Below are 280,858 nucleotides of genomic sequence, written 5' to 3'. Positions count from 1 at the left end.
AACCGGGGCCATCACTATAAAGGAACCAGGTTTGGACTTTGAAAACAAGAATATACATCACCTGACTGTAGAAGCTAGAGACAGAGGCCCCAACCCTGCGTCTGCTTACACCACTGTCACCGTTAAAGTACTGGATGTAAATGATGAAGCTCCTCATATAGATGTAAGCTTTATGGATTTTGTTGAAAAGAAGATAGACGATACAGGCAGTGTTGCACCAAACAGCGTCCTCATCAAAGAAGATATTGCTAACGAAACTTACATCGCATTTGTGACCGTCACTGACCGAGATACCGGTAAAAATGGTCGGGTTGTTTGTCACATAAAACAACCCTCCAGTTTTGAGCTTAAGGATTTAGATCAGGACCAAAATAGGTAAGACCAAAGTTACTAAATATTTCATTGTCTAGACTAGTGTCAGCTAATTAGGATTTTCACTGTGTTAAAAGTGACTTACATTATGAATTTGTTGCAGGTATCTGATACGCACAAAGAACCTTCTCGACCGAGAAACAGAACGATACCACAAAATAGAGATTGTAGCAACAGACGAAGGCTCTCCTTCACTCAGTAACACAACAACGGTTCTTGTGGAGTTACTTGACATCAACGATAATGCACCCAAGTTTGGCAAGCCGGAATATATCGTGGATGTTAGTGAGAATGTCGACCACGGCGAAAGGGTCACAGAAATATTAGCACAAGACCCAGATGCGGGAGCAAATGCCCAAATCACGTATTCGATTCGGCCAACATATGAAAACACAGTTACTCCCTTCACAATCGATGCAGATACCGGGATTGTGCGATTTGCAAACGATGCAACTAAATTGGATGCTGAGAATGCTACCGAACCGTTCGCGCTAACTGTGACCGCCACTGATAACGGAGACCCACGGCTGAGCTCAACCACATTGCTAACAGTAAGTTTACATGCATTATAAGTTGCTTCTGTGTAGTTGGGAGCAGGTTTGTAATATTTATGTGCTTTTTTTCAGATCAAAGTCATGGATGAAAACGACAACGTACCCGTGTTCCGGAAGAAGATATACGACTTTCGGATTCGCGAGGACAGTAAACGCGGGACTTACGTTGGTCAAGTGATTGCTGATGACGCTGATGTTGACAAGACAACTAACGCTCGCATCACATACAGCTTTGCACACGACTCAAATGAACCTAACCCGTTTACACTGAAGGAGGAAACTGGTAAGCTAAACCCCATTGTGCCCTGCGTGACATCAAGCAAAACAAAATATTAAGTTCGGCATAAGGTTTAATATAGCAACGAACTGGGACGTTCTTTTTTTTAGTTTGAAGTCGTGTATTATTTTGGTTTGTTAACGGTAAGAGCTGGAGGTAATGTAAGTCTTTTGTTTGGCAGGTGAAATTCATTTCGATGGCGAACAAAGTCAAATAGACAGAGAAGCCCGCGATTCCAGACCCTACATCCTCACTGTTGAGGCCTGGGACAACGGGAAAGACCCGACAAGCGACAGAGCCACTGTTGAAATATATCTGGAAGATGTTAACGACAACAGCCCATCTATAGTGTTCCCCAACGTAACACGGGATATTGCGATTGTGTACATCGTGCCGCAACAGGAGATGGACGAAACTCTCTCGGAAGCTGTCGACGGAACAGACGCACCAAGTGATGAAGAAGCGATGGATTATCTGCTGGAGAGCAGTGAGTTATCGGTCGCGCAGCAAGTCATCCGCATCGGGACGTCGGAATCCCCGATGCAGAGTCATCCTCCTCTGCAAGTCCCCGTGCTTGTGACGCAAATACGCGCAGTGGACCGAGACGCGAGTGAAAATGGTCACGTGAGGTACTCGTTAGTCGACGGCAACGTAAACGATTACTTTTCGGTGGATATGTCGTCGGGAAACATCACTCTGAATCTGAAAAACGAAGATGCTCTGCGCGCAATGAAACGTGGATGTCACGTGATCAAGATCTCGGTCAGCGATCTCGGCAAACCCGTTCCCATGACAACACCTGCTTGGGTAAGTACGAGAGATTGATTGGTGCAAAAAATAAGTATTTGGGCAGTTTAATTTAATGGTTTTCAGCTCGCATCAACCACCGAGCCTTTGACCTGTTTAATTTGCGATTTCGTAAAGTCAAAAGTTCTATTGCACCACAAAGTTAAACCCTTTATTCCTTTCGCAGGTTAACATCTACATAACAGACTCCACCCCTGGCACAGTGAACATTTCCGATGCGATGAAAGATTGCCAGAATAACAGCTTCTTCCCTGTGATATTCGCTCCAGACGATGATGAAATAGGAGCAGCTTCATCCAGCAATCTGCTTTTCATACTCATTGTAACATTCGTTGCGGTGTTTGCGATTATTTTGATTATCACGGTAAGCTTGGTGCTTGCGTTTGTCTGTGAATGTGATTTGCAGATTTTAATGTTGAGGAAATTTGTAGATTGCTTTGTTGATCAAGTACAAGTGCCGTTGCGCTAAGGACAAGAAATCAAGGACTTATAATTGCCAGCAAGCGGCTGATGTGTACAGCGAACACTCTTATGCCCAGGGATCACCAATCGTCAAGAAAGGAAGAGGAAAAGGTATGTTTTGGTTGACTTTTAAGTTTTTGGAAAATTATATTACGACTTTATCCCTTGAGGTTAAACATATTTTTTATCTGCTCTACTTCACTTTTTGAGTTTTAATGATACTTTGTAACATAAGCTAACTAAGCGGTAAACAACACTATAACCAGCACTTATGTCGACGTACAATAACCATTTATGTAGGCTTATAAATATTTCCTTGTTAATTCTCCTTGCAAGTGAAGCAAAGGACTGCGACGATTCAGAATCTTTAAATTCATGCCTGCAGGAGATTTCAAAGTGTGATATTTCCTGCAGTCATGTTGTCTTGATCATCAATTAATATCTTTTGTTTTGTAGGATCGCCTTTTGGAGACAGGACCGCCCGTCTACATTTGCCCAACGGCACTGCAGACAGCCGTTCGTCCAACTTTTCCGAATGGACCGCATCGCAAATGCAAATTTCTCAGGTCAGTAGCGACTGGGACTTTCCCCAGAAGCCCCAGCCTGTACCCCTGCACCCCGCTTTTGCATTTCCCCGCCACCGCTCCATGGTGACATACACAGATTCGAACATACACCCCCCGTACGTGGCTTCTACCCCACATATTCCGCGGCATTATTCGCATTCGTATTTCTATGATGAGGTGCCGTGTCTGGCGACAGTTGTGTGACGTAATTGCTGTTGTTTGGTGTGAAAATTTGCATAACGACGCAAGACAAATACATCAGAAGGCTTTTGGCACAACAATGCCAATAAGTAGATGCGTGGCTTGATTGTAGCGCGAAGAGATGGCATTGCAACATGTTGGCTCTGGGGACGTTGGATATAAATAGTTGCTTGTGCCAGGAAAAGTTCACATTCTATAATATCTCAATTTAAATCCTTATCTTATTCGGTGTTAAGTCTGGTCCTTGGTGCGTTCTTGACAAATAAGTTGGACTTGGGATTTATTGGTTTAAAGTATTAAGTTCTGTTGCAAAGAAGTCACCAACGTACCGAGGAATTACATCTAGTCGTTTAAGGGCCGGTTACGGGTTTGACCCTAATCCCGTTTATTACATCACAGCGCCATGCTTTGTTGTGTCACGGATGCGCTATCTTAGCAGCAATGTTCAATATTGTCCGCGCCGACCAATCGTTGCGTGATATATTGACAATCGGATCGTTTGTTTACAACCGCTGCTCTTTCCATGCCCGGTATTAGCTGGCTTTGGGGGAGAAATTGGATTTGCATCGTATAAGACGTTTTAAATTTTGTAAGGGTTTTTACGATTCCGCCGTTTTCATTTGCCTGTGGCATGCAGCTGTGTTTTTGTTACACATTCGGGTTTTATTGACATTTCTTGTTTATTTTACGCTCCGTTTTTATTTTATTACATTCCCACTGTTTTGTCTTTACTACGAAATTTCAAAAAAACACAATCAAATCAGTTAGATAAAAAAATATTTAGACAGATATGCGACCTACCAAACTCGTTTGTAAAAACTTAACTCCAAGCGCAAAGGGGAAACCGTTTACACGGGAAATTAGTACAACATTCCTTTTCGCCTGGTTGGTTTTGGGCGGCAGTTTCTAGTTAGTCTGATCAGTGATTCATCCCTTAACGGGCGAAGTTAAAATTCCGACACTAAGCTCTTTGTTTACCATTAGAGTACAGGCATACGTTGTAGTGTATATTTTAAAACTCGTCGCCACTTTAGAGGGTAACAAGTCTATGTAGTGTTTGCGAAGGGACTCGACAATCGCCACAAAGTAACAAAATACTTGGATACTGTTCCAAAAGAGCCACATGGCTTGTTTACAAAAAGTCGTACACAAGTAGCAGCTGAGATGTCAAGCGCATGTTTCGCCACTTAATACTTAACAAGTTTTACATTGTTCAGAAACTGTATTGGGTTTAAAACGGTTTCAGGGTGGTGACAGACTCTTCCAATGCTATTAACGTGGACAAAAAACACATTTCTTTGGGTGCTATATAAAGTATTTGTTCCAAAGCATCTTAATATAAAAGCTATGACATCTGGAAAATTTGAAGTACTAAACAAGCCATAGTAAACATGGTGTCATTTTTGCTTGCGCAATTTAAACAACGTCAATCGAAAAGCTCCATGATCAGTGACCCGTTAAATAAACCACAATGAAACCCCATTGAAACAGTCAACAAAATTATCAATACAACCATATGGCCCGTGCACCAAATACGAAACACTGTTAGGGCTGCGACCAATTCCTCAAAATAAGGTGGTTATCATCGTGTCTGCTCATGCGAGTAATACGGGTATTAGACGTCCATTACCACTGAAATTCCTCTATGATTCGGATAGCATGCAAGCAAATCTCAGAGGGCTGACATTCATGCTTGCATAACGTTGATGAAACCTTCCCACTTGGGAATACGCGTCAATTTTAAAGAGCCTTGTTTATTTGAACGCACAATGAGCTTGTTAGAATGCAAGGGCTTTGGGGGCTTGCTTGCTTTGTCAATTGTTGTTTTAAGTGCATATTTAGGAATCTAAATAAGCAAGATTCGTTTTTAACCAATATATTTAACACGCCCGGTCCAATTTATTCGTTAAATAGAGTTTGTGGATTGTAAGTCGCTGGCACCTTTTCCAAATAAACATATTTGTTGTAAAACTCCAATATTTCTATGTCATATGTTTGTCCTTCTTGTTATCGTGAAAGACTTGGAATTTCATCTCGTAACAGACTATATTCCCTATACGACACACTTGCTTCTGTTTTACGCATTGATTATCAAGTTTGTTCGGACGCTTAGTAAATAAACTGGTGCTCTTAACGTCTACACGCGACGCTGCAAATAAATAATTGATATATTAATGAGACCTGACGACAGGACGTCGAAATAAAGCCACAACGATAAATTAGGTTGTGAAACATCGCAAAATAGGGTCGTCCTGCCCCCAGTCGCTGCAATAACGCCTCAGACCTTGTTGTTTGTCGTAATATCGTTCCGGAGGCTCGCATATGAAGTGATACAAACATGCATGATGATAAGGTGCTGTTGAATTATTCAATGCGGTTCGTAGCAGTTTGTTGCTTTCAACGCGAAAGTCTATTACGAAGCGGAGTTATGGTACTCGCAATTAATTTGCGTTTTCAGATCCACGACTATTAAAAGGCACTCATCATAGCGCGCAAAGCCACTTCCTACAGTAATTCTCCCCTGTCAGGCAAACGACCTATAATTGGGACGTAAAGTGTCGGTTTTAAACGCCTCTCGCCAGAGGTTTTTGCATGGTACTTTGAATTTGAGTATTCCATTTGCGAATTGGTTTTCTGGCACCCCAGTACGGCACGGTAACCTGTTGACCCAGTTGGTGGTTGTTGAAACTAGTTTCGTAACGCAAGGGTGCAATAAAGTGGAATTGGGCGACCCATGCTGCTGGGCTTGGTTTATATATTTGCTCTCTCAGTGGTTTAACCCTCTGACACACTTCTGCTCCGCTCTCGAGAAGAGCAATAATCCACAAACCATATTTGCGCTGTTTATCAGTGTTTGTTTTGTGTCTTAGCTGTTAAACGAAAAGCAAAATAAATAAAAAATGGTTTAATTTTGAAACAGAGTATATGTTCGTTTTAATTCACAAATAGCACATTTTTCAATCAGTTTTTTCCTTCGATTTGGCCGAGAAATTATTGTTTACCCAGTAAAACTAACGCATGTAATCCGTATCTAAATTTGTAATGTAACTTGGCCCCTAGTCGTCTCATGGTTTGACCCCAATGCTGTCAGACTAAACGAGGTGTTTTCATGTTATCAGTGGTGATTTTGTTGCGTTGTTCTTTAGCATCTCATTTACTGTGCTTGGGGCAAACCAAAGAATTGTCGCTGAACACACATCTCCACGAGCCTAGCACAAACATCACGTCAAGTGCAACTTCCTGCGTGTGTTTAAATTCAAGCCCGTCTATTCTCCTTGTTGTTGCCAAAATGCGTCACAAGACCCCACCACGCTTCAGTGCTTTTTTAATTTTGGGGGTGCGGATAAGGCACGCTTGCCACATCCGTACATTTGAGCGCCTCCAACAGACGTACCCACTCCCTACGCGAGCAAATCAAATGCAATCTTGTACGAGCGCAGGTCACGGAGCTTTGTGCTAGAGGTTACGGACGATTGGGCGACAATGCGACGAGTCAAGCACCGTCAAAACCCCAAGGGTCTGCATCTTTACCGTTGGCGCATTTTCACCAAGCTTAATCATATTATCATGGGCTTGGCTGTTAACCCTTCTTGGTTGTGCTGTGTAGTATTGCTGTAGACAGCTCTTACGGGATGTTAGCTCTAAACGCGAGGTTTTGTGCGCGTATTGTGAATGATTGACTTGATAAGTCGGCCATTACGCCTTGTTCAAACATGTTTGCTTTAAGATTGGTCGCTTCCATGGCATACGACTCTCTGTGTAAAAGCCAGTTCGCAAATGTAAGCCTGAAAAAGAGGCAACGAACACTGGAATGCGGAAAATCGTACAGGCCAAGTTTTACAAGCCCACTTCGAGCAAATCCATTTGTTCGTTCACGCGCTCGCATCTGTAATAGCCCCGGGCGTTCGATGCAACACAACGGGCAACTTGTTATTCGGCAAAAATTATCGGTCTTAGCAAAGATAACATCTGGTTTCAAGTCCACCGGCGCACGGCAAGCCCGTACTTTTTGCTAAACGTAATTTTTGACGGACAACCAATACCTGAGCGTTAAATATTTGGCACTAGGGTTCTCTATACTTAAATGGAAAACTTTGTCAGTTGTTTGTTTGGGGTGATGTGCTGTAGTATGACATAATCGCGCAGTCGTTTACGAAGTCCTTACGCGCGTTTAAAGCCCACAGTTTACATATTTTTTCGTTGTTTTACAAATGATGGCAATAGTTTGTTGAAATATTTGAGTAGCCTAATGAATGTGTTCTGTCTCCTTTAAATTCAATTTTGTAACCCAATCACTATGTCCCTGCCTTGTATTTGTATACTTTTTTTTGGTAAACTTTTGAAATATGACACCACCACTGACAGGATAATTTCTGCACAACAGTTTCATGCTATTTCTTTAACTTATTTCAATTCACCGCCCTTTCGATCAAGTAGTAGCGTGCTTATCAACACAACCTCCGACATATATTTTGATGTATGAGGATATTCAAACTTATTACGATTGCCAATAACCTAAAAAATCGATGGACATGTATTGCCTTGCGCTGCTGGGCGTTTCTTATCTGGATCAAAGGGAGCGCTTACACAATAAGAGCCATCCGCAGCAGTTAAATATCATCATCGCATTGTATCAACCCGTTAATATCTATGAAAACGCCAATACCATAGGGTTTTTAGGACAATCTATCTTCGTTAGCGAGTTTAAACTGTGCAAGCCTACAGTTAAGCGAGATTTTCGTGGTACAATCGGTAACCGCCGTTTCAACTTGCGCCTGGTACCCCTGGGAAAAGCCGTTTGAACTGAGCGATCTATCAACGACAGGCTTGTCTAAACTACTAAGGAGTTCGCGTTTTTAGGGCGATCCGGTGCACTGAAAGTGTTGAAGCACTGTGCGCTGTTTTGCTTTAGTTTTTTCGGCAGAACTTAACTGTGCGGCGTTTCAGGGGTCAGTGATGCGGGTTGATTTTCGTGTTTTGTTTGCGCAAATTCTGTAAACTTCTCGGTAGCGTTTCACGCTCTAAATACGATTAAAAAAAGCAAAAATGCAACGTTTTCTTTTCTTAACCTTTACAGTGCAGTATGTGGGACAATTTCTTTTTAACTTTTGTTTACAATAAGGGTGTCTATGTTCTGCAATTAGTGCATTTAAATTGGGAACGAAGTGGTAAACTACTCTTTAAGTCAGGGGTGGGCAACCTGCGGCCCTTCATCAAAGGTTGTGCGGCCCGCAGAGACGCTTGGATTTCGAAAGTACTGGCAAACGAGTCCAATTAATACATGTTTTTGAGCTGATTAATGCGCCTGGTGCTAGTTTGCTGCGATCTGGCAAAATGTGACTAGAATCAAATACGAATTATACTTGTAGTTGAGCATATTTGGTAAGAAACAAAGCAAAATCACTTTTGTGTTATGCACATGTGCGGCCCGCGATCCAATTTTGACATTCATAATTGGCCCTACAGTAACAAAGGTTGCCCACCCCTGCTTTAAGTGAACAAATGTCTTAGGGTTGGCGAGCAAAACATTCCAGGTTTAACATTTCGCGAGCGTTTCCACAAATTTTCCGTGCCTTATTTTATTTCTTTGCGATGTCATTCACGTGACATCCGAAGCTTTTATATTGGAGTTCTGGATCGCATCCGACGCGGCATAAATAATGTAGCGACCACAACTTTTATTGCAGCTCCATTATGTCCAATGACTCGACCCCCCTAACTTTGACGACTCTTGCTGTTGAGTCTGACCGAAGTTTTAAATCTAAGTGGGACCAATATTTGAACACCTCTGTAAAATAAATGTAAGGATTAGGCGTACAGACTGTGCACACAAATCAAGTCAGCAGTGATTAAAATTGTCCTAGGTTGGTGGGTTTGAGACATGGACGCTTTCTAAACTTTGTCACTATGAATTCTACCGCAATCCAGTCGTATTTCTCGCAAAAAAAATAACCATGTCACTGATGATGACATGAGCATTTGCCGAAACGTTTAAAATATAAAGCATGCCGCTTTTTACGTCTATTTGGGCCGTTTTTTACCATTAAATTCAGTCATGTTTTTATATTTTCAAAATAGGAGCCATTTTGCCTAAAAATATCGCCCCTGTGGCGATAGATTGCTTTAGTTTTGTGCCCCATTTTCCTGTTTGGCGAAACACGTAGCTTTCCGCTTGATTTGATGTGCAGCCATGCGCGACGTCATGATTAGTAATGTGAGCGGAGTTAGTCAATGGAACTGCGCTTTTATTTGATTGTTTTGATGGAATTGTAATAGTAGTAGCGTGGGGGCTGACTGTCCGTTTGTTTGTGTCTTTTTGTATTGTTGGCAGACAAACATAAAAACTACAACCACACATTGCTGGCATTTTCCGCGTGTTGTAAGTCTGTGTTTTTGCTTGCAAATGACAAACATGTAATTTCGGAAAAGGCCGTAAAAATGCGTTTGTAAAGTACAATACATGTAACAGAAACAACTTTGTTTAAAGTTAGTACTAGTCAAATATTTAATAAACCCATGTTTGTCGCAAACTTTTTATGTGTCGCGTACGACCTAACGCGGACCACCATGAATATCAAATCAGCACGAAAATTGCCAGTAACTCCAAACCATATATGTGTGTGGAGCTGTGTATTGTTACGGCCCGGGATTCAATTACGCCAGAACTCAACGCCAAGGCTTGGTTCAAACACAGACACATGGAGCAATGACGCATACATCCACCTCATGTTACGGTCTACAATTCCAACAAGGCCTCCTGTAGTTGTCCGGTCCACCGCATGGGGTAAACTAGTTGGGGTCGCCAGTTCCCCAGATGGCCCATTTAAACCATCCTTGCTATTTGATATTGGTCTGTGTGACCTTTTGCGGGTTTTTCTTGACCCCTTGTGTAACAATTTGCCGGTTCCCTGTACAACGGCTGGTTGTTTGACAGCGTTAGTTGTTGGTTCGCTGGCCACTTTTGTAGGTTTTAGAAAATTGTTGTATGAAATAGGGGCAGAAAGAATATGAATGTCGCACTGTTTACAAATTTATCATGCCATTTTTTTACTTTGGCGAAAAAATATGTTTTTTTCACATTGAATTGCAAACTTTTCTGAAACTCCATCACTTTAACACTGGTAACCTTTTGTCAACAGGAAAAGAATGAGCTTATGATGCGAGGTGAGCAGTTTGACGGTAGTGTGGACTCGCAGAACAGCGCAAGGGACAGTGGGACCGGAGACAGCGTTCCGAATGATGCTTACAACGCCACAGCCGGTGGATTCCGTCACCAGTCGTTCCAGCAACGTGGTCATCCTCAGTACAACACACAGAACTATCAGCCTACCCACGTCTGCCTGTCACAACACGACGAAATGTCGCCTGATTATGCAGGTGAGCTCTTTTGTTCACGTCACAGATGCTGTTAAATCTTACTCAGGATAGAGTTTTAGGCACAGGGTGATGTGTTTTTAGATTTGTTAAAGTTTTAGGCATTTGTGTTCAAATCCCTGTCGGTATTTCGCGCCATGCGTCATAAAGAGCTTATTATTCAGTCTGGTAACCGACAGCGAAGCCTGGAGGGCGTCATTGGCGTTTTTTGGCAGCACACACAAAAACACTGACCGCAGATCATCACTGGACCAAAAATATAAGGCGCCTTTTCGCCGATAAGAAAAAAATCTGTTTGATTTTTGACTCACAGCGCTGATAAGTTGACAAACACCAGTTTCTCTCTATTTGGCGAAGTGAATCCAGTTTACCACACGATTTTTTTTATATCGTTGTCTATATAAGTCGTTAAACTGGGCCTATTCCATAAAATATATTGGCACATTAACAACGTATATGCGACGCTGTTTAAACCAATGCCGATACGGTTGAGTGAAGTAAGCTCGCTCAGAACCCGCTAAAAAGTTTTGTGGTGGTGGTGAACGACTAAATATCGGGCGTTCTTAGCGATTTTATTCACTCGAAAATCTACGAAGTCAGCAGGTTTCACCGACAGATTTAACACAATCCCACATCCGCCACGTCACAATGGACTCACTGATGCGCGAAAAAGCACCTAAATCGGATAGAAATGTTCCATAAGTGCTATCACTCTGTGTTAATGTAACAGAACAAGATGGATAATGTGAAAATCGGAAGGCATTTGAGAGATTATCATTTTACATCCATCGATTGTTTCTGTTTTAAAGTGGGGCAGGGGTATCGGTTTCAAAACTGGTCTGTACTGTTACTGTTTGGTAGATAATGTATTTTTTGACTGTTGCGTAAAAATTTTCAATTGTTTCACACAAACATTTTTGAAAGGATATAACCCTGGCTACCCAGATAACGGAAAATATCTTTAATCAAACTTGTGTTTTCGCAAGTCGAGGTTATGTTATGACGTTTTACTCGTATTTTAAACCGGGTAAAAGTAATGAATAACATGATTATAGCTTTTGTCGATTTCAACCGACTTTATAATGTATAATTATACATTCATTATAATCAATCAATACATATTGTAACCCCGTCACGGTTCAGAGATTTCCTTCACGCCCAACAGTTGAGGTTTACTCAAGCGTGACGGTAATTTCCGACGTATATTCAACCAATTTTTCGCCACACGTGACATGAAAACAAATTCAATCAGGTTCACCAACTGTTGTTGCGAGTTGGCTGTTAACAAAACGCGCGTTTCATCACACGATGTAATTCAAGCGGCTTAAAAACTGCGGGCAAAATGTGGTAAGAAACATATGCCTATCAAGCTTATATAGCTCTTCTGGCAAATATTTTTATTCCGACGTTTCGATGTCCTATACAGGTCGTCTTCATCGGGGTAAATAACACTGAATGCGCGCAGTACAGAGCACGATAAACAAGGAAAACGTCGTACTATGAGCATTCAGTGTTATTTACTCTAATAAAGGCGACCTGTATAGAACGTCGAAACGTCGGTATTAAAGTACAATTGCCAGAAGAGCTCGATAAACTTGATATTATGCCTGGCAGCAACAGCTTACATAAACATAGGCATATGAAAGGTGCCCGGCTGACGGTATCGAAACAAGTGGAAATGTAGGAGTACTGCGTTACACTGAACCGGTGAATCTTAACCTTTACCCGCGCGCCTAACTCCCCAGCTTATTCTCAGGGGAGAGCTTTCGAAGAACCACTAAAATTACTTCCTCTGACCACGTTTTTTGAATTTTTATATCAGGAGGAATTGGGGAGTTCCACAATTTGTTTTTTTTTTAATTACGAACGTAACGTACGTATGAATACATTGTTGCTGCCAGGCATAACGTATCAACAAAATTTTCAGCTCTTCCGGCAGTTTTTTATTCTACTGTGCCAACGTTTCGATGTCCCATACGAAACACCTTCATCAGGGTAATGACATACATTGCAAACACACATTTTGTTGTAACGTACGTATATTAAATTTTAATATTTCATACCTTATCTCCAGTTTTCATGCCACCTTTATTTACATGTTACGTCACATCGGAAAATTGCGTAATAAACACCTATGACGAGGTGATGACGTATAGGGTTGGGAAGTAGGAACTCTGAGTCATTGTAGACTAAACACAACGATGTGAGGAGAAACTTATTTGGCCTTGTCTCTTGTGGAACCGCCTGTCAAATAAACGGCTCATGCAAATTTCATGCCAGCCAATTGAATTGAACCAACATATTAAGGGCGAAGCGGCTTTCTTGAGTTAGATTCCTTGAAATTAGCAACTTGCTTTGATTGACATGTCCCTAGCTATTGACTTGCCCGAATTGATTTTAAGCGCTCATTATTAAAAACGAGCACCCGGGCAGACTGGACGCAAAATCGATGTGGAGCAGTTGGACAAAAACAGATAAAATTTAACTGTGATTGAAATCTTTGTCAGTGATTTCTTGCCCCTGACATTTGCTTAGCGCAACGCCAAGGCCCTAATTAGTGGATTTTTCAGACACTTAAACGTTCATGCTCAGTTTGGCACAAGTGTTTCGCTTACTACCGCTCAATGGGAGATTGTTTGAACACAAGACAAGACAACTTTCCCCTCAAAACCTAATGTGCCTATAATGCGTCACGCTTAAATGTGCACTGAAATGGATTTAAAGAAAACGGCGTTTAGGGGGAGAATATTCCACGGTTAGCCAGCCGCCTCGATTTACTTTAAGCTGGTGGCTGAAGAACTAAGCAGAAAACAGAGTTTCAACCCTGTTATCACGATAAAACGTTGTGGCAAAGTTAAACTCGGCAGGGAAGCGGATTTCTTGGCAGTCACGCTATTCGTCACGCCTCCAAACTTTTTCCTCAGTTTAGCGCCGATGGTCTGAATCTCGGACCTCTCCCATTTGGAAAAGTTTCATTTTTTGTTTTGTTTTGTTGTTTTTTTCGGGTGTGGGCACTATCTTGCTTTGGAGTGAGTTTAAGCGCAACGAAAAGATGAACACGCGCTTTTGATGGCTGAAGTGGGCTAATGGTTTTAGGGGAACATTGTTGGTTGTGTTTCCGCTTAACTTTGCTACAGACGGATACAAAACACAGTAGGCTTTACCGCATTGAAATTTAAAGTGGTTTTTCAGTCATATGTGACCGAGCTTTGTTCTTTTGTTTACTTAATTCCACAATAAACCGCTTAAACTTGATTTCAAAAGTTTTTCTTGGTTGACTTCACCAACATGGTTTAAGAGGTCAAATATATGAAAAAATCTGTCACCTAACACGAAAAGGTGCAGCGGGTATAAAGACATGTGGAACAATATAAATAGTTAATCATTGTGTGTTCGATTAAAAGAGAGAAAAAAACACATCTTTAAATGTCTAATTACGATCGCGCCTTAGTAATTATCGCGGCTGATAATTGTTGGGCGAAAATCTGCGGATTTTTGGGTTCCTGTCTGTTGGCCGATTTGCTCGACTGCGGCTTGATCGTTACGCTTGGATAGCTCCAACCTGTTACGCAGGCTCAAGTTCCGTTCTCCTATCGCGTGCTTAAAAGTTGTAAAGCATTTAAAAATATTTAGACATTTAAAAGCAAGGTAATATGTGATTTTTACATACCTATACTGTAAGGTCGTGGCTACATCACTGCTATCACCTTTAAAAGTAGAGAAGTTTTTACTTTAGCTGAACGCAAATTGGGTTCCAAATCGTTTGCATGACCATGTGTCAAAAAACGGCCACTTGCTTCTGAAAAACTGTTTAAACCGATTCCTACTTGTAAACGACGATAGTAATAGGGATGTTATCATCTGATGTGTACTGACGCTTGTTGAACCAGTGCGCGTTGGCTTTAACTACATGAGAAACATGTCCTAGACTTCCCCCTATGTGATGTCTTTGTATGTTTAAACTATTCTTGCGTTTGTGAGTTTGATGCCATACTTCGACAATTTAAAAGTCCACATAAACGATCCTGTCTGGAGCTATTATGTTTTATCGCTTGACGATGTTCTCGGCACGCAGCTTTGATCAAAATATCGATACTTCAGTTCAGTCAGTTTGCGAGGCAAATTACTGTGCGCGCAAAGTGGTGACATCAATTAAAACATTGTCGAAATACTTTGTACCGATTTTTAAAGCTGGATGCTAGAAAAGCGAGGTTGTATTCAAATCTACGCGATGTCCGGTTAACTTTCACTTCGGCGAAACTGGTAACGCTTCAGCGAGTCGGCCAAGGGCGGCGGAAATATGATACACATCGTGTCTGCTAGCTTAGGCTTTACTGAGTCATTTCGAACCAATTTTAGGTTGAAACCCAAGTAAATTTTATGTCAGAAACGCCTAGTTTACAGGAAAGCAACAATATCTTCTTTTCAACTTCTTAATTTCCATGTCGCCAGTGTCAGTTTTTCGTCACAACTTGTCCTTAAGGTTAGGGAGTGTTGGATTGTTGTTGGTGCGGTTTGTAAAACGGGACAGGTTCCACTGAGCGTGCTGTTGTCTTTTCCTGACTTCGTAATGACACAAAAAACACATGATTTATAGCTCACTCGATTTCATTGCAAACTCCGGATTTATTTTGTTTGTTGTGTGATAATGGCTCGCGCGAGCGCCGGATTACAGCAACGTTTAATCCTCTGCTTCCTACAAGTTTAAGTGAAAACTTGCCGTGGGCATTGAGAAGTAGGGATTAACAACGTTTCGCGCAGAACCGATAGTGTTAATGGCTGATGGGAAACGAATACGTGTGAGTTTTCGTCGAAGCCCTCGGGCGCAGTACACGTCCGCACTTTCCAGGTACTGTAGGCTTGAAGGTGAATTACACACTGTAAAGTCATAGCATATTTGAACAGTTGGAATTTAAATCCATATCGTTGCGTTGGTTCAACCGCTTCTTAAATAAATATGAGCAACTCGTCGTTCATCAAAGACTGAATCATATTACATTCAACGTGCGCTGTAAGTTGTAAAAATTTACGACTTAATTTACTGGTTTACAACTGCTGTGTTTTTCGTCCAGCGTTAAGTTCCGTTTGTCTTCTTGAGTAACATTCAAGAAAATTACACAATATGCTTCATTCATTAATGTCGACTTTCTAAAGCTATGTTTAAGTCCAATGTAGGCTATTCGAATTGTTTATTCGGTAGGAGTACAAGTAAAGCTTGTTGTTTGCTAGTTAAATATATCCCAATCAATCACCGTAAAAACATAGATGGTTTGCATGCATGCAAGTCTTAAATATGACCCAACAATTGTATTTAATATCACCACGCTTTGTCACAATTCTCGTTTTCAACAAGTCCAACAGAGACACGACGAATCACCTTTCTAACCAATCGATTGGTGATTCGGCGATGTCCAATGTAAACAGGAAAGTACTTTGGGAAACTGGCAGTGCAACTTACAAACTGGGAGATGTCTCACAAACTTTGGGGTGTAGATTTAATCTCCTATGTTAGATAGGAGGGGAAACGCTGTTTGCACGAGTTTCAATATTGCCTTCCTACATCTTATTCAGCTCTGTGAGATTTTATCAACACCCAATGCAAACAACCACTTGAATCTCCAGAAACGAATACACGCAAACTGGTTGGGAACTATGGGGGATAATGTGGAAAACTTATGGGGAAACAGTTTCGAAACCACATATGCTTAACAGTTTGCGACGCACGCCACTAGTTAAATGGTCAAACAAGGAATATACGAACCAATAGTTCTTTGTAATGATGTTTTTCTGATTTGATAACAATAGAGCTTGAAAAATTTTGGCAGAGACTTCTTTTTTTTTTTCATTTTGTGTGTACAAAAATCAAATCTTTAATCTGAGATGTAATGTACAGGGCAGGGTTGTAAGTCGGGTTTTGGATTAAAGTCTAAATAAAACAGGTTGATGTAGGTCTGACTTTACACTCCACCACAGTTTGTATCATATTTTACCAACTTTTGGGCCTATTTCTAACTTACCGTTCAAAAAATCCGGCTCGGGCCTAATTTCGAGTCCGTCTACAACTTCAGTACAGGATGTTTCGAACTAACCGATCTTTTGTGATATTTTGCAGGACCGATAACAGACGAGCACGGCTACCCGGTTCCACTTTACGGACAACAAGGACAGATGGTTTTTACACCGAAATGTACTCAAGAATGTCGACTCTACGGGCACGGTGACAACTGCTGGATGCCGGATTCGCTACAGCGACCACCATCCAGAATGACGTCATTCAAGGGGACCGAAGGTGAAAATGAAGAATTAAACAAATTTTTAGTTTCAAAGAAGAAGTGTTGGATTTTGAAACAAAATTCAGCCACTATGAAAAGTGACATTAGAACAAAAACCTACGTTTTGAATAAGAGCCTATCAGTGAAAAATACATGTTTTCCAGGTTACGACGACAGTTCGTTAAGGATGCCAAAGCGAGCGATGAGTCCTTCTGTGTATCAGCGGGGAAACGTGGATCCCCAAGATTTTCACAATGCCAGGTACGGGACTTTATCCAGTTGTTGCAATTATAGGACGTTAAGGCTTACTTCAACACACTAAAATTGCACCTAAAACGCCACATCAGCTAAATATATATGCCCGTTCCTGCCAGGCATAATATCAACCTTAGTGAGCTCTTCAGGCAATTGTATTTTTGTACCAACATTTCGGCGTCCTCAGCTAAATATGTTTTACCGACACAAAATGTTAGGACGCACTGTACAAGGGAAAATTGTATCTTGCTGCAAAAATTCTATTAAACGACTTTAAGTTCCGTTTTATGCTTTCACGCCAAGATTAGCTTGCCTACTGACCCTGGCAAAATATGGGACTTGGTCGCCAGATCGGTGAGATGAAAGAGTCAGTGTTCCTGTACGGCTTATTGCATGGCATCAGTTGTACGTGTGTACGTTCCGCTAAGCTGCGCGGGGATCAAACAAAATTAAGACTTTTTGGGAGCCAAATTAAATCAAGGCCCAATGCAAGAAATAAGGGACGAAAGTATTTTTTTGGTCATAAAATATTACCTTAAATATGTCGATGTTTTTACAAATATCTCCACGTTGTATGCTTTGCATGATTGTTTGTTAGCCCTGTCAGCAGGTAACGCTTGTTGTTATGGCTGCTTTTCGTATTAAAAAAGTTTACTAAAATTTTTTTCCCACCTTTTAAAACTGCTTGGTGCACAAACGTGTTCCAGGTTTCTGTCTACATTCAAATCAAAAACAACACACTGTATTGTCTGTGAATTTACAATCACCGTTTTTGTCATAGGTACCAGAACGCCCCGTCAAGTACCCCCTTCTATTTCGACCCTATGAGCAAGTTCGAGGGAGGGGCACAACAGCCTCGATCCAAGTTTAGTACATTCCGTGACGACAACATCCCTTCCGACGGAGGCAGCCCAGCTCAGTCTCAAGTTGCTTCGTCCAATGTCAGTCGCCAACCGTCGCTTAACTCGGCATATCGCGGTGGTCATTACCCCAATAACCAGCTACAACAGCCAACACGGGTTCAATCGCCAATTATAATCAACGCGGCCTCGCCTACACCATATGGCCAACCTCAGCGCGGGAAAGCTTATGTGAACTTGCAGGGAAATGACGGAGGCCAACAACCGATCGAGGATGCACACAGCAATCTATCTGGCAGCAGTAGCAGCAATCATCAGCACCCTGACTATAGTTACCAGCAGCAAGGCTATCCTGTATCTTACCAACAGCAATCCCAATATCAACCGCAGCAGGCTTATTCGGTTGCAACTTCGCAGCCCCATTACACCGACCAGAGTTATCCATCGTACGGTGCAGGTGAAGGCGCATACGAGGACGAATTCGCCGCAACAAATCTTCTGCTAAGCCCAGTTGATTCAGAGCCCGGGGACTACAAACAACGACTTGAGCATCAGATGCAACAACAGCAGCCCTACCAGCCACACCAACAGGGCAGCTACGCCTTCAAGGGCACTGAAGGTCAAGCCGATCAACAACACCTGCTTGTTGACGAGAACGAGCCACAAGAAGCAAATATGTCGGTTGATAAATTAAGCACAATCCGAGAGGAAATAGATGCAGATGAGGTTGTTGCCGGAATCGACGAGTTGTTACTGTAAAAAAATCGCGGAAAAGGATTTCGGAAAACTGGCGAGTTCGGCCTCAAGTGAGTTCCCAGCAGCAGTGGAAATATTGTGCCAAATTTCAACGCCTGAATCGCAATGAGGCGAAGGTACACGCTCTGTTCGTGAAGTATTCGCGACCAAACTTCTGTATTTCGGTTTCAAGCCATGCTTTTTCGTTTTTGTATTTGCTTGTGCGTTTAATTTAAACTTTTGCATCGAAGAAATTATATTCAGGAGGCACAGTTTTCTTTCCATGACTGCATTTTGACAAGAATGAAAATTAATCATATCGTTGCTTGCGCCTGCTTGGGCTTTGCTGCTCAGAGGAATCGACTGCCTAGATTGAAATTTATGCTGGTGACATATTATTGCACCGACCGACTTAAACGACCCGGTATACTAAGTTCCTAATGTTTTTTGTTTTGTTCTTTATTCGTTTCATTTGTATCAAGGGATATTTAAATTATCGTTGTATGCTTTTTCGAATCTGATTTGGTGGCGAAACGCCTTAATATTTGTAAAGATGTTTCATGGAATTAACGTATTGAAATTATGAGGCAAAACTGAATCGTTTAAACATTTTTCTGTAGCTTTGCTGTACATTGGGTCTAAATTCGTAGCCACACTTGTATGCATTCGCAATTCGATGAGCTTTGCCTATATGTCGTGCTTTACAAGCTTTTTCATCTTATACCGTGTGCAACTAACTTCTCGTGCTTTTTGCTGTTTCATTTTCTATTGAAATAAAAGCGTAACGGTATTAAGTTCGGCCCAACAAGACGTTTAAATACCTCCAGGTTAGGTAAGCCAAGTTTCGATTAAATGGCAATAGGCAGTTGAAGTTTGGAATATTTACCACAGTTGTAGAAGCAAAAAACATAAAAAATCATTAGTTTAGCTGCATAGGAAGCCAAAACAACGTTTTCAGATTTAAACAGTCGTCTTGTCGACCAAGCCCGAGATTTAAACGGAAACGGATGTGCGTTTGATGACGTCATAATTAAACATCATTTCCTCCTTAAGTTCAACATTTGGTAAAATCGGCCGTTTTCCTTTAACATGGAAAAACTGGTACAGAATAATAAACTTCATGAAAGCAAAATATGCCAAAGCAAGTATTAGAGAAGACATGACAGGAGCTTCTCAAATAGTCGCTTATGTGTGGACCGTTTGCATGAAGATGTACATTTAATCGTTTCAATGATAACAAAGCTACGCATGCAAAGTTTATTTCCGCATGAATAGAAACTAAAAGTGTGATTTATTGCGAGGAGAAAGACATAGACGACCCTGCGCTCCGTGAAGGACGTATTGAATATTTGTGAAGTTGAATTCCGCTGTGCTGGGAGACCTTTGCTGTCAAAGTTTTCTACATAAAAAACACGTTATAAGTATATCAATACTCTTGAAATATTTCTGTACAATCTTTACCTTTCATTGTTACACTTGAAGTTATCACGTGATTACCTGTATATTGTCTGCGTCTTCTTTCGACAGCAGGGGGGAAGGAAAAAGTTGGGCTGTTACCATCATGCCTCGCCGTTTTCGGTCAGTGGCTGACATCATATTTGCGTGCGATTCGTGAAACTTCACATTCGGAGAGATTAAGACGTTAATTTATATGTATTTGCACAAGCTGTGAAGTCACAACCAGCAGTGGATCGAATTTTTTTAAATGTATGAAAATATCGAAGGTTGATGCACCGGGGAGGGTATGGGTCAGTGGTTCTCAAACTTTTTTATTGTCGGGGCCAAATGGTATTTTTCAAGTGTGTAGGGAGCCGCAAAAAACGAAATCTTGAGAAAATCACTAAAGATTATTACTTTGAAAGCTAAAATAGCAATGTTTGGTGGTTTTCTGAGGTCTGGTGCGAGCCGCAAAATAAGTAGTTAGGAGCCGCATGCGGCCCCAAAAAACGAGTTTGAGAACCACTGGTATAGGTTATTTCGCCGAAACGTATTCAGGTATTTTAAATTAAGACATATCGGTCACCAGCATTAAAATGGACTAAGTGGGGCAAGATGAGACAAAAATGGTTTGAAATCACTGACTTACACAGCGTTTACCGGCATTGTTTATACATATGACTAAAAATGAGAAAGCACAGACAAGTTATGTCCGTGTTCAGCAAAAATGTTTTACTTGGATAAAAGTTCTTTGGTGGTAGACCAAAATTGTCTGAAACCACTGGGTTACCGTCATTTTGTATGGGACTAAAAGTGGGGGAAAACAGACTGCTATTATTTTGTAACAAATCTTATTTTAATTTAAATCCTACATGCCCAACAACATACATGGCAGCCTGTACACCTTACCTCTGTAATACTTTTAATCCTTCGAACACTTGGCCAACTGAATCGGTCCAAAGCTTCTGATGACCCAGAAGTCCCAAACGACGCACTGTCAGGATTTTCATCTACGGAAACCAAAAGTATACGGTTAGTTTAATAAGGGACGAAGTAGGGATGGGCTGTACGAAGACACACCTACTCGTTTTCTATGTTAAAACGCAAAAAAGTAGCTTGAACAAAAATAAATGTAACTAAAGACCAAAGAAATAGTCGCCAAAGAAATATGCTCAGAAACAAACTAAATCAGTAAAAAAACATTTAACAGTTTAAACTTCGAATTTCAAGGGTGACGTTACAACTGTGATACGTGCGCGTTTGCCGAGACAGCAAAACCCCGGCAGCTGCTCTCTAGTGACACCACAGGCGCAGTTTTATCGCGTACCTGTGCTTACCTTGTCGAAGTACTCATAATTGGACGGTGCAACAACTTGAAGGAACCCATAGAGGGACAGTGGGTGGGAAGAGGCCAGTGCATAGATTTGTGCCAAGTTAAAGTTGTTATCGCTTATCACCTGTAATAAATATTATTTTATTTAAAGCACAGTCAAAAAGATATATATTTAGTATAGTTCTAACATTGCCATCTCCCAACTTGGTTATTAAAGGCAACTACTTGGGTAGAAGTGTAAGTACTAGTACTTTATGGCTAACCAAGAAAATAATATGGTTGAAAAGTAGTAAGAAAAGCAAGCAAATGTTTCAAATGGACAGTCACTTTACAAGAACATTAAAACACACAAGCATTGAGGTTAAACAAAAACCCATTACTGCATTTACACTGTTGCTTTGTGAATTATTCTTAATACATTTACCAAACATAAACATAAAAAAAACTAAATCTGCTCATAATCGTTTAAAAAAGATAATGTACTTAAATTTAGGGGAATCAATTTAGGATGAAACTCATGCTCAAACAATATTTTTAGGCATTAAACACCATTTTGTTTCAAGAAATAGTTGTTGATCAATGTCAAAACATTACTTTACATATAGTTTAACATGATCGAGTATTACATTTTTCAGACTATATGCATCAAGGGAATTAGTAGTGTTGGAATTAATTAAAATACTAACATACACTTACGTTTGCACGTTGCTTAGCATATTGGGAAAGCAAATCCGCAAATTCAGTCATTCGACTTGCTTTCAAACTTGCCAATCTAGATGTCTCCAGCACATCGCTGGCAATTTTGGTGGCTTCTACAGCAGTTGTGTGGGCATATGCTGCAAGTGCAACCAACCGCATGCAATGTTCAACGTTTTTCTCACGCGTAATGTCAGCAGCCACAAAAGATGACGACCTAGTTCTGGATAGTGTTCTGCCTGTTGATTCAAGCTTTTTGCAGTTAAAAATCAGCCGACTCTTTTCTTTGGACGGCCTGTCGCTCATTCCGGCTGTAAAACATAAGATTAGCGCCAAGACTGGCCGAAAAACTCGGCGCAAACAAAGCTAGCGAAGATTCCTTTCAGTCTCAACAAATTTTACTGAGAATTCCGCCAAAACCATTAAAACGATATTGTTCCAGTGTGACGTCATAATTGCATTTTAATTCATGTGATGTTTATGTCACTGCTTTGTTAAATTAACTGCCGTATTTACTCGATTGTAAGCCGCGGCTTATATTGTTTTTTAGCTGCCGTTTGTGCGGCTTATAATCGAGGGCGGCTTATATTTTAATTTTATACCGAAATTATTTCTACACTTAAACATTTAATTTATTTGGGGTTCAAAACATGCGTTCATGTACAGATTATACGTCGATATACGTTCTGTTGGGTACAATTATCAACGTAACTAACAAATATGGGCAAATAGTCGTGCTATGTAACAACAGAAACATGTATTATGCAACAATAGTATCTAAAATTCCAGCGTGCGGCTTACAATCGAGGGCGGCTTACATTATTTTTGTAACACCTCAACATGCGGCTTACAATCGAGGGCGGCTTATAAACGAGGGCGGCTTACAATCGAGCAAATACGGTACGTAGAAATGCTTTTACTTGATTGCAATTACACTACAAAAAATGGTGTGAAACCATTATTGCAATTTGGCATACACACTGATTGTCTTACATCAACTATCTGCTTACAGATATGACTGGCTTACTACTTTTTATACAACTGAATCTGTACATAAGATATTTAACCTACAATCCTATATCCTGCAACTTATCCTACAAAGGTTGAAGCACAATACAACTAACAAACTTACTGCTTTTGCTTAGCGCTGGTTCGCTTGGCAAAAGAAGGCAAATGGGTAGGAAAACTGTACGTTGATTAGGTCTTGCGGCACTTTATCGTCTGCGCAAGTAGGCAATGGTTGCGTTCGAAAGCCTTAAAAATGCAATTTTTAATACAAAAAAATAGTTCTCTGATTTTTGTGTGTGCAACTTAAGAGTACAATATTTAAACATTAACCAAAATTTAATATAGCTTTTGTCTTTTTATGATGTCATGATTTATTGCTAAATTGTCCAATGTAAGTTTACTTAAAGCTAGATTGTATGAACATAGCTTGACATACTTTCATGCTGTAAAAGACTTTTTTGCTTGACCAAACTGAATGCAATTCTTACATGCTTTTATTCACAAGAGTAAAATAACTGACGGAAAACTGAACAATCAGTTACACAAACGACATCTGAACTTACATTAATACAAATGAACAACACAATAACAACTGAACTTTAAAAATGAACTTACTCCTTCAAAAAAGCAAATATGTGAAACAGGATCAAACAACCCAGAGACACACTATTGTGTAACACCGGGCTGAAATATGGCAAAGCATGCCAGATCACGCGAAATACAACAGCGACACCAACGTAAATGGTTCGTCTTGTACTTAAACAAACTCCTAATCTTTACAACTTTTTGGCACGGTTCAATGTGCTATTTTAACCATATGTTATAGACCAAAAATGGGTGTTGGTGTTTACGGCACATTTGATTTACAAAGGAAACAAATTAATCGTCCCCGATGCAACACAACCGATAGTGTAAGCGCGTGAAACGATAAAAAAAACAAGAAATACGTGAACAGTGCAACTTTACGAAGAGTGGAACTTGTTTGTGGCAAGTCAGGCTGAGAGCAGTCTGTGGCGTTTCATGCGAGCCATCATACGGCGCCAGAGAGGACTGCGACGTAATGTTCTGGCGCTCAGATATCTGCCGCTCAACCCGACCCTCGCTCTGTATCGCCGGTTTTTCTCCAGCAGAGAGCTTGTTGGACGCCTCGACCACTTCGACTTTACGCGAGCACGACGGGTTGAACTTGGAATTGAAGTTGCCGCAAGTTTAATGGAGGTGGAAACGTGGGGTCGCTTTCTGGATAATTTTGGGGTCGGGGCCGTAGTGCTGTTCCCAGCCGGAGAGTTTAGGCCTTGAGCGCGTGGTGAGCACGATATCCCGTCCCCATGGTAACCCTTCTTGCATCTGCATCTGTAGGAACCGGGCGAGTTGAGACAGATGCTGTCCATCCCGCACATGTGTTGACCAGTGAGACACTCGTTTACATCTGCAGTAATCAGCATGTTTGTTAAAAAGCGTCCTTAGGCATTTTTGTGACTTTATGGAGAAACATGATTATACATGCAGTTCTACCGTGGGGAAAATACCCAACTATAGTACATAGTGATCCAAACCCTCATTGACGGTGCGTTTTAGCAAAAAATAAATTAGGCTTTCTACTCTTTAGTCACCAACTCTGAATTAACCCGGACGAGTTTGGAAACGACTCGACTTGTCAGTTCCCGAATGTAAAAACATTTGACTACAACAGCAAGTGTCATCAACGGTACAACTTTCCCATATTTTATAAGCGTTTTTTTACAATCTGACAACTTACTAAAAATATTTTTAGTAGAAGCCAATTCAGAACACGAAGATGGGAAACGACCTTGTTGACACACATAAGAGTAACTATTCTCCGCATATTGCTTTGTATTTGTGATTAATATGGTGATAGCAAAACTGGGATCGGTTCCCACAACAACCATTACATCATTGGATGTTTCCTTCATTGCCGAATAAAGTCGGTCTGGATGGAGACTTGTTTGGATGAGTCACCAAGAATCGGCCCAGCCCTTTTTTATTTATAGTTCGCTTCTGGAAAAGATTTATTGGAAGCAAACCAATAAAAACGGAAACTTGGTCGAAGTGTCTGCTCTTAGGCGTCGAAACTTGCACCAATTTACGTAAGGTTTGGTGTCTACAGTCTCAAGTAATATAACATGGGAAACTTCAATTTTGTAGATGGCCGTTTTTGCATGATTGTTTTCGAAATGTATAAATGAGTATGAGCACCATGGCTTATTTTGTGTAATGGTGTTACCCAACGTAAAATGTTAACACCTTGATAACAATGTGTAGGGGAAAATCCATGAACAACAAGTTCTTCGCAAGCGTTTGTTTTTAACCGTACAGCGCTAATGCCAAGATCCGCAGGGCTTATGTTGTGATTATGACCAATCCCATGCCGACACGTATGTTTATCGATGTCACGTGTTATCTCACCTTCGCATCGCGGCCTGGAGTCGTTGATAAGAATGAATCCTCCGGTGCACTGACACTTGTAGCCCCCTCTAGTGTTGTGACACCACCTCTGACTCTCGCAGTTGTGGATTCGCAATTTGCACTCGTTGATATCTGTGATGTTACAAACGCATGACGTGATTATTAAAAAAAAAAACAGCAACAGCAGCTAAAACTAGCAAGCGGTCAAGTACAGTTTAAGTTCTAACATTGAGTAAAAACATCACACCAATATATGTGCGTCAAATCAACGTCATCTATTCAGGGCTTCTCAAACTGTGGTACGCGATCCAAATTGGGGACGCGAAATATAACTTTGGGGTCGCGACACATCATGCGTTATTTTGTCGTTGTCACAATAAATGGTATACGTGCGTGAATTTATTGTTTAAACATCATTCACGTGTATAGGCTATATACCCACCAAGGGGTCACGTAGAAATTTATTTTCTAAAATGGGTCACAGAGCAAGAAAGTTTGAAAAACCCTGATTCAATCACAATTTTTGTTGTTTATTATCGCGGAAAAATATTGTTTTCACTTAGTTTTGTGCAAGCAGTTGTGTACTAGTCCAAAAATAGGGTTTGCTGAAAACAGGGTAATGGAAACTCCCCCATGCAATTAATCATCATGTTTTGGCATCGCATGTGCGCAAATTGGCGTAAACAAAAACTTGTGTGAACCCGGGAAATTTAATCAACAAGTTCCTTCATTGACACCTGATCGGAAAAATTTACCCAAAAAACGTATTTCCACTTACCAATGCATTTCCGTTTGTTTCTGGCGAGTTTGAATCCACTTGGACATGTACACACGGCAGTGGTGGGAGTTGAGAGGACACATTTGTGTTGGCATTTTGCTCTGAGACATGGGCTGGCTCCTGTAAGTAATAAAACGTACAAAACACTCGTCAGCAATGTTTCAATTTTTTTCATTTTGTCAGACTTACAACTAAGTTTTCTAAGTACGTTGAAAGGACAATATGTCATTGTTTTTATCTTATGCCTTTATGTTGGAGTTTAATTTATGCGCAGTATAGATTTTCTTAAATGCTGCGATGTGCGAACTGCGAACAATGTTGTTTTAACCATTTTTTCGATAAAGTTTGCAACACAAGAAAAGAAAACTTAGAAGTTTGAAAATATGAAAGATAATTAATTCCACACCATAACCACCAATGTCATGAGCATCCACAAGCGAACAAAATCAGAAATGAATGAAAACAAAGAAAAACAAACAGATCTAATCCCACTGTTACACCCGCACCAGAAATTTCTACCATTATATCAGACCTGGATGTTTTAAAACTTGGTGATGGAAATCCCATGAGCGATAGGTGTATGAAAAATCAAAGCTTCATGCGATGTTCAAAACAAATTTGGCGTTGTATGAAAATGGCGAAAATGTACTTGCGAACTAATCGGTTAACATAACGTCTTTATTTACGTCAAGGCAAAATTTATTTCATAAAATGTGAAATTTTTTGACAAAACATAAAGTTTTAGGTCAATGTATTTTGAGTTCACCCACAAATTATTTGTGTTTTGCTTTAGCAGCAAGTTGTTCTGCAACAATGTTTATTTCCACAGGCAATTTTATTTAAAACACTTCAGTCACAGGGGGAGATGATTTTAATGTTTTCCAAATATGCGGGGTTAAACAGTTCAAATCGAATTGTCGCGTTTGTAGAACGTTACGTCTGTTCGGGTTCAAAAAGGCGATGTTCTTCAGATGAACTCGACATCATGAATTTTTAATCAACCGCTTAACCTTGTTGCCAGAAGCCAGTTTGAAAGTAACCAAAAACGTTGTGTGGCTTATATGCAAAGAAAATAATCAGCAAGTCCAATTGTTCTAATTTTTTTCATTGACCTGGCCTTATTGCAATTTGCTCCGCAGATATTTTTATGATTCTACGGTCTAAGACGCGCAGCAAGTATCGTTTTTCCTGCCATTTTCCCTTAGTTTTGCGTATTACTTTAATAATGAACCAAAAAAACATAAAATCTGGACTTGTATCGCAAGTTTATACCTACAAAATTCCTTTGCTTCCGTTAAAAAGTATAAACGTAAAAACAAAGCAGATTTCACCAGCATAACTACACAGTTATACTCACCCATGCGGTGAGAGGAGTAATAGCCCGGATTATATCCCAGGGCGGCAAAAAAGCGGTTAGTAGCGGCGTTGGCGGCCGAGGTAGCCTGTCTGACCTCCCGCAGTAGGTTTGCAAGCAACGGATTCCGACTTGCAGCATGCTGTGACTGGCGCTTAATGTGGTGACTACCTGAAGAAACTCCCGGCCGCCGCTTGCCTGGAGCTCGCAGGCCGGCGGGGCGTGGTTGTGGGTGTGACCGGGTCACGTGACCGTGCGATGACGTGTTAACTGATGACGTGTTGCCGTGGGAAAGTTGCGTACTGCAGGTTTGTCCGTCAGCCATCAGTTGGAAGCCGCGACGACACGAACACGTGTAACTTCCAATTGTGTTCTTGCAGTGATGCGAACACATGTGTCTCTTCTTGCTACATTCGTTCAAGTCTGGAGAATGTTACAAAACTGTTAAGGTGAGTTACCTGGCCAAGTACCTCAATGACCACCCAAAATAAAGTGAAAAAAACACAAATACAGTAACCTTCAGTTGATCCGGACCCGTTTGGACGGGAAATTTTTCGGGATTTGGCGAAAATCCTGTTTGCCCGATGCCAATTAGTTAAAGCCTTACCAGCACATTACAAAACATTTGTACTTCGAGTTTTGTCCGAATTAGGCGAATCCGGTTTAACTAAGGTTACTTTACAATTTGATGTAAAGTTTACAAACGCAAAAATAGGGAGTTTTACTTCACTATGACTGGGCGCATGTGCTTGTACATTTTATTGTTCCCGAAAACACAAACCATTCAAAGAATTTACTTAATCATGGACTGGTTTTGGAACATAATGTTCTAAGCACTTTTATTTTACTTTGTTGACAAATTGCATCTTAAAGCCAAGGTTTGTGGCGTTTTAATTTAATCATTGTCGTAATGTCGATTCGATGCACCAAAACGGAAACCGAATTGCAACAAATGTAGTTTATAGAGATTTAAATCTGTTGTGAGTGATGACTGATGTAACATGTATATAGCGGCGGGTATATAAACGTTAAGTAATTCCAAGAAAACACGGGGAAATTAATTTTCAATGTTTATTTTGGATGTAAACTTGAGAACGGTGTTTGGTGTCACGCTTTACTTGCTTTCGATGTTGTTTTGCCAAATCGGATAAAGTTCGAGGCTCAGCAGTAACCAAAAAGTTTTAATCTCCATAACAAATTGACCGTTTTGTTATGGATATTACGTCATCTTATAAATATTATTCAGCTCAATGTGTCAAATACGTTCCAGAAGATAAAAACAAAGTACACGGGTCAAATATTTCACAACTTAATCACGATTCCGGAGTAAACTAACTTCACAAACATTTGACAAACAACAGAATTAGTGTCAAAATCTATGTACGTTACTGGTGGAGCAAACAAATTGTTTTCGCAATTTTAGACATGAAATGAATGTTATGTTTTGAGGCCACTGTGTATAATGTATTGTTTGTTTACCTTTTATTTATGGACAAACTACGTCCGGGTCGGTAAAAATACTCGTTTTCAGTTTGTTATGGTAAAACAATATTATAAAACAGCAAGTCTACAAGCACGAAATCAGTGTAATTTCTAATTGCCCTTCGAGTCAGTTGTCACGAATTACTATTGCATAAAAATATAAGCACGTAAAGCTATTGTAACTTTAAAATTAAACGTAAATTGGTTTCAGGCGTGGTTGGCGCCTAATCTGCAGGCTTATACAAAACTTTTAACTCGGTTGTGTCTGTTTTGTTACCAACTGTACAAACGCCCATCATCAACAGTTGCGTTTCGAACAACCAACTAATCTACATGGCAACTTTATTTTCCATCACTCACCTCTTCCGCAGTAGCGTCCACGCCACCCGCGCTCGCACACACACTTGCTTCCCAAGCACGTGCCGTGGATGCAAGTCTTCTTTGGGATGCAATGCTCTGAAAAAAATTTTAAATTTCAAACATACATGTTTGACAAAAAGTGCTTAACAGGCAATAAGATGCAATCGCAATGTCATCAACAGATTACAGGAATCAGCCTGTGTAACAGAGTGTTGACCGACGGATCTGACTTCACTCATCAAATACACAAAATACGCATGAACGATCAACGTCAGGCAATAAGTCGGTTATATCCGGTCAATCGTACAACGGTTGTGCTGTAATACTTCGTTGGGGACAATAAAATATATTTGATTGCTTTTGTTTGAACCACATGAACATGAGAACATCATGTAGAACTAGCGAGAATCTATAGCTCCGTTTATTATCTAGCAGTTTGCCCCTTCGACCTTGAACTTTTGTTAAAAACTTTTTGACGGGAAGGGGTCATTTGCGTGTTTATTTCCCTTAACATGTTCAAATGTTAATGAAATAAGTTAAAGTAATTCGTTAATATAAAAAATCGCAGATCGCTGTTTGCGCAAATTATATCCATTCAGATACAAAGAAAGGAAAGTCATATAAAGGTACAAACAAAATTCAGAGTCAAAAAGTTCTGATTGATTGACATTTGGTCGTGCCAAGTTTTTTTTAACGAACAGCAATTCTGTAACCTTTCAACACAGCTTTCCCATGTTATACAAAATCACTTCCTTTGTTTTAGCCAGAAGCAGAAAGGTGGCGACAAGTTTGTGTGTTGTTGCAGTGAAGTGCTTGTGGCCGCGGACAAGTGCTTGGAAGGGCAATTAAGTTGCAGAGTTACAAGCCCACTTCGCACGTGAAGTCATCACCACAGCATCACTTCACTTTGTGACCAGCAATCCAACATAACCTGTCTGCAGTGAGAGTGTGCAATGATGGCTTCGGGCCTTGGTAGAGTGGACATGAAGACTGCTTGGCAGCGGTAGCAGGAAGCTGGTCCGTCGTGTTCTCACCATCTCGCGTTTCCTGTGAAAAGCAGCGACGTCTGCGAATCTACTTTCCACTTCCACGAGGTTTTCGACCAACTTTAAACGTGAGCTTTTGTTGTGAAGCCGACATAGCACTCAAATCATCGTACCAAATTACAATTGTCTTTTGAGGTTAAAACTGAACGGGCCCAACCCTTGGGGTAACCTTTGTCGTTTTGAAGCGTATTAATACAAGTAATCCAATATGTCGGTTGCAGTCGTAAAAACCGCAAAACTTGTCAACTGTCATGGCGTGTTCTTTGGGCAATTGTTGTAAAAACGCTTCGTGCAAAGCCAATGATCTTATTTCGCCGACGTAAGATTATTTTGACTTCAATTATTTCATCAAAGCATCATTTCTAAACTGAACGTGATTTTTTCGAATTCCTGACAGCATCGAAGCATAAAGTTTTTGCGAAACGAGCAACGCTTCGTTTGCAGCACAAATCAAGCGGACATTAATTCGACAGAAATATTTCATCGAGAGAAGCTGATCGTTAGCGTTGGATCTGTCCTGTGGTCTCTACATGATTGATTGGCGTCAAATCAACGAGGTCAGATTGACCCCCGATACACAGCAGCTGCTCTTGAGCAACATACAAGTCATGAACTTCGAGTCAGTGCTAGACAGAAGACGCCAAGTCAAACCGTTGCAAGCGGCCTGAAATACCAAAATTGGCAATTTCATCGAACCGGAATATTTCCGCGATTCGGATAAAATCGGAAACTGGCTGATTGACAGTTGAAATGGAAATGTACATTCGTCCATAAGTACTTCGTGATCCGTTGGATTAACGAGTTAAAGGTGTCAATGATTTACTCGCACTTGGCTTGTAGCCAATGTAGTTTGATGATATGCAATTTGACTGAGTGCATTTGCTATGACTTCCTGTGAACTGGGAACGAAGCGGTCAGGCTTGGGAAAAATTTCATGGAATTGAACGTGTTGAATAATTAATGACCTCACCGTTACCTCCTCCCTGTAAGGTTTATGAGTTGCAAATTTGAAAATATATTCGATCAAGTATTGTGGAGAACATTTTTGTAGATTGGGTGGAAAACAACTATGTTTTATGACAGACAAGCCCAATTGGTGAAGACAAGTTCATCCTACAGGCGACGATGTTACAAAGTTTCTCCGTTTACAAGAAAAATGCCATCCGGTTCTAACGGTAAAGTATTTTCCTTATTTGGAAGCCCGTAGCGCCAACAACTGGGTCCATTAAAAAATCCGAATTGTGCACTTTCGTTTACATTGGTGAGCTATTTGTCCTGATTATAATCAATAATAATTATTGACCACGACTATTGAATTTTATTTTGCTGATATGAGTTGACAATCTTTGCAACAAATAACAAAAAGAAGATCTTCCAAAATTAATTTAGATCTATTAAACAACATTTTGCTAATTTTTGTGCAAAGGTTTAATTCGTATTGCGTTTGTACGAGTCCATCAACTTTAAGATAAAAGTAGCAAACCAACAAACATGTTTAATACAAAGATGAATGGAAATCTTTCAAAGGAACAAACATGTTACTGACTCCAGGTCAAACCGACAAAACGATACCGGTTTTATTTCCGGCTTGTCAGTGCCTGAATAGTGGACCTTAGTGAGAAAAGATGAACCACCTGCAATCCTTCAATGCTGTTTCATTTCCTTGTGAAAATAGGGACAGGAAAACAACACAGTTTCCAACTCCTGCAGTCGATATACACACCAGAGTTGCAAGCCGGGTTTGGCTTTCCAGGTTGGGTTCCGGTTCGGGCGTAAGTTTAGATAAAACCCGCTCCATTCGGGTTCGGATTTATACTCGGCATCATTTTGGCCGCATTTTCACCACTTTTCTGGGTGGATTTGAGCTTTGTTGTTGTTTTTTAAATTGTGTCCGGGTTTCGGGCTTGTACTTTCGGGTTCGACCGCCAATTTGAGGCCCACTTACAACTTTATAAACACCGTCAACAACTTGTTCAACTTTAATCGTGTGCGTTCAGAATTGACTAAACCTTTTTCTTTGAAAGACATGGCCTGAAAAATTACTTAAATGTTGATGTGATTCTCCTACTATCTATGTACTTCCTAAATAATAGGTTTTCGAACAGGTGTAACTAAGAGCCTTCAGGGCAAAACGGACATAAGTCATCCACTGAACTCGAATTAATTTTGCCAACGAGATGTTTAGAGTTAAACAAAGTTTTGTGTTCGTAGAAAATATGAAATTTTAAACAGAAATCTGTGAGATTTGCGGTTTTAACTCTTTGCGGTAAACAGCTGCCTTCAAATTTCGGGCACAGCTAAGTATTTGAATGCCTCGTTGATTTGAAACGCGCCTTGCTAAGATGAAAATTAATTCTAGTCTTGGGTGGCCAAGGCGTGATTTTCAATCTTAAACTGGTTTGACATCCTGTGTTATTAATCTGCCACGATAAATAATTTCAGTGATTTGAAGACAATTTTTTCTCTAATCCTCCGTTTTCCTCAATTTGAGGTTTGGTTCCACCGTTTTTAACTATTGCCGATTGCGCAACGCTAGAGGTTGAATAAATTTGAAACAACGGCCTAAAAAGGGAAACATTTTAACGAGCTAGTGTTTTAAAATTCTTGTTGCGTTTACAAAACGTTTATCCTGGTTCTTCGCAGGAACTTACGTATCTTAAGTGAATGTGAGCGGAATATCTCGGATAAATGGCTTGGTATGTATTTTTAGTGTCTGAAAATACACACATGCTCGGTGTATGCACTAAGAACCACTGTGAGCAACATACGATATGCACGCTCTGGCCATACACCAGTTTAATACACAACCCATATTTTTGTGTATCTTGGCATACACACAAGCTCCCTTAGTACACTGAGGATCACTGTGGGCAACATTATATGCGCACGCTGTGACCACACACCAGTTCATGTTCAGCATGGGTTTATATGTGCCTGGGCATACACACAAGCTTCCCGAGTACACTGAGAGTAACTTCGTGCGTAACATATACTAAATTTCGCAAGCACATTCTGAAAAAAGGAGAAATGAAACGTACTTGACTTCAAAGGCGACGGTCTTGCTTTTCTTGTTATTGTAACCAGTGGTTGTGGTTCAGTGGACGGAACGTCCAATGACGGCCGATGATTCCGTTTGCACGCGTGGATCTCGTTGCCACGACGACAAAGAAAATAATCGGCTGAAAGCTGGGGATGGGGGTTGTAACGTTTGTAGTTGATAGGCACAAGTTCATGCCTGCAACACAAGATACAAGTTGTATAAAATGAAGTTTTATAACTGACAAATAGGAATTATACTTAGATGTAATTTTAGAAAAATCATCGGTTTGGACAGAGTGAATTTGAACACTTCAAACACATTGGTATGTTTCAGTCTAATTTAATTCCAAGTAAAAAACATGTCGTGGCATTTCAACGTGGCAATTTCAACTGTTATCTCCTATTATATATTTTCTGAAAACTTACGCATCATGAAGAGTTTTCTGTGCTGCTCGTAAAACGTTTTTTGGGCGCAGTAAAAGTTGCAAACTGAGTCGAAATTTTCACTCGGTTTTGGGTCTTAAAGTGAAAGATTCATTTATCGTTTCTGGGTCTCAGCGTTACATGGTTTTCTGCATTTTAATCCAACATCCGGAGATTTTGTGCCCGCCGCAATGATGGACAAAACACACAAAGAGTTTAATTGTCGACTCCCCAAGGGTTTATGCAAATGAGCTGACGTAACCGCTTCATAGGTTTTCCACAATGGTCGCTTCCAAGTATCATGTTAAATGGACCAGTGCGGTTGGTTGTTGATCCCATGGGCTTAAAAACAAGACCCGTGACTTGCGTTATCTTATGCCAGGTTGGGTTCGCGAATTAGAGTTTAAATTCATGGGAGAAATAGTTTCATGTCAAGCCAAGTTGGATACAGCAACAAAGAAACTACTGACTAATATAACGGCCCAAATAGACGTAAATAGCGATAGGATATATTATTGGACAGTTTCGGAAAATGTTTAAGGCTTGCCGAAACGTTTGAATAAGAAAGAAACTACTAAAACACAGATTGCTTTTGTAAATAAGATAAAGTTATGTATAAGCTATTGCTGCCAGTCATAACATCAAGTTTATAGAGCTCTTCTGGCAAGTATTTTTATTTCGACGTTCTGTACAGGTCGCCTTCATCAGGGTAAATAACAGTGAATGCGGTGGTACAGTGCACGATAAACAAAGAAAAAAAAGAAATAAACGCAAGTGCGTTAAGATGACGTTAGTTTGTTGCACGGCTCAAAACAAAATAGATTCAAACCTCAAAAAAAAAAAAAACGAACAACAATCGTCTGGCAACACAACGCAAAACACTTGAAGCTTGCGTTCATGTTTGCCGTAAACCTCCTCACATTCAACAGTAATTGCAGAGATTTACAACAGGAGCTGTTAAAAGATTTAACTTTACGTCAAACTCGCATCTTTTCGTGGACACCTTCAATTAGATTTTGCAACCGGGCCTAACATTTAGCTGTTGGTGACGTGTTTGTTCGGCGCCTCGTAATCGTCGCTTTAGATAAGTAAGAGGGAAAACCGCTAAGTTGTGACGACACTAAACCTTGTTTATGGTGTTTTCCTTGGATGCCGCGCCCAGATGGCGAACTGACTGAACTGAGTCATTCTTGTTTTCAAGCTGACATTTCGTGAAGCAGAGTCGAAGTATTTGTCAAAACCACTTCACCACATTGTCATGTTCTATGGAACCTCTAAAGTCGCTTTAATTGCAACAACGCTTGAAGGCCGCCGTAAGAAGCTTGAGCATGACACAACTACCAGCTCCTACCGTGTAATCGTTTGCACTTACACCATAAAAAACGCTTTGCAATATTCGTGCGTAGTTTTTGAACGTGGTTTTGAAAGTTTTTTGAAAGTAATGTTATGGTTTCATTTGCTATAGATTTAAGCGAAGAACAATACAAAAAAATCTGTTTAAAAAAATTTTCAGTTTGCGTAAAACCAAACAAATTAGAGTATACTTTCTTGAGTAAAAGTGTTTTCAGTTTTCATCGACTTGTAGACTTCTGTTACATGCCTTACAACAAAGATAATTATTTCCATATACCGTCGGTGTGCGCATAAGCAAGATTTCAACTTCATAATGGAAGCAAAACTTTATGACATATAAGTGAGTTAAACCCGCTAAGCCGCCGTTCCGTACTGAACAAACAACTTGTTGAGACCAAAACAAACATCTTTACGAGCCCTGTTCTCTGTATCGGCATGTTTCTTACCTCGTAACTGTGGTCGGCCCTTCCAAGATTCCTCCCTCTACAAAAACGAACAGCACACTTAACAAATAAACACAAAACATTACGTTTTCAAGGGAAGTCTAATCAACGACAATGCTGCTAGAAAACCCTGAAAACAAGAGGCAGCAATGAAATAACTTTACGTTTAAGCAAGGCAATATATTGGGCACATCCCCTAATTGCATGAACGGTGTACAATTTCAGTTTTCGGTTTCGACACTAATACTGCACCGCACTGGCGTATAAAGCAGTTGTGAAACTCAAGCACAATTCAAACATACAACACATGTATTTATCAATCTTCCTTTGAAAGTTGCAGATTGAAACTTTATTTAAAGTAAAACTGTCTCCACTTGCAAAATTGTATGCAATAGAGATAATGGTATAAACTCTGTCTGAACAAATGAAGACTTCTTGTTTTTTTCTCACACTTATTCATAACAAGCAGTTGCATTGTCACTTGTAACTGCTCTGTCTATCTACATGAGAATAACACAACATGTTTTGCACAAAATGTGTATTAGGCCTGAGTTCCACTTGAACAATGGCCATCTCAGCTTTCCCAACACGAGCCTCTTTTCCGTTCTGGTCGTAGCAAAGCAAATAAACCCGCATCTTGCTATTTACGCCTGCGAAGTCTGCACTAAACCTTACTCACATTCTCAAGCCATTCAACACGTGAAATGATTTGTCCCCGAACAAACTGGCGTTCAACTTACACCAACCAATCTGTGGAAAGTTTGTTTTGTGCGCCGATCGCAAGGCCACGAGCTTTTTAAAGGCTCACCACCAACGGCCCCTTTTTCCCACAATTTTCTGCACTACTCTGGCAGTGAAGCAACGTGGCATAAATAACTCACAACTATAGGAATTCCTGACCAAGTCATCGACTGATATTTAAATGACGTTTTTTTGCTGCTAATGGTGTTGGTTGAAAACTGAACACGAAATTTGGGTTTGACTTGCGTGTTTATCACAACTTAACAGCCGCTCCTACGAGGTTTTGACAAGGGCGATTATTCATTAAAGCATAACGCTTTGAAGACATTTTTTGGCTTTTTTCAACATGTTCAATATTTTTCTCAAAAAAAAAATATTTCAGTGTTGCAAATACAGTCCGTCGGTTTTGCTAGGGTCAACTAAAAGTGAAGGATTGATTTGTTTTTATCAATCTACTTTTCATGCCCATTTTAAGTATTCCTAGATTTGGTTCATGAATACAAGTAGGTTTGTGTTTCGATGGGCAAATCTGTAGCCATTGAATCGCAGTTTTTGTGATGAAACTCACAACAAAAGCGCGTGTGCTGCTGTTGTTAGTGTTACACGGTTGCGCTTTTATTGCCTAATTGGGCTCCTTTTTCTCGTCGAGTTGCGGGTGGTATTTCTAAGTCGTTTGAAATCCTGGTAACCTCAAATGTTTATTAAAGCAAACAGTTCGCGGGACAAAGTCAATTGTCGGTCGTCGCTCGCAAATCAACATTTCAAGGAAACCGAATCCCTCCTAAATCGTTCTGTTTCGTCCACACAACAGCTGCCAACAGTTTAAACCAGGTATAAATAATTTAAACCAAGTTTATTGCCGATTTTTAGCAAAACTTTTAGCAGCATTGCAGCAACATATGATAAGAAAAGTCCACATGCTTTGGCCATAATTCAAAGCAAACTTTTATTTCTGAATCTGTTTTATGGTTGAGCGACCAAGTGCTATAACATGAACCACTGAGTTCTGATGCCATAGATCGTCCAACCATTTCAAATAATCCACCACTTCAAAATATCAAAGCTACACCAAAAGTCGGCAACTAAAAGCGCTAACCGAAACTTTCTAAACTAGCTGATCGACTTGAAATTCTCACTAGTGTGCTGTCATTTTATATTTCGTCTTAGTGGAGAACTGTTATATTGCATTTGTAGACTAAAACCGTATTGTTGTGATTGTAAAAATGGTCAAGGCAACTTTAGCCTACATACAAAAAAATGCATGCTTCCCAATATATTTCTGATTTACATAAGCCATGCTAAGAATGTCAAAAAATGTCCTACAAACCAATACACCATGGAATTTTCAGCTGGGGTGGAAAAAAGGAAAAAGTTTAACGTACATGTCGTACATCTATTAGTCAGTTATGGGTTTAGCTGTTGTTGTTCCAACCAAACCACAAACGTTTTTCCAATCCACGCTAGCTTGCTTCCCACGTCATTGGACAAAACTAATGTTTTTGTTCGGCTCCGTTTCCCTGCTTTTGTAAAGGCCCAACAAAATCTCGTAGGTCCAGTACGATTTAAATTCAACGTAGTTTATAAGCCAAAGATATGATACAGGTCGCAATGTACATCCTTGAAGCTAAACATAGATCCACATCACCTAAATAATGTTTGAACATAACATTTGGAAGCCAACAGCTATAATTTAATTGTGTGCAATGTTTTTGTTTTTTCAAGGCGGGTAAAATTGGCAGGGTTTACTCTAAAGTGATAAGTGTTCAATAATGCAATGAAACACAAAAGTACCACAAATTAATGCACAAGTTTCTTCGTAGCACCGATAAAAAGAGGAAAATAGTGAGATGGAGAGAAAAAGAGAAAGAGAGAGAGAAAGAGAGAGGGAGAGAAACTCGAAGCATATTTCGGATTTTAATCCAAAACTTCGCGTTTTTCATTTAATCCAACCCCGGGCAATTAAAGGTCAATGAAGCGGCAAGTGTCAATCAGACCTGTTTTGTGGCAAGGACCTCCAAAGCTCAATTTGAAGTGAGCGGGGTTTTCACTTTGTAATCGATACCCGGCGTTTCAAGCGCTTGCTCGGCCATTAGCGAAAACTGCTGTAGCTGATGCGGTCGCTAACTTACTTACAGTCGTGGTGATATGGAAACGTTTAACGTAAATTCCAGACTTCAATTCTACTTATGTATGCAGTGGTGGGATTCCAATTTTTTGTCAGCCGGTTCTATCACAAAAGTCATTTTTTGAGCCGGTTCTGTAACAAAAAGTCCATTGACAGTAACCAGTAATGCTAACCGGTTCGCTGATCTCATAAAATTTCGCGAGACGGTTCTATGGAACCGACTGAATCCCACTACTGCTTGTATGTAACATTGATGACGAACGAGTAAAAACTATTGATAGGAAACGACTGTTCCTTATTTTTAAAGCTTTTGGTGTCCGCGTGTTTGTTTATGAATACACTGTTGCTGCCAGGCATAACGTATTAACAGAATTTTTAGCTCTTCCGGCAGTTTTTTATTGTAATATGCCAACGTTTCGATGTCCCATACGAAACACCTTCATCACACGACCATCACACGACCATTGGTGCGCACTGCGTTATTTCTATCGCCTTTTTTATGTGTGTTTCGCCGCCCTTTTCGCTTTATAATAACTTGTGTTTGCATTGTATGTCATTACCCTGATGAAGGTGTTTCGTATGGGACATCGAAACGTTGGCATATTACAATAAAAAACTGCCGGAAGAGCTAAAAATTCTGTTAATGTGTTTGTTTATGTTTGGAAACATGTTGCATACTTTTATGTTTAATTTCAATCCTTTTACAAAACTTTATAAAGATTGAGATAAGAAAGCAAGTTATAAACAAAAATATGGATTTCTTAATTGATTTTAGGAAACAATCTACAAGGTTATTTTAAACATAGTGTTTTTTTGTCCTTTATAAACACATGTTTTATTTTAAATTCCTTTTTTCAAACGTGAAATTCCTTCGTAGAACAGGTGCAAAATATTTTTAGCCTCTGGACGTTTTATGCTGAAAGATGAAGTCAAGCGTCGTCAAAACGGAAACCGTTGAGCCAAGTAGCAAACATTAGGTCGGGATGATTACAGATCTGCAAATATCAAATGCTAATGTCTCAACCTTGAATAAACTTTATTTTGTCTGCCCTTTTCATCAGCTAGTTATTTGGGTGGGGTTATACTTACAAGGTCAATACTGTGTTTTTGTTGTAACTTGAAGGTCGACATTGTTAACAATGCTTCAAAACCAAGGTTAACGTTCTCACTGACTATAACTACAAGGTCAACATGATTTTTGCACACGAAATAAAAAGCAGTGTCGGAAATTCGGGAACGACAACATTCATGACGTCAACGTGACGTAAGGCGAGCTATAAATGTAATTTTGTTGTTTCATCTCCGAGATCTTCGGCAGCAGTCAACACAAGAAGGCGAATTCGGCGAATCTGGCGGTTTCACGCCCTCGACTACATTTTAACCTTTCAAACATCCAAGCAGCGCGCGGTAGAAGTACGTGATCTATCGTATATCTAACATCTTGATAATGTAACCCGCAAAAAATTGGTTTGGGCTAAATAAACACTGGTGGTTAAATTTTCCAACAAAACCCCCTTATCCCAAACAAAATTGGCTTATCTCCAGTCGAAATGTGACCACCTAAAATGTTTTAACAGGGAGGGTTGTATAAAGGTGCAGTGGCCTTAAGTGTTGAAAAACCTTACTACCTATGATGGCGTTTCGTTCTTGAAAAGTTCAAGATATTTTGTGGCATGTGTAACATTTGCGCGGTTGAAAATGTCACTGCGTTGCGTCACTGCCACTTCAAACTTCAGCTCAGCGCAAAGAAGTTGTTTTGTGATGCCAACTTAACACAATGGTTTGGTTTTAAGTAGCAGGCATCAGTTGACCGCATTGGCAAGCAGACAACTTAACTCTGTATCGGACAAAGTCTAACGATCTCGAGAAATACGATGATCTGTGTATGTCCGGAATTTCTCTGCAAACTAGAATTGCAAGCGAGTCCCAAATTGCGACCTCAACCGGCCCGAAATATTTTTTCACCAAGCTAGATCTACAAAGTGAAATTACATTTTCAAATTTAAATGTTGCCGAGTGTCAGGCCCGACTTACAACCCCAAATTATGTGTACGTCATTTTGAAAACAAAGAACAAGAAAACTTTTGTTGATGTTACAATAATCACGTGTGTACAGCTATTACCGTATAATCTACAGTTGTTTAATTACTACAGTCGTTGATCAATAGAAAAATAAAGAACCTGTTACAAGCACCCATTGCTTAACTTCAAATATTGAAAGCAATCTTGAAATACAGATAATAGCTTGATTGCAATTACTACAACGAGGAAGGTATGTTTTGAGGCGTTTGGTTAAGCGCTGTCGTAAACAGACCAAATCCAGCATCAATCAGAAATGAACTCCAAGTGGTAATTAATCTGATTTTTAACAAATGAGGATTTGTTCACTGGTTTTGACCAGAAATGTCTCGGGTTTTTCGTCGTCAACCGTGTGATTACGAGATTAAAATTCTGCCAAACAGTCTGGCCGCCGGAAGTACGGAAACCGCTAATAAATCGGCTCACTGTACGAAACATTTACCAGACAACTTTGCGATGTAATTGCCTGCTTCATCAGACAGCTGATGGCCGTTCATCGCGGTCTTGGATTAATACCAAAAGCTAAATTTAATCTTGGCTACCACGTTGGAACATACATTTTCCCACAAACCCTATTTGTGCAGGTTTTGAACAAATTCTGTCTGTAGCCAATACCAACTTAATAGTACGCAAAATGTCGGCTAAAACAATACATTTGATTGAAGACAATTATTTAGTCCATATATTATGCCTGGCGGCAACAGTTTTTATACAGTACTCAAAACATTTGAGTTTCGCAAATAATAACAAGATTAAATTAGTTATTGGCAAAGAATCAATTCAACAGGAATCAGTTTTCCCGGTTATTATGACGTCAAAATAGCCAAACAAACAATCTTTGTGCGTGTAAATATTCCACCTGTAAGACGTGAAACTATGCGAATGTTTTGCGCAAAAATATTCAATTCACGTAATGTTGTCGGGTTGCAAGCCAGAGAAGCGAAAGTATCAAAAACGAAGCAAAGAATTTCAGAGCAAATGTTTGAAACCTAAAGGTTTGATTGCGAAACGACGCGCAAAGGACAACATACTGCCTGAGAGCCTGGCCAACTTTATTCTGGAAAATGAATCTTCAAAAGGCGAAAAGATTTCGGCCGAGCAGTACGACCAATGCCTGGATGTTCTGTGTGGGAAGTTGTGTAGAAAAACACAGCTAGTGAGGATCCAGCACATACTCGGTAAATTGCGGGTTGTTTGGGTAAAATACGCGGAATTTTTGAGACCTTTAATACGACATTATTGGGGTCAAAGCCCTTCCGCAGATTTTGGAAGTCGTTGTGACCGAGTTCCTTTGATGTTGTATTGAATAGCGGGGGCTATTTATAGAACTATAATCATGTGACATTGTTTTACCGGCGCAAATCAGTTATTAAAACCATGATTTGGGGGTATCTTTAATTGTACGAACCGATTGTTAAAAACACTTCCAGATTAAAGAGGGCTATAGTAGTACAATGTTTTTGTGCATTCTCTTTATTATAAGGTTGATTACTTTTTACAAAATTTCAGGCATTGATACTAGTTACGTAAGCTTCAATATTCGTATTTTTGATTCCAATACTTTGTGTTTTCTTGTCTGAAAATATATAATAAGGCTGGTCACTAAGTGAGTTTATTACATATGCGTAACATTTAATTTTATATCGGACATTTAAGTTACAAAATCTTCGCATCAGAAAAGATAAAAGATGTTCGTGACAATATCATGAGGTTATATGTGTCATTAAACTACAGGCATTGCAAAACGGCCCCCTACGCCGACCAAGCAAGACAGAACACAACCACAAGACAACAAGACCTCCGTAGAGAAACCTACAAAAACACACGACGAACCAAAAGCACAAGGTCAAGTTTCCTGTCAGAAAAAAGTAACATCTGTAGGTTTAGAACCACGCAGTGTAGCAGATGTGGCAACACACGCCTTCACTGTGGTTCGACTTGATTCGACGACACCAGAAGTCCAAAAAGTCGGCGATTCGTACAGAGAAATAGTTCCCTACACAATTTACCGACCAAGGACCAGAACTGAGAAACAGAAATACAACAACGAGCCACAATCGAACAATGTTATTGACAGATCGCTTGCTCACACTGCGGCCAGTTGCGTCAAACTGCGTTTTTAATGTCGTTCAGTAAAGAGTGCTTAAGACAAGAGCGCAGTGAGCGTGAAAAGATGGACAGCACTTACATAACCTTTATTAGGGTGTGTCGTACCGTTGATGGGAAATGGGGTACAGCATTTTTTTCAGTTTTGAAACTATTTAACTTACAACCAAATAAACCGAAAATTACTATGGTACATACCTCGTGGACGTCGTTGTTATGCGAAAGAGCAGCTTTTAAAAGTATTTAAATGTGTTTTATTCTTTGTTATGGTTATATTCTAAAACGTAAATATTGCGTTTTCAGGCAGAAACTTTTGTTGTTGTTTGGTAGTTTAGGGAACTGGTTAATACGTGGCATTTAATAGAATATTTTTTTAAATAGGTACAGGAATTACTAACCTAATAAATTTATTTACTTTTTGCCCTAGATCTGTTTGTACTGTATTTTGCTCCTTGGCGATTGCCCACTGCAAATCACGATATAACAAGAATCCACTGAGCGTCGGATACCACCGCAGACTAGATTTTTCTAGCCTGCGCTTTGTCACATGGGAATGCTTGGTGACCGGCTGATTCGGTATAACTCCTTCAATAGGCCTGGCGTACTATATGATTTATTGGTCGAAACGTGCTTATATTAAATCCGTAAACGTTGATTTTAAAAATCGGTGCAAATTCAAATTACCCATTTTTGAATTAATTTATTTCGTCACTTTAAATCCCGATAGCTGGACACGTGACCTCCAAAGTGGGAAGGAGATCGTTCCAGAAATAAACCTGCTTCCCGCGTAAATACGATGACGACTGGATTGGAGAATCCAAGTCCAAATACCGTTTGTTGTTGGCGTCGTAAAGTGGCCACGACTGACTTGTAGATGACCCGTACTCGTCCGAATTCGGGTCACTGAATAACAAAAATATATTGGACAATCAAACTAAATTATATTGGTTGCCAGTGACTTTAATTTTATGTAGATTGCAAACAAATTTCAAATTCCTGCTAATTGCTGACTCGGCAATTATTGTTCCCGTAAACTCCTATGCCCTGTTGCGTTACCTATCGGAAATTCCCGAACCTGGCTACTGTGAGTTCTTACGTTGGTAGTTTCACCTTATCTGTGACTGGAAGGTTATATTTGTAGAAAATAAAAGCGTTGTTTTTCAGTTTGTAGCATTTATGTAAACGCAGATTCACATCCACCCGCCTAAAAACACGAACCAACTCCAATCCAGGCTTGACTTAAAACTTTACACCAATCAGCAACTGATATTTAATACGTGTACATATCGCTGCACTCACCCAGTTTTGGCGAAATTTGTCCAGTAAGTGATGACGCTGTAGGTTAGACTTGCGTCATCAGGGTACTGACCTTCAGAACTGAATGACCTCACTACATCCCCCCACACATAAGGAACCTCCGCTCCATGTATTGCGCCTGAAAGCATAAAGGTTTTAAGTCAGTGGTTCCCACTTGATATATGACTTTTTGAAGTTGATAAAACACCCATTTTTTAATGATCTGTGTATGGCAGTGGTTCCCAACCTTACGTGGACCATGGCCCCCTTAAAGTAACTTTTTGGTCTCGTGGCCCCCTTTAAGTTACCTTGAAGGACCTGTGGCCCCCTTAAAATGTAGATAGCAATCTCGCGTTGGAATGCGGTATTAATTTTGGCCTTAAACAGTAATAGAGTAAATGAGCGTGATAAACCTCACTATAAACAAATAGTATGTGAAATAGTCCATTAAATTCGGGAACAATGTTAAAGTGAAAAGGACTTTTAGTGGGTGTTTCTTGTGAATCTACGCCCGTGGCCCCCCGGAACACAGCTCGTGGGGGCCATGGGCCCTGGTTGGGAACCACTGGTGTATGGTTTAGATTAGAATCTACTACGAAAAGTGAACGAGCTAACACCACGTGCTTCGTCACGCTTGACTTACCAACCCACTCGGGATACGATTTCTGTGCGTCGCTGAAACTCGCTACTCGTGAGAATTGGTAGAAATGAACACTGGATCCCGAATTAGACGCAGCGTCGGCAAGCTGACTCAAAGGCGCCACATAGTGTTGGTCGGTGAACATCTGCAAAACTTCCTCCTGGACTTCCTGCAGAGATAACAAGTAATAAGCGCCTTAATTAAGCCATAACAAAAGCATATGTTAGCATGTACAAAGGGACAATAGTTACATGCATCAATAAAACTTTAAAACTGTTTAAACCTTAGGGTCCAAGTTATTTTGAATAAAGCGGACACGCGAGGTAACAAATAAACGTTTATAGGTATGTCCTAAATACGTCACGACACAAAAATGGATAAAAAAATAACTGTGTTTAACGAAACGCAAAGCGATTTATCAAGGCTATTCACAAGCTATTCTGCATCAAGCAGAACTATCTGTAAAGTTCGGTTCATAGACAAAGTTGTTCGGTAGAAGGTGGAGTAAGAGTTACATTCACACCTATTTGCACTTTCTCATATCGGTTGGTGGTTTAATGTACTTGTCAAAAGATTTGATTAAAATGTAGAAAGGATTTAAGGCACATTTCATTTACAGTACCGTACGTGTCAAAAGATTTAATTCACACATCAAAATTTTGCATTGGGATGTCTCAATCTTCATTGACTAACCATAAAAAGTACTATACTTTGTAATCACGCAGTGACCGCAAAGAGGTTTTAAAAGGGCGTCACAAAATAAGGTACTATCTACCTGTTGGTTGGTGTTAAACTGTGGGTCGCTCCACATCGTATAAGTGACATCAATATCACTGGTCCCTAAACCGTATGTCGCAGCAAACTTGTTCTCCACCACCTGATGCAAATCATCAGCGTTTTGAGCCGAAGTCACAGTTTCCCAGTCTGTGGTGCCGTCCGCAGCGTTCACACCTATAATGGACAGGAAATATATGAGTGACGTTTTGATTGTAGAAATATATGGTTGTATCGTATTTGGTTAGCGGTATATATTTATTTCAATAGGTACGTCGGGTCCCATGTCTACGCTTTGACCCATAGGTACGCCTGGCCCTAAAAAGCGCTTGGAGTAAAATTGTCTTAGTTTTCTCTAAAAATCAATGCTTTAAATATAGTTGCCCCCAAACCACCATTAACCCAAGCAGTAAATATTACGTAAATATGCGAGGTAATTATTCGGCTAATCCGGACCCTTTTAAACCAAAACAATTGTCCAGATTATGCAAAGATCCCGATTAACCGATGTCGATTAGTTAAAGCCTCACCAAATTACAAATCATTTGTACCTTAAGTTTTGTACGAATTAAACGCAGATACAAATTAACCGAACTCGGTTTAACCGAGGATTACTGTACATTTCACTTCGGAAAACTTGGCATAAGCATGCGTGATATTTGACGCCAAACTGACTTCACGTTTTACAGATGGTATCTTTTCAAAATTTCAACGCACCCATCAAGTAGGACCATTGTGATAAAGTTGCGGAATCCATGAGATTTTGCGGGTCGTCCGGTAGAAAGTAATTATCAACCACTGGAGCAAATTGAAGATTGTTCTGCGCTGTGACCAATTCCTGCACGGTTTTGCCTCGTAAGCAAGCCACCTGCGTAACATATTTGAAAACATGTAAACATGATTGTCAAAAATATCTTGGTTAGGCGAAAATTAAAACAGGTTGCACAGACAAATCCAGATAATCGCTAAATTCGTTTAATTGCATAGGGATCTTAAATCCGGATCGCAGCAATTTGTTTACAAAATCACCCGGTTTATCGCATAATCCGGATAATTGCACAAAAGGTTGACAAATTGGTTATGCGATTAACCGAATTTGTTTATATTTTTGTCTAGAAAACGTCCCTGGAAATTTTAAATGCAGCCCCAGCAACAGGGCGTTTATAGATACAAGTTGAAATCTGTCTTTTTGTGAATTTTGGCAAGAAAATCAGGCGGTACGCGATCGGTACAAGGTTCAGAACTTTTGTTCTGGGCTACAAACTTAGCTTTTGATCTTGTCGTGATAATTCCTTCTTACCAAACTATCCGATGCGCTAGCGTCACAGCCCGCATTTGTTCCAAAGGTTTTCGAGGTCTGCACTTGGTCCGGATATTCATTCAAAGTTGTGGCACATCCACTTTCCAGAATAACTTGATTGAAACCGAGAGGAGAGCTTGTCGGACTCAACGTGTGCATCTGACATTATAACATAGTTTGTTTGTAATACATAAATATCTGTCGTACAATTTTCTAGGGTAGGAATATAATTTTCATGTATGTCCCATTAAAAAAAAGAAAAAAAATCATGTTAAAAGAATAATTAATTAACGAAGTAACAGTTCTTCCAAATCAAAATCAGTCAACAAATAGTGTTAAACGATATATGTTTCGCCCATGTGGGCATCCTCAGTCGCTCTTATTCAAATAGAATCTACACAAATATTCAGTGATTGTGGACATATCCTATAGGATGCCTACTATTAGCAGGAAAGATCCTGCAAAAAACACACTTTCCATATAAATGTATTGCTTTTCGATTAAGACATAGATGAATAGCTGAGATCAGCCATGCGTATATGCAGACCAACGATCACGGCACACTCATATAGAAATCATATTACGCCAGGCCCATTGAAGGCGCCACATACTGAATCAGCCAAGCATTCACCCACTAACAAGGCGTAGGCTAGAAAAATCTCTTTCCGGGACTCGCGCTCTATCAACTCAATAGGCCTGGCGCACAACTTCTTTTCGACAATTCTTTTCTGCAAACTTATGTTTTAAGTATTAATCAATCATTAGCTGTGTAGCAGAAGTCAGAGGTCACCCAAAACACATCAAAGATTTTTCCACTTACGTGTGCAGATTCGGCTCCTGCCCCTTGCCCAAATATGGTCACACGAGTCGGGTCACCACTGAAACTTGCGATGTTGTCTTTTACCCAGCGAAGAGCCAAGTTTTGATCAAACAAGGCAAAATTGCCGGGTGCGTGCGCGTCACCAGTTGTAAATAAGCCCAAAGAACCGAGACTGGAAAAATAAAGTCAACTTAAAAATTCCTGAAATAAGCTATTGCTGCCAGGCATAATATATAACCAAGTATCCAGCAGTTTTATTATATAAACAATCGACGTTTCGACGTCCTGTACAAGACTTTCATCAGGATAATGGCATATCTTGCAAGACAAAATTCGTATGAAGCGATACAAGATATGTCATTATCCTGATGAAGGCGTCTTGTATAGGACGTCGAAACGTTGATTGTTTATGATATAACTGCTGGATGAGCAATACTCGGTTATTAAAGATTCCTGTTTTGTCGCAATATTATATTTATTTTTAACTGACCGATAATTGAGAGTGACCACAATGACCTTCGACCTTGCCGAAATGACCCCTGCCTCAAACTGTTGACCTGCGTCACCACTTGCGTAACTTCCGCCGTGCAACCAAATCATCACCGGATATTTGTTGGGAGTGACGTTGTCGATTGATATAGTCTTAAAAAAGTAAAAGCATACGAATATATAAGCTATTGCTGCCAGGCATAATACCAAGTTTATAGAGCTCTTCTGGCAATTGTATTTTTATTCCGGCGTTTCGACGTCCTATACAGGTCGTCTTCATCAGGGTAAATACCATTGAATGCTCGTAGTATAGTACACGATAAACAAAGGACGCAAGCGTTTAATTTTTTTTCCTTTGTTTATCGTGCACTGTACTACGAGCATTCATTCAATGTTATTTACCCTGATGAAGACGACCTGTATAGGACGTCGAAACGTCGGAATAAAAATACTAGAGATGTACCGAATATTCGGTTTGCCGAATTTATTCGGCCGAATCGGTCATTTTTGAAAAGATTCGGTTTCGGCCGAATAATTTGTTGCGATTCGGCCGAAACCGAATCTTTTACGAACACAAATTTGAAGCGTTAAACATGTCTTTTCTGCTCATTAAGGCACCACGGAATCTTTCAAAAGCCCAAACATAACGAAAATTGCGTCAATGTTTATCTTTTTCAACACATTATCGTTTTTCCCACGGTAGTCAAAAAAATTAGTAATTCATTGGCAGGTTGCCAATCATGCTTGAGGCAGTTTTAAACCCCACAGAACTGAAATGAGGACGAAACACGACTATTCTGCTCTAGTTGCCTGGTAGATGAACATTTTTTCATGTCCAACGCGTAGCGTACGACTTCGCGTGACGTCATAATTGATTCGGTTGATTCGGCCGAATTTATTCGGCAAAACCGCCGAATATTCGGTTTCGGCCGAATCGAAATTTAGCCGATTCGGTACATCACTAAAAAATACTTGCCAGAAGAGCTCTATAAACTTAAAAAGCATACGAATATTTGCCAGTTGTTTCACTTACTGTGTCAACTGGGACGTAAACGTTCAAGAACAAACAATCTTCGTCCATGGTTGAACTGTCAAATGGATATTGCGGGCAAATTTTGCCAAACTGCGTTGCAGGTCTGTAACAACGTAAATAGGTTTTATCGAATCTTTGGGTAAAACACTATGAAGAAAAACACAAATTGTCAAATTTAACCAAAAACGGTTTAAAATAAGGCAGAATGGTACATGTCTATTCTTTTGGCACACCAGTAACTTTCACAAATAAAAAACCTGATTCATTAGTGAAGCAATATGAGACATTTGGACACTCTCTAATAAAAAGATAAGCGCAACGAATAATATTATGAGAAGGTTCGTGAAAATTTCGTGAATAGGAATGATTCGTGAATAGGAAATGATATATATATATATTACCTGACATCAAACCACGTCTGTGGGTCGGTTGGATTCGAGAATCGTTTGTTTCCAACCGGCGGAGAAGCGTAGGGAACACCGAGGAATTTTGAGTACATGATTCCATTCCAGTATTGCGATTCGCCCTGTACACAACCTAACCTGCGAACAAATTTACCAGTCATGCGATCGTTAAATCTCCTTGACTGAAAAAAACTGAATAGATATAGATATTCAACAACGGGATCAGTTCTACTGCGTTTTTGCAGACTGACCACAGCGCACACGTATGTTAATTATATTGTATTATATCGTATGCCTGGCCTGTAAGTCGTGTTATTCTAAATATAGATGACATTTTAATCAGGTAAACGTTGGCTAAAATCAATAAAATGATTTCAGATAATTGGAACTACAATCAGTTAAGCTGTTTCTTTTGATCAACTGGAATATTGTTTTCCAAGCGACAGGCTACAGTTAAGAATGCAGTTTGCATTTAAACGGAATTTGCAATTAGCCGAAATAGTCTGTTTAGCTTAAAAGAGTACTAAAGAATGGCATGCTGTCGAATCCAGCTAATCGCATGATCCAGTTAATCGCATGGGAACTGCAAACCTCAATCGTAAGTTGTGTTTACAAAAATCGACCGTTTAATCGCTTAATCCGGCTATTTGCAAACAAAAAACTTGGCAATTGATTATGCGGTTATCCGGATTCGTCTGTATTCACGTATTGAACAACTGTGTTTGTTTTTATCGGCGTCAAACAAATTCATAAGGCCATGCTTTTCCAACAAACTGGATTGTCGTTGAATGACTTGGCATATACGGCCAATCTCTCGCCACCTGCTGCACTGATGAGACCTTATAGCAGGGGTGTGCAACCTTTTTCGTCGGTGGGCCATATAATCAATTTCGGACATCAAGCGAGGGCCACAAAATTTTTTTCATGTTCCGTATTTACACTTTTTTACCCTCCTGTTGGTGCGGCTTGCATTATAATATCATGTCGATATTATTTCCACACCCCTGCGTTTTTTTTATTTTGCGTTTAAAATCAACGTTAAAATGTTAGGCACAAGTAAGTTTCGTCGCAACACTGCCATTCACAACAAAGTAATTGTTTACTAGGCAAAGAGGTATATTACGTCACATTCGGTATAGATACGCAATAAGCACCCAGTGCGAATAGAAGACCATAGGTCACGGTCAATTAAGTTCCATGCGCTAGTTTAGCTTATTCTTGTTCAAATAGCAACTTAGGAAATTCCGAACACTAGCGTGGATTTTTTTGTCAAAATGTGCATTTTGACTTGCTCTGAATCAGAGTGTTGTTGAGGGCCACACTAAACGGCTTGGCGGGCCGGATTGTGGCCCGCGGGCCGCGGGTTGCACATCCCTGCCTTATAGGTACAGGTCAAAGAAGTGTGCACTGGCTGCAGCGTAATTATCATGTATTGGCTCAATGCATTTATATTTAAGTTTTACTTATACATGTACTGGTAACATATTTCGAGCTACCTACAGAGTTTCTCTTTGGAAGTCGGCATCTTTCGGACACGCCGGAGCGACCGAAGCACGTGATTGTTTGCTGGTGTCTGTGACGCGACAAGTTCCCAGTGACGACTCCCACAATTGTGGCGTCATAATACCCCAGAATGCCACGTAATCAGCTCTGTAGTTGCTGTTAAGTGCTGAGTCACCGTTGGCAGCCAAGCTTCCGTTAATTTCAAGATAGTTCTTTGTCTGCAGGTCGTAAGCTTTCCAGAAGGCAGGACCAACGTTAGGACCGGTGTTCGGGTCTCTATGATGCAACAAAGCTGTTTAAAGCAGTGGTTTTCAACCTGTGATACGCGTACTACTACAAGTGTTACGTCGAAGCTATTCCGGTGGTACATGAGTAGCTTTCTGTCATACCTAAATAAAGTCAGATCAAGGATTGCAACCCAACTGGCCCATCTGTCAGCACTGGTTTAGGAGAAAATAGTGGCTAGGACACTTTTTTCAGAAATATTCTAGTCCCGTCAAGAAGAATTGGCCTATTGCTGGGTCTACCCGTTTAAGCACGGCATAGGTGGTACGCGATTATAAGAAAAGTTTTTAGGTGGTACGCCATCGGTATAAGGTTGAGAACCGTTGGTTTGAAGGGTTCAAAGTAGTGCTTTTACTCTAATAAAAAGGTGTCCCATAATTTGTGTTCAACAAAAAATTCTTGTTAGACATATTGTTCTTACCCAGACCATGCAAAATTCGTCCAATACGTCATCAGTGCTTCGGACATTGATCTCTCATCCGACGTATACACGAGTGGAGTCTTATGGGGTTTGTCGTAAACATATTGCAAGTCATCAGCGTGATCTGCGCCCATCCACGGAGGGTAAAGGAACGGCATCTTGCTTGGATGGCTGAACATGTAAACGTACGTACTTCCCGTGGTTCTGCAAAACAACGTTTTTGAAATGGTTACGTTTCAAGTCAAATTAGGCTTATTGAAGTGAATTAGCTGTTTAGGAATAAGCTATTTCGAAATGTTTCACCTAAGTGAGAAAGTATTTCGTATATTCGTATCCTATTCTGACCCTGAAAGGATGTTTCTTTGAACTTGTGGTGTAAGTTTACCATGCAGTTTATTCCCTACTTACTACAAGATAGTATTGTTTAGTGCAGTGGTTCTCAACCAGGGCCCTCGGCCTCTCAGGGTGGGGCACGTGTTGTATTAATACAGAAAACGTGTGTGCCAGTATTTTAAATTTTTTTGCAGGGGGCACAGACATTGTGATTTTTAAAGGGAGACACTGGACGCAAAAAATACTTTGAGGGCGCCACGGTCCGTGAAAGATTGAGAACCACTGGTTTAGTGCATGGTTTTTCACTCAACTTACTGCGGTATAGTACGAGAGCATTGTTTGGCGCCTGGATTTTTACTCAAACTTACTGTGGCATTGCGGCGTGATATTGAGCGGTCAGTTGTGTCCCAGCAGCAAACAAACTGTCAGTGTAAACATCCAATACAGCTTTCTTGTAGAAAGTATCGTCCACAGTATCTGTAAAACATATTCCACAGTAGAAGTAATGTTGCTATACTACGACGTAAGACCTAAACACTTTAAATTTTTCATTTTAACAACATAATTATAAAGCACAGAACAATGTTTGAGTTTAATTAGCTTTTTTCAGACTTGAACATTTTTCACTCTTTTTGTGCCCCTATGTGGTGGTGGGTAATAGTTAAATTATCAGAATAGGAGAACTTTTACTGCAGCCATTTGGCCAATAGTGAAGCTGCAGAGAGTACCACTGATCCATATACTTGTTGTGCCCTCTACAATTTCTAGCTTTTTATCTTTTTTGTAGATTATTTGAGTGTAATTGTCGTCATATTTTTTTCTCAACAATTTAAATCAACTCATATTACATATGCGTTGGGGTTGGTTAAAAATGCATCTCACATAAAATAGTCACCTGAATAAGCTTGGTATTGGTACACGACAGCATCAGACACTTGCTTCGGAATCCCAGCTGTGAATCTGGTGGAAGCTTTGACAAGATCGCTGTGGTACATCGGCTCATGGTCGATGTTCATCTGCGGGAAATCGATCCCCACAAACAGGTGACCATCCATATTGTTGTTCCCGAGCAAGTAATCCTTGTCCGCGGAGTTTATCTGCAGGTTTTCCGGTCGGTCGGGGAGGAAATATCTGATAAAAAAAATATTTTATTAGGCGGAATAGCGTGACAAGATCTTGTGAAAGCTGGCCAATGCAAAACAGTTATTTGTGCACAAAATTATGTTTCGAACCAATTTAGGCACAGCAATAAGAGCTACTGCAGTTACTTTGTTTATGGATAATACAGTTGTACTGGGTGAAAAACGGGTTGTTTGAGAAAATATTGATGGGTGCAATTTATTGGATGGCGCTTCATTATACCTGCTTTACTTTTCGGCGCATTTTTTTCATTTATTTGATTCCACCTGAATTCAATGTCCAAACCGGAAAATACCCTTCTCAACGACAAAACTGGAAAAATAAGCTTAGGAATTATACAGCACGAATTGGGTGCATAAGGGATTTTTGAGAAAGATTCATAGTGTGGTTTGGGCGGCGCTTTTTATCATTAACCTTTTCTTTGGGTTATTTTTTTTTCACTCAATCGATTCGACCAAACTCACCCGTCAATCACAGCCGACCAGGGCAGGTCCATGTTAATGTCGCGATTCCGGCTTATAATCCCCACTGACGTAACAATGTCATCGATTGGTGCGGAACGGATACACGTCATCATTTCCGTTGTGGAAGTATCGGTTGGACAGTTTAACCCTTCAGCAACCTTAAGTAAAACATTGTCACATGTTTATGCGGGAAAATAATGTTATGCGTTATTGCGTGTTGTAACGAGAAATAAAAATACGAGGCCTTTCAGCTTTTTTGCAACCAAGACCCCTTCTGCCTCTAGTGAGTGAATGTCAAACTGTTTCTAATGCCATGCCTAGGGACTGATGGGGTCCTGGGCTAGCAACTGGACTGTTAACAAGCGCAGCAAGCATAGTCAGCTAGAGAAGGTTTTGAACCATTAGTTGCTATTAGAAGCAAACATTGAATCCTAAAACGCAATTTAAATTTCGACTAAAAATGTTTCATGGGGTGCGCTTGATGTCCTAAGTCAGTGGTTCCCAACCGGGAACCGGGATGGAATTTACGTTAATTTTTACATGTGGAATACATCCTGTGAAATTGATTAAAGACCCAACTTTTAGCGATATTTATATGGTTTAGCATCTACAATGTATGATATCAGCAGGGAATGAAATTATTTTGAACTCTTAAGGTGGAATTCGTGAAAAAAGATATTGGGAACCACTGACCTAATTAGTTCTTTTGTACGTTTTTAGTATTGTTTCGCATCAAGTTCAGTAAAAGACTTTTTACCACCATCTTATTACCTGCTTTGCCCATCTCAGTGGCTGCTTTACAACCGCCCACGATGAAAATGCCGTTCCACTTTGTGAAATTCCCCGGTGGAAAAGATCTTTGCTCAGTGGCGACAGCATGTGGAAGGAAACGCTTGCAGATCCAGCCGACTCACCAAATATGGTAATCTAAAACAACGAATACATTCCATAAGTTCATGCCAACGCCTCAAATTTTAACACGTTATCAAGGTAGTATTTTAAACAGAGATACACGAAACCTTGTTTCATTATAAAACGGGCCTCCACCATCAACCGGATTAAGGCACCTTGACGTTGGTTGTTTATAATAAAACTGCTGGAAGAGCAATGTTCGTTTATACATTATGACTCGTAGCAAAAGCTTGTTTTATTTCGTCTTTGGCCTAATTTGTATATTGATTGCCGTCTTTCTCGTTTTAGTGTTTAAGGTTGAGGCATAGTGAAAATGTATCCATATGTAGTTGTTCAACACAAACATTTCAGCAGACTTGTAATTTTAAGTCTTAGTTTTGATACCAACCCTGCTAGTATCTCCTCCAAATGCCCAGATGTTATTTTTCACCCATCTCAACGCCTCAACTTGATCCAGCAATCCATAGTTACCAGGGGCTGCGGAGTCGCCTGTGCTTAAGAATCCTTAAACAAACGAGTTTGAAAATTAATTATCGTTGAATTTATTTATTTCGTATTCCTTATCGTGGTTTTTGTTGAAAGAGATATGTTTTGGCACATTTGTGAAAATGTCCTTCAATCAAAAAATATTTTTTACGCAACTGTTTTATATTAATTTTTTTAGCAGCTGTTTCTTCTCTCATAGCACACCAGGCCAATTGAAGGCGTTATAACGAATCAAGCGGTCACCGAGCATTCTCATATTGCAAGGCAGAGACTAAAAAAAATAGCCTGTAGTGGGATTCGAACCCACGAAAGGAGTCTTTCCAACACTCGCGTTCTACCAACTGAGCTACACAGACTCAGTGGTAAACCCGACTGATCCCAGTTAGGAATATACGTTTATCTTCGCCTTTGCTACTTTCTGTTTATTTATTTAATTCATAACTGTTTCATTTCAATTATCTAGCAGCTTTTACTGTCATAGTACGCCAGGTCTATTGAAGGCGTCATACCGAATTAGATTGTTAGATCAATTGCAAATGTGCACTGGACTTAGTTTTATTTACCCAGTGGTCCGAGTCGATAGTTGAGTGAAACCGACACAACATTTCCATGCAGAGTGAGAGGTTCCTGATCATACAACCAGTTATCCAGGAAGTTCGCTCCCCATCCACTTCCCATCGCATAAGCTCCTCCATGGATCCATACCATCACCGGAAGTGGGTTCTTTCTCGCCTCTAGCGGATAAAAATGAATCACTTTCAGAGCGTAAATTTATTTTTTCTGTTTACGTTTCATATCAAAGTGAGCTTGAATTTTGACATGCTCTTAAAATAATTTTATGGTTTGTGTTAAATTTAAGTTAATTATATTTCGACTACATTTAGTTTTTTTGTTTATATTTGACACATTTTATGAGAGTTGAAAATGTATTTGTCATTTAATTATCTATTCTGACGTAAAACACTTCGAAATGTACACTGATAAATGACGTCATGGTAGTATAAATTGCCCACAACGAAATAACAAGGTCATGCCGAAATTTTGTTTTAAAACGCCACGGTAAAAAACAATGTACAGTGCACATTTTGCATTTCAAATCAACCAGCTCAAAAATAACTTAATGTACTAAGTCCAATTTACCTTCTATTTATGTGCAATTTTTGACTACCGTCCTACTCGATTATAAGCCGCACAAACGGCAGGTAAAAAGCAATATAAGCCGCGGCTTACAATCGAGTAAACATGGTACTGTAAAAGACACGTCAGAATAAATGACGTGCGAAAAGGAAAATAATGACTGCATTTCTGAAATTAGTTACAGAACGCGACTGCAATAAATAATATTACAACTCATACTTTGCTATGTAACTTAATTAAAAAGAAAGAAAAAACGATAAAGTAAAAACGTACCTTCTACTCCACCGGAGACCCACACATTTAGATACAAGCAATCTTCACTGCCTCGTGTTCCCTTCTGTGTCAGAGTGATTTGCAGACATTGCTTGTCCCGCAATTTGTACGAAAGCCCATCTGACGCATCGTATACGTCACTGCCCCAACCCGCGTGCGCCACTGGCGGATTAAATCTGATAACACAGAAATCATATTCAGTTATAAGTTCTTGTGCAATTTTACGCTGTTGCATTTTATAAACAACCCAACAATTATATATGTACCAAAGCCAAACTTTTCACAGAATGTTGTTTCTGTGAAATTAGGTATACCAGTGCAAAAATTGAGTTTGATTAAACAGCTGTTCTATGGCAAACTATGAAATCAACACGGGTGATTAGTTTATACGACTGGTCCCACCAACGCCCCACCCTCAGTCTTGTTTTACTCACAATGCTCCAATCTCACATTCTTGTGACCTACAGTCACATAACGCTTTATGATATACGGTGTAGCTGCAGCGCGTTTAACCATTATCCACCAATTGTGCCCTAACTTTTTTGCACTTTATAATGTTTCGAAGTTGCGCAGCTATTTCCGGCTTGGTGATCGTTTCAGTTCTATTGTGTCGCTATATTTCTTTCCAGCGAAATAAACTCAACTACCTTTACGCTTTCTTGAATGTAAGTGTGACATTACAATACGAATTATTTCTGGAAATAAAAACCATAACACAACAGCTGTATCCATAACTAACTTGCTTCTCACTGAACCTGACAAGCAAATGCAGGAAAACAACGTTACAAGCAAGATCTTGGAACAGGCGCTTCGTGGAGAGCGGCGTTCTGTTTTGCAAAAACGCTTTTTTGATGACGTTTTTTGACCCCTGCCCGAGTGGAATAGGTAGGATAAAGAAAGATACATAAAATGCGAGCGCTCGCGAAGAAAAACGGTGATACAGCCGCGAGGAGCTTCGCAGAGTGATTCAAACACCGACCAAGGGCAATTACTTTTCAAAATATTTTTGTAGCTTGTTTGCGTGAGAAACGATTTAAAACTAAGGATAATATGATTAAAAACACACGACACAGTACATCTTTTCATAACCTTCTTTTACCTGGGGCGTTGTAAAGTTTTTTTAGTGTTTGTTTTTTAACTTAAGTAAAACTTATGAAATAAATTTTCTCGCACGTTTATAATTCCCAAAACAGAATCAAAAAAATTAAGAAGCAGTTTATCAATATTCCAACCTTAGATCGCCCACTGGCGGTTCAGCATAAGGAATTGCGATAAATCGGTCGAATCTCTGTCCGTCAGTTTCCATTTTGGCCCCCTTGACCTTGCCCTGTTGCAACGTGACCTCGGGGTTACCGAAGATTGCTCGGTCCTCTGCAAGTCAATCAAACAACAAAAAGACGTCAAGAGAGGTTACTTTAGAACGACTCTATCATTCGTAAAATTTTGAAACCTTTCTTTTAGTTAAGTGCATTGTGTGTTCTACTTAAAACTCAATTTATTCTTAACAAAAACCGGTTATAGATTAAAATTTTCGTGCAAATTGATCCGTATTTGCTTATCTGTATGTTATATTTCTGCATATTATCCAAAATTATGTGCAGCAGCTAAAAAGTACAAATATAAACAAAAATGAAACATAAAATAACGAAAACAGCATAAAACTTTACCATTTTCCGGTATAGTTGCAGTAAATGCAAATTGCAGTCCACACAGTAGAAACAAAACTGTCAGCATCATTTTGAAGTTGCGCTCCAAATTGCACTGACAAATCCTCAGCCCATATATTTGTACTATGTATTTTATACACAAGCTCTTTCTATATTTAGAGCAAGGCGATCAACTATTGGTTGTTGCTGAGTCGTACGATAATGTAAAGGCGTTACGAGATGGTGGGAACCACACAGGTGGCTTTCCAACACGCGATTCTGGTTACACACACCGATGTTTTCCAGTAAAACGCGCATTGTTACATGAAAGTTTATTAAAGTGTAAGCGGTTTAGGATAGTTTCAACACCCATTGGCTGTTTCAGTTTGACGACAAACTAACGTTTCGCTTTTGGTTTTGTCTGTTAAAGTTCTTATTGCAAAGCAATAGCTTTGAACAATACCTAATAGGTCGAAACAATGTGCGGGGTCTGCAGCTTGTCATGTATTGGCTTGAAGCTTTTATATTAGGATTTTTTTAAAGAAATTCTTAATCAAATAACGTGTTACAAGACGGCCAATCTGTTCAACATGAAATTGATTAGCTTAGAATTGAAAGCGTTTCCTAAATCGGGTCTAAACGCATTTCTTACAAAAAAGCCCTACTCATTACCGACAGTTAGATTTATCAAGATGGAAATACGACACGATTGTGGTCTATAGTGTGAAGTCAGGCCTGAATCAAACCCGTTTCATTCATACTTATGTCCGAATGGCCTGACTTTTCATTCTATTGGTTTGGTTATCGTTAACCTAACCAACGATGAACACAAGGGCCCATACACTACTGGTTGTGCCACGGTTAACTCTGGTCAGTTATGATGCAAAGTACATAAATTACAACGCGAAAAAACCCAAACAAATAATAATAAAGATTTAAATGAAGGCACATGAAAAATAATTGTTAGTGCTGTTTATATCGAGCATAACATGACTCTGACAAATGCTATTTGCGAATGCGTGTTTTAAGTGATATTACAAACCCATAATCATCACTTTAAAGGCGACTAAAATTAAAGCAACGCAGTTGACAAACTAAAATAAAAATCAATAAATAAAGTAACAAAAAAACGATCTTGCATTTGGGTGTCTATGGTCACAGTTTTGGTGTATTTTGCCGGCGAGCTTTTGTTTCGTTGTAAATCGAACACTTGTTTGCAGACAGTGCACACGGTTTCGACCTGTTATAGGTCTAGTCAGTGAAGCTGGTAACAAGACATTTGCTGTACAGGGGCTACATTGCGGCTCTTCAGTTTAGGAGCGGTAGCAGGCTGCAAACAAGTGCCCCACCAAATTAGTTGGACTCTGTTTGAAGCTTACTAATCATGCAATGTCACCATGCATTTATACTAAACATTTAATTATAACCCAAAATTGCAAAATCGTCCCCATAAATTTTCTCTAATCGCTGTTTTGTCCGAGAGTCTAAAGTTTTCATCTGTTCTATGGTTTTGTTGTTGGTCACAAGCGATGGAATCAATTTGAGCCTCAATTTTCGTTCTTCAGGTTCACCCCTTTGCAAATATTCCAAGATTTTGTTCGAGTCAGTGCTCAGGTCTTCAAACTTGATGACAAAATCGTAATTCACAGCGCAGGGGTTGCATAGCGACACTTGAGGGCGCCAGTGTACATCCATATTCGTCGCTTGTTGTTGGTTGGCAACGTATCTACAAAATCAATAAACGTCACGGTGAATATTAGGCAGTAGCACTAATAAAACAAGATATTTTAGGTTTGGCGTTATAATATTACAGCTGGATAAAGTAATCAATATTCTGGTAGAGATAATAACACCAGAACTCACGGCATGTGCCTGCTAATTTCTGGTAGGTGGCGCAACGAAGCATGGGTGTTTGCAATGGCAATAATTGCTAAGTCGAGAATTTGCTACGTCAGCAATTATTGTCATAGCAAACGCCTATACTCCGTTGTCTTTTCAATATTTCGCTATAGCGACAAACAAAAAAACAGCAGAGGTATGAAGTCAGAGAACTTTTCGAAAACAAAAATGTGATTATCATCATATTGTGTCGCTTTTAAACCAATAGCGTTAATTGGTTTGGGGCAGAATGCTTTTTTTTCTGTATGGTAAGTTTTTTTCAAACCACCCACAGTATTAAAGATAACAAAAAAGTGAAAAAATATTCGCGAATGTTTTAATCAACTTTAATCATAAACATTACTGCCAAGGTAGTGGTGTATAAAGAATACATCGTTCAGACGTTTCGACAATCTCTGTCGAAACGTTTTAATCAACTGTTTTCCGATATCACAACCGTATATTCGCTGATAAAGTGATCTACAAGGCTGCAAATTTGATTTGAGTAAATTTGCACTTTTTCTCACTTTGCGAATTGTCGAAAGGGGATCTCCCCACTCCGAATAATCTTCACATATTCTGCTACGTCAGACTTTTCCACGTCATTCAACTTTTGATATTCGGGGAGATTTTCCAAGTTAAAATGATCAGAGGTTCTGTGGAAACGCAACAAGTTAAACAACAAATATACACAAGTAGTTTGTTGAAAACAAAGAAAACAAAGCGTACTACTTTTGAAACGTTTATACCTGCTGTACCAAACAAACCTGTGGTACCAGGCAAACCTGAAGTACCAAGAAAAGTTACAGTACCAAGTGTGATTCACAGCAAGTACTTACAGTTTGTTGTTGACAGGAATCCCGTGCATGTGATTTTTAGCCTGACCAATAGCGATCCTTCTGCCGAAGTTCATTTTGTACGTCATGTCCGGGTCTCTGGGAGTAAATTTGCTGTCGTGTGCTGACACCAAGCGGTCAAATGGATGCCGCATCGCAAAGAAGGTTGTATAAGTTGAAAGGCGTTTCATCGCCTCTGAGCTGTTTAAACTTAAAAACAATAATATAAGATGAACATTCAAAACTGGTATCAGCCCTGAAGCGTCTATGTATACCAGCGATTACGATTTATTTAATTTATAGTACGCCAGCCCTGTTGAAGACGTCATACCGAATAGCCTTCAATAGGTGTACTAATTTGTAGGGATGCGCCGAACCGAGCCAGAACCCGAGTACTCGGTACCGAGCATCGCTGTTTTTAATGCTCGGTGCTCGGCCGAGCAGTTGCACAAACTGACCCGAGCGTTAAATTTGCATATTCATGCCCTGCTGACATATGTAACTAGTGTTCTGAAGGGGGTTTATGAACAAAAACGAATGATTTCAAAAATGCACTAGATGGTGGAAAAAAGCGTACTTTATGAGCATGTACAGCTTAATGAAACACCGTCGGTGACGTAAGAGGGGTTGTAGAGCTAAAACGTAGAAAGGGGATTTTTTGTGACGTCATAATGAGCATGCTCGGCCGAGCACCGAGCATTAAAGCGAGATGCTCGGTGCTCGACCAAACAGAACATTTGCAGTTTTGGCACATCCCTACTAATTTGAAAACAATTTAAGGTAGAAAATCGGCATTTTTGTAACAGTATGTACTATAACTATGTGGTCTGGTCCAGTGGTTAAAATAGGGTAATGCATGAAAAAGTGTAAAGGTTTTGCAAGTTTCGTTTTAAAAGTTCAATTAAATTGGTTGCCCAGTCATAAATACTTGGTTGCCAATGTTATAAAATCATCCAACGGGTCGTTGACAAACGTGTTTTTTTAAGTTTAAAATAAGTTTTTTTTTTAATATGTAAATGTTTGTACTAATGTATACAAGGACCACTTTAATCCGATTGTAACCAGCACAAAGTTTAACACTTAGCTGAACAAATACAACGCTGTTATTAATATGTGAGATAGCCTAAATATAACTTCCAGTGGTACCTGGCTAGCGTGGGAAGATTTCCGCGGTTTAATATGGTTTTGGCTTGATCAACGTGACGTAGTTCCTCTTTTGTTTTGACTTTTTCCAGCAGATACCATGCAAAGCTTCTCCATGTGGTAGAGGCAGCCTGGCGAAATAACCGGTTTCAATTCATGCGTATAAAGTCACCAACCAAATATAAGCAAATTGCGTCACAAAAAATCATTTATGGTAACTTTTAACATAGGGTAAATTCAGCAAGAATTTTTTACACCCTTAATGCAGGTCAAATGCCAAGTGATAAATTTGACATTATTTGGGGTAAATATGAGTAGGCTAAACAAAACTTATAGGTCAGCACGTTTCAAACCGTAGAAAAATTTGAACATGCCAACTGCAAAGAAGAACGCATTGAGAAATTTTATTATTAGTTACAGACGTTTCAAACAAAAAATAACAGGAACGACTGGTTGGATTTGTTGCAGAAAATAATGCTTTACATTGTATATAACTTCCCTGGCAGTTATGTTCCTAATCAAGATTTTTGTAAAAAGCATTTTTGCTTTTTTGACAAAACCACTTTATACGACATCTCATCTTACCTTGGGTACAACACACATCACAAACTTATGCTTGTCGTCGTAAACCATCCTCGATAACTCGATATCATGGTTCTCATTCGAAAGTTGTCGACATTTTTCCTGCATTGCCTGTTTTCGACCGAGGTAAGGTTCCCCTGTTGATAGTTCGTGTACAGGCTTGGCTTCTGTAAAAAAATACGCAGAACTGACAAAAGAGCTGCACGGAAGATGACGCTTCTCCGAACAGAGTTGTAAACGGGCCTGAAACTGGAGCCCAAACGCGGGCCAAACCCGATAGTACAAGCCCGAAACCCGGGCCAAACCCGAATCGTTTTTGAAAAGCCTGTTTAGGCCTAAAAGTTTGATTGACAGACCTATATATTTGAAGCCCCAGGAAAGACAACAAACACAATACACAATTGGTCTTGAACAAGTCGTTTTAGGGTTGTTTAGGTCAGGTCCAGCAACTAGCTACATAGCTAGTTAAGTTTATTTTTATTTTTTAAATACTGACAGAGTGTAAAGTCAGGCCGAATTAAGTCCGCATTTTTGGGAAAACCTAAGCCCGAACCCGGCCCGACTTACAGTCTCCGAATAGGTTTTTTCCAATGTTGTTATGTATTGCTGTATTTGCCAGGACTGTCTAATTTAGCGGGTCCGTTGGTTTTGCGCACTCTTCGGGCAGGTTCGGGCCCGAGTTTAATAAAAACGGGCTTGATTCGCGCCTCACATCTTTTGTGCCGCAGTTTTATCAACTTTTTACAGGTCTGATTCGGCTTTTGTTTTAAAAAACATCAAGTTCTGCTTTGGCAATCCATCACATATAACGTCGCTTAATTAAAAATATTTGTTTAACGGCACTCAATAAAAGCTTGTAAACCCGTTGCTCAATGAAAAACTGAACATAAGCAAAACGAAAACTGATAAAGGCGAATCTGAATCTCTGTTTTGCCTTTTGCAGGCCTAATGTACAGTAATGGGAAAAAGAAAAATAATATTTTACAGTCTTACCTAGCAGCTGTCTGTCTTGCAAACTTAATTTTTTCCAAACTACTTTGTATTTGTTGGGTTTCTCTTCAGTTTTAGGAGTTTCAGTTGTAGTGCTTTCAGCAAATTTGAGCTTATCCACATTTACATCGTGGGTCACCGCATGGTCATTCATTTTTGGCAAAAAAGATATACCATGATGCCACAACAACAAATCAATTATCAAGCACACCAAAGTAATCAGAACAGTTTTCAGCACAAACTTCCTGATGGAATATGGAATTCGAAGCATTTTGCCGCAGGCTAGAAGCCGAAAACAAAATAATTAGCAGTTGGAGGAAGAATAAAAAACATGTTTTTGCAACCATTTCAAATTTTTCTAACATAGAGACTTAGATGTTTTTTCTTGACCTGAACTGTACTTGACTTTGAAGCAGAAAATGAACTTCAACTGTGTATGAATTATTGCCCTGTTCAGTGGTTGTTTGCTTGAATGATTAATCAAGTCAAGTACAGTATGCTATGGGAAGGTCTTTGTCTTGGAAACCTTTGTTTTTGAAGCCACTGACCCTTTTTTTTACTTTTACTTGTGCTAAACATAATTTCACAGCAAAATTTGTCTTCCACTAATCTCACGCACATACACATTTTAGGCATTGTTAGTTTAATAGTACTGGTTATATTTTAGTAGGACACTCAACTGCAATTCTAAATTTGACTAATATTATATAACATGTACAAAACTACATTAAAACAGCTAAAAGAAACCCAGCTTCTTACTAAAGGTCAGTACCTGTTTCGACTTCAAGTTTACCTGAAAACAAACCTCAAACTGCTGAACGTGATACGCCACTGGTTCGGCAAGCGGAACGGATTTAGATAAAGCATCACATTATCGAGATTGTGGAGAAACATTACTGAAAGTCAACATCATAACTAGTCTTTAATAAACAAATCATGGCGCAGATTGTTGATGGCAGAATACATCCCTACTTCTTTGCAAATCTGTATAAACAGTCTTCGTTTTAAAATGCATTACATCGTGTGTGATGTAATAATTAAGGACGCAAAGTATTGTTCGACCGGAAAACCCCTTTGTTGGACGAAACAATTGGCGTCACAACGTTTTCAACTGAATAAATCCAAATTATGATTTCTATGTCTCTGTTGATTGAAAGAACCACATTTGAGTCACGTGGTGGGTTAAATGAAGCTTATATTTTAATGTCTTTAATGAATCTTTGTATTTTAATGATAGATATTGAAACACGCTTCTAACAACACCAAATCCGACGAGCTCTTTCTATATTTGGAGCAAGGCGTTCAATACAATTGGCTGTTACTAAGTCGTACGGTATTGTAGCGGCGTTACGAATGTGGGAATAACACAGCTGGCTTCAAACACGCGAATGTTGACTGTCAGGGGGCAAATACTGTCCACTCAATGAATTCTCAGTTCTCTGTTTTCTGTTGTATTTTAAATCTACGACGACTTTTTATGTTTTGAATCAAATAAACAAATGACTTCGAGACAAAAACGGAGGCGACAGAGTCACATAATCACTTGACTATGTGGCGTCACTCGACTATGTGGGCTTCTACAGCAAGGAAATAACGAAATAGTTTTTATTAAAACAAAATTGCAAAGTAATTGTACTCGGTACAAAGTAAAACATGTATCGTTTAAACACAAACTATAAACGAAAAAATGCGGTAAAAAACAAACTAACAAACGCACATTGGAGTTTAAATTACTTGTTCGACTTTGAACATGGCACAGTTTGGCGCACTAGTAAAGTCTGGGCCCCTTGAAAAAACCTTTGAAATGTTTCTGGGAAGTCAAATGACCTGCGAAAAAAATGCGCATGGTGTCGTACGCGAGCTCGTAAAAAACTGCTACCGACGGTGTTGCATCGTGTTACCTCAAAGTAGGGGTTCCGGAACTTTGTTATTGCGGATTGTAAACAATCTGTTGTGCACGTTTGCGTTTGTGGATCACTGAGATTAACATAAAGTTGAAGATGAAATCAAATCACCAGGAGTAATAGAGTTAACAAGAGGTTTGTATTATTTGCGCAACAAAGACGGTAATAGGTTTAAAACATTTCAAGCATCCAGTGTATAACATTGAAAAATGTACTATAGGCTTTTGCATGAAACATTTGCGATTTGCCGTCAATTTAAACACAACACTATTTTATTGTTTATGAACAATCTCTGGGTTAAGCCCGCGGGATTCGCATCACAGCCGAGCCCCGATGCTCCGGATTAATAATGAATAATTTACGAAGGCCGCTTCCCATGGGATGAAACGGATTCAGTGTATATGATAGAAATCGTGACACGGGAGATGCAATCAGTGCCGCCGGTGACCTGCATTAACGTGTACCGCGATGTCGATTGATGCACTGCTCAAAGTTAAAGGAGAACCGAGCTGCAATGTTTTTTAAAAAGATTTTTTTAAAGGAAAACGCGCAAAAAATCTCAGATAATGGCAGGTGCGTTACTAACTTATTTTGCGTTTGGCAGTTATTTAATAAATAGTTTAAGAACTTATTTATCGTTCTGGTGTTCTGTACCAAATCCATCGCATGTACACAATAACATCTTTTGCACAGCAAAACTTACAAACAAAATTAGTACCAGTGCACATAAAAACACTGCACATAAAATTAAGCTTATAACGTCTTCTGCACGGCAGAAAAAGTTTCTTTCAACAAAAACTAGATTCACATTTCATGAAGCACTCATTTAGTAGTGGATTAAATTTAGCAGGTTTCGGTTCAACTCCAGATTCAACAAAGGATCTAGGTACATCCCCGGGTTCAAAACTTCCCCACGAAGCAATTTTTCTGCGACACTAAAACGTGTTCACTAATTTGGCAGCAATATTGGGTTGCAACATAAAAAAAATTGCAGCTTACAGCGACACAACGCATAAACAATAACAGTTTTTAAGAGTGAAAATTAGAAAGGTAAAGAGAGGTTAGAAACAGGACAATGCAACGAAAAAGGGGACATATATAAGCTATTGCTGCCATTTGCCAGAAGAGCTCTACAAACCTGAAAAACATGACATTTCAAAGTGTTAAAATTTGCTCTAATATTACATCAAATTTTGAAACTCGATATTTTGGAATGAAATAGAATTGGTTTAGAGTATATGAGCTCCGATAAATTCTTCTGAAAGGTTATGTATATTTTTTGCATAAAACACGATTTCAAAATCCCTTTTCTACATCTACATGCGTTAACATTTTGCTACGAGTAACCAAGAAGGGAAAGGTCTTTTTCGTAAACTTTCCTTATCCCTCTATCTTCGATATTAGTCAATGTGTCGTAGTAACCCTTAGCTACAGTGTCGTTAATCCAAGGCTTCCCAGGTTCAAGTCGGATTTGTCGGTCCGGAGGGTCTTCCTGCTGTAAATGCTCCAACAATACGTTGCCATCTTCGGCGAGGTCCTCGAATTTCACGATATAATCGTAGTTTACAACACAAGGGTTACACAATGTCAACTGAGGTCGCCAATGTACGTCCCAACGATATAACGGTTTCGAGCGTTCCTCTGAGAGAATGTACCTGATGATGATAATTAGACAAATCAAACTCAGCCCAAAAACAAAATCTATTACCGAGCTTGGAAAAGCATATATGTTGTGGGTGTATCTGATGACATAAGAGATTTGCAGCCAAACCTTAACTCCGCCAGCAAGCAGACATTATCATTTTAACGAAAACCGTTAAATTTAAGGTGTGTCACTTCTAGCATCAAAATTATGGATATCAAACTGTGCTAAAAGATAAGTCAGTCCTATTGCAGGTGTCGTACTGAAAGAGGCCCAATATTTCAGCAGTTGCCATCAGCATTTGCGACAAAGCGTTGGTTACAAAAATGCATTGCATATCGTTGGATTCGCAACTATTACTTTAGAATATTCCAAGATTCTCTACCTTGTTGCACACAGGCGCAACTGCTCAATTTTCATGAAAGCTAAAACGTTTGTGACTCTGTTGTATTAAACAGTAGAGATTAATTTGTCAGTTCATAATAACATGCAACGCAGTATTTAACTTACCACATAATCGCGTTTATTTTAGGTGACAAATTCTTACCAATGAGATTGTATTTAAATATATTTTGAATTTCGCGAGCCTATAGACATGTATTCGATACATATATCGGATCCAAAGTATCGAATCAATGTTTGAACGAAATAACAATTCATTTCCAAATGACGCATCGCTAGCTCGGACAAAATCCGTTGAAATCACGACGTACACGTTTATCAAGTAAAGTCATATGATCTGATAATTTAAATCCAGCTTTATTTAATCAAAAAAGCTAATGCTGACGTTAATAGGAGGCATGATTAAAATCAACATGTGATTTATTGACTTGAATTCAGCCCGAACTAGAAGACACAAGCCCGAAAACTGGGCTGAAACTTTTTTTCTTTTTGAAAGAATCCGAATTGAACGTAAAGGTTGATGATTTGTAGCAAAACATTTTCCAAGTGTAAAGCCAGGCCCGAATCAAGCCCGTTTTTTTCATGCTAAAGCCCGAAACCGACCCGAATTACAACTCCGATCAGAAGCAACAGCACGTTTGGAGCTTCATAACAAAAATATGTTTCAAAAAAATCACCTCCTTGAAAGCCGGTAGGTTGAATATTCTGAAGCGCTGGAATGGATTAAAAGTGTTTGAAATATTTGAAAATTTGCCTTTCCTCACCTTATAAACTGTTGGAATGAAACTTGGCCCGTTTCCATAACCTTTACATATTTCCTAACATCTTCCTGTTCAGCTTTGGTCAATTCAATAAACGCTGGATCATCTAAAATTGATTTTAGTGGGCGATGTCTGAAAAACAAATGAAGTCGTAAAAAGTCTTGCAGGCTTTCCACAGATAATATCGTTCTATGATTCACTCGCATTACTTAGTCGTGACAAAAAAGCTACTCGCTAAACCCGAAACTCAGTGAATGGGCCTAAACAGAAGTAACCAGTGTACTGATGGTTTACCGTAAAAATGTTTCACAAAACAAATTTGGAAGCGTCACATTAATTTATAAGATGTTAATTTTTCGTTATGTAATGTAAACTATAATGTAATTTACGTTGCAAAGTTCATCGCTTGTTTTGTTACAACAATTAGGTTCACAGTTTACTGGTCGTAATATTTCAACTTAAAAACCACGACTTTGATAATTCCATACCAAGGGTTAACCGCTTAATTTATTTAAAAACACAAATGAAGTTTTGCTATGATTCTGTGTTAGTTTATGGTTGAAATTTCTAAAACACATACAATAGGACGAAACACAGCTGCTGCTTATACAATTCGTCTTCTAAACGTCGTCATAAAGGTAAAATTCATTTTCCGTTTGATAAGTGTTATCGAAGCTTCGCTCTGTCGCATTGTATCGTGTTGTACTCGCTACTGTGTTTACTACTTTAGCTGTAGACGAGGACATTTCGTGTTTACAAAAAGTAGTAGTTGAGCATAAAACCGGAGTTACATGTTCACTGCTTGGTTGAACAAACTAACGCAATGTCACTTGAACATGTCTTTTTGGTAATGGGATCAACCCTGAAGCGTTTACGCACATCTGCGATCACGGCACACTCCATTATATAACAAAGTTCGCCAGGCCTATCAAACTTGTTAAAAGGGGATTTAAAGTCTTTTGAAAGAAACAATTTGGCTAAGATACTGCGTATGTATGCATTCTAAAGCAAAAAGATGAATGACTTAATTTTGAACTTTCAATCTTGTGATGTGGATAAATCAGAGAGCATCACCAGTATCTTGGTTAAATTTGTCATTTATGGACAAATGAGACAAGTTTTCAAAACTCTTATATATCTGCTTACTTCGTGGTCTGTATGCCGTGTAGGTAAAGTGACGATTGGCGCAGGGCGATCCACCTGCCCAGCCTCATCATGTAAGTTGCCTTCGAGCGATCAGTAAATTTGCTGCTGTATGCGGAAACCAGGCGTTCGTACGGTTGACGCATCACGAAAAAAGTCGTGTAGGTGTCCAGTCGACGAAGTGCCTCGGTTTTGCTCAGTCTGAAAAGCGAATGACGTCAATACACCTGTTTTTGCGCAAAGGAACCAGTGATGTGTGATTTACTATAGGGGTGGAAGCAAATAGTAATATGCGACTGAATGAAGGCAGTCAATCTTGGAAGTTGTTGCATGTGTGTGGGCAAGTTATAATAAGCACTTCTTTTTGGATGCACCTCGTGCTTGGTTCGAACTATCCGGTTTCTTCAAGTTTACGTTTAAGTTACGCTTGGTTACAACCGAAACGTAACAACAATATGTTGGTGTGTTTTCATACCAAGCAAGACTGAACAAATAGAAATGTTCAATTTTGGACACCGCACATACAATCAAAGTGGCTGTCGAAATTGAGATTTATTAAGGGCGTTGCAATTCGAGATTCAGTCAGTTTTCAATTCATTCTGCGTTCGCTGTGGTTAGTTGGAGAAAAACCACGTTAAGCCAACATAGCGATGTATACGGATAAACATTGGGGCGTTGATTAAGAGCAAATTGATTTTGTTGCGAGAATTTTTTTTCCACCCGGTCTAAGTCTGGCTGCGGTTTATTTACAAAAGATCCCAAACAGATACAGTGATGACATAATTTGTTTGGCTTGGCACAACGAGTTTTAATCTTACACTTGAAACCTGTTGAGATCCCCTTAACACTTCACTTTAAAATAGTTCCAGTTTCAACATTGAAAATCCCATTGTTAATTTCAGCTCCCAAATTTCAGGTCGGCATTGAAGCTTATTACTGTTATATTGGTTGTGGGCAAAGGGCGTTCTAGGCTGATTCCATTCATAAGGAATGTACACACGGAAATAAAAGATTCCATATTAGCATTGCCCACTTCAATTCAAACTTATGTTTGTTTTTGTCAAGCCAACTAGCGATTTGTTCATTTAGCCGGCGGAACATACCTTATTATCATAACTTTGTAGCACTATAAATGAATCAAATAGACTCGTCAATTACTTTATCATCGCCATGTCCTAACCCACTCGCATTCACTAGTTCCTACTTGTAAAAAAATCCTGTGGGACAAAATATCCAATGCAAACGACTGTAGTTGTAAGTGTGATCAAGCCTTCCGGGTCGGGTACGGGTTTTAAGCAGGCCTGATTCTATGCGTTCACCCTCGGGCTCATTTGTGTCGTAGTTGCACTAATTTTCGGGGCTAGTGTGGCTATTTTTTACATCCAGTTCGGGCCACATATACAGGCCCGTTTACAACATTAATGTTAACGGATAAATCAACTTCCAAAGGTCAACAGAGGTCATATATCAAGCCAATCAACCCATAGCCATTGATACCCAACATGGAAAAGTTTACTTAACCAAGCATTAAATTGTAATTGAAAAGTTTGCTTGAATGTTATGGCATCATTAGTAATGCAAGTCAAGCGGCACAGCACAGTTAAATAGCCAAAGCAGAAGAGGAGAAATGACTTCATTACTTGTCTAGTGTTGAAATGTAACCGTTGTTTAACACCAAAAGCTTCGGGTCAATAAATGGAAGAGCAGATTGGTTGTTCTCTTTTCCCATCAAATACCACATAATGCGTTTCCATGTCGTGCAAGCAGCCTATGGAAACAAACACGTTAAAGTAGAATCTAAAACAAATGAAGCGGCAAACTTTGACAATAATACAGCATTAAACAATTGTTTGCATGTAGGTAAAAACAGAAAGGGCACAGATTTGGTGAAATATATTTAAATGAACTGAATAAAACCTTTTACTAAATCGCAACACTTTGCGCAGCATTAGCTGTTTGTGTGCATTGAAGTATTAGAACAAAAACAGGAACGATCAGGCCTGTATATTATATTTAATTGAACTGAATAAAATCCCAGCCAAATGTGTCGAATTGTTTACTGCATAAAACGCACTTGGCCGGGGTTTTATCCAGTTCAATTTGACCATATACAAGGTCTGGCCGTTTCCGCTTTCGATCTGTTACTTCTATAACAAACAGAGCTGCTAACTTTGGCAACACTTTGCATGGCCTGATTCTTTGCATGGAAACAACAGAACAAAAATGGAAACGGCCAGACCTTGTATGATTTAATTAAACTGGATAAAACCCAGCTAAATGTGTCACATTGTTTACTGCACAAGACACAAGCCATGATGTCGTTCTTCCGCGATAGGCGGAAACTAAGTTAGACAAAATTCTATGTTTACATTTCCCCCCAAAACAACTCGGGTTCGAATCCCACCGGTGCCAAATTAAATTAACAAAAACAACAACGCTTAAAAAGCAAGCCCTTCCTTGTAAAGTTCAATGGTGTTGCAAGATTGTATTTCCGGGAACGTTTTTGTCAATTTTTGATGGAAAAGTGCGTGAAGGGCTCATGTTAAGCGTCGGGCGATATTTGCCTTTTTAGACACTTAAAATGCGTACATAAGCAAAACATATTTGTTCTGTATACGACAGTAATTTTAGCAAAAGTTTCCAGCTTGTATTAACACCAAAACATGGATGTAACCAAGTTCCACACCACGCTCCGGACCTGATGTGTGTAAATAAAACATTACAAGGTCGTGGCGGGTGGTTTTGTGGTAGTAGGGATTCATAATCACATTTTACGACCTAAGATATCGTCAACAAGCAAGCACATGTGTCGCATTAAAGTAATCAAACTTTTCGTAAATCTATTTCAGGTGGTACATTCTAAGTTATGCATAGGTTTGGTGTGCTGGCGTATACACAGTGGCGGGATTTAATTTTTTTGTCGGTCGGTTCTATCACAAAAGTCATATTTTTCAGCCGGTTCTGTTACAAAAAGTCCATTGACAGTAACCATCAGTAATGCTAACCGGTTCGCTGATCTCATAAAGTTCGTGAGACGGTTCTATTGAACCGGTGCGAAGCGGCTGAATCCCACCACTGATTATACATGTTCGATTGCAAAAGCTAAAATTCAAAAGGCTTTCAAATTGACACATACCTTGGGAACAACACACATTATTGTTTTATGCCGATCGTCGTAGACCATCCGCGACAGATCCACGTGTCGATTCCGTGTATGCTGACTACATCGGTCCATGATTTCCGTCCTTCTATTGATGTATTTATCTTCCGTGGAAACGTTGTGAAGTTTGCGCTGAGCTGGGGTGAACAATTAAAAGCTGAAGTGAACAGTTTTTACCAAAGAGTTACAAAATTTGTAAAACTGAAGTCTTAGGACATGTAAAATATTCCCACTTTAAAACTGAATGAATTACGGTGGGGAAGTGGGGGCTGTAGGTTTGATACTGGGTTAACGGGAGCCAAAAATTACAGGGACCAATTTTAGGGACATATATGTGACGTATGCAAAGCTAAAGATATGTACAAATGACACGGACTTTTACTGGAAACAAAATTGCCCGCGATGTACAACAAAACGTAGACAAAGCTAAAGAAGTTTCAAAACTCGTTTTCGTCGGGCAACCCACGGAAGGCGGTCAAAAAAAGTTTGAGATAATTCAATAAGCTGACATCAAACTTTATAGCCCAATCACAGTACGCCAGGCCCATTAAAGGCGTCATACCGAATCAGCCGGTCACCAAGCATTCACCACCACCAGAGCTGATCCCAGTTATGAATTTATGTTTATCTTAACTCAAACTTTATTGTAACTAGTTGACATGTTTAAATCGAAAACAAACATCTGATTACTACAGAAGCATGGAACAACTCTCGATAGTATTTTATTTCCCCTGAGATTGGATTGAGTTTCCGCTGATTTCTCACCTAAGACGTCGATCCCACTGTCGGTAAGCGAAATCCATTTCTTATTCCAAGTTGCGTAACTTTCCTTTAACACAATTGTGTCATCTGTTTCTCGCAATCCATGAATAAAAGAGTCAAAAAACGAGCGCCTTGTTCCGTACAAGCTCGCATACTTCAAATCCTCGGCGCGATGCAAGCTTAAATTACGCGCCCTTATCGGTTCTTTATACACGAAGCGATGTAACTCCGTCCTTTTCTGTGGCTTTTGGTAAACATTAGTATCACGGTTGTATTTCACTTTTTCGTTGAGGTAGATTTTTTTCAAGGAACCACTTCTTGGGTTGATGTGTGTTACACCCGCTGTGTATGATTTGGTCCATGTAGCGCTGTAGATGAAGGATATTACGAAGATGATTCCCGCCAAAGCGCCAGCCACTTGCACCCGTTTCTGGAACATTTCATTCACATGATTGAATACCATCAGCAACCGCGCGCGTCAGCTATTAAATCATGACGCAGTACTTTTCTACAGGCCCTGGTGGGAAAATAGTAAAAATGACGATATTTAACATTTCAATAGTTTGTTGGCAAATCTTTTATTTCAACCAAACTCAAATTTGTATGTGATGTATTGCTAATAGCAAGTAAGAAGTTTAGTATAAAAATGTCCTGCTCTGACCGGGTCCCTTACGTTCCCCCACTGGGACTGGTTTACCCGTTATATATAATAACAATCTTTCATTAAAAGCAGAACTGAAATGTGTATGTGAGAGATTGATAATGGCAAGTAAATGGCAATTTTGTACGGCCTTGGAGTCTATAATGTATTCGCTATGAAGCTGGTCGAACAACAAGCCCACAAATGAGTGAAAAAATAGGCCTGCAATTTGAAATGCGTTTCAAAACACGATCGCATAACAGGGAAGCAAATACCACGATACAAGCATTGGTGATTTGCTAATAAGCCTGGCTCGGTGTACAGAAGGTTTTGCCCCAGCTGACAACAGCACGACAAGCCGGCATGCTGCTTCTCTCTCGAGGTTCGCGGCAAGCTGATTTCCTGTTCTCGGTTGTCTGTCAATGTTTGCTCGTATCGACTTCGCGTCCGGGCGATAAACGAACACAACAACTCATTCAAGCCCCGCGGCATAATCGCTCTAGCCTCTGATGAACTACGCTAACTATAAGCTGGTAAACCTTAATGCTATGTTGACGTTGAAATTTACCGAAAAGGTAAAGAATTGGCATAGATTCAATCTGCCTATATTGTAAGTTGTAACCGGTCTTGCCTTTCGTGATGAGGTCACTTTGGTTAAACTGTGAGAAAATACTGTTGCTCTACATAGTAATGTGTTACCTCAATATCAAGCTGTTATTTCCAAGGGCTGAGAAAATACCTACTAAAAATAAATTACCTACACCAATGTGCTAATGACTTTTAGCCACCGAAGGATTACGCAATCAAATTTATAAATCAACGACACCAGTGAGCTGTTGCAAACACAAACAAACCAACACATAACCTCACAAAATTTTCATATAAACTGACCGATACACTATTTAATCCATTACTCATACTGGGAATCATCGACAATTCGCAAAACGCTTCACTAAATAAGTAACTCAATGGAACAAAAATCCACAAAATAAACATACAGCCGTCGTCGAGGTTGGTCTTGTATCGACTCAAATAGTTTTACCGGGTCAGCTCCTTTACACTGGCCAAGATAATAACCACCTGTCAGTGTTTGAAAACTCCGCTGTACTTATAAGCGCCCGAAGCTACAAAACGGTAACTATCGACATGGGAAAGTATTTATCCCGCTTTGTAACAATAAAATGAAGTGAACTGTAAAATTTCTCTCATCAACGACAACCCGACAAAAAATTCTGCCTGATTCGCTGGGCTTGCTGCTTCGTATTTGCGACTTGTGTTAACGCAATGAAGCGTACCTGCAGTAGAACCGCACTTTTTTTCTGCTCTATTGACTTCGGAGAGATTCGCTGAATGTAGGCTGCGATCTGTTGCCGGTCTCACCAACTTTGGTCTCTGCCCCTTTTTTCTCTCCGACGCTTTTCCGCCTAAATCCGACGTTCAGGAAAAACTGCCATGCACCGTAACATCGCTGGACACTGTGTGAAAAGGTTTATGCCGCCGCCCGTTCAAAGGGTTCGTTCATTCGAATCGTTTTAAACCAGGTATCAGCCCAACTGAGCTTATAAGGGCTTTCGTCCACTGTAACAATTTGGATCAAAGAAATTCAGAAATGTTGAAATTCGAAAAAACAAGTTCACGCTCTTTACACGAAGTTGAAAATCTTGTTTCGCCTTTTCATTCTAAAATATTCTAAACTTCACATTTTTACAATGAGTAATTGAACAAAGTCTTCATACGAAAACATGAAAGTATATTTTGCTTGTTTAAATCAAAGAATATTAAACCAAGTTGTCACTGTCAGAACGAACGTGCCTCAGTCGCAGAATTTCTTCTAAGTGTCGTTTTCAGAAGTTACAAGGACAACATAAGCGAGACGACTGAGGGGTTTGTTGTTATAACTTCTTCACTCTTGTGCCAAACATCGTGTTAGATCAAAGCTTCATATGTAAACTGTAGCGGGCTTAACGTCGAGCCTTTCCATTTTCGTTCCCTTATCTTGACGTATTGTTGGCACTGCTGGTTCCAAGAGAGAAAAATAAGACTTTTAGGGAAAGCACAAAAGTTCAAGCGAAACCGCATCAGTTAAGAGTAGAAACTTGTCCAAAGTAACACTGGCAAGGATATTGTACACAAAATTGTTTACCATGGTACTGAAGCTATGACGTTTGCCTTTCTGGAACTCAAGTCAGAGAAAGGGTAAATTTAGCATCAAGTTGAAATGTTAAAAAATGGACCTATCACTGCTGAGCAACATGCAACTGTGAAAATAAATTCAAGACCAAAATAAGTGGCGGGAATGTGTCATGTTCATCTGTTGATGTTAAACAATGCGGAAACAAATTCTTTCGGATTATTTGTGCCCTTTATAACGAACATAACATTAAGGGTAACATATCATTATACCTGGCGCCAAAATAACCGCCCACTCTACCAGTATTATTAGTAAATCCGTCTTTATGGTTACCATGGATCTTTTAAAACATCTTTTATACATATGCGGTGAGTGTAAACTGTTGCCAAGGCGATGAGATCTCTGTCGCATGAACAGTAATTGCCTTCCAACTATATTCGCCACAGACATCGTAGCCTAGTTCACCTGAGAATTTCATTAAATTTTAAAATCGGCTCAAAACCCACAATGCTCAGAATATTTAATGCCCTTGCGGATGAATGTCAATTGTGGAAAGAGTTTCAGGAAATTCACAGATTTTACACTGATGATAAATAACAGTAAATTTTAAAAACATTTGCCATAGTTTATTTAATGCGCAGAATCGTTCTGGCGGTTTTAATTCATGAAAGTTTTAAAAAGAAAAATTAAATAAGTAATTTTCAACACCCTGTTTAGCAAGAACTTGATTGGCGCCGTAGCAAGCGAATTTGTTCTCATAAAATGTAACGGTACTAAGTATTTCAAGTGATTTTTGTCCTTTGCCCAGTTTTATCAAAAAGTGTTTCAAAATTCCTTTTTTTATTGTTCTAGCCAAAGAACAGAAATGATCGAAAATCCCTTAAACTGCTTTTGACAATCTGAAAGCTACGTTATGCAAACATTCACATCAAAGTCTAATTAAATATCGCATAATCCCTTGCGGAGTTGTTAACGAGCAGTTCTGTCAAATTTATTTGACGTTTTGTTGTCGTAACGACAGTAGCCTACATTACGTCATTTACAAGTGACGTGTGGTGCAATCAAACTGACAGTTGAGTTCCGCAAACAATTCGTGAAACGTCCTGAAGGGTTCAAGCAGCCACAAGGGAAATTATATTCTCCACATTGCTCGTTAATAATTCAACATTGTATCGTGATGCGAGTTGTATATGGCTCGGTTCAAGCGCTTTCCAGTCGGCGAACACGCGTTTTCAATTACTATGATTCACTTTAGAGTGCGAGAATGGCTGTCACTCACCGCAAACCCCTGACTTAATTAAGGCGTAGATGAATAACTGGGTTCAACCCTGAAGTGTCCATACAGATCAGCGACCACGGCACACTCAAATAGAAATCATTGTACGCCAAACCGGTTGATTCGGTATGACGCCTTTAATAGGCCTGGTGTACTATGATATGTCCCCTGGCTTAATGTTACACGGTGAAATTGGAGAATTAAATAACAAAAAAGATTCCTGTTTCGATCTATAATATTGTGAAAGTCCATTTTGAATGCCTTCCATCAACGAAAAAAGCAAAATACTGTAGGAGTCTACAAAACGATCAAGCGCGTTTCGCTAAATTCGTTCTATTTTTTTCCAGGCAGATACACAATGCACAAATGTGTTATTTATGTTAATTTAGTTGTCAAATATTATTCAAAACATGTGAATAAAATGTTCCAAAATCGGGATGGCTGCCGCTTTGGCGGGTTTTTATTTGTGGTGGTTCGAGTGTTTTTGATTTTGGGTATTTGGAGATATTAGGCTTTCGTAAAATAGCATCAAGGCGTGATGTCAAATCACAGCAACTTCAAAACCATTGAATTTAATTTGAAAATGATTCAAATCTGAAAAAACTTTCGTAAGTTATATAATGTACTGTCGTTGTGACAACGGGATGTTTTTGCGATTAGCTTTGTATACATGTATAGTGGGATAGTAAATTAAATTTACACTTCATCAAAAATTTATATTTTTCTTAATTTATAATTGTTTGTTTTAAAAACAGTTGATATCAGATTTTAACAATCTCTCCCCTATTCTATGTTACCTCGGAACGGCGCGCCTCGAACAATAGCAATTTGTGCACGTTCTTGTGGGAAGAAAAAACTACAAATTGCTAGGAACGCCTCGAGGGCATTATACGTCAGTGCAGACCTTTATTGAACTGACGTTGTTTTTTTCTATGCAGTTTTACACAGCTTCGTAACAATATTTTCTTCCGGGAAAATTGAAATTACATGGCAGCGTGATGTGTGTAGGCCTATAATTTATAACAAAAAAATGAATTAAAAGTATCACAAAAATACACAAACTAATATTTGCGTCCGAAACACTGTTTTGAAGTTTACAACAGCAGTAATGTAGACGAATACACATTTTATGCTCCCAGGTTGGCTTGTAAGATGGCCATTACGTTTGCTGTTATGACACGAGTCAACGATTGCTTAAACCGTAAATTGTTCACCTAAATTAGAATTGTTGGTTTACAATACTTGCAAGCGACTTCATGAACAAAGGGTGATACTTAATACAAAAGAGAAGTCAAAGTTATCTTGAATATACTCTACATTGAAGTCAAATTCGAAACGCTTTTTTGCCACAGCAAAAAGCAAAACTGCCATATTCGGGGGATTAAAGCAACCCACGCGACGATCGTTTCACCCTTAATACTGCAGGCAAAACCTACCATAAGACTAAAACATAACCGCGGGTGGACAATTATACACACACGGATGACGTATGAGTCGTGAACAGACTGGACGAACCGGTACCTGCCGATCGACGGGCAAAACCAGCCCACAATGTGTACGTGTGTGAAAGCCTAGGGCTACAAAGATTCATGTTCAACTTTCAAACACAGAAAGATTTAGTTGATACGACAGAACCGTGGACTTGAGGGTGCGGATTGTCTGATGTTGAGAAATAATTTGCGCGCCCTGCTATAATTGAAACATATTAATTATCGGGGAAAACACGCGCTTTTAGCATAAGGTATTTTGTGTATCAGTATGCAGTAACTTTTTGTGAACGGTGAAAAGGTGTTTACAATGACTTTAAGGAGATTTCTACTCGTTCTTATCGTTGCTTCGTGGGTTACACGAGACAACGCAGCGCCAGTGAAGAAACGAGATATTTGGTCCAACGGATTGGCCAATTTTCTTTTCCTGCTTTCGACGACTGAAAGTCCAACGACAACCACCACAAATGATGGGAAAGCTTTAGCGGAGGCAGCGAATAACTTAATAGATGATTATTTCGGGTTGTATAATGGAAGTGATATTTGGTATGAGCAGTATCTCGAAAACAATGAATTGGTCGACAATGAAGTCGCCGGCGAAGCGACGACAAAACAACAAACTACGACAAAGACAAGTACAACAACAAAACCGGATACTACAGCAATTTCAATGACAACTACCAGTACAACGGATTCAGCAAGTACAACAACAAACACAGAAACTGTTACGAGCTCCGCGGCAACTACAAGTGGAAGTACAACAACAAAACCGGACACTAAACCAGTTTCAGTGACAACAACAAGTACAACGGAGTCAGCAAGTACAACAACGACTTTGGGTCCAGCTGCCACAAGCACAACAGAAGTTAATGATGCTTCTGCTGCGACAGAATCTACTACACACACAGCAAGCCAGTCAACAACAATGTTAGCTGCTACTAGTGACGAAACTGCATCAACAAGCGTTCAATTACAGGAAGTGAATACTAGCGACATTACAACAAATCCGTTTCTTTCAAGTCCAACTCAGAGTACTTCGAGTTCAAATACAAAAGCCCCCTCTTCGTCAACGAGTGTTACTGAAATGCCCGTCACAGACACAACTGTTCAAACAGACAAAGAAAAGAAGACAACGACTGCTGAATTGACTCCCACTTCTCCCGAAATCCTAACTGAACTCGCCACATCCTATAACACAGCTTCTATAATTTCAAATACAGCTAAATTTACCACTGAGGCAATCGCGAAACCTGCTGACAACTCTTCAGTTAAAGGCCACGGGTCATTTTTAGTAACAGATGACGTCACCACGACACGAACAATGGCAGGAACTAAAGCTTCTACCGAAACTACAAGGTTGGGAAATCAATTTGGTAATAACGCCACAAGTTTGTCCACTGATGAAACCACAGAGACTGTAACTACCATCGCTACTGACCCAAGTCTCACTAAGGCCATGGCACAAACAACTGCAGTAGTGGTGAAGGCAAACGGAACGGCGGTATCTGACCGAGATATGAATATCACCACATACACACCTCAGACTGCGCCTGCTGGAAGCAAACCAGCTTCTCCCATAAGCACCGTTAGCTCCACCACAGCTTTGCCCTCTTCTAGTGATTTTACAAGCAGTTTGCAGAACGATGCAGCAGCAATACAAGAAACATCAACTGTTTTAACTACTGAGTCACTTTCCACGAAAGCAAATTCGGAACACACTAAATCAACATTAGCAACGGCTCCTGGCAATTCTGCAAAAGCAGTTACAAAAGCTCAAAGTAAAACAACAACATTCTCATCTGCTGCACTGCCAACCCAAACTCCATACACTGCAGAAACTTCGGTGAAAACATCAACAAGCAAATCGGCAAACCCGGAAACAACCAGTAATGAGTCCAGCGCACGTTTCACTACAGCCATATTGAGTTCTTTCAGCACTTTGCGTCAAACTACAACCAGCCCCAAAACTGACTCGACATTAGGCATTACTTCAAAAGCAAAATCGACTGTTGGAGTTACCGCAAAACCTGTTACAAAAAACCCTAGCTCTGCAAAGCCTATAAGCATTACTTCCACTAAAACGACCACAGGCACAGTGGATTTTGGATGGGTGTTTTGGAATCAAGGCAGCGAAGAAGGTAAACGTAATATAACGTACCGTCGTTTCCCGTGCAATACTGATTCTTAACCCTCATATTGTGACGTCAGCAGCTGACAGCACAACCCCGCCGATGACGACATCCGATGCAAACTATGATTTTACGCCGTTTCTTGGTGACCGAGGGTCGATAGATGAACAATATGATTACGGTACGGTATGAATACAAAGTGTTGGCATTGTTGCAACTTGATAAGAGGCCGTTTGGTTTTTATACCGTATAACAATACACACTAAAGAAGTTGTATGTAAAGGCGAGTGGGTATTTAGTCTGAATAAAATTCGATCGTGACTTATAGGCTTACTTACCCAAATTTGCGGGTTGCAAAAAAAACGGGTTTAGGCAATTTACAACTCTGCATAAGAACAGTCAAAACATCGAGTACATCTGCCTAGTATTAACTGATGAGGTCCAAAAACATATTGTGCCTCTGATAGACGTAACATAAGCGTTGTTTAAAATAACTTTTACAGACTGGCTCCCAAGTGACTATGGTATTTCCACATCATCAACACCAGTCGAAGTAGACGGCGTTGCTCTTGCATTCTTCAAACTCAACTGGTACTGGATTTTAATTGGCCTTGTCATCATTATCATAATATTTTGTGTGCCGGGAATGCTCATGCAAATCTACTGCCACAAGTTTTACATATTTTACAGGTAGGAATTTCTTGACGAATTCGGTAACTATAACTTTGGTAGTTATCCTTACGAGCTTTAAAACTAACAAATTAATTATATACCATGTATCGATTCTGGTTTCAGTACTGACTTTCGTTCTACATATGATATATGCGTAAGCCAACGATACGTAAAATAGCTAACTTTTCAGCCTTACAAAGCGCCTTTAAAATTATCCAGAGAAGGAATTAAACCACTTTGCTTTATCTGTTGAATAAACAAACCAGCTTGAGGTCTTGAATTAGAAGTTTGCACATGTAGGCTACGTATTTTGCAGACGGGAAAAAGACAAATCAAAGCCGGATCTCTCGATTTCCGAAGAGCATACGGATTCGACAATGCACGACAGCAATGAAGGTATTACCTGAAAACCCTGTGTGTTTGTCTGAGTTCAGATAAAAAAAAAATAAGCGTCGGTCTGAGTGTATTAAACAAACATACATATCGAAACGTGCAATTTTACCGCACATATGTCTATGACTCTGTGTTATATGATATGCGTTTTGAACTTGCCAGGTGGTGGAGTCAAAACTGAGGTAGTAGATACAAAACCGGCAGCTCCCGTTGAATGCGAACCGCCTGCGCCGACACAACCACAAGGGCCTGACACCGGCTTTTCATCGGGATTTCCAAGCCCACCTGACACCGCACAACTAAACGCTCAACCTCCGCCCGAAACGCACAGAGTCGACGTGTACACTGGGCCATGCAGTCTTCCGTCACTCAACAACGCAACAAGCAGTGCAGCGCCACCAGTGTTGCAACAACCCATTGCTCCTCCGCAAGTAGAAATGCCCCAAGAGCCGTCATTCATGTATCCCTCTTTAAACTATCAGTACAGGCTAGAAAATCCCATTCCACTGGTCACAAGCGAACCGATTGTTTACTCCATTCCGGTCAAAGAGCCTACAAACGTTCATGGTGAGAATATGAAACAAGGCAAGACTTTTGGCGATGAGGCAATTATTGACAGTAACAATACACGCCGAAAAAAACACGAATCTTCGAAAGATCGACCGCCTTTAAGAGTCCCAAAGCCGGCGGAATACAGTGCCCCTGCCCGGCCCCCGAAACCGAAGCAATATCTCCCTGATGAACCGGTGCCAAAATCAAGCAACTACCGCGACTACAGGCGAAGTGGACGCCGGGAAAGGCCCTGGGCTGAGCGAAAAAAGCGAACCCGCCCTAAGGAGCAAACGAGACCCGGAAGAAAAATCATAGTCAACAATCCGAGAGGGAATGACTACGGACCAGGTTCGAACCCTGGAAGAAGGAAAAAGTCGGATGGTACAACCGGTACCGCTCGGGAACCGCGGAGTCGCGAGGAGCTCCTGCGTCAACTGATTAAAGGTTTTAACGAGGCCGAGATGCTGCAGAGGAAATTGGATCGAACCAGGAGATGGACAAAGGAGCAAAAATCGCGACAGTCAAAATCTGGTCGACGTGAAGGAGAGGGAAATTCCGGAGCAAGGAATAACGGAAAACACGGAACGGACAAACCTCCGCGATATGAGGACGTTATGTCGGATGCGAGCAAGAATCGTGCGACGAAATCGAAGCGAAGATCTCACGGTGCAAGGCGAGCAGCTTCATAATATAACATTGTAATAAATGTGTGTATATAAACTCACGCCGAGCAAGTACCAGATATTCGGGTTTGCTTTTGACACTTAACGCCTATATAAGGCATATAGACAAGCCAGCATTCAATGTACTTTTCCTAAAGCACAGGCAAACACAATCCTGTTTCAAACAGTGTTACTTGGAAACAGCATTAAAGAAATGCCTTGTTTTTTACACGTGTCAGTGTTTCCGTGTACAGAAGGATTTTATACAGGAAAGCATTCAATTGAAAGTTTAATTTATATCTAATGGTTTATGGACATTCAATTTTCGTACACATCTTTCAGCTGCGTAATTTTGCATTGCATTTCGGTCTCTCATTTTCCATCTTTAGTGCATAACGGGCATAATGTCACAGTTTATTAATCATACGCATTTGTGTTGCAGTAGCGTCCCGACATATTGTATTTTTCCAGGCTTATATTTTTGTTAAACCGTCCTCGTGTTGGTTTGCCGTACGTGATTTTTACCTATTCTGGTGCATTTGGTACTTCTACTCTTGTTCATAAATAAGCATACGTTGTGAAACTCCACAATGTACAGTACAGACTTTGAGACTTATAGATTGGTTGTTGGAAATCGAAAGCTACACAAATTGGAGCACTGCAGAAATTTTTTCGTGTGTAATGTATGGATGTTAAACACTTTAGTTAATCTACATAATGTATCATGGACTTACCTTGAAGAATGCGAATGAAAATGGTCAAAACGTCATTAAGATTTCAATAGCTGGATTAGCCTTCCTTGCAATTTCCAATCTTTTCAATTTTCAACAACCAGATAGAATTAAAAGTATTTTCACTTCCCAGTTGTTCAGTTTATCAAACTTGATTCCACAAGACAAAAATCTCCTTGGAGAACTCATTCAACATGTTAAAACGTTTATATGAAAAACCAAGCGAAAATATAAGAAGCAATACATACATGAAAATAAATAATGGGTAACAAATACAAACCGGCGAGATTCACACGTATTGGTGTTTTCCTGTTTTATCCAACTTGGTAGTAATCGTCGACGCGATAACTTGGACCAGAACAAATCAACTGCAGACGTTCAATCGCGCTTGAGCACAGCGCCACCAGCTGGATGGATATCACAAAATAGAAGAGCGCAGCTAAAATGGATGAGAGCACCGCGCAGTGCATTCGGCCATTGCTGACTATGGTTCTGTGCGAAAAGTTGACAACGCCAGTTAAACAAAATTCAAAAAATAACCTGTAGGAAAATTCTATTAAATTTAACAAGCAATTTAAATATAAAACTATACAGTCGTTACGTGATAAGTAAGACACACAGATAATGGAAAATTTAACAATTTTTATGACACATTCTTTACTAAAATGAATAGAAATAAGGAACCGTCTAAATTTTTAGGGCCACGTCGCTCCACCTATAAACGAAATATACTTTAGACAAACAATTCACATCACTCACCCTAATTCATCGTCGCTTGTTGGATAAAACAGATTGAGTTTCCATTTATACGCGCACACAAACCCGATTTCAGCGAGCTGCAAAGCGGCCAGAAACCCAAACACCAACAACTTAAATCGCAATCCCTTGAAAGGCACTTGATGACGTGGTGATTTCGTCATAGGAGTGACGTCATAGCTGTGTTTTGACTCGTCCCATTCTTCAGTGAGCTGCGAACCAAAATCACCACCACCGAATCGAATATTTCCGGACGGTCCAGGAGCTTTGTCGGTTTCTGCGTTCGAGGTTGGATCTGCGTCAAACGGGGACGTTTTAAAATTAAAGCAACGCTCAAAGATAATCTCACAATTATTAAAACTAGGATAGGATAAATTAATGTGAAAACGTAGAAAGTAAAAGATAACGCTTTTGTTTACCAATGGACCAGCACATATTTTACATAAACAACCTAAAAATGTAGTAAAGCGACAGATTTAGTGTTTTTTACACTGAATTTTCTCAACCCAAAAGTGTTTCGAAATTACTGTCTAGCAAAAAGCAAAAACAAAACAGAACATAGTATAACTCGTACACTAAAAATTAAACTCACTTTTCGGATTTTTTTCTTTATCGCCACTTCCCTTTGTCCTTCCGATAACTTGACGAAACTGTTTTCCAACCCTCTTCAACGCAAGCTCCATCTCTGACTTGCGCCTGTTTGACTCGCTTCTGCCTATCAGTACTTGCTGAGGGAGAAAGTCTGAACCACTGCATGTAGAAGTTGTAGTTGTTGGCGCTGGATTCTGATCCTCTGCTTTATGTTGCTGGCCACCGCTTGCCGGCGCTGGAGCACCTTGGAACTACGAGTTTAGAATTGTTTAGTCAGATGTAAATCATATACTTTCAAGTCAATCATTGGAAACACAACTTTCAAGCATCCAAATGCACAGAGTATCTGCTTTGGCAATCGACCTTCTTGTAACGCCAATAGATTTACACCAGCTCACCATGTTGGCCAGCACCCGAAGTGCGTCGCCTTTTTCTTTTTCATTGTTTGCCGCCGGAGGTTTCGCCGACACTTCACGCGCGTTGCTAGGGGTAACCGGTGTGACGTCAGGTCTTGCGTCACGCGAGGGCGTTATGGAGAACTCTGACATCATCTCCTTTACACTTGCAGCGTCATCCTCCGTAAAGAAAGTCGCATTGGAGAAGCCTGTACACGTAATCAGTGATTAAGTTTGCAACAACATATTGCCGATGCGTTATCACATGAAATTAAAGGAGAAGCCTGTGAATCGAGATTTTTCTAGCCTACACCTTGCCATATGGGAATGTTTGGTGATCGGCTGATTCGGTATGGCGCCTTCATGGTCCTGGCGTACTATGATGTATATTTGATTGTGCTGTGATCGTTGGTCTGCATGAACGTTTCAGGGCTGGTCTCAGTTATAACTTTATGTTCATCTTAACTCAAAACTTTCATGTGTCATTGGCCATGCTTTTTCGTTTCGATTTGTTCAATCAGGAAACGTAAAAGGTTAATTAGGAACAGTCGGTGGTCACGTTGGGGTGGGGGCTCTACAAGTTGAGGGAACAAAATAGGAAATATACTTAAATTTTAGGCTTATTCGCTGACTATGTGTTTGGCAAATCACCGATCCCAGTCATGAATTTATGTTCATCTCAACATATCTGCCAAGTTTACAGCCGACGACCGAAACCGAATACTGACTTTCCCGTTGTTGGCATTTCATCAGCTTCTTGCAGCACTGACGTGGGCAACACATTCTCTCGTCCGCCGCTCCACCTATATCCGGACCACTAGAAGTTTCTTCGCCAACCTCAAAACATTCGGTGATTACAGAGTTGTCTCTTATATGCTCTGGACCCTGAAGAAAACAACACGTACTATTAATAGCAACGTTTTTTGATAAGTTCCTTGCAGTTGCATTCAACCAATTTTCACAATATGTAAGATAAAGGTTCAAGATTTATAAATTCAGTAAACCTAGGTTAATCATAAAATTTCTCGAAATTGGGCAAAGATCAGGATTAACCGATGTCGATTAGTTCAAGTCTTACAACATAACAAATCATTTGTACTTCAAGTTTTGTCCGAATTAGGCGAAGATTTGAATCTCAAACCGGTTTAACGGAGGTTTAGTGAAGTTACCCAGTGGGGATAAGGCATAACAAAGCAATGATTTGTGGTCAAGTAATTAAATCCATCTGCTCATGTTTTCCATACCTGTTGAATGAGCCTCTCGCAGAATCTTGCAACTCTTAATATTTCGGTCTTCCCGTCCGCTTTAGTGGCAGGAACTGGCATAAGGGGTGCGTCTGTTGACTGAGAGTGGGACTCGTGTAATACTTCCGGCTCTTTGATCCCTCTAGCGCCGCTGAGAATGTCTGCATAAAAACAAAAAGTTCATTTTGACAAGGTAATTAAATTTCACAAAACCTCCGAAAAGCAGTAATGAGTTGAATACATGAATTACTGCAAAGACTGTAACTGTGCTATAGCACGCCAACAATCAGTCTTAAGTAAATTTTCAACATTTTCTGTACTTAAACTCTAATGTAGGTCATATCAAACGTTCTCAAACCCTCTGCTTTGTGGAGCTTGGTACAACCAGGGTACACATATCCACATATCCCTGGTTAAGAACCCGTGTTCTTAGCGCAAAACATTGCTGAGTTATACCTTCGTCTTTTAGTCGAGTCATCTTGGTTCTGACGTAGGCTACCGATCTCGCTGTAATGTTGTTAGGTTTGCAGTTTGTGATCATTGGTTCCATTCGCAACCGCCGTGTGCTTGTGACACAAGATGCTAAGAATCATATGGTGATCGTAAGCGTTCGTTGCAATATACATTCTTTCGTGTGGCAAAAATGCGATATTTGTAACTCTATAATTTGAGTATTTTTTCTACTCGACGTATTATTTAATGACGAGTACTTTTCTACTCGACGTATTATTTCCGTTATACTACGCGAGTTTTGTGCATTTTGCAACGCTGATTTGAAAGAAAAATCATATTGCAACAAAACACTTAAAACATTTATGTTTTCCTTTTTTGTCTCGTTTAAATAATTTCCAAATGTGATGTGAGCCTAATCATAGGATTTTCACTTACGCAAATAAACACAATGAATACAAAAAACAATTCAACAATCAATTAGTTTTACACACCAGAAGGTACAAACAAAATCATCTACATTAATATCTACCTGTGTGCATACTTTTGCATTCCAGTGTGCGAAGCAGCAAAGTGTTCGTGTTATCCGAATCGTTAGAATAATCCATATTTTGGCATCTTGCGTTGCAACGAGGACCTTTAGACGGCCAGGGTGCTTCGCCAAACGACTTAGTTGAGATCGCAGTGGGTAGAGTTTCGTGCATAGATGACTGAAACCCCTTGCCACCGATCAACCTAAACAAACTGAACAAAGCGGGATTTTTAAGGTAAGATCGTAGACCTGCTGTTCAAGGCTGAGTTTACTTTTCTCCATAATCTTGAACAACTTTTGTTAGCGATTCATAGTTTAGAGTTTAGACAACCGACTAGTTACATATTTACCAGTTTGCTTTTGAAAACTTTAACTCGTCAATTGCCACAACTTTGAATACACTTTATAATAAGATTGACTAAAGCAGTCTTTTCTGTATTATCTACTAACTCAACCCAAACACTAAGAAACGCGAAATATTAAAACAACCCAAACGACGGGATGGCAACACCTTCATGTGAGCATTCTAATGCCTGGAAATATATTAAAACTCTTCAATGTGCTCAAGCAGTAAACTTTGTTCACGTTGTTGTGTTTGACCAAGGCCTCAAAGCTTTCTGTCAAGTGTGTTTGTGCCAGAATGCGCTGAAAACACTCCCAATTAACACAAAGGTGCAAAAAACAAAAAAGGTGCCGCACGCATGCTTTCAATCCGGGGAAAATCGTGTTATGCCCCAGGTAAATTATTTCAGGTAGCGCCTCAACAGTATGTAACTATATACTTGCGGTAACGCAGTGATAAATCGCAGAGCCGATAGTCACATATTTATTTTGATTTTAAACAAGGTAAATGAAAATATAAATTCGCCATTTTGAACCGCTACATACGGATCTGTTCATATAAATTAAATGACAAATACCACAGCCCAAACAGACGTTAAAAGCGGCCAAAACGTTTGAAAAATAAGGCATGTCTATTTGGGCCGCTCTATACGTCAGTAAATTCACCATTTGCTGTGGTAAATGCTATAATATATAATAGAATAATAGTTACTTTTAAACAAAACGTCTTCATCCCGAAACAAGCGTAACATCAAAACTTATGGCCAGCTCTAAAATCCAACAAAAAGTTGTAAAAAGACGATTATCGCCTAATTAAAATATTCAATGCTCCTTACCGACACCAAATAAGAGAAATGGGAATAATTGACAGACAAGCGACCGTGCATATCCAGAAGCACAAGACAATGTTGGGAGCGTTGCGTAGAAAAAATGTAACGGACGGGGAAAGGAACTCTCCAATATCGAAGTCGTCTATCGTCATATACAAATCTTTTTCGTGCTCGCCTAAACAAAAGCAAATAGTAAATTTAAAACCGTTATCATGCAGAAATCGTCCTGAGCAAACGCGTACACATTACAGACGAAACCAGTTGCGGGTATAATATATCGGAAAAACACAGACCGATATAAGTGTACTGGTACTTTCAGTTTAGTATACTCTATAGTAAATAGTTTATTTTCGTTTGGTTAAGAACATTGTACCTCCGATAAGCCGCTTAACCTCCAATGTGATCAGATTTCCTGCTATGTAATCTTCTAAACCTGCGCAGCATTAAAAAAGGGTGCAGAATATAACTTAATGTAGACATATTAAACATATTGGCAAACCCAAGCTTTAAAACAAAGGACAAATATAATTTGTGCCTGTTTTAATGCATTAATGCTTAGCGATAAAATACTCAGATACAGTACACCAGACTTACAAGGAGGTGTGTAATGAAATGTGACCAAGTTTGCGATAAAAATTTAACCCACATGAAAGGGCAAATGCGGTTAGGTTCTGTTAACTGAGTTATGCCAATTCGTTGCTACGTCTGTCCAGAGTTGTAATTCGGCCTTAAGTTAAAATATAACAAACTTGATTTTGGGCTAACTCCTCAATCAGCCGTATTACTACCAAAACTACACCGACTTACGGACCTAACGCGTATTTTTTGCAAAAAAAACGGTTAGGGATCGGGTTCGGGCCCCAATTTAGAGCCAGTCTACAACTCTATGCCTATACCAAAAGTCGAATTACATACAACGCTGCTCTTGGCGCATGGTTAGAATATGCCACGAGTACTATAGGCTAATAAACATAAACAAGGGTTTTGATATTAGTTAGGTCGTTTATACTAGGCAGCTTAATTATAAGGACGTACCATAAGCGAAAATCGTGCAAACGACGACCAGCGTTGCAAGTTGATCAAGGCACATGCAGAGTACGAGGTCAAGCACTGAAAACTCGCTCCACGGTTCGTGCCACTTTGTTGACATTGAAAGCAAATAATGGACCGAAAGATATCTGGTCATTGCCCATTTTTTCACCCTTAAATATATGTAAGTTAAAAACAAAAATTTTTTTGAGATAATAATACATTTTTTTTGTAATTCTTGTAACAACTAGAAATCTGCACAAAATGTTATGCAGTAAAGAACTAAAACATACTGTTTAAAACAGGGTTCTCCAAGGCACTATTCAAATAAACTAAGGTCAACTGAGGTCATTTATAGCCATCTCTAAACTCACACATACACAGAACAATCATAAAGCCTTACGTTGTGTCTTCTAGCGTCAGCGAAAAAGTCTCAGCCACGTCTCGCGCTCTGAGAATATGAGCTCTTCCCTTTCCGTATGTTTTCACTCCCAACACACCGATACCTGCAAGGGCAGAAGGTGGGTGCAGGAACGACTAGTACGACTAGTTGCCCAAACTATTGTTGGACTGTTTTTCAGTAAAATCGTTGGCGGACATTTTAGGTAATGAATCGTATCTCGCTGCCCTAAAGTACGTTTTCGCTTGTGTGCTCGCAAACATTTCACTTCATTGCTCTGAAGAATCTTTACTGGTCTGAGGGGCGAAACGTCAGTAAAATTGCAAGTTCAAAGAAAAACTAGTATTTTGTTTAGCATCACAGAAGTTGGACGACAGATTTATTTAACATATGTCTGTGTGCCTGGAGGTAGGAGCGGATTTACTCACACTAAACCTTTAACACAGTGGTCGGTAACCGCAAGTCCGCAAGAAAATCGTTACCGGGCCGTATAATTCTTAGGTTAAATGCTTTAAAACATTTTCCTCATGCATCCCTGGGATGATAAACTAATTTAGGCGTTTTTATTGCTAAACATTTGTAGTTTTGTTTAAGGCTGGTCCGCGATAAAAATACACTTGCAAAAACGGTTACGCAGTACAAAAAAAGTTGCTGACCCGAGCTTTAACAGACTCAATTCAGCCCGCGGGCTCGGGGTTGAAAAGACTATTGCAGTTGTTAAATTGGTTGTAAAGCGAGTACAAACCTGACTCTGAGGTTACAGATCCGACTGAGACCCATGATTCCATGTGGACACAATCCGAAGGAAACTTAAGAGAAGAACCTCTTCGTGGTAAAGAAGACCTGAAATACATGGATGCGTGTGAACAAAACGTTCTTTAACCGAATACCTTCTTTAACCTTTAACCCAGTGGTTCTCAAACTGTGGTACGCGTACCACTAGTGGTACGTCGAACCTTTTCAGGTGGTACGTGAGTAGCTTTCTGTGATACCTAATTTAAGTCCATCTAAAATTGCAACTCAACTGACCCAACTGATCAGCCCTGGTTTGGGCGAAATTCGTATTTTTGACATTCTTTTGAAATTGCTAATTATGCTAGCGCTAGCCAGGTTGAGAAAATGGGTCTATTTCTTGGTATATCCACTCAAACAGGGTTTAGGACATTAGGTGGTACGCAGCGATACAAAAAATTGTCAGGTGGTACGCGACCAGGAAAAGATTAGAACCACTGCTTTAACCGAATAGAAAAAAATCAAATGTGTTATTTATCCAATGCGATAAAACGTTTTGGTTTTATCGGCAAATTCAAACGAACATCTACGTCAGTCCTAAAGTTGATTGACAGACATATAGCTTCCATTGAAATGTAGCCTACAAATTGCAAAGCATTGAGCGTTAGAAAACCTGCTTTTCACAGGTACAAAATTCCCAACTCCTCCGCCAGAGGTAAACCTGCTGACGAGGGGTGAGGGTTGGGTGAAATAATAAGAGACCTTATAAAACGCGAGTGACGCCTATAAGTCCCTATATCACCTAAATCCCTATCGTGAAGTCGGGAGGATTCGTTGCTGAGTAAAACATGAAGTAAAATCTACTGTTTGTGGTTCTTGCTCCCAACATGGCATTTAGTGCTGCATAGGCAACCTGGGTAATTAGGCTAAATTCCGTTCGTTTTTTGCTGCGAGCTAAATCGGCCCGTTGAGCACGACATCTTTGCAGGGAAACACAGTGCAATCAGGTTTGGGATTTGATTAAGTTGCTTTTGCTGTTGTAGCAAATGAAATTTAAAAGTTTATTTTTACGTGCACTTAAAACAGCCAACGCTACCATGGGTGCCTAAATTGTTATCAGTGAGCAAATTATTTGGGCAACATAGCACCAACAGGATTTAAAGCCTTTACATAAACATAACATGTACTTAAACTGAAGCTAAAGTTTGTGTACATTTGGGTATTCCTTTAATATAGTATAAGACCGAGTCCAACCTTGTCAGTTTTCTCACATAAATGTCCGATACAGATATGACAGTCTCAGCCTCTTCAGCACCGTCGCTATCACAAGCTAAATCAATGTCCAATATGTCGCCGAGGTAATGAGGAAAAGCTACTCCAAGATTGAGAAAACACCCTTCACTGGAAAAACATATAGTTTGTTTGTTGTGAATCTTTTTGGATTTTAGATACTTTTGTTAGATAGTTGAGTCAAATACTCTTCATGGGTCAAGTTATATTCCAATGGTTCAGCCACTTTTAGTAGACTATTATTTGTACAAGTCAAGCGCCATTAAAAGTACGCAAATTATACTTTTCTCCACAACTGTGGACAGTAACGTTTTTGGAATATAGTGTGTTAACACAGTGTCCGTACACTTCGTGCAGCTAACTTATCAATATATGGACACATTGATTTTAGATGAGATAATACTGGGTTTGACTAAAAGCTTGACTTCGGCGGCAGTATTGCACAAAGTATTTGACCCTGACCCTAACCCAACTGACAATCACTCAAGTCAGTCCTTTTCCAATCAACAACCAGAAAAGTTAGGCCTTCCCTATTGCAGTCAACAGGCCTTTTCCCGATCGATAAAAACATTTTGTGAAACACTGCCTCCGTCAGGCCAGTTAGCCCAGTCGGGCAGTTAGGCTTTTTGTCGTCCCCGATAATACTTACATATGTTTAAGTTATGGGGACAATTATTTTAACTTTATATTAACTAGAGACATTAAATCGGCGCATATGGTACACAACTCATCTTTGATTTAACTCTCACTTTAAAAGGTTGTTTGTTGAGTCTCGAAACAATACCAAGGGGCTGTCCTTGACCTCTCCGCGAAGCCGAAAAATCAGGTCAATATGACCTCTGTAGAACATTCTTCTCTTGACAAATAACGATAAAATATACACATGGTGGTTGGGTGGAACGTTTTCTTGAAAGCAGGTTAACTCGCACTTCACAAAACAATGTTGCTTCAATGAAAAATACGAGTTTTACATAAAACAACTTCTTACGGTTTCGACTTCTTTCTTGTCCCGAAAAAATGCGAAATACCCGAATATCGCATGGAAAAAGCACAAAATACCGGCTAGACAGAGAGTTGTAAAATTGCCGGTTGGTAGACTTTCAACAGCCATGAACTGCTGGTAAAATTCAGAAAGTGTCACACTTAAATGATTGCTTGGCTCAATATTTTTTCTAAACCTGTAACATGTATTACGTTTGTCACTTTCTGCAAACATACTATTATTATTCTGTACCACATATTGTAGAGATAAGATTGTTAGTCTAAAAACAGTATTTCAGCAAACGACTCTTCTGTCTACAATAAGTTATTTAAAACTACCCGATTTGGTGACAATACTTAAAGTTGTTTCGTCACAAAACCAATACCTACATCACAATTACAGTTATCTTAGATTTAATTCAATGGATTTTTTAGCATCTTTTGTAACCAGGTTTCTATTTTTGCAACGATCGAGTCGTGTTATTCAAATAAAAACACTTTATTCCAGCAAATATTTCGAAAATCAGCGAGACCGACCACACATCCAGTTTTTGCTTATTTTCACGTTAACTCAAGCAAAGTTTTTAAAATGTGTTTATTGTGAGATAGAACTTGCAACGCTTATTTCTGAAATGGCTTGTTGTATAAAAATGATGGTGCGGTAGGAGGTTAAGCCCTGTGCTTTCCCCAAAAGACTTTAGTGTACTACAGTTTACGCCTAACAAAACAACTTGGTTGGTACACGATTTTACTTCAACAAGCATGTCAAAAAATGTCACTTGTTGATAAGTGCCAAATGTATTTGAGTTGTGTTCGTATATGTTGTATGACAGTATGTGTTACGTTTGTGTGGTTTCGATAAAACAGTGCGGAAATAATTATACAATACATGGTACAGTGCACTATTTAAATAAAAAGGAAATTAAATGTCAGTAGGTCTATTAGTTTTAACGTTACAACAAATAAAACGAAATTAAATGTTGATATTTGAGCTAAATATACATTTATATGGATCTACGACACATTTAACAAGAAAACACGTCCTGCAGTGTGCATACGCTACATCGTATTAAGAAGCCCGAAAAGAACTATTTTAAATCTCAATTTTTAACAATTTGAAACAGTGTTGACAAAAGAGTTCAGAATTGTTCTTCCCTTTACTGTTGAAGAATATCAGACAGCACAACTTTGGTCAGTTGCTGAAGCGAGCAAGAACGAGACTGGTGGTGGTGAAGGAGTTTAGATTCTCGTCAACAAACCGTATGAAGGTCCTAAAACAAACTATAAGCCGGGATATTTTTCTCATAAAATTTACAGCTTCAGATCCAGGCTGACTCTTCCATTTCGTACACTCGCATCAAGCTCCACTTATGCACAGCTGCTTGAAGAGGCATGGGACGCTTATCCTTTTTGCAACACAGTTATCAAGAATCCTAACCTTTTGAAGAATAGTTCTGAAGTGTGAATAAGTTCGCTATATTTACCCGACTTGGGGGATTCGGAAAATGTTCATAATCTTCCTGAAGAGGAATGGAAAGCTACTGAGGTTGTTAAAATTGACATCGCAAACACTCCCGTTGCTCACTAAAAGCAGAATTTGATCCACTGCTTGTGAAATCGGAAAAAAGCACAAAGAGGACCTCTGTCGAAAAACTGGATCGAGGAGTTGAAGGCAAAAAAAGAAATGGCTGAAAGCTCAGGCAGTCCTCAGGATAAACCGGCCTACATGTGTGCCTACAAATTGGTAACCTGTGAGTTTCGGGTTTACGGAATACCAATGAGTGCGACCCAAAGAATCCAAGCAACCATAGGTCGGCTGTTTTTTAACTTTAATCGACAAGTATTTTGCTGGATGGACAAAATCTTTTGGTTGTCATTGAGGGGTTACGGCCATCCACGTTAATTTTAAATCAAATTCTCTTTAAAAACTTGAAACTTTTCACATTCGCGTCGAACTTTTCCCTTTCACAAATCGTAACAATGTTGGCAAATGAAGTACTATTTTTTTCGTATTTTACCGCAGCAGAACATCAGACGGCACAGTTTGGTCAGTTGCTGAAGCAAGTAAAAACGAAACTGGTGTTGATAAAGGCCTAATCATGAACCATCGACACCATGTCTCTTTGGTTTCAAAGTTGTGTCCTATTGTCGATTGCAGTTGCCTACAGTTTGCAAATCATTGAGCGTTAGAAAACCTGCTTTTCACAGGTACAAAATTCCCAACTCCTCCGCCAGAGGTAAACCTGCTGACGAGGGGTGAGGGTTGGGTGAAATAATAAGAAGCTTCATACAACGTGGGTGACGCCTATAAGTCCCTATATCACCTAAGTCCCTATCGTGAAGTCTGAAGGATTCGTTGCTGAGTAAAACACTAAAAGAAAACAGCCGTTTGTGGTTCTTGCCAAGAAGTAACAAAAATGTCTGCAAACAAAGCAGTACAAGCTGTTAATTACCGCGTAGGTGCTTCGATGGCGTTTCTTACCGCAGGCAAAAACGTCTGTGCAATCAATTTTCATGTAGTGTAAAAATGTAACAGTGCATCACAAATGTGTTACAACTCAACAAAGCTTCATGTTTGCTAAACGGAAAATGCAAAATCACGTTGGAGAGTCTTGCTGCAACGCTCAAAATATTCCAACATTTAAAACAAACGAGATTTAAGCAGTGGTGGGATTCATCACAAAAGTCATATTTTGCAGCCGGTTCTGTTAGAAAAAGTCCATTGACAGTAACCAGTAATTCTAACCGGTTTCCTGATTTCATAAAACTTCGTGAGACGGTTCTATAGAGCCGGTGCGAACCGGCTGAATCCCACCACTGGATTTAAGTGTCGCGAATGCAGCAGTTAGTAGTTTGTCGAAACGCGAAACGCTTATGTTTATTTGGAAATAACGTTTTGTTATCACAATTCGTCACAACCAAACCGGAAGAACAGTGTAATTCCTCGTGTTTCCGTTTGTATACATTTTATGTTGCGAGGCTGTCACGACGCAAGATATGATGTCTTTGGTATAAAAGCTGTGTTTGATTTCTTTCTCAGTCCTGGAGAATGTAAAACAGAGGCAAGAGCTAGATGAAAAGCGATAAACGACAAACGTAATATTCGTTAAAACTGATATTCGCTTTGACCTTGTGTAAGGTATTAGAGTCGGTATCTGTTTTAACAAAAAAAATGTGTTTTAGTAAATGAACGAGACAATAGAATACATTAGTTAAATAAGCAATGTGTTTTATTAATTTGCTCGTGATGATAAAGCCTCAAAACTAACAGCAAACGCTGCTTTGCAGACGCTGTCATCTCATTCTTTTTAAAATCTTTGCAACAATGTTAACAAAAGAGTTTAGAATTGTTCTTCCTATTACTGTTGAAGAATATGAGACAGCACAACTTTGGTCGATTGCTGAAGCCAGTAAAAATGAAACTGGTGGTGGTGAAGGAGTTGAAATTGTCATAAATGAGCCATATCAAGACGGCGAAGAAAGTGGGCAATACACTCACAAGGTCTTACATTTTAGCTCGAGACTTCCCTCCACTTTTTCTGTTTTGGCACCAAGAGGGCAGTACGAATTGACAGAAAAAGCAAAAAATGCATATCCTTATTGCAAAACAGAAGTTACAAACCCTGATTATATGAAAGATGGTTTTCAACTAACCATAAAATCTCTTTACCTGCCTGACTTGGGGGATTCGGAAAACGTTCATAACCTTCCTGAAGAGGAATGGAAGGCTACAGAGGTTGTTAGGCTTGACATCGCAAACACTCCTGTTGCGGCAAGTGACTACAAAGCTGAATTGGATCCACTGCTTGTGAAATCGGAAAAAGCTCAAAGAGGACCTCTGTCGAAAAACTGGATCGAGGAGTTGAGGGCAAAAAAGGAAATGGCTGAAAGCTCAGGCAGTCCTCAGGATAAACCGGCCTACATGTGTGCCTACAAATTGGTAACTTGTGAGTTCAAGTGGTGGGGTCTACAAGACACAATGGAACGTAGGATTCTAGATATAGAACACCGGTTGTTTTTGAATTTCAATCGTCAAATATTTTGCTGGATGGACAAATGGTACGGGCTTACTATGGATGACATACGAAAGATTGAAGAGCAAACAAAAAAGGAACTCCTTGTTTTGAGAGGTCAAGGTACCATCAGAGGAATGGGAGTCAGAGAAACATAGACATTTGAACCTAATATAACACTCTGCAAAATTTTTGCATGACATTGTTCAAAGGGATTTTTTTTGCTACAATATTTTTCTTCAAACAATTTATTTTGATCACTTAAATGTAATCAACAGTCAGTTAATTGTGTTATTATGTGTATACGCTTTTAGTCTATTTGTTGTATATTTTATTATGTAGCTTTCTCATACAAAGTGAAGGTACGTAGGCTATAGGCTATACACTTTAATGTTTAAAGCATGAAGTCAAACAGGTCCACTGTGGGAACTAAACTTGTACCGAGCTAGAACTACATTTCCGAACAGCACTATATCCGAAGTGGTATATAGGCCTACGTCCCATGTTATGTGCCGGCGATAGAAGCTGCTTTTTTGATTTGGTCACACGTTATATCTAATTTTAATTTTCGTTATAGCTTGCTGCTTTAAGGGGTTAAGTGCATGAAAATATAATCTCATATAATTATATATATAACATGAGAAAAACTGTGTAAGGTTGTTGTACAGACAGCGCTTGTTAAAGACATTTTTAAGATAGATTGACCATAGGTCGGTTGTTGTTTAATTTTAATTGTCTTAAAGAGTTTCGACCGGCAAACGTATAACAAAAACGACAGTTTTCGACATAAGCTACATCAGGGATGGCGAATCTTTTTAGTTGAATGGTTCAACCATGACATCAAAATTTGGAAAGAATACAAAGTGGGTCACATATTTTATTACATGTCAATGTCAATGCTAAGATGCTTGTTGCTGCATTTTTTCTGAAAGTCTTGTAATCTTAGGTAGTTTTCAGCTTAATACACGCTGCAGTTATATCTGAGCTGAGACGATTCTTGATTTTATGAAATTCTTGTGTGAAAACAAAGATTCGCATAAATATGCGGAACCGAACAGCGTCAACAAAGTTACAACAAATCGTTTCACGTTGTACGTTTAAATAAACATATTTGTTGCCTCACAATTGACTAAACAATCTGAATTTTAAGACAATAGGCAATCTGACAAAGGGCTTGAAGTTAACTGTTGTGTTGCTTTTTAATCTTGGAAGTCTGGTAACCCTACCACTAGTAATCAGTATACAATTTTGAAACTACAAGTGGGTCACTGAAATTCACGTGGTGGGTCACATTGTGACCCGCGGGTCAGTGGTTTGCCATCCCTGAGCTACATGGATTGCTTTGTGACTGAAGTCCGAATCATGAACCATCAACATCATCAGGTATCTGCGATTTTTAAGTTGTGCCCAATTGTCGATTGCAGATGCCTGCAGTTTGCAAATCATTAAGCGTTAGAAAACCTGCTTTTCACAGGTACAAAATTCCCAACTCCTCCGCCAGAGGTAAACCTGCTGACGAGGGGTGAGGGTTGGGTGAAATAATAAGAGGCCTTATAAAACGTAAGTGACGCCTATAAGTCCCTATATCACCTAAATCCCTATCGTGAAGTCTGAAGGATTCGTTGCTGAGTAAAACATGAAGTAAAATCTACTGTTTGTGGTTCTTGCCAAGAAGTAACAAAAATGTCTGCAAGCCAAGCAATTCCAGCTAATCACCGCGCTGGTGCTTCGAGGGCGTTTCTTGCCGCAGGCAAAAACTTCTGTGCAATCGAGTTTCATGTAGCGTAAAAATGTAACAGTGCATCACAAATGTGTTTCAACTCAACAAATCTTCATGTTTTCTAAATGGAAAATGCAAAATCACGTTGGAGAGTCTTGCTGCAACGCTTGAAATATTCCAACATTGAAAACAAACGAGATTTAAGCAGTGGTGGGATTCATTTTTTTGTCAGCCGGTTTTATCACAAAAATCATATTTTGCAGCCGGTTCTGTTACAAAAAGTCCATTGACAGTAACCAGTAATGCTAACCGGTTCGCTGATCTCATAAAATTTCGTGAGGCAGTTCTAAAGAAACCGGTGCGAACCGGCTGAATCCCACCACTGGATGTGTCGCGAATGCAGCAGTTATAAGAAAAGTTAGTAGTTGGTCGAAACGCGAAACGCTTGTGTTTATTTGGAAATAACGTTTTGTTATCACAATTCGTCACAACCAAACCGGAAGAACAGTCTAATTCTTCGTGTTTCCGTTTGTATATATTTTGTGTTGCGAGGCTGTCACGATGGGAGATGATGTCTTTGGTATAAAAGCTGTGTTTCACTTCTTTCTCAGTCCTTTAAGTTAGAGAGAATGTAAAACAAAAGCTAGAGGCAAAAGCTAGATTATAAAGCAAAACGAAAGATCGAAAAACACTGAAAGCACTTGTTTACAACCAGTTGGTTGGCGCACTTCGGCATCGGTTTTAACGAAAAAATGCATTGTGTAAAATGAACGATCGAGACAATAGAATGTGTTAGTTAAACACGCAATTATGTATTCAATTAATTTTTATGTGGTGATAAAGCCTCAAGACTAACAGCAACAATTCAACAAAACGCTACTTTGCAGACCTTTTCATCTTATTTTTTTTACATCTTTGCAACTATGTTGACAAAAGAGTTCAGAATTGTTCTTCCCTTTACTGTTGAAGAATATCAGACGGCACAACTTTGGTCAGTTGCTGAAGCGAGCAAGAACGTGACTGGTGATGGTGAAGGAGTTGAAGTTGTCGTCAATGAGCCATATCAAGACGGCGAAGAAAGTGGGCAATACACTTACAAAGTCTTATTTTTTGGCTCGAGATTTCCCTCCATATTTCCTGTTTTGGCACCAAAAGGCAAGGACGAATTGTTTGAAAAAACAAAAAATGCATATCCTTATTGCAAAACAGAAGTTACAAACCCTGATTATATGAAAGATGGTTTTCAACTAACCATAAAATCTCTTTACCTGCCTGACTTGGGGGATTCGGAAAACGTTCATAATCTTCCTGAAGAGGAATGGAAGGCTACAGAGGTTGTTAGGCTTGACATCGCAAACACTCCTGTTGCGGCAAGTGACTACAAAGCTGAATTGGATCCACTGCTTGTGAAATCGGAAAAAGCTCAAAGAGGACCTCTGTCGAAAAACTGGATTGAGGAGTTGAGGGCAAAAAAGGAAATGGCTGAAAGCTCAGGCAGTCCTCAGGATAAGCCGGCTTACATGTGTGCCTACAAATTGGTAACCTGTGAGTTTAAGTGGTGGAACCTTCAAGAAATTATGGAACATAAGATTCTAAAACTGGAACACCGGTTGTTTTTGAACTTTAATCGTCAAGTGTTTTGCTGGATGGACAAATGGTACGGGCTAACTATGGATGACATACGAAAGATTGAAGAGCAAACAAAAAAGGAACTCCTTGTTTTGAGAGGCCAAGGTACCATCAGAGGAATGGGAGTCAGAGAAACATAGACACCCGAACATAATTTCACACTCTTTATTCCAAAATTTCTGCATGATTTTGTTTGCTACATTATTTTCTCTAAATATTAATTTTGTGCATATAAGTGTAATCAACAATCATTTAATTGTGTTATTATATGACCTATACGCTTTGAGTTTATTTTGTTGTATATTCTATTATGTGGCTTTCTCATACAAAGTAAAGGTAGTCTATAAGTAAAGGTAGTTCACACGTTAAAGTTTAAAGCAACAAGTTGAACAGGCCTGCTGTGAAAAATAAGCTTGTATCGAGCTGAAACGACACTTTCGAACAAAACTCTATCCGAAGTGGTATATAGCCTACGTCCCTGTTATCGGCTTCTTGTGGTGATGGCAACAACGTTGCATTCAACCACGTTATATTCAATTTCTTTATAACTTGCTGCTTTTAGGGTTAAGTACATAAAAACACAATCTATCAAATAAACATTATGTGAAGAAAACTGTGCTAGGTTGTTGTACAGACAGTGCTTGTAAAGACATTTTTAACATAGATTGTAACTATACCATATTACTGCCACATTTGTAAGCGGAAAATCTAGCTCGTGAAACCACATATATCTGAAACAATTCGTAGTACGTAATGGTAATTAAATCACAAACCGGTTTAAATAAACTTTTGGGTTCTAAATCAAAGTAGCTTTGGGACGTCTTGTTTGTTTGATTACTGTTGTTTTCGGTAAGCGGGTAATGCCTAAATGCGTTGTGCTCGCAATAAATAAGTCCCCTATCGAGCTGCCTGGTTTTACTTTACTCATGTGCGGTTGCACAGTTATTTCAGAAAAATACACCCCAGGAGAAGTGACAATAACGTTACTACAATTACTAACGTCCTATATGCCAATTCGTGGAGATTCTCTTTGTTTGCAACAAATCGTAAAACGAGCAAACTCCGCTAATGCACAGAAGCTGTGCTGCTGATATCCATAAAAGTTCATCAAGCTAATTTTAAATAATATAGAACAGCTGTTTAATCACCAGTTCTAGCAATTCATATGCTGGTTTAATACAGCTGATTAGATCAAGTCATATTATTTACATACCCTAGGACCTAGGGTATTAGCCTATCAGCACATATGAAGTCATTAGGATAGCCTATATCTGTTAAGTCGACTGGTCACTATGAAGTATGCATATTAAGTTATAACAAACTGACCTTGTCCCTTTCTTATCAACAATGTTGGATGAGTTATGACAGTTTCAGCCACCAAGATCTTGCCCAATACCAGTGCAAACAAAAAAGAAACTTTGGCTTTTTGAGATGTTAATAACAAACCGTTTAAGGTGCAACAAGAACCACACATAGTGTTAATGTATATTTTTAGCTCAACCACCAATAACCGGTACTAAAAAAGCAATGATTTACAAAACCCATTGTACTAGTCATCCTAAACCAGTTGTCATAAATGTGCATGAAAGAAACCTTGCAAAATTTCTAGTAACGCCCCATCGGGCGACACTAAAACGCTGAATGGGCGGGACGTCGTGGAAACCGCTAAATATCGGGTAAATTGCTGACGGTTAGTGCTATTAGGGTTGATATAAGCAGGGAGTCGAACCGGAACTGAACCCGAACCCGCGAACCGGTTTGAGCGGTTAATTTCATTAAACCCGAACCGAACCCGAACCGCTAATTACGATTTTGTGAAAACCCGAACCGGAGTTGAACCGCATATTTTGTTGGGCGTTGGACCCGAACCGGAACCTAACCAGTAAAAAATGCAGTCTGTTTTATATTTTGTGATTTTGTTCAAAACAGCGCACTGAAGAATACGCGATATAACACTTATAGGGCGTGTCAAAAATAACAGTGTACCAGCAAAATTCTTTTTGGAGTTTGTTAAGGTCAGGTAGATGATGGGTAGAATTAAATTAAAATGAATAAAATTTAAACCGGTTTAAAAACCGCAAACCGGTTCGGACCGGATAATTTGCCCAAACCGGAACAAAACCCGAACCCGAAAATATATATTTTTAAAAACCCGAACCGAACCCGAACCCCTAAAAACAAAACCAAGTGAACCCGAACTGAACCTGAACCCATATGACAAGCGGTTCGACTCCCTGGATATAAGTTAGGTTTCATAATAGTATATGAATCAAAAAATGTCCCTGCCTAAAACTTATTCAGCTGTTTCCTAACATTCAGCTAAAATGCTTGGGCGGGAAGTCTCCCTCAGCCGCTGAATGTTTCCCTCGGTCACAGAAGGTATCCGGGGGACTTATTTTTTGATTTTCTATTATAAAAACCTTATCCCAACCTTAATAGCACTAACCGTCAGCAATTTAACCTGATATTCAGCGGTTTTCACGACGCCCCGCCATCTCCCGCCCATTCAGCGTTTTAGTGTCATCCCGCCCCATCGCTTCTGATGATCCTTATTAAGCCATGTTAAATTAACAATACCTGTTTTTTTTTCAAATAAAGCTCAATGACTACAATTTTCTCTTTTAACTTCTGCTTTTGACTGCTTTATTGTCTTTTCCGACTTTGCGGAGATCGTTTGGCGCCAAAACATTTGTGTATTTTCACTGGGGTTGAAGATTATTTTTTTTCATTCTCCACAATAACTTGACGTATGATTCACGTCCGATTAATGTTTAAGTAAATAGCATATACGTTGCCACGTTCCCCACCACCAATCTACTTTTTTTATTGCAAAATGAAACAAATAATATTTTGTGTTCCACAAGTTACAAACACATTTTAAGCAAAAAAAAGCATTCTAGAACAAGGAAGTGCTTTTAGCAGCCCAAGCCTTTGTTTCTTTTGTGTTTATCTAAATTTTAAAACATTTGTTTCATGCTGGAAACAGATTTTGCTTGTTGTTTTGAAATAAACAGCCAGAAAATTTAACCCTTCAGTCCAGCATGAGGTAATTTAGTGTGATGAATTAATACTAAAAATATTTTTGAAAGACTAATCTACATGATCACATATCCAGTTTGCTGAGCACTTTTCATATAAAAGCTGAATTATACTATCAACTACAATCAAAATGGCTACAGTTAAGATTTACAATCCCCATGCAATAAATAAGATAATGTGATGAACAGAATTTATCGGTAGTTGCACGGTTTTGTAGTGATGCAGAACACATGAAGCAGGCAGGAAGGTTTTTTTGACTTATGTTTATGATTACTTACCACCTGCAACACTGATACTTAAAAGTATATGTGTTAAACATTAAGTTCATAATTAAGTTGCTGGCTGTGCTCATAATTGTACATGTCAAGTGCCACTTCACAGCTTTCCCGAACAATATCATCAGGATCTGTTAAAAACTTTTGAAGAATGTCAAGACACTCGCTGCTTGCTATGGAGCCAAGCGCTTCTGCACACTCATGGCGAACCATACAGTTTTCATCCTCATTTGACAAACTTCTGGACAGTTGTGTAACTACCGCATCATTTTGTAATTGTCCTAACACATAAGCAATTTCATGGCGAAACAAAGCACTGTCTTCACATTTTAAACCCTCTGCAATGGCAATAGCACCTGCAGTGTTGTTCAGATTACGCAGAGAGAACATTGCTCGATACCTTTCAAACAACGGTTTTGTTTTGTTGACCATGATGTCTTTTAAGATATTTACATTTGTTTCAGAAATTTTCCCAGATGGTGCAGGATCGACTGAAGTAAACGGGGCTGGTATCAAATCTTCCCTTGCACTGGCATTTTCCATTTGCTTTAGCCATTTAATTTTCTCAATAGCAAGTTCACAAGTTTCAGCCACTTCTTGTACAGAATCTTTGGCAAATGTCTCAAGAACTGATAAACAACATGGATTTCCTATTGCCCCAAGAGCCTCCCCAGCTTCATGTCTTAAAATCGGTGCTAACTTAATGTTTTCAAGAAGTGATACCAACTTTGGAATAGCTGCATCATTTTGCATTTGGCCCAGACAGTATGCCAGCTCATGGTTGAGAAGATCTGACTTATCAACAAAACATCTTGATATTTCCTCTACAGCATCTTTTCCTCCAGCGTTTCGAAGCATGAACAGTGCACGAAACCTAGAACTCAAATTGGCATTTGTGTCGTTGAGTATTGCACCCACTTTACAGATATCCATTTTAAACAACATGTGACAACAAGGAAGAAAGCATATATGGATACCAACTTCCAATAACTGTAAGGTTTAGCCTATTTTACACTAAAAAATAAAGTTTCAGTCGGTTATTTAAGGCAGTGGTTCAAACACTTTGTCGATGAACTTCTAACTGAACAATTCAAAATATTTCCGTTTCTCTCGAATTGACTATACATATGCTAAACCATACAAAGATTATTTAAAATTGGATCTTTTATCAACTTTAAAGATTATATTCTCAGAACTGAAATGTTTATTTAAACACCACATGTAAAAATTTAAGTAAACACCTCCCCTCGTGATTCAAAATTCTAATTTATGTTCAGGAAACTGCTTAAAGCGTTTTCTTTTCCACTCGACTGCTGTGATCGCCCACGCGACGCGTTCTCACAAAAATCATAGGGTTGACAAAGACAATTAATTTTGAAAAATTTGTTCGTTACCAAACATTTATATTTATTTTACTTCAATTACTACATTATATACTCCAATACTTCTTTTTTGACCAGTATGTTTTGATTTTTCAATGCTGGTAATCGAGGCGTTTGACACAATATTTATATTTAATGGCAGGTAACAGCAACTTAACAAAAAACTGATCAAATTCATCAGTTTTAAACTTGTGTTTTTATCATAGTCTGGTTTCTGGTATGACGGATGAAGTGGCCTTTCTCCTTAGATTCCTTTTTTGCTTGTTGCGTAGGGATACGTCACGAATTCGCTAGGTCGCGTGATGAGTTTGATAGGGCGTGTGGGGCGTCGGGCCGGTCTTTGACGCGAATATAGAACAACTTTACCTGTTCACTGTGACGCGAAGTATTACGCAACTTCAACCACAAGTTTTTACTGTCAGAAACACTAGCTTCAAACTGCAGGGGCGCTTTTTCTACTCCTAATTTACAACAACTACTTTCTGGCGTAAAAATACACTTCTGAAAGTTCTTGAAAAGTTCCTCCTTTAGGTTCTGACATTTGTAGCCGTTAACATGTAAGTTGTGAAACGTAAGTCAACTATTGTAGCAAGAGAGAAAATGACCTTTTTTGTGTGGATGACTAAACCAAAAAAGTAAATTTAGAAGTTGAGGACAATGTAAAGTTTGCGCAAACAATACAGTTTTATTCACAAAATGAGATATTTGAGGTGCGTCAGAAAAACAATATGCTTGAAGGGCTGATTTTATGCCAAAATAAGAAATATTAATAGGTTTTATTTGACCATTTTGGTCTATTTTATACTTAGCCATGATTCATTATGGAAATCAAAATTAGGAAATAATTTATTAATAAATTCAATGTATTTACAGACTTACAATCTGAAATCATAATTGTAATTCAATTAAAATGTTGATAAAGGAGTATAGGATTGTTCTTCCTATGACTGTCGATGAATATCACACAGCACAACTTTGGTCAGTTGCTGAAGCTAGTAAAAACGAAACAGGTGGTGGTGAAGGTATCGAGGTGTTGGAAAACCATCCATATCAAAAAGGTGATGAGTGTGGACAGTATACTAAAAAAATGTACCATCTTGCCTCTCGAGTTCCCAAGTTTCTTGAATATCTGGCACCAGCTGGATCCCTGGAATTGCAAGAGGAAGCATGGAATGCTTATCCTTTTTGCAAAACAGTTATTACCAACCCTGCTTATATGAAAGATGGTTTTGAAATTTGTATTAAATCTCTATATTTACCTGATATGGGAGATTCAGAAAACGTTCATAAAATTAGTCAAGAAGAATGGAAAGCAACTGAGGTTGTTAGGCTTGACATCGCAAATACTCCTGTTAAATCATCTGACTACAAACCTGAATTTGATCCACAGCTTGTAAAATCAGAAAAAGCCCAAAGAGGACCACTATCGAAACACTGGATCGAGCAGTTGAGGGCAAGAAAGCTAATTGCAGAAAGCTCAGGTGACCCTCAGGATAAACCAGCATACATGTGTGCCTACAAACTTGTCAGCTGTAACTTCAAGTGGTTTGGTCTTCAAAACAGAGTGGAGTCTCTAATTCAAAACATAGAACACAGGATTTTTTTAAACTTTAATCGTCAAGTATTTTGTTGGATGGATAAGTGGTATGGGCTCACTATGGACGATATTAGAAGTATTGAAGACCAAACGCAAAAGGAACTTAATGAAATGAGAGCTCATGGTTGCATTCAAGGAACAAAGGGGGTGGATTAGACATTTTATTAATCTGTTTGGCAGTTAATCAGCTCTCTTAATATATTGCCTATCATGTGCTGCACTATATATTAAAATGTGAGAATAGTCTTTTGTGTGAATGAACTTTCTTCATGTTTGGTACTGCAAGATATGCTTTTGTTTTGGTCACAAAATGACTAAATTTGTTTCTCAAGCTTATGCAAAGAAGATGCTTTGTGCTATATCGGTTTACTTGATTTATAAATCAGTTGTTTTGTGTGAGAACCAAGTTCAAAATTTCCTCTTTCAAAAATGTGGAAATCTTTTTAAAAATGTGAAAACTACATATCCATGTTATAAAAGTGGCATGTTAATAATATTTGACCTATTAAACATACAATTGTTAAATAAACTCAAGTCATGTAACATATATGTGGCTTTGTTTACAATCATAACAGCACAGTATTGCAGTTTTAACCAAACAAATGACATCATTCCATCAAACTGGAATTAGTCAGTGTATTATGATGCCGACTTTTGCCAGTAGCAATTGTGCTGTTCCTTTTTGCATGACATGTTTGACACATCAAAGTGGTGCTTGTGTCATGTTGGCAAGAAATATCTAGGTAACAATGGGTTCATTTTTTTACTGGCAGTAAATTATTCTACCTGTAGACCAAAACCATTTTTTGAATACAATGGGTTATACTTCATGTTTACGAAATTTTCAGAGTTTCGCATCCTTGCAAACTGGTTTCACTGCCATATAAAGGAAGCTGATGTAGTTGTCGGAGTTTTTAGTTGAGAATGATGATTTTGATGATGGCATTGAACCAACCAGTGTTCTTTTATTGTATTTGATGCATTCACCTGAAATGTTTTTCTTTTTCAGATTTTTTGTTTCCTTCATTTTGACTGGTATCAAAATGTTGATAAAAGAGTATAGAATTGTTTTGCCAATGACGGTCGAGGAGTACCAAGTGGCACAACTTTGGTCAGTTGCTGAAGCTAGTAAAAATGAAACAGGTGGTGGTGAAGGTATTGAGGTGTTGGAAAACCATCCATATCAAAAAGGTGATGAGTGTGGACAGTATACCAAAAAAATCTATCATCTTGCCTCTCGAGTTCCAAAGTTTCTTACCTTTCTTTTACCCAATGGCTCGTTGGATATCCAAGAAGAAGCATGGAATGCATACCCCTATTGCAAAACAGTAATTACTAATCCTGGTTACATGAAAGATAGTTTGGAAATTTGCATAAAAACCTGGCACAAGCCAGATTTAGGAGAAACTGAAAACGTTCACAAATTGTCTGAAAAGGATTGGAAAGCAACCACTGTAGTTAAAATTGACATCGCGAATGATTCAGTGAAACGGGGCGACTACAAATCAGAGTTGGATCCACAACTAGTGAAATCAGAAAAAGCTCAAAGAGGACCTCTGTCCAAGAATTGGATTAACGAGTTGCAAGCCAACAGGCAAAATGATGAGAAGAACAGTTGTTCGGAAAAAACAGCCTACATGTGTGCATACAAACTTGTCACCTGTAAGTTTAAGTGGTTAGGATTGCAAAAGCGTGTTGAGTCATTGATTCAAACTCAAGAGCAACGCCTGTTTACTAATTTTCATCGCCAAGTCTTTTGCTGGATGGACAAATGGTTTGGTCTCACTATGGATGACATAAGGAGAATTGAAGAAGAAACTAAAAAAGAATTGGATGAAATGCGACGGCATGGAAGCATTCGTGGAACAAAGGTTGAAGATTAATGAAACAATTATATTTAAGTTAGCTGTATAAATTGTTTTAATCCAATCCTGTGTTTTACTATCTATTAAGTACTGCTGTTGTTGTGCAACAATCGTATTTATATGCATTATTATGTATATCTGATCTTCATTGTTTTAGGAATATTCCATTTTTGACCCAAATAAGGTCATTTTACAAGATTAATTCTGTAGAAATGTGTATTTGGTGTTTTAAGTTACATTTTGACTGTCCACCTTTGTTTGTGAGTCTTATAATATGCATTAAGCCCCAGACAAAATGCATTGAGTTAGCATTTATCCATATGCCATATACTGTTGATCCAAATTCACTGTCTTGATGCTTTCACTGAGTAAACTTAGGAAAGGTTAGAAGAATGTCGCCAAGTGATATGGAAATAAGATTGTACTTATGTTTTTTTACACTCATGTTTGTATATTTGTGTGTTAGATTTAACTTGTAGGAAATTTTCATGCTCTCTGCAAACAATTTTAATGCAATAAATGGAAAAATATTAAGCTAATATTGGCACTCACTATTGCGGCAATGATTTGTATACTTTTAGATGAGAACTAAAAATGACTAATGACAAGTTGTGCGGATGGAGGTTGAATACAAATTCCAGCTCTTAATACAACATTGTGCTCATTTTTTATCACCACAGAACAACAAGTCGTGGACAAAGCAAAGTATTAGTCAACCTCACCCTTCATGTTACACTGTATAGAAGGTAACATAACATTGTGAAAAAAGTGCTAAAGGTAATTCATACCATGATAATTTAGCTATAGGCCAAGTAACATAGCTTATGAGTAGCATTCATAACAGACGAAACAGTGAGTTTTTCGTAAGCAGATAAGCGAATTGCTGCTGGTTTTTCCAGGAGAAATTATACAGTCAGTCTGAACAAATCCATGTAGGTCAGGTGAAGCACTTGCATTATTGATTTCGACTTGTGAATTGCACAGAGGTACATGTATTGATTATTCTGGCTGCTACAGATAGGGCAACCGATCACAAATACCACTTATACTCCGCCGCAAATATAATTGAACTTCACTGAACCCTGAAATAAGCATGTTGATCAATTTAGTGTTATCAGGGGTTGCGTAACCTCGGTTCAAATTCCAGCAGAGCTTCAGTTGACATAGAAACCATCGTGTCAGTTGTGTTTGAACAGGCATGGCAACTGAAGAATTAATGAAGGCAATCACAATTGCAAACATTTACAGCCGGTGCCAAACACCAAATGCATTCGACAAACATTGCTACACCTACGAAACCGTCGCTGCCAACAAGTTAACATGCGATTTTTGAAAGGAAACTAACTACAAATATTTAGCTGCAAGAATTGAAACAAACTTATCATGTCATAATTGCAGGTTGGTAACCTTAATACAGTAGTAACTTCATGACCTGGTAAGTCATCAAACAATCGTGGTATATCACATTGGGAGTGTAAAATATCGGTCCAACACACGACTTACCATGGTGTCTGTCCACTTCAAGGCTTAGGCTGGACAAGAACCAAACGATTTTGGTTACTAACTACATTAAAGTTAAATAAAGTCAGCACAACGGAAGGCAATTTTAACAAACAACGTTTATGTAGTTCACTTGTATTGAAAGTAGACGAATAACGATTCACGCCGTAATGTGATTGGCTGCGCGTTGGTCACGTGGTGTAACGCCACAACAAACATGCGACGAACACAAAATCAATGTTTATTGCACTTTATCCAGAGAATATTGCAGTTACAATGACAAGCAATGAAAAATCGTCATGTGGTTTTCCAAAACGTCCTTGAGAGATGGTTGGTTTTGTAGATTTCAATTTTAAACACGTCAAGTTTTTCGTAGTTCAAACCTTCTAATATTAAGTCTGTCTAGCTTTCGAATCTGGAAAAAACATTGGAATCTGGGACAGTTTGTTGGGTTTGCAAGCAAGAAGTGGGACTACACAATCGTTAACACTAAGCTGTACATTTGGCAGGGCTGGTTATGCACATATTTGCGTTCAAGTCATTGTGAAAGTAAAGTTTGTGATGACATAAGTTGCAAGCAAGACATGAATTTCTACACACAAACACAATACATACAGACGTACGCATGGCAATGTGAACACTAAGTTTTTCAGAGATTTACCCACACGTAGTAATGAAAAATGAAACTATTATGAAGTATCCACCTGCTACAGCGCTTCAGCTATTTCAACAAAGTTAAGCGTACAATATTATTTTGTGATGGAAATCCTCATTATTGTTACCATATGCTTTCATTCGGTGGCATTTGTGTTCGTCTACTAAACCAAAACACTAATTTACCACGTACAAATCCGGTGCCACATAAGCACGTAAACAAAAGCAGCACCATCAGTAGTTGAAGGGGGGGTTGTCAACGTTTATCGAACGGTTTTGTTGAGTAAAAAAGACAAACAATTGGCATTCAACAAAGAGGGGCTTACTGTGACCAATGTAATTTAATGATATGCAAGTACCTGTTACATAGAACTCTACACAAAGTAAACTGTGATGTGTGATCACAAATTCACGGCAGTTCATATCGGTGCATGGCACACCACAGCCATTTGCGTTCTGAAATCATAAAGTGGTAGTGCTAGTAAAGTATTTAATATCCAAATACGCACATGTGATTCTGAACGTAGCAAAAGGCAGCTGGGCTAATAAGCCATAATCCAGATGAACTGCCGATGAAGTAACAATGCAAATTGTTCTTGTGGGTCATTATTGGTTGGAAAGTCTTGATTGGATGTGCCATCAGGTCATTAACTGAAAAGATTTCTCATCGATTTTCGACGGAACAAAAGCAAGAAAGGATCAATAAGCGCCTTTACCACCAACGACACTATCGTACACGCAATATATGTAAGCGTATGACATGTATATATGATTTAAAAGTATAAAACTATTGCCGCGTCTATGAAGTGCGAACGCATCAAGTGGAAACTTCATTTCAAGCCGATGCAAAATTCGAAGCGGGTGTTTCCAAATCTGGAGAGCTCACTGATGACGTCTGACGCTCAAGCACGTGACGATTACGTAGACGCGCTATTGCGTCAGCGATTTCGTATTTTCGTTCGAAGAATTCGCACAGGGGTGGCTCGGTAAGCACAGAGGCTAGGAACTGTTCAAACGAAACCGACCAGTCTTCGTTATCTTCACCTCCGTGCATTACGATGGCTGAAATCTGTTTCGCCGACGTAACCAGCACAGTGTCTGTACCTACATCCTCAATTTCAACTTGCAAGTCGGTTTTGACGGCGCTCTCGTCTTGTTTTGCAGACTCGTTGTCAGTTTTATCTTCCACGCCCGGGTTTTCATCTAAACTTAATCCTTCCAGACGTGCAGCATCATCCAATACAGTTTCAGCGGATGAGTCTGTTATTTTTACAAACTTCTCAGACCCGCTCGTGAACTCATCTGAACCTTCGCTACTCACGACCAAATAACTCGAAATCCGCTCAAAGTCGCCGCTGGTGGCGCAAGACGAACTGCCACTAGTGGCGCCAGAGGCCACTTTATCTACTTCGTCACTGCTGGAGCGACTGTGAACAATGTCCTGCTCCGTTTCCGATGCGAGGTTGGTGTTAACTTCGGATTTTGGTTGTGCAGGGAAGTGTTGTGGGGTGTTGTTTCGACTTGATGCGGCGGATTTCCCTTTTTTAAATTGTTTCCCGACCTGTTCAACACATAAATCACACACATCAGGTATATGCATAAAAGGCTAAAACTTTGAAGGACTGGATTGGTGTCCGTTGCGTCGTTATTTAGGTTTTCAGTTGATTGGTGCGTACAGTCACCTAATTCGTTAATGTTTTCGCCTGCCAATTTGGTTTTTAAATGGGTAGTTTAGCTCAGGGCTTCTCAATCTGTGGATCGCGACCCCATTTGGGGTCGCTGAACACTTTGCGTTATTATGTCAGTCACAATAAATGATATATGTGCGAGCATTTATTGTTTACACATCATTCCCGTGTATAGGCTATACCAGGGGTGCACAACCTTGCGGCCGTGAACATGTTTATTAGAATATATATGTACTGGCGGCCGTGGCGCAAATAAAAACTCAGTTGCCAAATATTTTTATATTCAAACTGCTCTAAACACACTTTGTGAAACTTAAAAGAGTATTACCAGCCTAGTAGCCATACGTGCCAGACTTTTTATGCCTATTGTGTGCAAAAATGCGAAAAAGCAGATACCACAAGCGTCACAATATAGATTATGACGTCATAAAAGCTAAGAGTGTGAATTTGTGTATCAAATTAGAAATTAATAGGGATGCGCCGAGCCGAGCCAGAACCCGAGTACTCGGTACCGAGCATCGCTGTTTTTGATGCTCGGTGCTCGGCCGAGCATTTGCACAAACTGACCCGAGCATTACATTTGCATATTCATGCCCTGCTAACATACGAAACTAGTGTTCGAAAGGGTGTCTATGAACAAAAACAAATGAGTTTTCAAATGTATTAGATTGTGGAAAAACGTGTTCTTCTGACTCTGAGGCATGTACAGGTTAATACACCGCTGGTGACGCAAAAGGCCTTGTAGAGCTAAAACGTAGAAAGGGGATTTTTTGTGACGTCATAATGCACCGAGCGTGCTCGGCCGAGCACCGAGCATTAACGTGAGATGCTCGGTGCTCGACCAAACAGAACATTTGCAGTTTTGGCACATCCCTAGAAATTAATTTAGGCTTTTAGGCGCCATTAGATAGTATATATATATAAGTTATATAATATATAAGTATTTCTTTACATCAGTAATTTTAAAACACAAGCAAGCAGGCAATAAGCGGCGGCTGGTAAAATAAAGATCTGTGATGCGGCTGTCATAGCGAAAAGGTTGTACACCCCTGGGCTATACCCTTTAAGCCAGTGGTTCTTAACCTTTTTACAACGGCCGAACCCCTACGATAATCTTCAGCATTTGGTCGAACCCCAAAGTTACATCCTAGGTTTTTAACCCATTTTGTTTGTTGAGTCATAATTAGTTTGTTTTTTCAAACGTATTGGCAACAGTTACTGTTTGTCATTTTGTTAAATTCTGACATATTAATACAAGCAACTTGTTTCAGGATTGCTTTAATTCCGGCAATTTTTAGTTTTTACCAAAATGAAGCATTGCATTTTAGCATCTGTGCACAAACAAGAAAAAGATATGTTTTTCCTGCCAACAAAATTTCGTTGTTTTTCTGCTTCCGAACAACGCGCACAATGTTCTTTGTCACGTCAAAAAATAAATAAAATAAAACCTTAGTGAAAGGGTGCACAACCTTTTTGCTAGGACGGCCGCATCGCAGATTCTTATTTCACAAACGACCGCCAAAGTGTTGATGATGTCATAATCTATATTGTGATGCTTGTGGTACATGTTTGTTCGCATTGTTTGCACACAATGGTGTACAAAAAGTCTGACGCGTATGGTTATTAGGCTGGTAATACTCTTTTTAGTACCACAAGAACTGTTTAGAGCAGTTTAAAAATCAAAATATTTACCAAAAGAGTTTTATTTACGTCACGGCCGCCAGTACATATATAAACATGTTCACTGCCACACAAATTCGACTCTGCGGCGGCATGTGGTTGTGTGCCAATGCCTAAGTGTAACCTTCCAGTGTTTTGATATTTGACAAATACAAATTGCCATTTTAAGCGAATATAGACTCTAAAGTTTGACAAAAACTAGTATTTGTATTGTTCTTCAAAAAGACCTTCGTCGAACCCCTGGGGTTCGATCGAACACCGGTTAAGAACCACTGCTTTAAGGGGTCGCGTAGAAAATCCTTTTTTAAAATGGGGTCGCAGAGCAAGAAAGTTTGAGTAGCCCTGGTTTAGCTTACCTATTTGAGACGTCAAACAAATGTACATGCTCAAGCCCACAGTATTGAACCCACTTATAAATATTTATATATTCCAAACTAATATTATAAGGGCGGGAGTTGACAAATCACATAAGCGTCGTGTTATAAAAATTGTAACCAGTAAATTTGACCTTCAAGTTTTACTTTTTAAATTTCTTTTTCATCTACGCCCAAACACATTTGCAGCAATATTAGTTCAAGTTTACATGTTTTCCACAAACTGACCTCTCCCATTTGTAGGAGTAACGTTGCAACAGTAGCGATGGAATGGTAGAGCTGTTGCTCTTTGGGGTCCTCGCGAAATAGATTGTACATAGTCTTGCACAACTGTATAAATTGCTCCTACATAACGAACGTAATAGACGGTTAGAGCTAGGATATGTAGCAGCAAAAACAAATTGAAGTGGTTAAAAAACATGGATTTTAAAAGCACAACATTACATTAGGTGGTTTGGGGTCTTGAAACATAATACCAAGTGTATCAAATAAAGTGTTTGCTGCTTATAAGATGTTTCTGGTGAAATTTAAGATACAAAACAGACAATCAATTGTTTAGAGTTGTTCCCAAACCAACCTGATCTAGATGAGGTAAATTTTTGAGTTGATCTACTCCCATCTTCTCACGTTCATATTTTGCAAGATAGAAATTATAATCTTTGACAATTTCGGGTGCTGTGTCTTTCTTCGGCTCCAATAAAGTTTCCATTTCACCTGGTCAAAAATTGTTCATGTACACATGTGAGATTATAATCAACCGCTTTGACAAGGATCTAGTAAATCATATATTTTGTGTAGCTTTTTTATTTATTGCTACATCATTACCAGCAAGCCTAACCCACTCATAAGAAGCGGGGAAAAACGTTTGAACCTCACTTCTTCTTATTTGCACTTTCGCCAAGCAACAACCCTTAAGACAAGGCTTTCCACAATAACCATCATAGCAGGACGCTTAATTTACCTTCCTTTTGATTCACATCACCATCAGCTTGCACTAAAGGCTCTGGAAACGTCGAAGGTCGATCAACGGCTTCCTCCGAACTTTCATTGCTCTCTGCTGACATCTTATTCTGTGGAGATTCGTTGGCTTCGTAAGGGGAATCCCCCTTCATCGGGCTGCCGCTAGGTGACGATGAGTGCACGTTAGCGAAATAATCCTCGACTGCACCGACCATGAGCGGTTCATTGTGGACCACTTCACCGTCTGGTACAAATGAAGCCAGTTGCGTTTCTTTTGGAGTTTGTGGAGTGGTCGGATTTGATTGTTGGGGAATTTCTTTTTCTTGACCATCTGGCAAATTGGAAACATGCACAGTTCATAGACACAATCTCACAAAAACACTTGTATTGGAAAAAGGCTATTGCATTGGTTGTTTATAACTACAGTAAAAAAGTGCATTGAACGAAACCTAAGTCATGAACTTTTTCAAAAAAATATTTCAAATTTACGCTTCCGAATGTATGGTTCAACTTATGGGTCAACCAGAGTCAAATTTGCAATTCACTTTGCATAGCCCTGTATTACAAATAAAATTTTTAAGAGGTTTAAACCACTCTGTTCCTAACCAAACAACAATCAAAGACAAACCACATTTTTTTCTCTAAAACTTTGTACAAATATAAAATAATATTATTTTTACCATCATCTGGAGTTTTGTCAATGTTGCTGGAGTTGTTGGAACTCTCTACTTCCTCAAGTGGCAGAAGGTGGAGTTGATAAAGTAGTTGAAGTTTTTTCTGTGGTTCACCTCGACAAATGATTCCAAGATTGACAGCAAAATCCTAAACGTATAACTCAGTTAAAAAAAAACGATTGCAAGCTTTCATATACAACAAATATACAGCATGAAAACCTACAATGTTTGGTGGTTTAAACAACTTTGTGTAATATTAAATAATTGGCGTATGTATCAGTACCTTGAAATATCATAAATACCAAGCCCCTGAAAACTAAATGCATGTTTTTATTACGATATGAAAGTAAATTCCATTCAGACAGAAATTTGCATTGTATGCCCCAACCCCCAAACCCACAACCTTGCACAAGAAATCAATGATTAAGACTCATATCTTTACTTTCAAGACTCATTTGGAGAACCCACTGGTCAACTAATAGGTTGCGAACTTAAAAATATTTTCAAATTCCTACCTTGAAGTTAACCAGGTTGTCGTTATCCTTGTCACAATGTCGGAATATGAGGTCAGAAAGTTGTTCTGCATGTGTTCCGTAGCTCCATGGACAGAGCGAACCAAACATGAGCCTATTCACAAAAGAACATGGTTAACATAAAAGTGTTTTGTTTCATTAGGTCTAAAAAGGTAACCTGTGGATGCAGCTAAGTCACATGAAACAGATTACACTTCACAACTTTTACTACCAGTTGTGGAAGTTATAAACAATTTGTCAAACGTTTCAAGCTAAAAGTGCATATTTATGCAAACAGAAAGAAAGAAAAGAAATAAAGATACCCATGATTACATCCGTTTTTACACATGTCTGTCACCATTTGTACTGATGAAATATAAAATGGGAACGTTACTATTTTTTTAAACACACTGTGTGGCAAAAGTATAAAACGTACCTGAATTGTTCCATATTAGCCACATAACTCTCGTACTGAGGTTTGGATGGGTCGTAATCCTTGTTCTCTGTATTGAGTGTCCCCCAGTATGCCCTACATGATAAATTGCATGGTGAAAGATTCCAAGAAGTACAGTGTCAGGTATGGGTCAGGAAAATACCACATCCTTCCACTTCAAAGTGCATAATGTTGTTATGGGACAAGAGACACATGTGGTTTGCATTAAATACTGTTTTCATGACCGCATGATAACCAAAGATTAGGTCAATAGGTTATGTACTGATGTTTTTCTCATGCGTTGTGGAAAGCAATGGTTGTCTTTCCATGATGTAACTTCGTGAACAAACACAGTGAGTGAAATGCATTGTTTGCTCATTAAATCACAGAATTTATGCATTGGAACACAAGTCACCGTTCTGTACATATTTTATGTAAAGCTATTACTACATTTTCAGACGTTGTTTTGGACTTTTTGACTTCTGCCACAAATACTACATGTGGTATACCTGCTTAGTTGTTCCTCCTTGAAAAGCAAGAGAAGATCTTTCAGTTCATCAAATGAAAACTTGGTTTCAGTTTGTAATCCTCTCACTATCGATCGAGCTGTTGTGTCCTCAAGTCGTTGCACAACCTAAAAAAATTTTGTAAAAAATCTTGATTCATAGTGAAATATTATGACTCATATTGCTTTGGCAAATGGGATAGATTTATAAGAATGTGGAATTCAGAGTATCAAATGATGTTGCTTTTTTGTTAAACATTTTAGCAAACAACTCCCACTATTTAAATGTTTATTGAATTAAAGCATGTTGTTCGTTATTGCAAGCTGGGCCAGCCTGGTGATTACAACATGAAGGAAATCGTTAGTAAATGCAGTTTGTAAGACATAATACACCAGGCCTGAAAGGCATCATACTGAATCAAGTAATCCTCACAGGCATTTCTACATGCCAAGGCACAGACTAGAAAAGATTAGCAAATAGTATAGTTTGGTAAGTAATCAGTTACAGTATAGATTGTTTATACCTCCATTCTCTGTTTAAATCTCATCTTTTCTACTTTTTCGGTGGTAACTTGGCTGTAGTTACTGTATGCCTCTGATATTAGGTCAGATATATCGATGGGTGCGGCAGGTGAGGAAGCTGGGGATGTGTAACACTGAAAAGTGGAACAAACAAACAGTTAAATGTTAGAAACACAAAGTGCAAAAAATTTTAAAATTATATGAATATTTGGGGCAGGGTCAAACTAAACATTCACAGTTTTGACAGCAATTTAATTCATGCAACAGTTACTGGGACAATACCTAATTGCCAAATATCCGAAGCAAACCATGGTAAAGTTCACAAAAACATCAGACAAAATGAAAACAGTATGCTTGCACAGTCATAAAGGTTAAGCCACTAGCTAAACATGAATACAAAACTTATAGCAACAACTTTCAACCTAAGCTAACATTTTAAGATCCATATATGTTATTGCTATAATGTTATTGTTTGTTTTGTTGTAAAGTCCCTGGTGCTACGTTGGACAGAGTCTTAAAAACAAGTCATTAATTATTCATCTTAGAGGCAGCGCCACGCACCTGAGAAGAATGTGTAAAGGTTGGAACTTTGGCATCACGATTACCCACATTGTCAAGGTATGAGGCGAGGATGGTCATTGCTTCACCGTCATCGTTACACTTTAGTAGTTGCTCCTATAAATAAGTTTACAAATAAAGTCAAAATTTGCAGTAAACTATAAGAAGCTGCCGACCAAAATATTTTTTATCTTCATAGTGGTAATTTTTAGTTTTTAAGTTAAAAAAACACATTTATAAGAAACACAACCTATGGTTGAAAAACTTTATCTAAATAACACTGCAGATGTCTATTAAATTATATTTTTAGTTTACTTGTGTTGTGAATGGTAGACAAGCCATGAGCTATCCTTTGATAGCCAGAAAAATCTGCTGTTTAAACTTTATGTATCAGCTGGCAATATCCCAACAAATATGTTCAAAAACTGATTTATTACTGAGTATTGACTGAAATAAATTTCCCTTAGACAAGTTCATTCCAGTTTATTTCAATTGCCTTCCAAGCAAACAGATTATAGCGATATTAGACCAGTACTAAGCTGCCAATAGAGATATGTTGTCAAATATGCATCAAAAACAGTCATTGAGCTTGCATCTACAAAAGCCTACCTCGTTTGCTTTGAGAATCCGGAGAGCAATTTGAAAAACAACCCGAGCACCATCGTAAAAGAAAGCATCCACAACACGCACAGCAGAATCAAATGGCATGGAACAGAGGAAGAGTGTAAGGAACCAGGAAAGAGTGACGGTACGAACTACACCTAACGCTTCTAGCTTGGTGTGAATTCGCGACAGGTATTGTTTAGTCAGATCATCAAAAACACCCTGTGACAATGCATGTTTAGTTGAGTGTATATTCTGATATGGTAATTCAAAAGTTTAAGTAAACAAACACACAAGGAGGAAACAAATAACATGCTTAACACAGTTACACAAGTACGAATACAAAAAACATGAGTTAGAAAAAAAGTAATTGTATTAAAAACATAGCTACTATACAACTTTCATGCAATGAATGCTTTTTAGTTGTATTGTGTTTGTAGGTATGCATAACAAGTTTATAAAGTTTATGCACATGTTTACATATTGCCCACACTTATAGTACGTGCTGAATATCGAACAATTGCAAATGGTCTCATACCTGATCAACTAAAGCACCAACAACCCTTGTATTGTAATAATCGGGCAATAGTCTCTCACACAAAGATACAAGAAGCCAGAAAGCCTGTTCCTCAGTGGCGTAAAGTAGCATAACCGACGTCACAATGTTCATTGCCTGAAATACACAACAAAGAATTAAAAAAAAGGTTAAGTAAACTAGAATGGTGGCTTTCTGATATACTTCCATTTTATATATTCTATACGATATTTACCAATTTACTATACACATCATTTGATCTACACATATGATTGTTTTTGTAAACAAAAACTAATGGGTCCCCACACGCGTGTTTGTGCGGATTTACGGTAAACAAATGTTGCGGTGATTTTTAAATTCTTAAGAACAAATTTTTAGAAAGCGTTAACCCAACAATGAAAAATTTTGTTGTATTTTTTTGCACTATTATTGTCGTATAATTACAAAAGCATTAAAAAAGAACGAAACAAATACTTTCAATTTAATCTCTTGCTTTGACCCAGATATTGTCGTCCAAGGTCGGGTTTTAAACACAATTTTTTTCTAGAAAGCTGTAACAGTTGTGTTACAGACAATTAAAATACGATTTGCTGCAAGTGTATACATAACTTTTCATTTAACTTTGTTTCGCAAAACGAGTTTTTCATTTAACTTTGTTTCGCAAAACGAGTACCATTGACCTGTAGTAACCTTTAGGGTGCACACACCAAACGACTGTTTGACCTTTTGACACCGTTTTCAATAGCACGCCGTCCTTGGTGTTCAACAACACCGTTTGACCTAATTTATATACGCCTTGAGTATTTGATTAAAAAAAAAAAAAAAAACGCTACGTTATGGCGAAAGAAAGTTCTGAACTGTGTTAGTAATACCTACTAATTGACCTTAAGTAACCCATGGTCATGCAGCGGCCAACCTAATAACGAGCATTTAAAAAACTTTTATCTTGCAAAAAAGTCAAGTTTATTTTTTCATATTTAGTTTGTTTAACAAAGTTTTGCTTGACATTATACGAAACCGAAGCACGCTTATTAGGTTTAAATCGCGTCATATGTGTGAAACCTTTGCCAAAACTGAAAATGTGAGTGATAACTTAATAAAACGACATGCATTGCTGTGCAAAACAGCTGATTTCTAATCACCGAAACGACGTCTCGTAAAACGTCTGTCCGACGTCAAGCTGAGCCCTCCCGCTCTGCCCTATTATTCGTAAACGTACTCTCTTGGGACTTCTGCCTACAGTGTCTTTCTTGACCAAACGAGCGTTAGACACATTTACGTTTCGGGGGTCTGTGGGTGTGTCGCTGGGTAATTTGGGGTCAAACTTCTGGTTGACCAAGTTTGAATTAATATCTAACATATGTCCAAATTTCAATAAATTTGAAGTACGCTTTCTTCACTAAACGAGCGTTACAGACCAGCGTTAAAAATTTTACGTTTCGGGGGCCTGTGGGTGAACCGCTGGGTAATTTGGGGTCAAACTTCACGTGGACCAAGTTTGGATTAATATCTAACATATGTCCAAATTTGAATAAATTTGAAGCACTCTTTCTTGACCAAACGAGCGTTACAAACCAGCGTTAGACAGAAAAAAGAAAAAAGAAAAAAGAAAAAAAGAAAAAAAAAAATACGGACAAAAACAATATGTGTCCCCTTCAGGGAAGGGGACCCATAACTAAAGATCCAAAAAAATGTTTTAAAGCAAACAGCAATAGTCTTAAGGTTGGTTATCTTGCGTGTTTTAAGTAACTGTGAATTTACAGAAAAAAGTTTATTAGATTCCTTTTAGATTTAGGCACACTATACAGCGACTTGAAAAGTAATTTATCTAACAACATAGCTGCCAAAGTGCTTGTGTGTATAGAATATACAAGCCCGGATCTGGCTCGAGAACCTGCACTGATGATGACAATGGTGATTGTTAAAACGTCTGCATGATGTATTCTATACACACAAGTTCTATGGTAGTTATGTTTTTAAATCAATTACTTTTTGATTATTCTATTGGAAACAGCACAATGGCACCAACCTGACAATAGCCGATACTTGGATTTCGGAAAGCATACGCAGTTAATACACGTCGCAAAGCACCAATACCTCTTGGAGACTGAAATGCTGGGTGTTCGGGAAGAGAACGATGCAAGTCACGTTCTACATAACGAGAAATTAATATAAACCAGGTTGATGTTCAAAACTGCCAACCTACTTAACACAACTAAAAACAAAATCCAGTGGTTCTTAACCTAGTGTGCCTACCCCTTTGAAAGTGCAAGATATAATATTAGGCGAACAAAGTGAATCAATGCAACTGTGGTTGTTTGCGGAAAATACATACAACAGGGGGGGGGGGGGGGGGGGGCGAGAATTGGTTGGTGACTTTAAGGGGTACAGAGAAGAAAAAATTTCAGGAACTTAGGAACCACTGTGCTAGGCTAAAGTGGCCTACAGTGTGTGAAGTTTTAAAAGGGTAATAAAACACTTTAGTTGTTTGCAAACAATAAGTGCAGTGCAGCCACATCAGTAATTGAAAACCAAAGACATGGTTAGAACATGATTAATTGCAAAACTTTGTCAAGCATTTTTCATGCTATTTCTCTCCGCATTAAACACCACAGCATGTGGGAGCCTACCTATTTCATCAGTGGCAAGGGTGCATTTTCCCATGCATTGTTCCACAAGAGATTGATAATAACCTTCGTGACTGGCCATTTCGTTAATAGCACCGGAATAAATCATCCAAATTTCTCCCCGCAACTTGTCGGGTATTCCCTGTTGAAAAAAATTGTGATATCTTGAAATTAAACCTCACTTATTGGTAACAGCTGTGGAACAACTAATGAGATGGAATAGCAGCATGTGGTATTACACCCAAATGGTAAATGTAGTTGGATCTCGAATAAAGTGATAGAGCAACTTCCCAGTGAAATTAAAGTAAATTAAAGATGTTGAAAAATCCTTTAAAATAAGTTCAACTTCCATACCAAAATATTTTATTAAGTGACATTGTGTTTTTTACTAATTTAAAAACACAAACCTTCATGACAAGTTCCCTCGTCTTAGGTGTCCTGTACATGCAGACACCTCGCCCATACTCGGTGAAATGAATGCTCCACAAATGTTCTTTCACTGTTTCTTTCGGGTCAATGTCTGAAGGGTTAAGTCTGGACAACAAAAACTTGAAAAACCAACCACTTTGGGCAGTTTTTAGGTGTAGATTTCAAAAAGCCTCAAGGTTAAAAACATAAGAAACATTTTATGTTGCAACACAATCATTTATGCAATTGCAAAACTGAAAGTTGTATAAACATGTCAGAAATACACACCTTTTGATCTATGGACCAAAATAAATGTACAACTTTTGGATTTGATCAGTTACTACTTACAAATACAACATAAACGTTACAATCAGATTAAGTGAACATTTCAATATTAAATAAATTTAAACAATAATAAGGATAAGATGTATGGAAACATTACAGCAAGCTACAATACAATCCACCGTACCTCTTAAACACAGAAAACAAGGCAGGCTGGAGTTCAATAGTGTTTCCATTTTCTTCTTTGTCGAAAGGATCTGATGAGGTGGTTTGCTCCTAAAAAGGAAATAACAACAAAAATAATTAACATTCTATTAAAAAATGCAAAATGAGCATAGTTGTTGACTGTTGTTTGTTAAAATGGCAAAATGAGTAATTTACCTCTCCTATGCCGCTAGGTGGTGATGCAGAGCTTGGTGAAGATACAGAGGTTTTCGATGTTCTGTAGCTGTTATGTTTAGTTTTCGAGAGAAAATCCGAAATGAGATTGAGCAGGTAATCCCTCTCATGTAGATGGCCAAACAAAAAGGTCATTTTCCCTCTAAAAATGTCAGAAGAATAATGAAAAATGTCTGACAAGAGAGATTTGTTTTAATCTTTTTTGGCAAGTGATTTATATGCAGGAATTAATTGAACCTTGTGCATGTTGCAAAAGTTGCTTTAAGTTTTAAGTAATAGTGTTAAACCTCATCGGTAACCCATCAACATGTAATATACTACTTTTAACCCATTTCAAATACATTAAAAACACTAGTTGTGCACAAGTACTGGTATTATCAGTTTGTCACATACAGTGTTTTTTAAGGTGTTTTGGGGGTCCGAAACAGTCCAAATTTCTCCAGCGGTTTCCCAAAAAGCAAATATGGCTTCTTTTTGGTATTTAAATGAAACACTTGTGGTCTCTTAAAACTACTTAGCGGTCACCCAAACCAAACCTTAAAAAAACCCTGGTCACATACTTCATTAGGCAATTTTATAGAATTTATTTTGTAATTGCTACCCAACATAGAACTAAAGGTAGTTTAAAATTTCTTGACTTGTTTGGCAAGTGAAAATGCTTGCAAGTCACGTACATAAGCATACAAGATTTATAAAAGTTAGCTCACATAAACAATAGGTGTTCCTCTAAAGCAGGAACTGACAGCACTATGAGAAGACAATATAATTATCTTAGCATTGTTTGTTGTTACCTTGTGGTAATCGATATGGGGTTTGGCAAAACATTCGAACTGTCAGCTTTCTCCACTATATTCACTTCACGCATGGGAATGACCAGGTTAATAACCTCTTGAAATTGCCTGCATAAAAAGTATAAGTATTTTGACACTGAGTCTCTATTCACAGTAATAAAACAATGCTATTAAACAACAAAATCATATGCTGCAAATGACAGGAATGGCATCTACTACATCATTTGACTTTTTTGACGAAATAAAACAGGCAACCCACCCAGAAAAACAAATGAAGTTTTGTGATAGAAATAAGTTCCCCCAAATGTGTTTTTTGTCGTAAACAGCCCAAAGTGTGCATTGAATGTGGCCATCTAGCTTCTCTGTCTTGGGTAATCGAAAAACAAGACGATATCGTTCACTGCGTGCTCTGGCATCCAAGTCTCTTTTAAGGGTTGGCATCTAGCAAAAACGGTCATTAAATACACATAAAAGACTATTTCTAGGTAATTTAGACTTTAGATCAGTGGTTCTTAACCTTTTTTCTGTTGTTACCCACAAAATGTTTTGATGGATATCAATTACCCCTTTTTAGAAAAACATCACCTAATATAGCTTACAATCCAAAATAAACCCACAGAAAAACAAAGTCATTATTTATTGTACATTCAAAGGTTCATTTCAAATGCAGTTAATGGGAAGGTTGATACTGCTTTTTAGCTACTAAGCCTGCAAATCTAGGCTGAGTGCAGGAGAGACATTACAAAATGTTTGCTGGTTACAATAATGATTATCAAGAATCTAAAGATAACTATAACAGAAAGTCTATGTTACCCCTTTTAAAATGCCAAATTACGCCTTTGGGGGTAATTACCCACAGGTTAAGAACCACTGCTTTAGAGTTTCAAAAAAAAGATTTGTGTCAAGTTAAGCAACTATTTCACACTATGGCAAATGCTCATCTGATTAATAATGCAAAAAACATAAGGAAACAAGGTGTCACCTTCTTCTTCTTTTTTGATCTTTGTTTGTCATTCCGACTTGTTGTAACAATTCGTTCGAGTAAACTTGTGTCTTCTTCAAAACCTTCACGATCCAAAAGTTGTCGAATTGCAATGTTTGCAAGCTGTGCCATTAAGTTGTATGTCTCTGATATGTTCATAAACATGGAAAAAACAAAATTGTTTTCTCTTGTTGAAACTGTAATGCTTTCTGGAACCAACACTGTGCTGTTTTTCTCCATATTTGTTACGTCAGTCCATCTACAAAAAAAGAAAATGGATTTAAATAACAGCATCAAGTCAATAAATAAAAAGTTGCAGACAGTACACACTGTTTCGACCCATAAAGTATCATCACTGGAGATACGCCGTATTGGATAATATGTGTTCACTTTTACCAACAACACCAATATTAATTTTATGATCCAGTCCAGTGCCTAATTATATATGATCAGTGATCACCATTATTTAAACAAGCAATTCTACAACAATTCCAATTGCTCATTTCACTGCACAATATTTCTAAAACAGCATGAACGAAACTGCATCAAAATTTACTACTTTCAACAGTGTGGAATTCCCCAAAACTAGACAAATAACATTCATGTATTGCAAAGAACTTTATTATTTACCTTATCACCATTTTTGCTTCTTTCCCAAGTAAGAATGAGTAGAAGCAGAGATGGTTCACACTTAAATATAACCACCCTTGTCTTGGCACTTTCCGTTTCCAAAAGCTGCACGAGTAGTAGTTAACAAGTTTTTCTTCTGCTGGCATCCCGAAAAGATGATGGAACTTAATTGATGCCTCCTTAAACTTTTTGGTGCTGTCACTTTCACTTCTCTGCACAAGAACATAAAAATACAAACCATGTAAGTTTGGCAAACAAAGATGCTCCAATAGGGGTTGTCAGCACTACAATTGTTAAATATAGCTAATTGCCAAACAAAAATATAACTCGGCAATTTATTTTTTTTCATTGGCTACGGTCTTTATAAATGGTATTGTTTCTATTTGAGGAATAAAACAAGATACTGAAATATTGAAAAAGAATTTTAACATTTATTTTGATTTGTGTTAGAGTATAACCTACAGCATGTTTCTTTTGCGTTGCAACTAAACTCTCAACTTTTCCGATCAGGAATTCAGTCACATCGGACTCTGACTCGAAAGTATCCAACGTGGCCATAACATTTTGTTCCAGCCATTCCCATTTTGCAAATATGTCCTTCTTGGATGTACCTGCATTTAAATATTTTTATTAATGAAACATGTGACTCTATCTAAACAAGTTATTAAGACATGATTGTTTGTGTTTTAACCTGTTGCAATCTGGAAACTGATTTCAGATGTTGGTGTTTGGTGCAGAATTCGATACGGTGAAACTTTTGTGCTGGAATCCAATACTGTGTCCAAAGTATTGACCAAGATTGAACTTAAACCTTTGTCACCGTGGCCTTTTCTCCTTTGTAATATAAAATACAAGTTTGCTCGCTCTGTAACCCACAGAGCGTTGGCCAGCAAAACTTCTGTTGGTCTAATCCACATCTTTGGCAAAAAATTAAGCAATCAAAGAATGACTTGACATTACACGGCACGACCTGTCGAGTATTGATTCCTCTCAGATTAGCAATCTTATTGCAAAAATTACCAAACAAACCTGTGAGGAAAATTTAAGAAATATTAGATTTGAATAAATTTTAGATTGAACAAAATTTAACACAGAATTTCAACAGCTGTTTTCCTTTCAACATTTTTTGTTTTATTTATGTTCGTTCTTAAAAATTTAAACAACGAACCCCACAAAAAATATACGTAACTTTCCATGGAATATTAACAAAATAATACTTGGTATGTATTACAACTTTCACTCATCCGACATATATTTGCCAAACAAATAGAAATCGTAATAAAAATAAAGTATTTTTAGAGTGGTTGCATTTATATTGTTTGCTTTTTGTTTGCCTCCAACGCAAATGCGGGTATTTAGTGAAACAATTTTGTGATATTCTGGATCTACTCCGTAAATTATAATGTAAACTATTTCAACATGTGTGTAGGAAGAATATTTTTAAACAAACATTACATAACAAATGTAAAAACGAAAGGTTTTTTACAACTCTTTGTCTGTTAGCAAATGCAAATATTCGAGAATCAAAGAACTTGCATTTGAATAAATCCGTGCGTCATATTGTAATTGTCATGCAAAAGACACACAATGCGCATCTTACCGTGACGTAACATGACACAAAACGATAACTCACTGCGGGGGCGCTGGTCCAGTTTAAAAACATGCGTGACAGAGTAGAAGAAAAATTACGTGAGAGCAGCACTTATACGGGCCGCGTATGCGTCACGCAATGAGGAAGTAGTTTAAATTGACGGAAACTGCAGCACAGCTACTGCGGAGATGCATGCCCTCCGCGGTGCGAAAATATAATGCTAGTCAACTGTCTGCTGTGGTTGGTTTTTGTGGCGGGTGGCATTACCCAAGAACGAGTCGAAATTCCGCGCGTCTGTGAATCTAATCAGAGTGCTGTAATGCGTATTAAGGCGGTATGCATCAGCTACGAATACTGGGTAAGGGATTGCTGTTAAAAGGCTTGCTGGACCTTGCAATCCATCCAGCAGTTATAAATAGAAGCTAATGACCCAAGCTTTTTGGCTGTTGGCCATTACGCTGTTCGCGCTGATTACAGTCATATGTACGGGGAAGGTTTGTTTTCTTGCGGTGCCTAATAGCTGTGCCGAGGGGAGATAAGGTGCAGATTGGAGCTGCGCGAAGCAAGGTGTTGATTTTTCAGCCAGTGGGAGATCCAGGTTGCGATAAGGTTTGGATAGATACTGTTACAGATAAGTTCATCGAAAAGAGTGATGCACCGCATTAGATTGTCGCACCAGAGACAACATTATCACACGTGCACAAAGGTGTTCACTTCTATCAGTAGAAAAAGGGCTTTCTAAACGTAAAAGGTAGCGACATTTATATATAAGACGACTGTTTCGTTTACAGGCATCAGTTTAAAATTCATTAGGAAACAAAACGTTTTAAAGCAACAACAATAACATGGCAAAAAAGAAACCTGCACCTATCATAAGGATCGTTATTGTCGGATCATCACAAGTTGGGAAATATTCACTCGCACATCAGTTCGCCAAAGGTTGGATTGCGCCAAGAGATGCTAACGGTAAGTTCGCAATTTTCTTGTAAATTTCGTCTAATAAATGTTGATGAAACAGGTGTATTTGAAACTAAATATTCTTCAATACAATCACTTTCACTTTGGCTGAAATTGTTCCCTTGTCCGTTGTTCCAATTTTTCTAATCATGATTGTTTGTGTTCATACAGATACATCTAAAACCGAAACCTCAAAGCAAATGGAGATACAAGGCATCAAATACGAAGTGAAAGTGTCGGTTTGCAAAGACATCGGACAGACGGAGAACCAAGACGTGAAGGGAAACGACGGTGCCGTGCTTGTGTACTCGGTGGTCGACAAAAAGTCACTGACCTACCTGAAGACAGTGGCCTTTCAAAAGTTGCATGATAGCCTTGGCTCATCGGATAAAACCGCCGCTAAGGACACCAATGGTACGGATGTTAATCAATCACCGCAGCAGCAGTCAGCAGGTGCAGACGGAAGTGGCAAAGAAATCGCAGAAACCCCTACAGGTCAACCAGATGAGGTTGGACTCAGTGTGCCGGTTATTCTTGTGGGAAATAAAGTCGACGACGCCAAATTGTCCCGGGCAGTTGAAAGTGAAGATGGCGAGGCTCTCTCCAAGGAACTATGCTGCGTTGGATTTTATGAAACCGCCGCTACCTGCAATGCCAATGTACCCAAAGCCTTCGAGCGGCTCCTCAATGAGATTGTCACGCAAAGACTTAGTGTCGAAGATTCGACGGACAAACCGGTAAAACCGACCAACGCCTGTTGTGTTGTAATGTGAATATTTCATCCGGTAAATAGGTTTCATGCTATTGTTACAGAACAACAAGCACTGTTGGTTAAAGTTCGCTGAAAATATGAACTTTAGTAACCTTGAAGACCTTGGTTAACCCACATTGTTGGTGAAAAGATTTAAATAAAGCGATGCCTCTGGTTTATTTTATTTTATGACTTTTATTTGTTACGCCCTACTATTAAAACGCTGCCATAACAAATTCAAACGTCCCATTCCAAGCTCTGTGAATATTTTATATCCGAATAATTTGAAAGTTGCATTTTTTGTACGATTGTTTTCGTATGTTATTTTTTAATAAAAGCAAGTTTAAAGAGCTTCTGCTGAAACTTACAGTCACCAGCGTCTGTTGTACAGCAGCCACACTGTTAAGTAATTTTCGACACCCAATGACGGACATCACGAACCCAAGACTTGCGTTGCACACGAAATATAACAAGGGGGCATCTGACATCAAACCGTAACTGCGATTTGACCACAAAAATACTTCCAGTAATTGTTAGAACAACAAATAAACTGCTGTTTTCCCGTTATGCTCTCTCCTGTGAATACTTGTTTCCACAAATCACCAATTTCGAAGATAGAAATACTGGCTAATAGAGGAAATATTTAAACGCCTCGTTTATGCAACGGTGGTGTAAGACCAACTATACCTCAACGGTCATTGCTCTAGTAGTGAAGCACAGTTATTACTTTAGTAACTTGTTGATAATTCAGATGTATTAACTTATTGTTTTCAACACAACTAGGTTAAGACGATTTCATGCCAGCCAAATCACATGACAGTTATAATCGCTTACTGAAATCGTTTGACTAATACTTAACATTAGGAAGGACTTTGCAACAACAAGTTGAAGTTTTTGAATGAGTGTTGATGATACGTTTTAATAAGCAATAGCTCAAGTTGCAAATAAAACCCTAAAACCAAAAAACCCTGTCCACTAGAAATTTTGTATGTTTTTTTTATTAAAAACGAAAAATGATAACTTTGCCCAAGGTGGATCGCATACGAGCAACGAATTAGAAATAAAGAACAGCAACAGAAGGCACCTTCCCCAACTGGTGGCAAAAGTCCACAGTGCACAAACATATTAGTCATCTTCGTGGCATTGTGTATAAATAAAACCAAACCAAATCAAAAGATCTTCAGGAGATTGAAACAAATGAAAGTCTGAAGTCAAAACTGAACGTTGAAACGCACGGCAGCTTCGTAAACATTGTTCAGATGTTCAAGGTCGATGTTTTTGATGCATTTCGCATCGTCACGTTTGAAGTAGCTTCGTACTGTTCCCTTTACAATCGATTTCACTGTAAACAAAATTAAAGTGGAAATTAGTTTGCCGAAATTGATCAAAAGTTCAAAGAAAAAACAAACAAAATGAAAACGGTAATGAACTTGCTAGCAGCCAATGTGCAAGCAGGCGTACACCCAAGTATTTGTTTGTGTAATGATGTTGATAATAACGCAATATTATCCAAATCACGGTTTGCTCCATATAAAGTTGGACTTTGATATAATTTCAATTTAGAGTCACAACATGCATGGCTATGATCACTAAATTTGGCGATAAACGATTAAAGAATTTCAATTACCAACATGTAAATAGATAACTCAAATAGCCAATGGGAATAAAATTCCTTGAAATGAGCTTTAAAGTCATGTTGTGTGTCTATTTGTAACAAAATATGAAGAGTGTATAAATTACCAGTGTCCCAAAGGGCGGATTGAAAAATATTAAACATTTTTCGCAATAAAAATTTTTGTATGGGTAATTTCGACCATCAATTATTTCCAACCAAATCCTGACATTTAAATGAGGAAATACCTTCTACGACCCGTTTACAGGAAGTTCGTTAAGGTAAAATGACATCTTGATCATTTCATTATATTTTGCTGTCTATATTTGTCCTCTGTATCACACAGTCTTTGTGCATAGATGAGAACCAACGCACAATAATTATTACTGGAGAGAAACACCCACCACATATGATGTAAGTGTGCGTATTGTCTGACATGCAAACTGATAAAAATACTTTGAACCACTCCTAACACGTACACCTGCAAAAAAGTTATTTTAAGGTGCTTAGCAGAAAAATAAAAAAATGGTTTAAAAGTCATGACGTCACTCGATTCTATTACTGTTGACCAGTAATGCCCATTATGACGTGGAAGCATCATGAAGAGCTTATGTCGTCGGTCAAAATACAAGTTTTTTATGAAACGGATTAAATTACCCCCATATTCACGGTTTACTAAGCAGCTTAAAACAACTACAACGAGGTTAGAAAACATCCGCCTATGCTATGGTTCACTTGACGTTCAAAATATCGTGACACAACAATCTGCTGCGCTCTTGCAACGTGTATCAGTTTCAGAGCTCTGTAATGGACGGGTTGTTATGTTCACGGTGAATGCAGCTCAAAACATTTGTCCGTTTTTAGTGACATTTATATAAGAGAACAAAGATTGTAGAAACAACTACATTGAGTTTTTAAGCAATAAATAAAACACAATTCCCGCTGAAACGTGAAAGTAATTGGTGGCATATCTGGCTTAAAAGTAGGTTTGGAGGAACATTGAACTACTCACCTTTCGCTTCGGTCACCCGACTGTCGTTGCCAAGAAGATGAGTTAATTTTCTCGCGTATTCTTTGAACAAATCCTTGGATGCGAATCTGTCTTTGTAGAGGGGTGACAGATGACGCACAACAAGCGATGCAACGTCGCATTTCCCCGAATCGCATTTACTCTTGCCCGATTTACCGCTGTCGGCGCTCGAACACCGTTTCCGTGGCAACCCGGGGACGGGAAATGGTTCCATCGCGTCGCTACACAACGATTCAGGAAGATTTTTCGCGATTTTTGCAGCTTTCACTTCTTGCTTTGGAAGTATATCGCTGGATGGCGCTGTTTCGACCACTGAACCGTGAAGGACAGGTTCCGGACAAACCAGCTCCACAAAAGTCGCGGTAGGGACTATGACGTCATCAGCTTTCTGCGTAACCGTGACGTCACTTGTACTGTCATCGGGTGTGACGTAATGAGGTTCACGTTTAACTGTGACGTCATCAGATGCGCGATTTGTAGAAAATTCAACAGATTTTGTTGTGACTGTGACGTCATCGGGTTCGCGTTTTGTAATGACGTCAATATCGACGAGTGGGGTTTTCCCCTTTTCACTGGGAACAGGCAAGTCTGGCTTCGTGGAAGAACAAGAATCAATAGTACGAAAGGAATTGGGATTTTCCACTTTCACGTGAGGTGGGGAAGCGGTAGGTTGGGTAGTTGTTACTTTATTCACTGGTTTCGACTTTTCAGGCATAACAGATGGTTTCACGTCGCCAAAAACATCTTTGGTACCACATGGGGTCACATTATTCACGTCTTTTTCGACTTTTACGTGCGTGGATTCAATGCTACTTGATGGGAAAATGTTTTCTTCGTCATCTGAGTCGAGCACCACAATACATGGCTCGATAATACGGGTTTTGGATTTCGTCGCTTCAGAGTTTTTCACAAACCAACTGGAAATCGGGCGGCCAGCTTTTGGTTCGCGTTTTACTTTGGTGATTGTGGGAAGTTCTGTTTCCTAGAAGCATAAATGGAAGATAGTAAAACACCTCCTACAGTGAACAAATGGCCAAAAACATGTTGTCACTTCCCGACTGAACAGAAAACCCCATTCTTTTCATGTGCTTGAAAATGCAACAATTATAAGTCCTTGTAAATTGTAAATTCCCTGTTCTATTTCCATTCTTGCAACGATTTCCAATTTTTATTGTATACAACTCGAACCATGAACTATTAGCCTTTTCTAATTTTAATCCCCTTTTTATTGCCCTTTATAGACACTGAAGATGCTTTTTTAGACAATATACATTTGTTTTTTTTAAGAACTGATTTTAACCTGAAAATAAACTTTCCCAACTCGTGACAGCAATCATAAGGATCGAAATGTTTGAACACAAAACCCACCTGGAAAATTGATTTCTCCTCTGCTTCCTTAGGCAACGTGTCCGGCTTGGGACTTTCGTTACTGCAGAGTCCCGGGTGTACGATGCCACTCACGCCCTTTTCAGGTTTTGGAAATTCCCGCTGAGGTGGTGCGGAAGGTTTTTTCTTTTTGTTTGGAGGTTTTATGTATCGCTCCACCGTTTTGGTTTGGACCTGTGCAATTTAATGCATGTTTTGTTGCATTTAATGCGATACCTTATTCTCATTTTGCCAAAGAAAATTCTAAGAGACATGGAAATTATGAGTTTATTTGAGCTGTTTCCCATAGTAATCAAGAAAGGAACCTTCACTAAAACAGGCAGCAATAAATTGCAGCTGCTACTGTCCTTTTGCAATAGATATGATCCTCATAAATAATACACACCCCTATGACAGGAAATGTCAATCAAAGTCGCCTTGACGAATCTATCAGCATTTCGAGACCGACACAACCTGTGTTTTGTCGCCACAAGAATTATACATAATTGCAAATAAATGTTTATCGTGGCACAAACGAACAATGACATTTTTCCAACCAATCCCAAATGAGCAAGGTGGTATTTTTTGCTTCATTGTATTAGTTTTAAATTATCTTGTACTGTCACTCTGCTCACCACGTCATTGAAAGCAAGCTTCCGTTTATTCTTTCCAGTGTTTTTGAGCGACTGTTTTTTCTTGTCTTGTTTTTCCTCAAGCAAAGCGGTCGCAGATGTAAATCCACTGTTACTTTTCTAAACAGTAAAATCGAGGAGGTTAAACACGTGAAAACGTTTCAAATATTGCAACGCAGCTTTCAGGACTGATAGGACTAAAATACGGTTCACATTTTCATATATGGTATCAATATCATACCATCAGTAAAGTACGCGTTTGAAAATGACATTCTCCTAACTAAGCTAAATGACCAACTCCCGTTCCGAAAGACCCTGAAAAAATCGCCATTGGGTATGATGGTGCACTTCATCATAAACCCCAAAATAAAGTTTGATCATAACTTATATGAAATAGGCTATTGCTGCAAGGCAAAATGTATAACCAAGTATTGCTCATCCAGCAGTTTTATTGTAAACAATCGACGTTCCGACGTCCTATTCAAGACGCCTTCATCAGGATAGTGACATATCTTGCAGGACAAAATTCTTATAAAGCGACAAAATGTCTTTGTATCTCTATGAGCCCTAAAGGTAAACATGCAACTATGAATAAAGCACTGGTGTGTAAAAAAAACTACAGTACCTTCAGTAAAACCATGCCTAAACCCAACCTTAACGGGGGTACAATGAGCTGTTGATTAAATAAATTGAAGTATACGTCATAAACAACATTGTGTACGTCATAAACACCTGTGCTCTTTCATGGTGAGCGAGTTCGGAAGCTCGTACGAACCCACTTCCGGATGGGAGTTCCGCATGACAACGACGCTTTGCTTTATAACAAGCCGATGTTTGGTAATTCCCCTCGTTATGTGTGACGTCATCCTCTGTTTCGTCACAGTGGTTGACGGGGCCGTCCGATTTTTCCAAAGCACTAAAATAGAATGTAAAAGCTTTGAACCAATAACTAATAAGCTGCAGACAGTGCCCACTGTTTCGACCTATAAGGTCTCATCAGTGCAGCTGGTGATGAGAGATCGGCCGTATTGGCTGGTGTAGCCATCCAACATCACTCCAGTTTGTTGGGAGTTAACAGGGTAAAACCCCATGCCTTACATATTCTGTGCGATGACACAACAAGGCATACACCACAGATGAAACTGGCTCACAATGGCTAAGGAAATGATAAGCTGCAGACAGTGCATACTGTTTTGACCTATAAGGTCTCATCAGTGCAGCTGGTGAGAAGAGATCTCTCGTCACTAACTGCACTGTCTGCAACTAGAAATAAATATCGATAACCGATTTTTTGCAGAGTTGTGTTTGTTTTAGCCACTCCACAGTGTGAATTGGTTGGTTGTGTTCAAATACAAGTTTTTCCAGGCGCAACATTTTTAAAAAGTTTTAGTCAATATTTTTTAAAATGTTGATGTTTGTGGCACACCAAGCTTCAAATAAGGAAAGCTTTTGTGTTATGTTAATGGAATAGTGGCCACAAGAGATGACAATATTTGGTAAAAAACGATTAAGAAACACTGGTGTTGATCACAAGTAAGAGTAACTGTTTTCAGCCTAACTTTGACCGAGGAGTTAACATAAATATCTTACTATGATACTTTATGTCATGAAACTTAGAAACAATATGGATGGAAATAGCTTAGGCTCACTTGCATAAAAAAAATACAAAACACAAAAATCCTATACCTGTGCAATTTAGCTTCAAGTGTCAACTTTTTGATCTGGTTAACTTGTTTCACAATAGCAGCTCTGTATCCCATAACAGTGGTTGCGACACGAAATATCTTGTATTCTATGTCGGCCGCTGCACCGCTTGAAAGCCATTCTCTGAAGTAAAAGAGAATTTATAAAAAATGGAAGAACAATTTATGTCTGGGCTTCGAGGTCTCGCTTTTTAGCCAACAATACGGAATTCTACTTTAAATGTTCTTGCCCAGTTTTGTAGGTTGTATCCGTAATGCTGACAAATGCCCTCTTCAAAATATCGTGTTTATAACGGCACAAAACGCAACTGACATTGTTGTAAGGTTTGCACGAAAAGCCTTAAAGTGAATGTGCAAGTAAACCATCCTTTAATCCAGGGGTCCGCAAATACTTTTTGGAGCGACCCTAAAAAAATTGCTCTAAATTCTCGCGACCCAAGCATTTTAGCATGTACGTTTGTGGAAAATACTAATCAACTCAATATCAGCATTAAGACTGCTATTATGCTGTTGTCAGTTGCTATTTTCACATAAAACAGGAGGTAAACGAACGCATATATTCTAGCAAATGAGAACTGTGGGCTCTGTGTTGAGAACACAGCTAATCAGAAAACGCATGCTTGCATAGGTGTGCTTAACTTTTTGCATTATTACATATACTTTATGTCATAGTTACGTAGTCATACGTAACAATGCAATAATAATGAAAAGGTTAAAAAAGCCGAAATTTATTCATACTGTAGATGCGATGCTTATATTCATGGGAAATTTAAAATATTTCGCGACCCAGACTGGAAGGTCTCGCGACCCAAATTTGGGTCGCGACCCACTATTTGCGGACCCCTGCTTTAATCAAGTAAACATGAACATAATACTGGGATCTGCCATGAAACGTTCACGCAGACCAGCGATCACGTTATTTACTCATGTAAAAATCACAGTAAGACAGGTTCATTGAAGGCGTCCTGCGGAATCAGTCGGTAACCAAGCATTTCCATATGGCAAGGCACATACCAATAAATCTAGTATGGGGTGGGATTCGAACTTCGACAGAATTTCTTCCGGGGCTCGCTCTACCAAATGAGCTACGCAGGCTCAACGGTGAACGCGTCGAAAGTCGAATCATGTATAAATAATGCTTTCAATGAGCCTAGGGTCCTGCGACTTTAACGAAGTAGGAATTGAACAGACTAATCTTGTAGCAAAGCGTTTGCTTTCCCTTGCAAATGTACACAACTACAAAATAATGTGTTTAAGAGACCTTGCAAAGAGAACTGATCCATGAAACGCAGTGTGGTTGAGTTTCAAAGCTTCCGCCAGCCTCTCCCAACATCCCACTCGAGTCGTCCAGTTGCATTTCGGCAATCGTGTGCTGGCAACATTGCGCAACGGGCAGTCGTCAGGTGGCGTTGGAGCGCTGTCACTAGATCGTCTCCGCTTGGGGGCAGCAGATGATCCAGTCTTCAATGTCAAATAGGCTTTTATTATCATGGTTTTATTAACACATTGAAAGTATTGAAACAGTCCGAACTTATTATTACCACTAAAAGGAAAAAAAACCGTGTAGAGTGCTTACTTAAGCGGTCTGGCCTCTGAACAGTAAATAGTTTCGTACAACAACAAACTGTTCAAACGTTGTTAAAATGGGACTTGTATAAAACATGTTATAGTTTTGCTAATCGTAAATAAAGTAACAAAATACTGATGATCAGAGTTGCAAGCGGGCCCGAATTCTGAGCCCGAAGCCCGGCCCGAACCCGAAACGTTTTTGAGAAGCCCGTTTAGCCCGAAATTTTGATTGACAGGCCTATCCACGAAAGCCTTGCAAAAAAGGATGAGAAAGAAAAAAGAGAAAGACAACAAACACAATAAGCAATAGTAGACAATGGGGTAAACAATACGTTTAAGAGTGGGGTGGGCAATATAGGGAAAAGCCAGAGACTTGTTACTCACAGCTGAGTGATATTATTGTAAAAAAAATGGCGGACACGGAACGTAAAGTCAGGCCCGTTTTAAGCCCGTTTTCTCACAAATACCTAAGCCCGAAAAGCCCGGCCCGACTTGCAACTCTGCTGATGATGCATTTAAAGGAAAAAATATATACATTTCAAAATCTTAAGGATGAACGACTTGATGTTTTTCAATAACTTAAATACGGTTTATTTAAGTCTTCATCCACCAAGCAACAAGCTGGGTTATTTCAAAAAAAGTTTAAAGCAGTAACGAACTGTACAAACACTAAGTGGTATTACCTTTCGCAATGAAAATTGCTCCTTAAAAAATTTGTCCCAATCAGATTTATCGATTCCGTCGTTGTCGTCCCCATCATAACGTTCGTCGTCATCAACAGTTCTGTGTAAAAACATAACCATTTTTCCAACCACAACAGTTGTGATGAGGTTGTTTCCTCATGTCAATCAACACAGATAGAAATTTCTGGTTGAACTTCAAATCCCATGTACACATGCTTGTGTGTTTACATGAACAAAATGTCAACAACTGGATAAATTTCAGTGGTTTATAATACTGCCCAGTGCAACAATTAACGTAAAAATTGTTATTTCTTGCCGTTAAAATCATTTATTAGCTTAATGCTTTTGTATCGGTTTTGCTTGTTTGTTTTTTTAATTTGGTTCGTTATTTTGTGTTATCACTAAGTTATATCATAGTACGCCAGGCCTGTTCAAGGCGTTATACCGAATCAGCTGGTCTCCCAAGCATTCCCATATGGCAAGGCATAGACTAGAAAAATCTAGCCTGCGGTGGGATTCGAACCCACGACAGGAGTCTTCCGGGACTCGCGCTCTACCAACTGAGCTACACAGGCTCAGTGGAGAATCCGCCGAAAGTCGAATCACAAGCACCGTTGCCTGCCTCGTATGCTGCACATGTCAGCTTCGTACTAGGGGATCTCCAGTTCGACCGTATCAGCTAAGATGAAACATATTCATACTGGGATCAGCCCTGAAGCGTCGATGCAGACCAGCGATCACGGCATACATATCGATAAATCATAGTACGCCAGGCCTGTTCAAGGCGTTATACCGAATCAGCTGGTCTCCCAAGCATTCCCATATGGCAAGGCATAGACTAGAAAAATCTAGCCTGCGGTGGGATTCGAACCCACGACAGGATCACTAAGTTATGAGCAAGACTGTCGTGACGTACCTGTCGATTCCGTAACCTTTCTTTCCACCAGCGTACAAAGTCGGATCGTAATTTCCTGAAGATGAAAGCAACTTTTCGCCAGGCTGAGCTTTGCGTGTTCTTCCCACCGCCGAATATCCAAGCTACAAACAACACAACACCGATAATTTTCATCAGAAAATTCAGCGTGAAAACCACTAAATCGGTCGCTGTATATACATCTGATTTTAATGACCCTGAATCGTCGCAGTTGCTTTACTTGAAAGGAGATTTCATTATTACAAAAAAAATTACTAACATTCACTAAAGTCATCTCTTGGGTCCAACATAACCTTTCAGACATGCGGTGTTCTTAATCGGGGTGAATTTAAGCCACTTTGGGAGTTGGGTGGTAACAAGAGAGAACAAATGCCAATTGTAGGTGAAACAAAAGTACAAATTTTTTAGCGATCATTTTACATTAAGAAAAAAAAAAGATGTTTGTAAACAGATGATTGTAATAAGCTCACTAATAACAAACTAGAGCTACAAAGATGTCAAACATACGAAATGAAGTCAGAAAGAGTTTGTATTAATTCGTGTAACTCACCGCGTTAAAGTCTTTGTATTGTTGCAGGAGAGCCTTGGGATCCTTACAGTGATCGCAATTCTTGTTGCACTGAGGAGGTAGTTCACCGAAGAAGTGAGATATTACTCCGTGTCGACATCTGAATGACAAACAACAACATTTTAAATCCGGTTTAACCACTACACCATCAATTGAAAGTCGTCCAGGCTGTAATTTTATGTGCTATTTCCCTTTTTTTAGGTGTGATTGAAATTGCCTAGCTGGTACATAGTACGCCAGACGCATTGAAAGCGTTATACCGAATCAAGTTTCAGGCCTGATCCCAGTTACGAAATTATGTCCATCTTAACTGCCTAGCTGGTTATTATCACAGTAGAATCAAAGTGTTTTCGTCATTCGAAAGAAAACACAAATCCTCTTTTATGGAGAAAAATAACTCAGTGTTGGCCTCAATGGGGTTTGAACCAGCATACTTAATACTTGGTCATACATTATGCCTGGCAGCAATAGCTTATTTCAGCATACTTAAGAACAGCTAGAGGTGTAACTTTGACAATGCGACACCATGGTTGAGTACAGAATACTTTAACGGCGCCACTAAATGCAGTTGAAATATCGACAGCAAAATAATGTTGGGTTTGCAAACATATTGTTGTCTTATCTGCGAAGTTATGAGCAAGAATAGGTGCTCGGTAAAGTTGGAGAAAATATACTGTGGATATTTTGAAGTGTAATGGTATTAAAACGAGCATTCTGCTGACAAGGCCAGTGTATATTGACATAAGTGCTACAATGTGTACGTAACTAATTATGTCACCGTGAGTTTTATTCCCATCGCTAAATACTTGTCATCGTAAGTAACACTCGAGTACATGAAACGTGAGGGCTCGTGTGATTATAACTGGTATTTCAGAACATTCACCCAATGTGAAAGCAGTTAACAACACGAGAAAATAAAATACATCAGTAGACGGTTCAGAACGAGGCAAAACAAGCTCAGTGGTGAAGTGGGAACAATACATAGGGGGTGATATGTACACTCATTTACTGACGCCTGTTTGAACAACGCTTTATGACGTCATAAAACTGCGTCGCGCGGTGTGTTCACGCATCGATGATTCGCAATGGCGCAAGTGCTCGTGACAAACAAGAATCGACTCAGGCTTTTATTAGAAATCGAGACGAGGGAAAAAGTGGGGTCCATTGTCTCCCGAGTGAAAGTAAACCCGTCCCAGCGTCAAAACAAATGTAAATACATCGTCGCCCGAGGCTAAATAACTAGTGAAGCGGAATTGTTGTATGTTGCAGATGTTATATACTTGGTTGTGGTGGTAATAGGAGTTTATATGTTGGTTTTTGCTTCCGCAGACAGTGAGCTATGCTGATGTTTTCCAGGGAGGTAACGGACATTGACAGAATGTCGGACTTCTACACAGAACAGTTATGTTGGTAGAACCTTTCACCAGGCCGTGTGTTGTTATTGCGCACTAATGGTGAACGCTGGTTAAGCATACGATCGTGTTACTGAGCCGTGACGCGTCTATTTCGAGTCATTTCAGTCTATTATTCGTTTTAAATGTACAGTAGAGGAAATTAGGGACAATATGGTTTCCCTCGATTAACATCTGTGTAACGAGCGTGTTATTATGATCATATTATTTGACAGATAATTGCTGAATGCAAGAACATGAGATGATTTATCTGTTTAGCTTTGGTTAAATCATCAGTAGAATAATGACAGTCAGAGCTGTACAACGTACAGTGCGTTATGTGTCGAACAAAAACTAATTGGAGCCTGTTCAACTTTACAGTTTACAGCAAAGCACAGTTCCATATGTATTTCATAGTGGAAGTAGTGGTTCATTACATCGCGCAATGTGGTGAAACCCACACAGCAAAAGTACAGTGGTAGTGATAGTGCTGTGTTCGTTTGTCAGTAAGGTTGTTTACATGAAGCAGTTTCCGCTGAAAATTAGGTGCTGTAATCGTTACCAAAGTCCCAAAACCGACTAAATTAGTCTTTATCGCAGTTTTTCCTTGACGACATATTTACATTGGACTGCACTATGCTAGTTGAAAATCAAATTGAAGCTAGCAAATGCCGTGGGCGGAAGGAAAGGTTTTTTTTTTTCAAATGAAGCTTTCTTCAGAATATAATCCAGTAGCGTGTTACAACGTTGTACTTTGTCCCTAGAAAAGTAGGATTAGTCCGTGGACTTTTTAAGACATGACGGACCAACTTGAAAACGTACTTGGCATTACATTTGAGCAGATCAACACATTTCAGCCGTTCAAAGATGGATATCATATCGCATTCACAGTCGTATTGGGCGTGTTCTGTGGCACAACCCTTCTACTTATGGTGATAGCGATAATGTACGGCTGTTGTTGCGACTGCGCCGGAGGTACAAGAAAGCAACGGAAGGTTAAGAAGATTGTTCCTATCGATAGCCAGCAGACACAGGAGCCAAAGGGAAAATCAAAGGGTGGGAAACAAGTAAAACAAAAACCAGTGAAAAGACAGAAAGCCCAAGTGAACCCTGTGTATGAAGATGTGTGGTAAAATATACTGATTGCTTTTAGTTTGAGTGCTTGCCGTTAACTAATGTGATTTTTCATTGTGAATAGCCATAATCACCAGTAGTTATGTTCGTTATGCTGTGATACATTGCAACTTTTTGTGTTTACAACATTCATTCATTCCGTCCTCCGTGATTTTATGAGTGTTATTGCAACATAGAACTTCAAAACACAACCCACTTTATACACACCAAAAAGTTTTTTAATCGTTACGTTTCGTCCTTAGTGTTTTCATTTGTATTTTTTCAGCCATTTTTTCCGTAGATCTTTGCCACCGTTGCCTTATTTCAACCCGCCCAGTGCCTTTGTGAGTGCGACTATTCATATATATTCATAAAACAGTTCAGTAAAACAATCCTTATGTATATGATGTTATTCATGTTAGTAATAATTGTCGATATTTGCTGATGTCGTGAGTCAATCTTTTTTTTATCGATCCAAGTGTTCTTATGTTTAAATGTTCAAGCCAAATTTTGTAATACTGTAACCAATCACTGTAAATTGCAATGTTCCGATCCATAGCAAGTTTTCGTTTTCTAATCGGTACTTTAATATTTCTCGTGTGTTTCTACAGATCTTTTAAACAGTAAAAAAATACTTGTCTGCAAAAATGTCGAACTTCCTGAACAGTGACTTCAAGACGACCATGGATTCGGTGGTGGGATTCACTTTGGACGATATTGCAGCGATTCAACCATTCAAGGACAGCTACAGTACAGCCTGGTTTGTCATTTTCGCAAGTTTTATTGGCATGGTGCTCGTTCTGATTGGAATAGCTCTTCTATATTCCTTCTGCGATTGCGTGTGTTCCTGCTGCCGTCGGAAACCGAGCAAAAGTCACGGAAAGAATAAAGTCCATAGCAAGGGTGCAGTGCAGCAGAACCCTTCGTACGAACACTAGCTGCTTGAGAAAGATCTTTTTTTCGAATACCGGAATTTTTGTGAAAAATTTAATAATCATTTACGATAGAGAACACGCAGATTAGAAATATTAGGCTGTTTGCCTGAGTTAAAAGCTGCAAATGCTTAAGCTTGATGCTACTGTTTCACTTTTACAACAGTGCAAACAATTTCCCATTAAAACTGTTGTAGTTTTAGTTGTATTGCGAACTATTTGCAGAATTGTCCGTACTAACCACCCTATAAGCACATCCCAACTTCTGTAAACTGACAAGACAAAAATCTTTTGACTGTAATTTGCAACGACTTTTTCACTGTATGATTGTTAGGTGCAACTTATTTACAGTTTCTTCATCTTAGCTTGTATTTTTTGTCTTCTTCAAATCATCTGTTTATATATAATCGCATTTTTTCGATATATTTTCAGCATTGTGCCGTTCCATTAGTCGATCCTTGTAATAGTACTAATAACGCGTGCGTTTCGGAAAAGATCTTGATTGCGATATGAATTTCCTTTACGTAACTCGTGCCATAGATATCACATACTACATGACAATAGTTCCATTAAATCATGACTTTTGCAGTATTCCCACCATTTCTGTAGTTGATTTTGGTGCTTCCAGTAAGTTTTCCATATTTTTTGACGTTCTTTATATTTTTCGGTGTTGTACGTACATGGTGCCATAAAAAAGAGTAAGGTTTTAAAGTTATTAGATGAAATGTTTTCTATTATAGTTTTGCCAGTAAAATAAAATGACAATCTCATCATATTTTAACTTGGAACAAACTGTTGGTTTTTATTTGCCCGGTTTATTTTAGCGTTGTAATTGCATGTGGTGCTAATTAGTTTCCTGCATTGCCAAAGCGCTTGTATATTGCATTTATTTCATCTCTTTCTTCCAACAAACAAATATTTTAACTTACATATTCATTGTTACTGCTTTTAGGTGTACAATAGGAACCAATAACTTTAAGGGCTGAAATTTTCAACATGACAAGCAACATTTTGAACACTGACATCAATTCAGCTTTGAACCGAGTTGTCGGGTTTACTATCGACGACATCTTGAGTATTCAACCTTTCAAGGACACCTACAGCACCGTGTGGTTCGCAATCTTCATAAGCTTCATCGGTTCTGTGTTCCTACTTACAGGCATCGGTCTGTTTTACTCGTTTTGCGAGTGTTTGTGTTCGTGCTGCAGCTCGCCAAAGAAACGAAGAAACAAAGTCGATTCGAGAGGGCACGACAATATAGCAATGGACCACATGTAAGGATTTCACAACGATTGAGCTCATGTTGTAACTCGACACCTTTTCCATAGCTCCATATGTTACTTGATTTTGTGCAATTGTCTTATTTTCAACCTGAAAACTGATACGATTTCGTCTGTGCCTTTTTACCTAATCATCTTTGTACTGGTTTCGTATGTTGTACGGTATGAAACTTAAAATCACAGTCATCTTGCCTTTTATATCCACTTTAAAATTATAATGCACTGTCCAATGCTACTAAACTATAAAGATACCTATTTAAGGCATATCCTACGTGTTGTAACCTGCGTTTCATTTCCATCTTCTCTATGTTGACGAAATATTTGTTATTACTTATACACACTCACTCAATCAATCATGTTCCTTTTCACGCAGACTTGTTAAAGCACGTTATGCACAATATTTGCCTATTATTACTTTGCCCAAGCTGCTGTGTTTTCACTTACGCAATTTGCACATGCTTAACTCGTTAAATATATCCATGACTTACTAACCAAAATCCAATATGACAACTGATTCCTGCTGTTCCGAGTGCCTTCAGTGTTTATACACTGCTCTGATACACAAATACTGCCATCGTAACGTATGTTATTTACAAAAGCAAGGCGGTAAGTCTTGATTAAAGGTAACGGAGTACATTTCCCCCCAACGGCATGTCTACACATTTTCCCCTGAGACGGAACCACGTGACCTCATCGATCGCTCCTTGACCACATAACGCAGTCGGAGACATTAAACACCGATCAGCCTTCTTGTTCAGTGCGGAAACATATATTGCTGAAAACGAACTGTAATTTCGAGTAGCAGGTGATGGCTGGAGAGATTTCGTCCTATCAACGAGCTGTTCCGCTATTTCAAGATGGATTTCACGTTTGGATAATGATCTGCATTGCTGCAACTTTAGCTATTCTGGCCATATTACTGATTTTTGCATTTGTTTTCGGTTTTAACTTCTGCTCGTGCCGTCGTTCACAAAACAAGGCAGAAGTGGACTTGGAAAAAACAATTGAATCGACAACTGCCTTTTGAACAGGGAGTATGGGATATGAATTCAAGAAAGCAGTTTGGTCGAAAACTTCGCACTTGCAGTTTTGTCGCATTGCAATGTATATCTTATCTTCGCACTTGCTGCCTTTTAAAGCTTTTTCAGACTGTGATCTGACTTTTGTCAGCAGTTAGTTTTAAATTTTTGTTGTTGTTGGATAATCCACTAAATAAACCCTTGTTCACAGAATTTGTTTTACTGTATAATGAACAGCAATGGTTGTTGTTTACATGAAATTGTTTTCACATAACTGACCAAGTTTTTTTGTTTAAATGTTTCAACTGCCCTTAATAGCAATTACGCTACTAATACAGCTGCAATATATAAATATGTATGTTTAGTTTTTGTTTTATTATTGCAATAAACATTAGTTACACAAATGACTATCATTTGAGGGCTAATTAACATTACAGATATCATAGAAAAGTGTCCCGCAAAATAAAACAGTTTTAAACCTTGTATGTCATTTCAACTTGCCGTGTAATGTACGTTTAATATAATTTATTTATTACTTACTTCACTTCTTCACAATATTTCACCACACTCTCGAAATTTCCCTGGACTGATTTGGAATATTTCTTGTAAGCCTCCTCTGATTTGCTCTGCAGTAAAAAGTCTTGTATGTTTACTATGTTCACCAGTTTGCAATAAAAACTTCTGAAATATTTGTAAATGAGTTGTGTTGTTGGTAAAAACTATGTTGACACTAGACCAGTGGTTCTCAACCATGACCACCGAGGAGGGCCACAAGCTGTGTTCCGGGGGGCCACGTTGTAGATTCACCACTAAAATCCTTGCGCATGATTAAGTGTGTGTTGCGTGTTGCAAATAACTTTATTCCCTAATTTAATCAACTCTTTCACACACTATTTGCCTATATTGAGGTTTTTCATGTTCGGATTCTTGTATACTCTATTCAACCTGTTTAAAGCTGAAATTAGTACCGAATTCAAACACAGGTTGCTATTTTAATTTTGTAAGGGGGCCACAGGACTTACAGAGTTATTTGAAGGGGGCCATGAGGCCAAAAAGTTACTTTTAGGGGGCCACGGTTCACCAAAGGTTGAGAACCACTGCACTAGACAGTCTGTAAGGCACAATTCTCACATTTTGTTTAAATCATTCTGTTACCACCTTTTATAGAGCAAAATAGATGTTGTTTACCAAAACACTTCAAAGTAACAAATGTTTTAGATAGCCTTACCTTGTCTTTTTTCTTTTGAAGATCTTTGCTGATCAAAAAGTTTATTAGATTTCTGTCAGTCCTACAACAAAAATATATTGCATAAATAGTAAACAATATTAAAGATGCAAACAATATCTGTACCTTGCATAGTAAAGTCGACAATATGATAATTTGCCATCTCTACCAGCTCTACCAGACTCCTGGTAATAACCTGCCATTGATTTCGGTATCGTCCAGTGGGCTACAAACCTAACACAAAAATTTTAAATGAACATTTGTGGGCTAACTGGTAATATGTGGTCATTTAATATAAATAAAGTAATGAGTGTAACATGAACACATGCCATTTGATAAAATATTTGATGAATTCTGTTTTGGGCTTATGACATGCCCATCTGAAACAGCTAATTAAATTAAGTGACGTCCAATGTGAAACAGCTAGTTTAATCATTATCAGACTGAAACATGTCAGACCAAGGTGGTACAAGACCAAAAGAATGAAGGGTTATTAGGGCACATTAGGGTTTGGTAATTACGTAAAGGGATGTGAAGGAGAAACTATTTTGTATCAAAGTATTGAATTTGCTAATGTTATTGACTTCATGTTTTCAGACCTAAATATTATTGCCACAAAGCACATCTGCTAGCAAACATTTATAACTGTTTTAAAGTCCACAATTGGCTGGTGGGAAAGCAACTTCCTAGGAAATCTGTTCTAATTGCGGGAATGTTTTTGGCTGAAAAGTGGCAGAGAAATAACGAACTATTCATTTGTAGTGGATACCAGGTTTTGAAGCGAGTACCGATACCGAGTACGAGTACCACATGTATATACCTTTGATACCGAGTACGATTACCGAGTACTTAAGTGTAGTGCTGTACTTAGTTGTATATCACTGGCTAATTTATCTGCCATGGTCGGGGTACAGGCTTGCACACATACATGCAGAAAAATGTAATCTACATACGATAGTGAAAAAAATATATGTAACCTGGCGGAACTTTTTTCCAATTTTATGCTGTCCGAAGCAAATATTGGCATAAAGTTGCCCGTATTCTTATGGTGTAAATGGACCTTCGGTACTCGTACGCTGGTATCGAAAACTGAGACAAAAAAATTCGATACCGAGTATGAGTATCGTTACCACTGAAATCGTTCGATACCATCGATACCGAGTACCGGGTACCCGTCCCATCACTATTCATTTGCTACAGCTATTCATATCATGAAACCTGATGTCTTAATGAGGCAACCTGGAATCATGGAGATAAACACAAAACCTGAAAAAGATTATGGTTTGCAGCATGCATACAGTATTATCTATTTGCTTAACAAAACATTCAGCAATACAAAAAATATCCATTTGCATTGTACATATCATTTGCTGAAAGGTTTAAACAATAAAGAATGTCACATTTTACGTCTGTTTGGGCTGTTGTTTTCATTATTAAAGTTATGAACAGATCTGTATGTTGTGTTTCAAAGTACAAATTATTTAGCTGTATTAATAGCTCAAAAATCTTGATAGCAGTCTTATTGCAAGAGTTTTGCGGACCAACAGGTTTTAATCATAAAAAAAAAATGAAGATGCTTTATGTTGTGCGAGTGAGACATAAGATTAATTTTTTAGAGATTTACCAAAACTGGTGGGAAAATGTAGTTGACTTTCCAGGAAATTTGTTTTTCAGCCCAGCTATATATGCAAGTACAGGCAGTAATGCAAGTATTATTGCCATTTAATATGTTCTATTTAAGGGGACAAAATCATTCTCCCAGACACAGCTGCCAAGACAAATGAATACGTGGCAGTAAGGCTTAAGTGTGTTCCTGCATTACTTCATTTTTCTCAATAAATTCCAATGCATGTGTTTTGGGGTTTGTGTGTATGATTTACTAAGTTTTTTGCCAAACATAATTTTACCTCACATTAGCCTTGTCAACCCCCATCCCAAAGCTGATGGTTGCAACAATGATGGGAACTTTTCCTGCAGACCATTCTTCTTGTACCTTGGTTCTGTCATCACCTTTCAAACCTGTGAAACTTCACAGTTGTAAATGGTGTCAATGTCATCCAAGAAATTTCATTCATGTAACCCTACCTGCATGATATGCCTTTGCATGTAAACCACGTTTCAGTAATTGTCCAGTTAGCAGTGTGCAGTCATCCCGCTTATGGCAGTATATGATACCACAACCATCATATTGCTGTAACAAGTGGTTAATGAAAGATTAGATAAAAAAAACTTGGACACTGAACAAAAGTGACACGTTTTCAATCAAAACTGTTGTTTTCCTGTAGGCTACTTTCAACAATTAAAAGGATTTTCTTTTCTTTGCCAAGTATGAATTTTGTAACAATGCAAAAGCACCATGAACAAACATGACCATGAAATCACACACATATAAACACTATTTATGAAACTTGGACAAAAGTGACATGTTTTTAATTTAGTCATTTAAGATGGTTCGGCAAAAACACCTTGAACAGAACATCGCTACAAAACAACAAATACTTTCTTACCCCATTAGGTAGTTTTTTACCAAGTGCTTTTTCACAAAACTTTTGCAAGTCAAGATATTGATCTTGTAAAAGGACTTTATATCTCACGTCGTAGAAGAGATTGGAACGAAACACACTTGATTTAAATGTCAATGTTGATTCCTTCAGCTGTAAACCGAACATAGTTGTACATTATACTGTTATGATTGAGTAACCAACAAATACTCATTATTACCTGCAATGACTTGAATATATCTCGTTGCACAGCGATAGGGGCAGTAGCAGTTAAGGCAATGCATGGAACTTTGGGCAAGATTGACCTCAACTTGTACAAGCACAGATAATCGGGCCTATAAAAATATAATCAACAAAACTGAGAATTACAACTATCTACATTTATATCCAAGGAAGGATTTGAATGATTGTTATCTCACAAGGAAAGTTATTTTCATAGTTTAAAAACATGTATTTATGTTTTAGGCTTATATCTTGAAATCTAATACCATTAATGGTAATCACACTTTATAAAGCTGTTACATAAATCTGTTAATACTGTTTGTAACGTTAGAATATTTTTTTGTCTTTTTTATAAGTTTTAACTGTTAGGCTTTTTAAAACACCAGCAAAGTCCAAACCTGAAATCATGACCCCATTGTGACACACAATGAGCTTCATCAATCACAAAGAGTGAAATTTTCGATCTTGCATAAAGTTTCTTTACAATTGTAACAAAGTTAGAGGTTGATGCCTGTTCGGGGGTGATGTAAAGCAGTCGGCATTTGGGAGATTTACTCTCAAGGTCAGCAATAACTCTGGCTTTCTCAGCCTAAAAAGAAATGTGTATTAAACTCAAGCTTTATTAGACAATAGATATATATATATAAATGTAGGTTTACACCAATTTTTCCATACTATACATGAATTGGATACAAAGTTTGGACTGAAGCTCAGCATTTAAATTCAAATTTAAATATGGAACATCTTAACTTTGCTACATATGCCTAAAATAGCTCTATAGGTTTGTCTCAATTATATCTTGAAATACATTTATGTTTATTAAGGTACAAGAGACATAAAGAATAAAAAAATGAAGAAAAGTACTGCTCATGGAGGTGTTTACTTTGTTTTGCTTGGAATTGATGGTCTCAGCACAGATGTTGTGGTTTTTAAGATGTTGCAGTTGGTCGTGCATTAAAGCGATGAGTGGCGAAACAACCAGTGCTACACCTTTCAGGTAAACAGCTGGAAGTTGAAAACAAAGCGATTTGCCAGCACCAGTTGGCATGGAAACGAATGCATCATTTTTGCCTGCAAACAAAAAAAATCTTTTAATAATGAGCTGCAATAATTTTTTGGAAAATGGTTTTAAAATGTACAAACATTTATTAGACACACGAACTCAAACTTGGTAGATTATCAAGTTACATTAAACTGGTTTCAGCTCAGATAAAGCAGCTAGTATACATGAACAATGGGATCTCTAAAATTGTAGTATTTCCTGTCAAGGCTTGATTAGGATACAGCGCCATCCTACATTGCCACAGCCATGTGGTGTTATTGTACTCTATGTGCTGTGCTGTGATTGGGCATTGCTTTGTGTTTTCCAGATACAACTACCAAGCACAACAATGCATTTTGCAGCAAATGCCATGACTCAAAGCCATTGTTCAAGTGCAGCAAAGTCAAAATATACCTAACATGACCCAATGCAGCATTTTATTAAGGTCAATTATTTTTCCAATACAGTGTAAAAAAACTGAAAGCCACTACAACAATCTGAATGAAACCCACAAAACTTTCTAGGAAGTGTGGCAAAAAAACTCCTAAACTAACTAGGTTACATCACTATATCTTCTGGCAATTGTATTTTTATTCCAACGTTTCTATGTCCTATACAGGTTGCCTTCTGAATGCATGGAGTGTTATTTACCCGGAGGAAGGTGACCTGTATAGGATGTCAATACATTGGTATAAAAATACAATTGCCAGAAGAGATTTATAAAGTTGATATTATGCCTAACAGCAACAGCTTATATATAGATTACACCACATTTTGTGCGACAGAAATTCTCAAAGGTTCGTTTTTTGTTGATTATATTCACCTTTTCAAACATGACCATAAATCTTTTACTTTTTTCACTGACCTGTGCAAATAGCATTCACAGCCTGTTCCTGAAGTGGGCTTCGAAATGTTTTGTGGCCAAATTTGGTTTGTAGAATAAGTTTGATTCCAGCCTTGTCATTACTAACTTTGGTGGGTAAAATCTTTTTCATCTTGCTTAAATTCCAAAGAAAATTGTAACCAACTTCACTACATTTGCAGCTTTGAAAGTTCTTAAACAGCTACAACCCACAATACAAACCTACCTCCACTGATAACAAAATATGGTGCTCATTTTTAACATGATTTTTTAAATTGAGCATGATAAACAATACATAAAAACATAAGTCACCTCCCGCTTAGCTTTTCCACTAATTTTTACTTTCAACTAAAATTCACGAAGCAGTTACAGTAAAATGTCTAAGACTACACTTATTTTGTTTTAAACGCTCACAAAAATATGCAAAATAAAGCTATATTTTTATATCTGCTGTCGTAAGCAATAAGTACACGAAAAATGTAAACCAATTTTTAACAAGATACAAGAACAAAGATATTTGGTTTAATTACATGCTCAACTGTAGCTATCGCAGTGGCAGTCAATTAAATTGCGTAGGCTTTAATTTTCACAAAGGCAAATCAAAGTTTCTGTTTAATTGTTATTAGAGCGGCCTGTTACTAAAAAACAATTATTCAAGCAAAACAAACTACATCGCAAATATTGTTTGCAACGAAAAACTGGTACATAGCTTAAAAACTGTAAAATGAAACTTTGTCGATTCTGTTGCCTGAAGTTCCGTCTTGAACACCGGGAAACCACCGAACATTTTCCCGGGTGAATCCAGAAATAGCTCTTGGGCACAAGCAGTGGATTATTAAATCCTGCAACTTGGGCCTACGGTAGTTGTGTTTTTTTAATTCTGAATTTTCTTATCTTTTTTCTGGTGGTCAAGCTGTAGTGTAGTGGTTGACACGAAAAAGGATTATACGTAATCTATAAACTTAGAAATAACTGTAATGCCGTTGCTTAAACATGAAGCAATTGTCATTTGAACGTAGCATATTTTTCTGAGGCATAAATTTGTTCGTGTTCGTGTGATGGGGTTTAAATCGCTACTTGCTACTTGAGTCAGAAAACGTATTTTCTAACCTGGTATTGCGGCCTCTCTATGATAAATTGGTAAAGCGCCAAAAATTAAAATAATTTGTCTTTCATTCTGCGTGGATAGATTTTCATTCTGCGTGGATAGAAGGGGTAAAAAGGGTTCTAGGGGGTTTATAGTTTTAAAGAGTTATGCCACTCTATAGAGAAACCTTGTTGATTATAACAATTCTCGATCATGGCACAACTTAAAACCTTTCTTAAACTGTCTTCTTTATGAGCAACACAAACTGCAATAACATATCTTCCATAAGAATCAATAAAAGCACAGAAAAATCAAACAGCTTGCGAATGACAATGACATGCGGAAGGCAACATTATTTGTAGCGCATCTATTTCCTTGTTCTACCCGCAAGGCAACATTACACTTCTTTACTTCGCACATAAATTTTAGTTTGTTTAACTTTGTTTAATGCAACGCCCTGGCCAGTATGTCATTTAATGTTTGTAGACCATAAAAATACGGACACACCATACAGCTACGATGTATCATACACAGAAATACTAGCGGCAAAGTCATATTTACGGCTTCAAAGCGGATGAAAGACTGCAAAATGTAGTTATCCCACGCCACGAAGCGGTGAGAATATGGTTGTCAGGAAACTATGTTTTTCTATATTTATTTTATACCCTGTAGACCAGGGGTTCTTAACCTTTTTCTTTCATTACCCACTTCCGCTACTTAATAAACCTATATTCCCCACATACTTTTAAAACTGACTGAAAAATCAAAATGAATCCTAGTGACCTGTGTGACATATCCCAAAGCACAATGGTATTTAACAAAAAGAACAATTTCAATGAGAAGAATAACATTAAAGAACGTTTACGTAGTTTCAAACAACGTCAATGCGATTTTTGTTATGTTAAGTTTTAAGACATATAACACATTGTGGTAACTGCTCATTACCTTTATCCACAAATGTGAATCCAAAATTCAGATAATCATCGTCATATTTTCGTTTAACTTTAGTCATAATGATCAACTAAATCTAGACTAGAGAATCTTTCTAGAAATCTATGCGGTGACAGGTGTCTGTGACGTAACAATGCAACGAGGATTGCGCCATCAGTAGAAATCGAGGCAAATCGTTACAAATTGTAAAACAGTGCACTAGGACTCGGTGTTTGTTAAAAAAAATTACTTTTGTGACTAACTAATCAGATTTACTTCCTTGGATATTCGAGTAAAACTTAAAACAATTTCCCACTTCCAGACCAGAAAGAATTTCCCACTGCATGGATATTCAGTAATTTCCCACTGGTGGGAAATTTCCCAGCGGTTAAGAACCAGTGGAGTACACATGAAACAACAAACCCAACTTCAAATTACCCACTTGAAATCCTCAAATTCCCCACTAGTGGGTAATTACCCACCGGTTAAGAACCACTGCTGTAGACGTATACCCTGTATTTTATGTTCTCTATGACAGCCTAAAAGTAAAAAAAAAACGATACAACATTAATTCTTCGTTGTTCCATTGGCTCAAAGAACAAAATAAAACACGTACAGTTACCGAAATGTTTGAACTATAAAGCATGTCGCTTCTTACGTCTATTTGGGTCGTTATTTTATCATTAAACTTATGGATAGATCCGTATATAGTGCTGTTGCAAAGCAAAACAGTGTTCCAAGGAAAATGCACAACTATTGAAAGTCAGCAACTGTGCATGGTTGATGTTTATATTTGTAATGATACTCCAAACGTTTAGATTAATTGAGGCTGGCTTTCGGAACGGAGATACGAACGAGATCGTTAACTTGTGTAAATCGATGGACTACATTTTCAGTGGCGCCGTAACTGCAGTCAAAAGTCGTTTGATTTCTTAAACTGTGACACTTTTCCGCTCCAGATATTTCTATACTTCGATATGCATTAATTATTCAACAACATAATGGTTTTCTGGGACTACAAGCGGAATGTATAAGTTACATCGAGAGATGATAGGGCATCCGTCGCAACATTATTGTTGCTATAAACATCGTCGATAACCACACAGTTCTGGCATACGTCTTCACAACGTCTACATTAATTTGATTTGTTTGCAAACATCCGTCAACTTGACAAATAGACGAAAACTGACGCCAACTAATGTTTTCTGGTTTATGCAAGGCTTGGTTGAATGGAATTGAAGTTTTTATATCGCAGAGTATGTTGTGTTTTCGTATAGCAACTGATGCGAAACCATTATTCTCTTTTGCTCAAGACGGTCTGTTTTTGTATTGGCCAAATACCTAACTAATGGGTAAAATCCTGGTGAATTTGTGATTTACTTGCTTCAGACCTAACTACATGCTTCAGAGCTATTTTGCCTAATAAACTATTTGTCTAATTTTAATCCCTTTAGTGTTGCCCTTTTAACACTGAAGAGGCTTTTATATGCGAAATATAGTTATTACCAATAAGATAGCCGACTGATTTAACCTGAAATTAACGTTTCCAAACTTCTGATAAAAGTTGCGCATAGCATAATATAATATAGACACGTGACCCGATAACCTATGTTTTTCTGGTGTTCTTGCTGCGTACGTATAACTGTCCAACAATGAAACTGTGATGATGAAAGGACTGCAAATAAATTTGACTTTGACTTGTTTGTTAAAACAGATGCCCATCCCGCACTGCACCTTCGATCTGACCGACAGCATGTGGCATCAGTCAATATATCAAATACTTAATCCACCCTTGGGACAAGCAGTTGGACTTGCCCGATACGCGTGGTGTGAAAGGATGGTAATTGGAATCGTTTGGCTGTGTCATGTCCGACCCGTGGCCCGCTCACGTCGCCATAACGTAATTTGCGGGAGAAGGGAAAGGATGTATATTCACACGAAGATGCGGAATCCGATTTTGTTGTTGATTTGCTTCGCGGCCTGCTACGCCAAGTGAGTTCTCTACTGTTTATCTTTTAACGATAAAAATGAAGTGCAATATATAAGCTGTTGCTGCCAGGTATAATATCAACATAATATGTTATAACAATTGCCAGAAGAGCTCTATATAGTCGTTCGGTGCAACATGTTTACTAAAACTTACTAACTAAGTCTTGCGGTAAGTTAATATTTAGATTATTGAGTTGCGTTAAATTTATTTTCTTCCGGTGTAATAAACCGTAGCAGCACAATTCCACTAACAACTTAACAAAGTCGGAAATAGCTGCGCAATGTTTGGACATTATTAAGCGCTATAATTAAGCAATGGGCGCAATTGTTGGATATATGATAAACGTTTGGTTATTTGTCCTACGCCTTGTGGTTTAATAAGAAACTGAAGATGCCAGTTAGGCAAAATAAATACTGATTCTGTTAGTTAGAATATATTTTCTATTGTCAGTTAAGCCCCGTGTTGGTCTAACGTAAACATTTTCGAGTAGGCTGGTGTTGATTTTAAAGTTTTAAAGTTGTTTTTCTTAAACAGCATTGGTTCCTTTTAATCTCATGTTTCTGAAAAAAATCAACGAAATGAAAATGGTGTTTTTGATCCAGCTGTGTCTAGACGCGTTCCTATACATAAAAAAAGTTTTCAAACAGTTTGTACCAAAGCGCTGTTCACGGTGTTTCAAAAATTAACATATGTCGTGACAAACACAATATTTGATGGGAAAATGAGAAATTTAATTGTATTGTGTGGGAAGTTTGTATCTCAGTACACGAACTTGTTGACTCAATTTCCCACGAGGATTTCAACACGCATCACAGTTAACTCTGTACATATTGCTCTGCCAACATACAATACTGTTGTGGTTATAATCAGTCGAACACCGATGTTAAACTCAGTGATTTTTATTCTTGCAGTCCTACGACTCTTCATTTAAATTAATTGTGCAACCTCGTAAAAATGAATGAGATTTTTTTTAAATTTCAAATCTCTATTTTTTGCTTCCTAAAGTGGATGTCTTTTAATTAAATTTACAATTCTAGTGAGTTCAAACATCATTTTTGGTTAGAAAACACAGACAATTAGGATTGTGTTAATAGCAAGAACTTTATAGTAATAAATAACAACTTCGTTGCTTCGTAATTGATTGTTTTTGTTTTTACATTCAGTGCATACAGATATTCCAGCGACAAGGCACCTACCAGCCATCGACCTTCATCCAACTTTCAAGGTCGTTGGAGACAACCGACGTCATTGATGGGTGACGGAGCTGGTGACGTTGATGACTTCTACCGCCAATACGAAGTACGTGCTGCTTAATTATACCCAAGAGATCGTCACATCTGATCTGGTTAATTCAATGTACTGGATAAACGTCTTAGCAGCTGTAGAGTAAAAACACGCTTGTCATGAAATAATTTCAAAGCAGGAGAAAAGATTTAGCTACTTTAGGCAAGATAATGTTAAATTAATTATCTCAACAAATGTCTATGATTTTTAAAAGAAAATATTACAGTCGTTATACGGGTAAGGGGGGTGCAGTGGTGGGATTAAATTTTTTGTCAGCCGGTTCCATCACAAGAGTCATATTTTTCAGCCGGTTCTGTTACAAAAAGTCCATTGACAGAAACCAGTAACGCTAACCGGTTCGCTGATTTCATAAAACTTCGTGAGACGGTTCTATAGAACCGGTGCGAACCGGCTGAATCCCACCACTGGGTATACAGAACATTTGCTTGTCGCTAATCCTTAATCGCACGCGGTAATTCTTTGAAGTTTGGGCCCCCTCTAGTTACCCTTAAAACCCGTGGCCCCCATCACACCAATACAAATGTAAAGTTCTGTGCATCACGAAGACAAAATAACGGAATTCTCAAAGGAAAATAGCTTACTCAACGCTCGAATGTTATCATTTTGAACGGAAATCATTTTGACCATTTGGGGGTGCTGAAATTCGCACGTATATCTTTTGCTGTTGTATATTGGTGGTTGTGGGCAGTGGTCCGGCGCGCCTGACCCATATACAGACATAAAAAACCCCGGGAGTGTCCTGGATTCGAACCCAGTGAAAAAAATAATATTGGTGGTTGTTATCATACATGGCCTACAGTGCTTTCCTAAAAAAACACCTTTTCGCCGAGAAGCGATAAAGCCTGATGAAGCATGGGCGCCGGCAGAAAATTTTGCAAGAGGGGGCAAATCAAGAATTTGTTACATATGAAGCCATAAATCGTGTACTTCACAATTGAGTTGCCTAAAAGTTAAAGCATTAAACGATGTCACAAATCCCCGCGCTGCCAATTTAATTAGGTTTGCTGCAAAATATGTTAAATTGAGGTACACTGAAATTCCAAGGGGGGGCAAGTGCCCCCTCTTGCCCCTACGTGGCGGCGCCTATGTGATGAAGCCGACCTGTTTTGGACGTCGATACGTCGGTATAAAATACAATTGCCACAAGAGCTTCATAAAGTTGATGTAAAAACGTTTTTCGCTCATTTACTTCCTGTGAAATTAAGTTCGTTTCACTTTAGGGCGACGTTGAGCCCACAGTAACAGGTTCCGGCAACAAACCAGTCCTGAAGACAGAAGAGGCCAAAGCCACATATTTCCTTGACAACCTTTTCAACGGCTACGACCAACGAATTCGCCCCCACCATAAAAGTAAGGTTTCGTAAACTCAGCTGCGACTCGTGCTGCGAAATCATGTCTTTTATTTGGAGTTAAGTACTTTTAAAGCGCTCTTGAGATATTCAAGATTGTTTGGAAACGCTGTCGTCCAAACCGATTCGAGATAGAATGTGGATTTTTACGCATAATCACGCCTAATATTGCGGGCATTTGATGAACATTTTACTTATCGTATAAATATTCCAACAAATATTACCCTGGGGCGTTTTGTTAGCGTTTTATTACATAGTCTGTTATATTACTCAACGTGATGAAATGTATTAAAACTGGGTGTAACAACACTTATGAAGGTCGCCGAGTCAATGTTACAATCAATATATACGTCAACACCATGTACGGCGTACAACTCTCAACGATGGTAAGAATCGTCACTTATACGTAGCCGCCAAAGTACAACACACCAACTAATAAAATTTAACCCTTCCATCGCATTGCTTATGCATGTCACCGTAAATTTACTTTTATTTTACTCCTAATTTATTTGCCTCACATATTTTATTTTTGCATGACTTTTTCTTTCTGCATTTTGCCTCTGACGTTGTTTGCACGTGCGTCTGACGTCATCAGAACGCCCTGTAAACGTCACAGTTAGCATTTACGTCAACAGTTTTGGATCAATTGCGGAAACGACAATGGTGAGTCCAGTAGCGGATACATTATGGCGCCTAATAACGTAAGATTTTAAACATAACCCGTCTAAAAGACCCACATTCCCAATTTTAAATTTAAAAGCTGCCTTTGTTTCCCTACATCAGTGGTTCCCAACAGGGGAGAAATTCCTTGTAAGTGAGGAATTTTAAAACTGCAGGGAGAAATTCACTTTAATATGTACATGGTTCGTAAATAGACACTTTAGCTCTGGGAATATAACCTGTAAAGTCAGTAAAAGACCCAATTTTAAATGATCATTTTATGGTTTACCATCCACTATGTATATTGGGGAGGAATGAAAATGTTTTAAATTTTTAAGTGGCGAATTCGACGAAAAAGGTTGTGAGCCACGGCTCTGCATGATTTTTTTAACCTATAATGAAAATCTACCGAAAAATGAATTTTGTTACTTTGTACCAAATACGGCACACAATTCGGAACCAAAACACCTTAACGAAGCGAAGTCATTAAAATTTTATCCCCTCTGCATTAAATTTCTGCGTAACCGGATGACAGTTGTATCGGGTAACTCCCTATACCGCGACAGGATTACCGTCTTAATATCTTTCTACGATGTCGATGGAACGACCCGCGTCTTGCGTTCGTGGATTATGAGGAAGAGGCGATTGCCCTGCATCCTTCTATGTTGGAGGAAATATGGAGACCTGATATATTCTTCGCCAACGAGAAACACGCCAACTTTCACAAGGTGAATTTGATTGGTTGTGCGCTTGTGTGAGAGTTTAATCTAAAGGGAAAACGATTTTGGGGGTCAGCACAGAAAATAATCTTAAAGCAAAAACTTGTTTGCATGAAACAAGCACATCACATTTGATTGAAAAAGTTGGTGTTTAAGATTCCAAAACATTACTTTTATGAAGTTTTCAACCAGGGCTACTCAAACTTTCTTGCTCTGCGACCCCAATTTAAAACAGAAATTTCTACGCGACCCCTTGATGGGTATGATGTAAAAAATACTTATATTTGATATATATAGCATCTAATGGCGTTTAAAAAGCCTAAATTAATTTCTAACTTGATACACAGATTGACAGTCTTAGTTTTTATGACGTCATAATCAATATTGTGACGTTTATGGCATCTGCTTTTTCGCATTGTTTGCACACAATAGGCATAAAAAAGATCTGGCGCATATGGCTACTAGGCTGGTAATACTTTTTAAGTTCCACAAAATGTGTTTAGAGCAGTTTGAACACACGGGAAAACAATAAATGTTTAAACAATAAATGTACGCACGTATACCATTTATTGTGACTGACATAATAACCCATAATGTTTCGCGACCCCAATATTATATTACGCGACCCCAATTGGGGTCGCGACCCACAGTTTGAGAAGCCCTGTTGTAAACAACCTTTAATCGTCCGGTAATTGTATTTTTATCATCCCGCGTTTTGACATCGTATTCGTTTTGACATCATAGTCTTCATTGCATTTTATGAATTATGCCTGGCAAAAACACTATATTTATTAGGTCCTGTTTGCAACAAATTGCATTTACTATTGGAACACTTTCCCAACAGATATGTCTTTCTATCTAAAAGTTTATCAATTGTTTACCTTTGCAGGTGACGACTGAAAACAAGCTTCTTCGGGTTTACAAGAACGGCGACATTTATTCGAGTATCCGGTTGACTCTGACCCTCGCTTGTGCGATGCACTTGCAAAACTTTCCTATGGACATTCAAACCTGCAAGATGCAATTAGAAAGTTGTGAGTGATATGCTGAAGTAGTAACAGCAATGCGCTATATAAGCTTTAAACGCTTCAGGGTTGATCCCAGTTACAAAATTATGTTCATCTTAACTAATACTACAGTATTCGATCTGGCGATCCTCTACTACGAAGCTGACATGTGCAGCATACGAGGCATGCAATGGTGCTTGTGATTCAACTTTCGGTGGATTCTCCACTGAGCCTGTGTAGCTCAGTTGGTAGAACGCGAGTACTGGAAAGACTCCTGTCGTGGGTTCGAATCCTACCGCAGGCTAGATTTGTGTAGCTAATGCTGTTCCGTTTAGAAGTGCTTGGTGGTTGGCTGGTTCGGTATGGCGCCTTCAATGGGCCTGGCGTTCTGTGATTTAGAAGGGCTTTAATTATCAATAGATCTATTTCGTATTTAAAAACGAGTCTTATACTGTTTCTGTGATAGCCATGTTTTATTCCTCTTCAAACATAATTTTTGGTTTAGTTAAACTATTATGTTTTACACAAAACTTAAACCGATGGTAACATTCATTGATAAGTTTCTCTGTAACAACGTTGATAAAATTATAAAACACATTCAATGCGTTCGGGTTAAAAGTCGGAATCCATATTTTCTCGCCATTTAGGTGGTCGCCTTGTTAGTTGCGGTCTATTTGCAAGCTTAATTACCGACGTGGGTCACTCCTCGTTAACGATTCTCTTGATGTTTTCCAATAAATCGATTCTTGCCCTTCGTTTTCAATGTAGCAATTAATTAACCTGGAAAATTAGCCACAATTGGTAAAGCTCATTTTGCTTTACCATCTTCAATCAATTTTTATATTTTAGGCCTACACTGGAAAACACAAAAAAGTGCTAACAAAATGCCGAAAATTATACACTGCAAAATTCTTTTTGTTTTAGGATTTTTTCTATATTGGCAGCAGTATCTTATAATTTACCTTAATTAAGTTAATAAAATATGCAAGTAATTTGGTAGATTTATGCAAGTAATTTGGTAGATTTTATGCATATTACTTTAAACGTCTTTAATTTTAAACAACTAAATGTGTGTTCAAATCTTCACATTACAGTTGGCTACGATATGAGGGACCTTGCCTTCCAGTGGAAGAACGACGGAGTCGCGGTGCAAATGCCGGAAAGTTTAACTCTGCCACAATTCAAAATACTCGGATACAAACTCCAGTCGAGTCCCAAGGTTTATCAGACAGGTGAACGAAGCAATAAGTGAAAGTGTTAGAAATTGTTTCCAGTCTGTGTCTTGCCATATGGGAATGCTTGGTGACCGGCTTGGTTCGGTATAACGCCTTCAGTGGGCCTGGCGATCTGTGATTTATATGCGTGTGCCGTGATCACTGGTCTGCATGGACACTTCAGGGGTGATCCAAATATAAATGTGTTCATCTTTGCTGTAAGAAATTATTTCATACTGAAAGCGATTCCTGAATTCGGAGAGACAAAACCAATAAACAGCTTTTGTTGAAAACATGGGAATGTATATTGTTAAACAGTTAATTTTTTAACTTAAACCAGGAGACGGCAACATTTTTTGCACTATGGACCGCTTTAAAACTTAAATTTTATCGCAGACCGGGCTTAAAAAGCAACAAATGTTCAACAACGAATATAAGCTCATAAGTTATAGAAACTTTGATTTAATGAAAAAGAAACGGCCTGGTAACGAACTCCTTACGGACCGGCACGTGGCCGCGAAACGGTGGTTGTTGGCCGCTGACCTATATAAGAAACACAGTAGTTTTGCACCTGAGGGGACTTTTTCTTATTGATGTATTTTAAAACCTTAAGAGGGAAATAAAACTTTCGCTTTTAAATAAAATTTTACAGTCCGTGTAAGGTTCCGCCCTTCCATCTTTGTTTAATTTAGTTTTGACCATCTATTACTTGGGAAAACATAGTACGCGATTTTGGGATCCTAATGCAGAAAAATAGGTTTTAATTTAACAAAGTAATAAAGATTTGTGGCCTAAACTTTCTTTCTGGCAATACTATTCTGGTCGATACTACAATGAAACATCAACCGGGCTCACATGTTTGTGGGGTTACATCATTATTTATGCAGTAGATTATCCATGCTTATCCATTTATTTCAAAGAAAATTAAATAATCTTTCTCCTGAGATCATAAAGTCCCATTTAGGTGGACACAAAGGAATTGTAAGCCTATCGATCTAAGTTAATTGTACATTACGTCATTTACTGTGTTGTTTTTACAAAGTTCAATTTAGGAAATGCAAACATTTTTTTTAGCACGGAAATTTAGGCTGCATCGCAAATATTTTAGGTTTAGCAAGAACTAACTTGTTTTAAAAACTTAAAAAATTGCCTTTTTAACCTTCTTTGTTTCTGACTGATAGGGTTCCACTAATATTAATAGTGCATACAGTTCTGCATAAAATTCAATTTGCTGATATTTTTCTTATTCTTTTATTTTTTTATTTAATTTATTTCCAGGTTCATTTACTTGCATTGAAGTGATATTTATCTTGAAGCGTGAAATGGGATATTATCTCATCCAGACTTACGTTCCCTCAACTTTGATTGTCATCCTCTCGTGGGTTTCATTCTGGATCAACATGGACGCCGCTCCTGCAAGAACCGCGCTCGGAATCACAACAGTGCTCACTATGACGACACAAAGCTCAGGAGCGCGCGCATCTTTACCAAAGGTTCGAATAATATCCCAGTTTGTGAGACTGATTCAGAACCCTTACATCACTTTCGAGAAAAATTTTTTTTTTTTTGAAACACTTTATTAGTCTTACTCTTGGCTTAAAATAACGGATATGCCTCGTTCAGCTGCAGACAGCACACTGTTTTCGACCGAAAATCGGGGCAGCTGGTGACAAGACATAGGCTGTATTTGGCTTGTGTGGCCATCCAACGGCACTCCAGTTTGTTGGGAGTAACAGGGTAAAAAGCCATACCTCGCCTAGTCTGTGCGATGCCGCAACTAGGCATTCACTATACAGAGGAAACTGACTCACGATGACCAAACAACTGTTTGGGAACCAAAGTGAAGTCGTCGCAGTGTCACAGTATCTGATAATGGGTCAAAAACAGTGTGCACTATCCGCAGCTTATCATCCATTGGCTTGATCATTTTACATGTCTTGTTAAGTTTTGTCAAAACTAAAAACAAAAATTTTTTGGCAGGTTTCCTACGTAAAAGCTATTGATGTGTGGATGGCGGTTTGTCTACTTTTCGTCTTCGCCGCTTTGCTGGAATTCGCAGTTGTTAACTTTCTATCTCGGCAACAGAAGCAGCTACTGAAGATAAACAGGAGCTGGTTGGCCAAACAAACGGTAACGTCATAGTTTTAACATACACGTCACATAACACGTCATTAGCTCTTATGTAGCCAAGATGGCCGAGTGATTAGCCGAACCGCCTCGTGTTCACAAGGTAGTGGATTCTAATCCTGTCTCGGTCGCTTGTGTTTCCCTGAGCAGCAAGCTTAAGCGACATTGATCCGACCCAGTAGTAGCTAAATAAAAATCACCAACTGTTCAAACTTAAAACAAGATTCAACGGACTTGCAAAAACAATCAGTTTTACGGAGGATATTAATGTGAGCATAATGCAGTCAGGCGTTGCCTACCCACTGAGAATAAAAATGAAACAAGCATGCAAACAAAGCTCTGAGAAACTCGTATCAGAAATAAAAGAACATTAAAAATGGCAACTAAGAACTAAGGTAACAAGGAAATGGTTATGGTATTGACATAACCCTACTAAAACCACCATACTAGACATGCAGGCCTACTACCCACTGTACTATAACCTTGTTGAGTGTACAATCGCCAATAAATAGACTTGCAGTATGTACTGCTAATCTGATTTGATTTTCACACAGCAATTTCTGGGAAGAACTTCGGTCACCAACCAAGTAAATGCGTCTCCGGTGCCAGAAACAATGGTAGATGAGGATGACCTAAGATATCGTGTCATCGGGCAACCTCCGTTACAGGTAAACCATCTGTTCGAGCACAACGCTTAAAGCTTACTAATCCTAGTAATTTCGCACAGAGCACAGAAACAACAAGCAAAAAGAAGAACATGTCGGATAGCTACAAAGGAAAAGCTCAAGCCATCGACGCAATTTCGAGAATCATATTTCCTTCTGTTTTCATTATCTTCAATCTTTTCTACTGGATTCGTTACAAGGTAGGTTTCTTTGGGGCATCGTATAGATCTGTAAATTTGTCTTCGTTGAATTGGTTTCACAGGTTAACCTTATATTACAACATTTTTCAACAGATTCAAAACAACGCGGAAGAAGAATTTTTAGACGGCGCTATTCGACTTTAATTGCGTTTCATCGCCCCATCATACGACTGCGCCTCGAACATTTCTATTGGCCGTTTTTTCGCATTTTGCGTATCTGCCATCTTTGCAGCAAAACCGGATCAAATTTGTTATTTCACAGCACATGAGTGAATATAATCCAATCGGATCAAAGTTGCAACATTAGAATATTTTTGAGTTCGCAAGTTTGCAGCTTTAATAAAAAACAATACATCAAAGCGTGTTGCATAGATATCATAATACAAAAAATCAACTTGAGACTGTCAAAATGTTTGATTTCTATTGAGATACATGTGTAATTGTGACGTCATGTGTTTGCTAAAACAACAAAACGGGTTGCAGCAAATTTTCTCTTTCTCAAGTCTTCGTTTGCAGTTTCAGGATTGCAATTTCTGTAGGTTACGCGACAAAACAAGTACATTTAAAAAGATACTTGATAAAATAGTTATTTTATGTCACGAAGATTGAAACAATTCTCATACAAAACAAAAGACAGTGGATATTATGTTTGAGAAGTTTTTGCGGTTTGTCGTCTAAATATAAGTGTTGTTTCGTTCGTAAAGAATTGCATATATTACCATAGTTTTCATTTGACAGAAGTGTCTCCTAATAAATTGTAAAAAAATACATAAAAACAAAATGATGAACCCTGGCATGGAATTGGATCTGGGTTGGGTGCAGAAAACAACAATCAATCTTCCGGCTGTTGAACGGAGAGCTGCTACTCTGAGAACAAGACGAACTGTAAAGAAATCATGGCAAGCTGCATGGTTACTCAGAGCAGTGACTTGCATAGATCTGACGACATTATCTGGTGATGACACAAGTAGCAATGTTTCAAGACTGTGTTACAAGGCTAAGCATCCAATTAGAGAGGACTTGTTAAAAGGTAAATTGTATTTTGTCATCTTTGCACCAAGTGTATATACCATTTATAACAAGACTTTAATGCAACTGAATTACTTTCTTTAAATTTGGGCTATTAGTTATATTAATGTTTAAAATCCATGCTGTAGAGAGAGGGATTAGAACCCACAACCTTGAAACCAAATGGCAAGTATACTATCTGAATTGTCAGTGAGGTTTGGTGAGTGCCGGCTGTGCTTCTATGGTACGGACGTAAGTCCTACAGGGCTAAGGCAAGTACAGTTTAAATAAACCAATATGCCAGGCCTGTTGAAGGCCTCATACTGAATCAAGTTGGTCTCCCGAACATTCCTGTATGGCAGTGGTTCTTAACCTTTTTCCTTACTGCACCCCTTTTAAATCACCAACCAATTTTCGCACCCCCTGGATTTTTGTACTTATATAGAATAGACCTAACCAACCTTAATGATTCAGCATCCCTGCACCCCCTCTCGCACCCCTTGGGTGTGCGCGCAACTGTGGTTAAGAACACCTGGTATATGGCAAGGCCAGAAAAATCTAGCCTGTGGTGAGATTCGAGCCCACGACAGAGTCTTTCTGGAACTTGCGCTCTACACTGCACCGACTTAATGGTGAACCCACCAAAAGTTGAATCACATGCACCATTTCCTGCCTTGTATGCTGCATATGTCTGCTTCGTAGTAGGGAGAATTCAAATAACTTTTACTTAAAGACATTATGTTTAGTGCCTTGACCCTTCCACTGATTTCTTGACATTTGCTTTTCAGCTATGGGTATGGAAGATGCTGGTATCGAAGTCGGTGCTGTGTGTGTTTACTCTTCTCGTGTTCCAGAAGCAATTAAGTACCTGAAACAAGCTGGTGGAAGTTCCATCCCAGTTGCTTCTGTGGCTACTGGTTTTCCTGCGGGGCAGACTCCACTGGAAACCAGGGTAGAAGAAATCAGAAGGGCAATTAAGATGGGAGCCAGAGAGATCGATATTGTAATCTCAAGAACAAAGGCTTTGCAAGGAGACTGGCAGGGAGTATATGATGAAATAAAGGTCTGCAAAGAAGCTTGTGGTGCCGATGTGCACATGAAAACAATTCTTGGCACCGGAGACTTGGGAACTCTTACCAATGTTTACAAAGCGAGCTTGGTTGCAATGATGGCTGGTTCTGATTTTATCAAGACTTCAACTGGTAAAGAAGGAGTCAATGCCACATTGCCAGTTGGTTTGGTGATGGTGAGAGCTATAAGGGATTATTATCACAAAACCGGTGTCAAGGTTGGGTTTAAGCCTGCAGGGGGAATTAGAAGTGCAAAAGATTCTTGTACTTGGCTTGCATTGATGAAGGAAGAGCTTGGTGATGAATGGATGAAAAATGATCTTTTCAGGATTGGTGCATCTTCTCTCCTCACTGATATTGAAAGACAGCTTTATCATTTTGTTTATGGAAGATATGCAGCTGCTCACCAATTACCACTTGCCTAGTTATGTAACATATTTTGCCACAATCATGTTCACAAATGTATTTCACAATATTAGTTCCATGATCATAGAAGTGTGTTAAAGACTTATGGTGTGTTTGGTTCATTGCAAAGTCGTTTGGTGTAAAAGAGATTGGGTGTATTATGGTGCTTTAGCAACCAAAAGGATGGTGATATAAGATTTACTGATATGTGTATGTATTTTTAATTAATCACCTTTGTATTTTCACGCAGGAGTAATTAAACAACATGAATGTTGACACTGTGTATCTGGATAAAGAGCTTGTGAATAATGGAAGCATGTACAGCTATGCCACACAAACTGTGCTGCTTGTGGCTGCCTACTGTGATGAAGTTGATTTGGATTTATGCTTGGTCACACAAGAATCAGAAGATAAACCAAAGATAACTCATGGCTTTAAGGAGCCAGAGAAATGTTTTAGCAATGTTACAAGCAAATCCATAGATGAAATTCCAAAACAAGTTGCAGACTGTCATCTTCCAGTTATCCTCATGCACAACCAGACATATGTGGTGTCTGGTTTGTGTCATGTTATCAGACAAATCATTAAATTGGCTTGTAAAAAGCAGGATCCATCTCTAAAGACCCTATTGGGTCACAAACAATGCTGCCTAAAAGCTTCTTCCGAAGTGAGCTCAAGAACGAAGTTGTGTGAAGTGACTGCTCCACATGTTGTTGACAAATGGATGGAACTTAACTCTGCAAGTCATGCTCACAAACTTCCAGCAGCAATTATAGAGTTGGAATCAATTTTAAAGCGCCCTGTTGTGATCCACAACATGGACAAATGTCAACGAGTCGTACTTGAGCGAATTAACAAGCATGGGAGCGAGACACAAGGGGAGCCACCTGCAAAAGTTATTAAACACTCATCGGGGAAAAAAGTTGTTAAAACACAAGACCTGCCACCACTACAACACACTTTTATTGAAGGCGTTGACTTTGCACTTTCAGACTTGGCTCTGCTGCCTTTAGTGCACAATTTTTTATACTTTTATTTAAAAATTACTGATGATTTACTGGAACATGTTCCATTGACAATAAAGTGGTATCACCGACTACAAAGTATACCCAAACTTTCAACTGCTTTGAGGTCATGCAATGTTGACTTTGTTAGTGTGAAGGAATCGTTTAATGGCAAAACTCCGGTATTTGAAGATGGTAAATGCCAAGTCCTTGAGCTGGGTGAAAAGCAACAAGTGCAGCCAAATAAGCAAGTATTGTTTTTCCACAGAATATTTGTTTAATTTGTATTTATTTATAATCAACTTTTATAAGTAGAAAAGCTTTGGAGAAAACCCTAAGAAGAGATTTACCAGTGATTATTGAAAAACTGAACCAACATGTTGATGCAAAATTCAAAGAATTAAACTCAACAGAGATTAAAATAGATTGGGATTTGATTCCAAAAGATGTTCATCCAACAATGGTTAGATTTTACAACCATTTTTTTACCAGGTAGATTACAGAACACAAAATTTAATTGTTTTTTTAGGGTGAACTTTCCACAGCAAGAGCGCAACGAAAATGCCACCAAATGGAAAATATCATTCACGCTGCCAAACAAATATGCAAAAATGGGGATGTTATAGTTGACTTTTGCTGTGGTGGTGTAAGTAGAAATTGCTGATCGTAACGTCTGACAATGATCATGGAAAACCACTTCACAGGGTCATGTTGGAATTTTACTCTCACACTTCTTTCCAAAATGTCAAATAATATTGATTGAAAACAAGGAGGAATCATTGGACCGTGCAAGAGCAAGAATAGAAAATCTCGGGGCCACCAACATTACAATCTACCAATGCAATTTGGAACATTACAGGTTACTGACAAAATAATTGCATTTATTTCTGTTGGTGTACGAAAGCAAAGCATACAAATTTATTGATATAGTATCAATTCCAAAACATTAGGTTTCACTAGCTAACTCAGCCTTTGATAAGTGCTTGAATTATTAAAACAAGGTAATTGGTACAATTTCTGCCAGTGCTTAGTCACGATTTAGCTCTTTATGACAATAAGCTTTTGTAAATCAGGAAAATATTTGCATTATTAATTTAATGTATTTTATTGCAGAGGTAAGTTTGATATTGGTGTTGCCCTCCATGCTTGCGGAGTAGCAACTGACATGGTGTTACACGAATGCATGAAACGCAAATCATCATTTGTCATCAGTCCATGTTGCTACGGAAGGATTGTGAACACAGACAAGATAACTTATCCACAAAGGTTTGTTATCACTTTATCTGGCAATAATTACTTTCTAGCAATAACTACTCTGATTTTTTTTTGCAGCAAGTTTTTTAAAAACATTCCAACGTCGTTTGATGAAATGTTAGTTCTTGGACGTGGCGGAGATCAGACATCATGGAATTTTGAGAACGGCAAAGCCAAGCAAGGTTTCAATGTTGTACTTGTTAGGGTGATGAACTAACTTTTAATGTGTAATGTCATAAGGAACAAGCTTTCAATTTTTCGCCTAGATTTATTGTCTTATATTCATTCATACAAAATGAAAGTCATTGTGTGAGGAAGACTAATTTCAACAAAGTTTACTTCTTTCAGGTAAACATTGCATGGCAATCGTGGATACCGACCGAATAAATGCAGCAAATGATCAAGGCTACAAAACCGAACTCTACTCCCTTCAACCACAAAGTTGTTCCCCGAAAAACAATCTTATTGTTGGTGTTTTTATTTCTTAACTATTGTGTCGATTTTAACTTGAAAAGAATACATGTTTAGCAAATACAATGGCAATATTTTGTTATTTGATGCGACAGTTTTTCAAGGTTTGGACTTTGCATATTCCCTTGCCTTCCACTTTGAATGGAACACCTTTGTAGCAGGCCACACATTTATCATTTGTTTTCAAGTCAGGTTGAACTTTTTCCCAAACTTTCTTCTTTGGATTAAGCATTGCATCAGGCTCACCTAAAAATGTGGAAGCTAAATTATTAAACACTAAGTAGCATACCATAGTACGCCAGGCCCATTGAAGGTATTGCACCAAATCAAGTCGGTCACCAAGCATTCACCATATGGCAAGGCATAGGCTACAAAAATCTAGTCTGTTGTGGGAGAGTCTTTCCGGGACTCGCGCTCTACCAACTGAGCTACACAGTGGTAAGCCCGTCAAATCACAGTTTGGATTTATATATTAACGTAGTGGCATAAGCTGAAAACTTAAAATACGACAAAAATTCAACTTGCCTGGATAGCCATCAAAACTGATTTTATCCCCCGGTACGGAACCAGCAGGTGGGTCAATGATTTCTATGTTTTCAACGTTATCAGCACACATTACCATAGCCTGTGATAGTACTCCCCTCATTTTGGCTGGTTTAAGGTTACACATAAGCACAACCATTCTGTCTTGCATCTGGAAAGAAAAGGAGCTGAATTGAAATGTATGTTACAAATTGGTTTCTACATATGTTATGAAAGTACACATGTTTGATGTAGCATATCACTAATCAACAAACTTGTTTAGCTGAAAAGATTCTATAATATTGCAGCAGCAAACATACACACTTGGGAGTATCATGGTTTGGTTTAACCCTGCAAAGTAGAACCTAAAAAATATTTCTGCTTTGGACCTGTTTTTACAACAGACATTCTAATATTCATATGATTCGAAGTTAGAATCTTTCTTTTCAAATTCTATTTTCTGTGAGTAATTCCCTACATAACGAAAGTGTTTCAGTTAAACAGGCTGTTATTTATTTGCTTGCACACAACCAAAGCTTTTTACCTGATCAATTGGAATATGCTTAACCACACCGGTGACAACAGATCTCAAACTTTCCTCTCCAACGTCAATCTCTTCCATGTAAAGACTCTCAGCATCAGGGTGATGTTTTACTGTGACGATTTTTGCCACTCGCATATCCAACCTCGACACATCCACCGGTTTCTGTTCATTTGTTTTCGGTGCTGCTTTTTTAGGCTTTTCATCTGCACAAAAATTGTTTGTTTTAGCAGTGTAGGTAACACCGTTTTAATATACAAACATTTAATATAACACCAGGTCAATAGCAGTATCTTACGTTCTGCAGAAGTTTGTCAGTTCACATTATAATATATTTGTCAGTTGACTAAAATAGGATATATACAGCATACACAACATACCTTGTTTAGCCTTTGATTTTTTAGTTTCTTTTTTAGGAGCTTCAGCTTTCACTGTTTCAGGTTTGGCTTTCGGTGGTTTCTCTTCCCTTTGAACAGTTGGCTGTGCAGATTTATTCGGCATTTTCACCTAAAAACAAATGCTGTTTAACTTTCTGAAACAATACAATCAAACTCACTTCATTTTGTCCAATGCATGTTACAACGCAGGTATGACAACTATTTGTTACCTGTTGAATACCATTGACAGTTTCCATGGCTATCAGCTGGGTCTTGAGATTAGCAACTTTTTGTTTGAGAGATTCATTTTCGGATCGAAGCCGCCTCTCTTTTTCCTTTATTGCAGATGAAACTAAAAATGTGTTATGTTTGGTAATATCATATTACAAATTTACCAACTTGTTGCTTCACAAAACCAGAAGAAATAGTGAAAAAATTGTCTCAGAACTTAACTATTACGTCAACATAAATATATTTACCGGCTTGTTCTTTTATTTTCTGCAAATGCTGCCGCAACACAACTAACTTTTCTTCAGCCAGATTAGAGCGACGTAGAAAAGCCGATAGCGTGTATTCTTGTGACATTTTTGTCAGAAGTCGAAACATAAGAGAGATAACAGAATAATAATTTACCTGAACCACTATTGGCAATGTACGATTCTCCACGAAATCGCACGTTTGTGTGCACGTTGCTGGGTATTTCCCCTATTCTGAGTGGATGAGCCTTAATTAAACCTGAAATTTCGGTGTTATTTCTCTGGGGCCCTATGATAATTTTGCTGACATGAGTGTGTAGCAAACTGATATTGCAAATGCCTTTTTTATAAGGATGGAGGCTGAACTGTTACACATAATACAATGTACGGACATGTCACGTAGGGTTACCATATTGGAGTGGAACAAATTCTTGACACCTTTCACCAAAACAAACTGGTACCATATATCGTTTCATACCACCATGCATCAAAAACTGGTAACAGTAAAAGCCAAACCGCTTCAAACATCTTTGTTCGCCTAAATAGGAAAGAAACAAACCACTTGGTTTTGAGTTTGATGGTGGGACATTTATTTCAGTCCGATACACATTCTATTTATTTAATCATAGAGTCAGATTTACGGAGTGTTCCAATTGTCTACCTAAGGATCAGTACATCAGCAACTACGAAAACTTGCAGTCCACTAGATGCTAAAATTCAGGACATTAGAAGTGTATTTGAAAATTGTTACAGGAACAGAGTTAACGCCTGAGCTGGTAACACCTGATAACCCTACATTAACATGCAGTGGTTACATGTAAATACTGTATATTGTCTGTCGGCTCTGCTCCAGTTTTGACTACCCCTTTTTATCAACAATAGCGAAAAGCCCTGCTCAATTTTACACAAAGTACTCTGTCTGCAGAGAAAACTGATTTCTAGAACATTTCAAGTGACAGACTAAGCTTTAATCTACGCAAGCAATAATGTTCTTGTCACAAAACAAGTTTATTTGCAGCAGTTTGATGAGAGAAGAACTAGAACTGGATCATTTGTCCCTAAAAGCAAAAAAATATTGATGAAGCAATTGTAAATAAAGATAATTTAAATGGGTCTATTTAAAAAATATATTACCTTTCTCTTTTTGTCTCCACCCAACTCAAAGTGCTTGCAACGCTTGATGGGAAGTTGCTTTCTTGATTTGCAAACAGTGCATTCCATCCTCAATACAATCTTCTTGGTGGTTTTGGCCTAAAACAAATATATTTGAAATTAAACATTTCTTGGGCTTTGATAATAATGTATTATAATGGAAAAGTGGTGTAACATTTCTTTTTATGTGATACAAATTATCTTGTTTGGGTTGTGTGCGGGTGATTTTGGGATATCAGCGGACTGAGCAAGTAGTAATCAGAAACATGTATAATGCATCTGCATTACTCCCTAAATAAGAGTTTGTTTTGATGCAAAAATCACCACATGATTGTCTTGAATAATGTATATTGCTTTTGGCGAAACAAAAACTTCGGTCAAATTGTATGACATATTTTACAAGATGCTATTAATTTGTTATTTATATCACATCTGTTTAGCCAAAACTATTGTAAAGTTTTGGGACAAACTGTGATACATCTACATTGTAACATTTGTTTCCACAACATGATATATCATAATACAAGCTACATTACATATATATATACAATATGATCATACTTAATTTTACAAACAAATACAAATACCAATTCTGTAAATTGCATTGATCATTGGAAAGTTTTTTTTACGCACCAAGCCGGTTTATGAAATAAACATACAGTATTTAAACAAATGGCCATAGATACCTTATGCAATTTGAACATAAACATTATTTTATGTAAGTATTAGCTTAGATGCTTTTTTCCAAGCAGTTTAAAACATTTTTATTTTGGGTGCACCTATAATATACAGGATTGCTTGGTGCATTATTATCATCACTTTGCGCACTGTTATATCGCTTGGTGCACCATAATGCCACTTCATGCATCACTAGGTAAAGTGCACCTAGCACTATCCAGGTGCACTAAGGTGTACTAAGTGATATTTAAGTGCACCTAGCGATATTAAAGTGCATCAAGCGATCCTGTACATTTTAGATACACCATTTTATTTTCACATGATTCTAGTAGATGTATTAGGTCAGACAAGGGGCTCAAATCTTATTCAAGTGCATTTGAATACATGTTTTGTCACTACCTTGCTGTATTCGTATGATTTTTGCTTGTTTTTATAGTGTATAAATACAATTTGAATTGTTGTAAGTCTTTGCCTACCTAAAATTTTTGCGAATACAATTTGAATTGTTGCCGGACAAAACAATTCGTAAAATTGAATACATGACTTAATTTTTGCAATTCGAACCTGATTCAACCCCATCTCTGTTTTCGTATATAAAAAGAATAAGGTAAATATTATAGTTTTCCTTTAAATATATATCCAATTCTGAAAATGCAATAATTTTTACCTTTTTGTGGAAAACAGGTTTGGTTTGACCTCCATAACCTGACTGTTTTCTGTCATAACGCCGCTTTCCCTGGGCATACAGAGAGGCCTTGCCAGTCTTGTACTGAGTAACTTTGTGCAAAGTGTGGCGTTTGCAGTCCTTGTGTCCGCAATAGGTGCGGCGGGTCTTTGGGACGTTAACCTGTATCAAATACAAACCTTGTAAGTATTTCCATTGAAAAGCTTCTAGCTCTATTCACTTATGGTGAAATATATTGCTTGACTAAAAAAACTTCTTAATTGGTAAAAACTTTTTCCAATACTAGCCTAAAACCTTGGATTTAAGCAGATAAATTTTAGGAAAATATTCCTACCATCTCGCCTGATATTCCAATCCGAAAAGAACAAAAGTCCCCAACACGAGATTAAGGACGTCTCATATCATAGATATCATGTAACAGAACATTTTATCCGAAAGCAAACAATTCTTTTACAGCGTACAATTTATTACCTACAAACAATATTTCAAATTATTTTATTGTGTTTCAAACTATAACTTTAGCTATATTACGGACGGCGATAAACTACAATTTATAAAATCCATGGTGACAAAACGAAAATAAATTATTTCTTACACTTTTAATTCATGCGTAATTTGAGTATTTTATCACGCAAAAAAATATTTATTTTCTGAACTTGTTTGGTTTCTTTTCACTTTTGAAAACAAATTGACTTTGGGATACAAAATTGTTTCGTTGACCGACGTGTGGCTGTTTGTGACAATTTTTAGTTGACAAATCGTTCTGTGGATTTTGCTCGCCGGAGATTTGACCTTCTGAACTTCGAGCGTTGGTAAGAGATATTTCGTTTTTTAAAACTGTCTTCATTGTTTTGGTTAGTATATAAAGTTGTTGAAAGTATATTTTGTCGAATTATCCACAACGATTTTGGTCTGCAACTTAATACGCTACGTCTGCGATTCCTAAATTTGATTTGTAATTTTGCACGTATCGCAAATTTGTAATGTATTTGGGTCCGATTCTGAAACCACAATTTGTTTGTTATTTCAGGTTTCATTCATTTGTTTTGCCAAAATGTTTTCCAGACTCTTGGCGAACTCTGGTAAGTTGAATAACACATCATAACATCAACATGTGCATGTTGTACTAAACTTTGTTAGATGTATGGTGGGATTCAGTCTGTTGTATAGAACCGTTTCACGAATTTTTATGAGATCAGCAAACCGGTTAGCATTACTGGTTACTGTCAATGGACTTTTTGTAACAGAACCGGCAGAAAAATATGACTTGTGTGATAGATCTGACTGACAAAGAATTTTAATCCCACCACTGGTTAAATGCTATCTGTTTATTTTTGACTTTTTTGTTTTCTGCAGGTCGCAGGCTTATTTCTAAGAATTCACCACTTTGTTTGAGGGTCATAAATGCACAGCGATATTCCAATGCAGCAGTTGTAACTCAAGCAACAAACAAAGTTGCTGTCGCCAATGCATACCCGGTCAGTATAAAAACAAACTGTTTCATATCATATACTACAAAAAAATAAATGCATTATCAAAGCCACAAATCCGAATGCTAACCTGCCAAAAATAAACTGCATTTTATAGGCACAACTTAAAGACTGGGAAAACTTTAAAATGCCTGGTGCCCCCTATGATGGAATGGGGCCACTTCCTCCTTTAGAAGAGTTTGACCCCAAAATGGCTCGTCATTATGTTATTCCAGAAGATTGGTTTCAATTTCTTTACCCAAGGACGGGAACAACGGGTAAATATGTTGTTGCTGTATGGTACTATCTATTAAATGTACTGTTTAAAGTAAAGAAAACTTTCAGTTAGTTAAAAGCAGTGTCCCCAACTTACAAAAGACCTTAACACACTTGTACTTTAAATCACACCAAGCATTAGGTAAAAAGTGCTATCTTGAAGTTAAAAGATTTTAACAGTAATACAAGATGGCAAGTTGTGGAATCTTTGCCAACACTATTTCAAAACTTTTAAGTTCAAGCATTAGCATTTACCAAAACTTTTTTGCAGGCTTGTACACATTTTTTGCCACTGTCGGCACTATGCTTGTTTCCAAGGAGTTTTACATCATTACCCCGGACAGTTGGTACACTCTTACATTAATAGCTGTTTGTGTTACGATTGCTAAACTTGCTGGGCCATCAATAAGAAATTTTTTTGAAGAAGCTCGTACAGTAAGTTTGTTATTAAATCATTTATTTCCACAAACAAGTAGTGTATGTTGCTGTAATGTGGCATAATCAGTAATACTGATTGTTACTGGTTTTGTTGTTTTGAAGTATTTCAAAGTAAGTTTTGACCAAAAAATAAAAAAAAAACTTCTGTTTGTTCAAAACCGATGCACCTGTCCTGTGAGGTTAATCAATTTGTGACTTAAATATCAGTGGTTTGTATTTGGGACTCTCAGCTCTTTTTGTATTTATCTTTATGCGTCGTAATCATTTACTTATTTCCAACATGCCATTTATGTTAATCATTGCAACTATCAGCAAATTTGCAAATACTATCAAAATATCTATTTTTAGATGTTTTCCTTGTCAGTAAATACAAACTCAATTTTCACTAAAATTATTTTTGTTATGAAGGATTTATTTAAAGCTCTGGAGAATGTCAAAGCAGAAGACGTGGCAGGCCTTCAGGAGCTTGTGGATAATATTAAACTTGAACAGTGGAGAGCAGGGGCACAAAAGCTGATCAATGATGCCAAACAAGTATGGCTTATTCAAAAAGTTTATTTTTCAACTCCCTCAAATACTCATGAAAAATAAACTAAAATTTGCTATTCATTACAACATTTAGTGGGGTGGTACTAAATACCGCATGTGACCGAATGGTATTCCGCTTAGAATACTGCATGCGTGTGTGAAATATGAGAATAAGCCCCAACAATGGTAAATTCGACCAGATTCTAGTATTATTTAAATTACAAATCCTCGCCCAACCCGAATAGCTCTAACCGTCAACACTTTCAAAAGTCTGGAAAAATTATAATTGTCGTAAAAGCATATTTAAGTTCTTTACAACTTCCTTTCCTGTGATAACATGTGGTATACCATGCAGTACCATGCGGTATTTAGTACTAGTGATGCACCGAAGTTTCGGTTGGCCGAAACATTTCGGCCGAATCCGTGGTTTTCCAATGTTTCGGTTTCGGCCCGAACGTTTTTGAAAATTCAGCCGAAACCGAACTTTTTTATTGCATTAAATTAGGGCCTTAAATGTCATTTTCGCCCATACGAAGCATCATAAACTAACTATTTGTTGTTTAAATAAAATAGGAGCCATGTTGTCTACAAAATATTATATATATGTTTAGTAAAGCCTACGCATTATGAAAGTGATTTCAGTTTGTCAAAATTGAGTTCACTCACATCAACAACACAAGGTTCAGTTGAAAACTGCCATAAGAAAGGGGATTTTAGGTTCGGCCGAAATTATTCGGCCTCATGGCCCGAACCTTTTTAGGCGGGTCCGGTGCATCACTATTTAGTACCACTGCATTTGGTGTATGTTGTATTGTCAAGTGTTTAAGGAACTGTTTTTGTATGGTTTACATTTGTTTGAAGCACAATAACTATGTACTTAGAAAACTTAAATTCATGAGGGTTATTATAGCAAAATTTAACAAAAAAGGAAAAATTAAACTGAATATTTGATATCATCTGACTAACTTCACATCCTCAACCAAACATTTATCTTATACCTTTTTTAATGTAAATGGGTTGTTAGGTAAATGGCCTATTTTGGACAAAACTTACTGAATGTATTCAACTATTTATGTGTTCATTTTAAAGCCTTATTTTTTAGATATTTTTATTTTTTATCTGCTTTTAAGAATGACAGTAATATTTCTAAAATAGTAATATAGTTAAATGCAGGGATGCTCTTACTTTTGTTGAAATGCAAGCTACTTAGCTGATTTATTCGCAAACATACTGAGGATGCTTTGTGTGTTTAATATGTGTTGAAGTATTTTACATACATGTGTTTTAAACTGAAAATTGTCAACATTGGTCCTATGTATCAAGTCAAAAGACAGGACATCTAATTTTTTAATATTATGCAATCCATCCATAATCTATTTGCAATTGACAGGATTTACGTGTTCAAAAACCTTGGGGTTTCTTGCATTTTTGCAAAACGGTCCGATAATGATTTTTGTATTTAGGTCAACTTGGCAATGATGCTGGAGACAGAATATCTCAATCGACAGGCAACTGTTGTAGAAACGATCAAGAGGCAGCTCGACTATCAGGTAAACAGACAATAACCAATCCTGGTAATTCTAAAACCAAGTGTACAAATCGTACTAGGCCACTGCAGTCATTGTGCCAACTGCAGGGCCATAAGGGTCTAACAGCCCGTGAACACCAAAGTTGAAATAGGCACTATGTATAGTGTTTTGGTGGTTGCCTTGGAGCTGAAAAATACTACTGATGCCAGGTGTAGCAGTTTGGTTTTCTATTTCTGATATGAATGTGTGCCCATCTAGATATTACATTATCTTTTCCCAGGCACTGCCAACGAATGCAAACAATTTTTAACAGAAAATATTTTCGTCAAAGTATTTGGCAGAAGGCAGTATTTATCCCTGTAACGAATACAAAACCAAGGTTTATTATAAATTTTCATGTGACTGAGTTTTCTGCTGCATTTTCAGGTTGCAGTGCAGAAAGTTGACACGGAACTTGCACATGGACACATGGTGAATTGGATTGAGAAAAAAGTCATGAAAACTATAACACCTGAATCGGTGAGTCTGCCTCGCAACTTTTATATTGATTTTCTGTTATATCCCTTTCCACTAAAATACATAGGTTTCTGGGTTGTTGAATCTCAATATTATTTTTAGGGTCTTTCCCAGTTGGTTAAATTTAAAATTATAATTGTGTCTTGAACTACTGGTTTTGCCTATTTTAGTTTGGCAAAATATGTTGACCACAAACTCTTGACTAGCTTTTCAAATAAACATATAAATTATATTGTTGTGATGTAATCATATCATTCTTGCTCCCCAATGAGGTAGTTGTAAATACAAAGTATATATCGGTGTCACTAAAAATATAAATTGTTTTTATATTTGCAGCAAAAGGCAACATTAGCATCTTGCATCGCCCAACTTAACACGATGGCAAGCAAGTAAAGATCACCACAACAAAAAGTTTCAAACAAGTTCAAATGTAAATTTGGAGTCTTGAGGAATTTAGGCAACTACATTTATTTTCTTCATACCGGTTTGCGTTTCCAGATACTTTTGTGATTCCGTTATGTTCAAATAAAAAAATCTACCTTAAACGTTCCAGTCTGGTGACTTTTTGAGAAGGTAATAACTAAGGATGGGCCAAAACTGCGAGTGTTCTGTTCGGTCGAACACCGAGCATCTCACATTTATGTGCTCGGCCCAGAATGCTCGGTGCTTTGTGACGTCACAAACATTTCTGATTCCACGCTAGTTTTTAGCTTTCCTTGGTCCCTTACGTCACCAGTTTTTGTTCTTGGATACCCTTTCGAACACTAGTTTTGGACGTTAGCAGGGCATGAATATGCAAATTTCATGCTCGTGTCGGTTTGTGAAACTGCTCTCCGAGCATCAAAAACAGCAATGCTCGGTACCGAGTACTCGGGTTTTGGCTCGGCTCGGCCCATCCCTGGTAATAATAGAGTGGTGGTTAGCACTGCCAAGAGCTACATTCAGTAAGGTAAGCGTGTTGAAAACAGTGCTTAACTACTACGTTTACGTACATATGAACAGTAGAACTCTGCTTACAAAGAACCAGAGGTCACGGGTTGGAATCCCGTCGACTGCTCATGGTCGGTTAGTGCAGTGGTTCCGATCCGGGGAGTAATTTACTTTCATATGGAAAACAAGATACAACTCAGCTCTGTACAGTGGATAAAAAACCCAATCTTAAATTATCTTTGTATGGTTCAGCATCTATTCTATTATGTAGTCAGTTGGGGAGCAATGAAAATATTTGTTAAGTGAGAAATTTGTCGATTAAGGTTGGGAACCACTGGGTTGGTGCAACATTTTGTGTTTGCAGTTGGTAATACATTGCCAGATGCCTTTGACCAGAAAGGTTTTTTAAAAAAGTTTGTGGTGAGGCTATACGGTCTTTCCAGTAATTTAGAATTGCACAAATAAGGCACTGCAAGCCGTGTTGTTAACAAACTTCAACCCCGACAACTTATAACAATGGACTACAAAGCCGTGTTGCTAATGACATTAAAAAAATTAATCAAAGTCTATAGCTTACGATCACAGTAACAACAAATTAACCGAGGCAAAATTATTTTGGGCAAATGGGGTTGACAAACCTGTACCAAGTTCAGTGGCTGTTAAAAATGAAAAAGAACTTACATAACGTCAAGACAGTCGTAAAAAGTTCAACTAAGTAATAAAAGTTGACCGCCTTGCAAACGGACACCGGTCATTGTGAACGTGGTGGCCATCACAGCAAATAAAATCTTCACTAAACTGTGAAATTGCCAGTGATTTACAATTGCCCTTGAGGCACGTCTGTCAACTTATACACCTACAGCTTCTTGTATGTTCTTGCAGTGAGTTTTTCCGTATAATAGTGATACTCACGATGATTGTCAAATCGACGCCGTGTGTCACCAGAAACGAGTTTTCGTAAATATAGATGGCTGCTATCACGACGGTGATTTCACCGTAGGGTAGGCGACATTACGACAGCAGGATTGTGGTATAAAAGCTGGACAGTAAATAAAGGCAAAGCATAAGTGGTCTGCACACGCACGGTCCATGCTAACCTAGGCAAATGAACAGTGAAATTTAATTTAAAACGTAATTGATTTGGATAAGAGTTTTTATCTTCTGACTGAATATAGCTGAACGGTTTTTTACAGTCATTAAACAAGGTTATTGTTTAAAGTATATCAAAGATAACTTAATAAAAGCAACGGTTAAATTTTATGTTTTCCGCCATTAGCCACTGAATGAGGTACATTCCGCCTTTGGGCCATGTTAGCTGCGCCCGTTTGCGAGTTGAGCAAGGTGTAAAACCGGTTGGTACGCATCGGTGCTTGTGAAATATCAGGGGAGATCGGGAATGAACAGACTAACTCGCTTTGCAAAACGTTGCCTGCTTCAAAATACACTAAAACTATAGCAAATAAAGTTGTTTGGTAAAATCGTAGTTTTCGGCTAAATATTGTTCACGGCAAAAATATACCATAGTCTTTGGAACGTTTGAAAGAGAAGAATGTAATTTAGAGAGCATATACACGTGAAGTATAGTGGATCAGAAAAGGAACATATTCTTTATGTTGGAATTGTGACTTTAAGTTTTGACACGAACGGTTTTGTTTTTATTAATACCAGACCCTGACCTTGCAACATAGGAACAGGAAGCTAACAAGTCACCATGAACAAACTGGTTATCGTTTTCTGTCTGATCGCTGTCGGAAGTGCCGCGGAATTTCCGGAAGCGGCTGAAAACCTCCAGGTTGAAGTGAAGGGAGACAGTGTGGCGGTCACGTGGGATGCTGTGGGGGGCGCGACTGGATATTTGGTAAGTATATTGGATGATTGCTGTGCAAAACAAGACAAATATAAACATTTTCTGTTTCGTTGGCAAAACGCGTGTATCAGATCATTTGTCGTTCAAACAAACCAAAACAAATAGTTTCAGTTACGATCAAAAGCCATCAAACAGGGCTTAAACTGAAGATTGATGTTTACCTGTTTTACCCCAAATTAACTCTCATCACAACATTTAAATTAGCACAACACAACAGAGGCGAGAAAATGCAATTTGGTTTCATCGCACAAAATACATTGTTTTCGTGACCCATAAGGTGTTGGAAAGAAGCTGACAATCCAATTGTTTCCAAACTTATATTTGTCGCATATTAAAAACGTACAAATTGCAAGTAAAAAATTGGATCCAAATGTTTCGCTAAACAAATCAGCAGATTGGGTTTTAGCATCCTTCCATCAAAGCATGCAGCGCAAAAAGTTACCATTTAACGCAAATGTTTGTTATAATCAGGTAAAACTGAGCACAGGACAGGAAACGAATGCGGGGATCCCAACCGCATCGTTTGGGGGACTTTCCCCGATGACATCATACACAGTGGAGGTTGTGGCTGAGATGGGAAATGAAATAGGGGAGACTGCAGAGATTCAATTTACCACCAGTAAGTCAAGCTGCAACGAATGTGTGAAGATAGGCCATACATTAGGTTTGAAACAAATATATATTGACATCTACTGACTTATAAAGCAGACAAGCTGTTCTTGGTGGGATTCGAACCCACACTGAAATACCGAAACCATTTGCAGTTTTCGGTTGTTTCGGTATTATCTCAAATTAGTAAACAATGCCTGAGTGTATTACGCTCACAGTGCGCCTTATTGCTTGTCCGTTCATTTTTTGGTTAATTAATTTAACTCATTAAAGTTGGGGAGCTTCAATCCATCAAATTTCTCTCGATGGAGCAACGGCATTCAATATTCTTACTCGGGTAAACATGTGAATGAGGCCGGGTTAGAACCCTCAACCTTGCGAGGGAACATCGGTTACGCTAACCGCTTGTCGATATAGGCAACTTTGAGTTATAGGTAAACGTAAATTTATTCGTTGATTGCTTGTTTTTGCAGGACTTGGTAAAGTGATGGGATTTATGGTGAGTGAAGCGACAGAGACTTCGATCAGTGTTCAGTGGACGGAAAACAACTTGACTGACAGTTACGTGATAAGAGTCGTCAACGAAGACGGCGAAGAAATGGGTGAGATATTGATGTGTAACATATATTGTATAGATTTTCTTGATGTATGCTACAATTACTCCTCGACGTGTATATCGTAGATGTACCCAATACCATAATTTTGAACGATGAAGCTACTGCCTGAAGGCCAAACAACTCTTGTAAACCTTTAAATCAAAAATCCCAATTCAAAATACGTAGGCCCAGTTGCTGTTTAAATACTTGACCCTAGCAGTTAAAAAACGATGACTAATCCAAACCACGAGAGTCATGAGGTCAAGGTGACCACATTTACCTCAAAATATTTTTCCAACACCCCCTGTACGATGATTTCACACCCGAAAACATGAGGTCAAAGACATGGTCATGACTGTACACCATGAATCACAACAGAGTTGTCTCCCTAATGTATGTCGCACCCTTAGATAACGTCACACAACGTTATGTCACCACGTGGCCTCAGGGCAAGAGATATATCGGGATTGAGCGATAAAATCGCCGCTATCGGGTGCTGATGTTAATAAACTTTCAACATAAGAAGATGTCTGTTCTTGCCCAGAGGCAACTTGAAACATCAGGGGACACGTCATGCGGTTATGACGTAGAGATTGACAAGTAAACGTCACCAATAAACAAATTTGATTGTAACGAATGTCCTATTGATTTGTGACGGTAAAATCAATAGTAAAAGGGAATACTTAGCGAGGCAAAAGGTGTAAGTTTGTGAAGTGCCAATCATCTAATATGTGTCCGATGTTATCCGAATGGTAGATAAATCCTTAAAAAATCTCTTTAGGTCACACAATTTACGAGGTAATGCTGACATGGTCCTAACCAGTGGCGGGATTCAAATTTTTTGTCAGCCGGTTCTATCACAAAACGTCCACTGACAGTAACCATTAATCAGTGCTGGATTAACCTGTAAGCAATATAAGCACGTGCTTAGGGCATCAAGTAGAGGAGGGGCACCACAGAAATGGTTTCTAGGTAAATTATTAAATCTAACAAAAAACTACAACTATATTTAAAATGTAATGAAAATGAATAAGTTCTATTTATAAAGCGAAAAAAGCAAATAAAATAACTGACAAAAGGGATTGATTGCGTGCTATATGACGTAACAACGTTGCGTTGCTCTGTTTGTTAAAACCTAAAAAGTCAAGACTCATGGGTGCCAAACCCGTCGATCGCGATCGACTGGTCGATCTCGGACTGATATCAAGTCGATCGCGAGGGATTCAGAAAATTATTTAAAATAATTGTTTTGTAATGCGTTTTTAGGGAATGTTGCCCTACATAGATGACTTTATTGTGAAAGTTATTCATTAGGATATGTTCACACCACAAATACTCAGTCGACGCTTTACATCGCAAAAGTCACAACAGTAATAGTTACGTCACAAAAATAATAGTTACAGTAGTAATGGTTACTTTGTGCCGGTACTTTTTGTATTATCAAGATTAGCTTCGGATGAATTATAAAAAATTAAGTTCAATGTAGTGTAAAATGTCACACCCAAACCACGATAAAAAACGTAAAACAGGGCTCGGAAAATGCTAGTTTTCCTTTGGTAATACACACATAGTCTTGCATTATCTTGTTAGTTTGTATTGGAATGGTAGATCCCGAGAGTTGGACTACACTACCTCAAACGTCGACCTTAAGTCAAAAAAGATTGGGCACCCCCTGGCTGTTTGAAAACATATTCGTGTATGTGGCAAACGTAAATTAAACACGACGCTAATACTAGTATGTTTTACAATTGGGCAACCGTGCTGAGACTGGGGAAGGCAGCAGCAAAATTAGGCGTTTTTAATTGAGTTTTGGAGTATTTCTGACGTTCTGAAACAAATCTGCAAGTTTAATATCAGCTAAGCTTATAGTCTATCACCCTTGCTGTATATTATGTTAAAATCGAAATCTCGATGAATAATTTTGTTTTTACGTTTATATTTCGAATTAAAAATGATGTAAGGGGCACCAAATTGTTTTAGTGCTTAGGGCCTCTAATGGTGTTAATCCGGCCCTGCCATTAATGCTAACCGGTTCGTTGTACTCATAAAATTTCGTGAGACGGTTCTATAGAACCGGTGCGAACCGGCTGAATCCCACCACTGGTCCTAACAAAACTTGACGTTGCTGGGGTTCGTGATTTGCATTTGTTTTTACAACTTTGGCAAATTTAAGTTGTACTACAAGTTATATGTACAACTCATGCTAGACCGGGGTATTTGCGTTTGCAGACGGATCCGCCATCACACAACAAGATGGATCAGCAACCATTACAGGGCTTCAGGCGATCAGCTTCTACAGTATCTACATTCGCGGCGTTTCCTCCCCTGGAATGGGTGAAGAAACGATGATAAGGTAAACTTCAAAATATCACCGATAAACTTGTTTTGAATGGAAACTGAAATGTTGTCCAAATAGCGAACGGCATAAACAACATTCCAAAAGATCTCAACAATCTCTACTATTTATTCCTTATCTTGATTGGCATTTAAATTGTTTAAGTTCGCGTAGATGTTGTCATACATTCGACAAACAACCTAATACCCGATAATATTTACTGTGTACATGCAGAGCACGAACCGACGGTTCTGGGTTTAAGATGACTGGAGTTTGGGAAGACGGATTGGGAGTGGTCGGAGGAAGTGGCATGATATACAGGTGCGCTGGTTTGTTGAAATGTTATTGTGGTGAAACTCACACCTGCGGGGTTAAAGTTTAATACCAAACAATATTATTGAAGTCTTCTGAAAAACAACAATATCCTTACAGAAATTTTTCTACTTGTCTAAAGAACATTACAAATGAACGCAATAAGCCAATACAAAGTTAATATTCAATAATTGAAACGAGAACTATAGTGCTGGCTGTTTTTTTTTAATCTGGTTTAAATACATGAATGACAATTTTAGCTGACCCTAAAAAAATTATTAAAAAAAACTTTTTAGGTTGATGATTGTTGAATTTGAAAACTTTTTTACTTAACCCATTAAACCGACTAAAACAAAATGCAGTAGTTGTTGGAAAAGTGCGCATTGCTTTCAATTGGTATTTAATATAATAAACAAGCATAACAATTCCAATTGCGTTTTATCCAGACCACTTGCTACTCCGCTTGGAATCTACAGAATTGGGGTGACATTTCCATGCGAGATTGCATCGGCCACCGTAAGTTACCAATGACAAGCGATCATGCTGGATGTAAACCATAGCTTCTGAACCACGGTGTACACCGTACATGAATGTATACAATGTACACTGTACATTAACACACTGCATGGCATATATTTGATGAGTGTTGTTTATTCCTTTTAATATTGCGGTACAGTGGTTTGGTTATCAAATATACTTGTTTTCTACTCGCAGATGTCAGCACTTAGCAGTAGTTGTAAAAGTAACTTTAATCTTGCACAGTAGACCACAAAACAGCGCACCAGAACGCTGCCTCAAAACATTCATGTTTTTTTTATCAGTTTTGGAACGGAAACGAAGACACCCAGCGTGCTCTGCCACTAGAGGGATATTTCGAACTAGTGCAAGATGAAATGTGGATGCGTGAAAAAACTGAAATCGGAATTACCTACTACACAACAAACGAAACGTAAGACGCACAGCAAATGGCCGTATGCAATCACTGCGCAAATTATAATACGGTGTAGCTGCAGCGCGTTTAGCCATTATTAACCAATCGTGTCCTTCACTTTCTTGCGCTTCATAACGTTTTAACGTTGCGTAGCTGTTGGTTCTTGCACTCAGCGAATAAACTAAACTCAACTTTAAATACAGCTTATCGTTTGGGTATTGTCATCTTAAAAGTCGCATCAATTGAAAATACTCCGGATAATTGCAAGTAAACGCTTGGCAAATCGAAGTTGCAAATAACCAGAATCATCTGTGTAATCACACCCAACGAGTAATGGTCGCGATTTTGCAGACACATTTTTATGCGAGAACCTATATGTCTTACATCACAGAGTCTGCAACTTTGAGAACCAGAGCGTCGCAGTGACGTTTAATGACGAAATAAAGCTGGCGAGACGAGGAGATTTGTTATTGGATGATGGAAATGACACACAAACCATTGGTGGGTGATTGGTTTCTTAAATACAGCGCTTACTTAGCTAAGTTTGGATTTATCATCGGTCTAAAGTATTGTGACAAACGTGCTAAAATGTTACAAAGCAATTCATTGCTTATCTAGAATTTTGCATATCGTTGTATTTGCCATACACAGCAACATATCTAAATTTGTTTGAAACAGTTTTTCCTTAAGCCTTGTTCGATCTAAAAATATTCCCCTTAATTGCTTTTGGTTGTTCTCCTCAGATGTTGACCTTGTTCAGTATCAGTGGGCAAACTCGTCGGATGAAGTCAACAACGCTGGATGGCTGAGATTTCGACTCGACAAAATCTTTCATGGAATGAACTTTGTGAGTTATGTTTGAGAGTTCAAGTCTCGTAAAGTCAACCAGCAAAGGAGCAGTTCCACAGGAAAAAAAATGTTCCAAACAGTCCATAAACTGCCATTAACTTCCACACATCAATTGCTTACTTCAAACACTATCGCAAATAGCCTTGCAAAGTTAAAAACAAGGGTTAAAAATAGCCGGTAAATACAAGTAACGCCTTTAGTTTTAAACTGCTTACAGTCCATGTCAACAAAGATGTCGTTCTTTTATCAACTATTTAGGTTGGGATCTTTGTTCTGGTATAAATGAGGGCATTTGTATACCGTAATCCTACTCACTAAGTCTATCAAACAAGTATGACAATTGACAGGATATAATCTCATAAATTAAACCATGTTTGCATACAGGGTGATGAGAGCAACACAACCATCCTAAAACCGCCGCCTGGCGCATTTGTTATCACTTTAAACCCCGGAGCTGATTGTGTGGCTGCAGGCTTGCTCGTATCGGTGAGTTGCATTGAAACAAGTAATCTAATCCTGCAAGTTGGTCAGTTAATCTGACAAAAAGCCACTGAAGATTACTAACTGTTTGTAGTATATTATAAAATCACGAGTGACCGGAGACTCAGTACAATATATATAAACGTTGGATGACTCTATACTTTTCAAAGTTTTTAGTCTGCAGAGTACTATTTATAAAATGTGGCCATGATTGCACATTAAGACTTTTATGCTGTTTGACATTTAACCCATCTTGGTGACCTGGTACGTCCTTGTGTGTAACATTACCGAGTCTTATCGTTGTTATGTACCGTATAGTTTGTTGATTAAAATTTTACTTGCATTTCAGCACACCTGGGGCATGACGTTGAAAGATACATCTTCTGTAACGAATGCGGGCAACGTGCTTTACTTCAGTCAACTAAAAACTGAATGGCCCGTCGCCAAACCAGGTAAAAATTTGTGTAAAACAACAAGCACCTTGAAATCTTGTCAGTTGTCCACAGATAAACCACCTGTAAGCTGCAAGAACATAGCACTTGCCGCCTTATTTTTCATTTAGTAATGCTTTCTCAATATAACATGTTTTTCTTTTAAAATTTGCTTCATATTCTTATCCTGAACTATACTTTCTCTTGGCTCAAAGCGGCTCTTTTTACAATTTTTTGTTTATATTCTTTTGATTTTTCTTGACTCTATACTCAGATTTTCAATCTATTTCACTTTCTTCTCCAACTCTTCTGGTGTTTTCTTCACAATAGCTCTTTAGCAATCAATTGATGTTGCCTAATTTCGATTTAAATTTTTTTTCTCCTTTTCTTTTTCACGTTTAACTCTTTAAGTTTTTTATTACCCCTCTTACACATTAACATGAAGCATCGGTTAACCACTTTTTGTTTTGTTACTCAGGCCTCGTATACGGATACGACCCAGAACTTTGTCCTGATCAGTTCAATATGAAGGCATCAGTTATGATCGGCGGAGCAATGGTGGAAAGCATCAACGAACTTCCCAAAGCATAAAGTCTACGACGATTTTTGCGTTAAATCTGAATATATTACACGTATATTTTACATGGTTGTTAAATCCGTGCTCTTTGTGACCATTTTTTTCAAGTCTTTTGCGTTAATTTGCGTGATTCAATATTTCGCAAGGGCTTTGCGTGAAAAACTATCAATAAACTTTCCCAATCGTGTTTTAGGTGGTATTGCCGACTTACAGTAGTTTTGCACAATCAGGGTTGTAAACAGGCCTAAAATTTAAGCCCCAACCAGGCCCAAACCCGAACCGTTTTTGAGAAGCCTGTTTAGGCCCGAATGGTTGATTGAAATGCCTGTAATAAAAAAGACATGCAAAATGAACAATATTAAACAATGGCATAAACAAGACCCTTTAGGGCCGCTGGGCATCAGTTTAAGTCAAACAACTAAATACTTAGCTAGACAATTTATATTTAAAAATATTTTGCCATGAGACAGCACATCAGAAATTTAGATGAAGAACAATGTAGCCAAACGTAGAAACAAATGAAAGATTTCTCAACTAATCCGATAAATCTTTCTAATTGTCGTCAAGTATAACCAATCCCAACAATGGCATTATAGATGTCGTCATTTAAATTTTACGATAGCACCTCAAACCAATGATAAAATTACTGAGTAACAATTATCACCGCCAATCACCGGGTAAAACCGGTTTTAGTCTATCTCCGGTTGAGCTACCTGTCGCATCGCCGAAGATGCCACGTGTATCTTAATTAACGCTGGATTGTGGCCTAAGTTAGACTGAAGAAGTTAAAGAGACATACACCGATTCATAAAAAAATAAGTAACTTAATTTACAAAACATTGTTTGCCATTCAAATCAGGTAAACCTCAAACCAAACACATTAAGACTATTTTAAACGAAATTTGTTATTTTATAACTGGGGAAAGTAATGTTCTGGTGTACTGTTTATTAAAGGGCGTAACAAACTGTAACAAAGTATAACCAACTTTAACAAATCAAATTTCGCAAACCCTTTCAAACTCAATAATATTTCCTACTTGCGTTTACCCGATTGCAGACAATGCGTTTACCCAATTGTAACATGGCGTTTTTTGGTGCTATATCAAAAGAAAGCTCTATCGCATGTATGAAAAAAATACAAAACGAAGACAAATGCGTTTACCCGTTTAGAACATAGCGGTTGTTGGTGTTATATCACAGTCAAACTCTTAAATTGCATCAGTTAGAAGGTTAAACACAATTTTGACAATACTTTTTTATGCAGCAAGGCGTTTTATGTACAGCTTTATTTCGTCTCAGTTCATGTAGGTTGGCAATAACCAAATCTTCACAACACCAAATATACCTTGAACCGCCTAAAACACATCAACTTACCTATAATGCGTCTAACCTACCTTTACCATCGGCCTTGTGCAAAACCATTACAAGCCAACTTAAAAATTAACAATTGAAAGCACTTACGTCATGATCAACAAGCAAAATAAACGTGATGTTTATTGGAGAAAATGTGCTCTGCACCAGTAAACATTTAATTCCACCTGTTTATGTGGGTGAGTATATTCAGTGTTTGACCAAAACTAATCAAAGACGACCCTACTGTAAACGTGGCACGTAATTCATGTGTATTCGTGGGGGAAAGATTAAAGCAGCTTAGCCGCGTAATAAAATATAGGGCGGGCTTCCTTGTGTCGGCGAGACCGAAAAACGCTGTTTTAGACAATGAGGCCGACACCAATAATTTCACCATTAATCGCTGCGTTATATAATTAAGGTTCGGATCAAGTCGTCGCTGATTGGTCAATCTCGGTCACGAGTTTTCTCTCGGTTTGGTAGTTTCGTGTTAATTGTTCGAAGCAGTGAGTTAGTGACCGTAATTAACCCACACCTTTCCCCCGAACCTACGTAACGCTTAGCTGTCGCTGAGGATGTGAAGGCCAATCAGCCGACAATTATCAAAATTAAACAGGTCCTTGCTGGTATATAAGACCCGGTGGTTGGATTGGAAGTCACAGAGCAACACAAGCTCACCAGCAAGAGAGACAACAGAAAGGAAAAGTTGCTTCAAAAGATCAGCATTGAAACCTATCGAAGTCAGTCTCAGTTTTTTGGCTACTTTTTGTTGCTAACATCAAGGCGATATCATAAGGCTTTTACGTTGTGGTTTTGTGAAGCTGATACACTAGCGTGTTGACTCCAGTATGAAGCTGACTGTAACCCACTTTTCACAGAGAAGCGTTGTGTAGCCAGGAAGTTGAAACTAGTTTTCATGCGAGTGGCCCGCCATTGGCAACAAAAATCGAGACTTGAGTCGGCAGAACAGCCAAAGCAACTTCATTTAACTGTGTATATTTCTTCACAGATTTGCATAAATCAGTATCAAATAAAAACGCGATGAAATTTCACGCAGCAATTCTTCTCTTTGCCTTTGCCTCCGCGGCTCAAGCCCTCCTCTACACTCCCGCAAACCTGACGATCACCGAACGCGCTTCTGGCGTCGCACTTGAATGGGACCTTGTCGAAGGAGCCAAAGAATATGTGGTGAGAATGTGTGCAAAGTTACAATCACAAAACTACGTTTCCAAAACTGTTTTATCTGCTAGAACCATTTGTGCAGCATTTTATCTGGCTTGAAGGCAAAATTAGTTGGATTATTTAACGTGATAAACTACAAATCGCCCAAGAAGCAATTCGCAACGATATCCAGTGTAACAGCCTTAACAAAATCTATTTTGTGGTCGTATTTTGCCACGTCATGATGACTAATCATGTTCTTTACAGATTACTCTCAACAACGGGCAAACTGAGACTGTGACCATGAACAAAGCTAACTTCGGTAGCCTCATGCCTTCCACTACATACACCGGTAGCTTGGTAGCCAGCGATGGCAACGAAACCCAAAGCGCCCCAAACACCTTCACCTTCACCACATGTAAGTACCACTAAGCCAATTTCATTAAGACTTTACACAAGTATAGCTAAAAGGTCCAACACTCTCGTACATAGCAATGGTTATTGGAGTGTTTTGTGTCTTTAACAAGTTTGAAGATTTTTACACACTCTTTTATCCCATCAGTGATCGGTAAAGTAACCGGAATCGTGGTCCGTGAAGTTACCACCACCTCATTCGACATCATGTGGCAACCCGTCAACAACTCGATCCAGTACGACATCCGTGTGACGTCAGAAGATGACGAATTGGGTACGTCATCACAAAAAAAAAACATTTCACACGAAAATAGAAATCGTTATAAGTCGCAAAGAAAGAAAACTAGAAAAAATAAAACATTTTACCGATGATGCTGTAAGGGCGAAATATATACATAATAAATTCATAAGGATGAATGACTGAATGTGTTCATAAATTTGAATAAATAGTTAAAACGTTTTGTGTTACTTTAGGTGGAATGAACATCATCCCAAGTGAGAACTCGGCTCTTATTACCGGACTTCAAGGCGTCACCTTCTACGACATCTTCATCACACCTGTCGGAATCGACGGCGACGGAGAAGAAACCATGATCAGGTAAGATCATTAGGTTCCGGGTTCGAATCCAACCAAACACTGTGTGCTCAATCTACGAGATATAAGACATAACGAAAAATATTTTGCAACGAAATTACCAGCTTAAAACGTTCAAACAATGCAATTCTCTTTCTCCACAAATGATCAAAAATTGAACTAAAGCGATTTGTAGCAATTTGTTTGAAACCAACTTTTAATTTGGTAAATTTTCAACAGACTGAGGACAGAGGGAACCGGTGTTCGTATTACCAACTGGTGGTCAGGTAGCTCAGGTATCTTCGGTGGAATCGGTATGATTTACAGGTCAGTGCCCATTTCAACAACCTTACAATGCTACAATGGTTTAACGAGGCCCAAGATGGGTTAAAACTTTTGAGAAACGATTTAACACAATTTACCACAAGAAATCTAGCAAAGCAATACGAAAAGTGGCCTAAAGTTTCCAACGCATGTTTGGCTCGGGCATGTTACAATTTCAAATCTAAGGTGTCAGCTACATCACACCACAACAATGCTAAATTGCTACAACTAAATTGAGTGGTAACAAAAACCAACAACAACTTTATTTGTTTATGCAGACCGGTCAACATTCCCAGTGGCGTCTACAAGATCGGTGTCCAACTCCCATGTGCCGTTCAATACATCAAGGTCAGTAGTTTCATAAACAGCAATGCATCGCGGCATAGAGATTTAGACTCCTTTAAGCAGTGACAATCACACAAAGCTTAAAAATCACTCCTCTAGGCTGTGCTTATTCGGGTTTCTAATACCGTCCACTTACTCACACACTGCACACTTTATGTCCTGTATTTTTACCCCGAGCTTACACTCAGGTCAAAGGAATGCGCATGTTTTCCAAGAATGCATGTTTTCTATCAGCAATATACCGTAACATAGATATTTAAAGCGAATTTTTTTCGGTTGGGACAATCGAAATACAGTTTGAAAGTTTGAGTTAATGTGATTATTTTTGATTCCGCCTTTTTTAACATCCCGCTTTGTCATTTTAGTTCTGGGGAGCTAAACAAGATATGGACCAATCCGACCCAGAAAATGGCTACTACGAGCTCGTACAATCCAAACCTTGGATGTTGAGGAAAACCGAAGTTGGAATGAACTTCATCTTCCAGGAAGAGATGTAAGTTAACGAATCGGTCCTTGACTATTTCTCGATGTTAGAGACAAATTAGAATACCTCAAAGTTTGTAACAAACCTTATCAGAAACAACGCATCAAAGTGGTTAAAAAGGAGCAACAACCTCCTAGTTATAAAACTTTATGCAGGCTAGGCTTTTAATACGTTTGCCAATACATGTTTCACTGTTTTCGGCCAATCCGGGAAACGTTTCAAATGAAACATGATTTTCACAGGACTTGTGACTTCGTCAATACCAGCATTGTTGTAAGATACGGAGATGAGGTCGGAAACCCAGGGGCTACACCACCAGGAACCACCAAAGGTAAGCAAATAAGCAAAGAAATTTTGAGCTAATGCTGTATTTTTCGAATCAACCAATATCTTTACATGAAAATTTTTTTATCAATCACAAATTAAAGCACTTTCAGCAATCACTTGTAAAGTATAGAGAGTAATATAGGCAAGTTGTTGGCGGTTTTGCTTTGTTTAAAGTAAAAAATTATTTTGCAATCCATAGAGATCGAAATTGACCAATACCAATGGCAGAACATTACCGAGGGAGTTGCCTTCGCCGCTGGGTGGTGCAAGTTCAGACTTGACAAAATGTTCCACGGTGTCAACTGGGTAAGCAGTAAAACCTTATCTCGCATTGAACACAAAATGCTGATCCAGTGTATTTTTAAAAATACAATATCCCAGGGATACTCAATTAGTTTTCTCAAAGGTCAAAGTACAGAAGTTTAAAAATTCCGAGGTCCCGACACTATTTTCAGAAATGCGAATGCAACATGTCTTAATTAAATTGATACAGAAATGTGCACAGCAAAAGTGTATGCAGTAATAATCAAAAGCGCGCCGAAGATCCACATCAACGGCTCAAAGGTCCAGATGTAGACCGCGGTCTGCCATTTGAGTAGCCCTGCTATATCCCAACACATGATTGTAACAATTTGTTTATGACGTACAGGGCGATGATGTCTTTAAGAACAAGACCATTGAGAAACCAGGCCCAGGAACATTCGTGCTCACCCTCAACACCGGACCAGGATGTCCAGGAGGTATCATGATCAAGGTACGTGGGGTTTAACTTTAAATGATTTCGTTGTAACCCAACACAAACGTTAACATAAGCTGTGAGAAATTCCTTCCACTCAAAGCTTACCATAATTTTGCATCCAAGGTAAACTCAATGCCTGGCCTAAAATTAACGACTGGATTCCATCACATGATATTCAACTTGTAGTCTAAGGCGCCTTTGTTTTGCAGCAACAATGGGGAATGACCTTGAAGGACACCACCACTATGCCAGGTGCCACAGACAACATGCTTTACTTCATTCAGGCAGATGACACCATGTGGCACAATGCCAAACCAGGTACGATCGAATTCCAAAAATAAGGGTCGTATAGTTTGAGGTTCAGAAACTTTTACCAGAAAATCTTATACCTTGGAAAACATAGTACATGACAATGCGTACTGCACACATAAAATTACTCCGCAATCAGCTGATATACACTACAAGCATCATTTAAAAAACAGGACACTTGACTCGATAACCCATATTTTTATCCGGTGTCCTTGCTGTTTGACGAAACCGTATGACAATGGCAATTTGATAAAGTGACAATGCGAACAAATTAGACTTGACTTGACTTGGAATACAATAGTATTTAATTTTCGCGCAGGTTTCATTTACGGTTACGACGCAACCGTTTGCGACAATCAGTTCACTTTCTCTGGTCAAGCCATGTTGGGTGGAGCCATCGTTGACGCGGTTATGGACGAACCCGACAAGGAAGTCTCTTTCTAAATCAACCACCAAACAACACAAGCACTTTTTTCAATAATTATCTGATATTTCATGATGTTAATGCACTCGACATTGGATAATAATTTTTTAATTCAAGGGTTCGCTTGGTTTAAGGCGATGATCATTTTTGCTTTGTGTGTTTTTTCGGCTAATGCTTGCTTTTTTGGCTGTTGTCTGTTTTTTTTTAAGCTAACTCGTGTTAAAATCTCCCATATACCCGAATATTTATAAAACATCAAAATATTAATAATATTGTGGGTAACAAATGCGAATATGTAACTAATAATAACAAAATCTTGTAACATTTGTTTTAAATAAAACGAATTTTGGCTGCCAAAGGGCAAAGAATGTTTCGCAAAAACATACCTGTTTAAAAATGATTGTTGATTGTTCCACCCTTTCGTTTCAAATTTAACACAATAGATCATAACCTTATCGTTGGTTATAAAGCCAAAACATCCAGTATGTGAACTTTAAATTTGTTTTTCTGAAAACTGAATTGTTTGCTTGCATTCTTTGCCCTCCAAATTTCACGTATGCTTACACAATATTGGTTAAAATGTGCCCTTTCTAATTATGCTTTCGCTTATTTCACCAATTTCAGGCCTAACCTATTTATTATCTGACGTTAACGTGTGCCAAAAATACGTACCAATAAACAAACCATTCGACAACGAAATTCTGTATGTTGGTGAAAAACAATCTCTCAGGTCAGAAAAAACTAAATAAAAACGGATGTTTACCACGGATAATACGCAGTTGGAGTTTAGTTGGCAACATCAAATGAAAAACATCAGGTGCTGATCTTATACAAATGGTTTCAAAGGTCATTTTTTTCGTCATCAAGGTCAAATTCAAACGTAATGTTATCGACAACCTATCATGAACTAAACCATCGCAAAACAAATCTGACGCCCTGAAGTAGGTGCAAACTGGCACGATCATAACAAACACATCCGCCACGAAAACCCATCTTATCTGCATGAAATCGTTTCAGCAAAGCCTCACGGGCGAGAGTAGCTCGGAGCGTTGTAACTCGGTTTAAGCAAAGACCAGTTTAATTGCACAAGATTTCCGCAGCGGTTTGTGTCAAAATACTATTTAAAGAGTTAAAACTTGACAGCGATAGATAAACGCGCTAACAGTTTAGAGTTTATTAGCAAGTGTCGCATCAGACATATATGCTACATATAAGACTAGATGAGTGAAAGTTGGTACCGATTAAAAATATGGATCATATTGAACGAGCGGTAGACTTCGTAAATGAGTTAGGACCCTCGTGAATATTTTAATCAAAGAGGCAAATTTGACCCGCTAAACAAAAAGCTGTCGGCAAATATGTTTAAACAAGAATTAGTTTGGTCAAATCTGTTGTACAAAAGTTGTAATTCAAAATCCATTCGTTTTAGTTTGTTGCAGCAGCACAGCGATCTACTTTATTATCACGTATTAGAGATCAGTGCGAAAATGAAAAGGACAGAAGCGTCATTTTTCATCGGACTTTTGGCTTGTTTCCTGCCGATAGCGTTCGGTAACTACGCGGCGCCCACGAATATTCATAGCAACGTGACGTCACGGTCAGTTTACGTCACGTGGGACCCAATTGATGACGTCACTGGCTACAAGGTACGCCATGCAAATAATTTTTTAATCGTCATACATTTTTTAAGTAGCATAATGAAAAAATACCAAAGAGCGGTTAGCTAGTAAAATCATTTCATTGCAAAAGCCGGTGTTATAAGTGTTATAATTAATCAGTGCAAAAATCAAGCTTCTTCTTAGGCCCGTGTCTGTTGTTACCATATTAGGAAATGTTGTTAATATTCCATCACTCTAAAGCTTAAGACAACTTTAATTGCGTCTTGTTTTTACACGTTACGACCTCTTTTAAAAGTCTTTAGGTAATTGAATTCAAGTTTACAAAATCGCCATTCGTTGATTTTATTTAGATTCGCTTAACGGACCCGGCTACAAACAACCAAATTCAGGCGGCAGAATCGCAGAGTGCAGAGGCGGCGTTTGCGGGTCTCATGGCTGACACCTTATACGAGGTTGGCATCAGAGGAAGCGACCTCAATGGAACTGACGGCGCAGAAGCCACGCACGAGTTTGTGACAAGTAAGCACAATACCCTGGTATATCTCTCGCTTGTCTTGTCTTTCGAATTGTTTCAATGTGAAAAATGAGTTTGGAATCAAGAAATTTAGAATAGCTTTACAAAGATTAAAATTCTCACTCCAGTAACGTAGTCATTTTAATATTTAAACATTCGTAAATACAATTGCTATTTACAAACCCATTTACTTGAGTTTAACCAGTAAATTTGAAATCAAAACATAACTACTGGCTACTGCAATTGCAACAAAACGTGTTTAAATTGTAGGTCTTCAACGCAGTTTTTGTGGTTAGTATATTTTAGCATTTACCAAAAATAATCGGGCGAAAAACAGGGCGACTTATCTCAATAAGAATCTTAGAAGCTTTCCGAATTATCAGAAAACCGGTTTGGTCGCCTCGAACCTCCGCAGGCGTTGCATGAGGAAATCACAACGCCATATTGGGCCTTAATTGCATAAGCATTTCATCTGCGGGTAATTAAACAAATAACAAACTAGCAGTAAGCAAACGAACATGGCAATGTATTTGCGAGTCTTCGACAGAATACAGAATATGAATTCCCCTGCAAATGGTTCCTTAAAACTGCAAAAATAATCACTTCTTTCGCCAACGTAGAAACATCGCAAAAATTGTGACTCTACCGCTTTGACAAGTTGACTTTCAACGTGTGCAATAAACCAAGTTATACATTACATTCTTATCACTCGCATGCGTACGATATGATAAGAGCAGTTTGTAGGCCACAACATACGCCGGTTTTGAGCTACGATTCGTAGAAAAAAAAACCATAAGCGGCTTCGAGCACAAATTGAAAAAGCAAACATGTTGAAGTGCTGTTGGGCGGCATAGAGATCATGCAGAATCAGTATATTTATTGCATGTTGTTTCTGCACGTGAATCTGCAGACCTAGCGGCACCTGAAGACATCACTGTATTCGAAGCGACCGCAGGCACCATAGAAATCGAGTGGAAAAGGACGAATGTGTCGTCATACGAGGTTCGCGTCACCACCGATGACGACGTCCCAATTGGTAAGTCGTAAGTGGGTTAGATTTGTCGAAACAAAATGCTGCGTGTGGCCGATAAACTTAAACTTCAGCGAAATCGACAATTGAGCTGTTTTACTATGTTTACATAAACTTAATAAGCTTTTCGATAGCCTGTAAAAACTTTGACCCGAGCTGATAAATCCTGTACATTTTTTAGAGGTTGATATAAGCAAGGACGATATATCAGCTTACATCGAGGGATTGGATACGATGACCTACTACAAGATTTACGTTCGGGCAATTTCCGACGATGGCCGTTCATCAGACGAAACATTATTAAGGTGTTTTGATTACTTTAAAACATTGGAGCCACACGACCACAAACATCTGACAATTATTACATTTTTAGAGTGAGAACTGATGGTTCGGGAATACGGGTAACCGACTGGTGGGAATCACCTCAAGGTGGACTGAAAGGAAAGGCAACAATCTTCAGGTAAATGTTCAATGTTACAGTTTTTCATCTGCTTCAGAATACACACAAACTTTTTAAATACTCTGTGGGCATACATACAGGCTCCCTGAGACACTGAGAGCAACATAAGATGTGCATGCTGTGGCCACACACCAGCTAATGTGCAGCATTAATTTTCACATGTCTGACCATATATACGCGCTCTCTGAGTACACTGAGGACCACTGTGGGCAACATTAGATATACAAGCTATGGCCATACACTAGTTTATGCACAGCATAGAAATTCATGTGTCTGGGCATACATACAGGCTCCTGAGTACACTGAGAGCAACATTAAATGTACACGCTGTGGCCACACACCATACTAAAAGCGTCATGTACCGGTGTTTCAACAAGTTGATCTTACGCGTCGGTAGATTAGGTTGAATTCGGCCACGAGTAGGCTATATGGCATATAGTATATGTCATTATTTTGTTTGTAGAATGTGTTCTGCATAAAGTTAATTTTTTTTCAAAAACATTAATTTTTACACAGACCTCTACAAATTCCTCCTGGCTTATATCGGATGAGGGTACACTTCCCATGTGCGGTTCAAAACTGGACGGTGAGTAGAAGAATAACTGACTCCGCAAAAACTCGGACCACATCTTCTGTTAATGTTAACATTGACAGAAACATTGATAATGTAGTCTTATCTTATATTAAACTAAAATTCCGAAACGACGATTTTCTTCGTTAGGCCTATGCAGGGATTCCTAACCGAGCAGGAATTTTAAAACTTGACGGAAAAATGTACTTTAATTTTTTACATGTGGTTTATAAATAAACACTTTAGCTCTGGGGATATAACTGTGACGTTTATCAAAGGCCCAATTTTAAATGATCTTGGTATGGTTCAGCGTTTACTACGTGGTATATTAGGTATGAATGAAAATGTTTTAAAATGATAAGAAAGGAATTTGTCAAAAAAGGTTGAGAACCACTGCTTTAAACTGAAGGTTGAGCAAATACCATTTATTTCGTTCCAGTTCTGGCACGTGCATATGGACGACGATGAATCGGATCCGGATGATGGTTTCTTTTTGCTCTTTCAAAATCAAACATGGCAATGGCGGAAAACTGAGATTGGTGTGGTTTTCAACTACGGCTTGGGCGCGTAAGTCTTAGCCGTGGTGGATCCTTTGCTCCTAGTTGGCTTTAAACCACGAGTTCTAAACGTTGTTGGTTCTAATCTCACCCCTGTTTTAGATATTCTTTGTGACAATTTTGCGTAAAACCCTACAAACTAAGTCACAAAATTGGCAAAGGCCAAAGCTGCAGTATAAATCAGTTCGCTGGCGGACATTACAAGAACGAGGAAATAAAATAAGTCCAACGTTATTTAGCAAAATTATGGACAGCTTAAACTTTTTTCAGTTCTAAACAATACTTATTTGATATGTGCAGCACTATTTTTTACACCTAGTGTCTCTTGACCCTTTGAAATTACAATCAACCGAAACATTATCACAGTCAAATCCGGTTAAACAAATTTGACAACCGGAAAATCCGCTTAATTGCATACATGGGCTCCAAACTCATGCTGTGGGTGAAATCACCGCCTAATCGCATAATCCGGTTAGAACAAAAAAAGCTTGACAAAGTGGCTGTGCATAGTAAACCCGATTCGCCGCTATTACGTATCGCCAGCAGGGACTTAATATAGTGACGAGTCAAAGTTTTCAAGTTTCATAACAAACGTAAAAAGAATTAAACTTCAAAAACTTTCCAGCGGTGCATGTATAGCAGTGAACGAAAATATCACGGTGGACTTTGGAGACGACTTGGCCCCGAAAGAAACTTCAAAGAAAACAGGCAAGTCAGAAAGCGTGTTTCTAGTCAGTGACGTAATTGTGTGACGTTGTTCGCTACGCAGACGTCAGGATCGAGCAAAACGAATGGAAATCATCATTGCGGGAAGAAGGAGAAGTGGCAGGGATGCTGAAACTGCGTCTCGACGATCTTTACCACGGAACTAACCACGTGAGTGACAATGTTGTAGAAGTAAACCAACATCCAATACTGTTGCGATCATGGGCGTCCGCAGGAAAACAAACAAACAGGGGAGGGCAATGTTATCGTCATATCGCCGCTCGAGAAACGGTATTTTAGAACAAATATCATCTGACAGTGCTACTCATTATTGACAATCCCAATGTAGCAAAGTAATACAGTAAACACAATATTAAGTATCACTGAAGTATGTGGTGGGTTGGCAAAATATTTCTCCCCTGCGGATGCCTATGGTTGCAATTACAACGAGATTATTAAACATGCCCAGTAGAGACCCTTGTACGTAGTAATTAGGCATTGTTCAAAAAGTTTTAACCCAATGATATTAACTTTAAAAAAATCAAGCCATCTCGAGGCTAAAACCGATCAAGGCTTCAAACCTTTTGGCGTCGATTTGCCGTGAAACCAAACAGTGGCTGGGCGATGTTCAACAGTTACGTCACGCAAAAACTACCTAGTTGCAAGCGAGAGTTGTCACGTGACTAGGTCCATACTGATACTCGGTCTATTCCTAATTAACGTTGGTGCAAACATATTTTAATTTCGCCCTTTACTGAAATTTTGTTTCCAGAACGACAAAAAAACTGAAACATCGATACAGAAGCCTCTGCCTGGTAGTTACGTTATTGCGGTAGATGCCGGAGAAGGTTGTCAAGGTGGACTCGCAATAAAGGTAAAATGTAATTGAAAACCTTAATTATCCGAAAACATTGAGTTTTCCACTCGTTTCTGAACTTAGTTGGGTTTAACAATACGGCAAAAGAGGCGAAAGTAAAGACCCTCATATCAGAAAATGGAAATAAAGTGATTAGGGGAGCTTGTAAAGAGGTTTGGTAGTGGTTGAAAAATAACATAAAAAGCTAAAAAAGCACTGCTCTAAAGAAAACAGTCCATTGAAACACGGGAGTGTTGTTAAATAAACCGAAAAATCATTTCTCTACAACTTCCTAAAGTTCACAATGATTTAAGCATCTCATTTGCAGGTTTGGTGGGGAATGACCCGTAAAGACACACAGTACTTAGAGGAACACAAAGTCAACGTCCATTACTTCACACAGAAGAAAACTGGAGATTGGACCAATAACCAGCCAGGTAACAGAAGCTGGCCTTACCAAAATCTACTAACAAACATTACAAAAATAGGCTATTGCTGCCAGGCATAATGTATCCGTGTGTGTTTTGCACTTTGTCGCTATATAAGAGTTTTGTCCTGCAAGTTATGTCATTATCCTGATGAAGGCGTCTTGTATAGGACGTTGAAACGTCGATTATTTATAATAAAACTGCTGGATGAACAACACTTGGTTAAACATTACAAAGGCCAGCAAAAAAACACCTATAAGCGCTTCGATAAACTTAGTCCTCCTAATTTCATATATCAGAACTATTGATACAAATGTATGCTTGTTTGTGTTTTAGGTCTTTTGTACAGTTATGATCCTGCAATCTGTCCAAGCCGCAGCAACATAACTAGCTACATTCTTGAAGACAGCAAGTTTGTGGACAGTGTTTATGGAAGTTATGATTATACCCTGTAGAGTAAACCAGCACATAAAACTCTTGGCCTGAAAAGCTGATGTGCAAAGATATATTGTAAAGACAGTAAATGTGTATAGAATGTACTCTAATAAAAAATCAACAACGCAAGTCAAGTGAAATGTATTCTATCCATTGCATGAAAACCTTGCAGCATACCTAGTGCTCTAAATAGTTTAACTTAAAAAATAACTATAAAAACAGGGTAGTTCCGTTTTGCTAACAAGTGAACCATATGTGTTGTTACAGTGTATGCAGCATTACCACTTTGTAGTCAACATTTGTTATATAACCTGTTTTATGAGTCAAGAAAAACACAAAATTAATAAAAAGTTTAAATACCACTAAAAACAAGAAAAGAGAATGACAGTAAAACCCAAAAATATTGTTAGTAAACTACATAAACCAATAATATTTCCTTTCTATCTTCTGAATATTTGCAATCTAAAAACTACAGTAAAAACTGCTTACAGTGCATCTATAGCTTACTATAACCTAACCTAACTAGCCTTTTTAAATCATGTACACACATCAGGTAAAGATATAAAACGGTTTATTTTAGAGGAACTTACGACACTTTTTTCCCTGTATGGGTATTTTCATCGGGCGATATATTGCATTTCACTCTATGTCCTCGCTTTTAAGGACAGCTTTGAAGTCGAAAGGGATATATTCAGTGAAACTGCTGATCGATACACTTTTTAACAAATCTTTGGTTTTACTGAGCGTTCTTGCTTGCAACAAATTTTCCAAAATAAAAAGGATGTTTCTTTCAAGATTTTCTACAGGGTTGTCAAGCTAAAAAACAAAAAATAAAATTTTATGGTCAAAGCAACTGCTGAAAAGCTGACATAATTTTTTGACTGTTTTTTGGAGATGCACTTTTTCATTCACAACTAACTTTCTGATGGGCAAGCAATAAAAATGGCACTATGCAAAATTGCAAGTTGGTAATAACTAGAGATGTACCGAATATTCGGTTTGCCGAATTTATTCGGCCGAATCAGCCACTTTTGCAAAGATTCGGTTTCGGCCGAATAATTTGTTGCGATTCGGCCGAAACCGAATCTTTTACGAACGCATATTTAAAGCGTTAAACGTGTCTTTTCTGCTTAGTACCAACGAAAATCGCGCCAAGCATTATCTTTTTTTACACATTATCGTTTTATCACTGCAGACAAGTAATCAGTAATTCATTGTCGGGTTGGCAATCATGCTTGAGGCAATTTTAAACCCCACAGAACTAAAATAGGGGCTAAACACAACCATTCTGCACTAATTGCCTGGTAGATAAACATATATTTTCATGTCAAACGCATAGCGTACGACTTCGCGTGACGTCATAAATGATTCGGTTGATTCGGCCGAATTTATTCGGCAAAACCACCGAATATTCGGTTTCGGCCGAATCGAAATTTTGCCGATTCGGTACATCACTAGTAATAACTACATTGACATTCTTTATATTGATGCAGTATAAAATACAAGTCTTAGTTTCCAAAAGAACTGACCTGCCCAATGACTACCTTACACTCTGTGCCATCTGAGCCAACATTTGAGAAATTGGCTTCGTTTGCAAAAACTTTGAGCTGGTCGACAAAATCATCCAGCACAGTAGCTTGCTTTTTGTTGGGAAAGTTTTGACCAACCACTTTTTGCAATTCAGTATTTTTGGAAATTACATCAAAAAACTGCTTCGTGGAAATGTAATAGTCGCACTTTAATTTGTTTTGCATTATCTGTAATGGACAAAAAACAACATTGTTTAGTATCACATGCTGGTGTTGTCACACCAGTTGCATAACATAAAGCAAATAAAGGTAAAAATAAAGCAGATTTTTAGACCACTGATAGGTAGGCAAGCCAATTTACGTTAGTTATGTTTTGTCAGGGTTAAAAACATTTTGCAGTACTACAGATAAATCCTAAATCAAGTTAGTTACATGTGGTTTAAAAACTGTAACCTATCGCTGGTCTGAAAAATCATCCGCTTATTAGCAAAAAAAGGCTTGGAAAAATGGTTATATGGTTAACATGCTTCTTCTGTAAGTAGAATATAAAAACCTTCATGATAACTTCTCTGTCTCCAGCTGTATAGGCACCATTTTCCAAAGCCAAGTTCCGAAGTTTTTCATCATCAGTGAAAACACACACTTTGTTTTGATAATTCGTTGGATGTGGTAGTTGCTTTGTGAAAGTGTAATAAAACACTTTTTTCTGCAAATCAACAACATAACAGCTTTAATAAAAGGAACAGACCAATGTATTTTCTTTAATAAAAGGAACAGACCAATGTATTTTCATCTTGAAATAATTATTGAAAATCAGTTTAAACAAGTTTTATAAACAGAAAGTAAAAAGAGATATGGCACTAGAAAACTTACTGCCAGTTGCAAAACAAGACAGAGAACTAACCTAATACCTTATGCCTAATAGTTTATTTTACCCATATTTGTCCAAACAAGAGCACAATATATAAATAAACATCAGAAATGAAACAAGTTGCTTTTACCTTTTTGAAAAAATATAATTGTCACATTGGGTCTATTAAATACTGCTATAATATATGTATCTATTATATATAAATCGAACAAAGTAATAAATTCTTACCCTTTTTTTACCAGCTAGAACCTCACTGTGGTTTATTTTCATGACAATATGAGCTTTGGGATCAACGAAATCAAGAGCTGCAATATGTTTCAGATGCTCCAAAGCTTTGCGTAAACTGTAGGTTTCCGTAAGAAACTGGGAAACCACGTACACATCATCAGTTGGTTTCACAGTGCTTATCTCGTGAAGTTGATTGTATCTGAACTTTGCAAGTGGATCCAAATTCTTTTTGGTGCTAAACAAATATACACCAACATTTATTAGTTGACTATTGATTTATTGTTAGCTTAATTGGAACTGAAAAAAATACAAAACCTTCAAAAAATAGTTTTATTGTAAAATCGAAAAAAGGATACAAATTGTAAGCTGCAAACAATGTTAATCAATTAAATATTTTTTTTACTATAGTAGCAGCAAAGAAAAATACTTTCACATTTAAACTTTCCAAAGTATTTCATTCCAACATAATCAAACCATATAGTCAACATCACAACATAAATGGTACCTGGGTTCATAATACTTTCCCCCTCGGAAAAATGGTCTAAACTGACCACTGACATCATTTCTTATAATCTTTATTTCTTTGTTAAGTTTGTTTATCTTCCAGGCAAAAGAAAGACTGTCTTTATGTTGTTGGTGTGATGTCAAGGAAAAATACCGACCTAAAGGATATATAATAAATAAGTAATAAACTATAAGACATGATAAAGTACAGTAGGTATTAGAGCTGAATAATCGGTAAGGGAATACAAAAACTCATTCATGGATTAATGCGTGATATAATGTATTCCCATTACATGTTTTAATACATTCAAAAACGGATTTGTATTTAAATTTATTTTACTTCACTTAACGAGCATGGCAATACCTCCACACACTTTTTCCAGACAACATGCAGACGTTTGAAGACCAGGTCTAGACAACAATAATTTTCCGGACATCTTTTGCAACCGCTGTTACTTATTCATCGTGGAACGGCTACAAAAAGCAAAAAAATCACCATTTTTAACTTTATTACTTGATATTGTTACGCGCCAAAGCACAATCATGAAGAGTCATTCAACCGGAACAAATATATTTTGCGCAAGCGCTGCCAGAATTTACGAACAAATTACGATAAATTGAGTTTTGCAACTTCTTAACCGTTTCACATAAATATATTTTTTAGCATCTGCTGCTTTAATGTTTTTAGAGATAACTAAAATATTTATTAGTGCTTTTTCCCAATAATATTTTCAGCAAAGCAAAAATATTACAGTTCGATCATCCGATGTAATAAGTTGCCCATGCTGTCGAAAAATTTGGGCACGATTGCAAGTTTTTCTTATAGTAGTTTTAAGTAATTTTTTAGATATTTGCCCACCTACGTGGTCAGATAAACAGTAAATATTGATTTTTATGTCGCGTAAAAATGTTAATTTATTTGATTTTTTGTTGCAGAAGGGTTTTCTTTATTTCACAATGGTTTCAATTTCCTTTTTTTTTGTTTGTTACTATTTTTTTATTTTGCCTATAGTGATGTGATAAGGCAGACAAAAAGTTTTTCTGTAATCTACTGAATAGAATCTGCTGATTGGACATGTCTGTTCAGCCCAGTGCATTGTACCCGTATGTTTATCGATTTCTTGTGGACTGTAAGTTTAAGAAATTGGCAAAAGACTTCAAGGATCTTTCCAAATCTGTAAGTTTATGAAATAAGCTATTGCTGCCAGGCATAATGTATGACCAAGTATTGCTCATCCAGCAGTTTTATTGTAAACAATCGACGTTTCGACGTCCTATACAAGACGCCTAGACGCCTTCATCAGGATTATGACATATCTTGCAAGACAAATTTCTTTTAAAGCTGTTTTGTTATCTTTTTTTTTTGTTACCCAAAATTTTTATTCCTGGGATTAGGAAAATTATTTTTTTTTACTGGGAACCTTAAAAAACAAAAAGTTTTTTGTGGGCGATTGAATCATTGACATTTCAAAATAGTGTCTATTGGTTACTTTTTTTTTTTTCTTGGAACTGCAAACAAAATTTCTGGGATTTAGGAACAACAGGAAAACATTCCCGGAATGGAGCCTTAAATTGCCAATAAATTTCTGCTAGCTTTTTATGTGTTTGTTATAGATCCTCTGCAAAAAACTGTATGTTTGATCCACAACAAATTCAGTTTTACTTTGACAATGTGTTTTGACAAGCTATATTTCTCAAAAAAGCATTGAACTGGGCTCAAGTGAATTGACATTAACTACATCATGTTTGTAATTTATTTTATTGTAGTCTTGTGCAGGTTACCTAAAAGTATAATTCCACTTGTAAACCAATGGTCAATCGACCCAAAATGTGTATGTGAATCTACAGGAAAATCATTTTTCCACATAAAAAAAACTTTTGAATCTTTTGAATAATGTTTTAAATTCCCAGGAATCCGGGATCCCGGCCAAAAAAGGTGTTTTTTTTCGTGGATAATTATGTCATTGCAATCGCTAAAATTAGTTTATTTTCGCTGGAGGTATCTAATTAGCGTGATTTTGTCGATTAAAACTATATTTGCAATTTTATTTGATTAAACAAGATTCAGAAATTTCGAAAAATAAAATTGGTTTTTCTAGTACCGCTGGGTAGCGCATTCGCGAAAATAGTTTACCATCTCGTATAAAAACGCTTACTTACTTTATCATTAAGGGTCTTCCCTGAAGGGGACACATATATATTGTTTTTGTCCATATTTTTTTTCTTTTTTTTCTTCTGTCTAACGCTGGTGTGTTATACGCGTTTGGTCAAGAAAGAGTGCTTCAAATTTATTCAAATTTGGACAGATGTTAGTTATTAATCTAAATTTGATCCTCCTGAAGTTCGACCTTGAATGACCCAAGGGTTCACCCACAAGCCCCCAAAACGAAAATCGAGGTCAAAGCATGAGATTAAATTAAAAGTATTTTTCCTGTTCCTATTTACTGTTTTTTTGTAATTATATGACATGAAAAAAGAATACGGACAAAACTTTTAAAGTTGGGTTATTGCTAAAGTTGGTTAAGTTTTTCCTTAAGAATCTAAAAATATCCAGGACGTTTGTTTACCGTAAATCCGCACAAACGCGTGTGTGGGGACCCATTCGTTTTTGCTTGCGAAAACAATCATATGTGTAGATCAAATGATGTGTATATTAAATTGGTAAATATTGTATAGAATATATAAAATGGAAGTATATATATATATATCAGAAAGCCACCTTTGCAATTAAAATTACAAAACATCGTTTTTTGGTAACAACTAGCGGAAATTTGAACATTTTTTCTTGATTGTCTGTTTCCCGGGAATTAAAAACAAATTTCCCAGGATTCGAGAAGTTAATTTTGCCGGGAAATCCTGAGAATTTTCTGTCGAGACATTCCCGGGAAGGAACCCTAGCCACTCATAAAAATACCTGTATCCCAATTGGTAGTGCAGGCGGTAAAACACTTTTGTGTCTTGCCATATGGTAGTACTAGGCATTGACATGTAAGTTTATTTCCACAAAAAAATGTTTAAAAAAGAAAACGTGAAAAAGCAGAATGTTTGGGTAGCAAAAGACTGTACATGTATGTTTTGTAACAAAACTTCTAAACATTGTTCTTGTTGCTGCATGGATACGTAATAGTAGTTTTAAATTCTTGGCTTTCCTGCAGAAAATTCCTGATGCAAACCATCCAACATTATTAAGTTTGTATGAATCCTGGTTGCAAACAAACCAGACGAAGAAATGTGACAATGTTGTGAAAAAAACGCAAGCCAAAAAACGGAATTCTGATCCAAAATCATCGAGTGAAAGTGAAGACAGCTCTGATGAAGATGTAATTGTATTTTTGTGTTTTAAATTGTATTTTTGTTCTTTTTTTATTATTGAACATGATATGCCTAAAGTTTTGATATGATATCCCAAGTTTAGTGTTTCCTTATAAGTGTGTTTGATAATGCACAGTTAACCAATCACTAGCAAATAACGTTCTTACTTTCTAGGAAGCTGTCCCTCCAAGCAAGGCACAAAAACTAGGTTTGTTGCAACTTGTTGCATTAAATTACACTGAGAACAGATTTTCAAAATTATTTTATGATTTCAGTCAAAAAAGAAAGTTCTGACTCTTCAGAAGACTCTTCAGACGATTCCTCTGATGAAGGTATGTTTATCTGCAGTGCATTTGTTATGTTTCACTGTTAAGGAAGATAACCAAAAGTTACCAACCATGCAACTATTTTTTTAGAAATAAAAGTGCCACCTGTAAAAAAAGTTGCACCACCTGCAAAGAAACAGGAGGAGTCCTCTTCTTGTGAGGAGGAAAGTGATTCTAGTGAGGAAGAAGATGATGAACCTCCTGTTGCCAAGAAACCCATGGCAGTTGTGCAGGTAATGTTTGTAACTCCAACACATGTCTACAATAGGTGCAAAGCTTAAAGTTTGGCATTCAGTTGCAGTTGCTAGTTTTCACAGCAAATCTATTTTTCTCCTTTTTCGATCTTTAAAAAATCTCAAACTAATTAGTGCAGGTAATGTTTGTAACTGTAACACATGTCTTCAAAGGTGCAAGCTCAAAACTGAGCATTTAGTTGTAGTTGCTAGTTTTTACATCAAGTCTAGTTTTTCCATTTTCATACTTTAAAGTATCTCAATTAAAGCTTGCTATAACAACAACTCATGTTTACCAGAAAAAACCGACTAAGTCAAGTTCAGAAGATTCAAGTGACTCAAGTGAGGAAGAAGTCAAACAACCTCCAAAGAAAACTGTAAGAAACAGATTTGGTTAAAAGGAAGTAGAAAGTAATAAACCAGTAAAGGGCACACATCGCTTGTGGCACACAAACATATCAATTGTATAAAGTAGAAGAGCTATATAAAGTTGTCATTATGCCTGGTAGCAACAGCTTATATATATATTTGTTTTGCGCATTTTAAATGATTGGCTGTTACTGGTAATTAGGTTACATTCTTTCAAGTCAAAGAAAACAGTTAGAAACAAGTTTTGTTAAAATGAAGTTGTAAGCAATAAACTATTAATGGGTACATGTTAATATTGGCACATATATATATACATATTAATTTTATTTCAGTAATTTTAAAAGATTGGGTGCTACTAATAATTAGGTTACATTCAAAAATCCTTCATGTTATAGGTTACCTCTAAGGCTACCAAAAAGCCTGTTCCTGTCAAAGCCAAGCCTGAATCCTCGTCAGATGATGAGAGCAGCAGTGAAGAAGACTCCAGTGAAGATGAAAAGATGGAAGTAGACAAACCCATCACAAAACCAAAAGCGAAGGTTGAAGCTGTGAAGCCACCAGCAGTTGTTGCTTCTACAGACTCTGATGACAGTGACGACGAGGACTCAAGTGACGAAGAAGAAGCACCCAAGAAAAAGGTTCTCACCAAATCCACCAATAGCAAGCCGCCTGCTAAAGCTACTCCTGTGAAAAAATCCGAGTCATCTGATGACAGTGATTCATCGGATGATTCTGATGACTCCTCTGGTGAAGGTAAAGTATTTAGTATGTTAGCTATTTTGGTGTAATTCTTAGAAACAAGCACAAAATCTCTGCTTTACCAACAACTTTAAATAAAATGTTTACACAATTTAGAAGAAGCAGCTCCAGCAAAACCGGCACCAGTCAAAAAAGTTGTGAAGCAGACAGCGGCAGCTGAGTCAAGCAGCTCAAGTGAGGAAGAATCCAGTGATGAAGATTCGTCAGAAGATGAAGGTGCGAAGAAGAAGCCGGCTACAAAGAAAGCAGCTATTCCTCCACCTGCCTCTTATGACACCAAACCAAGTATGAGGTTTTAATGTATTTAGTTTGTACAAAATAATATACATAAGCATTGACTGTTTCCTTTCTCACAAACATTTTAAAATTAAGCAAAAATAACTCAGTGTTTTATCCAATTTTGCTTTTGACCAAACAATCAATTTCGGTTAAACTGTTACTTTTTGTTTTATTGCAATTGACATGTTGTATTTCATGTTTAAAATTAAGTTAAAATAATCCAGTGTTTAAACTATTTTCTTGATTTTCCTTTTTTATTTCAATTGACATGTTGTATATATATATATAATACATTTGAACACATGCATTTTAGCATTTGGGAATGAAAACTTGTCATGTGCTTTCGTGATCTCAAAGTATCGCCCATACATTTCATCATTGCAATTGTTTTTCATTTAGTTCTTGGTGCCTGGTCAAACACAACATACATATGCTTACATAAGACATTTCCATTTTTTTTCATGTGTGGGGAGTTTTTGCCTGCAGAAACTGCTAAGGTTATAAAAGAAGATGGCTAATATGGGACCCAATACAAAATAAGCATAGGAAATATATTAATGTTTTAAAATAGGTTATAGTGTAAATGCAACAACAAAATGTGCTAAGCCACCCTTCTAGTTTGTTTTGCATTCATCTATGTCAGCGATTCCCAACCTGTGGGTCGCGACCTCAACTGGGGTCGCCTGACAATTTGCCTGGGGTCGTTGGCATGGTTCCCAACTCGTTTTAGGCCATGGACCAATAACCCCAACTCATCGACCACTTTATTGTTGAGAAAAAATACAGTCATTGTTTATTTAGAGCCTACTAATTATGGGTCCCCTTCCCTGAAGGGGACACATATTGTTTTTGTCTATATTTTTTTTTCTTTTTTTCTTTCTAACACAGATTTGTTCCCACGTTTTGGTCAAGAAAGAATGGTTCAAACTTTTTCAAATTTACACACATTATAGATATTGGTCTAAAGATGGTCCATGCGAATTTTGACCCCATTTGATCCCTCGGTTCACCCACAGCCCCCTAAAACGTGAAATTTTTAACGTGGATTTGTTCCCACGTTTTGGTCAACAAAGAATGGTTCAAACTTTTTCAAATTTACACACATTATAGATATTGGTCTAAAGATGGTCCATGTGAATTTTGACCCCATTTGATCCCTCGGTTCACCCACAGCCCCCCAAAACGTGAAATTTTTAAAATGGCTATACTTGCTAAAGCAGATGATTCTGGAGTTTCTTACTTTTTTGATTGGTACATTGCAGCGTATTTTAATGTATTTTGTAACTTGAAGTTGTATATATCCATTTTCACCCATTTACCCCCAAATATTTTTTTGTTTGTTATCATGTTAATGAGGTCAGAAATACAAGACTTAACCTGTTGAAATTTTAAACAGCTGTGTATAGGGTTCTCCTTGTTGGCTGTTAAAAATTTCAGTGCAATCGGCTCAGTAATAGTAAAAATATGTTTTTATATGTTGTCTTTTGTCAAATTTGTTCTCGCTCAGTGCACAGCTGATGCAATGCGAGTGATTGACGATAGTGGCGTATGGAAAAAATGCCTCTGCTCGTCACTTGACTATTTTCTTACTTTTTTTGAATTAAGATGTTACGATGTTAGTGATATTGCACTGTAAACGTTAACGCTGCGGGGTCACGGCAGGGCCAGGCGATGTGTATGACGTCATGACTGTATTTGCCTGTTGCTCAGTGCACAGCTGACGCAATGGGAGTGATTGATGATAGTGGCGCATGGAAAAAATGCCTCTGCTTCACGCATGAACGCGGTCGTCACTTGACCATTTTTTCACTGGTTGAAATATTGTTGGTATGTAGAAACTTAACGGCGCGTGTGTGGGGACCCATTGGTTTTTGCTAACAAAAACAATTATGTTATAACAGGCCACAAAAGTATTGGTACTATACTGAATGTATCCATCAAATATATATCCCTTACAATTATAATGAATGGTGCGTAAATATGTCACAGTTTCTGTAAAATTGAATATATAGGAAAACCACTATTCCAATTTAACAATGATTGTGCCCTTTTTTACTGTTACAAAATCGCATATGCCCATTAGATTATGCTTGCAGAAACAATTATGGTAGAAAGTGCCAGGAAAAAGATCGGGACCCAATGAAATGTAGGTGCCAAATATATATCCATTATAAATATATTAAGTGGTGTATGTGATACATCGTTAAATATGATGTAGCATATATAAACTGGCAATATATAGGAAAACCACTATTCTACTTTTATCCTTGGGATCACCGCAAATTGGTAAATCATATCAAGGGGTCACCAGAAAGGTTGGGAGCCGCTGATCCATGTAGTTGTTTACAAATGTGTTTTATTCTTAGCCAAACCAGCAGCATCAAAGAAGCCTGTTGCAATTGTGAAGGGTTTGCCTAAAAATATGGACAGTAGTGACTCGAGTGCTTCAACATCAGATGAATCCAGTGACAGTTCAGAAGATGAAGTCCCAGCTCCACCAAAAAACACATCCAAATCAGGTTTATATGTTTCATTATTTTGGTTATAAATTCTGGTAAATTAATTCTAGAATTCATTCCCTGTTCAATTCCCATTCTTGCAAAGATTTTCACCTTTCATTGTATATATATATCACGAACTATGTACTATTAGCCTTCCTAATTTTAATCCCCTTTTATTGCCCTTTATAAACATTTTTTGTAGAAATATATTATTCATTACAAGATTTTCAACTGATTTAAACCTGGAAATAAACATTTTCCAACCTGTTAATTATTTCAGTTCCATAACAATACACCCTTTCTTGCTTTAATACAAATGAAATTTGTTTGGATTACAGCAGTTGAATTGTTTTGGTCATGACACATTGATTACTTTTAACAAGACTCTCGCTTTGTAAACCCAACTATTATGTTTCAGCTCCCAAAAAAGCAGAATCTAGTTCATCAGAATCTTCATCTGATGATGACTCAAGTAGCGAAGAAGAAAAACAAAAGACCAAAGCCACAAAAGCACTCACCAATGGAAACCTGTCAGTTATAAAGGTTAACTTATATTGTTGTGACTTTATTGGATAAGAAACAGTGTTCTGAATATTTTATTTATTTTGTGCAAAAAATAAGCCAACAATATCAGGTGGATCGTTTGGTCAAGTGGTTAGCATAACCTTGTAGGGATGGGCCGAGCAGGGCCAGAACCCGAGTGCTCGGTACCTAGCATCGCTGTTTTTAATGCTCGGTGCTCGGCCGAGCAGTTGCACAAACTTAAATTTGCATATTCATGCCCTGCTAATATACATAACTAGTGTTCTAAAGGGTGTCTATGAACAAAGACGAATGATTTTTCAAATGCACTTGATGTTGGAAAAACGCATACTTTATGGGCATGTACAGCTTAATACAACACCGCCGGTGACGAAAGAGGCCATGTAGAGATAAAACGTGGAAAGGGGATTTGTAGTGACGTCCGAGCACCGAGCATTAAGGTGAGATGCTCGGTGCTCGACCAAACAGAACATTTACAGTTTTGGCACATCCCTATAACCTTGTGTTTGCTTTTTAGCATTTTTGGCTTGGTGAATATTTTAGCGCGATTGTGCTTCTACAATTTGTTTTACCCGGCAAAATAAACTCAACTGATTACTCAAACCCACTGCAATCTGCGGGATTAAACTAAAAAAGGGTTCAATGGACTTGCAGTAAAAATAGGCATCTTATCGGCAGACTCATCATGAGCATAAAGCATTCAGACATTGTCTGCCCATCAAGGATAAAAATGTAACAAACTCAAACAATATTATAGTCCATGCTTTGATAATTGGGCCTGATTGGTTAAAAAGGGAAATATTTAGCTTGTTTAAAGTAGTCATTTACCTTTTTCATACTCACTGTGTTAATGACTTGTCAGTTGACTGACAGAAAATGATTGACAAAAGTGTTGTGGTACATTTATATGTGTTTAAAAGTTAACTTTGTTTAGACTCCAAAGGCCAAATCAACTCCGAAAGCAGCAACCAAGTCAGCAGTGAAAAGAAAAGGTTAATAATGTTCGTTTCAATCGGACGTGTTATGTGGAGATAAAAGAATCACATTTTGTTGTGTGTAAACTATTATTACTCATTTTAAAAAATGTACTACATTGTGTATTTATTTGTGCAGATTTCATTCACTGTTTTTTCTCAGGATATTATGAAACTCATATCCTGATACAATTCAAGTTGATTCGTCTTTTATACATTAAAATTATCATTGTGTTGGCCTGATCATGACCTACCAAACAGTTGAACCTCTGTACTTTTATAAACAGAACCAATATATTTTTGACCAATACCTCTATTTTAATGTTGTGTATTACTTTTTACTATTTGGTTTTTATTAGATGTCTCAGCATCCAATACACCTGTTCCAAGCAAGAAAGCTAAGAAAGGAAAAGCTAATGACTCTGTGTCAGGTGTGTGAAAGTTTTTGAAGTTTTAAAATAATTAGGCCATACAGTTAAGATAAATATATACATACTGGGATTAACCCTGATGCGTCGATGCCAATGCAGTTAATTGTTTTTGTTTTATGTTTTTAGAAATGACACCAGTATCAACTCCTGTTTCTACAAACAAAACACCAACGTCCGGAAAGAAATCTGATAAAAAAGTGAGAAACATTTTTGCAACATCATTTATGACCTGTGTTTTTGTATTTGACCAGCTGTTTAACTGTAAATTGTGTGGTTGTAAGTTTGTACAACCTAAAAAAATCAGTAATGATCTCATAATGCCTGGATCATTTATGTTACACTACTTTAAAAACTTTACATCAAAATAGAGTTATTAATATGGTTGGCCAACACTATGGTTTAGTCAGGTCTAGAGTGATTTTGTGCTAGAACTGGTAACCTGTATTTGCCAGTCAAAAAACACTTAAAAAACATAACATAGTCTGATACATAATATTCCTCTTCAACCCATTGCTTCCCCACTTGATTTGACAGTCAGCACCTAACACACCATTTCGTAGAGTAAACGACGACGAGATTGAGGTCAATTACAAATTCTCAAGCAATTCATTTGAAACCAAGGTTAGTGCATCAAATCCATCAAATATACAACTTTACCCTAATACAAGAATTCAAAAGTTGTTTGAAAAACATTAAGTTTATGCTGCTCTGTTATATGGTATTTTACCAAGTTATCAGTCAACATTGTAGTACTACACAAAAATACTTGTTGTTTTAAAGAACTTGTAATACATGGCTGACATTTTTTATCTAGCAACATGCTGGGTAAATGATAACATGGGCAAATAGTGCAATCTGGCGGATGAAACATTTGTCAAATATTTTCCTATATGCCAGCTACAACAACAAAAATGTTTATGAAATTCAAATGTACTGTATTGTTTTCATGACAAATATTTTCAACAGAATGATTCTTGGGGCAAAGCAGCATATGACACTTTGAAACACACCAAAGGCAAAAGTTTCCGTCACGAGAAAACTAAGAAAAAACGTGGAAGTTACCGCGGTGGAAACATTGATTCAAACACAGTTAACTCCATTAGATTTGACAGCGACTGATTTGTGTTTCTATATCTTGCATTCTTATTATTTCTGCTGGGTTTTATTGACTTATGGTGATGCGTTTGTATTTGTGCTATGCCCATAACTGTTTCGTGCCCAGGCCAGGCAAATATAATGTCACATTTCAGGCCTTTTCTTTTCGGTTATAGATCGTTCCATTCTTATTGGGGTTCAATTTAATGCTGATAAGCTGGCAATTACCTCTGTATCAGTTTTTTGAAATAAAATGAAGGATAGGTTTGATGATATATGTCACAGCTGCAATACTTGCTACAAAGGCCTGACAGTAGTTGTGTGGTGCAAAGCATAAACTGTAAACTAAACTTATCTATTCAATATTTTTGCTGCACTCACAGGGTGCCGACATTTTATGGTTGAATCAGCCACTTTTATGAGGGTCTATGGACACATGCTCTGGTGACTCTAATACACTTAGTTGTCTTTCTCAATTGCAAAAATGTTGAAGTCTATATTAGATCAAAACAGATCCCAAATGGAGTGAACAAAAATTTTCATTTCAGGTACATACAAAAAAGTAACACCTTGCACTATAAAATATCACTAACCCTCCACGAAACATACACAGTCATATCACCACACACCAAAAATGCAACATACCAGAATAAAAACTAATAAAACTTGAAGAACTGCTAGAAAGAAAAAAAATACGTTGAAATGGGGTTAAAGGTGAAAGAGGAAAGATCCAGAGTTTGACATGATTGAAAAATTTCCACTGACAAATGATGTCTCTCTACTGCCATACAGCAGAAGTGGCAGTGATGTTTTCAACATTGCATGATTGTTTATTTCTTGGGCTGGTAAGTAAACATGTCAACCTCGTTGGGTTTACCGATCCATCTTCCACAGTTGGTTTTCGTGAAACCACCCATGACTTGGTACTTCAGTTCCTGTTTGACAAGATAAAGATGAATCAACTTTAACATACAATCCATGTGCAACGCAACTTAACAGTGAACATGAACGAGTTTGGAACTGATTTTGACTGTGTTTGAATTGATTTTGTGTTAAGCATATTACAGCTTCTAATATTTAGTACTTCATGTGACTTGACTGTGTATACCAGTGATTCTCAACCGTGGCTCTCAGGGCCGCATGCGGCTTCCAACTACTTATTTTGCTGTTCGCACCAGACCTAAAATAACTACCAAAGATTGCTATGTTAGCTTTCAATGTAATAAGCTTTAGTGTTTTTTTGAGGTTTCGTTTTTTGCGGCTCCTTACACATTTAAAAAACTACCATTTGGCCCTGACATTTAAAAAGGTTGAGAACCACTGATGTATACCATAATATGATTTTCTTGAAATCAGCCCTTAGCAGTAAAGTATTTTTTTGTACCAGAAACCTCCACCAAAAAAACATACTTGAAAACAAAAGAAACACACCAACATAATAAACAACAGAAATAGTTAAAAAAAATAATTTTGCAAAAATTTTCACCTGATAACCGCTTGCAAGGTTTTTTAATTCCCCGTAAGTTTTTTGATCAAATGAATCAGGTTTCACAATTGACGAGTTATTCACACACACATCCATGAACATTTTCATCATTTCCTTCTTACACAGATTGGAGGACGCGCCATCATCTGCTCGACCTTGATAAGCATTGAACATGTTATTGCCATCAATATAATGGTGGTAATGAGTGTGTTAAGAGCCTTACCAGTGCCAGTGTTGATAATACTATGAGTTGGATCCCCGGATGTCCAGTGAAAACATAAGTTTGGTGCCTTTTTTGCCATCCGCCTTCCTGTTGTGAAATAACATTTTTTGAACATTTTTAAATACAAGGTGTGACTGTTTTTGTTCTTTTTTTAAACTAAGTTGCTTCTGACTTTTCACTTTGAAAGGTATTTGTTTGACGAAAATTTCCAGTTACTCTGCGATATTGTTTGAAGAATTTTACACTAGGCAACCTAACTGGATTGTAAACATTAACTAGTGATAAAAACGAATTTATAAATTTGAAACATAGATTATGAAAGTCCAACCTGAGCTGCTGACTGACGCTAGCAGTGGCCGGTGCATTCTGTAGTTTTGAGGAAATAATTTGTCCATGTCGTCAGTTTCTTGTAGTGCTGCCCTCATTGCGTCACTTGCTCGAGAAAACACCCCCCTTTCAAGGTGCTGGGCGTGATACAGAGACCCAAGCATGATGCTAGATAGATAGACTGGCTCAATAAACAAACTCAGTAAAGAACCTTGAATTCCAACGACATTCCACCTGGAAAAAAGACATGGCATTTCTTGTTGTGTCTGCCCTAAACAGGGTTGCCATACCATTCTTATTTCTAAGATTTGTCCCTATTCTGAAGGGCAATGTCTTAGAAAAATTCAAATCCTTTTTTTAAGGAATGTCCTTGTTTTTCATTTCAGTCCTTCTTTTGTCTTGTTTTAACAATTACAAGTCAAACCCCTGCTACAATAAAAAGTAAACCTGGACTTTAACTGCCATGGGATGCACAAGTTATTTTCTATGAAAATTAGGGGGGCGTGAAGGGTTCGCAAGGGGGGCGCAGCACAATCTGGCTGCAAAGTTTTCACTTGCAAACAATTGTAAATGAATGTATTGGAATTATGTCGGCGCTAATTTCGAACTTATTGTTTAAAGTAAACATTTCATTGCTCTGAAATGGATGTCCAGTTGTACTAACCAAACTTTTTTCCACTGCGGACTTTACATGCCCTAGTGCCCTCTTCTCAAACTTAGCCCACGAGGCGATTTTTATAGGGGTGCCAAGATATGGTCTTTTTAAAAACCCATTTAAAATCTGTTAAATTTTATAGTTAGTCTCATCTTACAAGGCATGTTTGTATATTACGTCACAAGTAACAAAATAAGGCAATTGTTTGCGCACAATTAACACTTTTTGTTTTGTCTGTGACGTAATAAACTGGCTTTGGATCAATCCTGGGCGTTGCAATCCTATGAAAGTCGGTAATATTAATTTTACATGTCGTAGCAGTAAACTTTCGTAAGGAGTAGATTAATTTTTGACAGTAACAAAGTCATCAATACGTTTTGGCAAACCTAAAAAATGGGATCGCGGGCCGTAGTTTGGTGACCCCTGTACTATATAGTCGGCTGTACATTCTTTATTTGTTCTTAATTTCGCATCGGAGATTGACTTTTAGTGCATCAACAATTTCTGGGCGACATATGCGTAGTTTACAAGAATACTGGCACCGTGGCTCTGTGCACGCGCTTTTTTCGCAACTTATCCGCGTTGAAGTGGCTTTTTCTAACGATTGGAACTAACTTGACAGTAGCTTAAAGCGGACATACGATGTATGTTGTTTACAAAAAACAAGACAAGCATCATCAGTGCTAACATTTTTAGGGAGGGGGCGTGAGAATAAATAAACAGTGTAAAGGGGGACACAACTGAAAAAGTTTAAGAACCCCTGTCCTAAAGGATCTTGTGAAGCATTGGTTCATAATAACACTACTTGCTTATATAAGGGAGTTTTATTCTTGTACCACTATAGTTTATGTTGGATATTGGAAAGGGACTTACTGATTGTTTAATTATATCATATCTGCTTTAAGCCAATAAATGATGAGTAACCTGAAGACAGTGCATACTGTTTCAACCTACAATGTCTCATCAGTGCAGCTATTGTCAGGAACTGGGCCGTATTGACCAATGTAGCCTAACAGCACTTCAGTTTATTGGAAGAATCACGCTTTATCATATCTATCTCCAAACAAGGCAGTGATTTTTAAGTTTTGCAAACACTTTTTATTTTTGTTATTCAAGTCTGCACTAAACTATTCCCATTTAATACTTTTTAAACTATATTTTTAGTTGTTCAATATTTTGAGATTTACATTATCAAGTGTTAAACCAAGTATACTTTGCTATTTTGTCGCTGCATGACATCGTAAGAAGTCGTTCTCCGCTAATAATTCCATCCCATGTTTGCTGAACATTGCTTCGACCGTGTTCTTTAACAAACCCTTCATCCACAACTGGGATTGTGCCTTCTCCGTTCTCTATTTTAGTTCGTAGTCTTCCTCTTGATCTTCGGTTTGGATGATTATCACTGGACTCTACAATAACAACAAATTGTTTTTCTCACAGACACATCTATAGCAAGTTTTGTTATCAACAATAAAAAACAATTCCTATTATGTTAAAAACAAGGGCACGAGAGTACAAGGTAGAATAAAACTAAAAGGGTAAAATCAGTCTTATACACAATCTACTTAAGAAAAACAACATGCTCAAAACAATCCCTTTTTAAGGTAATTCATATTGCTGTTAAGTGTTAACACCTTAAAAATCATCGACTAATGTTGGATTTTTCATTGACACACAATTGACTTCAATAAAAACTAACATTCATTTTTTTTTCATTAAAATGTCCCTTACCTTCTGTCTCATGTGGGGAGAACAACCTAGCATCTCCACAAGGTGATGTGCTGATGTAAAGATGAAAAAACACATCCGACTTCAGTTTGAATCGACCAGAACCAGTGTGCTCCAGAATAGAAGTGGATTTGTTTCTGAAATCAACCTAACGTTAAACTTCTCACTGTCTCTGCATTTGCTTTCTACACAAAGTGTAAGTTGACTAATAAACTTTAATAACAGTTCTAAATGTTTCCATTACATATTTCAATGCACAAATATATATTTTTCTGTACTGCGATTCAGTAACGTGCCATGAGAGTTTTCATAGTGTGCTGCAAAAATAGTTTTTTAAGAATTGGACTCTGTAAGTGTGCTCAACAACATATACCTCATTTCTTCAAAATACATATACCTCATCTCATTTGTTTCCAAAAGCAGTCCCACAGATAAAGTTGGAAATAAATATACATAAAATTTACTAATCACAAAGTTTTTACTTTGTGATTTTACACAGAAACACTTAAAAAATATCAAAATATATGCCACAAAACCAATGCTTGCTATGGCTGTCCCTATTTACTTGTGTTATGGTGGGTGTTGCCACAATTGCATTGTTCTTACTTTTCATATTCAATTAACTGCTGGTACATAAATCTTCGAAAACCACGACGGGAGACAATTTCAGCATGACAATCGAACAATGCAGCACCCTTGCAAAGAAGATGATTGTAAATTGGATGTGAGTAAATTATAAACAGCCAACAGAGATTGTTTCAAACCTGATTGGATATGAATTCACCCTTGACACACTTTGTTCCAGTCGCAACTGATATTACCTCCCCATCTGTGACATTTGGACCTGCAACAAAACAAAGCAAGAATAAAGGGTTGTCTAACTTGATAATGAGGAATCAAATGCTTCTGACTCAAAATCAGTAGACACAAGGTTGTTAAAAACGAGATATATATTTCACCTATGCAAGCATATGTCTACTGATTTTGAGTCAGATGCATTTGCTTCTTAATTAATCATTTATTGAAACAGTTTTGACTCAGTGATCTATGGCATTAACATGCCTACTGTTAGAGGGACAGATCCTGTGTATAGCATTTATATTTGTCGAACTTGAAAAAATAAAACTTTTACAAAATAGGTGTTCACAAACTTACCAGTTCACTTGCATAGAATGCAGAGCAACTCTATTTTCACTCAGTTTACAAAAAAAAATTTGGACTAACCATTTTCTCTTGTCATAACAATACCAGCTAGGACTTTGTGTTTGGAAAATTCAGATGAAAAATTGTTGGTCAAATCTGAAAATTTCTCCCTCACAAGACTGTAAACCAAATCTGGCAAGTTCTGAAAATACACACAAAATTTGATAGCTTCACAACTTAACATGGTTTTGGTGATATATAAGCTATTGCTGCCGGCATAATATCAAGTTTATAGAACTGTTCTGGCAAATGTATTTTATACAAAGATACATTTGCCAGCAGAGCTCTATAAACTTGATGTTTTTGGTGAAATTGGTGAAGTTATGGCCTTACCCCAGCACTTTCCTCAACACAAACATCAGTGATCATGTTGCTTGATACACTCCTCTGATCGCCTGCTTGTGTTGAAACGCCAAACTCTTCTTGCAAAACTTTTGTAGCAACACCGAGTTTGGCAAGTTTCTGAAAACAATCCAAGTTAATGACCAGAAAATGTTATTATTTCTAATTAACCTACTTTGTTTTTGCCATAACCCTGATATTTTTTTCCATTAACTTCTACTTCCATTGTAAAAGTTTTTTCCTGCTTTATCCCAACTTCTTCAATGCATTTGAACGGTATGCCGGGCAGCATTTCGTTCAACACAGAGACTGGATTCCTGCCTGAACACAACAATAAATTGCTGCTATTTTTAGCTTTAAAACAATAGTGAAGTGTTAATCATCTTAATTAAATGCAGACCTTTGGACGGGGACTTTTTACATACAAAGAAGAGACAATTTAAGTAGAACAAATACATAGACAAGTGTTGCTCTTTCGGCAGTTTTATTATACAATCGACATTTCGACGTCTCATGCAAGACACCTTTATCACGATAATGGTAAAACAAACATATTTGGTGTTAAGATTTTAAACCAGCACTCACCCTCAGCTGTATTGACTGATTTTTTCTTTGGTTTTGGAGAAGTGCTAGTTTCCATAGCAACAAAAGGAGGAGGAGGTGGGGGAGGAGTGAGAGGAGCAGGAGGAGAAGAGTCAAACATCACTGGTGAAGTTGGTCCAGATGAATATAGTCGAGGCTGGAATTAATAGAAATTCTGTGTAACTTGCAAAAACGAATCTAAGTTCAAAAACAACAGAAGCAATAAAATTAACCTGTGGCATGATTGGAAATTCGATGTCGTCAGAAGTGAAGTCAATTGGACTGGGATTGTAAAACGGAATTACAGGAGAAGCAAACTGGTAATGTAACTCCCTGTGTAGAAAAAATTGGGATCAAGACGTGAAGAGCATTGGTGCCAAATATTTATAGATTTGGTAAATGGAATAAAAAGTTTTGGCAAGCAGCAGGAGCTATATTGTGTTTCATGTCATTGAGTCAGGCTAATAAAATCAACTTGCAAAATAAATGCTAAACTGATGACTCATTTGGTATTTATTTTGTTCCAATTTGGCAAATACATCAATAAGAGTTTTTCAAAAAAACAAATGGGATGTATGCAGTGGTGGGATTCAGTCGGTTCGCACCAGTTCTACAGAGCTGTCTCACGAAATTTTATGAGATCAGCGAACCGGTTAGCATTACTGGTTACTGTCAATGGACGTTTTGTAACAGAACCAGCTGAAAAATATTTTGTGATAGAACAGAGTGACAAAATATTTGAATCCCACCACTGGAGGTATGCCTTTCACACAGACCACATAGTGGTACATTATATCTTACTGTAGTATAAGTGCAGCTAGGGTTTGCTTTGCTTCTTTCTTGTTGTTTCCCTCAGCACAGAATTGTTGCCCATTCACTTCTGCTGTTGCCTTAAACCGAGGATTGTTTCCAGGGCTCGAAATAGCTGAAACTCTGATTGTTGTACCTGCAACCACGGTAACCTTACAGTTAAGACCATTTGATGAAAAAAAAAACGGTTAACAAGACAACATACACTGTACATAATAAAATTTAAATAGATTTAACTACATTTTTCTGCCTCTTGTATATGTTGGAAATTGCTGTAATATGAATTTTGCCAACATTAGGTTTGAGTTACAAACTTGCAAGCAACATTTTATGTAAAAGCAGTAAAAATGCAAAGTTTTACCTGGTTTCATTTCATTCAGTAGCATAAGAGGTGATTTTGTGTTTGGCAACCATTTTGCTACTTTCTTCTGTCCTGGATAAAAATCGTCACCTTTTCGTTTCCTTTCATTCTCAAATTCTGACATTTCAACATCTGCAACTGGTGATATATATATTTTAATTCCCATGTTTGTCCTTTTTAATACTTCTTTTAAAACAAACCTTCAGGTTTAATAAAGTTGCCATTGTTGGTGTCTATGGCCTCTTTTACAGGGTTTAAGTTTTCTGCGGAAATTTCTGGCTCCTTGCTCGCTGTTTCAGGAATTTCAGAAGCAACGCTCATTGCATTTTCACTGTTGTCATTCCTGTCCACTAAGAGAGCACAAACCAGTGAGTTATTACAAACTTTGGTAGATTACCTTTCTGTCTACTGTCCATAGCAAATGTTATACCCAAATGAAACAATTCGGTAATTAAAAAAAACCCATAGGTTTAATAAATGCTATGGTGTATCCAGTGGTGGGATTCAGCTGGTTCGCACCGGTTCTATAGAACCGTTTTACGAAATTTTATGAGATCAGCAAACCGGTTAGCATTACTGGATACTGTCAATGGCATTTTTGTAACAGAACCGGCTGAAAAATATGATATTTGTGATAGAACCTGCTGATAAAAAATTTGAATCCTACCACCGATTATTTTGCAAGTTCAAAACCGACTGGCGTGTGCTCTCCAAACTGAACAAGTCATGAAAACAATTTATAATTACAAGAAGCATCTTCTGTCTGACTTTTATCGCTGGCAAATGACACTGCCCTCAATTGCAATTCTTCTTTGTTGCCTTTTGTTGAAAGGTTTTTCGACTTTAGGTAAGCACGAAGTTCCACAACCTGAATATATTATGTACATCATACTTATTAATGCCTTACATCCATTCAAATAATCACAGAACATAAAAACATGAAGTATATAGTGTTTTTTTATTAGATATTTAATAACAAAAAGGTAGTTTATTCTTCTAAGTAGACTATACCTCCACTGATAAACAAGATTTAAAGGTACACATAAAAATGATTTCACAAACAATACCTTCATAGATTCAATGTCCATTACGGTGCAAAATAGTCGGACAAACGTCGGCTTTTGATAGTTCAAACACGTAGCTCGTTCTTGAGATGTAGACTTTATTTGGGGGCTAATAAATCTTTTGCTGAGGAATCTAATATGTTGAAATGTTCGAAACATTTGTTGAAAACCATCAAATTAGATACCAAACAAACACGATGATCATAAACGTGACAAAAAAACGATTTTTCTGTTTACCTGACGCAGAAACTGCAGTTCCCTTTTTGTTCGCTTCAGTGCGTTCACGTGACTATACATGTGCGTCGTGGCCATCCATGCATAGCAAAACTAACAAACAGACATTTTTGTTTTTTCCTGCGCTTTTTTTTGCCAATAAACGTTGTTTCTGCCAATTTTTTTTCACAACTTTTGTGTATTTTGTCGCCCCAGACGTTAAAGCAGCAACAAACTACAGGCAAAAATAGTCGAAAACCCACGAATAGTTGTCTTTCCCCACGAAAAATGAATGTTTTTGCAAAATGAATGTTTATGTCGTGAAATGCAAAAAAGTGTCTGCGTACGTTTCACTTGACTTTATCAAGTGTTTTCACATATCAATTTGTAGGTTTTATGGCGTCGGAGTAGACAAAATAACATAAGAATGTCTAGTTTAATGTTTGTAAAGAAACATGCGTTTTATTGTGCGAGAAATTTCCGTTCTCAAAGTTACAAGAAAGTTAGAATTAAAGACATACTCAAGGGGCGAAAAAACAACGAATCTGCTGACGTACAGGTACTTGTAATTAATATTTTTCATCTGTGTTAGTTTAGAAACTGTAGTGTGTGTAGGTAGTGTAACTAAATTGTTAAGAATAAAATTTGGTTTGATTTTAGGGATGGACTCGATCTGTAAGGAAAATGAAAAACCATGTATTTGTTGATATCAATGATGGATCTACTGCACAAAATATTCAACTTGTCATGAGTAAAGATTTGTTTGACAGGTTTGTAAATTACAAATACTGCAATGTTTTCTTCTAATTACTGAAATTTTATGTGTTTCTTTGCATTTAAATACACTTGAAGTATTTATTTAATTGCAAAATTTAGTTGTAACTTGACAAGACCATAATATAGGCTATTGCTGCTAGGCATAATGTATAACCAAGTGTTGCTCATCCAGCAGTTTTTTTGTAAACAATCAACATTTCGACGTCCTATACAAGATGCCTTCATCAGGATAATGACATATCTTGCAGGACAAATTTCTTATAAAGCAACAAAATGCAAAACACACACAAAAAACAAGACCCTATTTTATAGTAACCTTTACAACATTCTTATTTTCATTATGACTTCCTGATTTTAGGAGGGTGCAGTTTGGTACATCAATTAGTGTAAGGGGAAAAATACAACAGTCAATCCAGAATGAAAAAAACAAATACGAAATTTTATGTGATGATTTGGATGTGCTTGGTACATATGCTGAGGTATTGAGTTACTTTATGACTTTATTTTTTATGATCATAAGGTTTGTTATAACGTGATCAATATTAATATTGATTAAAAATATACAAATATTAATTAAAACGGTTACACCACCTGCGTATGTTATTATGTTAAAATGCAATCTGATATTTCTACTTAATCATATCACCTGCCAAATAGACTTTTATCAACAAAATTTGTGTCCACAAAATTTCTGCGTAGTAATTGACTAGTTATACTTTAATGGCCCAATCTTTGCATTAGGTTTTGCTATTCGAAATAATAAATCAGATTTCTGGAACTACAGGATGCACCTTTAAAAAAGAATGCAAGCTATGACATGCAGCATTTACGATCACTGTTGCATCTTCGAATGAGGCATTACAAAATGGCTGGAGTTTTACGAGCTCGCAATTGTGTGGAGATGGCTATGCATAAGTTCTTTCAGGTAAGTTGTTACTTGTATTTGTATGTGACCTGTGGTAGTAAATACTGCATGATATCATGTGTTATTACATGGTAAGTAGTTTCAATGGATACAAATATATACTTTGGAATAACTATAATTTTGCGGACTTTTGAAAGCAGTGATGGTTATTCAGGTGGGGTGAGGGTTTTGGGTCTCATTTACCCTTGTTGGGGCTCGTCGCATTCCACACACTATGCGGTAACATGTGGTATTTAGTACCACTCTAGTTGACCATGTCAAGCAAAGTTGAAGCTTTTACAACTTTGATCCCTCAAGCAGCTGTACTACTTGTATGTTTTATGAATTGTTTGATGTGAACCTTTTCCAATTGCTGAGTGGTTTTTCTTTACTATGAACATGGTTAGATGAACTTTCAACTTTGATAAAAAAGCTGTGTGCCGAATTGGCTGAAAAAAATTCTTGAAAACATTCAACCGGCTTTTAGCATCAAAGCAAATAGTAGAAGAACAAATGTCGTTTGATGCTTTCTGCACATCTTAAATCAGACAAGAAGTAATAATTTGGACTGTATAAACTTTTCACTGTGTGATTTTCTGATTCTTTATCATCTGCACAAAATATTGTTTTTGTGCTTGTGGTTTGATGGTTTGCATGACATATTGGGGAGTCAAACAAGACTTCCTGCAATACATACAAAACTTTGAAATATTTACTTCAGCACAAACATTTGACCAGACATGATTGCATTGTTAGCACTTACTGAAATATCTTATTAGGAGAAAGGCTTTCTGCATATTCATACCCCTATACTGACCTCGAGTGACTGCGAAACTGGAGGAAATGTCTTCTCAGTCCAGCCTGACCAAATCGACGAGCAAGAATCATCTGATTCATCTGAGGATTTCTTCGGAGCACCAGCTTTTCTTTCAGTATCAGGGCAACTGCATCTTGAGGCTTGTGCAATGGGAATGGGTGATGTGTACACCCTTAGCCCAGCTTTTCGATCTGAGAAGTCACACACACGAAAGCATTTGAATGAGTTTAGAATGCTGGAAGCAGAGTTGGCACATTCCAAGGTAAGAGAATAAGAGAATAGAAATCACCAACTGACATACTTTCTTGCAAGCTTTGAGTTTCTGGGCAAAACGAGCTATTTTCTTAAACAGCTGTAGCAAAATTTGCATAAATTCGGTGCAAGTGCACCACTAATGAAGAACTTGAATAATTTGAAAATTAGATAGGAGTTGCTATAACAGCTTATTTTTTAAGTGTAAGTGGGATTGCATTTCCCCATATTAAATTGATTTGTGTTTTTAGGATCTGGCAGACATGGTGAATTTGATGGAAAGCAGTGTTAAATACTTGCTTCAAGAACTACTTCTAAATTGTTCGCTGGATCTTGCTACGATAGAGAAAGACTCTCCTGGCCATTTATCAAAGCTTGAAAAAGTTGCAAGCAAACAGTATGTGATGTAAGTATGTCATTTATGTCCGTTGTCAAAGTTGTTGTAAATATAGAGGTCACTTGCTTTTGTAACATTTCTGACCATTTTAAAAAGGAACAAATCCTTTCACTTATAACCACAAATTTTTAATCATACAAATTGTTTAATGTCGATTCTTCTTAACAAATATATTACTTGAGAATGCAGTTTTAATTGTTTGTTGTGATCTGTGTAATGCCCAAGGAACGAAATTGGTGACTTTTTACTCATCAGCTTTTCTTAAGTCTCTTGCTCAGAAAAACACAAGTGGCTGAGATGGGATTAGAACCTGTAACCTTGTGAGCTCTTGCGCTAAAGACTCATCATGGCGTTTTCAGGATTTCAAGTTTAACACTAAATATGTTTTGCGTGAAAATATGTTTTAGAATGAGCTACACCGAAGCAATTGAATTGTTGGAAAAACACCAAAAACATTTGCAAACTGCATCACCAAGTTGGGGAGAAGATTTGAACTCAGATCACGAAACTTTTCTCGTCCAACATTGCGACTCGACTCCTGTTTTTATCGTGGATTTTCCAAGTGGTTCGAAGCCGTTTTACATGCCAGTGAACTCGGATGGAAAAACGGTACGTTAAATTATTTTCTTCCTTCGGGTTAATAGAGCAGGGCTTCTCAAACTGTGGGTGGGCACCCAAATTGGGGTATGGAAATATGATTTTGGGGTCGCGGAGCATCATGCGTGAATATGTCGTTGTCACAATAAATGGTATATGTGCGTAAATTTATTGTTTAAGCTTCATTCACGTATATAGGCTATATACCCATCAAGGGGTCACGTAGAATTTCCTTTTTTTGAAATTGGGTCGCAAAACAAGAAAGTCTGAAAAGCACTGTAACAGAGTGTTCGCGTGAAAACTTTGTGATTTTTATTCGTTCCTTAAACTTTTAAACTTTAGGTGGCAGCAGTCGACCTCATCTTCCCGGAGGTTGGTGAATTGTGCGGAGGAAGTTTACGCGAGAGTGACCTTGACAAGCTCACTTCAAGGTTAACCGCCCTCGGTCTGTTGCCTGCCTACGAGTGGTACCTGGATCTCCGTCGCTATGGCAACACGCCGCACGCCGGTTACGGAATGGGGTTCGACCGCTTTGTGACCTTTGCCCTCGACATCCGTAACATCCGGGACGCTGTGCCTTTTCCGCGATACAAAAACTCATGCGTTTTGTGACGTCACGAAAAGGTTTGCTTTATTTTTTAGCAGAATTTTTTACGACAGTTCAAAAAATTGAAATTTTTGCTATTTGCGAAAATTATGTTTCGTTCGGCCAAAGACAACAGCGGTTGTAACAAATTCTGAGATTTTTCAACCTACTAGATAAAAACAATCGCTATATAGTTTGACTATACGATTTTAAAGTGGCTCTAATGCAGAAAAAACATGCCAATCAACTCTACCACCAGGTATAGCATGCCTCTCGTTCTGTTTTTGAAATGAACTCTGTATATCAAACACTGAACTTTAAATTTTATGAATGCATGACTCGCATCCTGCTCAAAACAGCCTGTGTCTTGACATCACACCCACTCCTCTGACAGTGACCTTTATTCAACCCCTTTGCGATGAGAAAGCTCGACTGTGCAAAAGTTAGGAGGCTTATACTTTCTTAACTACAGGTATTCGTTTCCTGGCCCCCAAGCAAAAGATGATTGATTTTTTGGCATTAAGTTGGAGATAATTGAATTCACTCAGGAAATTTGCCCTTTTCATCTTAATGTCAGGAATTTTCTGTCACTTTTAAATGTCTGCTGTAAGCTTAGCTACCTCAACACATGTATGAAAATTCACAATGCCCGTAAAGGACCAAAGCCTGTAGGACTAAATTACAGATAATAGCGACACATTGTAGGTCTAACACCGAAGTAACTGACAAATTCAACCCACCAGAAATTTAGTCAAAAACATCATTGAACAAAACAAGTGCAAAATTAATTGGTAACCATGACAACCAACCTAATAGTTTAAGTTAATTAAACATGTGGGGAAAATGCAGCATTGCGAATAACTGTGTTCTGCAAGGAGGCTTAAACTGCAGCATTTGTATTTCTGTGCAATTCGACATTAACGGCGCACATACCTACATACAAAAAGTGTACGGGTAAATTACGTATAACAAGAAAGTTTTACAGAAACACTTACGGTCGCCCTGACAACACTGCACGCAACAAAATTGAAACAAATGCACAGAACGTAAAGAAATATATGTACAATAATATGTAGAACTGGAAACATGTGTACGAAGCGAGGAAAACTGATTAGCAACACATGCACTTAGTGTTTTGCGTATTAGCTGGTTGTAAAATCTGTATGGATAAAATCATAGAATGGCAAAGCGTGGTGCAAATGGCGTGCAGAACATAAGCATGTGTAATATAAACCCATAATACAAAACAACAAACAGCAAGGGGGTGTTTTGGGGTTATGTCTTCGCCCTGATTGTTCGATCAGCAAATAGATCGTAATTTTGGGGCCTGGCAAGCAATGTGGTTGTGTACAAGCAACGCAAGTCACAAACAGTTCGCAACTTTTATGTTGTGGGACCAGGAAAAACCCAACCACGTCACTCAAAGTTGTTGGCAAGCCCAAACAATAAAGTACAAGCCCCAAACCCGGCTCTAACCCAAAACGTCATTAAGTTGCGGCATAAAATATGCCAAGTGCGATGTCGAAGGGTGCAAGCAAATTAAGCTGTGGTCAGTTAGTCATCGGTCAGATTTGAAGCCACAACGAATAGCTCTACTAGTTCGTTTGCCCAAAGATAAACAACAAAACCAGTTGTAAGATTTTTGTCTAGCACATGTTGGTTGTAAATGACAAGGAATTATCACGCAAATGTGTCCATTTCTGGTCTTAAATTGTAAGGTTGTCGGTTATTTGCTTTTTCGATGATTATCTATTCATCCCAGGGTGCCCGGTAGAAGACGTACTCTACATAAGTGGTCCATTGTTTGTATTCTTTCGCCTGTGCCGGCAGAGTCTTGGATCCACTGGAGCACGATGTACTGAGGATGAACCCTCTGCTTGCCAATGTTTCGAATGCGTGCTCCAGGTAATTGTGCTTGAGATAATACCTGCTGGTGTAACCGTCAGATGGGTAGCGGTCTGGATCTCGACTGTCGTTCAAGTCATCACGAAAAACCTGTTAATATAACATACTTTATTGTTTGAAAACTAGAACGCAAAGCCACGGACGCATTGATCACTGCAATCATTTATGCAATGTCATAAACCATTTCACTATAGTGTATGCATGGTTATATATATGATTCGTCTAAAATAAATCACAGCTTTGGTATAAAAGCGGTGTGTTACTTAAAGCATTTGTATTTTGTGGCTATTATTAACTTACATAAAAATGATAAGGTAGAGATCTAAGAAGATTTTTAAGAAAACATGATAATCTGGTGTACATCGCCAAATTTGCTACTTTAATAAATGTATGTGATCTGTAAAATCAACCAATCCCATTTTTTGCCAAAGTATGGTGTGTGCATTCTAGGTTTGTATAATTTCAACCTGGTAAATTACAGGCTGAATATTAAATATTTAATTCAGAATTACATATAGCCTACTTGAACTAAATCCTTGAGTTTACATTACACATAAGCAAGCTAATCGTCATTGACCGATTACGCCAGAGCGTATACTAAGGTTCATTGAGGGTTGCACTGCATTTGTGACTGTATGAATGCGTTGTCTATTATTTTAAACCTGTGTGACTTTTTAGGAAGGCTACTGGTTTATTACAGAAAACGTATTGTACAGATAGCGAATCGCGGCCTTGGAGTGTAACAGTTCATGGTTCAGTATGTTATCATTTTCTACTGTTTCTATGTAATGTGACCACGACTTTTATGTCAAGGCGAAAGTAGAGCTCCTTAAGTTGACGTTACCACATACATCTGTTTTGTAGAATTTTGTGCCCCAAATGAACTTGGTCATACAACACATCTCCCGTTTGTGAGCGAAAATGGCTTTTTATCCAAAAATTAAATACTGCATAAGTTGGTGGAAGGGATAGTAGGCTACATAAGGTTCTGGTATTAACAGTCCGAAGTGACATTTGTTATGTTTAGAAAAACCGTGTCAATTCGATTTATAGGACTTGTATCAATTGTAACAGCAATGCGCGAAAACATAACTGGGCCCGTGGCGTGTAACTTTAGATAGAAATTCTATATTTCTCAACGTCACCTACTGCAAACTCATCGGATCTACCATGCATTTTTTCTCCTTGCATTTTGATTCAATTTTAGCATTGATTAGTTGCGCAACAAGCTTCCCGCAGACAAATTGAATGTTTCTGAAGTTTTGTGTCCCTAATATTGATGGACAAGTGTTTTATTGATCTGGCTTATCGGTGGTCAGCTGTGTGGCCAATCTGCTTCGATTTACATTCGTTGAAGCGCGAAGTATCGATCCAGCAAACAACTGGCACCGAACCAGTGTGAAAATTTGGGCCCATGGAAATGCATCACACACCCTTGTGAACTGTGACAGAAGACAGCAATATGTCACAAAATTGCGTGTGCATCCCAACGCAATGCTCTTCACTGAAACACTGATGTTGTGCATAAAACGATGTGTGACCACATCGTGTACATCTAATGTTGCTCACAGTGATCTTTTTAAGTGTTTTCAGGGTCTTCATGTAAGCCCAAAAACATCAAAATCTATGCTGCACATAAACTGGTGTGTGGTAACAGCGTACACATCTAATGATACACGCACAGTGGCCTTTGGTGTACCCAGGGAGCTTGTGTATATCCTCAAGTACGTAAAAATATATGCTACACATCAACTGGTGTGTGGCCACAGCGTGCACATCTAATATTGCTCACATTGTTCTCGGGGTGCTTGACACATTCAAAATCATTTTTGAAAGTAACATGGCGTACAGCACCGAAGCGTTTTGATATACACCATCACACAGTCCTGTTGCACGCTTACCACATCGTCAATTGATGCATGGCTCTTGTTTTGACAGTGATTAGTAAGAGAGGAAGACGGTACGGCCTGTTCCGTGGTGAAACAATAGGGCTATAACCGTTTGTTTTCCTACTAGCTTGGTTTGTATAAGTGATGTTGTTATTGTTGTCCATCAGACATTTACATCTACACCAAGACTTCGTAACATGGGCAATGGCGCCTGCCCTCTGGCGTACTGTGAAATTTGGTGGGCACAGTACACACTTTCAGTCATACAATGCAGTAGATTAGTTTTTTTGGGCGAAATAGTTTTATACCGTATGTAATAAAAGTCAGTGGTGGGATTCAGCCGGTTCGCACCGGTTCTATAGAACCGTCTTACGAAGTTTTATGAGATCAGCGAACCGGTTAGCATTACTGGTTACGGTCAATGAACTTTTTGTAACAGAACCGGCTGAAAAATATGACTTTTGTAATAGAAACGGCTGACAAAACCTTGAATCCCACCACTGAATAAAGTGTACGGCTATGGCTCAAGAGCAGTGGTTCTCAAACTGTTTTATTGTCGGGGCCAAATGGTATTTTTTTAAGTGTGTAGAGAGCCGCAAAAAAACGAAATCTTGAGAAAATCACTAAAGATTATTACTTTGAAAGCTAAAATAGCAATGTTTGGTGGTTTTCTGAGGTCTGGTGCGAGCCGCAAAATAAGTAGTTGGGAGCCGCATGCGGCCCCAAAAACCGAGTTTGAGAACCACTGCTCAAGAGTGAAACGATTGATAATTACCCAAACGAAACAAATGATTGATTTTTAGTTGTTTCATCATTCAAATAGTCCCATGTCTTCCTTCTTATTGTCATGAACAATTAGGGTTGTTTTCAAACAATTACATTCTTAACACTATCAGATTCAAAACTGTTTCTGCATATTTAAACAAACTTGCACTGAAAAACAGAAAGTATAAGAAGAATAAATGTAACCTCTAACCTCTTTTGCAATATCGGACCGGCCGGACACTGTAATTCTGGTGATTCGACGAAACTTCTCCAATGATGTTGAATCTCTTGTCGCGCTATATGAGCTCCGGTACCCGATGGTAATGTAAAAGGGTCGGTTTTGTGATAAAGATCCTGTGCTCATAACTCTGTCTAACGACCTGGAATAAATTCATCAACATAATTTAGAGTCGCAACAGTCTAAGTTATGAGTTAGCCGAGTATAGAAAAATGTGTGTACTTGTTTGTAGAGCTCTTCTGGCCAATGTACATTGATATATATGCCTGGCACATGTGTGTACTTGAGCCAAAAACTTAAGTGATATTGCTGCAAAACCCACTAGAATCTAGTCCAGGGGTCGGCAACCTTTTAAGCGACGCGTTCCAATTTACTTGTTATTTTCATGTGTTAATGACTTCGCGTGCCAACTTACAAACAAAAAGCAGACATATGTGTGCGTGTAGACCAGTGGTTCCAAACCTGGGGTCCGTGAGATGGTTTCAGGGGGTCCGTGGAGGCACATATGTTTTCTATCATTAACCAACAGAAAATATTTTAAGTTTCTTAACAGTTTTTACAATCCTGCATATGGTGGCACCCTGTTTATCACACCTTAATTGGGAGACGGGCATGCGAGCGTTTTTTGCACAATGTGCTCGAAAATGTGCAGGTCAAAATGAGCGCACATTGACCGCTACAATACAGAAACTTCATTGAAATTAAAGGACTGCGAGGGTGGATTAAAATGCCTAAAATCCATAACAAGGTATGCAACAAACGTCAAACATAAAAAGACGGAAAATTACGTTGGGGGTCCCCCGATTTATAAAATTTATAAAAGGGGTCCGTGACTACAAAAAGGTTGGGAACCACTGGTGTAGACTGAATTGTAAGACTATCGAATGATAAAGAAACAGGTAACAAACAATGCAAATGTTTAAATCAAGCTTAGCAGATCTACTTTAATATAAACACGCAATCGTTTGGCGTGCTATGAAAAATCACTCGAGTGCCAAGATTTGGCAAGCGTGTCATCTATTCGGTTGAACTAAACTGATCCCTGAGTCGGAAAAATGTAATAAAAATTCCAACTTAATTTCAGTAAAATAAGTGAAGCAGGCAGCTAGACGGTGGGCGCATTGTGTGATCACAGTTAACGCTAGGTTTTTCGTTTTTAGGCATTTAATATATTTAGGCATTCAGTATACGAAATACAGAGAAACCTATTTGAAAAAAATAAGGTTAAAGTAATGTGAAATATCCAAACAATGTTTTGATGACTGAGAATGGAAAGCATTTTCCAAGTTACGAAATGCGTCAATGAATTCAATGGAATATATATATTTCGCCTAATGGCATCATCAGTTCCTTATTCAAATGATGAGTACATATCAACTACGCTGCTCTAGGCAACATGATGCAGAAAATTGATTGACCTGCGAGTATGTTACTTTGTTGCTAGAATGGGAAACTGATTTGGGAAAGTGTCGCCAAAATCGTAAATCGATATTTTGCAGGAAGGTCGTTGCTACAAACAGCCATCGATTGCCACAAAAACGGTGCTGATAGGCTTAAAAAGAGATTTAGCCTGGATATCTTAGACTCGGCGCTTGCTAAGAATTTCATGGAACGAACATAGGCCTATATAGACTTTGATACAAGTTTGAATGACCAGCAGTGACATTTTATCGGAAAAAAAGTAATGTTGTTTTTGTTTCGACGTTTCACGGATTGATAATGAAGTAAAACCTGTTACGTGTTCAAAAACATGTAAACTGAGTTGGTTGTATAAAAATGCAGAGCAATCGTATCTTTTCAAAACAAATTGCATTTAATTGGGATCGCTGTTAAGTTTCTCAAGTTATGAGTTAACCTTTTATTAGTCAAGCGATTTTATTTGCGGACACATATTTGATGTGTTTAGGCATGTCATCAAGAATCTTTAAAATCGCAGAAAAACGACCCACAAAAAGTAGCCTAATTGGCACTCAGGCAATAGATGACTTGAGCACACCATCAACGCTTGGTAGGTGAACTTCCAGTTATGTTTCAACAGCTGCGATCTTGATGAATAAAACGGAAAAGTAAAACCTTGGCACATTTCAATCACTTGTCATCTAAATATGGAATTTGGAAAGGGCACAAAATGCTAGTTAGCTATTATAAAACGCGCAAATGCTAATTTATTTATTTCGTTGCATAACTGTCGGTTATTAGCCTCCCTACACCAAGACTGGAAAGGCTATAAAAAATTGTAAATATTTTAGGAAACAAATTAATCGATAGTGTTTTTAAGCGATCTTAGAAATATTACGTGACCTAAATTACATGCTTTATTCCATAGAAAAATATTGTAGTTTGTGCAAAACGTTTTAAAATTTGAGGTTTAGGTTGCTCGTTGTTTTTCTGCTATTCTCGGAACCTACAATTCCGAAATTTTGCGTCGTTTTTCTTTTACAAAATTACAGCCACTTTCAGTACTAATTACCAAATAACTGGAAAACCAGATGCGCTTAAATCATTTGGCGTTTGCATGTGATGTAAGTCACAAGTGAATTGTATTTACCAAACTGCTTCAACAGCTCACACCGTTGCATCACAGCTAGCAATGCAAGTTAAGTGGCTCCTAATTTACGACACAACATGCTGGGACACAGGAAACCCTTACGACTGTCCATCATCAATTTGTATGATTTATTTATGGCTAGGTGTGATTTTACAGGTAATTGAGTAAATGCACCGAAACCGGTCTGTAATTACAATCTGCCGTTCACAGCAGTTCATTCTCAAACGTTTCCATGCTCCTCAAGTAATAATTTACAAGCATGAAACTATATGCGCTTGGTGTTAAAAACGATCAGAAACCCGATGAAGGTATACCTCTATAGAGTATACTATAGTTGCTAAAGTATTTGTAAAGGGGAACCAAATTGCGCTGCTTGCTGCTTGCTGCTTTCTTGAAAGAACAGTCAGTGTAAATTCTTACAATAGTAAAATTCAAGAATGTTAACCCTAAAAAAATCAACATTGCAACTGTTATAACATTGATTTGGGCAAACCAGGGTGTTTTGCAAAGCCCATAATGGCTATTATTGAAAGTGGGTGGATAGCACCGAAGGAGTTAGCATTGTCCTCTTTCTGTGCAGCAATGGCTCTTAACCTCAACTTTTGAGCCTGTTTACTTCCTCCAAAAAACGATTGTCGAAACTGTCTTATATTTACAATACCTAAATCAATAACTAGAGGGGTACGCTATAGGGCACATGAATCTTTTCCCTTTTTTAAACCGTTGTAAGGCATTGATATCATTTTTTGCCCTCCCTCACCTGGTTTCATAACTTTAATCAAAATGAAAATACATTACAATGTGATAATGAAATTACATTGCAATGTGATAATTGCCTATCGCTAATATTGTTGAAAAGAGTGCGTGTTGAGTTTCAATTTGTGGTAAACAGCGAACTCATTGAAGTAACTTTTGTCTTGCATTATATGCTTTAACATATGCGAGTGTACAACAATTCCTTTGCCATTTTTGTGTTTGTTTTATTACACACCGACTTAGTTGTTTGTGAATGCAACTTATTATTTGAAATTTAAACATGTCTGTTTAAAATCCGTGTTGTGTAACATTGAAAACATCATAAGATGGAAAATCAATCAAACCTGCTGGGCGAGTCTGTCTCGTTTCTCGATATTGGGGAAGGTCCCTGGTAGATTCGGGGGTAAAAAGGGGGCTGTCCCTGGGACCCAGTGGATCGAATTTGTGCTTGATCGCTGTTCCCAGTCTGGGTGAAATTAAATATAGATTAATATTAAACAGAAGTTGTTTGATCGCTTACATTGGTGGTCGGCAACCACCGGTCCGTTAGGGATTCGTTACCGGGCCGCATAAAACTTGCTCAAGGTTCACATTGAATCAAAGTTGTAATAACTAATTAGTTTTCAGTGCTGAACATTTGTGGTTTTAAAAGGCCGGTCCGTAATAAAAAATTCAGTTTCATACCGGTCCGCAGTGAATAACAGGTTCTTGACCCCTAGCTTAAATAATAAAACTTTTAAAAATGTATTATTGTAACTTTTTGTCATATAACAATTTTGTAACTCTTTTTGCGTTGAACAAAGTGTTTTCCCGAAACTAAAGTAAGTTCGTATCGAAACTGTTTTTACATCATTGATTCAAATATTAAAATCCAAAAGTTAATTTACTTGTATAATTGGTGCGAAAAACGTTTTATACCCACCACGAAATTTTTCCTTGCTTCAATCTTTTTCAAAATCGATGCCAGTTCATCAAGGCCGAAAAACTCAGCCTCACTACGTAAGCGATGACGCTCAATGACGTCAGGGCATATCTTTTGCAGCCAGTCGGAAATAGCGATACCACCTGCGCCTTTTCTCAGGTATTCGAGAATTAATCGGAAAGTGACGCCATCACGATCAATAAACATGCGTTTGTTTGCGTCACAAATGAATGGAATTCCGTCTGACGTTGCACTCTCGCCGGAAATGAACGCGCGAACACCGGCCGCCATCTTGGATTTAGGTAGAACACACGTCAGAGTTTTTGCTGACGTGCTGTAGATTGTGCCGCCCACGTTAAGCTCGACAATTTGGTTTTCTTCGCTCGCCATCTTCGTAATGAAACCTTCGTGCATGTAAATCGTGCTCCGATGCTGGTTTTGTGTTTATTGATTTTCCGTCTGCCGCGATATATCGGAAAGCAGCATGCAAGAGCAAAGGCTTCTTAAAAGGAGTAAAAAATTCAACGAAATATTGAAATATTTGTCTCAAAACCTTCAAATAGTTACAAGTATTTATGTGGTTAGGCTTAAAATATATATTTATGTGATTGTTTAACGAGACTGATATTGTCTAAAATGCGATTGTTGGTTGTGAATTGAAATACATATCGCCTCGTTGTTTAAATAGGTCGAAAACACTTGCCGCTTAAGGCTTTTCCTGTTATGAATTATAAAACAGCTTTTCGTACATAGCAGTCTATAGCAACGTTTTTCCATCATTAAAGTGATTTTTTAATCAATTTGCATGTGATTTCTCCGCAATGATCTACTTCAAATTTAAACGGCCTAAAAGAAATTATAATCCTTGTCCCTTTTTTAAAACTTAGCTTAAATAAAATTTACTTTATCTTTACAAAGCAAGTTGTTGCTGCCAGACATAAACAACTTTATCTATACACTGAAATGAATGTAATCCTCTATGCAACATTTAAACTGTTTCAAGATGCACAGAAAACGTGCCTGCATCAATTTTAGACTTGTCTAAAACGTAGTTCTTTGAAACTCACTGATGAATTCGAACCTTAGGCTTTTCAACATCTGGCTTAAGAGAACTATGCAGCCTAAGCATCGCACAAAAGCCGATCGTATGTGAAACGGATGTGCGTAGAAGAGGTCTTCATTTGCCTTTTACCCTTTTGCTCTAACTTGCACGCGTCCTGGCTATAAGGTGGAAATGAGAGTGCACACGACACAACGCACTCGCGTTGTTCTGCTTTACTGAATGGCTGCTCATTTAATGCATAGCGTCTTTTTTCTACGAAAACCTACGAAGACATTGCTGATATGCTTGCACCTCTGAAACTCGTTTATAGGCTCAATAGGTCCGTGTGACAATGTTAGTATACTAACCTATAGGTCGATGGGTGCAAACATTTTAAAATTCCTTAAAAAAATTTAATCATAAACATTACTGCCAAGGTAGTGGTGTATATAGAATACATCGTGTAGACGTTTCGACAATCTCTGTTGTCATCATCAGTACATGTTTTCAATCAAGCTGAATATCCTTAAAAAATATTCATTATAACTCACGCTCTTTTTACAGCCTTTTTGTTCCTAATATTTTTCTTTCTTATGTGCCATACAGATTTGCAGAAATGCAGAACATAATGCGCAGCAGTCGTAATTGGCTTCATGAACGTTGGAAAGCACTGTTAAAGACTAAAACACTGTTGTCTAAAATGCATTTGTAAAGTAGAGAGACACACCTTCTAATACTAAACCACTAATTACTCATTACTTTAGGGAACATTTCATTAGCTGGTCGATTTAGGGTCTGATAATAGTCTGCAATGGTGAACATGGTGATGAACTAGGACTAGGGCGAAGGTCAAGTTTACCGACTTGTGGCGAAAGACATTCCCTCCCAAAGTTTTCTTAGTTGCACTTGTAGTGCATTCAAAATTACCCTGAGCTAAAAAGAGGAATGACTGATACGCCACTGGGATTTTTTACATGAAGTCACTTTCAATAGTAACAAGGACTTTTAAAGTACACAATAAACCAGATTTAGGCATTTTCACATGTTGCCAACCTTACCACAATCAACTTCATTGCGTCTATAGTCATCATGGGGCTAAAGATAATAGCTCAACGCTGTTGCTGTTGTTGCTTATTACGTGTGCATTCGTTAAGGGAAAACGGAGCTGGTTAATTAGGTTCACCCATGAGTCAGATCAATTATTTCTGTATTGGCCAACGACGGTTCATTTACGCCTTTTGAACGAGAACCAGTAGCTTCTTTTTCGGTTTTAAAAATTAATGTTTTCGCTTGACCTACAGTACGCATGGTTGGCAATAGACAGTTATAATGCCGAGAGGCCTTTGCATCGTACGGGACATTTAAACCAATAAACTTTAATTTTACAAGTTTTTTAAACTTATTTGAATGACTGTTTCTGCATGTTAATAAATCAAACTGCCTTAAAAAAAGACAAAAGATCAAATTAAATTTAAAAATGGGAAAGCCTTGTACACGCGCTGTTTAAAAATCTTTGCACATTCGAGTTTTTTGAATGGGTTTGACGGATTGAGTTCAGCCTAAAAACAACCAAACCAAATAATCCCCGGTTTAAAAAAATAAAACAAAATTATTGATGCGTAACGAAGTGTGCGAAAATTTATTTGACACGTGATTCCGAGTTCTTTTCGATTTGGCAAGCTTGGAGAATGGTGAGTTTTTTTGCTGATCTAAAATATCTAAGCAAATCCGGTCTTTCGCTTAATTTTTTGGCATGAAAGCTTGCAAATACAAATAGATGCACGCGCAAGCTATATGCAGCGTTGTTTGTTTCGATTATAAGTTCCAAATTTAAAAGATACTGGTTGACAAAAAAGTTGCAACGCAAGTACATTTGTTTGCACGTTTATTTAGTATCGAACTTTTATTGTATGTAGCTCAACACAAATGCGTAAACAATCAATACAAAACAGTTGAAAAACGATTTATGTTTAATGTGGTGCAAATAATATGGACATAACGTTCGTCTGCTTATTGCAGTTGAGGTTTTTGTACACCTGCTAGAAACCAGCTAACAATCTCAATATCTCAACAAAACTAACATAGATGGTAGAGCTACTGTCACCATAACCCAACCTCAGCTGCACATTTAGCTAATTTCTAATAGTTGCGTTTCTACGTGTTAAAGCAAATAAATTCTTTTCAGTCGCACAGAAAGTTTTCGGCTCCGCGCCACGGATCGCTGGGATTTCTGCCCAGGAAGCGTTCATCAAGGCACCGAGGAAAAGTTAAGTCTTTTCCCAATGACAACCCGACCAAGCCATGTCACCTGACAGCTTTCATCACATACAAAGCTGGAATGACCCACATCGTCCGTGATGTTGATCGGCCAGGATCGAGTAGGTTTTAATATTAGATTATGTTTTTATATGCATTGCTGCAGATTTTTAGTGCTAATTGATATAGAGTTTAAAATTCTGCTAAATGTAGTTAAACCTGGTTAATGGTGATTCCTAGTTTTTCTTGAGATAAACTGATAGCATCTGTTGTATGTTCTATGTAACAAAAAAAATGTTATTTTAATTATTGTCTAAAAAATATTAGGCCAACAAAAATCAATAAAAAATATTGATTGATGTATAAATTAAAAGTGTGTTATAAGTACTTTTTTTGATTAACAATGACTGCTATCCTGGTTCAACTATTTTGTGAGATAAATGGATATTTAGCTTTTTTGTATTTTTTTTGGCTTTTTAACGTGGTATTTTTACTTTTGTAAAAAAATTGCTGAAAGAAAACAAATCTTATAAAAAATGTTTTTGAAACAATAACAACTTTAATGTGCCTTGACTGGCTGTATCAAATCCTTTATACCAAAAAATTAATGTTCAGTGTAACAATTGTACTACTATTTGTGCTGGCCTAATTAAATGCAGTGGGTTTTTGATTTGCAATAACTGTATATGCAACTGCATGATGATGAAGGTATAAAATCTAAATAGAAGAAGGTAACTAAGGTTATAATTGTTGCAGAGGTGAACAAGAAGGAAGTGGTTGAAGCTGTGACCATCCTTGAAGCTCCACCTATGATTGTGGTTGGCGTGATCGGTTACATACAGACACCACGGGGACTTCGCACATTGAAGACCATCTTTGCTGAGCATTTGAGCGACGAATGCAAGCGCAGATTCTACAAGAACTGGTAGGTTATGTTTAAAGTATTTTTTGTAAGCACTTTATATCAGGGCTTCTCAAACTGTGGATCGCGGCCTAAATTTGAGGTCATGAAATATTAATTTGGGGTCGCGAAACATCATGCATTATTATGTCATTGTCACAATAAATGGTATATGTGCGTAAATTTATTGTACAAACATCATGCATGTGTATAGGCTATTGCCATCAAGGGGTCATAGAAACTTCTTCTCTAAACAAGAAAGCGCTGCTTTATATGACATAGAAACTATAAGTTGTGTGATGAAATACAAGACGGGCGGTCAGATATAACCTGTTGAAATCGTCTTGTTTTCTGACAACATATGCATACATACACTTAACATTATCAAATGCCTTGTATGTAACTATTATATTTTTCTATCTATGCTCCTCTCAGTATATCCAAAGCTGATGAGCAATACACTAAAAATGGACAAAGCAAGTGGTTACTTTCAAAACGCCAACCAATCATGTGTTGTGTTTGAGAAACCAATTTGTCCCACCTGTCATCTTGTCTCCTCTCAACTTATATGTTGACGAGACAAGTTGACTTGGCAGAATTTAGAGCTTTGTATTTTTGGTGGCTGACATCAGGCATGCCTGCAAGAAGAAGGCTTTCACCAAGTCTTGTCGCAAGTGGCAAGACGAGGATGGGAAGAAGCAGATCGATCGTGACTTCAACCAGATGAAGAAGTATTGCAAGGTGATCCGCATCATCGCACATACTCAGGTGAGCACATCACAAGTTCTGATTCAAGTGGATTTTTACAACAAAGTAACTATAGCCAGATCTACCACTAATAACATTTCAATTCTAGTGTTGTACTGGATCTCACTTTTTAGGGCTTTGGCTTAGTTGTTTATATATGGACGATCTCTATTTTTTGGCATTCAAATATTGCTTAAGACAACCATCGTAGCCTTCTTACACACCCATGCAAGTACCAAGGGCTCAGCTAAAATGGTGCTAAACTGGTTGGATATTAAAGCTGTTATTTGGCCAAGTCCTGGCATATAAAATTAAGGCCACTTGTGATAGATGCAAACCAATAAGGTCCGATAATAGCTGCGGTTTCACATGATGATTTGTACTGACACCTCTTCTTTGAGCTTCGTGCTTTGCATGTTGCGCTGAACGGAGTGTACAATTGCTGATGAGAACCTAAACACCAAATTATTTACCAAAGTCTCTGACAACATGATTACTAAATGTTTCGCTCTGTTTGCAGATGAAACTTCTACCCCTGCGTCAGAAGAAAGCTCATATGATGGAAATTCAAGTGAATGGTGGATCTGTCTCTGAGAAAGTTGATTACGCTCGTGATTTGTTGGAGAAACCTTTCTCTGTGTCCAGCGTCTTCAACAAGGACGAGATGATTGATGTCATCGGGGTCAACAAGGGTCACGGAGAAAAAGGTTGGTTATTGCCACCACAACACATCTAGTTTACAGTTGTCCCGTTTGCTATGCAACTATAAAAGTGGGGAAACTTTTTTGAGTTTGCAGTTGGCATGGAGAATAGTAATAGATTGCAGATTACTGATGAAACGCATTGCTTTTCTCTTGCCAGGGAAACCTGAAATTTATGTTGAAACCAACAATGCTGCCTTCCTTCTGAACAAACTGTTAACAAATCTATTTTTTCAACTAGAAACTATTCTGCTTTAGTTTTACAAATGTAGAAAGGTATTGTAACCAAAGTAACTCTTTCTGTATCTTTGTTACATGACAGGTGTCACATCACGTTGGCACACAAAGAAGTTGCCACGGAAGACACACAAAGGATTGAGAAAAGTGGCATGTATTGGTGCGTGGCATCCAGCCAGAGTCGCATACTCAGTTGCCAGATCAGGTACATTGTTTGTCATTTACAACTAGAAGCATTGGTTTCACTCAGCTGTTGTTACCAGGTCAAAAGGGCTACCATCACAGAACTGAAATCAACAAAAAGATTTACAGAATTGGTGCCGGAATTCATAAGGAAGGAGGCAAGCTGATCAAGAACAATGCATCAACTGAGATCGATATCACTGACAAAAGCATTACCCCAATGGTGAGGCCTCTATAAAGTTTACTTGATATATATTTACACTTGAAGGTTGGGCCTTTTGGCCAGCTCCTTGTGTTGGAATGAAGACAAAGACAACAGCTTGCCTTCAATGGCGTAGAAAACTTTCCGTGGTTTGACAACATTGCCAATACTAACCAATGTGTTTCTCACTTAGGGTGGTTTCCCACATTATGGAGAGGTGAAAAATGACTTTGTGATGCTGAAGGGTTGCTGCATTGGCCCCAAAAAGCGGGTGCTCACCCTTAGAAAGTCTTTGATAACCCACACCAAGCGTTCAGCTCTCGAGAAGATCACACTCAAGTGGATTGACACCTCGTCCAAATTTGGTCATGGTCGCTTCCAAACTATTGAGGAGAAACGCACCTTTATGGGACCGCTCAAGAAGGATCGAGTTGCCGCGTCCACGTAATTTTGTTACCGCGTGGTGGCGCTATTGATGCGCTCGAAATAAAATCTCACTCTGTTGAGTGCACATGAGTCGGTGTGCTTGGTTTTGTTGTCAGCTGCGCGACTTGAAAATATAAAAAGGTTTGCATTTTATTCTCTCTCCGGCGGACAAGACCTACTTTCTGGAAAAAAGTGTCCACCTCTGTCACTTATTATGGATCCCCTACCCTTAAATGGACACTTACTGTTTTTGGGCGTGTTTTTTCTGTCTAACGTTGGCTTGTTACATGCGCTTGGTCAAGAATGGGTGCTTCATAGTATTCCAAAGTTTGACCTACACTTCCCAAAAGTGAAATTTGAAAAACACCTGTTCACTTTTTGCCCCATTGCTGCATAGTTTAATAATCTGATACAAAAGAGTGCAATTGTCTCTCCATAGATTTAACAACTCTTGTGCTTCTACAATTATCGTTTTTCTGATGAAATATACAAGGGATGGTTTGGTTGATTATACACAAACGTGTTTGACAATTCTTAATTTGAATTCTCGAGGTCCGTAGATGTTTGTGTGTTCGTATTGGTGGAGAAAAATTAAACGCCTTGTTTTTCGACAGTATAAATCAGTGGTTCTCAAACTTTTTTTTGTTGCGACGCCCTTTGTTGCGAGATTTCTGGACTTACTGCGACGCACCAGCAAATAAAAGTTAATGTGCAAACTTATTATTAAAGTTATGTTTATTGATACAACAACAAAAAGCCACGAAACTGAACTATTCTGCGACGCCCTAGGAAAATTGAAACGACGCACCAGGGCGTCGCGAAGCACAGTTTTAAGAACTACTGGTATAAATTGTTCTGGCTTATTTCTGCATCGGTAAACCATATCTTTACATCACAACCATCGAATGCAAACATGACAAAAGCGATTAAGCTCAATGTAATGTGTCCAAATGATACCTGCCGCCTGCCGCCTCTACAACCAGGCACGGCGACATCTTGCCCAAGAGCTGTATGAATGTCTGTCAATCTTCGTCATCGGTAATCCCTACAAACATTACACACCACCACCAAATCAACTCAAAATATTACAGTAGGCTTACACTTCATACAGTAAATGGCATTTGAAAATTCGTTTCTGGCACCGGGGGCGTCCGGTTTCTGTCGCGTGGTACAAGTAACAACTCTTGACGCGTTATAATCGGAAGTGCAAACATACCACGTGACCAGAGTGGCGCCATTCACGTCACGGGTGGCTTAAGATGGTCGCCTGGAAAATCTCTGGTGCTCACATCGGTGTGGAGTGCCTTGTCATTAACATACTCATGAAAGAATATACACCGGTCGTTCTCGAACTTTTCAAGCATGCGCAACATTAAAGAACGAAACCAGGGGTGCACAGCCTTATTGCTATGACGGCCGCATCGCGGATGCTTATTTCACCAACGGCCGCCAAGTGTTTGCTTTTTTTTGTTTTAAAATTACAAAAGAAATAATTAAATATATATATATATCTGATGGTGTTTTTTCGCAATGTTCGTACAAAAATATTGCCATACCAGGCTGGTAGTACTCTTTTCATCCCCTTAACTGTGGTTGGCAATGACCAATCACAAAAATAAAAGCTTCTGAAACGTCGCCATATACACCAGCTTTTTGTCATTTCGTCATGAAGTACCAGAGAATGTTTGCACTTAGAAATATCCAATTTTCAGCGGCACATTTGGAAATCTTTCACGGCGCTGCAACACACAGTTTGAGCATCACTGTTCTCAAAAACTACATAACAGTATTGGACCTTATTTTCAAAGTCAACGATTGGTATAAATTACAATTGTGGTGCTTGTTAGTCCTGAAAACGCAAAACATTTTGTCAAATTTTGTGCAAAATCTCTCTTTTGTGGCCCAGGGCTCTTACATTTTTCGTGAGACAATCCCCTACATGCGTTAACATCCACAAAGCGACAATTTAATTTTATCATATAGTCTACAGTTTTACATCATAAATTTATTTTTTCTTGTCATTAAACTTTCTATAAAACGATGGTTCAAATATCCCTAAAACATGCAAGTTTTTCTGTCTGTGTCTAACTAAAGAAGGTGGTCATTTTTGTGTTCATTTTGACCTGTCGTTATGGTAACAAAGTGACTGACATCATTTATTAAGCACCTGAAGCAATTGAAACCGCGCGCTATTGATTACAAAGACGCGAACTATCCACACAACAAATAGTGAGAGTAGAGTGCCGTTCTCCCTACATGCCACGAACCGCTGTATCAATACACAACTTTCATACGTGATACAAATCACCGCTGTGCAGCAGACAACAATTGTGATGCCTCAATTAAATACGTGTAGATAACAACCCCGACACGTTTACGAGTAAACGTCGAATGTTTGCGATTGTTTCGTGTTGCACGATCGTCTTGTTTAGCGCCGATAAGCCGTCTAAACTGCTTGAATTTGCGGTCAAAGTCGGCCCGTGGTTCTACCCCGCCTAAGCAGTCTTAAGGTTGGGCAAACATGCACACGCCGCGCCGTAGTTCATTCACAAATTTGTTGTCAACAAAATGCGATATTGAGCGGCCCCTCCCATTTCCCATTGCTCACGACTTGTCCGCGACGTCCGGTGGCATGCTTTAAACTCGTGCAATTCGTAAACCGCCTCACTGTCTATGTGCATTGTTCATTGAGTTATTCCGCACATTTTTAGCGTTCAACAGTAGGGTTAGGCCGCTAAGTTTTTAAAAACTGTTGATAATGCTTATTTCGAGCAGTCGGTTGTCTGATAGAAAAAACGCATCTTATGTTTGTCTTGCATGCGCCTAAAGGTTATCAAAACTCTTCCGTAGTCTTTGTAGTGTTATTGTGTTTGCGACAGTGACTAATTAAACGATGTGTTTTCTTATAGGAACACTATACACGGACTTTAAAAGTAGTTTAATCATAAACATTACTGCCAAGGTAGTGGTGTATAAAGAATACATCGATGTGTTTTCTGTTTATTGACAAAATTGGCAACGATTTCGCTTTAAAATGACCGAGTATTATTTAAACCAGAAACAAACAAAGCCAGCAAATTAGTATAAAACATAAGGTTTTAACAGCAACTTGTGTCATTATCAAATGGTTAGGATTTTTGAAACCGTGAATAGTGAACTTAAGAGTATAATTTCTTTGTTAAAAATTCAATGAAAGTGTTTTAACTTGAATCGCAAAAGCGTTTCTGCTTCCAAGTCTTTTTAAGCGACTGAGTACCATCCCTGCCTCTCCGAACATGTTTACCGCGACCCCAAAGAACCCACGAAACGGCCAATCGACGCTAGCAATAATATTTCCACTCCCGGTCACACAAAGGCATTTGCCTCTGTACGGCCGCGCACTTTTGTTTTTTATTTCTTCACTCGCATCAAAGTCGCTTCACTTTGCTACTGCGAGGAGCAGACGAAAGTGAGCCACCGGCCCCAAAACACCTCCAAGGTTTGGCCCCATGTGGGTCGGTTTGTTTCGATTTCACTCTAACATCGCGACTTTCATCTCTGAGTAGACAAAGGGCGTGGATGGACGTGTGGTATGTGGGACTTTGGCCAGAAATTTGCTGCTTTCCATTAACGGGCCACCGGCCATTTTGTTGCCAAACTTTCTGTACGAAAGGAAAGTTTGTAAGTTTTCTGTGTTTAACTCCAGTTGGCACGTTTTTCTTCAAACTCCTCACCAAAAAGTGCTTGAGTATAACCTGATTTTTGTCATTTACAGGTGCAGTGTGGTTGAATTGTATTTAAAAGGGCATATTTACTATTATTTGTTTAGCCCGACGGTTACTTTCCCGCTTAACCATGAATTAAGCTTCAAGGTTTCAAATATGATGTGTTGGTGTTTGGTACCAAACCAAGATCTATTTTGTTAGATTAGATTGCTGTTTTACAGTGACATGCGCCTTTAAAACATGAAAACGACTTCAAACTAAAATTCTAAAACAATTTATCACTAACAAAATACTAATCCGGACGTTAACTTGGTAAATTTTATTCGCTTGGCGAAAAATGGCGTAACTATTTGTGTGAATATATACAATGTGTCTTTTGGAATTGTATTTTCAACTTTTTCCGGAAAAGGGATTTTTTTGTCTCCTCCGGAACTGCAGAATAAGGTCATTGCATTACAAGAACCTACGTAACAGAAATGAACTTTGTGGTCGTATTGGCGCCGAACTTTTCGCAATTCCACGCTTTCGCTGATAATAATGACACGTCGCGACCAATTGGCAATTACACAAACACCTCTGTGTTGTAATGAGACCGCCTCGCATTAGTTGACACCGTCCCACGCGCGGTAGCCTTCGTCTCGTGGCGCGCGACAATGTTACAGTCGTAGCAAGTAGTCATTCCTGCGAAGTTCTTGCTGTAAAACTCGATAATTTGCTTTGGGCGGCGGCCGTTAACTGATGGAAATGTGTTTGCGTCGCCAATTACAGCATTTGATGGCGCGGGGGTGGGCTGAAATTGTACATTAGGTGGCGCCTCTCCATAATGGGGGTCACACCGAATCGAATCACCTTCGACCGATAAACAAACTTTTACTTATTTCGTGACAAATGTAAAGTGTTACGTCACTAAATATGTTGACATGTTTTGAGTTCTAAGTTTTCATTTGGTTTGTAAATGTGTCATCCGTTTTCATGTGAATGCATTAGTGAAGCCAGTGTCTTAAACATCCACCAAAATATAGATGGAACTCTCTGCATCCATCCACTACATACGTTACACAATTGAAATTGCAGTTGCAAACAAGTTGCAATATCATATAGTTTACAAGTAGCAAATTATCCTATAGTTTTGGTCACTAGCGGCGCTGTGGACCCAGTCTTGGCCTTGAACCGTGACTTCCATTAGCTCTCTGCGCCTCGCTCGTTCACGGGTGAAGTGAAAGGTCAAAATAACGAAAGTCACCTTCGCTGCTCTGAAATTGAAGCCGCGCTACTGTGTGCTGCGTGTTGAGCTTGAAACGGAGTTGCCAAAACGTTTGACCTTGGTCAAGGTCAGGCGCAGTGTCGGTTTTGCTTTCATTGGCGTTAATGTATACCTACTACTCGGCGTCTAAAAGGCCTGTCTGCTGGGAGTGTGACGGGCAAAGCAAAAGCAAGTCTGTTGGCGAAGCGACGACTTCCATACATACGATGTGAAGCAGAAAATAATCCCTAAACTTGGTAACTGACTCTTTTCCTTTGAAACGCACTAAAGCGCTCCTGTCGCTTGTTTTCACCACGATTCGGCGTCCTTTTCTTGTTGCTACTTAGAACGGCAAAACATTTCGCAAACTTCGACTAGAACCTTTAAATTACGTCATTATTACGTTATGGTTGAATGAACGAGGTCATCAACATTTTACCATCCCCAAAACTTTCACCCTTTATTGGTTTTGACGTTGTTTGAACGTTCAAAAAGCGGTGAAGTTCAATTTTTACGATTTATGACGTAACTCTCTGTAATAGTGTGACAGAATTTTGATGCTACATTGGTTTGTGATTTTGCTTTTTGTCGCATATGAATTATTATTTTAAAAATAAACAAAATGTAAAATGCAAATAGCATTTCTGTTCAATAGATTTTGCGTAACTCTTTATCTGAAGACGGTAATAGATAGACAAAGTTTAAATTGTTTGAACTTTTGATTAGGCTTTTGACCAAACCTAAATTACACTGACATTTTTGATGCTAAGCGTAGATGCCTAAACGTATATACAGTCTGCTCATATACAACTGCTGAATGCTTGCTCGGGTACGTATTGTTGCATTTACAATTGGCCACGTCGAAAAATGGGCAAGAATAATTGACCCCAAATACAAATTGTGTTTATGGATGAGATTATCTTAAATCTACTGCATCACCATAAAGTTCAAGTTGAAATGTTTACGTAACTCAACTTCGGTGACATAACACGTGTCAGTTTTAGTTGCATAACCTTTCACCCAGTTGCATAATTTTTCGGATTAACTTTTCGGATTTTACGTAACACTTCGTTTTTTACGTAATTCTTTACGTGAGTTACGCAACAACACCAAAGTTACGTAACAACATCGTACTTTATAACTGTGGCGAAAAATCGCCGAACACCTGTTTCGCATTTTCATAAAAAGGATCCTTTGCCAAGTTTTTATTGCCTGTTAACTTGCTGCAATGTTATATTTGAGTTTGGAATATGTTTGATAGAATTATGGGGAATCGCTGCTTGCCAATAGGTTTCTATTTGGACCAAAAAGTTGCTAAAATGTTTTCTATGGACCAATATGTATCGTTTAGTTTGTTTAGTGCAGAATTCAAACAATTTATTTTCGCTTATTGTTGTGTTGTTGAGTACAGAAATATAGTTTGTGTTTGCTTATGTTGTAAGGCATGTGCGTTATGAATGCGTCGTGTACGACCGGCGGTTGTATGTCAGGAAACATGCTCATCTACGTGCGAACTTCTTATACTGTTAAGTAAAGTTGCAAATATATCTTGCAGAAAAGGTCAGCGGTTTCTCCTTGTGCACTTTGCGTTTTTATTCACATTTTATAACCGGATATTTTGTGACTTTCCGGATAATGTTGTTTGATATTGCCGCTAGCACCAAAAACACGCGAAATACGTGTCAGTCCATGTTCTCGCGGTGGGTAATTGTCGCAACCTGACAAGTGCAAATGTGATGTATTTTTGACATTGTTGCCAGACTACCTTTTAAATGGACTTAGATTTGTAAAAGATTAATGCACACGAATGCTCTGTTAATGTATTGTGGTATTTGACATGCCGCGTTTTCGTCTGATTATTTGCAAATCTTAGTTTAGTGAATCAGAAACTGCGTTTTCAAATTTAAAAATGGTTACCAAAAAGTGTATCCTTGAACGGTTATTGCAAGACGGAATTTAGTTGGCTTGACAAACTGCCCTAGTTTTTAACCCGATATGTGACATCCCGGTTAGCCCAGTGATTTACCTTTATTGCTGAATAGTTTTCTTCCGAACTTTGCAGAACTTTTTGATGCAACAAATAGTTTTACAAAATCGCCCATCAGTCAACCTTACGTAACCTGCGACGTCACACGCTGCGACCTTTTGAAAGCAGCGGCTTATCCAATAACCCATTGACTATAACATTTCATAAAACCACGATGACTGTACGCTCGAGAATTTGACCTTCAACGTCTAAATGCGTGACCTTGAAATCGCACGTGGATGCTTCTTGAATGCTACTTGCGGCTTACGCGAGTGAAAATGTCAGATTACGGCGAATGACGACGTGCGGTTTTGTTTTCAACACAAACTACGCAAGCCGCTCCAAATCCATACCATGTATTTATTGCAAGGCTTTGTTGCGGGCTTTGCTTCGCATTCGGAAAACTGCGAAGTTACATTTGAAACCCATGCACCCCGCACGTGAAAATGTTGTTATTTTTACCGTGCTTCGTAAACACTAAATGCTGGTGTTGATTTATAAATATTTTTTGTCACATGTCAGTTTTCACTTTTATAAATCCATTTTTTTTAATTTGATTTATTTCGACGTATTTAATACAGTTCATTTCACTTTAAAACACGCCAGAATCGGACAAAAACTGACTAAAGCCTAAATGCTTGCGTTGAGTTTATTTGAAAAGGCCTTTTTGTCACCGTCGCGTGTTTGTTCCACTATTGTGAATCCTTTATCCAATTGAAGTTTGATTTATTTCAACGTATTTAATCTATGCGCCAGAATTGGGCCAAAACTAACTAAAGGGTTATTGTTGCTTTTTAATTACCGTAAAGATGACAGAAAAAAACGACACAAAAATCGTGCGATTTGCTGAGTTGGATTGTTATAGAATCTCTAAACATGCCAAATATTCTCAAAAAATTTCCGTCCTCCTGTAATTGTATTTCTAGGAAACTGGGAAAATCCTGCAAACCTTTTTGCATGTAGGCCGCTTGCAAAATACCAACCGCAAACCCGCTGCTGTTGACATTTCCTGGGTAACCTTTATAAGTATGCGATGAAATCATGACGGATGGAAGTTTGTATGTAAATATTCCCATCCCGTGCTTAGCCGATTCGCTGCACTGTGGTTCGCATCTGAATTGCGGCAAAGACATTTAAGGCTCAATCAATCATTTTCACGCAAATTACATATTGCTAAAACTAGTTCGCGTGAATCTGTCTCTTGCAGGAGTTTGTACGGGTCGCCCTAAAGGTCGAAACCGTCAAAGTGCAAAGTTAAATTGTAATTTAAGGGAGCTGTCAAAAAAACGCGTGATATACTGCAACAAAATTTAAACGTGTTGGTAACGTTGGCCCACGTGACGCATCGTTGCGGTTACCATGGTTACGTGTGTACAGGATCGTCGAGGTTCAGGTTTCGAGTTGTTTTAACTTTAACTTGCGTCTTTCGGCCTCGGGCATTTGCGTGAATTCTATTTTCGGTGGCGCACGTTGACGCAGTGCATCGCGCAAATTAGTGAGCGGATATTTCGGGCGACCTGTTGCTTTTGTTTCGATGGAGGTGGTCGCTACATTGACGTAGTAATTTGCACTATATCGTCATCAGCAGATAAATTTAAACTGTTGTTTCGATTTTTGAAAACAACAACAAATAGATACACGTTTTTGTGACGGAGATAAACGTTTTTGGTAAAGCCATCCAAATAAATTGGGTTGCAAATACCAAAAAACGTAACAGTTTAAATGAAACGGTACGATGTAGATGAAATACACCAAAAACAATTCGATTTGAATGGGGTACCACGGCTTATCCAACAAATTTCCAATGTTGAATTGGGTGAATCTTAACGGTTTGAAACTTTTCATTTTTCCGTTTTAGGCATTACGATATGTCGCCAATACGATACCTTTATTGCGTCCCTGCATCTAAGCAACCAAATTTCGAGTCGCTTTTAAACTTCCGTTGTAAACACTGACTGTGATTTCGGCTTCAAGGTAAAATAAAAAAAAATATGTACCTTGGCGCAACTTTGAAAGAGGAGCAGATTTAAAATGACAATGAAATCGGGGGAGATAAAATGGGGAAGCCATCCCAGGTTTAGTAATCAAATACTTTACTTACAAATTCATGGGAACTGGCTTCTGTCGATAACAACTTGATGCCACAAGTACAAAGTATTCGGCGAAGTTCAGTCGCAGATTTCCCGGGCAAGTCCGATAATTGTGAAGATCAGCTTACTTCTACGTCAGCGTGTATTATACCCGGTAGCTTACGGGCCTGAATGGCATTGAAGGCATAATTCCAAGTTAGTCTGTCAAAACACATCAAAACCGGTTGTGGTAAAGTGGGTAACGGCATTCCTACACGAAATATGAGTTATCGGTCTAAAGATTATTCCGGGGGGGGGGGGTGGGTTTGGGGGTCGGAAGGGGATTTCCAAATCACTGCACCCCTAAACACGTTGGCAGTTAGTCCAGTGGTATTTTTGTAAAAACAAGCCCTTTAAAAACGGAAATAAAACACTAATTGGTGATTACATTTCGCACGAACTACCAGCGTTGTACCAAAACTTGACCCATTGATGTCACAATGACATCATAGTGGTATTTGTTCCGGCACCGCGCGTCACGATTTTACCGCCCATCATAGAGTTTTGCCAATCTGTCGGCGCGCGTGCATTTTCACGTGGCTGCCTTGTATGACCACGCCCCTTCGCACGTGACTCATGGTCATGTTTATCTTATTATCGCTTTTAAGCGCAGTTGGCCACTTGCGGCGCTCACAACCGCACGTTTCACGGAAAGTCGAAACAGTGGCTTGTTTATTGATCAACAACCGCTGCCTCTCGACGAATGAGTCACTCCCGTGTTTCCCAAATGTGCTAGGTGACAAACAACTCGACATTAGCGCATGATATGTCAAATGCAGTCGGAGCGCTGCTCAGTTTCACAAAGCTAATGTGCCGTGGAAAAATCATGACTAATTAGGCGTATTCGCGCAAATAACACTTAAAAAAATGCCGCAATACTTGACCCGTGATAACACCTGGATAAAAATAATAACGTATCTCATAAATCAGAGTTTTCCAACCCAGAGTTCACAAAGGTTCGTGTAGACCGCAGTGGTTCCCAACCTTTATCGACAAATCCTTCCTTAACATTTCAAAACATTTTCATTCCTCCCTAATATACTACATAGTATAGAAAACCCTCTAAACGTACCAGTTTTTTTTACCTCTTTTAGTGTTTAACAAGGTTTCCAAAATACTAATACACTATAGAGTTGATATTTACAACTAAAATAAATGACATCTTGTCTTGTTATTTCCATTTAACTTTGTTTGATTTGTTTGACGAAACGTATAACTTTATTCGTGTGAGTTTTTATGTGGCGTTTGCGTTGGGGTTTTCAGTCTAAATTATTTTAAAAGGGGAGCCCTTGATCTCAAAAATCGAAATCCATTGACTTGGGTTGTTTGGGCAAGACTTATAGCTAGAAGTCGGTAAATTGTCCGAAATCAGCAAACTGGACTGTTGAGTTGAGTTTATTTCGCTTGGTGAAGTACAAGACTGATGCATTTTTTTGAAGCCACAGTCAAATTAAAACCCTTACCATCACCAGTATAATTGGCGGAACAGAAAAAATCCTAAAATCGTGTAAAAACTAGAGATAAAATCGCGCTGTTACCGCTGTTGGTGATTCGATTTCAACAAAGACTGTCCGATTTTCGAAACCAGACCAAGTTCTTTTTTCATACCACCAAAGCCGCCATGAAACGATCAGGCCTCGTAGCAAGTGGACGCCTCCGCCGCAAATATTTGCTCAAGTCTCGGCGGAAAGTAGAAAAAACACCCGATATCCGTCACGCCGCGTGCGTAACCTAATCTGTGGCAACGCGTGTAAAGCAAAGGCAATGGTCTGTGAAAACGTTCACACCAGAAACAAGGCGGCTCGCTCGGCTGGCGGCTTTGATCTATTAGAATGTTTCCATTCAAGTTTGCCTAATTAGACCCAGACTGCTTCAGTAGCAGATCGTGGAGCACGTTTGAGAGCTGTCTGTTGACAATGGCAGTGACCGTAACTAATCCCGGTCTACGGAGCCCGTTCACGCCTTTCGCCGCGTGTGGAGATGATATACGACTAATCTCGTTAGGATGACAGCGCATAGGATGACTTAAAATTTACCGAGCACTCACTGAGTGGTTTTGGTGACTCGGGCTTGAAAGAATGATCATTTATGATCGTCGAAAGCTGGAACTTAAATCCACGCCAACTCAAGCTGAAATGTTTAATAGCAAGTAGCGAATGCCAACGTATCAAATATGAGGTCAAAGTATTATGTCTTTTATTGGGTTGAAATACGCGTTTTTCCAACGATTACTGGAGCTTAAATTAGTCTAAATTCACAAGGCCAAATCAGGTGAAAAGGTTTTGAAATGTGTATTTTACTCTTCATGACATTATGTAATATTTCGAATAGAATAAGCTTTAAGTGTTTTAAGATAAATGATTTCAAAACAACATCACTATTTTAGTTTGGAAAGCTTTGGGTAAAACTTTCAGGTATGAAGTGACATATTTCATACCTTAAAGACGGTTTTTGTTGGGGACCAAAATTTCACAAGATAAAACGATGCTATGAGTAATTATAAAATGTTGGCTTGTTTGTTGCCTCCCCGAAATCTGTGCGTCAATTCCACCTCGAACAATGAGAGCACCAACGTCGAAATATTAATACCTTGATAAGACAACTATAATCTTGGTTTATGTTTTATTTTTCTTTACAATGGCCATTTGAAAAGCGCACTTTCCAAAGTTGTGTTCTGTTCAAAATTACAGAAAGTCAATGTCAAATACCAAGGTCAGTGTCGGTTTACACGACTTGGGGTTGGTGAGCGTCACAGACACCAGACCCCGTTGCTCGTCTCGTTGCGTTAAAGCAAAACCCGCCGGTAAATATTAATTCAGGTGAAATGGTTCACGCCTCCCAATTACTTTGACATGAGACCAACTACTGAACAATCAATCACAGAAAGTTTAGACCACCAGTGCAGATCTACGTAGCCGGCAGAGGAACATGACACCGTGCCGGCTGCCGCATTTGAAATTGTCTCCAAATTTGGCCCCGTTTTGAGGAACTGATTTTAATTGGCCGCCTCTGGATGGTAATGGTGAAATAATTGCAGCGATTTTGGTGATTGATTGGAGTGGTAAATGTTGCACTTCTGTTTTAGTAGCTTAAGTGTGGATTAGACAAGTCACAGAACGCTTTGAAGTTTTTCTACACTTCTATAGTTATGTTTTATACCTCGCAGATTGAAAGATGCGAATTATTTATGCATTTTACCGATTTCGGCTTTGGAAATAAACAGAGTTGTTCGTCATTCATGACGGTGTAGCGCGTTATACTGGGATTTAACCAAAGCGTCCACCATTTTTCCGCGGGCTATAACGGTCTATAATGTTATGCAACTAAAACTTTTTCGATAATCAGGATTTTTGTGAAGTTTTTAATGCAAAGTGGATAATTCTGCATTTCATGCGATCGCTTATATGTCACAACTAAGTAAGATAAAAACCAAAAAAACGGTTCTAAGTTCAGATAAAATTCGCAACGTTTAAAGGCAAATTAATTGTTTTTACAGCGTTTGTGTTTCACTGGGTCTAACAAAGCCAATTTTAGGCAGACTGTTGTTTTTAATTTTTAGAATATAACTTCCACCCAACAACATTAGTTGGCATAGCAAAAGTATTTTTGCTCTAAATGCTATTACTTTTTACAGAGACCTTTAAAATCACTTAAATACCCCCAAAAATTTTTTTTCTAGCAACCGTGTTTGCATTTACATTCGGTGATATATAAGTTATCAAAATATAAAAAACTCTATTTTGCAAGTTTCTATTTTAAAACGAATATTTGTTTCGGCGGATGATCGCAACGTTATATTTCCGTAAATTTGAAGTTGTTTTCGTCACGAATTCTTTCTTGGTTAGAAAATCAATTTTCGAGTTGCCTATAATCATGCTGAATTGCCAAACCAGCTTACACGAAAGCTTGCTGATAAACTGGCAGTGATGCACAAACCTTTAGAAAAACGCACTGACACATTTTTTGACAAAAAATACAAAACATTTGCAGTTAAACTTTTTTTCTACATTACTACTAATTGAAAGCTTCAAAGGGTTTATTTGTTTTCGTGTATTTTTGCAAAGAACGCAGTAAATAGCATTTCAATACAAACTACAGGCGTTTTGGTGACATTATGGTTTTGCTTAGCCTAAAAGAATCTTATAACTCTTACAAAACGGTGTAAGGCTTAGCCAATCAAAATGGAGGTAGCTCTGTGCAATGAGGTCGTTGTAGTCGCTGATATTCAGATCTTATCTTATGGGTTTCCTGTTCGTCGTTCCGGGAACACTTAAAGCCACAATTTATGCTGTTTATTGTGCATTTGAATCGGTCCCATATCGACGATATGCAGGTCAATCAATCCCTACAAACAACTAGTTATACTGGACTACCATATCCAAGCGTTTGGGCCCTTGTTTTAGGGTCTTGGCTTAGAGTATATTTGCTGGAAGTCTTTTGATGGCTTTGATGGCGCTTTCTAGGGCGTTCTATCGAAGCATATACGTCAGTCGCCAGTGTGCATGCAGGTTGTTTAAATTGTTTACAGATATCTTGTTCGTTTATCGGCTTTCTGCTTAGATTAGAGAGTGTTATATTTGCTGAAATTCTTGGTGTTTCTTTTCGCAGGTCCACAAATGTCGTTTGTGGCAAATTTGTCGAAATGTGCTGTTTAAAGTGTGTCAGTGTTTGGGACACGTCGCTATGCAGATTCTATAATTTAATTTAAAGTATATTTAACTGGAAAACTGTATTTAAAAACTTAAGTATAATAAACAAACTAAGAACTTTTGTATCGAAATTGATCCTATTTTCGAAAAAAAGTTCAGTTTAACAAAATATTCTGGCGTTGATGAGTTTTAGTTGTACACAGTTGTTGGGCCTTTGGGTGAATGACATTATTACTGGCAAAGCAGTGTTCTAATGTTAGTTTATAAAGTATTTTTTACAGAAACTTTTTACAAAAAGTGTTTTGGTTCAAATAAGCAGCTTCAAACGTTTAGTGTGAACACAGTAAAAGGTCATTGCATTCTTGTGCAGTAGCTTTCCGCCGGGCAAGCTTCCAGACCGTGCAAAACCGAAAGATGATCGAACCCGTGATTATCTCGTTATAAATCTAGACAAAAATGCTCAATCATTCCCTTCGGACGCCGATACGAGGACTTTATCACGTAGCTAAGGGCTATCCAATTGATTCAAAGCAATTTGAAAATGTTTGACATTGATCTTGAACTGTTGGGAGATTTTATTTATTTTGTCTTGTCAAAGAATGTGGAGTTCGTTTGACTTGTAGTTTAGAAACTTTCTAATTCGTTTTTGTTTTACATTTAAAGGTTAAGTGTTTAAAACATTGCGTCCAAAGCTGCCTAAGCACAGGAGTATATGCAAGTTTGGACCTAATTCCATTCACTGTGAATGGAATGAAGCAATGTTCCAGTCACTAAGCTTTCCGATTATATACACTGAAGACCACAACGAGCAGCCCTAGACATTTACACTGTGGCCACACACCAGTCTGTGCGAAGCATGCAATTTTATGTGTCTGGGACTTTGGGCATACACACAAGCTCCCGAGTACACCGAGGATCACCGTGAGCAACGTTAGATGTCGATACTGTGGATTTTTATGTGTCAGGAAATACAGTTAAGCTTCCTGGGCACACTGTACGACCACTGTAAGCAACATAGATGTGCACTCTGTCATCTGATACACAGCACAAATCTATTTTATTCTGAGGATGTGCAAGAACCTCCTTGGTATAGTGGTACACAGCCTTACAATACATACTGGACACAAGTAGGCTACATCTGCCTTCAACGTTCTGGTTTTGGTGGAAACTTAATGCTGAAATCTTAACTAATACTTCTGCACATTGGATTAAACGGATTTTTCACGTAATTCTTCCAAGGTAAATTTGAAATTTCTTCCATCAATCACTAACTTATAGGTTTTAGTTTGATTCCATTTTTAGTTATACTCACTCTGCGCCACACTCACTTTCTTGTGAGCACCCGACACATAACGCCTTATAATACGGTGTAGCTGCAGCGCGTTCAACTACTATCCACCAATTGTGCCCGACACTTTTTTGCACTTCATAACGTGTTAACGTTGCGCAGCTATTTCCGGCTTGGTGATTGTTTTAGTGCAATTGTGTCGCTATGTTGTCTTTCACCAAGCGAAATAAACTCAACTCAACTCAACTCATTACCTATGTTCATGTATTACTGTTTTGAAACTTTTGTTCAGATTGCATCACAAGTAAAGAAGCATTCAATTCCAGAAATCCGAAATCATTAACAAACCAAGTATACACCAAAAAACCTCATAACGATTGGTGTGGCGTCAAATAAATGCCAACATTAATTTTTAATGGAACCCATTTGGAACCTTGATTCAGGCCGGAAATGTGGACAATGGACTGTTTGTTGAAGAACAATAGCAACTGAACTTAGAAATTAATCTGACAAAACCAAAATGGTTTCACTCTTACTTTTTGCCAAATATTTCTTTTTAATTCGTCCTAGTTTTGCATTACCTATGGCTGTTGTTAATAATTAATCACTTGCAAACCCTTGACAAAATGGAATATTTTTAGTTTTTTAATATTTGTTTTTTTTAAATATATTTTCACTTTAAAAAAAATATTTTAAAAAATATTTTTTATATTTTCAATTTATTTTATGTTTCTAATTTAACTTTTTTTAAATAAACTCTGCAAATACACCAGCATATCCCACAGCTGTATATATTTATTGGAGCTTCATAAAATCAAGGGCAAAACAGCAGTAAATTTTTTAAGCAATCATTATTTAAACATATATGCGCTGTAATGATATTATTAAAAGCCTAACAACAATCAGGTAGAAATAAAAAAACGATTTCGAAAAAATACAAAGTGCTAAATCAGCATTGCTCATCATTCAGCACATATAACAGAATCATGAAAGTTGTTGGTTTTATTGTGACTTTTTGGTACAATAAATGTTTTTAGTAGCGAGATAACTTGCTATGTTTTTTTTCAAAATAAACAGTAATATTTTTATGGAACGCATTTTGAACTTCATCAATAACAAAACCAAATTTGCTTTGATTTTTGAAAAAAAAGGCAAAAATCAATAAAACAAAGAGCAATTGACTAAAAAATGCAACATTAATCTTCTATTAGATCTCAAGGCGGTGTCGATATGCCGGCATTGTCAGTTGCATCGGCACCAAACATCGCCGGGCGGTCGCTCGCATCGCGGAGAATATCGAGCGATTCCAATTTGGAAGCAACGTCACAAAATGGCGGCGCTATTGTCTGTTCGCGTTCTTCCATTGTGACGTTATGTTGGCAGTGCGTGCCCATGTGCCGCTTGAGGTCGCAATTTCTTCGAAATACTTTTCTACAAAAAAATATAGGATTTAATGATTGGCGCACAAGTTATTTAGGCTGCTATGTAAAGAAAACATCTAAATCCATTTAATATTAGATTTTCTCCCAAACATTTGTTCACATCGTTTGTAACCGTTACAAGTTAAAATATGTGGCAATTGTTGAATTGTTGTTAGTTAAGCAACTGAACATCACCCAGCAGTAGCGCATTCTCAACTTGTAGCACAAACGCAGCATGTAAGATTGTTGGGTGCTAGTGTTTCTCTGCACGTGTACAAAGTTCAAATAAACCAGCCGTTTGAATAGCAATTTTAAACGCAGGGTTATTTGCAGCCGTTTGGTTGGTTTGTGTGCCCCTGGTGTGTGCAAGCAGATTTAAATGGAGATATGAAACAGCAAAATAGAGCAAGGCTTCACATAAAATACATAACCTGTTCCCCATGCCTGCAAGGCAACCTAATCGCTACAATTCCATGCCTTTGTAAGCGTTCTACTAGCTGTAACGTCCTACTAGCCACTTAGCATAGCATTTTATTTGGCGTATAGTGTACTGTACTTAATGTGCTACGGTAGTGAAAAGTGTCAAAAATGGCAATAAATAACTACATATGTATGTGTGGTGTGCAATTTGCCTGTCTGGGACCTCAGACGCCATTAAAGAGTCGTTAACGGCAGCAGACGAGCAGTTGCAGAATCAACGAGCTACATTAAGCACTTCTGTTTTTATAAACTCGAAGACAGGACGGTTAAACTCTGCTATAGTACTGAATATTACTCACAGCAACTGTTACTTTAAACATATTTTTAATCTGTTTTTTTTTATTCTCATAAACAGTGATGACCATGCTGTCTGTTGGAGGGTCTGATACTATGTACAGTATGGTCACTCTATGAGTTTCTGCGACAATAATGGCCATGCACATTTGCTCATTTAGCATTAGTCTATTTTAAAACTTAGGGGATTATTTGAATCCTTTTGTTGATCAAATGCATTGACACATGTTTTTTAACCAATCCTGTTCTGATAAAATTTATTCATTAAGCTGTTTAAATAATTCATTAAGCTGTTTAAATCAAATCTCAAACCTGACATTGTCACAATTCTAAGTTTTTACATGATATCAGTAAACTAAGACTACACACGAAGTAAAAAAAGGTTTCCTCTAAAAGGCCAAACAGTCAACCTTAATCCCAAGATACATTGTTCAACTGCTTCACGTCGTCTAAACCTATCCCATATTAACGCAAGAATATTTCAATCAAAAAGCCATGCCAGCAACATGCAGCTTTGACAATTCTTTGCACATACACAGATTTAGCTTTTATGCAGCCAATCACAGCATGCCGCGTCAGTGTTGCCTACCTACATGCTGAACATTGGAAAGGTTTGATTGACGTGTGAGTAAGACTGTGGGTTTTCAAGTTACTCCGTTGGTTGAAACTTTTTCCGCATGTTGTACATTGAAACGGTGCTTCCTGCAATAAAAGAGATACAAACGTTTGAATGTTTTTTGAAGGGTGTGTTGCGTTTTGCAATAGCAAACTTATATATTTTTGAATTTAATACCCGAACTTTATAGAGCTCTTCTGGCAATTGAATTTTTGCACCGACATTTTACTACGCGCATTCAGTGTTATTCACCCTGATGAATGTGATCTGTATAGGACGTCGAAACGTCGGAATAAATATACAATTGCCAGAAAAGCTCTATAAACTTGATACTATGTCTGGCAGCAACAGCTTATGTATTAGTACTTGAACCTTACAGCGAATAATGCTACAATGCTTTAAATCTTGCTTTTAAACTGCATGGCGTTTGAAAAGATTGAATGTGAAGTCTTTTAACCAATACATTTTTAAAATATTATTAAAATTCGAACGGTTGTAATATTACATACCGGACTCTTCAATAAACACAAACCCCAGGCTTTATTCTGTATCGACCAAAATTTGACCTACTTTAATATTCTCAATGCATATTAACTCTTTGCATTGAATTCTCATCTATAATACTCTGTAACCATCAAAATAAAAGCCACTTACTTTTAAATGAAGTGTTCTGTGCACAGCCAATGTTCTAGACTGGCAGAATCCTTTACCGCAGTGCGAGCAACGAAACGGCTTCTCTTTGCTGTGTATATACCTGAAAGCAAAACTGCAAATGTTGAACCGCCAGTTTATACGATGTTTCGATGGCTGCCACTGATTACAGCAGCACGATTTGCGCACTGTTTTCTAGATAAAGTACCGTTACGTATGCAATGCGCAGGACTAAATAGAAGAAAACATGTTTAAAGCTAATTCTTTTTAGATGCCTAATTTGTCAAGCAAAATAAGGTACTTCTTTTCTGATTTCTTGTCAAAAAAATACTGTCATCTAAAATTGTATTTGTTTAATATTTGACATAGGACCAATGTAATTTAAACATATTTTGGTATGTAAGTAACTACCCAAATAAATAATAAATAAGCCGACATTGAATATAACATCATCAGTTTGCCTCATGTTTTTTTTACTTACAATTCAAGTTTAAAAATATTTTCCTATTCTATGAATATGGATACATTTAATTTGTCAAACATATCGTGAGAAACATTGCCCAATTAGTTTTGCTAGTGTTGATAATAAAAACCGTAGCCTACATTTGAAATTCCTGTTTGAATATTTTTGAGGTACATTCGATATGGGATTACTCATCTCACATTACATAACACTTTGCAGTCTGTCACAATTGAAGCCAATTTTATGTGCGTACAGCTGTACAACCCAAAGCAACACTATATCAGCACGAGCTAGACTTAAATCCAGTCAGTGTTTGAGGCTGAGTGCTAACAGTATCAAGTTACACATATTTTTACACTTGACTTTGCTGTGTTTGGCAACAATCAACCTATTGTAACAACAATAGTCATGGTTTCACCCAGGTGTTATAACTTATGTTGCCTCAAACATATAAGCTATATTTTTGCTTGACCGTGTTTTGCATTAAGCAAAGCAAATGATTGATACGAACTAATGAGTTGTGAAAACAAAACAAAAAACCAGCCAAACAGGTTTCAATTATTTCTTGCTAAACTATTGTACTGTTCTTTTTGTTCTGCATTTTTAAGTTACATCTGCTGATAACTGAAGCTGTCATTAACAATGACTGAAATATTTTTCAACTACTAGCATACTTAAATTTTGTGTAGTGCGTCAGTCTAATTTTTTGTTAATAATTTAAAAAAGTTTTATTTTCTACTAATATCTGTGTATGTCACTTCATGAAAACGACCGACGACACAATTTTAGCAAATAACTTGTAAACTAAATGAAGATTCCTAAACCACTAAATCTACACTATCTTGTGTTAAACTAAACTGTAAGTTTTCTCCAAAATGTATCCTGAGATTCTGACTGACTTGTTAATCCGCCTCACTGAAAAAGTTCTGACGTCTGAGGCCTCAACCGACATATTTCAATGCCACTGTTACGTAACAAGCCGAATCTTACGCCTCACTGCGTCTAGTGTCACCCTGCAGGCAGGTTGAAAGCTAAACTAAATCAAGTTAAGTGGTGAAGTTCTCTACGGCCGCTCCCTACTTTTGCACCACTAAGAACTACAACACTTGAAACGTAAACGTAGTTAATCCCACGAAGCAAAGATTTGAAAATTCAAAATGGCGTCGCGTGAATGCCGGACGACCAACAATTATAATAATTAGGATAAAATGGCGAATACTCGCTAAAAACTTGTTATTATTAAATTCGTTTAAACTCTAATTAGGTAGAAATGTGTGATATTAGGAAGTGCGGAAATGTTTTATTATTTTATGTCTAATAATGTGTTTTAGTTTAGGCTACGTTTTGCGCTTTGCTTCGTCGCATTATTTGTTACAGTTCATTAAAACATGATTTTGCTCGGTCACAATATAAGTTCTCTTCACTAAAACAACTTTTCTCCGAAATCCATGTTTAAATTAAACTACAAAAGTAAAGATTAGTAGTTGTTTGTAAAATTATCTCTTTTAACCAATTTTGATTTGCTTTTTGGCAACTTTATAAACAAAATTTTAATCTCAATAAAAACAAAACATATGAGGTAAGTTGAAATAAAGTAAAAACATTGCGAACATATTGCTGTTGCAAACCGTTTTGTGTATACTTTGTGGTATCACCGCCCCGTACACAAAATATACTTGGGTTCCTGCAAGCATTTTATCTGACTAATCTTATCAAAGATTGCTCCCAGTCTAACCGTCAAAAATTTTCTGTTGATATCAGAAGGGATTAAATTCACGGGCTCAAACAAAAAATTGAAATGATACCTTTCGCAGGTTTATGATACCGAGATATTTAAATTATCAGTCTTAACATGTCGCAGTTGGAATCTGACTTAATATCAGATAAAAGAAATATCAGCTAAAAGATTTGTACTTGAATATTAGTTTCACTTGATAAATATAGTTAACAATGAATTAGCTGAAAACGAAGTCATTTTATCAAGTTAATTTGTTGACAAACTGATTATTACCAATAATGGCATAACAATTTACAATTAAATCATCTTGATAAGTTTTATTCATATTATTCGTATAATAGGTTGACATATTTTGGTAATTAAAATAAATGTCGTGTTTGGGTCCTACTCAGTGACGTATCGAATTCTATCCTTTTACTTTAGATTGGGAAGGATCTGAAATCAAGTTTTATAAACGTTATGAAGTATACGTTGGGAACGTGCGCTACACCCATTAAACACAAAATCACTATACCAGTGGTTCTTAACCTTTTTCCTTGCTGCACCCCTTTCAAATCACCAACCAATTTTCGCACCCCCTTCTGTAATTGCTCAACTAACAAAACCATTTCAATTCAATTTTTATACAAGCATCCCCGCACCCCCTAGGAACAGTTCTCGCACCCCTGGTTAAGAACCCCTGCACTATACACAACAATTTACACTATTCTAATGGCATATTTGGGTTTGTTTTTATGAGTACAGTTGCTTTAATATTTCGGATGTTAAATACGTTTGCATTCGGCAACCTTTTTTATGCCGCGGACCGAATTGAATCCGATTTTTTTTTCAAGGACCGGCCTTAAAAAAGCACAAATGTTCAGTACTGAAAACTAATTACAGTCATTACAACTTGGATTCAATGTAAGCCTTGTAAGTTTTATGAGGCCCGGTAACGAACCCTTCACCGACCGGCAACGGGCCGCGGCCCTGTGCTTGCCGACCACTGGTTTTAGTGGGCAATGTTTGTTTTGCTGATTGGACCTAGTTTGTGGCCAGCAGGATATAAATCACAACACAGCTTGTGATTCGAGATGTTCAAAGAACCTGATTATTGTTTTAAACGATCAAAAACGCGCAACTAAATATACATTTTTCCCTAAATGTCATGACCTTGTTAATATCAAACGACAATACGTACCAAAAATAGAAACGAATTTGCGATAAATGCAGCCAAAACAAAGTCATAACCCGATATTAGCTTTTAATCGAGCTATTAGCATCAGGTGTGGACTTGTAATGTTCAAATAAATGCGGCTGGCTTATTGGGTCAACAACAGTTTCCTAATGTGTTTGCGTCGAAAACGACAAATTAAATCCTTAATTTCCCCAATGTCAACACTGGTGCTAAAAGCTGCGATCTTTTTTACGAGTTTGTGCTCGAAATAAAATGTTTTCATTCGATCGTTGCTTATTTTATCCCGATTTTTTTGGTTGGTCAATTGGTCCTATATTTAGAAGCATTGTAAAGAGGTTAACTAGGAATTATAGTTGCTGATTTTATTGCCTAACATGATTTTCAATTTATCTTTTGATTTCTGAATTACTTTTAATGTTGCAGGCTTTGCAGAACGTTGACTAAGCTTTAAACAACATAAGAGTGCTCATTTCAGATTTAATTTGCAACAGTACAAGCATGAGGAGACATGTGTGCGTGCAATTAATTACAGAGCGGTTTTGATGTCACATCTCGGTTTAACTGGTTTCAACATTAGCATACAGCGCTGTTACGCAACCAGCAAGGCGAACTTCGCGCCTCCAGCTACAGCAATAGCTAGAATTCAAGAAGCCAAAATGCCAAAGTAGGCCGACATAGGTTAAGTCACAACGAAAAGATTGGCGGGTTGCCGAAAGGTCATAGTCCGATACCGAACATGACAACTAGGTCATCTCTACCAATTAAATTTTGTTTCACTTTTAACACCAATTGGGTTGAGTTGAGTTTGTTTCGCTTGCTAAAAGTAAATATAGCGTCACAATGACAATAAACAATCACCAAGCCGGAAATAGCTGCGCAACGTTGAAACGTTATGGAACACAAACTAGAGAATGACACAATTGGTGGATCATGACTTAACGCGCTGCAGCTACACCGTATACGGTAAACTGATTGGTCCTTGTTTAGTTAAACAGCGTTTTCCTATCCAGTATCCAATGTAGGCCAGTCTGCATCCAAAATATTACAACAATCCATATTTTTATCATAATAAACGACCTTTTTACGTTGGCTATTGATGCGTCGTCATGACAATGTTTCCCAATTAGAAAATATTTTTAGTGAAGAATTTAAATCAGTTTATTTTATTGTTGGTTTGTGAAAATTTTCGACATGAGAAATCTAATTGGCGACAATGTTGTTGGAAACCGAACCAAGCAGTGGCTTTTTATCTGCAGTCGAAATTAATTGCCGTCGCTTGTTGGTGTGGCTTGCGGTGAGAACGTGTTTGCTTTTGGATGGCAGGCTCACTGAAACATACAGCGCGTCAAGTCAAGACCAGAAACCTATCAGGTCAGCTGGTGCAGCCTGGTGTCGGCCGGCGATTGCCGAAATTCGTTTTGTGATGAACCTGTCAGGCGAGTTACATTCGCTTTTTACTTGTGAGGTTTTGTTGCAAGCATCAAAGCTACGCATTGAGCAGAAAACCAGCGAAAGTGTGCGACACCCTGAGGCCAATGCTTAGCGCTCAACATCGCTGCCGTTTAGGTCGGCCTTCCAGGAAGGAGACTCATCGGTTTCTATTCGTACCTGTTCGTAAGAAGTTAAACAAAGTTCAATCTGTGCGGTTTTTACCATTTTACATGCAGTTAGTTTTTTGCGGTGTCTTGATACTCCAATTAAAGAGATTCTTGTTTAAATCGTTTTTAACGCCTTTTTTCGTTTCAACGTTGTTTAAGCTGATTCGGAAACATTTAAAATAATGTTGAAATATTCTAATGTTGTCTTTTGCGTAATGTCGATGGTTGAAACTAAATTTGTATCGTAAAGTTTTCTGCGACGATTCGAATTTACGTTTAACTTTACAACGATAATTTGTATTTAATTTTAGCCATCTGGATTTCAGCGTTAAAATTTGCTTCCTCTATTCACAAATTGTCAACCGGATGTCGGATCACGTGACATTTAGCAGTTTGATTGACACTTCAACTTTGCGCAAATGAAATTTTATCATCTCGTATTCTTACGCGCTCCAAGCCACAATATCAATAACTTCTATTAAACATTTTGTGCCGAAAATTTGCTTCAAAAAATATGTGTTTGTTGAGTTATGTTTCGGTGTTGCGATGTCCGTCTGTGCCTACGTTTGTTCTTCGCTTGTGGCCATTAGAATCTTTTAAACAAAAATCACAGATTATTGTTTTCATTAGAACTCAACTAATATGATGTTGCTGCCACAGTTAAACGGCTGTGTTCAGTAGCAGACATTACTCCGATGAAGATGCCCCGCATTATAAGACGCCAACACGTCAGATTTTTTTAATTATATTTACCGGTTAAACAAAACAGGACATTTGTTTAGAATTTAACATCCCGCCAATAATCGTTGTTTAAAAATTCTTTCACAAGTCCCCGTTCAAAACAACAACTTGTTCAGTGCCGAAATGTATTTGTGTGAGGTAAATTAACGTTTTGTCCAGCTAACCACAAATTGGTTCTCAAGTTCGCTCTAGCGATCGAAAATGAACTTGGGTTCGGGTTCAGGTCAGTGACCTTTGAATTTTTATTGAAATTCCCGTAATAAGCAAATTTTATGACGACCTTGTTACGCAGATGTTAAAGGCGACACGTTAAATATGCATTTAAATTTTAACTGTAAATGATTTTATTTGAATAAGCGACGATGCTTATACTGTACACTGATGATACTCCTATTTCTTAAGAGCTTTACATAAATGTTGATAAGAAGTTGATTGTTATTTCACGCCCTATTTACGCATATGTTTCATTAAAAGCCCAATATAAAAATATATACATAAACTTTGAATGCTTCTATTTAAATAGGCGACTGACGATGCTTATACGCTGATAATATTTCTATGTCTTTAAGAACTTTAAATTAATAACGATAAATAATTGATTGTTTGTTTTGCCGCTATTGCCTACTGCCAATCTATCGTATCGACCTCAACTGCCACGTGCAACTCATCAGCCATTATTAACTTCTTACTTGGTATGTGCTCAATAAACGAAATCGTGACGCCGTGTTACAGAAGCGGTAATATGTGATATGAAATTATGCAAAGCCGCAATTGAAATCGGATTAAATCGGCCACAAATGAGAATAGAAATCATAGCTATCCACGAATATTTCCTCTCCTCGTGAAATGTCAAACTTCAGGCGTTGCTTAATATGTCGCGGTATAGAGGTATGTTTGTTTACTTACATCAAGTTTTGTTTGCAAATTTGCCCGATGTTGCCGTTGAGAAATTTAATCCAGGATGTTTTGGCGAAGTTTAAAACTATTTTTGTTCGCGTTTAGTTGTCAATGAAGACAAAAATTAACATAATCCCCTTCCCCTGTCTGTTAGGTTGGAATTTCATTTTTCGTGTTTTAATCTACATATTCTAACCCAATTTCCCCGTGAAAAGCGACGTACTAGTTTGGGGCTAATACCAGACGTAAGATAAATGTTTAAATAACGGAAAAGAATAATGTCATAAATTTTTTTTTTTCAGGCAATCATAATTCTACTTATAATTATCCTACCTAGTAATTTGCTGTTATATTTTCTGTAGATTTTATAAGCTATATAATACAACGCTTCAGGATCGCTTAAACCGGTGTATATTTGTTAGAAGAATCATTAACAAGCGCGTTCTTAGTGTTTCCCACTCTTTTTTATTTGCTTTTCTGCCAACAATTATTTTATTAAATCACACTTTTGTTTGTATTTTTATGAAAAGAGATCTTGGTTTGCATTACTTTAAACCAGTGGTTCTCAACTCGTTTCGGGCCGTGGACCACCGGCCCAGTACAAATAATATCGTGGACCATTTCATTTTGTGGCAAGTTTGAAGTACGCGTACGAAACAACCATTTGGGCTTCAAACATAATTCTTTAAAATGGATTTTTAAGAAGTGAGATACAATTATTAACAGCTAACATTTTGATCCTCTTTCAACATGTAATTTGCAATCATCTCTAATTTATCACTCAATTTAGTGGATGTCCTGTGGACCACCCAAAAAGTCATCATGGACCACTAGTCGAGAACCACTGCTTTAAACGTACGTTATTCGTTTTTCGCTTTGAACTATAAATTTTTCTTATATTATATCATTCACCCAGCATAAGCGAAGTGAATGCGATGCACCAATGCGCCTTTTTTTGAAAGTAGCAATGCGCTTTTGCTTTTTTGTCATCAAATATTTTATCAGATCACACATTTCAGTTTTTTATAAAATAAAAAGTAGTTGTCGCAGCGAGAAAAATGTGCGCAACCGTTTGTATTTTCAGCTTTTTTGGAGAAAAATATTTACAAAATATTCGTTTGCAGTTTCAAGCGTTGAACTAATTACCAGCGGAAAAAAATCGTTTAACCAGGGATGGGATTCGAACCCGCGACGGTTGAGATTAATTTCAAAATTAACTTACGAGATTGCAGTCGTCACAACTTGAATTATAGAAACTTTCAACGCTTGACATTTAATTTGCTTCTAACGTTGCCCTATAATCCGCTATTCGACCCATTTAACTGAATACTCTGTAGACTTATTTATCCCTAACTATGCCATTAATTTTATAGACATTTTTGCAACAAAATATAAATGAATTTTCGCATTTCACTGTCTGTAAAAAGTATATTTTCGACAAACAAATTTGTTAAGTGTCTTAAACCCATATTTATTATCGGTTAATTTTTGCGTTTTGAGGTTTCTCTTTGCAATTAATCTCCTTGAAGAGTTTATTTGATAAGTACTTTATCATCTTCTGCAATAAATATTTAAAAATGCACTTGTCGACCGCTCAAGTAGGCAATTTGGTCGTTTACTGTTTGAAAAGAGGCTTCCTTTATTTAGCCAATTATGCAATTACAATTTATAGAATTAAACTTTTCGATCTTTTGTATGCTAAGTATTAAAATTGCAAATTAACTTATAGTTTTAAATTATTTAAATGTACAATGATTAAACACAGACATGTCCTATAAAACTCAGTGCATATTTTACATGCTATACGTTTGTGACCTCTTAAATTCAGACACTTGAATAAAAATGTCTTGTGGTCGTTTAAATACAACGCGTTTTATTTTACATTATATTCAAATTGTTTCAAGTAGAATTGAAACCAACCTGTGATCACGCAGATGGTCTTGTCGTCTGAATGCCTTGTTGCAAACTTCACATGAGTAAGGCCTTTCGTCAGTGTGAGTTCGCTCATGAATTAGGAGATTGTACGATTTTGTGAATTCCCTTCCGCAGTATTTGCAAATGTATCTCTTCTTCGGACGCGTCGGCACGCGGCTGTTGCTTGCCTTTCTGCTCTGGCTGAACTGTGGCACCGTGGCTCCTGGCTTTGCCATAGCTGAGTGTCCACACGACAACGCGTGCTGAGGCTTTGGCTTCATGGCAGCATTTGGCCGGATATCGGTCGCCAGGTTTCCGCCGCCGGAAAACAAAAACGCCGATGATGAATCCGCGCTTCGTGTGGGAAAATGGTCATTGGCTGTAGGCGGCTGCGCAGACATCGGCGAAACATCGCTGCTGCGTCGACGTTGCTCGATTGGACAATCGGATTGAAGGCGATTTTGTTGTATTCGCTGCAGCAACTGGCTCATAGCGTGTTGTGGTCCCAGAGTGGTGAGCGGAGGACTAACTGATGTAGTGACCGGTGTTTCTGATTTACTTAGAACCCAGCTTCTGTCCAATGAGTGGGCGGTTTCGCGAGGCAAAGCTGAGAGATTAGAATATGAACTCGGCACCGCTGTTTTGTCTTTTTCCGCCATATTTGATTGACTCGCGATGGACGAAATGAGATCCCGAAAGGCGCCTCCGTACGCGTAATAATAAGCAGATAGTTGGATAAGGTTTGGCGCTGCCTGTGGCGCCCTCAGTCCAAGCCAGTCCAACTGCATTCTAGGGTCGTGCGCAGTCACAGGCACCGCTACTGGGCCTCTCTGGTTGGCGAGAGCTTGAACGACCCACGGTAAGTGAGGTTGCATCGGCGCAGTTGGTGTGAACAGCGGCAAAGGCGGTAAGTACGTCGCGAGGGGGGCAGACACTCGTGGCAAAGAACTCCCGCTGAAAATGTTGTTCAAGTCGGGCCAGGTCGGCTTGTTTTCGTTCCTTCGCAGGGCAACACCATGCGGCAAATCTGTGTTTGGGGGCAGTTGTGACGTAGAAGGCCTTTCAACGCTCACAAACGCAGACGATGGCGTCACGGTTGACCAGTTTCCGTCCTCTGAACCGGAACCGTGCGATCTGAAACTTGAAGTTGAGGCTGAGCGGTAAAAATCCGGCAGAGTTTGAAAACCGGAATCGGCTGTGATTGATGTGCCGCTCGACCGTTCTGTCGCCTCTTCCTCACTACTTAAGACTTCCTCACTTTGAGTCGAAGGAAGACGCTTGCTCGGTCCTTCGCTCATTCTTAAGTGGGCACTGACTTGAGGCTGAAAACTCGACGCTGCTTGAATCTCAATCATCTACGTGTATTAAGTGGAACACTTTGCTTGTTGTATGTTTGCAAAATGGCGGACGTGCAAACCGTGCATATGTTTCCGACCTTTCTGAGCGACTTTCTGTCCTCGCTCTTTTATAAACGAGGCGATCTTCGAAACCTCGCTTCAGGCTACCTGAACGGCGCACAGCAAAACGGTAGCAACCTTCTTTTCGGCGTCTAAGCACACGCGTCACGTCACAGCATCGTCACACAAAGTTGGTCTGCTCTTGATGAGTCGGGTTGGATGTTTGAGGCATAACTTTCGGCTTCAGTTTTTGATAAATCCCAAAACGCAAAAGCTTTGTAGGAAGGGTTCGGGTTCTTTAAGCCAACGTAGTTTGATTTAATCCATAATTCTTTGTTTGTGTTTGTAAACAAAAAAATACGAAAAAACAAAACTCAGATTTTTTTGTATTTTATGGTTAAACCTTACGAATAAAATTTAAATTAAGGTTTTAAATTTGCAGAATGAATCACCTGGGGAATCAATTTAAAAAGAAGGCTCATAAATAATGCATCAAAAATAACATGTGTACAAAAGAAATATCTAAACAAAAATCTACCGATACAAACTATACGTTTTCGTCATGCAGCAACCCTGAAAAAAAAGCTTAAAAATTTTAAGCAGTTTACATTTCAACAAATTCCCCGCTTTGCGCAGAAACGCCCACAAGTCGTCTTCACTCGTATAATGTAGTAAACGTTTCTGTATTGCGGTGATTTCGCGCCAATTTCAGGAGGCTACTTTGGGAAACGCCTAAATCGGCGATCTTTGTTTCAAAAGTTGGAAAGTTCTTTTTGACAAAAATACTTTAGAATGGCATAAAACAAGTTTAAGATTTCTGACATTTCTGACCGTCATTCCGTGTCAAAGCACTCTTGACTGTTAAAAGCGCTTTTAATGCAATAAAAGTATTTTTCAAAACTACTGTTTATGACAAAACAACATTGGAAGATGGGACACAAAAAAATACGAAGTTTGAACAACAATTTATAATTTTAACATGTTTTTTTTTTCAATGTGAAATTTTTCACATCCCAAATTTTGTTACAAATTTTACACTTAGCCATAGTTTTTAATGCATGGCAGCATCATGTTTTATAATAACAATTAATACTTGCAAAGTTTCAACAACGATAAATTTGGACTTATTTCTTAGTGTTTTCTCATCTGAATTTTTCCTGCTAAAACTGTTTTGATTCCACTTCGACACTAAATATCTTTATTTACTTCACAAAACGAAATTTCCCTAAATCGAGGCTTGCGGTGCGAAACCTGTTTGCACTGGACGCCGCGTATTTGCATACAGACGACTTAAGGTAGGAACGATATTTCGAGAAGCTTGATCGCATGTGACAGGTGGCCCGCTTCAGGTTTGACCTTCAGACAACGAGAGGTTGCGGTACGACGTGCAATGAGTCGGTGGCGGGTGCAAAATTATTATCGTCGAAGGTCAAACATTTTCTTTCCTGCGCTGTTTCCAATTCCCCGCAGCCCGCGACCTTTCGAGGGGAACCCCCTGAGCTGGAGGCGCGTAAAGTTTGCTACTTGAAATTTTCGTTGGCGGATTTTGGTTGGAAGTCCCTAACATTTTGCGATGATTTGACCTCGCGAAAAACGACCGGTTTCATACTTTTTTTGTCCGATACCCGATCGTAATCAGTATAAACGGGGTCGCAGTTTCCATGCTTAACCTTTATCCTTGTCATCCCACATACCATCTGGCAGACAACGCCATGTATTTAGTAAAAGTGTTTTGGGATTATTAGGGAGGGTTATTTACAGCGGTGGGATTCAAATTTTTTGTTAGCCGGGTCTCTCACAAAAGTCATATTTTTCAGCCGGTTCTGTTACAAAAAGTCATATACAGTAACCAGTAATGGTTCGCAGATCTCATAAAATTTCGTGAGACGGTTCTATAGAACTGGTGCGAACCGGCTGAATCTCACCATGCACTGGTTGTTTATTGGTGTATTTTGAGAGGTGGTATTTTGGACAAAATTCAGACAATTTTTAAACCAAATTACGCAAACAGAATAAATAATACTTCATGATAATAACTGACTGTACAGTTCGCAACATGAATTTAAATTAATACTAAACTAAACAAAGTATCAAACTTTTCTATATGCAAATGGCCTAAAAACCCCATTGAAATTAACAAGAATGATTTTTATGATAACTTTGTCGTGGTTTAGGTTGCAACTTATATAATGTGACCTAGCAATAAATGTAAGTCACGCCTACTTAGATTATTAATCACTATACGATGTAAACGAGTCATTGCGCTAAGAATTATGACTAAGCTTGATAAGCAGATAAATCTTCGAGTCTTGACATTTCACCGCACAGTCACTAATGCTAAGCAGCCACCGATGGCAACTATACCAATGCTACTAATGTGTGCCTCTGCTGTCAACTTTTCACGTCAAACCTACACCAGGGGTCGGCAAACTGTAACGGGCCATTGAAATCTGAAAATTTATCGACTGGCCTTAGTTATTGCAACTTTTATTTAATACGAACCTTGAGTTTGTTTTGCGCAACGAGACGTTCCCACCTAAAAATTATGTTTGAAAAGCACTTGACCTGAAAAAGTATACGGCCCGGTAACGAACTGTGCATGGACCGGCACTGGTCTATACAATTATCTAGTATTGATATAAACTAATTTTATGGGCACACATATACAGGTTAATTTAAAGAGATCTCTAAACTTGTCAAAAGTTGTTTTTCGTGGTAAAAATTGCATAAACCCCAAAACCCTAATGTTAACCTGTGCATGTGCCTATAAAATGTAGTAAAAACCCAAAAAAATTAGTGTTGTTGAAAAAGCCAGTTTAAAGAGAAAATCTTACATATTTTGACCCATCAAATGGCGGTCTTGATTATTTGTTTGTAATAATTATCTTAAAACCAAAGCCTTTATAGCACACTAGGTTTTTGTCGTATATTTCATACCGTGTTGAGCGCACCACCAATTTTGGCCAATGTGAAGTTAATCTGAACGATTTCCGCATTTTAGTTTGAGAAAATGTTAAACGGGGATTTGTGGCTGATTGAAGTAAAGGCAAAAACGGTCGGCGAGCTTTGGGTGTGCCGACATACATGTAAATGTCACCTGGAACGTAGTAGCTACCTTATTTGGTCAAGTAATACTGCGCATATTGTTCTTAAGTCACGAATTACTGCCAAAACAACCTTAAAAGGGAGAATAATCCCGAATAACGCAGTAGCATAAAACTTCAGGTCTGAAAATGAGAAATATCGGTTTGGCAAACTGGCTTTTTTACTGATTATGTGAATTGCTTACTTCAAAAGGGACTTTTTCTTGTAAATGTGTATTGTTTTGGCACTTCGACAAGAGAACCTTTTTAGATTGCACCCAAAATGTAACTTTTAAAATATTCCCGTTTGCGTGGCGGACAAGACAACCAGGTCGAAAAACATTAATTTTGCTGTCAGGTCGAACTCAGCCCAACCCCGACTCTTAATTTTGATCAGGTCGCTTCAATTCACGAAGGTGACCTGTAACTTGGTGACGCATCCCTTGACCTTCACGCAACAATGACCACAAATCCGTCGTGCTTCGAACGTGGCATCACGTGCATCGGTCATGAGCGTAAGATCGTGAGCCCGAACAATCGAAACCGAACGGCGGCCTGAGAGGGCGCGTCTTGCCGCGAAGAGACAAACATTTTGCGCAGGGCGACGCGTTCTGGGCGCGGAAGGAGAAACGGATTCGGGCACTACGAGATACAAGGTTGTCCGCGTTCAAACTGAGCGCGCGTCACGATTGTTCATCGACGAATAGTGGCAGCATTAAGACGCGTTGTCCGCAGAGTCACGCGGAGGGTTTGAGAAATGCATTAAGCATCAGGTAGACCCACGATTTGGCGGGACCGGAACCTTGCGAACGTGCTTATGTCGAAAAACAACAACAGGTTCAATACGGGGCGGTGTAAATTACTAACAATCAGGTTGCCATTGTTGCACGGATTGAAGGTGTAAGCGCTCACGACGGGCACCGTATAAGGACTCAACGTGGACGACATCATCATTTGCCTGTTTATAACCGGTATGCAGATGTACTGGGACCGACGGAACCTTCACACAGCGTAACCTCGGGACTGGCACAAATTTAAACACTGAAATGTCATAAGTTGTTGCCCTGTTTACGGCAATTGTCGCAATCGTTAAGATTGTCCCGTGTACATTATAGCCACACAAAACTTGAAACGAAGATTGCTTGATGTTACTAAAGGTCATCTAGTGGCACACGACTCAATTGGTCATCGCGCAAACACAGATGTGGAGAAATATATAGATTATATCCTTTCACTAATAGCGAGTAAAACGGATAATTTCATTAACAACGTAAATAGCAATTTATAGCGAAGAGAGCCGGATTGGCCAGCGGGCGGAAATAAATCAATTTTAACAAAACCGTAATTTTGGCGATGATCATTTTTAGGATCATCACATAGGAAACTATTAAGAGTTGAAAGGCATGAAATTAAAGGCACGTGGAAATTAGGTTTATAAAATGTCATTAACTCGCTTTTTCTCATTTTTACAACTTTCGGACTATTTTTAGATTTGTTTTGACCTTTTGCTGCGAAGTCACTTTCAGCTGATTTTAGGGAATAAGTCATTCGTTTCAAATCGTGTGGGAAATAATGCGCAATAAACAATTTGCGTGAAAATTTGTTTAAATGTATTTCTAGGGAACAAACGTAAATTTGGTTACAGTAGGATTGATGGGGGTTCAATTAAATTGAAATAGACCCTAAGCGCGACCACATTCGCGTCGAACCAGTGAAATTGCGACACAAATGCAGAATATGTACAAATTCTGGTTCCAGCCGAATCGCTTTTTTTAACTTGAGCCAAAAAACCAACCGACAAGGCCCGGGTCGACTTCCAACCCTGTGTTGCGCATCATAACTCGATACGGTAGATTGAGGCAATATCCAAAACAGAAATTGAGAGTTTTGCGGTTGGTGGTTTGGTCGAGGCGTTACTACAATGCGATGTCATCAATTGCAAAGTATCGAGTTAAGAGATTTCGATTTCGATTAAATTTTTCTTTTCCCATCATTTTAACCATGAAATTTAATTTTAACACAAAAATTGAACACCACAGGATAATTTGAAAAGAAATATTTGAACTGATTTGTTATTTTTGTGTTAACCGAAAAAACACTAACTTAAAATAGTTGTTTGAAAAGTTATCTTAACAATGTAAACGTAAGCAAAAACACAATACATTACGACCCTTAGTCACTTGTCGACAAAAATAGTGTTTTGCTTCGAAATAATGTGGGTTTTAAACGCGTGTTATGTTTATTCAACAAAAAATGGACAAAAATTACTCCCATGAATTTAACCAATAATCTGCTTAACCTTACAAACAGGATTTAAACGGTAATGTTATCGTAAGTTAAGTTGAGCAATAAAATGTATTCAACACATACAAATTTTCTGGTAGGTTTGTATTTCAACTAATTAATTCCATGGACAGTTTTTCTACGTTTGAAACTGAACCTCAACAGATTTCACAACAAACTTATAAACGGGTGTAACTGATGTGGCTCTTCATATCACTGATGATGGCATGGGCATTTGCCGAAACGTTTGAACAATAAACCATGTCGCTTTTTACGTCTATTCGGCCGTTATATATTTACCATTAAATTTATATGAACAGATCGGTGTATAGTGTTCCAAACTTAAAGCAAATCCAGGTAGTTGGGAACATCCATAGCTTAAACTTTCGCTAAGGGTTTGAAACAACGAGGAACGGGAATTAGGGGGCGACAGGTTCATGCAATCTAGGGTCGCATCTGGGTTATGTGCCGCTTGCCAACTAATAGCGGAGCCCAGAAATACAATGTCGGTCCATGATCGGTTTAGAACTTGAGTGACAGCTCCCGAGGAACCACAAACTGCTGCCGGGATACGAACTCGGTAGCGCGCTGTGATCGCTCGCACGATAACCTCGAAAACGATACTCGCAGCTCATTAAACTCAGCGCAGCCTGGACCGCGGACAGGAAAAATATCGCGATCGCGTCGCAATTATCCCGGCGGCGTTTGGAGATAATCGCTCGCGCGTTTCTACATGTGGTGTCGGGTTCCACGGACAAGTGCCAATTGCCGAATGTGGCTGAGTTCCAACCTCGCATTTACAGCGGCTTATCTATCACTCGATGCAACCCGATCCCGCATGGCAACAGAAGTAGCTGATAGGACATCTCCAGACGAATTGAGACAATCCCACTCTCATAACAGATGCCTTCTGCACCGCGCTATATCTCTTTCAATATTTTCTACATCGCGCTTTCTTACTATAAGCTGCAAACTTCCAAAGCAACCCTTGTTTTTGCTCTATTTCTAATTACAACTTGCTGGAGGCTTTCAATCTTCAAGTACGGGGCATTTTTCATTTGTCACGTGAACAACTTTTGCCTCTCGCGATGTCACGTGACCAGCTACCGCCTTCCTACCGGCCACTGGCTTTACGATCGCCTCGCCATCGACCTTAAATGTGCGGCGTCTATTAACCAGACGCGGTGCGCGAAAAAAAGGGACAGCCACTTTTGTCTCGACATGGAAAGGATTTTTTTGGTGTCGGTTCGCTCACTTTCATGACAACTCGAGCAGCGATTTTCTCTC

The 280,858-nt window shown here is 38.3% G+C and overlaps 29 protein-coding genes, 1 non-coding gene and 4 pseudogenes across 37 annotated transcripts in view; 18 read left to right on the top strand and 16 right to left on the bottom strand.

The window, feature by feature from the left end:
• The window catches only part of LOC145237440 (protocadherin-1-like), a 21,431-nt gene extending 1,902 nt beyond the window's left edge, over positions 1–19,529 (top strand). Inside the window, exons 1-11 of the mRNA XM_080100295.1 lie at positions 1–375; positions 476–923; positions 999–1,209; positions 1,385–2,010; positions 2,177–2,374; positions 2,442–2,583; positions 2,929–3,038; positions 10,379–10,616; positions 16,726–16,902; positions 17,050–17,146; positions 17,922–19,529. The exon at positions 1–375 is cut by the window's left edge and continues 1,902 nt beyond it. Coding sequence (XP_079956421.1) covers positions 1–375; positions 476–923; positions 999–1,209; positions 1,385–2,010; positions 2,177–2,374; positions 2,442–2,583; positions 2,929–3,038; positions 10,379–10,616; positions 16,726–16,902; positions 17,050–17,146; positions 17,922–18,759 — 3,460 coding nt within the window. The 3' untranslated portion in view covers positions 18,760–19,529. The remainder of the gene's footprint in view (positions 376–475; positions 924–998; positions 1,210–1,384; positions 2,011–2,176; positions 2,375–2,441; positions 2,584–2,928; positions 3,039–10,378; positions 10,617–16,725; positions 16,903–17,049; positions 17,147–17,921) is intronic.
• Positions 19,530–19,978: 449 nt separating this feature from the next.
• On the bottom strand, positions 19,979–22,639 carry LOC145237441 (uncharacterized). The gene is made up of 5 exons (XM_080100297.1): positions 22,202–22,639; positions 21,500–21,629; positions 21,082–21,182; positions 20,233–20,352; positions 19,979–20,134 (listed from the first exon to the last, which is right to left on the bottom strand). The coding sequence occupies exons 1-5, from the start codon at positions 22,505–22,507 to the stop codon at positions 20,027–20,029; spliced, it is 765 nt and encodes a 254-aa protein (XP_079956423.1). The 5' UTR covers positions 22,508–22,639; the 3' UTR covers positions 19,979–20,026.
• Positions 22,640–23,702: 1,063 nt separating this feature from the next.
• Positions 23,703–36,032, bottom strand: LOC145239488 (uncharacterized). Its single transcript, XM_080102820.1, has 7 exons — positions 35,918–36,032; positions 33,695–33,891; positions 29,611–29,706; positions 27,772–28,191; positions 26,415–26,534; positions 25,637–25,768; positions 23,703–24,638 (listed from the first exon to the last, which is right to left on the bottom strand). Exons 1-7 carry the CDS (start codon positions 35,995–35,997, stop codon positions 24,202–24,204), a joined length of 1,482 nt encoding a protein of 493 aa, XP_079958946.1. The 5' UTR covers positions 35,998–36,032; the 3' UTR covers positions 23,703–24,201.
• A 7,545-nt stretch (positions 36,033–43,577) lies between these two features.
• On the bottom strand, positions 43,578–58,412 carry LOC145237677 (uncharacterized). Its single transcript, XM_080100626.1, has 22 exons — positions 58,343–58,412; positions 57,908–58,046; positions 57,415–57,543; positions 56,676–56,851; positions 55,829–55,999; positions 55,168–55,283; positions 54,639–54,794; positions 53,868–54,025; positions 53,159–53,394; positions 52,632–52,740; positions 51,931–52,134; positions 51,222–51,500; positions 49,719–49,859; positions 49,318–49,420; positions 48,286–48,437; positions 47,796–47,967; positions 46,976–47,134; positions 46,393–46,543; positions 45,677–45,852; positions 44,905–45,070; positions 44,265–44,400; positions 43,578–43,868 (listed from the first exon to the last, which is right to left on the bottom strand). The coding sequence occupies exons 1-22, from the start codon at positions 58,410–58,412 to the stop codon at positions 43,679–43,681; spliced, it is 3,489 nt and encodes a 1,162-aa protein (XP_079956752.1). The 3' UTR covers positions 43,578–43,678.
• A 912-nt stretch (positions 58,413–59,324) lies between these two features.
• On the bottom strand, positions 59,325–64,572 carry LOC145239705 (carbohydrate sulfotransferase 11-like). The gene is made up of 7 exons (XM_080103089.1): positions 64,523–64,572; positions 63,754–64,032; positions 62,764–62,927; positions 62,182–62,309; positions 61,039–61,245; positions 60,727–60,855; positions 59,325–60,047 (listed from the first exon to the last, which is right to left on the bottom strand). The coding sequence occupies exons 2-7, from the start codon at positions 64,019–64,021 to the stop codon at positions 59,738–59,740; spliced, it is 1,206 nt and encodes a 401-aa protein (XP_079959215.1). The 5' UTR covers positions 64,022–64,032; positions 64,523–64,572; the 3' UTR covers positions 59,325–59,737.
• Positions 64,573–65,341: 769 nt separating this feature from the next.
• Positions 65,342–74,061, bottom strand: LOC145238566 (carbohydrate sulfotransferase 13-like). The gene is made up of 6 exons (XM_080101772.1): positions 73,528–74,061; positions 72,739–72,899; positions 71,243–71,370; positions 69,606–69,803; positions 68,463–68,591; positions 65,342–67,309 (listed from the first exon to the last, which is right to left on the bottom strand). Exons 1-6 carry the CDS (start codon positions 73,985–73,987, stop codon positions 66,991–66,993), a joined length of 1,395 nt encoding a protein of 464 aa, XP_079957898.1. The 5' UTR covers positions 73,988–74,061; the 3' UTR covers positions 65,342–66,990.
• Positions 74,062–79,171: 5,110 nt separating this feature from the next.
• On the top strand, positions 79,172–84,066 carry LOC145238448 (uncharacterized). 2 transcript variants are annotated; one of them, XM_080101634.1, is made up of 5 exons: positions 79,172–81,196; positions 81,270–81,368; positions 81,691–81,877; positions 82,176–82,255; positions 82,415–84,066. In XM_080101634.1, exons 1-5 carry the CDS (start codon positions 79,369–79,371, stop codon positions 83,491–83,493), a joined length of 3,273 nt encoding a protein of 1,090 aa, XP_079957760.1. In that variant the 5' UTR covers positions 79,172–79,368; the 3' UTR covers positions 83,494–84,066. The 2 variants fall into 2 exon arrangements, with proteins under 2 accessions (XP_079957760.1, XP_079957759.1); XM_080101633.1 differs by having other exon boundaries at positions 81,267–81,368.
• Positions 84,067–84,385: 319 nt separating this feature from the next.
• LOC145238449 (uncharacterized) lies at positions 84,386–88,686 on the bottom strand. 2 transcript variants are annotated; one of them, XM_080101635.1, is made up of 9 exons: positions 88,516–88,686; positions 88,166–88,377; positions 87,640–87,765; positions 87,184–87,344; positions 86,668–86,824; positions 85,943–86,148; positions 85,546–85,795; positions 84,957–85,248; positions 84,386–84,689 (listed from the first exon to the last, which is right to left on the bottom strand). In XM_080101635.1, exons 2-9 carry the CDS (start codon positions 88,335–88,337, stop codon positions 84,512–84,514), a joined length of 1,542 nt encoding a protein of 513 aa, XP_079957761.1. In that variant the 5' UTR covers positions 88,338–88,377; positions 88,516–88,686; the 3' UTR covers positions 84,386–84,511. The 2 variants fall into 2 exon arrangements, with proteins under 2 accessions (XP_079957761.1, XP_079957762.1); XM_080101636.1 differs by having other exon boundaries at positions 85,958–86,148; positions 88,516–88,657.
• A 5,902-nt stretch (positions 88,687–94,588) lies between these two features.
• LOC145237672 (phosphatidylinositol transfer protein beta isoform pseudogene) lies at positions 94,589–95,672 on the top strand (annotated as a pseudogene).
• Positions 95,673–96,806: 1,134 nt separating this feature from the next.
• Positions 96,807–98,662, top strand: LOC145238875 (phosphatidylinositol transfer protein beta isoform pseudogene; annotated as a pseudogene).
• A 981-nt stretch (positions 98,663–99,643) lies between these two features.
• On the top strand, positions 99,644–102,035 carry LOC145238876 (phosphatidylinositol transfer protein beta isoform pseudogene; annotated as a pseudogene).
• Positions 102,036–103,939: 1,904 nt separating this feature from the next.
• LOC145237062 (deoxyhypusine hydroxylase-like) lies at positions 103,940–105,491 on the bottom strand. The gene has a single exon (XM_080099781.1). It carries the CDS (start codon positions 105,388–105,390, stop codon positions 104,482–104,484), a length of 909 nt encoding a protein of 302 aa, XP_079955907.1. The 5' UTR covers positions 105,391–105,491; the 3' UTR covers positions 103,940–104,481.
• A 1,183-nt stretch (positions 105,492–106,674) lies between these two features.
• On the top strand, positions 106,675–108,434 carry LOC145237064 (phosphatidylinositol transfer protein beta isoform pseudogene; annotated as a pseudogene). Its single transcript, XR_013861941.1, has one exon. The product of XR_013861941.1 is annotated as a phosphatidylinositol transfer protein beta isoform pseudogene (transcript).
• LOC145237063 (phosphatidylinositol transfer protein beta isoform-like) lies at positions 108,400–109,828 on the top strand. The gene has a single exon (XM_080099782.1). It carries the CDS (start codon positions 108,402–108,404, stop codon positions 109,305–109,307), a length of 906 nt encoding a protein of 301 aa, XP_079955908.1. The 5' UTR covers positions 108,400–108,401; the 3' UTR covers positions 109,308–109,828.
• A 1,080-nt stretch (positions 109,829–110,908) lies between these two features.
• LOC145237061 (TBC1 domain family member 9-like) lies at positions 110,909–127,656 on the bottom strand. The gene is made up of 23 exons (XM_080099780.1): positions 127,298–127,656; positions 127,069–127,217; positions 126,607–126,818; positions 125,977–126,235; positions 125,254–125,435; positions 124,995–125,102; positions 124,186–124,345; positions 123,992–124,080; positions 123,522–123,648; positions 123,118–123,256; positions 122,517–122,638; positions 120,491–120,625; positions 119,959–120,174; positions 119,353–119,466; positions 118,794–118,925; positions 118,274–118,398; positions 117,768–117,860; positions 117,335–117,446; positions 116,826–116,967; positions 116,147–116,476; positions 115,763–115,899; positions 115,414–115,530; positions 110,909–113,004 (listed from the first exon to the last, which is right to left on the bottom strand). The coding sequence occupies exons 1-23, from the start codon at positions 127,521–127,523 to the stop codon at positions 112,279–112,281; spliced, it is 4,152 nt and encodes a 1,383-aa protein (XP_079955906.1). The 5' UTR covers positions 127,524–127,656; the 3' UTR covers positions 110,909–112,278.
• A 1,308-nt stretch (positions 127,657–128,964) lies between these two features.
• Positions 128,965–130,256, top strand: LOC145237065 (uncharacterized). Its single transcript, XM_080099783.1, has 2 exons — positions 128,965–129,163; positions 129,326–130,256. The coding sequence occupies exons 1-2, from the start codon at positions 129,043–129,045 to the stop codon at positions 129,925–129,927; spliced, it is 723 nt and encodes a 240-aa protein (XP_079955909.1). The 5' UTR covers positions 128,965–129,042; the 3' UTR covers positions 129,928–130,256.
• A 631-nt stretch (positions 130,257–130,887) lies between these two features.
• On the bottom strand, positions 130,888–151,845 carry LOC145238422 (ATP-dependent DNA helicase Q5-like). Its single transcript, XM_080101576.1, has 20 exons — positions 151,592–151,845; positions 150,568–150,755; positions 150,083–150,273; positions 149,683–149,797; positions 149,469–149,615; positions 149,047–149,152; positions 148,869–148,980; positions 147,088–147,195; positions 146,965–147,025; positions 146,277–146,362; positions 139,984–140,101; positions 139,416–139,537; positions 138,500–138,599; positions 137,509–137,708; positions 136,231–136,371; positions 135,277–135,460; positions 134,548–134,664; positions 133,916–134,107; positions 132,530–133,529; positions 130,888–131,247 (listed from the first exon to the last, which is right to left on the bottom strand). The coding sequence occupies exons 1-20, from the start codon at positions 151,719–151,721 to the stop codon at positions 131,117–131,119; spliced, it is 3,549 nt and encodes a 1,182-aa protein (XP_079957702.1). The 5' UTR covers positions 151,722–151,845; the 3' UTR covers positions 130,888–131,116.
• On the bottom strand, positions 139,002–139,074 carry Trnap-cgg (transfer RNA proline (anticodon CGG)). Its single transcript has one exon. It is a non-coding gene; the product is annotated as a tRNA-Pro (tRNA).
• A 3,569-nt stretch (positions 151,846–155,414) lies between the features above and the next one.
• Positions 155,415–165,142, top strand: LOC145237288 (glycine receptor subunit alpha-2-like). Its single transcript, XM_080100092.1, has 12 exons — positions 155,415–155,597; positions 156,759–156,894; positions 158,121–158,250; positions 158,845–158,912; positions 159,476–159,637; positions 160,518–160,662; positions 161,730–161,867; positions 163,128–163,342; positions 163,830–163,979; positions 164,531–164,644; positions 164,704–164,841; positions 164,935–165,142. Exons 1-12 carry the CDS (start codon positions 155,443–155,445, stop codon positions 164,983–164,985), a joined length of 1,602 nt encoding a protein of 533 aa, XP_079956218.1. The 5' UTR covers positions 155,415–155,442; the 3' UTR covers positions 164,986–165,142.
• Positions 165,143–165,403: 261 nt separating this feature from the next.
• On the top strand, positions 165,404–167,574 carry LOC145237289 (deoxyribose-phosphate aldolase-like). Its single transcript, XM_080100093.1, has 2 exons — positions 165,404–165,871; positions 166,638–167,574. Exons 1-2 carry the CDS (start codon positions 165,622–165,624, stop codon positions 167,342–167,344), a joined length of 957 nt encoding a protein of 318 aa, XP_079956219.1. The 5' UTR covers positions 165,404–165,621; the 3' UTR covers positions 167,345–167,574.
• A 15-nt stretch (positions 167,575–167,589) lies between these two features.
• Positions 167,590–170,119, top strand: LOC145237287 (glutathione S-transferase C-terminal domain-containing protein-like). Its single transcript, XM_080100091.1, has 7 exons — positions 167,590–168,575; positions 168,644–168,791; positions 168,858–168,974; positions 169,033–169,187; positions 169,442–169,594; positions 169,661–169,764; positions 169,931–170,119. Exons 1-7 carry the CDS (start codon positions 167,590–167,592, stop codon positions 170,068–170,070), a joined length of 1,803 nt encoding a protein of 600 aa, XP_079956217.1. The 3' UTR covers positions 170,071–170,119.
• On the bottom strand, positions 170,043–172,889 carry LOC145237291 (aminoacyl tRNA synthase complex-interacting multifunctional protein 1-like). The gene is made up of 6 exons (XM_080100094.1): positions 171,973–172,889; positions 171,724–171,845; positions 171,497–171,623; positions 171,120–171,322; positions 170,579–170,747; positions 170,043–170,299 (listed from the first exon to the last, which is right to left on the bottom strand). The coding sequence occupies exons 1-6, from the start codon at positions 172,097–172,099 to the stop codon at positions 170,133–170,135; spliced, it is 915 nt and encodes a 304-aa protein (XP_079956220.1). The 5' UTR covers positions 172,100–172,889; the 3' UTR covers positions 170,043–170,132.
• A 69-nt stretch (positions 172,890–172,958) lies between these two features.
• Positions 172,959–174,901, bottom strand: LOC145237293 (uncharacterized). Its single transcript, XM_080100096.1, has 4 exons — positions 174,819–174,901; positions 174,467–174,646; positions 173,104–173,220; positions 172,959–173,027 (listed from the first exon to the last, which is right to left on the bottom strand). Exons 1-4 carry the CDS (start codon positions 174,819–174,821, stop codon positions 173,007–173,009), a joined length of 321 nt encoding a protein of 106 aa, XP_079956222.1. The 5' UTR covers positions 174,822–174,901; the 3' UTR covers positions 172,959–173,006.
• Positions 174,902–175,193: 292 nt separating this feature from the next.
• Positions 175,194–179,756, top strand: LOC145237292 (ATP synthase peripheral stalk subunit b, mitochondrial-like). Its single transcript, XM_080100095.1, has 9 exons — positions 175,194–175,296; positions 175,515–175,566; positions 175,841–175,962; positions 176,072–176,231; positions 176,501–176,664; positions 177,076–177,201; positions 178,659–178,745; positions 179,151–179,243; positions 179,577–179,756. Exons 2-9 carry the CDS (start codon positions 175,539–175,541, stop codon positions 179,631–179,633), a joined length of 837 nt encoding a protein of 278 aa, XP_079956221.1. The 5' UTR covers positions 175,194–175,296; positions 175,515–175,538; the 3' UTR covers positions 179,634–179,756.
• Positions 179,757–181,807: 2,051 nt separating this feature from the next.
• Positions 181,808–189,344, top strand: LOC145238654 (uncharacterized). Its single transcript, XM_080101894.1, has 12 exons — positions 181,808–182,028; positions 182,509–182,656; positions 183,120–183,248; positions 185,472–185,595; positions 185,812–185,898; positions 186,336–186,405; positions 186,711–186,838; positions 187,212–187,321; positions 187,564–187,667; positions 188,054–188,155; positions 188,499–188,601; positions 189,059–189,344. The coding sequence occupies exons 1-12, from the start codon at positions 181,882–181,884 to the stop codon at positions 189,169–189,171; spliced, it is 1,365 nt and encodes a 454-aa protein (XP_079958020.1). The 5' UTR covers positions 181,808–181,881; the 3' UTR covers positions 189,172–189,344.
• A 2,175-nt stretch (positions 189,345–191,519) lies between these two features.
• On the top strand, positions 191,520–196,307 carry LOC145239426 (uncharacterized). Its single transcript, XM_080102739.1, has 12 exons — positions 191,520–191,695; positions 191,936–192,086; positions 192,231–192,356; positions 192,557–192,680; positions 192,897–192,983; positions 193,259–193,328; positions 193,691–193,818; positions 194,052–194,140; positions 194,336–194,442; positions 194,786–194,890; positions 195,085–195,193; positions 195,504–196,307. Exons 1-12 carry the CDS (start codon positions 191,549–191,551, stop codon positions 195,626–195,628), a joined length of 1,368 nt encoding a protein of 455 aa, XP_079958865.1. The 5' UTR covers positions 191,520–191,548; the 3' UTR covers positions 195,629–196,307.
• A 734-nt stretch (positions 196,308–197,041) lies between these two features.
• On the top strand, positions 197,042–203,001 carry LOC145238931 (uncharacterized). Its single transcript, XM_080102219.1, has 12 exons — positions 197,042–197,254; positions 197,578–197,746; positions 198,652–198,777; positions 198,953–199,076; positions 199,145–199,231; positions 199,748–199,817; positions 200,242–200,369; positions 200,985–201,067; positions 201,129–201,235; positions 201,837–201,938; positions 202,249–202,357; positions 202,685–203,001. Exons 1-12 carry the CDS (start codon positions 197,096–197,098, stop codon positions 202,801–202,803), a joined length of 1,383 nt encoding a protein of 460 aa, XP_079958345.1. The 5' UTR covers positions 197,042–197,095; the 3' UTR covers positions 202,804–203,001.
• Positions 203,002–203,337: 336 nt separating this feature from the next.
• Positions 203,338–206,444, bottom strand: LOC145238933 (large ribosomal subunit protein uL1m-like). The gene is made up of 6 exons (XM_080102220.1): positions 206,280–206,444; positions 205,917–206,073; positions 205,412–205,646; positions 204,866–205,018; positions 204,313–204,540; positions 203,338–203,599 (listed from the first exon to the last, which is right to left on the bottom strand). The coding sequence occupies exons 1-6, from the start codon at positions 206,350–206,352 to the stop codon at positions 203,423–203,425; spliced, it is 1,023 nt and encodes a 340-aa protein (XP_079958346.1). The 5' UTR covers positions 206,353–206,444; the 3' UTR covers positions 203,338–203,422.
• Positions 206,445–206,902: 458 nt separating this feature from the next.
• Positions 206,903–217,012, top strand: LOC145238424 (uncharacterized). Of its 4 annotated transcripts, none has more exons than XM_080101579.1 (15): positions 206,903–207,092; positions 209,071–209,235; positions 209,402–209,435; positions 209,503–209,559; positions 209,644–209,786; positions 210,086–210,163; positions 210,551–210,908; positions 211,014–211,199; positions 213,560–213,712; positions 214,113–214,237; positions 215,172–215,229; positions 215,571–215,642; positions 215,769–215,839; positions 216,177–216,263; positions 216,609–217,012. In XM_080101579.1, the coding sequence occupies exons 1-15, from the start codon at positions 206,991–206,993 to the stop codon at positions 216,759–216,761; spliced, it is 1,842 nt and encodes a 613-aa protein (XP_079957705.1). In that variant the 5' UTR covers positions 206,903–206,990; the 3' UTR covers positions 216,762–217,012. The 4 variants fall into 4 exon arrangements, with proteins under 4 accessions (XP_079957705.1, XP_079957704.1, XP_079957707.1 ...); XM_080101578.1 differs by having other exon boundaries at positions 211,011–211,199; XM_080101581.1 differs by having other exon boundaries at positions 211,011–211,199; positions 216,203–216,263; positions 216,609–216,673.
• A 201-nt stretch (positions 217,013–217,213) lies between these two features.
• On the bottom strand, positions 217,214–225,772 carry LOC145238423 (double-stranded RNA-specific editase 1-like). The gene is made up of 18 exons (XM_080101577.1): positions 225,522–225,772; positions 225,202–225,322; positions 224,655–224,804; positions 224,455–224,592; positions 224,085–224,229; positions 223,517–223,616; positions 223,287–223,440; positions 222,877–223,022; positions 222,693–222,821; positions 222,381–222,501; positions 221,921–222,000; positions 221,763–221,851; positions 221,160–221,293; positions 220,642–220,837; positions 218,775–219,007; positions 218,447–218,533; positions 218,224–218,378; positions 217,214–217,672 (listed from the first exon to the last, which is right to left on the bottom strand). The coding sequence occupies exons 1-18, from the start codon at positions 225,675–225,677 to the stop codon at positions 217,568–217,570; spliced, it is 2,439 nt and encodes an 812-aa protein (XP_079957703.1). The 5' UTR covers positions 225,678–225,772; the 3' UTR covers positions 217,214–217,567.
• A 323-nt stretch (positions 225,773–226,095) lies between these two features.
• Positions 226,096–232,234, top strand: LOC145238425 (asparaginyl-tRNA synthetase-like). Its single transcript, XM_080101582.1, has 9 exons — positions 226,096–226,290; positions 226,392–226,501; positions 226,867–226,987; positions 227,293–227,433; positions 228,192–228,491; positions 228,733–228,887; positions 229,286–229,487; positions 229,818–230,099; positions 231,824–232,234. Exons 1-8 carry the CDS (start codon positions 226,159–226,161, stop codon positions 230,085–230,087), a joined length of 1,431 nt encoding a protein of 476 aa, XP_079957708.1. The 5' UTR covers positions 226,096–226,158; the 3' UTR covers positions 230,088–230,099; positions 231,824–232,234.
• LOC145238426 (BTB/POZ domain-containing protein KCTD8-like) lies at positions 230,942–239,655 on the bottom strand. The gene is made up of 4 exons (XM_080101583.1): positions 239,085–239,655; positions 238,507–238,628; positions 234,832–235,000; positions 230,942–232,056 (listed from the first exon to the last, which is right to left on the bottom strand). Exons 1-4 carry the CDS (start codon positions 239,496–239,498, stop codon positions 231,811–231,813), a joined length of 951 nt encoding a protein of 316 aa, XP_079957709.1. The 5' UTR covers positions 239,499–239,655; the 3' UTR covers positions 230,942–231,810.
• A 2,084-nt stretch (positions 239,656–241,739) lies between these two features.
• LOC145238834 (large ribosomal subunit protein uL3-like) lies at positions 241,740–245,869 on the top strand. The gene is made up of 8 exons (XM_080102113.1): positions 241,740–241,817; positions 242,312–242,504; positions 243,139–243,307; positions 243,916–244,051; positions 244,551–244,737; positions 245,054–245,173; positions 245,232–245,374; positions 245,547–245,869. The coding sequence occupies exons 1-8, from the start codon at positions 241,815–241,817 to the stop codon at positions 245,799–245,801; spliced, it is 1,206 nt and encodes a 401-aa protein (XP_079958239.1). The 5' UTR covers positions 241,740–241,814; the 3' UTR covers positions 245,802–245,869.
• A 15,726-nt stretch (positions 245,870–261,595) lies between these two features.
• On the bottom strand, positions 261,596–274,532 carry LOC145238835 (uncharacterized). Of its 2 annotated transcripts, none has more exons than XM_080102114.1 (4): positions 272,815–274,531; positions 264,284–264,383; positions 263,603–263,715; positions 261,596–262,249 (listed from the first exon to the last, which is right to left on the bottom strand). In XM_080102114.1, exons 1-4 carry the CDS (start codon positions 274,161–274,163, stop codon positions 262,033–262,035), a joined length of 1,779 nt encoding a protein of 592 aa, XP_079958240.1. In that variant the 5' UTR covers positions 274,164–274,531; the 3' UTR covers positions 261,596–262,032. The 2 variants fall into 2 exon arrangements, with proteins under 2 accessions (XP_079958240.1, XP_079958241.1); XM_080102115.1 differs by having other exon boundaries at positions 262,184–262,249; positions 263,607–263,715; positions 272,815–274,532.
• Positions 274,533–280,858: the final 6,326 nt, after the last annotated feature.

The sequence above is a fragment of the Phallusia mammillata genome, chromosome 7, assembly GCF_965637545.1.
Source record: "Phallusia mammillata chromosome 7, kaPhaMamm4.hap1.1, whole genome shotgun sequence".
Classification (NCBI taxonomy): domain Eukaryota; kingdom Metazoa; phylum Chordata; class Ascidiacea; order Phlebobranchia; family Ascidiidae; genus Phallusia; species Phallusia mammillata.
The sequence above is the reverse complement of the archived record's forward strand: the minus strand, read 5'-3'. Positions and strand labels throughout refer to the sequence as shown.

Bases quoted from the DNA above. Each gene is read 5' to 3' on its own strand.
- LOC145237677 (XM_080100626.1), bottom strand. From the start codon at position 58,412: ATGATGCTGACAGTTTTGTTTCTACTGTGTGGACTGCAATTTGCATTT. The intron at 56,852-57,414 runs GTTAGTTATGGA...CTGTGTTATCAG, and splicing joins TCAGGTTCAGTGAGAAGCAA to ATTTAATCCGCCAGTGGCGC. The intron at 48,438-49,317 runs GTAAGTGAAACA...TACTTTTTTAAG, and splicing joins TTTACGTCCCAGTTGACACA to ACTATATCAATCGACAACGT.
- LOC145237065 (XM_080099783.1), top strand. From the start codon at position 129,043: ATGGCAAAAAAGAAACCTGCACCTATCATAAGGATCGTTATTGTCGGA. The intron at 129,164-129,325 runs GTAAGTTCGCAA...GTGTTCATACAG, and splicing joins TGCGCCAAGAGATGCTAACG to ATACATCTAAAACCGAAACC.
- LOC145237062 (XM_080099781.1), bottom strand. From the start codon at position 105,390: ATGTTGTTTAAAATGGATATCTGTAAAGTGGGTGCAATACTCAACGAC.
- LOC145238423 (XM_080101577.1), bottom strand. From the start codon at position 225,677: ATGTTTCGAACATTTCAACATATTAGATTCCTCAGCAAAAGATTTATT. The intron at 219,008-220,641 runs GTATACTTGGTT...TCTTTTTTCCAG, and splicing joins TGCAGCGACAAAATAGCAAA to GTGGAATGTCGTTGGAATTC. The intron at 217,673-218,223 runs GTGAAAATTTTT...CTTGTCAAACAG, and splicing joins ACCTTGCAAGCGGTTATCAG to GAACTGAAGTACCAAGTCAT.
- LOC145238448 (XM_080101633.1), top strand. From the start codon at position 79,369: ATGACTTTAAGGAGATTTCTACTCGTTCTTATCGTTGCTTCGTGGGTT. The intron at 81,369-81,690 runs GTACGGTATGAA...TAACTTTTACAG, and splicing joins AGATGAACAATATGATTACG to ACTGGCTCCCAAGTGACTAT. The intron at 81,878-82,175 runs GTAGGAATTTCT...CGTATTTTGCAG, and splicing joins AAGTTTTACATATTTTACAG to ACGGGAAAAAGACAAATCAA.
- LOC145237291 (XM_080100094.1), bottom strand. From the start codon at position 172,099: ATGTTTCGACTTCTGACAAAAATGTCACAAGAATACACGCTATCGGCT. The intron at 171,323-171,496 runs GTATGTTGTGTA...ATTTTTGTGCAG, and splicing joins AAAATCAAAGGCTAAACAAG to ATGAAAAGCCTAAAAAAGCA. The intron at 170,748-171,119 runs GTAAAAAGCTTT...TTTTCTTTCCAG, and splicing joins AGCATATTCCAATTGATCAG to ATGCAAGACAGAATGGTTGT.
- LOC145237292 (XM_080100095.1), top strand. From the start codon at position 175,539: ATGTTTTCCAGACTCTTGGCGAACTCTG. The intron at 175,567-175,840 runs GTAAGTTGAATA...TGTTTTCTGCAG, and splicing joins CAGACTCTTGGCGAACTCTG to GTCGCAGGCTTATTTCTAAG. The intron at 178,746-179,150 runs GTAAACAGACAA...CTGCATTTTCAG, and splicing joins AGAGGCAGCTCGACTATCAG to GTTGCAGTGCAGAAAGTTGA.
- LOC145238426 (XM_080101583.1), bottom strand. From the start codon at position 239,498: ATGCACGAAGGTTTCATTACGAAGATGGCGAGCGAAGAAAACCAAATT. The intron at 238,629-239,084 runs GTGGGTATAAAA...AATTTCACCCAG, and splicing joins AAGCAAGGAAAAATTTCGTG to ACTGGGAACAGCGATCAAGC. The intron at 235,001-238,506 runs GTTTGATTGATT...AATTTATTCCAG, and splicing joins GAGACAGACTCGCCCAGCAG to GTCGTTAGACAGAGTTATGA.
- LOC145238834 (XM_080102113.1), top strand. The intron at 243,308-243,915 runs GTAGGTTATGTT...GGCTGACATCAG, and splicing joins CGCAGATTCTACAAGAACTG to GCATGCCTGCAAGAAGAAGG. The intron at 244,052-244,550 runs GTGAGCACATCA...CTCTGTTTGCAG, and splicing joins GCATCATCGCACATACTCAG to ATGAAACTTCTACCCCTGCG.
- LOC145237061 (XM_080099780.1), bottom strand. From the start codon at position 127,523: ATGTGGATTAGACCAACAGAAGTTTTGCTGGCCAACGCTCTGTGGGTT. The intron at 120,626-122,516 runs GTTGGTGCCATT...TGTGTATTTCAG, and splicing joins CAAGTATCGGCTATTGTCAG to GCAATGAACATTGTGACGTC. The intron at 120,175-120,490 runs GTATGAGACCAT...GCATTGTCACAG, and splicing joins TTGGTGCTTTAGTTGATCAG to GGTGTTTTTGATGATCTGAC.
- LOC145237441 (XM_080100297.1), bottom strand. From the start codon at position 22,507: ATGAGCGACAGGCCGTCCAAAGAAAAGAGTCGGCTGATTTTTAACTGC. The intron at 21,183-21,499 runs GTACGCGATAAA...TGGTTTCCGTAG, and splicing joins CTTCGACAAGGTAAGCACAG to ATGAAAATCCTGACAGTGCG. The intron at 20,135-20,232 runs GTAATCACGTGA...TTTTTTATGTAG, and splicing joins AAGACGCAGACAATATACAG to AAAACTTTGACAGCAAAGGT.
- LOC145239705 (XM_080103089.1), bottom strand. From the start codon at position 64,021: ATGCTTCGAATTCCATATTCCATCAGGAAGTTTGTGCTGAAAACTGTT. The intron at 62,928-63,753 runs GTAAGACTGTAA...ATTTTTTTACAG, and splicing joins GCAAGACAGACAGCTGCTAG to AAGCCAAGCCTGTACACGAA. The intron at 61,246-62,181 runs GTACCACTGGAA...ATTGTTTTTAAG, and splicing joins AATCTTCCCACGCTAGCCAG to TTTAAACAGCTCAGAGGCGA.
- LOC145238654 (XM_080101894.1), top strand. From the start codon at position 181,882: ATGAACAAACTGGTTATCGTTTTCTGTCTGATCGCTGTCGGAAGTGCC. The intron at 185,596-185,811 runs GTAAACTTCAAA...GTGTACATGCAG, and splicing joins GGTGAAGAAACGATGATAAG to AGCACGAACCGACGGTTCTG. The intron at 188,602-189,058 runs GTAAAAATTTGT...TTTGTTACTCAG, and splicing joins ATGGCCCGTCGCCAAACCAG to GCCTCGTATACGGATACGAC.
- LOC145238933 (XM_080102220.1), bottom strand. From the start codon at position 206,352: ATGTCCGGAAAATTATTGTTGTCTAGACCTGGTCTTCAAACGTCTGCA. The intron at 206,074-206,279 runs GTATTGCCATGC...TATATCCTTTAG, and splicing joins TCTGGAAAAAGTGTGTGGAG to GTCGGTATTTTTCCTTGACA. The intron at 203,600-204,312 runs GTCAGTTCTTTT...TTTGTTTTTTAG, and splicing joins GTAAGGTAGTCATTGGGCAG to CTTGACAACCCTGTAGAAAA.
- LOC145238425 (XM_080101582.1), top strand. From the start codon at position 226,159: ATGTCTAGTTTAATGTTTGTAAAGAAACATGCGTTTTATTGTGCGAGA. The intron at 228,888-229,285 runs GTAAGTATGTCA...AATATGTTTTAG, and splicing joins GCAAGCAAACAGTATGTGAT to AATGAGCTACACCGAAGCAA. The intron at 229,488-229,817 runs GTACGTTAAATT...TTTAAACTTTAG, and splicing joins TGAACTCGGATGGAAAAACG to GTGGCAGCAGTCGACCTCAT.
- LOC145238931 (XM_080102219.1), top strand. From the start codon at position 197,096: ATGAAAAGGACAGAAGCGTCATTTTTCATCGGACTTTTGGCTTGTTTC. The intron at 199,232-199,747 runs GTAAATGTTCAA...ATTTTTACACAG, and splicing joins GGAAAGGCAACAATCTTCAG to ACCTCTACAAATTCCTCCTG. The intron at 201,939-202,248 runs GTAAAATGTAAT...TCTCATTTGCAG, and splicing joins AAGGTGGACTCGCAATAAAG to GTTTGGTGGGGAATGACCCG.
- LOC145239426 (XM_080102739.1), top strand. From the start codon at position 191,549: ATGAAATTTCACGCAGCAATTCTTCTCTTTGCCTTTGCCTCCGCGGCT. The intron at 192,681-192,896 runs GTAAGATCATTA...AATTTTCAACAG, and splicing joins GGAGAAGAAACCATGATCAG to ACTGAGGACAGAGGGAACCG. The intron at 193,819-194,051 runs GTAAGTTAACGA...TGATTTTCACAG, and splicing joins TTCATCTTCCAGGAAGAGAT to GACTTGTGACTTCGTCAATA.
- LOC145237289 (XM_080100093.1), top strand. From the start codon at position 165,622: ATGATGAACCCTGGCATGGAATTGGATCTGGGTTGGGTGCAGAAAACA. The intron at 165,872-166,637 runs GTAAATTGTATT...TTTGCTTTTCAG, and splicing joins TAGAGAGGACTTGTTAAAAG to CTATGGGTATGGAAGATGCT.
- LOC145238835 (XM_080102114.1), bottom strand. From the start codon at position 274,163: ATGATTGAGATTCAAGCAGCGTCGAGTTTTCAGCCTCAAGTCAGTGCC. The intron at 264,384-272,814 runs GTTGGTTTCAAT...TTTTGCTTTCAG, and splicing joins GACCATCTGCGTGATCACAG to GTATATACACAGCAAAGAGA. The intron at 263,716-264,283 runs GTAAGTGGCTTT...CTTTTATTGCAG, and splicing joins ACAGAACACTTCATTTAAAA to GAAGCACCGTTTCAATGTAC.
- LOC145237293 (XM_080100096.1), bottom strand. The intron at 173,221-174,466 runs GTAAAAATTATT...TATTTGTTTTAG, and splicing joins AACCTGTTTTCCACAAAAAG to GCCAAAACCACCAAGAAGAT. The intron at 173,028-173,103 runs GTAATATATTTT...TTTTGCTTTTAG, and splicing joins GTGGAGACAAAAAGAGAAAG to GGACAAATGATCCAGTTCTA.
- LOC145238566 (XM_080101772.1), bottom strand. From the start codon at position 73,987: ATGGTATTCAATCATGTGAATGAAATGTTCCAGAAACGGGTGCAAGTG. The intron at 68,592-69,605 runs GTAAGCAGATAT...TTTGTTTTTCAG, and splicing joins CACGGCATACAGACCACGAA to ACATCGCCCACTAAAATCAA. The intron at 67,310-68,462 runs GTGAGGAAAGGC...TATCATCATCAG, and splicing joins TCATTCCAACAGTTTATAAG to GTACATTCTCTCAGAGGAAC.
- LOC145238449 (XM_080101635.1), bottom strand. From the start codon at position 88,337: ATGCACGAAACTCTACCCACTGCGATCTCAACTAAGTCGTTTGGCGAA. The intron at 87,766-88,165 runs GTAGATATTAAT...TATGATTCTTAG, and splicing joins ATGCAAAAGTATGCACACAG to CATCTTGTGTCACAAGCACA. The intron at 85,249-85,545 runs GTGAGTTTAATT...CGTTTGACGCAG, and splicing joins TAAAGAAAAAAATCCGAAAA to ATCCAACCTCGAACGCAGAA.
- LOC145239488 (XM_080102820.1), bottom strand. From the start codon at position 35,997: ATGTTTTGTGTTTATTTGTTAAGTGTGCTGTTCGTTTTTGTAGAGGGA. The intron at 28,192-29,610 runs GTGAGTGATGGA...AACATTCTCCAG, and splicing joins TGGACGCTACTGCGGAAGAG to ACTTGAACGAATGTAGCAAG. The intron at 26,535-27,771 runs GTGAGTATAACT...TATTACTTACAG, and splicing joins TTACTCCTCTCACCGCATGG to GAGCCAGCCCATGTCTCAGA.
- LOC145237063 (XM_080099782.1), top strand. From the start codon at position 108,402: ATGCATTCACCTGAAATGTTTTTCTTTTTCAGATTTTTTGTTTCCTTC.
- LOC145238422 (XM_080101576.1), bottom strand. From the start codon at position 151,721: ATGAAAAAGATTTTACCCACCAAAGTTAGTAATGACAAGGCTGGAATC. The intron at 150,756-151,591 runs GTCAGTGAAAAA...TTTTGTTTGCAG, and splicing joins TGTGAATGCTATTTGCACAG to GCAAAAATGATGCATTCGTT. The intron at 146,363-146,964 runs GTAAGGCTATCT...TTTTTACTGCAG, and splicing joins TTCAAAAGAAAAAAGACAAG to AGCAAATCAGAGGAGGCTTA.
- LOC145238424 (XM_080101578.1), top strand. From the start codon at position 206,991: ATGTCTGTTCAGCCCAGTGCATTGTACCCGTATGTTTATCGATTTCTT. The intron at 211,200-213,559 runs GTATGAGGTTTT...TTTTATTCTTAG, and splicing joins CTCTTATGACACCAAACCAA to CCAAACCAGCAGCATCAAAG. The intron at 214,238-215,171 runs GTTAACTTATAT...AACTTTGTTTAG, and splicing joins GAAACCTGTCAGTTATAAAG to ACTCCAAAGGCCAAATCAAC.
- LOC145237287 (XM_080100091.1), top strand. From the start codon at position 167,590: ATGAATGTTGACACTGTGTATCTGGATAAAGAGCTTGTGAATAATGGA. The intron at 168,975-169,032 runs GTAAGTAGAAAT...ACCACTTCACAG, and splicing joins TTGACTTTTGCTGTGGTGGT to GGTCATGTTGGAATTTTACT. The intron at 169,765-169,930 runs GTTTCAATGTTG...TACTTCTTTCAG, and splicing joins GAACGGCAAAGCCAAGCAAG to GTAAACATTGCATGGCAATC.
- LOC145237288 (XM_080100092.1), top strand. From the start codon at position 155,443: ATGGTAATTGGAATCGTTTGGCTGTGTCATGTCCGACCCGTGGCCCGC. The intron at 160,663-161,729 runs GTGAGTGATATG...TTCACATTACAG, and splicing joins CAAGATGCAATTAGAAAGTT to TTGGCTACGATATGAGGGAC. The intron at 161,868-163,127 runs GTGAACGAAGCA...ATTTATTTCCAG, and splicing joins TCCCAAGGTTTATCAGACAG to GTTCATTTACTTGCATTGAA.